Source organism: Phycodurus eques, chromosome 8 (genome assembly GCF_024500275.1).
Source record: "Phycodurus eques isolate BA_2022a chromosome 8, UOR_Pequ_1.1, whole genome shotgun sequence".
NCBI classification, from domain to species: domain Eukaryota; kingdom Metazoa; phylum Chordata; class Actinopteri; order Syngnathiformes; family Syngnathidae; genus Phycodurus; species Phycodurus eques.
The window spans coordinates 7,361,056-7,649,413 of NC_084532.1; the positions used below are offsets into that span (position 1 = coordinate 7,361,056).

The window sequence follows — 288,358 nt, forward strand, 5'->3', positions numbered from 1 at the left end:
CTGTAGTCGCGAATGAATCGGCGCTAGAGGTTTGAGACACCCAGGAAAACGTTGCAGCTCCTTGCGGGTGGAATTCACACTTTTCAGGTTTCAGAAAGAGGCTGTTCCCAAGTAGGCGCTGAAGGTTTTGGTGGAGGTGTTGTCGATGTTCTTCCAGTGAGCGTGAGAAGACGAGGATGTCATCTACCCACACTCACCCGCTGGAATCCGAAAATCGATTGAGCATGAAGCCACGGAACTAGAGGCCTCAGTGAGGGCTGGGAGGTGCCGAGTGGCTACCCTGCCATTAACGAGGTGGTGAAAGACCGTCTTAAGTTCGGCCGAAACAAATTCGAACAATGGTAATACCGATGAGGAAATATGCCACAAGGTGGTAGCCCACCTAGCAGCTCTTCCGTGCAGGAGATTAATGACAAAAGCTATTTTGGATTCATTGGTGGGATAAATCAGTGGCTGCAGGTCGAAGACTAGGGAGCAAACTATGTTTTTTAAAAGGCAGCGGGAGCAAAACTGAGTTCGGTTGTACTTTATTGAAGTATTGAACAATGTACTCACGTTATTTTTTGATCAATCCTCATCAAGAATTATATATATATATATATATATATACATACATATATAATTCTTGATCCTTTTGCTGACTGAAAGAGGCAGGGTACATACAGCCTGGACTTCTGGTCAGCTAGATACTGTATGTACATAGCTAGATATGAAATTGATGGATTATCCTTGTATAATTAACTTAACCATTATTCTAGCAAAGTCTTCTGGGGGATGTGTGTAGTAAATGTGTCACTGTTGGATGTGTTGTGGAGGAGCACGGTACAGCTTGTGCTCTGAGTCAGCAGAAGAGAGTGGTACTTAATGTGGAAGTGACTAAAAGCTAAATGACAGTTCAGTAATGAAAAACTGCCAAAAGAGGTGCAGACCATGTGCAGTTTGATCAAGATACACCCGTCATCTGTAATCAGAAACAGAAACAGCTCTTAAAAGGTCATGGAGATTCAGTGACATCACTGCATTTCATTTAGTATGTAAGTTGTTGAACAAAAGTTAACTTCAAGCATGAGAATTATTGCCGTGAAAGTTCAGATGGGTTGCTCAAGCTCTTATGAACCAACATTGGATTCTCTCATGTTGTTCAATAAAGCACATGATAAACAGGCATTCATCCTCAAAGCTAAGGAAAACTCTCAACAGGTCACCAGTCAAACATATGGCTGACACAGACACAGAAAGACCTCAGCAAAGATTTGGCAGCAAGCGCAATGTACTAACTACTCGCACACTGTACTGTAGAAGAAGAATAACTAAACTCGGGGTTTTATTCGGCGTAGTAGTAAGGCCTACATAGTTTCTAAACTGTTATATATTATTATTATTATTATTTTTTTTTTTTACCTGTCCTGTTCACCTGCACGGCCTTGCAGAATGGTGGCTCTGTATGCCTTTGTGCTGGAACACTTCTGCTTTGAAATACTCCCGCATATTTATTTATTTCTTTTATTATTCTGATGTTTATTGAAAATGCAGCCAGACAGAAAAGGGTTTTAGGGAACAGACAGAGGGATAGAGTGGACAAGGGGAATACGGGTGAGAACCACAGCAGAACAATATTGAGATAGTCTAGATATTTGAACACGAGTAACATTACAACAGTCATTTGTCGATTGGGGAAGGACAACGGGTGAGGACATGCAACAACTCAACAAGAGAACAGGACAAGAGAGGACAGAAAAGGGCAGCACAGGATGTGGAAAAATGAGCAAGGTAGTGCTCCTGACAAGTGTTGCGGTGGGATTCTTTTTTTTAGTGTCTAAACACCAGTAAGACCCTGTGAGTCGTTATGTTAGTATAACCTGTGTTGTTGCTATTACTATTGTTACCAGGTCCCTGACTGGCAACCATTATCCCTAAACCGTGATTGTGTGTGGTGGGGTGTAGTGCATTAAACTGTTATATTTTTATGTACAGTACTGTATATTATTTATAGCAATGACTGTGAAAAACATCAATGCTAGATACACAATATGAACCACAGTGTGGTGCTGTGTGTATTATTGTCTATTTTTTCACAGATCCCTTCATATATACCAGTGGAATGCAGTTTTTTCCATTCCAGTTGGCAAAATATATGTAGAAGGTACAAATATGTTGAGGCAGCCATGATGTTCGTAGAGAGCAGTGGTCCCCAAATGATACGGTCCGCCTCCACATTTGGCCCGGCCCCCTAAACAATACCAGAGACGCATTATGATTCTTTTTTTCAGTCTGGCAACCAATGCACGGTATTTAATCTGCAGTGGACAAATGATTATTTTTTTGTTCAATGCAAAGGCTGTTGGTCTCATCTGTCGAGAGGCGGTGGGGGTATTCAAAGAATACAATCTGCGCTGACACTATGAATCCTGTCACAGAGACATGTATGGTAGCTTGCAAGGCCAAATGAGAGCAGACAAACTCTCAAAGCTAAAAGGTGGACTGTTAGCTCAGCAGAATACATTTGAACGTGTTTCCTGACTTTTTTTTCTGTGACGATCCCGGAAAGGGTTATTCATATTTGGTTATGTGTGGCTTTCTGGAAAACAATAAATGTTTACCTTTCGGCACCCCTGCGATCGTCACTCTTTTTCTGTTACAAATTGACCCCGGCCCCCCATCAGAGAAGGGAAATGTTATGTGGCCCTCACAGAAAAAAGTTTGGGGACCCCTGGTATAGAGGAACTGAAAATATCACCTTAGTTTCCCTGATGCACCAAACAGTTTAGCACACATTAAATTACCACAGTTCATGACAAGTCTCTGCTGTCAAAAAGAAGCCAATTACTGTGATGTTTAGTTTAGTCAAGACTACATTTTGGGTTCCTCAACAAAGCCTCTGTCACCGCCACCCTTACTGAAATTCATCTGACAAATCAGTAACACATTTTGACACACAGAAAAACATCATTATAAAAAAAACAAAAATGACGCGAACTTGGGCCAATTATATTCTATTCACTTTTGCATGCTCATGTTGAATTCGGTTTGTTATTGTATATCGCCACTCTTGCCAAATTCTGTTTGATAGTATCACTTTGCTTGTGAACTCGCTTTGGAAGGAAAACACAACAATGCAGTGCAACTCAGCAAATCTTAAAAAAAAAAAAAAAAAGGCATATAAAACCACACCGAAATTTTTTTTTCACTTAATTTATTATAGGATGGGTATTCATCTTAGTAACCAGGCTACAAACTCCCATTGCAGTCAGCACCAGGATCTCGTATCAAAGTCAAGGAAGCTCCTTTGATTCAGCAGACAACAGAGTCAGTAATGATGTTCCCCTTCTACAGCTATTGCAGACCATGTTTGTTGGTCTTGTTTAGCTGCATCAATCTCAATGCTGAAATGCAAGAGACCCCTGCTGCCTGTGTTCAGCATTCAAATTATCTGACAGTCAATTAGTCATCAAATTGAGAATATATTAATGGAAGATTACCTTTTAATCTGTTGACAATGGCATATATCTATATTTCAGAAGAAGTATCACATCATCTGTGAGCAAACAGCAAAAAGTTCATTATGTAGCCGGAGAGAAAGCTTTTCCGTTGTGTGAATACTTTACATTTCTGAACAGTATTATGGAGGACATTGCAACACCACACACACAATACACTTCCTTTTGCATTTACACACGCGCATCCTTGCACTCTCTGGGTGTAGAAAACCCTCATTAATATCAAAGACATTTCTCTTAATTAATATGTCGACCCAGCCCAATTTTGCCTTCACACACAGCCAAAAACTAATTAGACCAAAGTTATTTTTAAACCAATCTCTGTTTTTCTGAGCATTTTGAATGTGTTAGTCTCCCCCATAACCTTATATCACTGCATTTATTGCTCAGGCATCAAACATTATTTGCCTTTCGATAGAGCATGCGCAGAGACAGGGACAGCAACTGTTGACATTTGACTCCTCACACTGTATATTTGGGTCATTGCTGTTCCAATTTAGTAGGTAGCATGCATTTCAAACTTGACTGACTGTCAAAACAAATCAAGGGGAAGACGTTGCCATTCTCTATGGACTCAGAATGCCAATGCTAAAAATAACACTAACAATAAAGCAATGTGCTTCCTTTATCAGTTGTGCCTTGATCTGTGCTGCGACGCAAACTCAAGAGACACAGGTGCAGGTACGGAGGCAATAACACCCTCCATAACATGATTTGTAGCCTCCATACTGTTAATTAATTGATTCAAAGACAGATTCCATGTACTTGGTGCAATGGAGTCTGTTAATCTCTGCCAGGTTGTCATCATTCCTGGTTAGAGTTTTTCTCACGCTTCCCATGTACCATACGTACTGTAGGCTTGTATTTTTTTGTTTTGTCTCAAGGTTGAAATCAAGGTGTGCGTTTTCTCCACGTAGCCCGGTTTATTCTCGCATCCCACAAAAATGCATGTTAGGTTAATTGAAGACTTTAAATTGCCCATAGGTGTGAAAGTGACTATCTGTTTGTGCCCTGCGACTGACTGGTAACCAGTTCAGGGTACCTCCTGCCTCTAGGCCAAAGTGAGCTCCAGCTCATTCGTGATTCTTGATGAGGACAATCGTAGAAGATTGATGGATGGTGCAGCAAGAAGTTTTGTTTTAAGTTCTAAATCAAGACAGGAATATGAATGTAATGTATGCGTGTCAGTGTGGAATAGCAACACCAGAATAACTTAACTTAAATGCTTTCTTATTCATCTCATACTCATACTTAATACTCATTTAAGTATTTTACATGTTGTATGTGTTTTTGCCTATATGTAAATGTCATTTACCCCACTGAGAGGTGGAATTGTGTTCGATATTTCCCGTATGAATGGTGTGACTCGAAGCATCACTCCCTCATGGCAATTCAAAAGGCTTTAAGCCTGTTTTTCTTCTTTCATTGAAGACACAGTAACAATCCTTTATGCAGGATCCAAATGTGTCCCAGAACACCGAAACATAACAAAGATAAAACGTGGTTTGGATAGTTCTCAATGAATACCTTTTCACCTTATGTGTGTGCGTGTGTGTGTGTGTGGGGGTGTGTCTCGGTGGGTGCGTGTGTGTGTGTGAGAGAGAGCGAGAGAGAGACAGAGAGAGAGAGAGAACATAACACACCTGTCACTTCAAAGCCACGTGTTAGCACAGAGACCGTCTAAAGAGGGTCCACAGCGGGAGGTGCCCACTGAGTTCAGGGGCATTGTTCACACCTAATTATACATACAGAAACATAATGACTGGAGCTCATTATAATACCGTAAACCATGCATTGACACCTGGTCTACACCTGTAATCAGCCTTTAATAGTCCAAATTAGGGTTCTTTGTCTTGCCCAAGGACACTTCGACATGCAGACAGTCGTAGCTGGGATTTAAACCAGGGACCCTTCGGAAGACAGTGCTGCACCTATTGAGCTGGGTGGAGAGGAATGGGGCCTTGCTCAGGCGCACCTCGACAGTAGCCTGGAAGCAGACTAGCATCTCTCCAGTTGCCATTTTTACATTTGTCAACAGCTGGATTTGAATCATAAACTCTCTGGCTCCAAAGCCCAAGTCTTTACAGATAAGATACTGCTTGCTTTCTACGCTATCTCCTTCCATCCATCCATTTTCTTCTGCTTATCCGAGGTCAGGTCGCGGGGGCAGTAGCTTTAGCAGGGATGCCCAGACTTCCCTCTCCCCAGCCACTTCATCCAGCTCTTCAGGGGAGGTCCCGAGGCGTTCCCAGGACAGCTGGGAGATGTAGTCTCTCCAGCGTGTCCTGGGACATCCCCGGGGTCTCCTCCCAATGGGACGTGCCCGGAACACCTCACCAGGGAGGCATACAGGAGGTATCCTAATCAGATGCCCAAGACACCTTATCTGGCTCCTCTCAATGTGGAGGAGCAGTGGCTCTACTCTGAGCCCCTCCCGGATGACTGTGCTTCTCACCCTATCTCTAAGGGAGAGCCCGCACACCCTACGGTGGAAACTCATTTCGGCCGCTTGTATCTGGGATCTTGTTCTTTCGGTCACGACCCACAGCTCGTGACCATAGGTGAGGGTAGGAAAGTAGAGCGTTCGGTAAATTGACAGCTTGGCTTTCGGCTGAGCTCCTTCTTCACCACAATGGACCGATACAAAGTCCGCATCACTGCAGACGCCAGTCGATCTCCCGTTCCATTCTTCCCTCACTCGTGAACAAGACACCAAGATACTTGAACTCCTCCACTTGGGGCACGATCTCATCCCTGACCTGGAGAGGGCGCATTTCTGTAAGTGTAAATTTTGTGAAATATTTGTTTAATTCTGGAAAAAAAAACAAAAAAAACAACGTAAACTTTTTTTTTGTATTAACCGTACTTCTCCTATTACACTAGTTTCCCCCTGTGATTTTCTGTGTTATTCCTCCTCTTTGTTCATCACGTGTGTCTGTGTGTGGGTATGTGTGCGCGTGTGTGTATATGTTTGCTTCTCTTTATTTTGTGTTGTGTGGGTGTGTTCTTCCCTTTCATAACTCTCTCCTGTTTTCTTGTGTGGTAGTTGTCAGCTTATCAACTCTTTAATGTCAAAAAGTGATTTGGTAGGGATAGGTCACATTCCTTTGACTTGTTCAGTTTTCTTTGTGTCAAGGATCACTTGTTCCATTCCTTCTCAAGTCTTGCTACCTGTTTACCTAGACCTCATCACATACAAATGTTTGTTCGGTAAGCATGCTGCTCTCTAAGCAAAAATCTTTGACACCGGTGTTGATCACCATATATTCTTTTAACTGCACTCTACAGGAGTAATCAATAAAATTTGCAGGGGACTGATCGAAACAGTTTTAAAAACAGACACTGTTCCTCTTCTACGACCTGATGTCCTTGGGGAATTACAAAACAAGCAGTCAGGTGGTAAACGTTCAAACAAAGCACCAATCCAAGTCTCTGTCACACAAAATGTCTAGGCAACAAGGACTTGAAGACTTCCTGCAGGATAAAGGTTTTTTTTGTCAGTGACCTGGCATTCACCAGGCAAATCTTTGCAGGAGCTGTTTGCAACGTCGCATATATGGGTGCCCAGGCAGTTTCCCCAGGAGCTTTAGTTCCACCTCGCATCGAGAAAGCTGAGGAAGACAGGGGCTGTGCGCCCGGAGTTCCCCAGAGACGCCGGAGACAGGTGGCAGGCATCGACGGGGTCCAAGAAGCGCTGCAGAAGTGAATAAATCCAAGTTCGACAAAAAGCAACTGCTGCCATTTCAGCTTCAACAACTGACCGCTGCATTTGCCACAGCGACTTCCAAAACCCAGAAGAGGTGAGTTGGAATTACTGCCCGGAGCGGGAACAAAGTTCGCTTTACCCCATGCTCGAACACTCCCAAATCATGCCATGTCATGTCATCATGCCAAAGACTCAATATACATACACAAGCAGAGACTCAAGCTGTGGAGTGACAAGGGTTAAAAACAACAAAAACGGCAACCAAGGTGAGAGGAGGAGGCAGCCAGCCACACACAACAGCGCTGACATCATGTCAGTGTCACAATGTCTGGGGATCTGGTAGTAATTTCGTAAACCCGAATTCCAATGAAGTCGGGACATTGTGTAAAACATAAGTTAAACCATAAAACAATTAAACCATATTTGCAAATCCTTTTCAACCTATATTCAATTGAATACACAACATAGACAAACTATTTCATCTTCAAATTGGTGAATATTATTTTTTGCAAATATTTTTACATTTTGAATTTGATGCCTGCAACACCTTTCAAAAAAGCTGGAACTGGCTGGGAAAGAATGCTCCAACAACACCTGTTTCAGAACATTCCACAGGTGAACTGGAAAAAGGTGAGTGCCATGATTGGGTATAAAAGGAGCATCCCTGAATGGTTCAGTTGTTCACAAGAAAGGAAGGACTAAACAACTGCTTGAGCAAATAGTCCAACAGTTTAAGAACAATATTTCTCAACAAACAAAATTTCATCATCTATGGTCCATAATATTATCAAAAGATTCAGAGAGTCTGGAAAAATCTCAGCTCCTAAGCAGCAAGACGGAAAACAAACATTGAATGCTATGACCTTCGGTCCCTCAGGCGGCACGCCATTAAAAAACAGCATCATTGTGTAAAGGATATTGCCATGTGGTCTCAAGGACACTTCAGAAAACTACTGTCAGTCAGCACAGTTTGTCGCTGCAACTACAAATTAAATTAAAACTTTACCATGCCAAGTGAAAGCCATATACAGTATCAACAACACCCAAAAACATCGCCAGCTTCTTTGAGCCCGAGCTAGTCTGAGTTGGACTGACGCAAAATGGAAAAGTGTGTTGTTCTCTAACGAGTCCACATTTCAAATTGTTTTTGGAAATCATGGATGTCGTGTCCTCCGGGCGAACGAAGAAATGGACCATCCAGATTGGTATCAGAGCAAAGTTCAAAAGCCAGCATCTATGATGGTACGGGGGTGTGTTACTGCCCATGGCATGGATAACTTGCACATGCTTAAAGGTACATACAGGTTTTGAAGCAACATATGCTGCCATCCAAGCAACGTCTTTTTCAGGGACGTCCCTGCTTATTTCAGCAAGAGAATGCCAAGCCACATTCTGCACGTGTTACAACAGCGTAGTTTTGCAGTAAAAGATTGTGAGTACGAGACTGGACTGCCAGCAGTCCAGACCTGTCTCCCATTGGAAATGTGTAGTACACTAGAGGCCTCTTGTGGACCTGGCAAATAGCAGGTTACATTCCCAAAACATTTGTTTTAGATGTATTTTAAGAAGAAAACTTAAATTTAACCGTATGGTACTCTTTACAAACATGACAATGTCTGTTTGTAAAGCGAGCCGATCTGCTTTTGTGTGATTCCTCCTCATTCTATTCGCGTGAATGACTCACGTCTTCTGCAAACGTATCTCTGTAACTTCTCCGGCATAAAATGGATATCTTGTTCACAGCTTCAAATTGTTTTAAACACTCTTGGCTGTGTGTGCGTGTGTGTGTGTGTGTGTGTGTGTTAATTGTTATCATGTGTGGCTGGCTGTGGTATTTTACCTATGGAATCAGATTCTCCATCGTATGCTTGATGGCGGCTGTGTGGTTGTTTCAAATATACAAGTCATTCTTTTAAGTTAGCTTTCAAGCAAACTCCAACTGGTAGTGGCAATGTACAGCTTGAAGCCTCTTTTTTTTAAAAAAATTATAAAACAAATTAACTATATCAGCCAAAGTGCTGCCTGTTGTCAAGTGAGTATGTGGAGCCACCTGCCGCCATGCAGCACTCAAGTTTAAGCCAAAACTCTCCCGATCCAGGGCTCGCATTTTGAAAAACCTGTAAGTTGGGTCACTCGTATGTCGAAGCAGCACTGTATTTTCTTCTAGTCCAGCTGGCTGTCTGCTCCTTTCGGCATGAGTCATGTTCACGTGGAGGGTTAATTGGGATGACAGAGACCTTGTGTATCCCTATTGATCATGTGTTCCACTCTGCTACCCGCTGACCAACACCTACACCACCCACCCCCACTCACTCACCACATATTCCTTTTTAATACCACAAACCATCTCAGGATCGATAAGTCTGCAGCATTGTTACTCTTGGGAGAGAGAAAGCGCATAAGAGAAAGGAAGTGAGCTTCTGTATGTGCGTGTGGGTGTGTGTATAAATTCATAGAATTTAAGTGTTGAGACATCTGTAATTAAAGTTTTAGATGACTGATCATGTGAATAAGAATTCAGAGGAAGCACTTTTGTGATGGTCATGCACGCGCACTTTAAAAGGACTTAAATCATTGTGTGGAACAGTTATTTTCATGCAAATGTGCTCCATTTTAAGAGTCTGTGTGAACAAGGAGTTTTATGCCTTTCAGTAGTAAGAATGTGACAGGATATTAATAGCAATTTTATTCATCTAAAACAGGTGTCAAACTCAAGGCGCCAAATCTGGCCAGCCAAATCATTTTATGTGGCCTGCGAAAGCAAATCATGAGCTTGAACTTCAATGGTTGCTAAAATCTGTATCAAAATTTCAAATTTTCATACAGTATCTAAAATATACAAAAATGTTTTGTTACCAAACCCTTTTTTAACAATAACTGCAACAGTAGTTAAACAGACTATTATCCACCACTTCTTATTTCAAAATTAGTTATCGATCAATTTGTTGTGTATAATAATAAATAATAAGTACGTAGCAATAAATCTGAGGGAAACCGTAACTAGTACAATGTGGCCCACAACAAAAATGAATTTGACACCCCTGATCTAAAGCCATTGCACATTAATATTCAACTTTTCTTCCCATGCATTGCAATTGTCAGGATGGAGGTCTTATTCATTCAAGGGAAAAGAATCAGACAGGTAGAACGTTTCTACTTGTCTGATTCACTCTCTCTCCAGGTTTCTACTAGAAACACATTTATTCACAGCTGCCTTAGCTTCCATGTGTGCTGGTCCTATTTTCTTGTTTTTGTCATTTTTTAGTATTTCCAGAGGCTTCTCCCCCTGCAAGAGGTTTTAATGCTTCTTTCCCTGGCTGTGAGCAACAATCAGACAGAGATTAAGGGGTGCCAAGCTCAGAGTCATTCTCAGACAAACACAGATACAAACTGTGGGGGAGTGGTGGTGAGATTCGAATTTAGATTTTACCCAAACCAGTAGTCTTCATTCTAACAAAGATTCCTCCAGCTGCAGACAAGGAAATATTAATTTTTTAAAAAAGAAAAGAACATTCTTGAATACATTATATTTAGCTTTTTGCTGTTTTCCATACCCACTTTTCATATATTTTAGCATGGTATGCATTTTAATGTGTTTACATTGTAAATGTGATCGGTAGATTACGATCACATATGAATGGTGTCTTTACAGATCGAGGACTTGAAACTTGAAGTTGGTGGGGCTTTGTCCATATTAACGAAAGACAGTCTGCTTGAAGTTTGTGATTTTCTATGTATGGAGTTTCTAGGGTTTGGAGTTTGAAAATGTGTCAGATAAAAGTCGTTCCTCTCTCATCGCATATATATTTGAATGTATTTAGAGAGAAAAGAGTTAGCTGAACTTGAGGATCATGGCATGGTGGAACTACTGTTGCTAATTGATGATTGTAGCGCTGCAACAGGTTGTTGAAAGTCAAATAAAAAAAAACAGGGAACTTTAAATGAACAACAGATAGAGCAGACCATTCAGCTTTAAAAGGCATTTTAAAAAATAAATGAATCAATATAGCTAGCATTAGCATTGTCACGACAGGACAAAATAAAACAAACTAGGGAGAAAAACAAAACAGCCAATGGGGAAAGTAATAGTATTTACCGTGATTTTGTCTCTGCTAGACAGATCCCCCAGCCTCGGCTTTCACTACAGCAGGAAGGAGAATTCAAATTATTAGGTCAGATTGGTGAGTCTGGGCAGAAGGATGATTCCACCTTATCTAATTTTGCACACCAGATTGAGCAAGGCATCAGTAAGGGGTTTCCTGAACCAGAGCTCGGTGTTGCAGTGATAAGAGACATAGCACAGGGTTGCAACTTTGTAGCTTTCTGGAGGGTAAAACCAAATTCACCTTACCTATGTTGAGGCGGATTCTCAGATCTCACTACCAAGAAAAAGGCGAAACAGAACTGGAGAAGCAGCGCACATCGTAGGTTCCAATTAACAAAGAAACCACAAGGAACAGACATTATTAAATTAATTTTTTTTTTTTTTATTGGAACAGACATTATTAAATTAACTTAAAGTGAATACAATTTTGTATTTGGAGGCGTAACCTTTACTTGCAATAACTGCATCAAGCCTGTGACTCATTGACTTCACCAGACTGTTCCATTCTTCATTTGAAATGCTTTTCCAGGCCTTCACTGCAGCCGCTTTCAGTTCTTGTTTGCTTCTGGTGGTTTCTCCCTTCAGTCTCCTCTTCAGGTAAAATGCATGCTCTATTGGGTTAAGGTCCAGTGATTGACTTGGCGGGTCTAAGACCTTGCACTTTTCCCCCCTGATGAAGTCCTTTGTTGTGATGGCAGTGTGTTTTGGGTCATTGTCTTGTTGCATGATGAAGCTTCTCCAGATTGGTTTAGATGCATTTTTCTTTAAAGTATGCATATAACGGCACACGTTGTGAAGTCACAGGTTTCTCTCCTTTCTACCTGTTATTCGGAAGATCCCCAAGACTACCTATCAACCTCTTATTTGAGGCAGGAAAAACAGACCACCGAACATACATGGAGAGATGGAAGAGAGAAATTCAGGAAGAAAAACACATAGTACAAGAGAATGTGAAAAACGTCAACAGAGAGCAGTAAAAGACACTATGAAAGCAAAGTGAGGACATCTCTTTTGTATCCTGGCGATCGTCTCCTTGTTAGAAATTTGACACCTCAAGGAGGCACTGGAAAGCTTCGAAATCACTGGGAAGAGGATATCCAAATTGTGATTCGACAGCTTGGAGAGAAAACCCCAGTCTATGAAATCAAACCTGAACAGATCAAGAATCTTGCACCGAAACTTGCGATTACCATGTGATCATAGAGCATAAAGTGTCATGAGCTGTGCCCTGCAGTCCTTTTGCAGGAGCCTGGGTGGCACTTTGCGCTCCTCATGCCCTCTCTCTCTCCCTCCCTCTCTCTCCCTTCACAGTAATCAGCACCACCTCGGCCGCGTACCTGTCATTGATCAGCCCTCATCATTACCTGCATAAAAACCTGCCAGATCCCGGAAACTCTCGCCAGAGTATTGAAGCTTCTCCTGTGGCAGAACGGCTCCCCAGTTACCAAGTAAGCTACGTAATTCCTTGTCTTCTTTCTGACCTCCGTGTTTCTCTTTGAATAATTTCATATAAAATGATTTAGTTCAATATGTTCACTAAAAAGATTCCTTCTTTTGAACGAAAAATTTGTGAACGAAACAACACTAAGAAACACTACATCACCCAAAAATTATGTTCAATCTCTAATTTATAACACGGTCATTGATTAAAATGGGAGACTTCGTGGCCGGGCAGCAGACCTCCTCATCACAATCTGCACTCACACCGAGCCCGTTGTCATACAAAAACATTTTAATACTTCACAAAAGCAAACTCATGTGTTATTACATTGTCCCAAACTGTTTTCAATGATCCAGAACTATGAGCTATGAAATGAATGAAATATCTTATGTGTTTGTGTAAGTTTGTTGTGTTACCACAGTGGCGGATCACTTTATTGCACACATTACATTTGGCGGTGTCCTTTTCCCCTGTAGTAAAAAAAAGTCCACACCGCGCTCTGCTTTCTCTCTGACTGTGCCCTTGTGTCTAGCTACTTTCTGACTCTGGCTCTCTGGCAGGGCAGCCAGGGATGGGGCTAAGTGTGCCTGAGCGTGGGGTGCGCTGTGGGTGTTTGCACAGAGAAACGGGGCTCTGAGGAAATTTGAGTAAATTGCTGGACGACAGAAGAGAAACTGCAGTATCGATCTCATCACGCTAGTATCGATCCGATACCAATATTCACCTTGGTATCGATACTATCGATATTTAGATCGATACGCCCACCCCTACTGTATATTAAGCCGGATATAATGTGCATACAAACGCTACCTCCAATGCTGATGACCGTCCTTCTGTCACGAAGCATTACAACGATCGATTTTAATGAAACAACTAAGCAACCCTACTGAAACGTATCTCACATCACTATTTTCAGTCCCTTTTGTAAAAAAATTAAATAAAAAAATCCATACTTACTCACAACACTCAACTACTCACAACACTCAAATATATTGAGCGTTCAAGTGTCAATAGATATTTCCAATACCTTAAATTGGTTAATGCATAAAAATGCATAAAAATAACAGACAAAGTGGGGACAGACCAATAGTATCGATCTGTGAAAACAAATATGAAAATTACCATATTTGGACAGACACCATTTCCGCCTGACAGTCACAATATGCATAGTTGGAAATGTAGACCAGCAAGCTAGTGGCTTTCAGATCACTCTGGAGTTAAATTAATTTTAGCCACTGTATAGTTTGCTCCACAAAAACTATGAAAGAATAGAGAAGTAGCCTAAATTATTCAAATCTTAGAGACAATGAACATGCCTTCGCAATGTATTGCACCACAAACATTGGAGGAGGAGGATTGTAAGAGAAGTTAAGATTATTAGTTAAAAAATAAAATTAGCTCTGAGAAAAAATGCAGATGCACACACTCTTGCTCATTTCCTTACTCACACATATGCACACATGCTGAGCATCCTCTGTGCACCAGGCTTTTCCTCCAGGGTGAGTTAGTAGTGCTTTTAAGTGGTGACATCAAAGAGGCCCGTATGGATGTATAAATGGGCTTTGAGGCCCAAAAAGTTTTACTTGACGTGAGTTTGATACCCTCAGTTAGACAAGGTCATGCATTAACTTCATGACTTATTCTTAATACTCTCTCTCTCTCTCTCTCTCACAAAGACACTCAGATATGCAAAAACATACAAATTAATACAAATATATTCATGATCATATGCACATGGAAGCACTAGCATCATCAAAATGTAGCCCAGGAATTCCCTGTTTTTAGTTTGACAGAAACTAATGTCCACTTTTGGGGTTGGTAAAGGAGGTGAAATATAGCGTGGGTGATGCATCATAAGAGCTGTGGTTTGAAGACCCTTACATGGTACTACAATCACATTCTGTGATTGAACCAGTAAGTTTTCTGTGTGTCATCATTGTAGCGCTTACCTTCTGCAATGCATTCTGATATGGCTGAGTTGATTTTTTTTTTTCTCTCTCTCTCTGATGGCTCAAAGTGTTTTACGGAGACATAGTTTGACAGACTGGCATAGAAAGATATAAAAAACAATGCCTAGGTATACAACTCACCCTTACGCCAATATGATCAATGTAGTTGTTTTAATGGTTCACAGTTGTAGGTGGGCATCGTAAACAAACTGCAAAAAAAAAGTGGCGCGAGCGCCGATATTCTCTGGCAATAAATATCACTGCTAAAACGCTTTAATAGCTGACTCACAGCGCGTCTGTAAAATATTTTTTGTTCAGTCTCTCTGTAGATTTCTAGAAATCTCTTCCAATATTATTAGTATGTGTAGCGTATATATTGAAACTGATTCCAAACTTAAAGTGCAATTAGATGTTTTACCTTCAGGGGGTTGTACTCACTACAGCTTCTGGAATGTCTAAGAGGAAACGTTCTTGAGTCAAGGGAAGAATACTCAGGTCAGATTTGACAGGGAATGCACACATTTAGAGTTGCTGTGCGTTACGTTATGTTAGGGTGGTTCAATTAACTACAATAAGACACCAGACGAGGTAGATTATCTTGAAAAGGAAATATCTAGAGACACTAGCACAATAAATATTTTTGTTTCTTTGTTTTATAGCCCTGTTCCCCCTTGAGAAATGCTGTATGTTCTTAGCAAGGTGGAAATCAAATGAAACCTGTATAAAGTACATGGCGTTAGACTACACTGAAATTCTATACTGATAAACACGGCTTGCATAATTTAATGCAAGTGTTTAGACTATATGGAAATCATCTGTTCATATCTCTTCTTCTTCTCATATGAATTGTGAACAGCAGGGACCCAAGCAGGTCGATTGTATCTGGAGCCGGGCATCACTTCAGCCTAGCGTCTCTCCATAAAGCAGGGGGGATGGTTCTGTGTTCACATCAAAGGAGGTTTGTCTAACTTGGGTTTGGCATTGTGCTGGCAGACCAAGTCCTTGGAGCAGCCTCGCTCGTTCTTATCTCCCCCCCACAGACTTTTTGTGCTGCAACACAACTGGCTACTGAAAACACTGGTGCATTCAAGTGTGGCTGTGCACGATCAAAATGTGCCCACTGACATCAGTGGTGCACAATCAAACACTTACGCACAAGAGGTGATAATAACAGAATTGGTTATGCCATAAAGGTCTCGCCACTCTCGTGTCTGTTGAGAGATCATCCAGGTTCAGCATTTGAAATGGATTAAATGATCATCCAAACAAAAAGTACATTTGTATGAAGGAGCTTAAACTTGGACTGGCTCCCTGGTTCATTTTAGTATGAAGTATACAATTTTAACAGTCACTACAGAATCCCGGTAGTAAGGCCCCTCCATACGTTTTGGATTTGCTGTCATTTTGGATTTGGTGTCATTTTATTGTCTTGTTAGGTCACTGCTGTGTGCTGACTGCCTTTTATTAATGTGCCTATCATGGGGAGGAACTAAAGGTAATAGCAGTCCATGGCCCACAAATTGTGAAATAAACTTCCTTTTGCGCTTCACTGGATATTTTTGAAAAGCAGTTAAAAGCACATTTGTCTAGACAGGCATATTTAACCTGCCAAAAGTGGTGATTTTATTTCTTTTACAAGATGAGACACACATTTCAGTACCACACGCAATCTTGTGCCCGAGTATTACATTGTTTGCGAAACAAGAAACTTTGGTGGCAGAACGCAAGTGACCACCGCTGACCTTAAATGAAACGAAATGGAATGAAATGATGACAAAAACTTGTTTTGTGTCCTCTCGTAGCCCCCTTTCAGCAGTGACGCAGAGTACTGCATGCCTCACCTCACGATTGTTTTAATTCTGTGGTTTTATGCGAACAGCAAAACTAAATATGTCACACACAAATGTTAAATATATTCAGCCAACTATGAAAAATTAGACTGCATATTAAAAGTACATTAGATTGGAATTTGGAGACGTAAGGCGTAAACAGGCAATTGCCAATTAGGAGCCTAACCCAACCCAGTTAGTGAGGGATTGTGCAATCTGAGGTGAGGTCAGGCTGCTCACTGTCGCACTTTTATTTGAACAGGAAATGTGGAAATTCAGCAATTTTGACTATGAAATCATGAAGATTAGTATTCTAAACAAACAACCATTCACACCCACAGGCCATTTAGAATCTCAGCATAATTCATCTGGTCAAGTGCAAGGAAGCTGAATTTCGTGGAGAAAACATGAAACATGAACGTGAAAACATAGATACTATAGCCCGGATTCAAACCCAGAACCTCTTAAGTATGAAGCATACAGGCTAACCACAAAACCACCATGTTGCCTATCCACGATCATTAGTTATCCAACAAGATTGTCAGATTAGGTGGAACCAAAGTGACTCTCGCTGTTCTGTCAATGCTTGTACACATATACGAGTTTTATTCTATAGTGGAGTAATAAACCTGGCTGGCGACCAGTCCTGGGTGTACCCCGCCTCTTGCCAAATGTCAGCGAGGATAGGCTGCAGCTCACTCGTGACCTCCGGTATAGAGGATTGATGGAGGGATGATGGGGATAATAAACCTTTCATCAGTGACTCATTAACCCAGTTTTGCCTGGTGAACCAACAGCCTCGTCAATGGATCAGACATGCAGTGACCTCTATTGGTGGAATGTACTCATTGCATACTGAGTGAGAACTACTGGAAGTGACTGAGTTTCCAAATACTTAATGAAGAGTAACACAATTTCTGAAGACGAATTGGAATAAAAACCATGTGGTTTAATGATTGCACGTATATTTTATGGTCAAAGTTCAAATAACAGTCAGTGTTCATTCACAAATGTCAGCTCTCTTCCGTCCAATAAACGTTGTCCTTGGCTTGATTTCAACATCCCTCCCTGTTTTGATTGCAAAAGTCAGTACACAACCCAGGCTGAGCACAAACACAAGGGAACAAACTTTCATTTGAGCTTCGTTTCGCTGCTCCAGCGGGAACCTCTGCCACGATGCACAAATCCATTTCCACCTTTTTACTGCAATTAGCTTTGCTTTTGATTCAGATGCTGTGTCTGAATGGTGAAGGCTTAGCACTGGTGCCCACTGAACTTGCTCCAGTTCCCTGCAATGACAAAGCTGTGGAGAAGGTGTCTCGTCTGGCTCTCACTTACATCAATGAGGATCGTGCTGAGGGGTATAAATTTGCCCTCAATCGCGTTGCCAATGTCCACCTACATGCTCAGGTAAGTGGGGACAAATGCTCGAAAAGAAAACTTGCCTGAAGCTTATTGTAAGGATGTTTCAGTGGGTTAATTAAAAAAAAAAAAAAAGTTTAACCAATTGGATAGTTTACAATTTCCTTGTTTCGTTGTCCAATATCCATTATAAAATATATATGTAGCCTACAGTCATTTTAAATAAAACTATAATTTGTTCAGAAACCCTAAAAAAGTACAGCATGGTAATGCTCGAGATGCTTTCACCAAATTGAAATGATAAAAAAAATACTGTACATGAAAAGTGCAGCGTCATCCTGGTTAATGAATCACAATATAGAATAGCCACATCATGCTCCCAAAGGGTTGCGAACAGCACGGAATGATATGAAATACATCTACTTGGTTGTTGACGACTTTTCTGGAGAAGCTGTAACATCATTGCTAAAACCTTTCGGTGTTTAGAGAGCTCACCCATATTTTGTCACATTTGATTAAACTTGAATTTGATGACCAAGGACACTTAATAATGATTGCACAGCAACAACTTCGCAGAATACCTTTATATTGCTGCCATTCTGCTCACGAACCTGAAGCCACTGTGTAATGTTTGCATGTCCACTTTCCTTTTACTTGTGTTTGTCTTGTACATGCCAGGGCCCAGCAGGCAATGTGTATTACCTGGACCTGGATGTCCTGGAGACCAAGTGTCACATAGGCAGTCCAAAACCATGGAAACGCTGTGATCTCAGACCATTCATGGAAACAGTAAGAGGCACACACATACAAACAGACTGTGCACCTTGACTATACTTGTGAGGACCATGAAAGGACTATATTAATCACTGGGCAAAAAATTAAGCACACCTTTGCAATCTAATGAGAACCAATTGAAGAGTTAGACAGAAATCTCTATTTTAAAAATCCTCTCAGTACAGTATTATGCTGTGCACCATTGCAAAATACAAGCACAGCAGGAATAATACACAATAAAGTGCAGACATCAACCAAGGCCAAACAATCCTAAAGATCTCCATCTGACTTGTGTGACTGAAAAATCCTGATTTGAAAGGCCATGGTATTCCACTTCAGGTCTGTAATTTCATCTCCATCTCCTGCAAGTGGATTTTAATGGCAAAAAGTGAAAAAAAACAATTCTTGTTTACATACCTTAATTTGGATCATCACCGAAATATTCTGGTTTCTTCCTCTGCACATGACACCACCACAAAGAGTTATGGAAATGTGCTTTGTAGTTTAACCAATAAATGTTGATCAAAACAATACCTCCTAACTTTCCAGATTGGCGGAGGTAATAATAAATGAACTAAACGACTGCCTGCGGGCCAAGGGGGCACTACCCCACTAGATCCATCAGTATGTAATTCTTTCTTTGCAAATGTATTTCAGACTGTATGTAAAACGGTACCGATGATGCTGTGAAATTAATACTGTGTACACAAAATATACCCAACTATTTGTTTACAGTACATGCAATTGAAAGAAAAACTTTACCATAATACTGTATGCCCCCTTTAAATTAATACCTCCGAGACAACGTCCATTAAATCTAATAGTTATCATGTAAGGAATATTATTTTATGCACATCTTTGATTGGATGATGTAAATGTGCAGTCTAATTCTTGGAACTTCTCAATTCTCTTTCTCCTTTTTCCCTTTCAGCAAATCTCTGGTAACTGCAACACCACCATCCTCCACACATCGGAAGGTTATACCTACTTGTATAGTTATGACTGCACACTTGTGCCAGGTAATGTAAACATATTGATTGATTAGTTGTGTCCGACATAACATTCAGTCAGCTTCTGATATTGTGCTATAGATTCTCTTCTTACAATTAGGCTGTATGACTAAAATTTTCAAGTGATGATAAAATACAAATACATATTGTCAGAATACAAATTTATGTCCATTTGTAGTAAAGCTCAAAATAATTTTCCCTGCAACTGCTTTATTTTGTTGTCTACTTCAGATACTTTATATACTGTGAGATGTTTGCAGCAAAGCATGTTCAAAGAAATTACTGTATTTCAATTTGTTAATCTTTGTGTAAAATGAATTGAGTATTTCAATTCACACAAACATACGTACCTCCATGATTATCCTCTTTTTCATCCAGACCCCGCAGAGAAGCTGCAACAGACATGTCCAACCTGCCCCATCCTACTTCCTGTTGACAGTCCACAAGCTGTGCTGGCTGTTCAGGTCTCTCTGGCGTCCTATAAGAGGCAGTCCACTCTGGGTGCAGGGCTCGGAGTGAAGCGGATCACCAGAGCTGCGGAACAAGTTTGCTATTTATGCACTTATTAGTTTGTGAGAGACAAAGCTGTGTGGCAGATTTTATTACAACCCCAATTCCAATGAAGTTGGGACGTTTTGTGAAACATAAATAAAAACAGAATACAATGATTTGCAAATCATGTTCAACCTATATTTAATTGAATACACTACGAAGACAAGATGTGTAATGTTCAAACTGATAAACTTGATTGTTTTTAGCAAATAATCATGAACTTAGAATTTTATGGCTGCAACACATTCCAAAAAAGCTGGGACAGGGTCATGTTTACCACTGTGTTACATCACCTTTTCTTTAAACAACATTCAATAAACGTTTGGGAACTGAGGACACTAATTGTTGAAGCTTTGTAGGTGGAATTCTTTCCCATTCTTGCTTGATGTACAGCTTCAGCTGTTCAACAGTCCGGGGTCTCCGTTGTGGTATTTTACGCTTCATAATGAGCCACACATTTTCAATAGGAGACAGGTCTGTACTGCAGGCAGGCCAGTCTAGTACCCGCACTCTTTTACTACAAAGCCACACTGTTGTAACACGCGCAGAATGTGGTTTGGCATTGTCTTGCTGAAATAAGCAGGGGCGTCCATGAAAAAGACGTTGCTTGGATGGCATCATATGTTTCTCTAAAACCTGTATGTACCTTTCACAATTAATGGTACCTTCACAGATGTGTAGGTTACCCATGCCATTGGCACTAACACAGCCCCATACCATCACAGATGCTGGCTTTTGAACTTTGCGTCCATAACAGTCCGGAGGGTTCTTTTCCTCTTTGGCCCGGAGGACACGACGTCCACAATTTCAAAAAACAATTTGAAATGCGGACTCGTTGGACCACATAACACTTTTCCACTTTGCATCAGTCCATCTCAGATGAGCTCGGGGCCAGAGAAGCCGGCGGCGTTTCTGGGTGTTATTGATAAATGGCTTTTGCTTTGCATAGTACAGTTTCAAGTTGCACTTACAGATGTAGCGCCGAACTGTATTTACTGACATTGGTTTTCTGAAGTGTTCCTGAGCCCATGTGGTGATATCCTTTACTCATTGATGTCGGTTTTTGATGCAGTGCCGCGTGAGGGATCGACGGTCACGGCACTCAATGTTGGTTTTCGGCCTTGCCGCTTACATGCAGTGATTTCTCCAGATTCTCTGAACCTTTTGATGATATTATGGACGGTAGATGATGAAATCCCTAAATTCCTTGCAATTGTACGTTGAGGAACATTGTCCTTAAACTGTTGGGCTATTTTCTCACGCACTTGTTCACAAAGAGGTGAACCTCGCCCCATTTTTACTTGTGAATGACTGAGCAATTCAGGGAAGCTCCTTTTATACCCAATCATGGCACCCACCTGTTCCCAATTAGCCTGTTCACCTGTGGGATGTTCCAAACAGGTGTTTGATGAGCATTCCTCAACTTTCTCAGTCTTTTTTGCCACCTGTCACAGCTTTTTTTGGAACGTGTTGCAGCCTTAAAATTAAAAGTTAATGATTATTTGCTAAAAACATTGACTATATTGTCTTTGTAGTGTATTAAATTAAATATAGGTTGAACATGATTTGAAAATCATTGTATTCTGTTTTTATTTAACACAACGTCCTAACTTCATTGAAATTGGGGTTGTACATAGCAATCTGATGAGTGTTTTGTCTGTCTTGAAATTGAGTATTTAAGAAGAAACTCATGAGCTCACAGTAAAATCCAATTTTGAGCTTTTGTGTACCAAGCAAGAAGCTAAATTATACCTATTATGTTGCACCACACCACCACTTTTCCTCTCTGCTACTAGGTGTGTGTATTTTGTGGTTGTTGCCATTTTCTCACAGTATGGGTTGTTTATTTCAGACTCTGCCAGTGAAAGCCAGATTTGTGGAATATACAGTTCAAGAGTGTCCAGAGGGAGTGACAGAAAGAGGCACCTGTCAGCAGTCGACACCCGCTTCGGACATTGAGGTTTGCAATGAATCAACTTCTACTTCTACACCACAAGCAGGCCAAAAAATATTATAAATATACATTTGTACAAATAAACTCCCTACCTTTAATACACAACAGGTACCCTCGGCTGTAACGTAAATAACACCCTTGGCCACTATATGAGACAATACACTAGTTCATTTTGCTCCTAAAACCAGTCTTCATTACCACTTAAGTAGAAGTATTGTATGTCAATTTTTTTTTTAAAATGTCCAATGTTATGGATTTTGCCCCTCAACCACAGCATTATTATTAGTCTAGACATAATACTATGCTTTGAACCTAGACTGCAGGCTTTTGTACAGCATCTGTACATGGAGACCTACATGCTCATCCAGACGTTCAAGTGTCCTGCGAGATGTTCAAAATACAGGTACAGAAATGGACACTTTTCACCACATCCTTAAGAGAATCAAACCAATGACTTGTGGACACATTTGAGATTTGGATTGCCACAACAAACTGCATTAGGTACATTTGAACAATGTCATGACACCCAGTGCAAGAACTATCAAATGTGATATAGTTTGTAGATAACGGGATTGGCACTTTGACTTCAGCCATGACATGTGATTTGAGTGTGTGTGTGTGTGCGTGTGTGTGTGTGCGTGTGTGTGTGTGTGTGTGTAGGTGTCTGTGTGTGCATGCATGTGTGAATAAATTCATGATTAAAATACTTGTTTCGATCATTCCCTTCCTGAATAAACAATCCAATATACAAAGATTTCAGGGAAGGGGGCAAAGTTTCACAACCCCTCGGTGTCCTAGTACTTCTGCACGTACAGTACACTGTTATGTTGAATGAATAAACTCTTTCAACTCCATGTGCCATCTGGTTGTTTGCAAAGACAAGTCATACTCTAGATTTTGTTCCCATCCAAATGAGTCTGGCTACAACATATTGTGAGGACTACATTTGTGATACATTTTATTAAGCTCTTTGCTTTTTAATTAGTATCTACAATTGCTGCAAATCCAGATTGCAATGTACAGTAATGAGCTTTAAACAAGAGCCCTTTTTCTTGCATTGGACGAGTCTGGGTCAAGCAATTGATTACTTGTCATGGCGGGGGTTTATCGTGGTGAGTGCAGGTGGAAGACAGGCTCACCCAAGCGTAGGGAAGGATGCGAGGCAAGGCAGAGTGCGACGTGCTTAAAGAAAAAGTATTTATTTAAAAAAAAGGCCAACAAAGTTACTGTGTAGCCAAATAAAAACCAGAAATACAGGGGACACTCACCATCACAGATGACAAGCGACATGACAAATAACAATGACCAGAGACTGAGTGAATGAAAACAAGAAACTAAATACAAACAGACTAAGTGTTCTAGGGTCAAACAAAAACCAAAGATGAACAAAAAGCATAGCTCTTGGCTGTGTATGCTAATAAAAGAGGAGAGATGATAGCACATTCCTTACACTCTGAGCAAACATGCTGGCACACAGCAAATTATAGAATTAGTTCAGTGGGAACCTAATGATCAGAGGCGTGCACAAAATTTGTGGCAATACGAATTCAGATTCAGATTTGATTTTTAATTTTGCAATATATATGCATTGGGGCCAAGCGGTGCAGTGACCCAGGCATGATTTCTTGTGATCTTCTCTGGCACTTGATTTATATGACTATGCAGGTGGAACTATTGCTGAGTGTAATTAATATTTATGCATTTATTTGTGTGTGTCCAATTGTTGATTAAAGATTGCATAACATTACATTACGCTGTAAGGTACTAAAACTAGGTAAGTCACCTGCACCTTTAAAGCAATATTGCAATACAATATTGCATGGCTGAAACTCTATTTATAAGCCATTTACTGGACGTTTGTAACTATCTGTGTGACTTGAGCTGGTCTCTCCCTTCCTCAGAATGTGGATGTCCTTCGCCCACTGCAACCACAAGGTCACGACCTCCCCATACAGCCTCACATCCCAACATTTCCTCCTTTCCATTCCCCAGAAAAAGAGCAGCAGCCTTCCCATTCTGACCCCACACCAGTCCCTGATCCTCAACCAGCACCATTTGACCCCACTCAGATTCTCCCCGGTCCTGTGCACCCTACACTTAATCCCCCAATCAGCTTCTCCTCATCTTCCAGTGAGTCTGCTGAAGATTTTTTAGATCGGGAGCCATCAGTCAATGGACCATGTGACTCATCCTCTGAAGAGATAAGAGGCCCTCTGGCTTTACGTCCACCATTGGACTTTCACTATAAGAGGCACGACCGCAAGAAACGGCAGGCCTTGACGGAAAGTTCACCATCCCACAAACCAACATTCCTGTCTGATTTCCCAAGTGGGCCATCACCTTTCCGTTCCTGCCCTGGTCCTGCTCGATACACCACAGTTTAAAGAGCCAGTTTGTTTGTGTGATGTGTATTTGAGTGAGGATGACTTCCAGAGTAAATACTCTGCTCTCTGAAGTCACTTATCTACGCAAACAGCTTGTACCAAAAAGAGGGATACTATTTACATGGACAACTAGACTTACTCACAACCTCGAAAGCATGTTTTGCAACTCGATTCGAATGTATGGAGAATTTGATGGATGGAATTGGAAGCAATTAAAGTTTGGATTTGATCCTAACATTTGCCGGCAGTGCATGTCATGAAGACCATTTAACCCTGTGAATCACATTATTTAACAAAATGTTTTAATGTAGTTTTACGGAAACGCAAATTACATTAGTACTGCATTATAAAAGAGTACATACTGTATATTTACAAAAACAAAGTCAATATTACTACTTATTAAGGTTTGAGCAACTGTATATAAATTCAGTTTGGTGTAACATGCCATGCATATTCTTTATGGATATAAACCACCTTTCTCAAAACATGTTGACTTCATGTCCACTGAGGTTAAAAGTTTAAAAAAGTTTAAGATTTAGACAGTAGCCCATTTTAAGGTACCAACAGGGAATGGGTTGTTCATGTCGACCAACAAGTTTTCTGGCTTCCAAAGTAGTAAGAGAAGCGGGATAGCACCTGAAAGGGGAAAGCAGAAAGCGCCCGCCCCTTTATGCTGAAAGCAATTTTCATTTGTAGACATTCGCATGGCTATCACAAAGTATGTAATTATCTGTTTGCAGAAGTCGCGTCAACTTTGTGAACACGCACACAGAGACAGCAATGTCCCGCTTCACTGAGTTCTGTCTAAAAAAGCACAAGATGTTAAAGGCTCTACTATGAAATCGTTGATGTGCCAGTTTTCTGGAAACTGTGTGAAAGGGGCAAGTGTCAAAGAGCACTGATGTAAATGAACTACCTTAATCAGACTTTGGTCACAGTACTATAGCAGAAACAGTCCCGAAAACAAAATCAAAATCCAACAAGAACAAAGACTCTACAATGAGGCTAGTTTGAGACATCAATGTATATTTAGTATAGTGAGGACAAATTAGTATCACATACTGTATATGAAATAATATATATTTTTAGAGGGGGTGGATGAAGAGAGTAAAAGTTCAGGAATGTTTCTGACACACACACACACACACAATATATATATATATATATATATATATATATATATATATATATATATATATATATATATATATATATATATATATACACAACAATCGGTGTACTTTGACCCTGGACCCTAAGAAGCATATATTCAGTGTTGGGGAATAACTATTCATTCATTCATCTTCCGTTCTGCTTATCCTCACTAGGGTCGCGGGCGTGCTGGAGCCCATCCCAGCTATCTCCGGGCGAGAGGCGGGGTACACCCTGAACAGGTCGCCAGCCAATCGCAGGGCGCATATAAACAAACAACCATTCGCATTCACTTTCACACCTATGGGCAATTCAGAGTCATCGATTAACCTACCCTGCATGTTTTTGGGATGCGAGAGGAAAAAATACACGCAAGCACGGGGAGAACATGCAAACTCCACACGGCCGGGGCCGTTTTTGATCCCCGATCCTCAGAACTGTGAGGCAGATGTGCTAACCAATCGTCCACTGTGCCGCCTGGGGAGTAACGAATTTCATGTAATTTAATTACAAAATGTATGTAAGTGTAATCATGTGTAATCATTATCATGTGCCATTCTGCTGTAGTCTCAAACATGAGTTTTTTTGTTTGTTTTTTTTCCAAATGTGACCTTGCAGCGCCACCTTGTGGTGCAATGTTACTTTGAGATTTTGAAAAGGTTTGACTCAGTGGCAGCACGGTGACAGACTGGTTAGCACATCTGCCTCACAGTTCTGAGTTCCTCGGTTCAAATCTGGCCTCGCTTACGAGTTTGCATGTTTTCCCCATGCCTGCGTGGGGTTTGTCCGGGTACGCGTACGACTACCAAAAATAAGAGTGTTGAATATCAAATGAGAGAAATGGAGATTTTTGAATGTATCTGTGTCATGAAGCATACGTGTTTCTACGTGTTTTTGAGTGTACTGAATCATCCGAAGCCGTTCATTCGTTCAAAAGGTTCGCTCACCGAATCGTTCAGTTCTTTTTCACAAAAATCATTCAAGTGCTTCCTCATTCATTTAATGATCCATCCGTCAGGTGCACGTTCACTCAACACATTCACCGAAGGACTATGCGTCGTTGTTGTTGTTGTTGTTGTTGTCATGCATTGTAAATTAGGAAAGGTGGGGAGAAATTATTATTCGAGGGGACACCAGAGTGTGGCTGCTTCCCTTTGAAAGTTTCCAGAGCTGAAAATTCCCGGAATGTTGCGCGTGTTCGGATAGAATTGTACTGTGAAGCTGTTTGTAGCATGCACTGAGTGTGCTGCAGGGGGCGCCAGAGGTCTGCACATTTCTTACAATGACCTCAAACGGCGACATTTAGCCAGGGATTGAATTTGTTTATTGTAGAATTTTGGCACATGGCAAGTAGTCATGAACACGACTTTTATTTAGCTGCGGTGTTTATTTTCTTAATTTAAACGTTAATGTATGAAAAAGTTCCGATATTTCCGATGGTTGCTGAAGGCAGCGAGCGAGGTTCTAAATTAGAAGCAGATTTTGGGAGGTGGAAGGAGTGGCTTATTTCCAAACTTCTGCTTCCCGAGCCAACGGAGTCGTCTTCCTCCCAGATGGACCGATAAACCTCGCTGTAAACACCTGGGAAAATACGACGAGGACTACAAAAAAACAAAAACAAACAAACAAACAAAGGTAAACGCATTTTGTAACACAGAAGTGAGGTTTATGGGTGTCGCCGCGTACGTCAGTTTGCGGTCCTTTTGCTAACTGCTGTGTTGAGTTAAATGAAAGTTCCGCTCTCAGTACTGTCGCGTGGAAATCACCCAGTGAGGTGCCGCGGAGTAATAGTTGGTTCTCGGGGGCATTTTAGCTTTTGGGGTGGCAGAACATTTTCAATCTTTCACTCTGATTTGGTGGTGACATATTCCGACCAATGTGACTCATAAGGCGACGTCATTTTTCAGCCACTCATCGTCATCATCATCATCATCATCATCATCATCATCATCATTCAGTCACTTAGTCTACACAGACTGATCAGTTTTATGAAGACCGACTGTTAAATCAATTTTCCCATTTCTAAGCAAGAGGAGCAATTGTGTGTCTACTCCAGTGATTCCCAACCAGTGTGCCGTGGGAAACGATCACGTTTTACTTAATTGCTCTAAAATATATATTTAGCATTTATTTCTTCTGTGTAAAATATTTTACAATAAAGAATGTATCTTTGTTCATCTATTTATGCCAGTGAGGCGTAGTGACACACAGAAGAAACAAATTCCCCTTCTATTAGATGGCAGGAAGCACATACAGTAATTAATTTATCCACTTTTTGTGACATTTTTGTTTGTTGGTGTGCCTTGAGATTTTGCAATTGTAAAATATGTGCCTTTGCTCCATAAAGGTTGGAAATCACTGGTCTACTCCCTGAGATATTTCCGTTTTGAGTGAATTATAGGCTACGGTGTTCATTGCTGTCACTTTTAAACACCACACTACTACGTCATTAAACCGGTTCATAAAAGTGAGTCATTTCAAAGCTGTCCGTGATGAATACATCTCGGGTTTTCCGAGAAGTCACTTGATTTCCCCCCCTTTAAGGAAATCTTGGGTGCGCATCACTTTCTTGGCTAAGCGTATGCATATTGAAATGCTATGGTTAAGCATGTCAAATATAGTCTTTTAAAATATATTAATATATATATTCACTTATTGGTCAGTTCATTCCCCCCCACCTGCTGTTTTGTAGTATTAAACCATGACTATGATCATCTGCACGAAAGACCATAAAGAATAGTACGGTACTGTTCTTCAAAAGTCATAGAATATGTCATCATTTTTGCGTATTGTGGAGCTCTAATTGGCTCGTCAAGTTTCTGGGATTCACAACACACTTTTTCATGTTATGTTCAACTTCAATCTAATCTAGGGTTTAGAGATTGTCATCACTCATATTTAAGATGCAAATTCAACACAACTACTTTTGAGGGTCATCTACCTGCAAAAGCAAACTGGAACTCTTCATTCGTTTAGGGATTAGATTTTTCATTTCCCCTGACAACTAGCGGAAATCCTACACGTGGCTCACAAGCTAGAGTTAAATGTTTAGTATCAAGAGCAAAACTCGTGTCTGAACATTGACAGGCATTCTTTTCCCAGACAAATGCTTTGCTTTTCAAAGTCAGTTTTGTGCACTAAGCTTTCAAATAACTCAACACGTATGCAGCCAACAATGGGGAGTAGAACAACAAATAGCCAGCTGGAGATTTTGGCTGAAAGCAGAGTCATTGGGTGACGACATAGCAGAACAATTTGCCAAGCCAACAGAATAATTTGCAATGGGTATATTCACCGGATAGGAACATATGAATAGTTGAAACTACTTTTCATCGGGCTGTCATGAAGACTTCTGTATGACCACATGTATTGTTACATGCCATGTAGATTGTTTATCGTCAGAACACGGGTCAACATTTTATTTAATAATTAGTCATGAAATAGTTTCGTAATAATTATTCTGTGCGCACTTGGATAATATTTATCCAGGGAGTGCGGACAGTAGGCTAGGCGAAAAATAAATTCATTCATTCATCCAATCAACAATTAAAGTAACTCTCAACAATCAATTACTGTAATTGACTCATCACTTATTATTATGGTGGCCACACATGACGTCCAATTTTAAGGCGGACAGGTTCTGAGTTTGTTCTGAGATAATCTCCATTTCATGTCATAAATGTAAATCAGTATGCAAAAAATACATACAATAATAATCATACATAATAATAATAATCTCGATCATCTAGTGATCACATTTTTCTTGACTCTGCAGATAACTAATGCTCAATATTATGGTCCTTCCCATTTACCCGAGACCTGTATAGTGGAACTGTAAATGACTCATTAAATCAGAATTGAATTCCAAAATAAACACACCCGAGCCCGAAGACTTTACCTCCCTTGACATGGAGGGATTTCTGTTAAAATAGGGTGATGCAACTATTATTTCAAGCACTTGTGCACTGGAAGGCCTGAAAAATCCATCAGATCTTTGATGAGTATACATTGTGGTCAGGGGCCGCCACAGCGAGTCACTAGCAAGATTTGTTTGGCACAGTTTTTAGGCCAGATGCCCTTTCTGACGAAACATCAATTATTATTATTTTTTTTTATCCAGGCTTGGTACCAGCAATGGCCGGGTTTTGGGGCACTGGTGATTTTCGGTAGTGAAAATGCAGATGATGACAAATTTTGTGAAAATGCATGTGATGCGCAATTTCTTGACAACAGATCAAGAGCAAAAACTGGCATACTTTTAATAAAGTTGTAGTGGGGAACTTGATGATTCAGATGCAGTCTGTTGTGCTTGCCTTAAAAATAATTGCCTATGCTTTCGACATTTTTTGTTTGTTTGTTTGAAGTGTTTAACGTGGCGGTCTCAGTTTTATTGCTCAGCTGGGATTACTGTCATGTATGGCATCTTTTCTTTGCACTGTCATGTCCACCGCAGGTAAGGTGAATCTACGTTATATCGTATCGTGTAATCGAGCCAAAAGACTCCCACATGCAAGCACTGGTTTAATTTGCGTGCCTGTATCTTTAAATGCTCTCTCTCTCTTTCTCTTTCTTTCTCCCTCCCTCTCTATCTCTCTCTCTCTCTTTCTCTTTCTCTTTCTTTCTCCCTCTCTCTCTCTCTCTCTCTCTCTCTCTTTCTCTTTCTATTTCTTTCTCCCTCCCTACACTCGCTGGACCCCGCTGCCTGCCCTCTTCTGCTCCTTTTGAGCAGGAAGTGTCCGTGTCTCCTCAGCGGTCCAAAAACCTTTGTTTCACGTCTTTTAATTAAAAAAAGAAAACCTTGCACTCGGTTTAGTTTTCAAGTAAACTCCCACAGATAGTGGCAATGTAAAGCTTGAAGCCTCTTTTTTTTAAGAATATTTACTAATTATATCAGCCAAAGTGCTGCTTGTTGTCAAGTGAGTGGAGCCCCCTGCTGCCATACAGCACTTGTTTCTCAGGTTTGGGCTCGCAAGTCAAAGCAAAATCTCGGCCAATTGACTGCTCGTCACTCGAAAAACCTGTAAATCAGGTCACCGGTATCTAGAGGCACCACTGTATGGCATTATTATGTTATGCTGTGTTCTGTATCCAGACTTGACACTGTATTGACAGATAATTGATTGGTTCACAGGAGGACCCTGAAAGCCAAAATGTAAATACTGTACTGTATGTCGTGGCACATCTGAAACAATTGTGAGAATATGCACCTGATCACAAGTGGTTATTATTGTGATATAGTATGTTTTACAGAATCTGAAACATATTTTTGCTCTAAGGTATTGTAAACAAGCTGAAACTGGCCACAGAACCCAGGGCAAAGTTTCCTTTGCTGAATTCCATTCACTGCTTACAGTCCCAGACTAACCTGTTGAGCAAGCTGACACTCAAATTAATGTAGTTGTTTGTGATGATGTAATTGCCAGCTGTTTCTACGGAGGAGCACTATGCCAATTCGGTCTCTGTGTGGCTCACAATCAAAAAAAAGTTTGTCTGATATCCATGTCGTCATTACGGTGATGCTGATTAAATAAAAAAATAACAACCAAAAACTCAGTGACCGGTTTGCTCTCACACTACAACTAGTTTTCATGAGTGGCTGACCGTCGGCTACTAGCTTTGTTGCGATAAAAAATTTGAATCGCAGATGGACGGCATTGCAATGTCGCGGATGTAAATGCCAATGAACAATTCCATGTCTCATGAGAAACAAATCTCTGAATTAACTTTACACGGCCTTTAAATTATGACGATTGCTTCGTTATAAATGCAATAGCCCTGTGAATATTCTCATTCATCCATGTCATTTCATTCTCAGGGCATTGAATCGATCGCAACTGCACTGTTCTGGTTCTGGTTGCTTCATCAATTCATGCAACAAGGCTTAGTTGCCTGACTTGTTGTGGAAAAACTAGGTGTGTTTTTCCACACCAACTCAGGCTAGTTTGTGCTAAGGATTGAGATCTTCAAAGACAACCAGAACAGTCCAGTTGCGATTGATTCAATGCTTTGTTGTTGCTCTGCAATACATTTTGGGTTCAGTCCTTTGTTTTGTGCAGTTTTTAACACATATTGCCAATTTAGGTTTCGTTTTAATCGACCCAAATCCTCAATAAGGACACATCCCTTTTCAGCAGTTTTATGCAAAATCTGACTTCATATAAAAGTTCAAGTCTGACATCTAACTTGCTGACCCAATGTAGTGTGATTTACATTATGCATGTTCATTTTGTGATGTTTCCCCCCCCCCCCCCCCCCCCGTGGCCAAATTGGCCTAGATTTATTATTATTTTTAAATTGATAAAAGCAAATTTGGGTGAATGGGTGTGAGTGATTAGTTTATGCTGTATGTGGTACGTACTGTATTTCTTTCTGCTTCTTAGTACCTGACCACGCTGGTATTTACCAATAAATTAATATCATTCAGGTCTGTGGTAGTGTGTTGATCAATTATTCTTGAAGGGTCTGTAGAAGCATTTGTAAACCCCCCATGACATCTGCTGTTAAATGATTATTTCATGGGGTGTTGAGGAAATAGCCTTAGGGTTGACTGCAGCGTCTTAAAGTAGCTATAATTACCACAGAGATCTGACTTAATTGGAAGTGACACAAACCATCGTTTGACTTAGTAACCACTAACCAGCATTTCTAAGTCATTGAGCTACAACCTATTCATGGCGCAGTTTGGTGATAAACCTCTATTTATATTTTCTTCTTAGCAATAACATGGTTTCAGTTTGCTATCTACTCTACATACATTAGCAGCTCTCTCTCTCCCTGACAAGGACTGATAAGGCCAATGTGAACGCTGAGCGGATTAAGTCCTTTTGTTTTGCTGTTACCGCAGGTTAGCGGAGCTCCATTTAGGACGGCAGTAGCTGATTTAGGGGAGCTGGGTCTTTGTTCTCTGTATGACATTGGGACCCTGTGACTGCGTTATGTGTATGCACATGAAGGAAGTGAAGGCAAAGGGTGCTGTGTTGAAAGAGCTGCATTTGCTTCATAGACTGAGGAGCTTGAAATGTCCGTCATGTCAGACTGCCTTAAGTGCATTAGAATGGGAAGAAGCAACAGGTATGTGTCCTTATCACTTGACTGAGTAATGCTTTGGACTGGTAAATGTTTGAGATAAGATTAGCACAGGCACAGTCATTGTTACTTTATTTAAATGGAGCGGAATCAGGCTTCTAGGTGTCTCATCTGATTGGGTATGCTGTAATTTCATGGAAAATATGCCCAATAAATACAAGATAAAGATGAAGCTGAATACAATGCAATGTTCATTCATGGCACTCTTTAGAGATACTGTAATTTCCAACCACCTAGTTGCGTTTGGTGACCAACCATGCAGTTATTGAAACTCTAAATGCTTAGTTTTATCAAACGTGGACTAACACGTTAATACAATTAATCTTCAGTCTAATTACGCTGTACACATTTATGTCATAAATATATATATTTCGTATATAGGTGGTATATATATGTGTGTGTGTATATATATATATATATATATATATATATATATATATATATATATATATGCATGTATATGTGTGAAATAAATATAAATATAATATATAAAAAGTAATATATAATAATAAATAAATGATTATGAAAACATCTCTCTAACTTACCACATGTCCTGCTTCCCTGCAGGATGGAGTCCTCATGTCTGGACCTGGCCCTGGAAGGTGAAAGACTCTGTAAGGCTGGAAATTATCACGCTGGTGTGTCTTTCTTTGAGTCTGCCATCCAGGTTGGAACCGAGGACCTCCAAATCCTCAGCGCTATCTATAGCCAGCTTGGCAATGCTTACTTTCACTTGCAGGAGTACAACAAAGCCCTGGAGTACCATCGACATGATCTCACACTTACAAGGTAGGAAGTTAACTGCTCAGTCTCATAATTATTTTAAGACATTAGATTGGGGGGGGATTTTGAGCAAAAAGCTAATCGAAAACAAACAATTCTTAACATGGTTTTCAGTCACATTCATGTCAAAGTCAGGGTTAAATGTTAATGATTTTTATTTCATTTATTTATTTGAAATATCTTTTTTTATTATCTGTCCTGTTCAGCTGCATGGCCATGCAGAGTAGTGGATGTGTATACCTTTTGTGTTGGAACAGTTTTACTGTGCAACAGGGGAGTTTGAAATACTCCCTCTCCTTATTTTTCAATTTTTTAATATTTCTTATGTTTATTGAAAATGCAGCCAGACAGAAAAGGGTTTTAGGGCACAGACAGAGGGACAAAACGGACAAGGGGATTAGGGGTGTGAACCCCAGCAGAAGAATAGTTACACAGTCTAGATATTTGACAAAAGTCAAATCGTGTTCTTATTTGTGGATGGGACACACACCCAGTGAGGACATGCAACAACTAACCAATAGGACAAGATGAGAGAGGACGGAAAAGGGCAGGACAGTATAGGATGTGGGAAATGAGCTAGGCAGTGCTACTGATGAGTGGTGCGGTTGAATGCTTTTATAGTGTCTAAACATTTGTAAGAACCTGTCAGTTGATATCATAATATAACCTGTATTATTGTTAGTGGTCCCAGCACAAGCAATTAAAGCCTATAGCGTGTCTATGGAACCTATTAGTGAATGAACACCATATCACATGAATGTTCGTCAACTGGTGTACGGAGTTGCTGAGCCAGCACATTCAGGAAGCCCGACGCTACCCACCTCCCAGACGGGTGTATAATGCATTAAAACTGGAGGAGTGCCAGGGCAGAGAAGAGGGGTGACCAGACCGGAGACCAGCACAGATGTGGCAGGACCCGGCCCGATGGCCGCCTCATCAAAATGTGCTGAGTGTGTGAAGTAGGAGGGTAGACTCCTGCGGGCCCGGCCCGACCGGCTGGAAGACCACAGAGAAAAGGGGAGCAGCCCCTCTCCACCCCACAGACCAGCAGTCTAAAATAAGAAGATATGATTTGGTCACATTACGATACGTTGCATGTTATTGATAACTGGGTTGTCATTCATCTTTTAGGACAATTGCCGATGAACTTGGTGAGGCCAAAGCCAGTGGCAACCTTGGGAACACATTAAAGCTTTTAGGACGCTTTAATGAAGCTGTGGTTTGTTGCCAAAGACATTTAGACATCACCAGAGCTATGTGCGATAAGGTGGGTATGAATAATTCTTAATATTTATGAGCATGGATCGAGTAATAACTTGAATATTGTGTTGTCTTTACGCACTCGAAAAAGTTTCACCTTAGTGAAGATGGATTTCCCAAAAGAGACGTGCCAAAAATATTAAATTCAGAAGGGGGCGCATTAATTTTTCACACAGGGCCAGACTGAATGAATCTGCTGACTTGTAAGTGTAAAATTTGGCTCGGTAAAGAAGTGCTACCAATGTTGCCATCCACAAAAGAAAAGAGAGCATTTCTTATATCAATGTGGCGTTATAGCTTGAAGAGTAACACCACAAACTGCAAAAACGATTTGAGAACCTCATTTGATTGATTGATTTATTTATTTATTTTACCAGCTGTATTCATCTAGTATTCAAACTGCTTTTTTTTGTTGTCCAAAACAAATTGAGAATCAGCCATGGCACTAATGACACTACAGCAATTGAAGTGCTTGTGGAATGATGCGTAACAACCCTAAGTTGGTGTTTCTGTGAGCTTTTCAAGAAACCTTTTGAGGGGTAAGTTAAAAGTAAAGTTAATTGGTCCATCAGAATAGTCAAAGTGAACGCATCCCTAGACTTGTCTGGATGCATTTTTGGTGACTGTCTGGAGAGTCCTATCTGTCTATGAGCCCAAACCACATGCTGTCTATTCAGAAAAACTTTAAATATTTTCACATCTGACCATAATGAACCTACCCACTGAGTGTTGATTCATCCCAGATGCGTCCACGCCTACGGAATACTACAGCACTTATGGAGACACTGAGCATGAGGCTTCTTTTTTGGCAGTTAGAAATGTTAGCTTGCATTTTAGCTTGCATTTGTAAATGTAACTACTTATGGTTTTACGCATTCTTCTGTCCACAAAAAAACAATGATTTCTTTCATTCATATTTGTTTTAAAATTGTGCCTATTTGTGCCATCAGTATGACATTATTCTATGTACAGTAGTTGGTCTTAACTGATTGCTGCTTTTGCACACAATTACAGTAAAACCTAAATCTATTGAAACCCCCTTTAAATCCTTAATTAAATGTGTTGAAGGTCTGACTGTTAGGAAGTTTATGAATTATTTTTACAAATGAAATTAAATTGAGCAGACCAAATTAATAATAATAATAATAAATTGAAATCCTGTCTTTTGTGAGCTGTTTGCCAAGTTCTCTTTTTGGAAATTTAGAAATCTATCTATTACAATATGTTTGCAGCGCAACAGTCACATGACACTTTGGGTGTACTCTGTAACTATGTTAAATAAAGCACAAGACTCAACTTGTGCAAGCAAGTCTACTGTCAGTGTATTTTAAGTATATTATTACAACACTGCTGGTTACTGCGGCCTCCATCAGTGAAAATCTGTTGTGCACGCTGTAGGTTGGGCAGGCTCGAGCGCTGTATAATTTTGGGAATGTTTACCACGCCAAGGGCAAAAGCATCTGTTGGTCGGGGACAGAGCCAGGAGAGTTTCCAGAGGAAGCAAGGATAGCCCTGCGCAAAGCTTCACAGTACTATGAGTGAGTTTGTACCACTTTCTGTCTCTTAACTTTGTTTACGTTGTTTCCCCCCCCCCCCCCCCCCCATTGTTATTAACACCAAGCGATGCTGCAAGCGTACCTCCCCCTGTATGGTGTTCATGTGAAGGGTCCTCTACTGTGTGAACGTGACACAAATGCTGAATTCTCTGCCTGTTACCATTTTATTTCTTAGAAATTGGAAAATGTTAAGTGCTGGTTTTAAACATCATCGAAGCTGCTTTGGTTGTGCGACCTTTTAAATAAACATTTAGGCTTGTTCAAAATTATCTAGATGTTTTTTTACTGACTGTCCCTGCTGCGTTTTCAAATCTTGTAACTTTGACCTTTAGTTTTTTTCCAGACTTTGAGCCAAGGCATGTATTTTCCATCCATCCATTTTCTGCACCGCTTATCCTCACTAGGATCGCGGGCGTGCTGGAGCCTATCCCAGCTATCTTTGGGCGAGAGGTGTGGTACACCCTGAACTGGTTGCCAGCCAATCGCAGGGCACATACAAACAAACAACCATTCGTACTCACATTCACACCTAAACCCACGCAGGCACGGGGAGAACATGCAAACTCCACACGGTCCTCAGAACTGTGAGGCAGATGTGCTAACCAGTCATCCGCCGGCATGTGTTTTGCATTTTTTTTAAAAACTCAACTCATGGCACATCACCAAACAAAAATATATTCTGTATACTGAAATAAAAATGATTCTGTGTCATCTCAATTTACTCACGAATTTACTTAGTGTGAAATTTGTGCCTGTTTAGTTGAAATGCGTACAGTAGCTATTCTGTTGTATGAATTGCAACAGGTGGTTACATAGGTTAATTGTACCTTCTGCCATCTAATGGAAGAGCAATTATTTTGTTCTGCCTGTCACTGTAAATCTCACTGGCATGACTAGATGAACAAACGTACATTATTTGTAGTAAACAATCCTTTTTGGCGCAATTAAGTGAAATCAGGCACCCCCTGATCTCTCATGTGGCACAGTGGTTTAGGATCACTACTAGAGGGGGCCTGATTTACTGAGATCCCAAATAGAGGGCATTAAATTGCCTTTTCACTTGTAACAGATTGCTCATAATGATGGTGGGTGTGTTGCGCATTAACTACTAAGATTACGATCGTTTACTAAGAAACCACGGAGTGGGTGCTAAATTGTGTGTTCACTTACTCTAACAGCTTGCCCGTTGACAACAGGTGTAAAAGTGGTGGAGACCACTGTATTTGAAACAGGGTTTTGGACTGGAAAATTTGTGAGCGCACCACAAGCGCAAGATGAAGTTTGAAGTGATGGAAATGGAAGTGTTAGTGTAAGAGGCAAACGTATTGCTGAGTTCTAGAAAGGAAGTCTATTGCTCTGATTATTTTGGGGACGCCAGCAACCGCATAAGCACATATTTTGTTTGATTTAACTCATCCCAAGTGCATGGATGTGTCTGCCCATCTTGACTAACATTGTATTTAAAACACCCCAAAACTGCTCTGTTGAGCTCAGCATCTCTTGTCACCATGCACTGAAATGACCCAGAGACAAGAAAATAAAGAGTTGAAAGCAGGTTTTGACATAGGTGATATGGCATGATTCCCTCTTTTGATTAGCTCCAAGTCAGCCCCTCGATCTTCCAAATTGCATTGCTGTCGCGATATTTGTTTCTGTCATTTTAAAAATGTTTAAACGAGTGGGAAAGTTCTCGCTGTCGGCTGTCATTTTGCCTGCGCTACGCTGGCACCGCTGTGCGTCCCATTTGCACCTGCCATTTGAGACGCAATATTTAAAGATGCAAAGTACGTCATTGCAAATCGTCTCAGGTTTGCTCAATTATATTGTGCGTGCTGAATGAAACTATTTGCATATACCGGTACTCCTGCCAGAACATGCTAAAAGAAGCAAAAGAACTGTGTGACAATTTTGCCCATTTGGCAGACACAATCCTGGGTGCGCCCATCCCCCTGGGTGCGAAGGGGAAACAATTCTTAGGATTCTCATATCTATGATAATAATTTACATTATAATATCATGCAAAAAAATTACAAATATTTTTTCCCCACATTAAATAATCTAATGTCGTAAAATCACCTTCTTTTGGTTGTCATTTTAGGGCAAACTTGTGCTTGGTGAAGGAATTAGGGGATCATGCAGCCCAGGGTCGCACCTATGGGAACCTTGGTAATACCTATTATCTTCTGGGAGACTTTGAAACTGCTGTAGCAGCACATGAAAAGGTGGGCTTAACACATGAAAAGTACACATCCACCATTTCAAATTAGGTTGCCTTTGCTCGTTAAGGTATTTTGATGCCTTTGCTTGTCTTGGCTACTTCAGAATGTTAACAATGAAACCTAGTTTTGATTCAAATAATTTTAACACGTCGATTTGTTATCTTTTACAGCGCCTACTTATTGCCAAAGAGTTTGGGGACAAGTCTGCTGAGAGGAGGGCACACTGTAACCTTGGCAATGCTCACATATTCCTCAGCCAATTTGAAGTGGCGGCTGGTCATTATAAGTAAGTCTAACTTTTTTTTTTTTTAAATCTGATTATAATAAGAAAAGAAGCCTTGTAGTTGTCTAATCTTATTCTGTTTCTAGTACAGTAAATAGCAGATCTATGTACTGCTTGAAATGAATCAAAAACTATAATGATTGAGCCTCACATATGAGGTCTTCAGGCAGTGCTCTTTAAAACTGGATTTGATACAGATCAGATAAAGAAGATGAGATCGGGGGGGCACAGGTTAACTGTCATTCCCCTGCACCCAAGACATTCTTTGACCTGGTTTCCTTCTTTGGTTTGCCCTAAGGAGGACTCTGCAGCTGGCCAGGCTTTTGAAAGACAAGGCAGTGGAGGCCCAAGCTTGTTACAGTCTGGGCAACACCTACACACTCCTTCAGGACTATGAGAGAGCCATTGATTATCACCTCAAACATCTGGTAATTGCTCAGGACCTTAACGACAGGTACTGGCCATACAGTGCATTCCTTTGTCCTGATTCTATGGCTAACTGGAAAACAAAAACACAAAAAAGTTCAGTTTTTACCATTAGCATTAGTTTACTACTGGCCTTTGGTTGGGAACAATCAAAGAATGAAAATTGTCCTCATTGCCATGTTATTTCAGTACATTGAATATTGTAAGCTCTTCTTTTGTGACCACTGAAATCCCAAGTAAATCTTATTACTTACAAATACTTTGGTAAGAAGCACCTTGACATCTGTTGTAATCAGCAAACATCTATACATATCTAAATTAGATATGGTTTGTGATTGGCACGAAATAATTATAAAAGGGAGAGAGCCAAAAAATAATAATTTGCTGTTAATGAGTTTATCACATTCACTGTTACGGAATGTTGTCATAGTAGTGCATTTTCACATTTTGAATAACAGTGAAGGCCTTCCCCTGTCATATGTAATTTCAAGCTGTGTTTGTGTGTTCTTCTTCAGGATTGGTGAAGGAAGGGCATACTGGAGTCTAGGAAATGCCCACACCGCCCTGGGGAACCATGAGCAAGCAATGCACTTTGCTGAAATACATCTGGAAATTGCCAAAGAGGCGAGTGATTACTGTTTACTACGTCCTTCCTCTGAGTCGTCGTGTTGCAGAAACATCCCCATTTACCGTTTATAGCGGGAACAGCACTCGACAAGAACTGCAGTACCAATACCTACAGTCCACTTTCCTGTTTTAAAATGGACTTGCTCTTAAACCTGTAAAGGCCTTTTTACACTGCAGTTGGCAGCACGCAAGCTGGCGTCAACATTCCCATTCATTGTGTATGTGCTGACTGGATGGGACCACGGAATGCTGTGTCGCGCCGTGGCAAGTGCAGAGGGCAGCTGACTTGACGCGACGAGAGCGGCGTCGCAGTGATGTCAGAAAGCGCTTCCAATAGGAGAGGGGATGGCAGAGTGATTTCTGAGTGCTATTTTGGCGGACTTGTACTGTAAACAGCAAGGGGGAAGAAATGGAGAAAGTCATAATAAATACGGTGTCCCAGTGTTCCGAGCTTTGGAACAAGAGAAACATGACCGGGAATGTATCTGCAGGAGGCTTTCAAACTGCTCCCTGTTCAGCCCGAAATACACCTCGAACTATACTCGCGAACGACTTTATAAACTCTGAGATCCTGCCGAGATATTAGTTTGGGTTGCGCATGTTTTTATTTTCACCGCCTCTTTAAAACAAACAAAGCCAGGATTTTCTTCTACAACAATTACAAATACATTGCCAAGTTGCAGCCTGCTCAGCAGGGAAAGCCTACTGACCTCCTTGTGGGCTGCTACGTCAAGCACTTCTAAATATGGACATGGTGGGCATTGGTCGCACCATTGTTGTTGTCCTTGAGCACGGCATATTCGCGGATTCACCTATTCAGATATTTTTAAATTTGTATTTTATTTTTTTTGGTAACGCTTATTGGCTTTATTTCCCCGCTTATTCAATAGTTTTGGGGGGTTTAATTAAAAAACAATTTTTTCAATGCAATTATAATGAGCAGCAATTATTCACGGATTTTCACTAGTTGTGGTGAGAATGCCCGTTTCCTATCCCCCAGGAATAGCAGGGGCCCACCTTACATAACTATAATTCATTGTGCTCATTCATTAGAGCCCATACCTCCATCAAGGCTGAACTGTTAACAAAAGTGAACAAGGCTGAACTGTTAACAAAAGTGAAAAGAATTGTGGAGAGTCACATTTTTATTTGTTTGTATTGTCCATCTCTTTGTCAGGCTACTGCCATTATGATTCTTGTGGGTGGGGAGTTCCAGCACATTGCTCTATAATCCCACCAAAATGTAACAGACTCTTCTTTGGTCCATGCTTTGCCCCTCTGTAAAGTTTTGTTGAAATGTTTGTTTTTTGTGTGCGTTTTCTGAACGTGCCCGCCTATTTACTTTGGTACTATGTCATGATTGCTGTGAAGAATATGTTAAAAACAAAAAGCTGGTGTTGGCATAAACAGCCAAAACATGTTTTATTTTATTTACTTTATGGGGTCGTCACTTACCTGAATCTGTATGAATAAGTATGCACTTTTTCATTTGTTTAGACTGGAGACAAAAGTGGCGAGGCAACTGCACGGATGAATTTGTCAGACCTCCGGCTAGTTGTGGGCTTAAAGTCCAACATCTATTCCAACATCTTCAGAAAAACTAATAACACTGCTTTGTCAGTAAGCCACCAAAGTTACCTCAACATGTCAGGTAATTTTTAATAATTTGGTCAGTTTCAGTTTTCTCCTGCGAAAGTGTTTTAAATCACCAAAAGAGATTAAAAAAATATGTATATTTAATATTTATATTTTGGTCCAGTACTAAATACCTTGTTTTCAAGAATCCAAACAACTGCACTTTTAGCTGAACGTTTTGTGGAAAAGAAATCATCTTTGCACTCATGGTTTGTGATGGCAAAGTGTTTGCATTTGGCTAAATGTGTGTTTCAGGGATAAAGTCACCATCAAGGAAGCAAGGCAGTGCAGAGAACCTAGACCTGAGTTCAAATCAAACTGAAAATTCATTGCTGCATCAGGTTTGTGTAATATTTATGGTACCAGTTTTGTCAAGTGTACAGGCATCAAAAGATTTAGGCAAGACTATGACAATTCTGGATGTCTTTGTTAGTATTGCTATTTCTCAACACAATTTGCAGGACTGGGAGGAAGATAGACTCGCAAGGTCTTCAAAACATAACACAATAAAGGCTTCCACTAAGCTCTTCCTCTTTCACCGACTAAAAAGCAAGAACCGTAAAAACAACAGATCTCCAAAAGACCAGCATGACAACATGTCAGACCACTCAGTGCCTGATTTGGACCCACCAGTCTCTCCTAAGGTACTTTTTAATGCGGCAGCTTGCCCATGCACTCTCATGACAAATGCGACCGCATGTACTGTGATGTGTCAGAAAGGTTCCAGGACTGGTGTCACAAAATTACAAAGTTTTACCTTCTATGTTAACCCTTTCAGTACCCACACCACAGGGTCACATATGCAAGTCTGTATAATAACTTTTGTGTTTTTTCTTTTGTTTCCTGTAGCCAGCATCACATGACACGAATGAGGAGGATGTTTTTTTCGACCTCCTCTCTCGTTTCCAGGGAAACAGAATGGATGACCAAAGGTGCTCTCTTTTAGATGGCTCGAGCCATCAACCTGCCAGTTCCTCTCTCTCATCCACCCCACGTGTAGCTGAAAGGAAATGTAAGTCTGCCCCTGTGTGTCAACATCTGTATTCACACCATACTAAACTTGTTTTACTGTAGTCTTCAATTCAACGATAACAGGTATAGTCTGTCCACCTGGCTCATTATGGTGTGAATGCAGAATATCCACAAACTGTCCCTTAACATATTAGATGTTGTGAATTGTTGACTAAACGTACTACTCCACACCACATCGCTGCTTTTGAGAATCAAGCAAGTCAGAATCCTTTTATCGCCTTTGTCAGTTAAAGGCACATTTACAACTAGGATTTTTTTGTCTCGGTCCAATCGTGCAACATGAAACATAGATGGGAATGATTAAAATAAAAATTCAAATATAAATAGACTAAGAAGAAAAATAAACAATGTGCAATAAGCATCAGGTGTAGGTAGGTGTGACGTTTTAATGGGTGATACCAGCTTCTTCAGTGTTCATGAGTCTGATGGCCAAGAGGAAGAAGCCGTGCGTGTGGTGAGAAGTTCTGGTCCAAATGTACCGTAGCTTACAGCCTAAGGGGAGAGGATCAAACCGGCTGTGTCCAGAGTGAGTAGGGTCAGCTGTAATCCGACCTGCACGCCCCCGTGTCCTGGAGACGTACAAGTCCTGGATGGATGGGAGCCTGCAGTTGGTCACCCGTCTCCTGCCTTTTGAACCATCAATCAGGGATCATCATTGCATCTGTGATTTGTGAAAGATGCAGTCGGGATTAGTTTGTGCTTTGATTTCAATTTTGTGAATTACTTCATGAATCAAATGTTCATGTTCTTCATGAATCAAATGTATTGCCATCTGCAATCCTAATTTGCCTCCACTGTGTTGGAAAGTGACTGGCAAAAGTACAAGCGTCCATTTGTCATTTATTTTGGTGCATTGTTGCTGATTGTGTTTCTAGCTATACTGGAGTGCGAAGCACCATTGCAGGATCCTGGTCATTTCCTGGAGCTGCTGGCCAGCTCCCAGGCCCGTCGTCTGGACGACCAACGAGTCAGCCTGAGCCATTTTCCTGGCTTGAGACTCAGCACCTGCAACCGGCCCAGTACACCCTCCACCTCCAACGAAAACCAAGGCCCCTCACAAGGTAATGACAGATGAATTTCAAACTTCTTACTACTGCTCACTTTCGCCTATACATATTTCACATTTGCTTTCAATGCTTTTTCTGCCTGCTCCTTCCAGCCCCCATTTCCAGTACAGATCCAGCTCACACACCCTCCCAGTACAGCTGCATCGAGACCAGTACTAACCAGCCGGAGGGCGATGATGTCTTCTTTGACATGCTAGTTAAGTGCCAGGTGAGCAAAAGGTGTACTGGATTTATTTATTCTAGCAGTACATACAGTTAATGTGTAATTCATCAAGAGCATCAAATACATTTAAAAATTTTAAATGTAGAGGGTCTCTATACAGTGGATATACAAAGTCAACAGTATACAAATGCCAGGTTTTCTGATTTAAAAAAAAAAAAAAAAAAAAAAAAAAATGAGACCAAGAAAAAAATATATATATTAACTTTTTTTCACTTAATATAACCTGTATCACTCAATTGCAAAGTTTTTTTTTTTTGAGAGGGGAAGTTAAAATAAACAACTAAAATGATTGGTTGATACTGAACACAGCCACACATTTACAAGAGGATTTTGCACACTTGTGCAACCATATTATTATTCCAATCACATTCAAACTCACGTTGAAGGGAAGTCAGCACACACCTAAAAGCATTTAAAGTAACTCTAATTAACCGCAAATAGAGTTCAGTTGTTGTAGTTGCCTTTTCCTGAATTTTTATTTGGTTCAGCAGAAGCCTGAAGTTTTTGTGTAAGCACTGACTACTATTTTCTACTGTTCATTATTCCCTCCCTCTTGTCTAAGGCGGCAGGTTTTGCTGAAGAAAAACAGCCCCAAAGCATGATGCTGCCACCACCGTACTTCACGATTGGCATGCTGTTCTTTTGGTGCTGAGCATCATTGTGTTTGTGACAAACATACCGTTTGAAATGTTAAGCCTTGGTTTCACAGGCCCATAGCAACATCTCTCAAACTCATGTGAGAACGTGTTTCGGCCAGATGAAACCAAGGTTAAACTTTCTTGTCATACTCGTAAAAGGTATATTTGGCACGAGCACAACACTGCTAATCACCAAAAGAACACCAGACCAACAGTGAAGCATGATGGCAGAATCATGTTTTGGGGTCATCTTTCCTCAGCTGGAGCTAGGATCTTAGTCAAGGGGGAAGGAATTACAGTTTAAAATAGCCGTCAGTGTCAGCACAAAACAGTCAGGCTTCTGATAAAATGCAAAAAAATGTAAGGAAGATGCTACTAAAACACCTGACATTTATTTGGGGTATTTAGAGGTTTTAAATTGTGGCAGGTATGTGCTGATATCCATTTAACATGAGTTTGAATGTGATTTTCCCTGGGTACTCCAGTTTCCTCCCACATTCCAAAAACATGCATGGTAGGTTAATTGAAGACTCTAAATTGCCCATAGGTGTGAATGTGAGTGCACATGGTTGTTTGTTTATATGTGCCCTGCGATTGGCTGGCGACCAGTTCAGGCTGGACCCCGCCTCTCGCCCAAAGATAGCCGGGATAGGCTGCCGCACGCCCGCGATCCTAGTGAGGATAAGCGGTATGGAAAATTAAAGAATGTATTTACTTTTTATATCCACTCTGTCACTCATCAGCTTGAACAACGTTTCTGTGTCATTATTTCAGGGCTCCAGATTGAATGACCAAAGGTGTGCTGCTCCACCCTTTGCAACACGAGGACAAACTGTCCCAGATGAGGAGTTCTTTAGTCTCATCTTGCGTTCGCAGTCAAACAGGATGGAGGAACAGCGGGTCGGGCTCCCATCTGATGTCAGTCTGTCCAAACCAGACTGATGTAGTGTATGGAACTAAATTCAAATTTTGTATTATTTTAGGATTCAAAATGGAACTTCTGAGCTCCTGTTTTGTTTGTTTTTATTTTCTTAATACCATGTCAATGAAATGAAACTGAGCAGAAAGCATCAAGTATTCATGCTCTCCAATTATATGGGCAAGGTCATGTGGGGCGTGTGAAATATCACGAATACAAAGCTTCACACTGAGAGCTGTTGTCTTTGGTTAAGTGGCATATTTTCCCAGTGCCTCTCAATGACATTAAATGAAAAAGCCAAAATGAAAGCAAGAAGGAAATTATGAACTTCCCAAAACCTTTTGGTACTGGAAGACCCTTGCCATCATATACCCTCTGATGTGCAAACACACACACTTGGGCATCTTTTTGGATTGGTGTAGCCTTTCCTTCTAGTTTATTGTCAACCAAGTGTTCTTGTTTGGACATACTATATCTTACATGGGGGCCACATTCTCTGCTTCCCCAATGTCAAATCATTTGGAAAATGGTTGTTGGAACATGTACTGTGTTGTCCCTCGACCGAGGTGTCTCTGGACCAAAGGTTTCTTTGCCAGTCATAAAACAAATTTTGTTTAAAGTATTTCAAGCATGTATATTGCACTTTTGAGTGCCATGACTAATTATTTTTCTTCTTTAAGGTCACACTTTTCAAGGGACTAGAACTGGTGAAAAATATTTTTAATTTTATACTGATCAAGTCTCAAAACAAGCACCATAAAAAATAAAATCTTTTTATTCTCATGTATTCAGCTATGACTAAATGATTCCTTAAGTGGAAAACCTTCATACATTCAGTCACATGTCGTAATAACATCAGACTTCAGAGTGGAATATTTTTCGACTTCCTAAGACAGCGAGTTTTTACATTGCAAAAACAATACTGAAATATGTCTACTTTTTAAACAAAGGTTTGCTGCACAGCATATCTTATTTTTCTCATGTTCAAGAGAAAGCCCACTTCCATTTGTCATGCAAATTTAACAGTTGGTTTTATGCTTTGTAGATTTGTCTTCTCTCCCAATTTTTCACCGTTTCACAAACGGTGACATTCTGCACAAATTTCAATAACGTGGATGCCCTAGGCATCTGAAGTCAACCTCTCGTGACGCTCTCTGCACCTAAAATGACAAAAGGACCAGTATTGTATTTAGTGACATCTCGTGGTAATAATTCTGATTGCTGTTCATTTCCATGGCGTTTACATGCCCTTCAAGGCTAAAGCGTACAGTATGTCTGAAAATATATCCCACATAAATATACACCTTCCTTTTGATCATTTCATCAAGTGTTCACCGTATTGTTGCTCTTGCACTATTTGAGATGTTAAGGTTTTGCTGTTTTTTGAGTTTTCTCTTTGTGACAAGGATTCCCTAACCTGACGTATCAGATACTTTGTTTCACCAAGAGAAGCGGCTAATTACATAAATCACTACAAAGGAGAAAATTATTATTTGAACCCTGACTGATTTTGTAAGTTCACCCACTGACAAAGACACTGACGGTCTACAATTTTAATGGTAGGTTTATGTTAAACGTGAGAGACAGAACATCACGTTTTAAAAAACAATGTATTTGCATTTCATTGAGTGAAGTTAATATTTGATTCCGTACCAACGATAAAAGAATTCTGGCTCATACAGACTAGTCATCACTTTAAGAAAGTACTCCTAATCTAATCTCGTTCGCTGCATGAAAGACGCCTATCTCAACTTGTTACCTGCATAAAGCTACCTGTCCACAGAATCACCAAAGAACTTTCTAAGGAGATTTGGGACAAGAATGTAGACCTTCGTAAGGATGGAATGGGCTACAAGACCATTGGCAAGAGGCTGGCTGAAAAGGAGAAAACTGCAATAATTACAAAATGAAAGAAACATAAAATGACTGTCAATCTCCCTCGGTCTGGGGCTCGCAAGATTTCCCCATGTGGGGTATCAATGAGGCGGCACGGTGGTCGACTAGTTAGCACATCTGTCTCACAGTTCTGAGGACTCTGGTTCAAGTCCGGCCTCCCGTCTGTGGAGTTTGCATGTTCTCCCCGTGCCTGTGTGGGTTTTCTCTGGGTAGTCCAGTTTCCTCCCACATCCCAAAACATGCATGGTAAGTTAAGTGAAGACTCTAAATGGAATCGAATCGAATGGTTGTTTGTCTATGTGTGTCCTGCGATTGGCTAGCAACCAGGTCAGGGTGTACCCCGCCCTCTCGCCCGAAGATAGCTGGGATAGGCTCCAGCACGCACGCCCATCACCTTAGTGAGAATAAGTGGTATGGCAAATGGATGGATGGATGGGTATCAATGCGAAAGGTTCGGCATCAGCCCAGAAATACATGGGAGAAGCTTGTTAATAAACTCAAGGCAGCTGCCACCCCAATCACCAAGAAAAACATTGGTAATACACTACGCTGTCATGGATCCAAATCCTGCAGCGCCCGTAAGGTCCCCCACATGTACAGGCCTGTCCGAAAGTTCTGACTGTTCCATCCGTTACAGACCAATCTAATTAGCATGTCGGAATGTGAAATATCATGCATTTTACTGGCATGACCAGTGCAGTATCAGATGCAACAAAAATGTAAATAAAGTTTCCACACTGGTCTTCCAGAGGATCGTACGCAATGTGTGACCAAAACAAAAGAAACTCATGACCTATCACATTCAAAGGTCACTCATAAAATTGCAACAGTGTTTTTGACCTACTTGTTTATGCAGCCTTGCAGAAAACAACTATTCTTGTCAAGTCTGTAAACTCCAGAATTTGGGAGGTCTTTACACTCTGCTAGGAATCGCTGGAGTTCGGATGCAGGTATCCCACTCTGCTGCCGTTGCTGCAAATCAGAGCAATTGTGATCGTGAGCATGCTGCTGTATGGGAACGTCCTTGTGAGAGCATTTCTTGAGAACAAAAGGGACAAAATCGTGGCAGTAATGGAAACTGGAAATATTACCTTGATGGTGTCATAGGTGTCTGTGATGATAGTGATGAATAGACTGAGGATCATGTAGATAAAAAGTGAAACAAAGGTATAGAGGTAGACCCTGCTGAAAATCCAAATCAGGGTGCTCTTCTGTTGCATGTTTTTAAAGGTGGGAAACATATCGTCTCCATTGATGAGGGAAAACAGACACTCAGATACTGTATTCAAGGTCCGGAACTTTGGAGGGGTGGGGCAAAAGGGAGAAATTATGTTACTGTAAGTTTTCCCCTCATGAATATTTGCAGCCAGGAATAGCAGAGCTTTGCTAGACTGAAATAAAATTTGAATTTGGCTTGCTTATCCGACCAGCTTTACCTTCTCGTGATATGGGCCAAGGACGATCCAGCCACAAAAGCAGTAACTCAGGTAGATTATTCCAGCGCAGCAGATGAAACGGATGACATTTGGAAAAGCTGCCCTTAGAGTCAGGATGAGGATCTGGAAGGAAAGGGGCATGTAAACTGCTTTTGCGCCACAGGAAATTTAGCCCAGAACTTCTGATTCTGATTTCTAGAATTAAGAGTTCATTGAATGGCTGGTGATGTGTTTCGGTAGGCTGAGGCACAAATTGTACTTCACTTAGGCTTCACAAAAGACAAACAACTTTCACAAATCAGAATATATATCCATGTGGGAAATTGGTGTAATTCGTTGTAAATTATGGATAATAATTTAATATTTGCCTGGTTGCTTAAATTACCGTAATTGTTTTTGGATAGTATTGGTCTTATTGCTCTACCGCAGTCTATTGCAGTTGGAGTCACCAGCCTGGTTTACATACGAGTTTAAGATTGGACCTCAGGCTGTCGCACAAATCCAACATGTCAAAATGGGCTACAGGAACACTTTGTTCCGGGAACTAACGTGCCAAGAATAAAAAATGTTTGTGGTCATTTCGGGGCAAAACACCAACAGTAACAGACCAGAGGTAGTCAGGAAAGTGACAAATAAGAAAACCAAATCGAATCTAAAATGAAAAAAATTATAATTCTAAAACTAAGCATACACTCGCCAACCACAGAAAAGGTACACCTGCATAATCCGATAAGATACAGTACGAGTGAAGTGCTGCCTCGACAAAAATATTCATGCACAGCTTTGATTTTCTTTGATTAGACTTTTTTTGTTGCAAAATGAGACCAAAACAAACACTTTTTCAGTCTGGTGTGGTGCAGCAAACCACAGCAATCTACAACTACACTAATACAAATGTCAATACATCCAAATACAAAAGGCAGAATTTCATGATAGATTGAATTAAATTGTACAGGTGCACTTAAAGTATCTTTTTGTACTGTGTGTTTAAAAAAAAAAAAAAAAAACATTCATCAAGAGCCCACATTCAAATTCTTACATTGTACTTGCGAAAGTAGCCCATGTAGCGGATGACTCCAATCCAAACAAACATGGTGCCTATACCAAGGAAGATGCTGCACACATCGTAGCTAGTAAGGACCTGCAAGGGAAAAAAAATAAAGATTAATTATTTTAATTTTTTTTCATGTGGGTGTCATCCAAGTCTTTCCATGGCTATTACCTTAGTCTGAATATCAATCTTGAGAATGGAGCCAGTGATAGTGAACAAGTCACTGGCAATGATCAGGATGTACCAGCCATTAATAAACTCAAGCCTGTCAGACCAGGTGATGTCTTTACCACTCTGGTTCTTGCAGTATCGTGTGTACTCCTTGGCAACACCAAAGAAATACAGTACTGAAAGTAAAAAGTGTCATCTGTGCTTCTAATACTGAATGTAGTTGACTTACAAACTGTAGTTGTATCCCACTGAACACAGAGCGTAGGCAGAGAGTGAAGGAAGTCATGCATGTTACGATGATGAGGCAGTCGAACAGCAGGGTCAGGTAAATGCTTTTAGCAGCTGACAGAACAAAGAAAGGATAATACAGTAACTCTAATCTGGAAAGTAAAGTCAGGTCAACAAATATTTGGACATTGACACAATTCTCATCTTTTTGGCTCTAAACACCAATGCAATAATTTGAAATGAAACCAACAAGATTAACTGCAGACTTTCATCTTCAATTTGGCAGTATTTACATCCGAATCTGGTTAACGGTGAAGGAATTGCAACAGTTTGTACACTATATAACTGCAAATACCCTCAAATTAAAGGTGAACATATGCAGTTAAAGCACATAGTTTTCGTTTCATTCCAAATCCATTGTGTTGGGGTTTAGAGCAAAAAAAGATAATTGTGTCGATGTCCAAATATTGAATATATATATTTGACTGTAAACACAAATGAACTTCAGCTTAGCAAACATACAAGCTCCGGTTACTTTCCAGTCCCTGCATTCATTGATCTCCACTTCATTTTCGAGGTCCACCTTTATCCTGCCACTGTGCACTTCATTGTTGAAAGTGATCTGTGAAGCAGATGTGTTAGTCCTCAAGGAACCATACACTTTGTCACGGCAACATTAGGTACACCTGCACAATGAGAGCCAATTAAATACCTATATCAAAAATACTGCCAAGTGATGTTCAGTTTGGAAAGTGATATTTCACAATATATCCAGTGTACAGGAAATTCCTTACATTTTTGCATAAAATTGGGCATAAAATGTGGTCTGATCTTCATCTAAATCACACAAAAATAGTCTTCTTAAACTAATACCATACAAACAATACTACATTTTCATATTGTTATTGCAAATGATGTAAAGATTTTCATGACAGGGAGCACAAAGTAAGTGAACCTCTAGGCTATGGATTCTCCAAGAGCTAATCAGAGTCAGGGTGTGATCCAACCTGGAGTCCAATCATTGGAATGAGATTGGAGGTGTGGCTTAAAGCTGCGCTTGCCACAAGAAAACACACACCAGGTTAGAATTGTCTCCTGTCAAGAAGCATTGCCTGAAGTGTACCATTCCTCGCTCAAAAGAGCTCTCAGATGACCTACGATTAAGAGCTATTGAGTTGTATAAATTTGCGAAAGGTTACAAAAGTATCTCTAAAAGTGTTGATGTTCATCAGTCCACGGTCAGACAAATCGTCTATAAACTGAGAAAGTTCAGCACTGCTGCTTCTCTTCCAAGGACTGCCTATCCTGTAAAGATGACTGCAAGAGCACAGCGCAGAATGCTCAATGAAGGAAAAAACAAAACAAAAGAACCCTCGCGTGTCAGCTGAAATCTTACAGAAATCACTGGCACATGCCAAACTCTCTGTGGACAAATCTACCATTTGTTAAACGATAAACAATAATTCATGGGAGAACACTGTGGAAGCAATTGCTGTCTAAAAAAAGTAAATAAATCATTGCTGCACGTTTGAAGTTTGCTAAAAGAGCACTTGGATGTTCCCCTGCACTACTGGCAGAATATTCTGTGGACAGATTAAATCAAATTTGTATTGTTCGGGAGGAATACACAACGACGTGTGGAGGGAAAATGGCACACCACACCAACATCAAAACCTTATTCTAACTGTGAAGTATGTGGCGGGAGCATCATGGTATCGGCATGCTTACTCCCGCAGGGCCTGGACAGCTTGCTATCATTAATAGAAAAATGAATTCACAAGTTTATCAAGATATTTTGGAGAAGAACTTGAGGCCATCTCCCCAATTTGTTGCAGCCCAAAAGAGGATGGGTGTGTCAACAGAAGAGTGATCCAAAATACAGAAGGAAATCAACAAGAGAAAATCCATGTTCTGGAGTGGCCCAGCAGTCAAAGTCCTGACCTCAACCCAATTGAGATGCTGTGGCATGACCTCAAAACAGCTTTTCACACCAGACATCCCATAAATCCTGCTGAACTGCAACAGTTTTGTAAAAAGGAATTCATCCTGATCGTTGTGCATGTCTGATCTGCAACTACAGGAGGTTGTTTCTGCTAAAGGAGGGTCAACCATTTATTAAAGCCAAATCCAACTTTTTCTTCCCTGTCTTGTGAATGTTTACGTTATGCTCTATAAAAATATTAAACCATATACAGTAATTGTTTGTGTGGTATTAGTTTAAGCAGACTGTTTACTCTTGTGATTTAGTTGAAGATCAGACCACATTTTATGACAAATTTATGCAGACATTTGTAAAATTCCAATGGGTTCACAATTTGTCCTCCTAATATATGCATCATTATAGTTGTGGCTTCCAGCACTTTTTCATATTAAAAGGTATTTGTAAATGTAACTTTTTTTGTTGTTGACCAAAAAAACACCAGTCATTCAGATGTTAAATTTGCAGATGCATCTATTTGATCGTGTCAATCAAAGCAGAATTTCAGCTCATAAATTGCAGCTCATTACAGCAGGATGGTGAACGTTATGAAAGTAGATTCAGTCAACAGGTCTTAAAACTAATATTTAGGTATGCAAATAGCAGGACGCCACATATTTCGCACAAGGATGTTGAAGTCATAGCAGTCTGGCAGCTCTCTGTGCCTGACTGTCTGTAAATTGATGGCTTTCAGAATGAATGAGATCTTGATGAAGAGCATTCTGGGAAAACAAAGCATGTACACAAACCGATATTTTTCTCAGTCATGCTGTGCAGACAAACAGTGCAGCGATGCATGTGAAACATAACATACCTTTTAAAGTGCAACTCGAAATGCGGGATCAGGTCTTGTGATGATGATCGATTTGCTGGATAGATGTAAATGCAGTCTGTGTGACACAAGCCATAATCCACCATTACTTCTGGTGTGTTGTAATTTGTTTTGCATTTACAGTAATTCCCTGTTTAAAAAATAAAATAAAATCCTACATACCAGTTTCCACATAAGCATCGATTTCAAAAGTGTCGTTGCCAGGGTATATGGTGCCATTCCTATAGAACTCCTGACACAGTGACAGGGGTGTATAGACAGAGCCAGTTTTTTCATATTCATGGTTTCCTACGGTGGTGTTGTGCAGACGTCCATACTAGAAAAGAACATTTCAAGTTACAACTTAAAACAAGTTGACCGCATCGCTAAAGTATTTCGAGATGACGATATGAAACAGCATGTCCAAAGTTCACAAACGCATTATAAACTTAACCACATAACCATGCAGTATAATGGAGGTCCATGAATGATTTACTTTCACACAAAAAAAAAAAAAGGAACGGCAATAATCTGTCAGTACAAAATACATAGATTCCACCCTCAAAAAAAGTGCTACAGATTCATAAAGAAAAATAAGACTGTTAGGATTCAGTTACCTGTTCAATTACATATCTTATGTGATCATAAACATCATCTTGTCTGTAAACAGCATATGTATCAATACTCCCATCGACATAATCCTTCAAGAAGAGGTGCTGAAAAGTCATTAGGTTTTCTTCCTTAAAAGTTACAACCATCTGGTTGCTCAGCCCGAATGACACCAACTGCGACAAAAAATAAACGCTAATCAGAATGGGGATGTAACAAAAGGAGAAGCGCACATTTATGTCATCATAACTACCTGGGTCGTGATGATGGCAATTTTAATGATCTGCAGAATAAGTTTCCATGGTTTCCGTCCACGAGCGTGGTACTTTTCACAAGGGTTCATGAAGTAATATTTGATTTTCCTTCTGAGACACTCAACATTGTCCACTTCCATTGATTGACGGTGATGATCAGCCCATGAAGAGTGTGAGTCTGTCTCCTGTTTGTCATACGTGCCACCAGACTCCTGCATATCTGAATAGATACACGTACAGTATAGTGAAATATGTCGATGTTCATTTTCCATTTTCAACTTGGTTACTTCCAACTGCTTGTGCCGATCAAATTATTTTATTATTATTATTATATATATATTTTTTTTTAAAAACATTTTTAAATATAGATTTTTTTTAAATGCTTACATTATGCAGACACGGTGACTAAACAAAATAAATTCCACCCCGCAATATTGTCCTTAATAGGTTTGTCACTGGATCTGCTTTCTCTTTTCCTTTCGGCTTGTCCCGTTAAACTCTTCAATATACATTTCTAAATATTAGCTGACTTCCAGTTGGCCACGTGTACATCAACACATATCAAATACCTATAATATTGAAATGTACAGTATACTTACCTCAGGGTCTGGTTTATTAAATTAACACTAACCTGTTAACGTTCAATTGGACTTCAGGAATGTGTGCGATGTCGGCCAGGGAGCTAGTTCACCTGAGAATGTTTCAGGTTAAAGTTCCAAGACGTTTCTCGCGTCATTTTTTTGAAAAGACGCTGATTGGCTTTTGGAGCCGTCCGTCAATTTGGCAACGCCCTCTCGTTGCTAAGGGCATCCAAACAGTTCCGTTTCAATGCAAAGGCTGAGGCTGCTGAAGACGAGAAGTGCCGGTGAAATTGAGGTTTCCCTTTCTATATTGTTCATCGTTGAAGCGACGTCGCGAGTAAAGAGCAGCATGTTAAACACTTTTAACCAAACTTAATGTCCTAACTTAGTTTTCTGCGACCTCGTGCTGTCATTTAGCCTTAGCTAACGTGACTTGAATGTTTTCATCATAAGTGTTGTGTCTCGTTGGGCTATGGAAGTCTGCATGACGTTTTGACTTAATCTCTCTGATTGATATCAAAGTCTTTCTCATAGTAGGGGTTTGAATCTTGTTTTTTTTGTGGTAGGTTGATTGAAGACTCTAAATTGTCCGTAGGGGTGAATGTGAGTGTGTATGGTTGTTTGTTTGTTTCTATGCGCCCTGCGATTGGCTGGCGACGGGTTCAGGGTGTACCCCGCCCGAAGATAGCTGAGTTAGGCTCCAGCACGCCCGCGACCCTAGCGAGGAGAAGCAGTGTAGAAAATGGATGGATGGGTTGTAAAGACAAGGTATGCCCGCAAGGTGTCGCCACTTGCATACAAAATGACAATAATTTAGATGTATTTAGCTTTTATATAGTGCCTTTACTGAAAGATTACCCTTGGATTATTATATATATATATATATTTTTTTTTTTTTTACAACAGAGGAACTGTCACATGAGCAAGCATGCCATCAAATCCAAGCTCAACCAACAGTGCAGGCAGCGGTCCAGGTGGGTGTAATGTAATCAAATGCTATATAATTAACGATAAGGAATGTCGCAATAAAATGTAAAACGTTTTTATCCAACTTTTACAATACATAAAAACATACTAAAAATGCTTTATAAGTATCTACAAAGCATAGAAATGTCCAAAATGTCTTGGGATCTCGATTAGGGGAATCTCAAGTAAGGCCAAGCAACCCAACTCTTTTTTTTGGTTTTTTTTTTGGAGGAATTTGGAAGAATCTAATACACTCTTTTAACACATTCACTGCCATTCATGCTCTTTTCTCACCTGTGGTTCTCTTGTCATCGTCAGTCTAACTTGCAACATGCTTATGGTCAAATACAGGTCACCAACATTGTCATTGTATCTTGGCTGAGTTGAAAATGATGGTGTTTAGGGTCAACACCAAATCCCCTTCAAATGAAATTAACCTCCCAAAAAATAATATAAGTCTTTCGAATACCAAAAATAAACAAGTTCAGTTTACTGACAAAACATTTGGCCCGAGGAGGAAGGATGGTGGTGAAAATAACAGCAATATCAAAAGGTAAGGTAGGCCTTATACACACTGCAGGCTTGTTGTAGGTAAAAGCAGTCCATTAGTAGGATTACACGAGACAAAAGACTCCCGAGAAATCAGAATGTTCTACTTTAGCACTATACACAAGTGCAATCAAGTTACATTCTTCAGCGTCCTGGGACATTACACATCACACACTCTTAATCTGTCAGGCAAATATTTCTTACAGATACACTCGCCATAGCTGATACTTAACTGTGCTGGATGACGGGTGTGAATTTCCACTGCATCGATTTGGTGTGAGGTCTAAATTAGTTGAGTGGGAAGGTTGACACACCCAACTGGTAAGTGGGTTTATATAAACTGTACGCCAGCATTCCCTGCATCCTTTCTGCAACCTTGTGGGAAGGCTTTGAAGAGAACGACCACAGGCAGGATGAAAACTAATTATACAGCTCCATGTTTACTGTAGCTGGTTCTGGGCTAAGCATGCCCCTAGACATGGATTATCTATTAAGAAAAACTCATGTGGTAAACATTTTTGCTCCCTGTTTGATATCTTAATTCAGACATTTGTGTATGTTAGCAGAGAAATCAACTAGTTGCTCTGTTCAAGGGGTTGAAAACAGAAAAGTAGGATCGCTACACTCTATTCAATCTGTGTAGGCTCTAGAGCTGTAACTAACTATCTTTGTTGGGACTCTGGCTTTTTAGCCCAGCACTACAACCACAGAAGTAACTAAAGTAGCTTTCGCTATTCTTATGTAACATGCATCATTTCAAGCCTCTTAGGATATGACTGAACTTTCTTTAAGGTCACCCTGAGGGCATCGTCCCTATGGTCCTGACATCTGCTACTCAGCAGCACTTCGGTTGCGTTGCTGATGAGGACGTCACAGGGGAGAACCCCTACAAGCTGCTGACAAAAGATGACATCTTAGAGGACATGAAAACAAAGGCAGCAGTGTCTGATTTCAGCCCTGTGAAGCAGATTATTCTGGTGAGGCTTATTTTATTGTCCTATGAGTCACTCAGACAATAGCTACAAAGACACATGATGATGATGCGCAGACTCGCAAAACACAAACAAAAACAAATTTGTATTTGATTATGCATGTGTAACTAGGGATGTGTCAAGTGAGTGTGTATATAATACCACCTTTCTTGTGTACTTTTACTATCCATAAATATTGACATATGATATATGTGTGTTTTAAGACTATCAACCCATGTAGTCGAGTGATCCAGGTGTGTGTTTTCCACCATCAGTGAAGTTTAAATGACCAAATTAATTGCTTTAATAAAGGTTTAATGACCATCCATCCATTTTCAATACTCAATTTGAAATACTCATACATTATATTTCCATTCTGTTTACAGGATTATCCAGAAAGTGAGCTTTTGCTAGTTTTTGATAGGGACTTCACCTACGGCCAATTGTTCTATCTGGTTGTGACACCAGAAGCCAAGGAAAGAATCCTCAATGTAAGTAGGCTACAGTTGACCCTTTACTGGGAAAATCGAGTTTATATTTTGTTTTCGTTGTAGTGTTTCCCTTTATGCTGCAGTGTATTTAGCGGCATAATACTTAGACATTGCATTTAGTGTCACCGGTGGAATAAGACAAAAAGTTGATTTAAAAAAGAAAATAAATTGACTTTTTTGAAGACAAATATGTCCAGCTTTGATTTACACTTCAGTCAGTCCTTCATTTAACAATATGTGTAGAATTATATTTGTACTTTGCATTGGGGTACATTAGAAGTACATTTCTCCATCCAGAGAAGTGATTCTGGCATTGTTTCCTTCTCTTATAGCTTAATACATTATCCAAAATGGTAGAAATACTCACTATATAGTTCTACACTGTAAATTATGACTACTCTAATAACCACTGATAAATGGTTGGTACCGAATTGCACTTGCACAGTCAATTGAATATGTGCGTTATTATGTTTGTAAAAGTTGAGTTTGGGTACATCACTTGCAATGGATGTTATTAAAGGTGTGCAAGGTATACCTAATGCTATGGCCAGTTAGTGTATAGTATACTGTTCTGTCTTGTTTTGTGTTTGTTCTGCAGCCCCCTGAACCTGAGCCTGAAGAAGATTTAGTAAATGAAATTGAAATCAAAACTCCAGAACCAAAGGAATGGATATCACTCGGTAGTGAAAAAGAAATAGATGAAGAATCTGTCAAAGAGACAAGAGGAAAGGTGCTCCAGTGTTGAAAAAAACCCCACAAACATCTGAGCTGTTTTATTCATTGTGGTCGCCTCTATTCTGTCTCCCTCATTAGCTAATGTACATGTTCTCCAGAGCTCGGAGTGATTTTGGGATGCCGGTCTCTTTTTTGGACCGCAATGTTACAGATGCCAAAGATGGCAACCTGGAATGTGTTTCCTACCAAGACAGACGATTCAACATCAAGCTGTTACAGAGGGATTGCGGCGTGCAGGCTATTCCCATACTTCAGAGCAGCAGTGCCCAGACACAGTGGTACAAATAAATACGCCAGCAAATGACATGCAAAACTTATATTCTTATAGTCTATACTGAATGTTTGCATAGTCGTTCATTTGAAATTCATAATTAGATTATTGTCAACTTATATGTGCTCCTTGAATGCACACATCATGAATTTGATTTTTCATGTACATTACAGGAAGTATATGAGAAATAACTGCACACAGTACACGCCAGGAGAATTGAGCAGAAGTGAGAAGGAGAAGACCACCCAACCAAGCTTAAGTGATTTCTGTAATGCAGTAACAAACAGGTAAAGAGAGGTAAAGAGCATTATATTAGTGGTTTATTGTCTCTAGTGCTGTGCCATCTTGTAACGATTTAGCCAAGAACAACTCATGGGATCCCCTAAAACAGAGGTGTCTAATATATGGCCTGCGCGCCCGGAAATGCTCTGTCAGGGGGTCCAATCCGGCCCACGGGAATTGTTGTGCCTGTCAGGCAAATTTTAGTTCCTTTATACATATAGGCTTTTATTTTGAAACTCGTGCTTTTATTTTGACACAAGCAGCTTCCGCAGCGGGCCACGCTTCCAATCCATATGCAGTAAGAGAGTGAGACTTATGTGTGAAGCAATGCCTATATACATGTCATATTATGTATTGTTAAGTAATTTCATGTGCAAATGTGCACATGTGCAGTTAAAAATGGGTTTGTGGCATTAATTGGGACATGGGTTTATTAAAGTCCGGATAAAAATGGTTGATGTCAGACAAATCATGCGAGTGACTCGCTGTGGCGGCGACCCCTGACAGGGAAAAGCTGAAAGTCACTTCTTCTTACTTAGATGGAGGCACACATTCAACCAGTGGTGACATAAACGCACATTAACAACAAAAATTAACGTCTTTTTGACGGCAATAATTCTAATTTGCACGTCGCAATGAATTGTGGGAACTGCGTGGCTTTACCGTCATTATGCTAGCCATCCCCAAACTGTGCGTACAAAGCTGAAAGCAATGAATTGTCCAAAAGCTCTTGGTATGCTGAATCCTTCAGAGTTCCTTTCACCGGAACTAAGGAGCCAATATTTTGGACAATTCCATGCTCCCAACCTTGTGGGAACAATTCTTCCATTTCAAACATGGCTGTGCACCAGTGCACAAAGCAAGGTGCATAAAGACATGGATTGGAGACTTTGGTGTGGATGAATTTGAGTGGACTGCACAGAGTCCTGACCTCAACCCGATAGAACACCTTTGGGATGGATTAGAGCAGCGACTGAGAGCCAGGCCTTCTCGTCCAACATCAGTGTGTGACCTCACGAACGCGCTTTTGTAAAAATGTGCAAGATTTCCCATAAGCACCCGCCTAAACCTTGTGGACAGCCTTTCCAGAAGAGTTGACGCTGTTATAGCTGCAAAAGGTGGACAGATGTCATATTGAACCCTATGGATTAGAAATGGGATGTCACTTAAGTTCATATGTGAGTCAAGCCAGGTGAGCAAATGCCTTTGGCAATATATTGAATGTTTGTCCTTAACAGGCAGAGCTTTCACTCTGTCAATCTGTCTGTATAATTTTCAAAGGCAGTGGGAGAAAGAACTGCATTTCCGTTCTGAAAAGTTCCCCCTTTAGTTTGTATGGTGCGAGTCAGTTGAGCCTTTCAAGATTTCCAAATGGATGTGGAAATGTATGTATATTTAAAATGATTTCTAAATAAGTTGTTTTGTAAAATGTACATAGCATTTATAGATATATTGTGATAGTAAGTTGCAACTGTAAATGAAAACACTGATTCATAATGTTGAAATTGCACTATTTGTTATGACATTTGAGATTGCTCATATGGTTTCAAACAAGATTTGCAACAAGATAATAATCAATAAACGTGAATATTTTCCCAAATGTAGTTGTTATGTGCACCCAAAAAATTGTACAACGTTTGAATTAGTGTTATTTATAGCTTATAAGGCCACGGATATATTCGTCAAATTGGGGTGAATGTGACCCGCAAACTATAATGAGTTTTGACACCCCTCCCCTAAAATATCCTCTGCTGAATCAGCATAAGAATAGTCACCAATAAAGTTTCAGGATTTATGGTGTTTTAGGTTGTATGTGTTGTTTTGTTTCCGTAGAAGATACTCAGTTTCTTTTTGTAGGGTTCTGCATGCCCTTCAGCAAGAGGAGATTATGAATGTGTTCAGAGATGACTGGATGGCTTTGGGGAAAGAAACCGAGGACGTGGACTGGTCTGGGAAGGTGTCAGATGCTTTGATGCTGAATCAGGCTTTTTCTGACCCCAGATACTCTCAGGACAAGGAGATCAGCTGCATGCACTGGCATCCCACCATCCAGAGTAAAGCTAGCTCAAAGTTCCTGTTTTTTTCTCAACATTTTCAAAGTTTACAAATGGTCTTTCCAAACTAGTATACAAGACACAGTCGTGCTCAAAAATATTATATATATTTGTATATAAAAAAAATCCTCTCACAGTTCTGGCATTTAGTAAATAGAAATAATTTCAGTAGTCCTAATTGACCTAAAACAGGAAAAGATTAGTCTCATTTCATGTCAGACAGTTAAGAAAAAATAAAGTATAGGTTTTTTTTAATACTCACGTTTTATACTGATGTGATGTAAACTATACACGTGTATAGACATTAGAACAATATATAGATGCTATGGTTCTCTGTGTGACTGAGGGTACAGGTACAAGTTATCTTTAAATAAGGCCATCATTCAATTGCAGTATGTGCCCTTTTGACAGTGAGCCATGTGTAATGGATGAAGAGAGGGATGGGGAAACAAAAAGAGAGTCGAATAGGAATCACAGATGTTCTAGTTTCTTTAATGACAGTGCTATTTACACTCTGTAGTGAACATTTGTGTTGGTTTAAGTTTATTTTGGTACATTTATTGTGTTATTGCTTTTGAAGATGTGATAGCTGTGGCGATGACAGAAAAGAAGCAGCAGAATTTGATCAGATCTACTGGGTCGCTCATAGCTTTTTACAGCTTCTCTGACCCAACTCATGTCAAGGTATGCAAAACTGTCTGAAAGTTGAATGTGCATGCCATTGACGGTTGATAATGCTGTATTCTGTATATCCTGTTGCACACACCAGTTCTCCTTATGAATAACAAATACACATTTCTCACAAGAAAACTATTGGATATACAGTGCCATGAAAAAGTATATTCCCCTTTTTCAAATGTGTATTTTTTTGTTTGCATAATTTCCCCACTTTAAGATCATCAAACAAATGTAAATATCAGACAAAGATAACTCGAGTAAACATAAAATGCAATTTTTTAAATGGTCATTTTATTTATTAAGGGGAAGAAAAAACTATCCTGTGTGAAAAAGTAATTGCTCCCTCAACCTAATAACTGATTTGGGCCAACCTTAGCAGCAAACAATGCAGATGCAACATGCAGACTTTGCGGTGAAGGAGACGAATCATCCGAATACCTGTGGTTACGATGTCTGGCTGTACTGGTTGAACTTCATCACCGGCAACTAGGTGCATCAATCGATTAATTGTTCCGTCTCCTCGAAGCAGTTGTAGCGCATTTAAGGACTATCAACAACAAAAACAACAACAGTAACAACTGAAATCAAGCATTTCCATCACTGGTAATGACTTTTTTACATCTTTGTAGATATTTTGATATTTTGCACTACTCTTGCTTGCTGAATTATTTTAATTCAGTTACAAAGTAGGGGTTTCGAGCATGAACAGCCTTTTAAAGGTCATGCCACAGCATTTCAAACATCTTAAAATCCCGGACTTCTAGTTGCCGACTTTTTTTTTTTTTTTTAAAGCTTTTCAGAGGTCAACGTGCTGGTTTGTTTTGGATAGTTGTCCTGTTGCAGAACCCTAGTGTGCTTCAGCTTGAGGTCACAAACTGATGGCCGACCATTCTCCTTTTGAATTTTCTGCGTCAGGAGCAGAATTCATGGTTCCATCAATCACAGCAAGTCGTCCAGGTCCCGAAGGAGCAAGCAGCCCCAGACCATCACATTACCACCACCATGTTTGACTGTTGGTATGGTTTCTTTTTCTGAAATGCTGTGTTACATTTTCACCAGATGTAACGAGACACACACTTTACGAAAAGTTTAATTTGCGTCGAGTCAGTCCATAGAATATTCTGCCCAAAGTCTTGGGAATCATTCAGATTTTTTTGCACAAGACGAGCCTTTATGTTCTTTTTTGGTTAGCAGTTTTCACCTAGGAACTCTGCCATGGATGCCATTTTTGCCCAGTCTCTTCGTTATTGTTGTCATGAACATTGACCTTAACTGAGGCAAGGGAGGTCTGTATTTCTCGAGAAGTTGTCCTGAGTTCCTTTGTGGGCTTCTAGATGAGTTACTGTTCTATGTTTTCTCCATGTGAGGATAATGGCTCTCCCTATGGTTCGCTGAAATCCTAAAGCTTTAGAAATGACTTTTTCCAGACTAATGTCATTCACTTTATTTCTCGACTCTTCTAGAATTTCTTTGGATCGTGTCATTTTGTTGCAGTTTTTTTTTTATCTTTTGTGCGACTTGATTTTGTTGGGACAGATTCTGTAAGTGATTTCTTGAATGAACGGGTCTGGAGGTAATCAGGCTTGGGGGTGATCAGTGAAAATTAACCAAAAATTGTTATTAGGTGGCTGGGGCATCTGATTTGGATGCCTCCTGGTCGCCTCCCTAGTGAGGTGTTCTGGGCACGTCCCACCGGGAGGAGACCCCGGGGACAACCCAGGACACGCTGGATGAAGTGGACCTTAGCTGAGGTTAGGCCGGCCTGCAGTTCTTTCGATGTTGTTCTGGGTTGCTTTGTGACTTCCTGGATGAGTTGGCGCTGTGCTGTTGGGGTAATTTTGGGAAGCGTCACCACTGTTCCATGTTTTCTCCATTTGTGAATAATAGCTCTCACCGTGGTTCATTGGAGTCCTTAAGATTTATAAATTACTTTGTAACCCTTTCCAGACTAATAGATGTAATTTACTTCATTTCTCAACTGTTCTTGAATTTCTTTGGATTGTGGGATTTTGTAGCTTTTTGAGGTCTTTTAGAACGACTTGATTTTGTCTTACAGGTTCTATTTAAGTGATTTCTTGATTGAACAAATCTGGAGATAATCAGGCTTGGGTGTGGTCATTGAAAAAAAAAAAAAAAAATGAGCATGAAAACAAATGACCACACCCAAGTTTTCCAAATTCAGGAAGGTCAATCACTTTTTCAAACTGGGCCAGGTAGCTTGTATATGTTTTTCCCTTAATAAATAAAATCACCATTTAAAAACTTAATTTTATGTTCACTTGGGTTATCTTTGTCTGATATTCACATTTATTTGACCTTAAACATTAAAGTTGAGAAACTGCACAAATAAAGTAATAATAATTTGGGAAGGGGTTACATAGTTCAAATTAATATATTTGCAGATTCCTCTCACTTAGCACTCATAGACTGATTTGTGCCTACTCACCCAATGATTTATTTGCACTAAAACACCAACATATATTCACTTTAAAGAAACAAAGTAAAATACTGTACATTCTTTAAATGTAGGAGGATATTGCCAAACATGATCCAGTGTGAAAAAGATCATCATTTTATTGCGCCAAATTTGAGAACATTTATTGACTGAACACGGACACTTTGATCAATAACTGGGGTCAAAGTGCAACATAATCTCTCTAGATCATATACACACACGCTTGCCTCGCATGTTTCCTCCTTCGCTGTTCGTGGTGGGTCCACTGTGGGTGCGATGCAGGAGTGGGGGTCGCAGTTATTGTAGGCACCCAGAATAGACTGCAGTTCCGTAGCTCCTCAATGAGTAGACTTTTTAACTCCGTAAAAGTAGTTCTGCCTGTGTCGAGCAGCAAACTATGACTGTATCTGTATCAGAGCGGACTTAGTGCATGAGAGTTAACTGTTGCGATAAACCCGTATTTGAAGTAGGACTCCTGATATAGTGTCCGCAGACCGGTGGTTGGGGACGACTGTTCTAGATGACGCATGTCTTCTCTGATCCGTGTGAGGCATGGTTTTCATCATCTGTTAAAGCTGGGGTCATATTAGCACAATATTCTCTCACTGTTTAAAGTGTAGATAAGTTGGTGTATTTTAACAGAATGCTGAAAAATAGCTGCTTTGTATTGCCACTCTGAACCTTGGCAACCTATTGCCAAGGTTCTATCTTCACCGAAGATAGAACCTTGCTTATGCACTTGGTTTTCTGGATTATAAGATCAACTTTACGCAGACAAGAATCCATAAATGCATCTAATATTGTAATTTGTACATGAAAATGTTTGCACTATATTATTTTTGTACTTATGGCATGTGTTTTTGTGTTACAGATACTGCTAGAGTGCCCAGACGACATACTTGCCTTTGAATTTTGCCCCTCTGATCCAAACATTATTGTTGGCGGCTGCCTGAACGGGCAGGTGCTTACTTTGACTCTTTTGTGTCTTGTCTTGCTTGTCCCTGCTGTTTTTTTCCCCTGTGAACACCCTTCTGCACACAATTTCTGTTCATCGATTTCTGCTGCTCATTGTTTTTTGAACAGAAATGGTGATCACCAATAACAGGCATGCCAATGTGTGTGCTTTAGGTCGTGTTGTGGGAAATATCTGCTTACGTCGTACTTTTACACCCAGCCCAACATGGTCATCATAAACATGAATCTCTCAAAACTGACATGCTGGTAAGTACCAATATCCTGTATCTAATGAGCACCTTGTTGATACAATAATACATGGTATTCTGCAAACAATGGTTTATTACATGTGGTTTTCATTACCCTAATTGTGTTCTCATGATGATGTTAGATTGGTTTTGTCAAGTAAGGGTGCTCAAGAATGGTTGCTATCAGAGGATGCTGTGTATTGGCTCTGAAGACTGATGACACTACATGGTTTTCTCCTCATCGTCACTCTTTCATTAGATGGCAATTCAATTGTATAATGGTTCTTCTCAAACAAACAAGCCACAGCTGTCATATCTAGTTCTAGAATTTATTTAATCAAAGTAAATCTAAAAGTGTATACAGATGATTTCATTGATCTCGCTGCATAAGGAAAGAATGTGGTTGGGTCGTCTTTAAACATCTAGATGATGTCTTCAATGTTGAGTAAACTCTTCTTTGGCTTAACATACTTAATTTAAAGAAAAACATCTCAAAAACATCTCAAGCAGGGAAGTATGGGTGGGGGGGACTTTTTTTTTTTTTTTTTTGCCTGTGTATGTTTGTGTGTCTGTGGAACCCAGAATGTGGCCTTTTAACAATAAACTTTAATGTAACCAGGCTGAAATACACAGGTAAACATGTAACAAATTAAGGAAGCGTTAAAGGTGCAGTGGGTACGGAAATTATTCAGACACCCTTACATTTTTCACTCTTTGTTATATTGCAGCCATTTGCTAAAATCATTTAAGTTAATTTTGTTTTTCTCATTAACATACAGCACCCCATATTGACAGAAAAAAAAACGGAATTGTTGACATTTTTGCAGATTTATTCAAAAAGAAAAACTGAAATATCACACAGCCATTAGTATTCAGACCCTTTGCTTAGTATTTAGTAGAGGCACCCTTTTGAGCTAATACAGCCATGAATCTTTTTGGGAAGCATGCAACAAGTTTTTCATACCTGGATTTGGGGATCCTCTGCCATTCCTCCTTGCAGATCCTCTCTAATTCTGTCAGGTTGGATGGTGAACGTTGGTGGACAGCCATTTTCAGATCTCTTGAGAGATGCTAAATTGGGTTTAAGTCAGGGCTCTTGCTGGGCCATTCAAGAACAGTCACGGAGTTCTGAAGCCATCCATTCATCCATCCATTTTCTTTACCGCTTATCGTCACTTGGGCCGTGGGCTGCTGAAGCCTATCCCAGCTATCTTCGGGCGGGAGGCGGGGTACACCCTGAACCGGTCGCCAGCCAATCACAGGGCACATATAAACAAACAACCATTCACACTCACATTCACACCTATGGGCAATTTAGAGTCTTCAATCAACCTACCACGCATGTTTTCGGGATGTGGGAGGAAACCGGAGTGCCCAGAAAAAACCCACCCAGGCACAGGGAAAACATGCAAACTCCACACAGGTGGGGCCGGGACTTGAACCCCAGTCCTCAGAACTGTGAGGCAGATGCTCCCGAGTGGGGATAAGCGGAACGGAAGATGAATGAATGAATGAATTAATGAATGAAAGCTCTATCTTGGTCTCATCAGACCAGAGTCCACATTTCAAATTGTTTTTGGAAATTGTGGACGTCGTGTCCTCCGCGCCAAAGAGGAAAAGAACCATCCGGACTGCTATGGACGCAAAGTTCATAAGCCAGCATCTGTAATGGAATGGGGCTGTGTTAGTTAGTGGGTAACTTACACATCTGTGAAGCCACCATTAATGCTGAAAGGTACATACAGGTTTTGAAGAAACATAAGCTGCCATCCAAGCAACGTCTTTTTCATGGACGCCCCTGCTTATTTCAGCAAGACAATGCCAAACCACATTCTGCACATTTTACAACAGCGTGGCTTCATAGTAAAAGAGTGCGGCACTGCCTTCCTGCAGTCCAGACCTGTCTCCCATTGAAAATGTGTGGCGCATTATGAAGCGTAAAATACGACAAGGGAGAGCCCGAACTGTTGAACAGCTGAAGCTGTACATCAAGCAAGAATTGCAAATACAATGCTTCAACAATTAGTGTCCTCATTTCCCAAACGTTTGTTGAATGTTGTTAAAAGAAAATGTGATGTAACACAGTGGTAAACATGACGCTGTCCCAGCTTTTTTGGAATGTGTTGCAGCCATAAAATTGTAAGTTAATGATTATTTTCTAAAAACAATAAGGTTTATCAGTTTGAACATTAAATATCTTGTCTTTATAGTGTATTCAATTACATATAGGTTGAACATGACTTGCAAATCATTGGATTCTGTTTTTATTTATTTAACACAACATCCCAACTTCATTGGAATTGGGGTTGCAAATATATGAGTGTCACAGCAAAGGGTCTGAATAGTTATGGCTGTGTGACATTTCAGTTTTTCTTTTTTTAATAAATCTGCCAAAATGTCAACAATTCAATTTCTTTCTGTCAATATGGAGTGCTGTGTGTACATTAATGAGAAAAAAATGAACTTAAATAATTTTACCAAACGGCTGCAATATAACAAATCGTGACAATTTTAAGGGGGTCTGAATGCTTTGCATACCCACTGTATAACCATTTGAAATAGTGAGTGTGTGAATGAGAGAAGGGAGGTGATGTGGTGGAGTTTCTCCGTCTCTCCACGAGCTGCGCAATGAGTGTTATTTATATAAGTCAAACAGAAAAACATTATAAAGGTTTCATCAGAATCAGATGCACAGTAACAGGGCATGGAAAGTAGGCGATTACACCCTCGAATATGTCAAGCCACTACCCCTCACCCATACACAACACAATTTTACAGCAATTGAAACAATTACCTGTCGTTACACTCATGTCCGAGCTACTCTTGAACGCATCACAAACTGTCTCACACACGAGGAATGAACACCGACAGCAGAGCTCATCATGGTCAGCAAACAAGCCATGTAAGTTGACTATAACTGTTGATCATGTAGACAGGCAATTGTGGCTTGTTTCAGTGGAGGAAAATGGGTGGATGGCTGAATTAAGGGATAATGTGGAGTGAGTCAGTTACTATTGTAAAAAGTAAAAAGGAGATGTCTGACTGATCACAAACAAATTGAGTTCAATAGCAAAAGTGAGGTGGGCCATCTTCTAACATTGAGATTTTCTCAATTGTGTGTTTCACGCCCGCACCTGATCTCAAGCATTGCTTTCTGACATTATACTGTGGAGTAATTAAAAGACCGAAAAAGGCAAGGTGTCATCTATAGGATAATACATTAAGCCATTCCATTAAATACCTTATATCCATCAGAAACAACCAAATAATTAAAGAGACAAACATGCGGCCTGCACTGTCACGTTTGACTAGGCAGCTTTATTTAATGAGACACATCTGCCCACATTTGCTTTGTGTGCTTTTATTGTCCCTACACTCGGCCAGCTGTCTCCATCCCTCTCCCTGCTTCTTATTTTTTTGCTTTCCTTCCTCCTCCCTCTGTCTCCCTCCATTCTCTTCACGCCCCTGTTTGCTCTTAATTTCCCAGAGCCAACAACATCAGCTCTCAACCTCCAGCTGTTACGTAAATGCCCTACACCCTCACCTACCACCACAGTTTGTCCCTGAAGATAACGCACAAGCAAATCAGATTCCTGCCATTTCCTTTATTTGTGGTGTAAACAAGGCTTTATTTTTTATCTTGAGGGTTTTGAAAGCTACAGGCTCCTCGTGGCTTGTTTATCAGCCAAATGAATAAGTAAAATGCTTCTATTTGGATGCATTATCCTTTGTTGTGAAATGCAACATTTATTCACATGACTAAGCTAGATGACATTGTATGCTCACGAGGCCCAAGCTGAATTGATAAACATCAATAAAAAGTAAGATTGTAGCACTCTTGCTTTAACCAATACTCAACTCAATTAACTCCTTCCCAACCACTATCCCTCACCCCCACCCCCAATATATTGACAGGGGCTTGAGGACAAGAAACACAGTAAAGCTCCACTTGTGCGCTACAGTGCAATGTCTGGAGTGGAGAACAGCCACAAAGCACCAATTACAGATGTCCACTGGCTGTCTCAGACATTTGAGGTATGAGTCATTTATTCAAAGTTTACATTATATTCCCGCCAGGCCATGGCAATCAAATTTCGGGTTACCGTGAACAGAACAGGATAGACGTGAGACAATCCTGGGAGATGGTATGGGCAAACATGAGCAGCTCATGATTGTCACGGACGGGCCTGGCCAGATTCTTGAACTATCTGTAACTGACGACAAACCTAGGCCACATTAAAATGGGGTGAATGAAACAAAACATGATGTGACACCAAGGTTTATGAAATTACAGACGTTCCCATTCCATAGTGTGACACGTGTCCTTTTATCAGCTTGTATATTGGAAAGGATAAGTAAATCCAGAAGAATGGTGGGGAAAATGCTTATTTTACATGGTGAGTGTAAAAAGTGTCTGTTTGAAAACACACTCTGAGGCTACAGATAGATGACTTAACTAAACTGTTTAGCTTATGTTATGTCATTTTGACACTTGAACTACCCTACAAAATTAAGGCTGTCACAATATCGCAATACCACAGCCTTATTCAAATAAAACCATAGCCTGGTCTTCGCCCAAGTGGCATCCAACAAGTACATAGAGGTTCTACATGACCAGTGTTTCTAAAATGATTATAAACAACACATTCAGGTTTTTCTCGCCTCAGTAAATTGCACTATAACGAATCACTAGTAACCCGAGGGATGCTGCTACTTATCTGGATTGATATTTTATTAAATCACTGAAAAGGCAGTCATCAATCGCCCTGAAGTGGCAAAGTCTTCAGCTTGATAGATATTTGTTGAATTTACAACTCTCCTTGACCTCTGATTAGGTAACTGCTCAGGGCATTCCAGTGGAGAACAAATCCAATATTTCTGTTCAACTTATCACCTGCTCCCCTGATGGGTAAGTCATTAAATAAACTTTGAAAACCAAATAATTCGATTGATAGATATATTATTGGTAATGCTTGCTTTTAATTAGGAGAACAGCATATTTGCCATTGCCGTGGTGACATTGGACCATCTACTTGAAATTGTATTAGCGAGTGTCAATGCTACATAGAGTACTGTAGTGTGCAGTTCTTGTTCAAACTTTGCTACATCACCTCAGACATTTTTTGGAGACATGTTACTATAATATAATACACACATTAATTCTTTCTTATCTTATTTACCTTCTGTATTTGTCAGAATTAATAACTACATTTTCATTTCTATTTCATATGTTTACTGTTATCAGTCTGTTACGACTGTAACAATGTGGTGGTTCAACAATATGTTTCAATTCATACGAGTTCTAATGATAAGAATTGAATAGTAATGTATGCATATATGTCTTTGCAAAGATCTTTAATGTTCTGGGATATCCGAATGCCAAAACAAGGGCGCCAGACCGCACCAGACAAGAAGCAGAATGATCTGGAGTCTCAAATGGCAAATTACAGCGACAACAACCCTTTCAAACACTTGGAGCGGACATGGAAACCCTTGATCATGGTACAGCAGGATGCAATGATTTTTATTACTTTATAAAACAGCCATCTTCCATCCATCCATCCATTTTCCGTACTGCTTCTCCTCACTAGGGTCGCGGCCGTGCTGGAGCCTATCCCAGTTGACTCTGGGGGAGACACAGGATACACTGTGGACTGATTGCCAGCCAATCGCAGGGCACACATAGACAAACAACCATTCACTCTCACATTTACGGGCAATTTAGAGTCTTCAATTAACCTACCATGCATGTTTTTGGGATGTGGGAGGAACCGGAGTACCTGGAGAAAACCCACGCAGGCACGCGGAGAACATGAAAACTCCACACAGGCTAGGCGACATTTACAAAGTGTGCAGCGTTCTCATTTGCATTTTAGGATAAAACATTTAAAAGGAAACTGGTCATTGAAGTAATGCTGCATACCTAAGTAATTTACATAAAAATAGGGAAACAACGTGGCACTTTGGACGACTGTTTAGGACATCTGCCTCACAGTTCTGAGAACCCGGGTTAAAATCCCGGTCTCACCCGTGTGGGGTTTGCATGTTCTCACCGTGCCTGTGTGGGTTTTGTCCGGGTACTCCCGTTTCCTCCCACTTCCCCCAAAATTTATTGAAGACTCTAAATTGTCCGTAGGTGTGAATGTGAGTGTGAATTGGCTGGCTACCAGTTCAGGGTGTACCCCACCTCTTGCCCAAAGACAGCTGGGATAGGCTCCAGCACGCCCGCAACCCTAGTGAGGATAAGTGGTATGGAAAATAGATGGATGGATAGGGAAACGACAATGAAGAAACGTGTCAGTCGGAGGAGGGTGGCAGATCGGTCCTCTTAACGAATTTGAGAAACGGACCCCATAGTTTCCCAAATTCATTAGAGTTGCCAGCAAAAGACTGTCTGATTTTCTCCAATTTAACAAAATAAAGTGTGACAGGGTGGTATTGTCGATTTCCAATTAATTGCAATTAATCCTCTGGCTAGTAGAGTAGCAACACTAGCACATCCTTTTTGCACTTAGTGAGGGAAGGCAAACGGGGCAACCCCAAAGAGTGCACTCAGAGCATTTGTTTCTATTTTTTTTTCTCAACCACCTCTGATAGGGTGGTAAAAATCTCAGTTAAGTATTGTATAAGGAAAGACAAAGCCATAGTGTTTGTTAAATTGCAGGAGACTGTCACAAATTGGGATTACGTTATCATAAATCTTAGCCAGTCGAGTAAAATAGGTCCTGTGTACAACTTGACACTGAATAAGACTTTACCCGTCTTAAAATTTCAATCCAGTCTTTGTTGGGTATTGCCAGACCCAGGTCCTCCTCCCAGATGAACTTGATTAGGTTCAGAAGCACCAAATGTAAAATATTAATTTGATTATAGATCTATGAAATACAGCTTTTAAGAGTAGGAATGGGTGTCAGAAACCTATCCAAAGGCGTGTCATTGAGTAAAGGCCTTTTCACACCTCACTTGGCAACGCGCAGCGCGCCATTGACTTTCCCGTTTATTGTGTATGTGCTGAAGGGGTGGCACCACAGAATGCCCTTTCGTGGCGCGGTAAATGCAGAGTGCAGTTGATGGGACGCCGCGCGTCCCTGAATAGAAAAGTGTTGTATTCGAGAATGGCGATACGGCGCCTCCAATAGGAGAGGGGGTCGCGCAGTGATTTCTGTGTGCTATTTTGGCAGACACTGCATTTGGCCAAATGTCTAACGCCCTCGACTTTCCCATTCATTGTGTGTGTGTTGAGGGTCAATGTAAAGGGAGTCGAATAATGCTCAGCGTCGTGTCATCGGATAGAAACATTTTCTATTCTAAAGCGTTGACGCGGCGACGTCAAAAAAATCCCCCAATGCGAGTGGGCCGTGCTATTTTGGCAGACTTGTACTGCAAACGGCAAGGGGAAAATGGTGGAAGTCATAATAAATATAGTGTCCCACTATCCCGAGCTTTAGGACAATAGAAAAATGATATATTGAAACGTCTCTGCAGGCTTTCAAATTGCTGCTTGGCCTGAAATACACCTTGAAGCACTCTTCGTGGAACTGTAGTTCACGAGCGAGTTTCAACTCCCCGAGATCCTGCCCTGAAATTAGTATGGGATGCACGCTTCCCCTTTTTTCACTGCTGCATCACCTCCACCTCCTTAAAATAAGCAAAGCCACGGCTTTCTTTTGCAATAATGACTAATACATATTGCACAGTTGCAGTCTACGGACCAGGGAAAGCCTCTCCACTTCCTGTTATGCTGCTACGTCAGCAATTCCAAATTTGGGCACGGTCGGCATTGGTTGCACTGGACTGCCGTTGTCCTTAGATGGCACCGCGTGGGCCTTTCACATTGAGTTTAATTGGGAAACCCAGGAAAGGTGTCACTAACAAAACTTCAGACTTGTAAGTGTAAAAAAAAAAAAAAATGTTTAGGGAGTGAAAATCTATCTGAAAGTTGCTGAAAAGAGGCAAAAACATAATTAATTTACAAGTTTTTTCATGTTTTAGGTTCCCTTGGTAAACATGGAGCGGAACGGAGATTATGCCCCAATAAGATTCAGCCTTTATCCCTACACCAATAATATAATTAACAGCACCACAATCTCAGGTGAGAGTGAGAGTTATGAATTTTTATTGTTGAGGCTGCTCGATCTTCATTTCCCCTCGGTCAGTTAAAAAACATTCGACAGTCAGTATGCATTATATAAGATAATATTTTTTTATCCACTCTGGCCCGCAGGCATTGTTCTGGCCATCAGGGAAGTTTTAGTTCATTTATACATAAAGGCTCTTATTTTGGAACTCTGCCTTTATTTTGACGTGAGCACTGTAGAACTGTTAAGTGCTCAGACTCGCATGACGTGACACACACGAAGCTGAGAGAGGACAAAAAAAAAGATTGCCGTGGAGGGCCAACGCCTCCACGTGCAGTAAGAGACTTTAGTAACTCCTGCAGAAGCAAAGCCTGTATGTATCATATCATATATTGTTTGTTGATTAATTTCATGTGCACATGTGCAGTTAAAAACGAGTTTGTGAAGTTAACTGGTACATGGGTTGATTAAAGTCCGGATTAAAATGGTTGGGTTATGTCAGGCAAAAATCATGCAAGTGACTCGCTGTGGCGGCGACCCCTGACTGGGAAAAGCGGATAGTCACTTCTTCAGTGAGATGTAGGCTACAATCTGATTTGATGTATGCTAATAGTTAGAGATGAGTTGCTAATTGTTTGTGCAGACTAATTCTAACCTCATATAGGTTCATTGATTTTGTTCAGCTTTTTATGGCAAGCTACTGGGTGATAATCAGAGGTGGGTAGAGTAGCTAAATATTGTACTCAAGTAGGAGTACTGTTACCTTAGAATAATATGACTCAAGTAAAAGCAAAAAGTAGTCCTCAAAATAATTACTTGGGTAAGAGTAAGAAAGTACTAAATGAAAAAAAAACGACTCAAGTACTGAGTAACTGAGTAAATTATGTATTTTTAATGGTTCTGCCTTTCACAGTAGCTTCTGGAATAAATACATTCCAAAAAGTCTTATTATTATTATTATTGCATAGTTTCCCCCCCCACATTTAATGTTTAAGATCATCAAACAAATGTCAATATCAGACAAAGAACCCAAGGAAACATAAAATGCAGTTTTTAAATGGTGATTTTATTTATTAAGGAAAACATAAACTATTCAAAGCTACCTGGCCCTGTGTGGAAAAAGTAAGTGTCCCCTTTGTTAAATCATGAATTACTGTGGCTAATCAAATTTTTTGGAAAGCAGAGTTCATTTTCACTGTTTAATTGAAAAAGAGCTGATATACTTGCAGGAAGTTAGGCTCCATCCACATGGAAACCCAATCTTTTTCTCATTTGTTTTTAAAAGTTTCCCTCAAACACTGAAACGTTTAAAAATTATTGTGCGTCCATTACATTTCTCAACAAGTTACTGATTAAAAGTCCATGAGATGCTTTTTAAAAAAATTTTTATTTATTCCCCCCCCCCCCCCCCCCCCCCCCAAACCTTACAATGAATTTGTGATGTTCAAGAAAATGGTGGTGATGGCTCAGCAGTATCAGCAGACTACAGTCAGCTACAAATGCCCTCAGCCAAAGGACAAACACCTCTGCCAGACATAAATACCATGATTTATATTGGAACACAGGTAATTATTCCTCAATCCATATTTAGTCTCAGCCAAAAGCAGTATTAGTTCAAAGGCAGGATGTAAAGAAACTCTTACGGCGGCAGGATGGGCGACTGGCTAGCACATCTGCCTCACTGTTCTGAGGACCGGGGTTCAAATCCCGGTCTCACCCGTGTGGAGTTTGCATGTTCTTCCCGTGCCTGCGTGGGTTTTCTCCGGGTACTCCGGTTGCGTCCCACATCCCAAAAACATGCGTGGTAGGTTAATTGAAGACTCTAAATTGCCTGTAGGTGTGAATGTGAGTGCAAATGGCTGTTTGTTTCTATGTGCCCTGCGATTGGTTGGTGACCAGTTCAGGGTGTACCCCACCTCTCGCTGGGATAGGCTCCAGCCTGCCCACGACCCTAGTGAGGATAAACTGTACAGAAACTGGATGGATGGATGAATTATTTAGCCTCCAGATTAGATTAATCTAAGGGTAATTTGCATGATTGCTATTGTAATAGTATAGTCAGTTCTTTTTTCATTGACATTTCAAGACAACTGTGGACCCCACAATTGGGGGGACAGTCGCTCATCTGTAAGACTTGAGCTTTGGAAGTGAAGGGTCACAGTCCAAGTCCCACTGCAGACAATTGTAAAAATGGCAACTAGTTATTGGAGAGATACTAGTCTGCTCCCTGGCTACTGTCAAGGTCCTCTTGTGGGACGTTGTATTTTTGTATGTTGGCCCACCTCGTTGTTAATCAACAAGCTACTTACTTGTTCATGGAGGATGACAAACAAAAGATCATTGCCGTAAATAATTTAATCATACTTGACAGGTGTCTGTGTACATAATTTCAATGTTTTTGCCAGGATGGGGAGATTGTTTACACTGACTGGAAAATGGAAAGAAATGACCTTGATCAACTACTTAGTGAGTTATTTCTACCTTCTTTTATTATTGTGATATTTTAAACCATAAGTGCCACTGTTTCATATTGAACCAGGTAAAATGTTCTAAACATGACTCTCAATATGTCAACTGTCACGTGTTAACTCAATCACACTTTATGCTGGATGATAACCAACAACTCTTTCTGTCTATGTCAAGGTCCCAAGCCCCTTCATTTTTTCAGAATTCATCCGTGCCTGGTCAATACAATAGAGCGTTCACCCTTTTTTAAAGACATTGTCTTGACTGGAACTTCACTATTTGGAAGCTCCAATATTGCCATTTGGAAAGAAGGAGTGTTGGTAAAAAGCTGTTAATTTAACTAAACAAGGGCCTCTACACATTCATTCACATTCCCTGTTTGTGGCTTATAAGATTTTACAAACCAACTTTCAGGACGGCCCTATTATCCTGTTGCCGAGCTTGGAAGGTCTATGCACTTCAGCATGCTGGTCTTTGACCCGGCCGGCAGTTTTCTTTGTTGGAAAAGGGGATGGAAAAATTGAGGTCTGGAACATTCTGGAAAATACGGGAGAAGCTGTGCACGTGCAAGAACACATGACCAATGGCAAGATAACCAGCATTAAACCATGGACCGTCTCCTGTGAGTATTTGTGAGGAATCACAACAGTTTATATACACTCACAAGCCACAACGTAACAAGTCCTTAGTATGATTTCGTTCAGTTTTACACCACTGCAATAATAAGCTCTACCTCATGAATAAATATTGTTGCCATATCGTTAGGGTCAGTGTTGGGAACGTTCATTCTTTTGCGCAAACTAGTTGAAATTTCAGTTCACCATTCCAAAAATGAACTACTTCAGTCCATAGTTCATAATTCAAAATTTTAAACAATGTTCACCAGTCCAAAAATGAACTGCTTCATAGTTCTTTATTTTTTTCAATATGTTGCTGTCAGACTGTTACCCTCAAAATACGAGCATTTAATTTCCCCATTGTTGCCACCCATTCAGTCCCACACTAGTAGCCAGCCGCAGCTTTCACCCTACAATCTCAAAAACATGAGAAAATACTTGCTTGAATAGTCTCTTTTAAAATGAAGAATTAAAACAAAAACAGGACTTTTGTGCCAACAAAAGCACACAACACAGTATGACAGGAATGATGGTGAAAGGACATTGATAACTTCGCATTGCTCGCAGCTCTGGCTGACTACTGACAAAATATTTGATCTCATCTATTCTTATTTTACAAAACAAATGAAATTCCATATTATGACAGTGTGATCGCAGTCTTTTAATTAAAGCATTCTGACACAAATCACATTTTTCCTGGTAATCAATTTTTACAATGACAAAACAAAAACAACCAAAGAACATATTCACTCCCTTTTATGCAGTGTCCCTGAACATACCTTGTGCATACAGGCTGATGCTACGTGCCTGCCGAATGTAAAGACGAATGGCGATTGCCAAATACGGCGTTCATCCCCGAGATATGAAAGCTCGTATATAATGTTTTATGCTGGAAGTCCTTAACAAAACCTGGCACTCTAGAATAAAAATAAAACTTTCATTTAAAAACCATTGTTTGATGCCAGAATGGATGGATAACATTCATCAGGCAGAAAGGAATTAAGTTCAGTTCACATTTTCTCAAAATATGAACTAGTTCATGAACTTTCGTTCATTGAACTCATTCAGGTACAACACTGGTTCGGGTATTGTGTTGAATTCCTGTTGGGGGATTATATAAGTATGATTAATGAAACACCTTGCGGAATGTGTCAACCGATACTAAGCATTATGATATGGCTAATTGTTCGACACATACGTTTCCTTAATATTAGCACTCATTTGACTGTGCACGTGTGTAATGAGTGTATGTGTGACAGTTACCATAAATTTGCATCTGACAATTGTTCCCTTTTGTTATGTGAGCATGCTGTTGGTCCTGCATTCACCTGTTTCTGTTCTCATGCCATTAGGACAGCCTTAGTGCTGCAAGAAGTTTTGTTCATTGAAGAAGTGTTTATGGACGATTATTTGTATGACTTTATGTTACTCCAGCCAAGCAGCACTTTCTGGCTGTGGCTGATGATCTTGGAATAGTCCGTGTATTTCAAATCCCACCAGTGTTCTACACTGCTTCCAGGAATGAGGTAAGACAATTTTAAGTCATGCAAAAGCAACATGGCCTTTTTCCATATTATTTTTAGTAAAAAGCCAAACCAAATTTTCTTTACTGCAGACTTGTTTATGTTTCATTATTATTTTTTATGTATATACTGAGTCGATGCCTTGCAGGACAAGTCCATGTTGATAAACAATGAGTAGATGTTTGTGTCATACTGTTTGTCAATTATTTGACGGCTCATGAATGCAGACATCACATATACTGTTTTTTTCCTCTTTCATATGTGTGTAGAAGATGAATGTGGGGAAATGCATTGATCAGCAGCAAGAGAGGCTAATCGATCTTTTGAAGAGGCAAGAAGTGTGGCAAAACCAGACACCGGGATCAGAGGATCACAAAGAAGTGGTGAGATTCTGATGCTTGACAGCAGTTTGCCATGCTCTACAGTATTTTATTCAGACATGGGAAGAATATACAGGAAGACTTGGCCAGTTATTAACTCTGTTAATGGTGTGAACCAGTTCAATGTTGATCTTGTAGATATAGTATTGAAGTTCTCTCCAATCTATTGTTTAATTCATGAACGTAGTTATCCAATGCCCCTTTAAGGGGGGCTGTTATTGACAAATGACAGTGATTGACTTTCTATTCACTAATTCTTGAACCCTCTGGTGCATGGTTGGACTTTCTAGTCTTGAATTGTCTCTATATGCTTAATGCCGGCGGCACGGTGGACGACTGGTTAGAGCGTCAGCCTCACAGTTCTGAGGTCCGGGGCTCGATCCCCGGTCCCGCCTGTGTGGAGTTTGCATATTCTCCTTGTGCCTGCGTGGGTTTTCTCCGGGCACTCCGGTTTCCTCCAACATCCCAAAAACATGCATTAATTGGAGACTCTAGATTTCCCGTAGGTGTGACTGTGGGTGCAAATGGTTGTTTGTTTGTATGTGCCCTGCGATTGGCTGGCAACCAGTTCATGGTGTACCCCGCCTCCTGCCCAATGATAGCTGGGATAGGCTCCAGCACACCCACGACCCTAGTGAGAAGCGGCTCAGAAAATGGATGGATGGATGGATGCTTAATGCCATAATACAGTTGAAACCAGAAGTTTAGATACATTGCAGTGACAAAGTATTGCCCCCCTTCTCAAATTCTTATATTTTTGCATAGTTTCCCAACTTTGTCTAAGCTCATCAAAAAAATGTAAATATCACACAAATATAACCCAAGTGACATTAAAATGCTGTTTTTAAATGGTGATTTCATTTATTAAGGAGAAAAAAAAGTTACCTGGCCCTATGTGCAAAAGTAATGGCCCTCTTAACCTAATATGTGGTTTGGCCATCCTCAGCAGCAACAACTGAAATCAAGATTTTTTCTATACTGGCAATGAGACTTTCACATCTCTGTGGAAATATTTTGGCTAACTCTTCCTTGCAGAATTGATTGAATTCCGCAGAAATTAAGTGTTTTCAAGCATGAATCAGAATCAGAATCATCTTTATTTGCCAAGTATGTCCAAAACACACAAGGAATTTGTCTCCAGTAGTTGGAGCCGCTCTACTACAACAGACAGTCAATTTACAGAGCACTTTGGAGACATAAAGACATTGACAAAAAACAATTGTGCAAAAAGATCCAGAGTCCTCTAGCACTTAGAGCAGTTCGAATGACTAATATTGCAATAGTCCGGTGCAATGACCATTGTGCAAAGGGCGCTGAGACTTCAAGGAGTGTATGCGGTTTAAAGTGACGAGTAGTGCGATCATCTGGGACAATGTTGGTTGTGCAAATGTTACAGATACTCCTCAATCAGTGTGCAAATGGAGCAGATGCTACTCTGGCATGAGTGGCCAGTATATGCAAATAGTGCAGCATGGCGAGACAACTACAGTGAGTGCACGAGTAATACATAATTGGCCCCACAGAAATGTGACAACGAACTCAAGTCAAAAAATTGCCAGTTTATTATAATGGAATTATAGGTTAGGTGTTTAAGAAGTTGATCGCAAGAGGGAAGAAGCTGTTGGAATGTCTACTAGTTCTAGTTTGTATTGATCGGTAGCGCCTACCTGAGGAAAGGAGCTGGAAGAGCTGGTGACCGGGGTGCGGAGGATCCGAGAGGATTTTGCACGCCCTTGTCTTAGTTCTGGCAGCGTGGAAGTCCTCAATGGTGGGTAGGGGGGTACCGACAATCCTTTCAGCAGTTTTGATTGTCCGTTGCAGTCGGAGTTTGTCCTTTTTTGTAGCAGCACCAAACCAGACTGTGATGGAAGAACACAGGACTGATTCGATGACCGTTGTGTAGAACTGTCTCAGCAGCTCTAGTGGGAGGCCGTGCTTTCTCAGAAGCCGCAGGAAGTACATCCTCTGCTGGGACTTTTTGAGGACGGAGTTGATGTTGGTCACGCACTTCAGGTCCTGAGAGATTGTAATTCCCAGGAACTTGAAGGTCTCGACGGTTGACACAAGGCAGCTGGACAACGTGAGGGGCAGCTGTGGCGAAGGATGCCTCCTGAAGTCCACGATCATCTCTACAGTCTTGAGCGTGTTCAGCTCCAGGTTGTGTTGGCCGCACCACAGCTCAAGCCGCTCCGGTTCCTGTTGATATGCAGACTCGTCGCCGTCCTTGATGAGGCCGATGACTGTAGTGTCATCTGCAAACTTCAGGAGTTTGACAGTCGGGTTCGCTGAGGTGCAGTCGTTCGTGTAGAGAGAGAAGAGCAGCGGAGAGAGGACACAACCTTGGGGCGCCCCAGTGCTGATGCTGCGTGTGGATGAGGTGGCCTCCCCCAGCCTGACCTGCTGTGTCCTGCCCGTCAGAAAGCTGTAAATCCACTGGCAGATGGCAGGTGAGACGCTGAGCTGGAGAAGCTTGGTTTAAAGGAGTTCAGGGATGATGGTGTTGAACGCTGAGCTGAAGTCCACGAACAGGATCCTCGCGTAGGTCCCTGCACTGTCGAGGTGTTCTAGGATGAAGTGCAGTCCCATGTTGACTGCATCATCAGCAGACCTGTTCGCTTGGTAGGCAAACTGCAGGGGGTCCAGCAGGGGACCTGTGACACTCTTGAGGTGGTCCAGCACGAGACGTTCAAAGGACTTCATGACCACAGATGTCAAAGCGACAGGGCTGTAGTCATTCAGACCAGAGATTGCAGGTTTCTTGGGGACTGGAATGATGGTGGAGCGTTTGAAACAGGATGGAACTTCGCACATTTCCAAAGATCTGAGCGAAGACTGGAGCGAGCTGGTCCGTGCAGACTTTGAGGCAGGATGGGGACACATGGTCCGGGCCTGCCGCTTTGTTAATCTTCTGTTGTTTGAAGATGCGTCTCACATCCTGTTCATGGATGGTTAACGCAGAAGTCAGAGGTGTGGTTGTGGTCGCGGGTGCGGCCGGGTGGGTGTGTGGTGTGAAACTGTCCTTTTCAAATCTGCAGTAGAAGGTATTCAAGTCGTTGGCTAGTGTGCTATTGTTCTCAGCTTGGGGGGATCGTCGCTTGTAATTAGTCAGCGATTGGAATGCATGCCAGACTGATTTAGAGTCGTTTGCGTTAAACTGTTTTTCCAACTTTGCTGCATAGATCCTCTTTGCAATGTTAATTTCTTTCGTAAGCTGGTTTCTAGCTCGATTATACAGGCCTTTTAGCCTTTTTAAGGTCATGCCACTGGATTTCAATCTGATTCAAGTCCGGACTTTGACTAGGCCACTCCAAAGCTTTCATTTCGTGTTTTTAAGCCATCCAGAAGTTGACTTGCTGTTGTGTTTTTGATCATTATCCTACAGCAGAACCCAAGTGCGCTTTAGCATGAGGTCACAAACTGATGGCTGAACATGAATTCATTGTTCTATCAATCACAGCAAGTTGTCCAGGTCCAGAAGGAGCAAAGCAGCCCAAGACCATCACACTACCACCACCATGTTTGACTGGTGGTATGATGTTCTTTTTCTGAAATGCTGTACTATATTTACGCCAGATGTAACGAGACACACACCTTCCAAAAAGCTCAGCTTTCATCCCGTCACTCCATATAATCTACCAAAAGTCTCGGGAATCATTCAGATGTTTTTTTGCACAAGACGAGACTTTATGTTATTTTTTGGTTAGCGGTTTTTGCCTTGGAACTCTGCCATGGATGCCATTTTTGTCCAGTCCCTTCCTTATTGTTGTGTCATGAACACTGACCTTAACTGAGGCAAGAGAGGCCTGTAGTTCTCGTGAGTTCCTTTGTGGCCTTCTGGATGAGTCACTGTTCCATGTTTTCTCCATGTGAGGATAATGGCTGTCCCTATGGTTCGCTGAAATCTTAAAGCTTCAGAAATGGCTTTTGTAACCCTTTCCAGACTGATAAATGTCAATAACTTTACTTCTCGACTTTTCTGGAATTTCTTTGGATCGTGTCATTTTGTTGCAGTTTTTTTGGATCTTTTTTTCAACTTTATTTTCTCGGGACAGATTCTGTCAGTGATTTCTTGAATGAACAGGTCTGGAGGTAATCAGGCTTGGGTGTGATCAGTGAAAATTAACCCCAAAAATGTATTAGCCACAATTAATTAATGATTTAACAAGGTTAATTACTTTTGCTAAATGCCAGAATAATGGAAGGAGGATTTTTTTTTTTAACAATTTTTCATCATAGTACTTTCTTCAAAGTCAGACGTTTACTTACATTTCATTAGTATTTGGTACCATTGCCTTTAAACTGTATGACTTGGGTAAAACGTTTTGGGTATTCTTCCACAATCCTCTCGCACTAGTTGGCAGGCATATTGGCCCAATCCTCCTGACAGAAAGGGGTGTAACTGAGCCAAGTTTGTAGGCTGACTTGCTTACACATAGGATTGACATGAGGCATTTGATGGCCACTCCAAAACAATAACTTTGTTATCCTTAAGCCACTTTGTACCCAGTTTGGCAGTATGCTTTGGGCCATTGTCCATTTGGAAGGCCCATTTGTGGCTAAGCTTTTACTTCATGGCTGATGCTCATTATGGCAAAACAGGTACATTTTAGTTTTGTCAGACTATAGGTCATGTGCGGCATGGTGGTCGACTGGTTAGAGCACACAGTTCTAAGGACCGGGGTTCAAACCCCGGCCCCGCCCGTGCGGAGTTTGCATGTTCTCCCCGTGCCTGCGTGGGTTTTCTCCAGGCACTCTGGTATATATAATGTATGTAAATTTCTGGTCTCAACTGTACAGTACTGTATGCCAGGGCAACAGTATGACAGATTTCAATGAGGAGGGGTTCCAAAGGTGAGTGAAATCCACAGTTTCTGATGACAAGGGAGAACTTGATTTACATATTACATAGTTTCCCCAAGTCCTTGTTAGGCACCTCAGACAGGATATTGATGTTATGAGGGCAAAGACAGTCATCAGGTCATGAATGAGGATCTTGGCGACAGAGTCAGTGAGTAATGGTTGGAGTCTGCTAAAGGCAGAAGAAGGCTGACTTGGTGATGAATTTGATTTGGATATTTGGGATAATTCGTTCATCCTTTTGCAATAGAATGAAGCATGGCTCAGGTGGTAGAGTGGTTTCTCCCAACGCGTAGGTGGTGGGTTCGACCCCCTACCCTTGTGACCATGTCGAAGTGTCCCTGAGCAAGATACTGAATTCACCCCAGTGTGCTCCTGATACTGCGTCATCAGGTGACTGAGCAGTGTGTTAAAGTGCTTTGACTTCCTTCAAGGTAGAAAACTCCTATACAAGTGAAAAGGCATTTACCAAATCGTGAATACAAAATGTTTTACAAATAAGACTGTGAATAGTTTTAATGCTTCCTTTTATTTCTCCAAAGGACCCTGAGAAGCCAGGAACCCCCACAGAAGAACAAGATGACATGAAGGAGTATGATGATTTTCTGGTGCTAGAGGAAAGCATCCTTAAAAGCATGGGATTCACGCCATAATGAAATAGGCATGGTTTGTTTTGCACTTTGTTTTAATAAACCTTTAGGATAATGCAAAAACGCAATTTTTACTTTACAGTATATACAGGTTTTTTTTTTTTTTTTTTTTTTTCTTAAATGTTCAACATGGCAGTATCTCCCCCTGTCAAGTGGAAGACCGGGGTTCAATTCCCCGACGGGGACTTGATGTAATGTGGTCTTTAGCTTTAGGCGGCACGGTGGCCGACTGGTTAGAGCGTCAGCCTCACAGTTCTGAGGTGCGGGGTTCAATCCCCGTCCCCGCACTGTGTGGAGTTTGCATGTTCTCCCCGTGCCTGCGTGGGTTTTCTCCGGGACTCCGGTTTCCTCCCACATCCCCAAAACATGCATTAATTGGAGACTAAATTGCCCGTAGGCATGACTGTGAGTGCGAATGGTTGTTTGTTTCTATGTGGCCTGCGATTGGCTGGCAACCAGTTCAGGGTGTACCCCGCCTCCTGCCCGATGACAGCTGGGATAGGCTCCAGCACGCCCGCGACCCTAGTGAGGAGAAGCGGCTCAGAAAATGGATGGATGGATGGATGTTCAACATGAAACAAAATTCCTTCATATAAAAAAAAATAATTTAGCATTGACATTTGCTTGATTAGGAGAAAAAAAAACAATCATTTAATCCTTATCAAAATTAATATGCTCAATATTCAAAGCAGTGGCTCCAGGGTTTCAAGTGAACTTTCCCTCCTTCCAATAGTGCTGCGCGATATGTCGAGATGCTCGATTCGATCAATATTTTATTCATGCTTGAAATGGAAAACAGAGATCTTTGATTTTATGTTTTTGCTAGTTCACGAGATTACATTGCCCCGCACAGCTCTTGTTGCGCAGAAACAACATGGAGGACATGCTAGCGACTAGCAAGCAAGAAATACAGTAGTCGCAAAAATTGTCATGGAACGTCTATCAATTGGAAAGAACGGTAGTCTGCAAAATGTTCATGAAAGATGTTGCAACAAAGACAAGCATATCTGTGTAAAATCATCAGAAGATAAAGCATGTTATTGCGTGCATGCATGTAATAATGTATGTATCGTGCTAAAGAGTGCCACTCCTGTAACGTTATCCAAACAACGTTGCGGGCTGCGTCGCGATCGTGCTGGCAGTTGAAGCGCTTGTGTATTTGTGTGCGCTACGTGAATGGGGCAGGAAGATGACAAGTTGCTAGTTTGCTGATCACAGGCCAGACAGAAAGCGCTTCAGTGGCTTGTGTATGTTAGCATTTGCTTTGCTGCGTGCGCAATCACGCAAATAGCGTAACAGTGGGCCGCCGTCGCTGTCTGAGCTACTGGTTCCCGACAGTTGCGTTTGCTCAATATGGCATTCTCAAGAATTTTTATACAGATCACCGCATTGTATTCATTCAACATGACGTTTATTCTTCTTCGTCTTCTCATCTTTTCCTTGATTCCGGCAGACTCTGCATGTTTAGCGCATTGCTGCCACCTAAGTGTTGAGTGGCGAACACCTACGACAGAGCCAAACCCTTAAGAAATACATTAAAATAAAAAATATTTATGCCCTAATGTATTTATAATTTATTTAATTATAAAGCGATAATTATGTTATGCAATTTAACAGTATGCCAAATTAATTTATCCTATTTCATATTATACTGCAACAACTGTCTCACAGTAATATTCTTGGCATAATTTAAAAAATATAAAGTCAGACAAATTGTTATGGAAATGAATTTCTACAGGCTGGCAGCTCTGCAGTCAAAGCCATAAATGCAATTTTAAGTTTAAAAAAAAAATAAAAAAAAGTATAAGTAATATAATTCTTTGGGATGTTTCTAATTGTTAAATAAACCCTCTGCTTTATAATATATATAAATTTGGTCTGGTCCACTTTTGTACATTTATAAACTTTAATAAATATCGAGTCATATCGAATATCAACTTTAGGGTGAAAAAATTGTGATATCAAATTTAGGCCGTATCACCCAGCACTACCGTTCACCTATTTGAGATCTCGTTTCTGGGTAATTCTATCTGATGCCACCTTTTTTTTCATTGTTTCTCAAGGACGCAGCTTGAATATTTGACATTGGAAGGAAGTATTTTTAGGGCTGTTTTAATTTCATGATATGTATCTGTTGTTTATAGCCTTCTCAGTACATTGCCTAGTCATTATTTATGGCTCTTTTCACATGCTGTTGATCGGATATTTTTTCATTAAGGGGAGACGATTTGAGACCTTAATCTGTGTTGTTAATTTCAACAATCATGACCTGACCATAATGAGATTCAGATGAGCAGTTTCCTGTAGGCCATTCTTCACTGTGGTAATAATACACAAATGAACAAAACAATAAAATATGACCAGAAGGATAGACTTTGTAATAGAGATAAATCATAAATTATAAATCATGAAATCAAATAGCAACGGGTAAATCATAGTAGCAACCAATAATGAGGTCTCGTATATCTGAATTATGCTATACGTGTATATGGAAATGTTGCACGAGTGCCACAAAACTGCATGCATTTATCTACACAAGCAAGAAGTGGAACCCAGAACGGGTCTACTGGTTAGGGTGTGCCCGACCACTGTCAACCCACAACTATGGCACAAATGCACTCAAATATCTAATGTGCTATGTTCAGTATCGCATGTGCACTTGAAAACTGTCTCAAATGGTTGAAAATGTAAACAAACACAAACTAGAAATTCACAAGCAAAAAGACAAAAACCTTTTTATTGCTCTCCTTGTGAATGTCACTGGTCCCTTTTCTGCCACACTGTTCACGACATTTATGATAATGTTTTCTCCCTTGAAGTGTACTGCCAAGAGCCCTCTGGACTCAATTAGTTTCACTCCTTCAAGGGAATAAAATGTGGACACCTCAGAGTGCCAGGTCCACCTTAGGTCAAGAGCAGCCCAGCAATCCTATAGTGACTACCTGACAGCTGCTATCTGGCCAGAAAAGAGGCAGGGTGACTGAGGGAGAAAGGAAGGGTTGGAATAGAAGGGGGGAGCACCCCATTATATAGGGTCCTATCTTGTGCCAAGTTTTCACACTGTTTGGAGAATAGAAAGAGGAAGAGGAGAATAGAAAATAGCTGAATGCTGGAAAACAGGAAGAACAGAAAAAAGTGTGGGAAAAGATGGTCGAATGTTTGGAAAACAAAAAATAAAGTACAATGGGCTCGTCTTCATCCTGGCCTCGACTCATACGCATGGACGGTGGTGTCATGAAGCGTGAAGAATGGGCTGATTTGAGGAAGGCGTCCCTAAGACACCCGCGGCACCAGTAAGGCCTCGTTGACAAAGGGGGGCCTCTCCTCTTCACTTGTCTCCTCTTCAAACCTTACGTACGGAATGTGTTTTTCAGGCCCTCTCTCCTTGATGGAGCCCTTCACTTTCTCCCTGGCCAGCTCAGGAATGGGCCTTCTGCAAATCAGCACACACCACACACTTACCTACACACACACGTTTTCCCCCTGTGCGGTTGGCTATTATAAGGTACTGCAGCAGTGTATAGTATATACTCAAAGAACACTTCGTTAGGCACATCTGTACAATCTCACAAATGGTAAACATTTTGAGAGAGACTTAGAGACATTCATTCAACAATATCAAAGGACAGGAAATTATTTAAGGAAAGAGGATAGCTAAGAAGAAGTGGGACACTGAAAGGACTGAGGAGAGGAGGAAGGAATACATGGAGGCACGACATAGGGCGAAGGTAGAGATTGCCAAACAAGAGGCATATGATGACATGTATGCCAGGTTGGACACTAAAGAAGGAGAAAAAGATCTATATAGGTTGGCCAGACAGACAGAGAACATTAATTGGCCAATGTGTTAAACAAAATTTACTTGGCTAGAATTCTTACAATGAATTTCTAAATCTAGCGCCTTTAAGACAGTAAATCTTAAAATTAGAAAAATTTGGTTATTACAAGCAAGAATTTTAAGAAATGTTTGCTTAAAATAAGTGGTATACTTTCATAATTAAAGAATATTTTACTTAGTTTAAGAAGTTACATCACACTTGAATTTAGTTTGCTTATTACAAGCAATACATTTATGTTAACAAATGCCTCACGGGCACAGTACCGATTTGCGGACCTGGGGTTGGGGACCGCTCTTTAACGTACATATCAGTTATGCATTTCAAATACTGTATGTTATCCCAGACAACAATGAAATAAAGCAATGCATAGTGTATTTCTGACAACTTTATTGGCAGAACTTCAACTTTAAAACAAAAAAAACATCTACATTGAATATCCACAGTGTAGTTGTACATAGAACTGCAGTACTCCAATCCTGTTATTTTAATAGAACATGTTTTTTTCAGCAACAAAGGAAACAGCTATTGCCTAGTAGGCTTCAAGTGTGTACATTCCTCAGTGACAGCATGCAAATAATTGGGAAGAAAAATGTGCCTCACAAACTGGTATTTCCTATTCTTGATGGAGTATGTTTCAGATGTTCAGGATTTTATGAAACAATAAAAATATGACTATATAATGGGGGAGTTGAATGTAGGACTGCAGCTAACGAATATTTTAGTACTTGAGTAGCCTACTGGAAATTCTATCGATCAATCGGATAAACTATATTTTTGCTTGGTTAAAGAGTGATTTTGAATACAAAAGAGAAAATAAGACCTTTCACTTAAAAACATAGGACTAATTGTTTTCGTTTGTCATATAAGTAACAGCCTATTTCTTAAATTCCCTGGATTATTTCGCTCCTCCTGGCGTATAGGGTCTTCCGAGAACTACCAGGAACTCTTTGAGGGTGCGGGCTAAACTGACGAACACTGATTGGTTGACAGACCGCTGTAGGCGTTTACTTTTTCATTCACAGAGCCGCCATTACTGGATGCGCCGTTACACCAGCTCACAGTCCGGACTACAGACGAAGTTGAAACTTCTCACTTTTCATTGGAAATATTATTTAAGATGTGTATTCGAAGTGCCGGCACGGTGGACGACTGGTTAGCACATCTCCAGAGTTCCTAGTTCCGTCTCCAGATCAGGTTGACTTACACCTGAAAACTCACTCATGTTCAAGAGAGATGGATCGATGCTCAGGGGAGTGACAGGGAAAGATAAAGTGTTTTTTTCCCTCTCTGAACTCACAGTATCGTTTCCCAAATGATGCTTGCATTGCAGTGATTGCAGACTGCAAATACTGTGAATTTATCACATTGTCAGCTTGTTGGAACTCCCTCAAAGAGGGGAAGTGACACAGTGTACCTCGCTGTAAATCCTTGGCCAACACTGTCAACTTGCGCTCGAATCCCAACACCTCTTCCAGCATGTGCAGAGCTGTGCCTCCTTTCCCATGAAGACACGTGTTCAGGTGCGCTGTCATATCAACCAAGAAGTGGAGTTTTTTTCCAGCCATTCTGGCTGTTCCAGCTCAGGAAAGGTGAGCCTTTTGCTGCCAAGGAAAGTTTTCACCTCCTCCAGACACACTGCAAAGCGTTTCAGCACTTCCCCTCTGGACAGCTTCCGGACTTTGTTACGCAGCAGGAGATCAGAATACGCGCTGTCCACCTCATCCAGTAATGAGCGGAACTGACGGTGATTTAAATACTCCTGTGCATTCAGGAGGAAATGTTTGCGCACACGGTGCTTCTTGATGCAAGATGCAATGGAATGTGAGCAGCTTTCTATCCACCGACTTTTGCAGTAAAGTCACAAAGCCCTTCTGCGCTCCTGTCATACACGGTGCCCCATCAGTAGCCACTGACACTAGGTGTGTGGTATTTATTTCTTTGGAGTTTAAACAATCCAAGACAGCCTCGCATGCGCCCCGTGTTTGGCCTTTTAGCTGTATTAATTCAATCATTTCTTCCTGCGGCCCGGCAGCGCTCACGTATCGGCAGAACAGCACTATTTGTTCAATGTCATTTTTGTCTTTGGATGCATCACAGGCGATTGTGTACGCCAAAGCTGAATTGATATCTTCAATCTGCTGTCTGGTGATGTTTTCTTCCATCTTCACAGTTCTGTTTTGGACAGCTTTCATTGAGAGTGCTATGTCTCGTTTTCTGCAAAATTTCATCATGTTATGAAGTCCGAGAATAGATGTTGTGATATCTTAATGAATTTTTCTTTGAGGTATTCTCCATCTGTAAATGGCTTCCCATGCCTGACTATTTCCCGAGCAGCCACAAAACTACCACATGTAGTTGAATTTGCAGTCTTAATCCACTTCTTCTTCAGCCTTGGTCTACTGGAATGGAGAGCTGGTGGAGGTAAGGCTAGTGAGAGGAATAACCACGTTACTGTAATTGTAGTGGCTGTAGAAATTGGCGAATCCCAGGAAACCTTTGTTTTCTTTGCAGGTGGAGGGAATGGTCCAGTTGATGACTGCGCGCATCTTTGCTGGGTCTGGTTGTAATTGTCCTTTGGCAATAATATAGCCCAGGACGTGAATGGAGGAGAGGTGGAAATCGCATTTCTCAGGTTTTACAGAGAGGCGGTTCTCAAGGAGACGCTGGAGGACTTGACGGACATGATGGCGATGTTCTTCGGGAGAGCGGGAGAAAAAGAGAATGTCGTCTAAATAGACGAAAACGACATCACGGAGGACGTCATTAATGAAGGTTTGGTAAATGGCAGGGGCGTTGGTTAATCCAAACGGCATGATCAGGTATTCAAAGTGTCCAAGTGGGGTATTGAAAGCAGTTTTCCAATCATCCGCCTCTCTGATGCGGATGAGATGGTATGCATTACGTAGATCCAATTTGGTGACTATCTGGGCGTCACAGAGGGGCTCAAATGAGGGGTCAATTGGGTTTAAGTCGGGGCTCTGGCTGGGCCATTCAAGAACAGTCACGGGGTTTTTCTGAAGCCACTCCTCCGGTATTTTAGCTGTGTGCTTAGGGTCATTGTCTTGTTGGAAGGTGAACCGTCGGCCCAGTCTGAGGTCCTGAGCACTGTGGAGAAGGTTTCCGTCCAGGGTATCCCCGTACTTGGCTGCATTCATCTTTCCTTCAATTGCAACCATTCGCCCTTGTCCCTGAAGCTGAAAACCACCCCCACAGCATGATGCTGCCACCACCATGCTTTACTGTTGGGACTGTATTGGACAGGTGATGAGCAGTGCCTGGTTTTCTCCACACATACCACGAACAATTAAGGCCAAAAAGTTCTATCTTGGTTTCATCAGACCAGGCAATCTTATTTCTCACCATCTTGGAGTCCTTCAGGTGTTTTTTTGTTTAGCAAACTCCATGCAGGCTTTCATGTGTCTTGCTTACGGGATGCGAAGAAAATGGATGTCCATAATTTGGTCACCCTTTATTTAAACCATTCAAATGTTTTTGAGCCAGCCCCCTAAAAGAATCGGAATCGAGTATCGGTTGGGGCCGGAATCAAAATGAGGAACCGGAATCGGGGCCGGAATCACTCAAATTCAAACAATGCCCAACCCTAAGTGGAAGAGAAATCATCTAAGTAATGGAAAAGCTCCAAACTGCCCAATTATAAGCACGAGAAACATGAATAGTTTTTAGCCTAAACTTAAAAGCATTGACGTGGGGTTGACTTCACTTCTGTTGGCATCTTATTCCATTTGTGTTCAGCAAAACAATGAAATGCTTCTTCATCATGTTTGCTTCGTACTGTGTTCCACTAGCTAACTCCGAGTCTGTAGATCTCAGAGCCCTATTGGGTTTATATTCCATTATCATTTATTTCATGTATTCAGGACCAAATATTCAGGAAATAGGTGATTTATTGACCAATTGCATAACTTTAAAGTCAAATGTATGGCTTACTGAGAGCCAGTGTAGAGACTTTGGAGCTAGAGTAATATGTTCTGAACTCTTTGTTCCCAGAACGTGAGCTGCAGCTGTGTAATGCTCTTTTGGGAGATCCAGTCAGAAGATCATTACAATAGTCAAGTCTACTGGAAATAAAAGCATGGATGAGCTTTCCCACATGTACTGAAACCACATGTACTCAATTAAATGTACATGTGTGTGTGTACATCCCACATGTACATTTAATTGTGGTGGGCCGCTGCAAATAGAGTTAGGCTTTTGCTGCACTAAGATCGTGCTGCTACGTATGTGCTCCTTCCGTGTGTCTGCTAATGATCGATACCACCAATTTCCTTTCTGACATTACTCTCTCTCAAATGACTGAAATACCTAAAGTATCGACATTTAGGTTTGAGGCGTCAACATTTGAGACAGTAGCGATCCTTCCCCACGCCAGCGATGCTGCTCCAGCCGGCCTTATGGCGTCTTGTCAAAGCACACTCGGTGCTGTTTTTGTTTGTATTTGTGTGCGTGTTCGTTTGGAAGCGCCATTCCTTGTTGGGAAAAGCCTACGTACAATTGTCAGGATCTTCTGAGTTGAGGATTACGCCGCGAAATGACTATTGCAGAAGCGAACCAAAGCTGCAGCATCGAGCACGACGAGTCCCCCCCAACACGTAACTTAACTCCTTTGTCCACAATTTAATGCGCTACATTTACTCAAGTAGCATTTTGGGTAAATTGTACTTGTCAGAGAAGTTTTGATACCGTATGCTTTTGACTTTTACTCGAGTATTTCTGTTAACTCCGTTACAATAATCTAAATGCCGCTCGCTACTTTTATTTATCAATTACTTCGTGCGCGACATATCTGGTTCGACTACGACTTCGACTTCCGCGAGCGATCGACAGCAACATGTCTTCGTGTCCTCTCCGGAGAACAAACTTTATATCACATTCTAGTCTGCTCAGTGGCTGGATCACGATTTTAGAGGGAAAAAAGAAAAAGAAGAAGGCACCTGTGCATGTATCAAATCTCCCGATGCGGCCTCTTTTTAGTCTCACCTTTCACATTTTTCTCTTCTTTGAAGCGGAGCAAACCCTCATCCTGCCCTCACACTGCAAAGGAGATTGCCGTCTTGCAGGATGCAGCAGGGTTGATGGGCAGCTTACCTCTGTGAGGGATTAGCCTTATTAAAAATGAAACAGTTCTGAGTGACGGGCCAACGGAGGTGGGAGGAGTGTGTCGTTGAGGATCTGAGCCGCCGCTCTTCTGTTCTCTCTCCCACTATTCTTCACTTTCACCTCCGTGCTCTGTGCTCATCTTCCCCCCCTCCGGCACGGTCTCATTCTCATCATGGCGGCGGCCCACAACAGGCCGATCTGTCCGCAGTGTGTCGAGAGATGTGTGCTGAAGCCCTGTGAAGAGCTGCCAAGTACAGCAGGCTGGTGGGTGGGGAACAAAAGACCCTCAAAAACACATCAGAGAGCTTTTTATCTTTGTAAAACGTGTTTAATCGTCTATTGAAGGACGCTGCATGCATGGAATGTCTGCAGGGTCACTGAATAAAGGCTCCCAGCAATTAATGTGACTCAGCTTTCTCCATTTATGAGCTGAGTGAGTAATGTGCTTTGGAGAAAATTACCTAACATGAGCCTCTTACTGTAATATACTTCACATATTGGGGCCTTTTACACGACACAGTTTTCGACTGGAAACAAAAACAAAGTTGTTTCGTCATTTCTTTACATGACAACTATGTTTTGGATCCTAAAAACAACAATTTTTACAAAGGCAATATAGAATCGGGTGTTATGTAAGTGTTCAATTTCGACATGCATGATTACGTACAACCAAAGCAAAGAACATCACAATCTGTTGCATTTGTTGCTGCTCAGAATGCTCAGGATGCACTTGGGTGTACGTTTACTGCAGCGCTACTGTGACTTAACGTCCCAGACGACCACGTGTATGTTTTTATTCATTCATTCATTGAATGATAAGTAAGTTATTTACCAATTAAGCTTTCAGCTTTAGCTTAGTGATGGTGATCACGTGACACCGGCACAGTACCCATTTGTCCACAAATTTTGTATTTGTATTTATTTTTTTGCTCCCAAGGACTTATTATATTAATGGTGATGGTGATCACGTGACACCGGCACAGTACCCATTTGTCCACAAATTTTGTATTTATTTTTTTGCTCCCAAGGACTTATTATATTAATGTTTCTTATTTCTGTTCAATGCAGCAAGTCGCATTGTTATGCAAGCCACACGTCAAGTGTGCGATCAGTGAGATTACTCCTCGTATAACGCTTTCCATTGTTTTTATTGCATGGGGCAAGCATAGTGCCCCTATTTGTTCAGAGAGTTGGGCAAATTCGGCATCAAAATCATTACCAGTTTTGATAATTAGCTCGTTAATGCAAGCCTCAGAGCGAAACCCATCATTAGAGCCACGGTTCACATGCGTAAAAGCCACATTTTCATTGCAATCGCACCCTATTTTCCATTTTATGAATGCCATCAGAATTGAAGGGAAAATGTTTGAATTGAATTGTGCAAGAACATCAACAAACTAGAATAGCAAGAAGCTAGAAGGCAGAACTGCCGAAAAGAAGGTGAACGCACTGTCATGCTGTATTTGCCCAACCACATCGTGGCCAGCAGCCGTTTCGGCAAAAGAGCACAACCAGGCATTCAATGGCAACGATGGCCTTCATTGTGAAGCCGAACGCATCCACGGTGACTCACATTTGTTTGTTTTTCTCATGTGTGAGTGCGTCAGTTAGCAGGCTATTTTCGTGTTCGTGGAAGAGGTAGTCAGACGACCAGCTTGATTGATTCCATCAAATGGCGAACATTTGAAATCTGTTCCTTTATTGTGCATTATTCTCACGATTTTATGGGTTCTTGCAGAGCACCTCTCTTCTACAAAGTTGTATTTCCACAGCTTTACTCCTGGAACGATAATGTCTCATCTCCTCGCTCAGCTTGTGTACCAACCAAAAGTTGCTCTCTCTTTATTAATGCCGTACTGTAAAGGGGAAAGCATGCGGTGGGGAAAGTTCCAAACAAAGGCCACGTGTGTTTGTGCGCTTGGCTGGTTGACTTACAGCTGTGATAGCAACTTAAAGGTCAACAGAGATTAAGGGAACAGAAGTGAGGAAGAGGGGGGAGAGGATCTGGTTTCACATGCAGGTGGATTTCAAGGATGTTTACCCAACGAGACCATATCTCCACTCTCTCCCAAATTAGAAACAAACCAAGATTCTGTCCAGTTCACTTTGAATGGCAACCGATATTAAATGCGGACTCTTGACTTTTCAAACAGGACTCGTTTTGTCTTCCTCGCTGCTCAGATGGACGCTGAGAGAGCAACTTAAACCAAACCAGTCATCGATTTTTCTTTTTCTTTTTTCAAATAAATGTGTGAACTTAAAATGAACCTAAATATAGCAGGACCGCAGAAGACCCCATGGGTAGACAAATCAAAATAAAAAAATAAAAAAACAGCCATCCATTTTCTCTACTGCTTTTCCTCATTAGGGTCACGGGTGAGCGAGGTACACCTGGACTGGTCGCCAGCCAATTGCAGGGCACAGGGCCTTTTTTGGGGAATGGGATGGGATGGGGAGGAAGCCGGAGTACAGGGAGAAAAGAAAAAAAAAAAAAATAATTCAAGCCGCCATGAAGCGTGATTCATCTCACAAGACGACAGCCTCCCTTCACATGAGCTGAGTTCAGACAGCATCAGCTCTGCATGTGTCTCGTTTTGTTTTGTGGGTTATTTCAACCCTTGGAGGTTTCACTATAAAACCTGATGGATGTTTATATTAAAAACACAACAGACAGTAGAGTTTTGAAGGGATGTATTTTCCAATTCCACGATTATTGTCGTCCATGTTTAAAATCCTGTACATTCCGAGCTGTCAAATAATTGACACCATTGCCATAGAAATTCCAGTTTAGCAGAAGTCATTATAAAACATGTTGCTGTGGCCAGGTGAGTACAAACTTTAAATTCATTGCTGTTCCAGGCAGGTGATATGAACTGTCAAGAGTGACTCAAACAAGGTTAAAAACCATTATGGGGCTGAGAAGACTCAGGCTTCTAAACTTGTCACGCGAACAGCCATGAGAGATCATAAAACCTCACTGGAGATATGCAGCCGTAATGGCTTTCTTTGTACAAACACAGTACGAATGAAGTCATGTTAAGTACACGTTTATCAATTGCTCTAACATGAGGTGACATATGTGTAGATTTCGACAAATGTTGCTCATAAATGTTGCAATTTGTTACAGAGGTGCAGAAAGTGCAGTCTTCCATAAGTCAATGATACAGGACGGTTAAATACAGCTGCTTCCTGGGAATGTCCCTGAAGCTATAAAACAATTTTGGGAGATTCCCAGATGTCAGGAAGGGCAATTGCTTGCACGAATTGTTAATAAACAAAAGCAAGGCTGGGCGATAAGGTGCCCTCTGTAAAGAGATAAGGAGGGGAAATAAGGAATAAACCTTGAAGTCCAAAATTGATTGATTTTTTTTTTTAACTTATAGTGAGTACGGAAAGTATTCAGACCCCGTAACACTTGTCACTGTTTGTTATATTGCAGCCATTTGTTAAAATCATTTAAGTTCATTTTTCCCCTCATTAATGTACACACAGCACCCCATATTGATGGGGGAAAAAAAACTGAATTGTTGAAATTATTGCAGATTTATTCAAAAAGAAAAACTGAAATATCACACAGCCATAAGTATTCAGACCCTTTGCTTAGTATTTAGTAGAGGCACCCTTTTGAGCTAATACAGCCATGAATCTTTTTGGGAAGCATGCAACAAGTTTTTCACACCTGGATTTGGGGATCCTCTCCCGTTCTGTCAGGTTGGATGGTGAATGTTGGTGGGCAGCCATTTTCAGGTCTCTCCAGAGGTGCTCAATTGGGTTTAGGTCAGGGCTCCGTCTGTGCCATTCATAAACAGTCACGGAGTTGTTCTGAAGCCACTCCTTTGGTATTTTAGCTGTGTGCTTAGGGTCTTTGTCCTTTTTGAAGGTGAACCTTCGGCCCAGTCTGAGGTTCTGAGCACTCTGGAGTCGTCGGCGAGAATATCCCTGTACTTGGCCGCATTCATCTTTTTTTCGATTGCAACCAGTCGTCCTGTCCCTGCAGCTGAAAAACATAGCCATAGCATGATGCTGCCACCACCATGCTTCACTGTTGGGACAGGTGATGAGCAGTGGCTGGTTTTCGCCACACATGCCGCTTAGAATTAAGGCCAACAATTTCAATCTTGGTCTCATCAGACCAGAGAATCTTATTTCTCACCATCTTGGAGTCCTTCAGGTGTTTTTTTTTTTTTTTTTTTTTTTTTTTTTTTTAAACAAACTCCATGCAGGCTTGCATGTGTCTTGCACTGAGAAGAGCCTTCAGTCGAGCTACTCTGCCATAAAGGCCCGACTGGTGGAGGGCTGCACTGATGGTTGACTTTCTAGAACTTTCTCGCATCTCCCGACTGCATCTCTGGAGCTCAGCCACAGTGATCTTTGGGTTCTTCTTTACCTCTCTCATCAAGGCCCTTCTCCCCCGATTGCTCAGTTTGGCCAGCTCTAGGAAGGGTACTGGTGGTCCCAAACATCTTCCATTTCAGGATTATGGAGGCCACTGTGCTCTTAGGAAGCTTAAGTGCAGCAGACATTTTTTTGTAACATTGGCCAGATCTGTGCCTTGGCACAATTCTGTCTCTGAGCTCTTCAGGCAGTTCCTTTGACCTCATGTCATTTGCTCTGACATGAACTGTGAGCTGTACGGTCTTACGTAGACAGGTGTGTGGCTTTCCGAATCAAGTACAATCAAACACAGCTGGACTCCAATGAAGGTGTAGAACCATCTCAAGGATGAGCGGAAGAAATGGACAGCACCCGAGTTAAATATATGAGTGTCACAGCAAAGGGTCTGAATACTTATGGCTGTGTGATATTTCAGTTTTTCTTTTTTAATAAATCTGCAAAAATGTCAGCAATTCAGTTTTTTTCCCGTCGATATGGGGTGCTGTGTGTACACTAATGAGGGAAACAAATGAACTTCAATGATTTTAGCAAATGGCTGCAATATAACAAAGAGTGAATTTTTTAAGAGGGTCGGAATACTTTCCGCACGCACTGTACATTCAACAATGACACATTTAACACACACCACACATAAAACAATGTACTTTATTGTGATCACATATGACTCGGGACCGATACAAAGTAATATTTAATTTTATTTGGGGATGCTTTCCTTGTGGCATTTTCTCTCCAGAGGACAAGATGATTAGAAAATACAGCTGCATAGTGATATATATACTATATGCTATATTGGGACTGGAGACAGCAGACGTCAATAAAGAAAGTCAACACTGAAGGCAGTCTTGAGTTACATAGCTGCATTGATATTGAATTGAGTAATTTATGCAGCTTGCCTTTTGTTAGTTGCACGTGTCTTACATTTCTGTTTGTTGCCCAGCGTTGTGTTGTAATAGTGGGCTATTACAACACAAAATGATGCCACAGATTTTAGGACATTAGTCTGATTATCAATCAATTATTGGTATCTTTGTAAAGGTGTACCTAATAAAGAATATAATACATTTCACAATAGAGTTTCACCCTTATTCATCTACATTCCTAGAAACATATAAATAGTTATGGTAAATAAGAGTATGGACAGTTAGGTTTAATTAACTTAAACTCATGATGGGTATTATATATGTGTTTGTTTGGGGAGTCCTCTGGAGAAAAACAAAATAGGCAATGCAGTCATCTCGATTGTGGAACCATAGTGACAAAGAAATAAGCTTACATTCAAAAAACAATTCTTTTTACACATACATAAATACTGAATACCAAAGGCAGATGAGAAATGGCCTTGTTTTATGTCAGGAAAGCTTTTTGACCATGCAACGTTCAGCACCTTAAAAAAATATAACAACACCTTGAACGCTGAACACAGTTCAGTCCACCAGAGACAATATCAACTATATATCACAACATCATAAAAATAACAGCTTTATCATACGGTGTACATTTTAACTTGTATCATTAGTCCAGCACATTAAGATGTGTACAGGTAGCCTGAGGGGGGGGGGAAGCAACTACTTCTTGAAGTCAACACTATGATGTATGAAGCATTTAAATACACCACGGGAATACAAAAAAATATACATACTCCAAATACATTTATATTATTATATACATATCCATATAGGTTAAATACTGACTACTGTATTCTCAATTCATCACTGGATTACTGAAAAACATCCATTGTCTATTTTGGCAGCGACAGTTAAGTTGTTGTTTCACATTTGGGTGCGTCTTTTTCACCATTTCGCCAGAGAAAATTACAGAAGATGAAGCATGACTGATAAAGAATAGTTTGACATTCAGATATTATATATCTAAATATGCGTGTTCACTTGCTGTTACAGAGACTTGGGATGCTTACACATTTGTTAGTGAGGACTTCCACAGTTACACAAAAACAAATATATCGTGTGGAGTTGGACTAAATAAATAATTAATCAAGGTTTTATTTATTTACAAATGTCTTCATCTTTTTTTGTTGTTGTTGAAGGGATAAGGGGATTAGTGATCAAACAAGCGCCACCTGGACATGTATGCTAATACCACTTTGTTCCTCATGAGGCAATAATGAGTACAACAAGGATTTGAAGATGATGGCGGTATGACACTGAATTTATTCTTCAGTCGCTTGTCGAGAGGAGTACATCCTCTGATAAATTGGACATTTCCCCTTCAAGCTCATGCTGAGAAAGCTAATATTTTCCAACCAATATGAACATATTGCCCCCTATTGGCATGGAGGGAGCGCTTGTCTTTAATATATATATATATATATATATATATTTTTTTTTTTGGATTGGCAATTTTTATTGTGTACCAAATTCAAATATTTTGAATGTCATCTATGCTAACCAATCTACATTATATTGCCAAACGTATTCGCTCACCCATCCAAATCATTGGAATCAGCTGTTCCAATCACTTCCATGGCCGCAGGTGTATAAAATCAAGCACCTCGGCATGCAGACTGTATTAACAAACATCTGTGCAATTCGGCCACGAAGTGGTAGGCCACTGAGGGAGCAAGGTCAGCAGATGCTGAGGTTGCTAACTTTCTGCAGAGTCCGAACTTCATGTGGCCTTCAGATTAGCACAAGAACAGTGTGCTGAGAGCTTCATGGAACGGGTTTCCATGGCCCATGACCTCTGAAGAGGTGCTCTTCTCTCTTAATTTAATTGAGACACACAGTACTGTACTTTAACTGAATGAACCATAATGACAAATGAAACCACAGCCTGCTTTGTAAGTGCATTAGCGTTATACAGATGTGAGCGATTTAAAACATCTTGTGTCAAATCTCTGTGTAGCCTTGGTTGGAGAACAGAACAAATCCTGTCATCTTTGTTAGCTGGAAACGGCAATAATACACATGATGAGGAAGAATCTCATACATTCTGTACAACCCACTTAGGGATGCATTTTTGGGGGTTTAGGTTTGCATTTGGGATAACAAATGAGGAAATTGGCTTTGGTTGTTGGGATCCTATTAACTTATGTTTGTGACGCCCTCAATTTAGGAAAGTGCAATTTTCGATGAATGGACTTTATCACTTTATAAATGGTAAGCTTCCCAACTAGAAAACGGAACACTTGTGATAAAATTGTAATTTTAAAAGGTAGAATCTTTTTAGTTTTTCCTACCAAAGATAAGGAAGACACAGTCAGGTCTGCTCACTAATGGTGGGCTTGAACACGTTTCTCTTAGGGTTTCTCTTTTCTGGTTATTTGTTTTTTCAGCACATTTTTTTATAACCCAATTGCCTATTTTGGTTGGAAAGAAATACTTAATGAAAGTTCTAATGCTTCTGAAATTCTTTCCTGCTGTTGAAAAGAAGTGGAAGTGCTCCATGACAAATGTTGCTTCTGAAGCCTGCCAGGGAAAAAAAAAAAAAGAAATTCTGTGGAAGGAAAACTACGTTTTACTCTGAAACTAACACATTTTATAAACTGGATGTGTGCTCTGAATCCCGTCAGCAACTTTGTATTCTGTACTCCATTGGCGATTTACTGAGTTAGACACAGAAATTCAATATGATACAGCTTATTATTTCAAACGTAGTGGAAAAGCATCCAAGACTTCATAGCATAGAGAGGGGGTGCAGGGTGTTTCAGGGTGGATTTTGCATGTGGTTGACCACCTTCACACAATTAAGGCACCTTTTAAACCCCTGAGGGGTCAATGGAATCTTCTAATAAGAAGAAAAGCAACGACGTGGAACATAAAACTGGAACATCAAGACGAAGGAGAAGAAAAACATGAAGGAATGTCTGTGGGAAAGAAGTACCCTGTTCAATGTGATTTCATTTAAAGTGATTTCAGGATTTATCTGGTTTTCGATGATGATGTCGTTACAGGATCACTCCCTGACAAAGGGGAAGTAAATGCAATTTTTGGGGCGGCAAGAATATGCATTATGTGTCCCCACTATAACATGGTATTCCGATTACCATTGCCTATACTGTATACCATGTAACAATCTCGCTGTGTATGCTGCGATAACTACAGCAGCATGCCTACGGGTTAATTACGTGATGGTTTGAAACCCAACTTGCTGGAATCGCGGCGCACAAAAAAGGTCTGCAAACCTGATTTCCGGATTGGGTCACACGACGTTTGCAATCCAAGCGCGAGGGCACTCGTGACGTCAATTTCGGTCAACAGCGCAGGGCGATATTGCCCAGCATGGCGGCCTCCTGAGATGGATGAAAATTGATGACTTTATCTGTTTAATTTTTATGCCATGAACACCACATTCATCAGAATACCATGTTTAGACTAGTGGGGGCAACATATTTTTGCCCCTTTTTTTTGTTGTTGTTTTGACTCCCCCTTTGGGAGCGCTCCTCAAGTGTCTGTTAGAGGATTTAGTATCCGACGTTGAGCTTGTTCTTATTGAGTTCTCTCTCTAGGTTCCCGATGAGAGTGTCGATGCTCTCCTGAAGGTCTCTCAAGTTCACCCTGTTGCTCAGCACGGGGCTGATGTCCTGGATCTTCATGTAAGCCTGGTACGCGTGCTCCTTGTGGAGCCGCGGCGGCAAGATGTGCTCACACACACTTTGCTTCTCTTCCTCATCCGACTGCTGCCGGTTGCCGCAACCATCGTTCTCTTCCTGCTTTGCCTCCACCACCACCACCTCATCTTCGTCCATATAGTCCAGCTGCTCCTCCTCCTCGGCCACATCCTCGCTCAGAGTCTGCACCTGCTCGGCAGGACCCGGCAAAGGGCTCGTGTCCTCCTGCGCGGCGGATTCCGCGTCCTCGTCAGCTGTGTCTGTATCCTCTGAGGGCACATCGTCGTAGTCGACTTCCTCTTTGCTGTGAGGGAGCAGAAGCATCTCGGAGGGGAAGTAGCTATCGCCGCAGCCGCTCCAGTCGCCCGCGTAGCGGTTGCTCGGGCTGTCCAGGCGGCCCGCTTTGGGCCGCAGAACACCCGCCATCTCCGCTTCGGTCAAGTTCAACACCTGCGGGCGCTCTTTTCTCCGCCGTAAGGGAGGGCCCTTGAGTGAGTCAGAGGCTTCAGGAGAGGAGGACTGATCGTGAGGGTCCACAACTGGAGAACAGAAAGAGATAAACTAGCCTTAAACCATCAGATAGGGATGATTCCAGGCAAATGTGCACTCACCAGGCAATTTATCAGGTACATTTGGACTATACTGAGTGGTATCAAACATTATGTCTTAACAAAGCGAATAATGCTCATTTGTGACTGACTCATTGGAAAAGACATTTGAATTTTACTCTGCCACAATGTTTATAATTGTAGCTGTGCTGTATTTGTTTAACAACTAAAAAATAACATTTACTTCTCTGACAGTCAGAATTTTAGAGACGGCGCTTTTATTTGATCTGAAAAGTACCTAATGCTGTACCTAATAAAGTGGCCAGCGAGTATCTTTTCATGCTTTATTCACCCATCCGCAGAGAGATTTCAAAGGCAGCTCATCTTAATTCTTGATGTGAGACAGTTTTATAATAAAGTTCTTCGTTCTTTTCCCAAGATATTTTGGTACTGAGTGAGTGAGTTGCCTGCACAATGGAGCAATCGAATTAGGTCACTCTGCTGTTGCGGTTTATTTTGCCACCAAATTCCCCTCCTTCTGCTTCAGGCTTATTAACATAGCATTCTGCAAAGATGTTCTTCTTTTACCCATCTACTATCTTTCTACAAAGGTGGTGCAAATCAATAATGTATCTTGAGCAGCATTCCACATTCCAAAACATGCTTCTTAGATCATTGAAGACTAAATTGCTCTTAGATGTGGATGTTTGTTTGTCTACTGGATATTGTATGAGGTCAGCTGAGAAAGGTTCTATCTCACCCGCACCGCTCATATAATAATAATAATAATAATAAGCGAGACAGGAAATGAATGGTTCTGTTTTTTTTTTTTTTTTTTTTTATCTGTGCTACTACTGTGTCAACAAAGCGACTGGTGGCCTGCAACTCCACAATGGCACAATGACTAATATCAATAATGCAACAACATGCACACATGCTCTCAGCTCACATGCTGACATCACACCACAGCACTCCATGACTTTGAAACCTTTCTACTGTTTTGTTATTACTGCTGTGCAGGCTATGCTTCAGCTAAATGTCCTGAGATCTAGTTAGACATTGTGGAAAAAAAATAAAGTGTCTGCTACACTACATAAACAATCAGTGAACGAACACTTCAACACAACCAGCGTGATGTTGTTACCTGTCTCTGTTTTTGTGTACCTATAAATTGTTGCCCCCGCTAGCCTTCCCTTACTGGATTGAAAACAACAACAGAACCACATGAACACACACGTTATGTACAAAATGTACTGTCACAAAGACATGAAACATATACTTTGTGTTGTGCAATTTTGTTCTTGTTTGTTTGATTTTTTTGCCAGCACGGTGGACGACTGGTTATCGCATCTGCCTCACAGTTCTGGGGACGGGGGGTTCAAATCCCAGCCCCGCCTGTGCGGAGTTTGCATGTTCTCCCCGTGTACCCCGCCACCCGCCCGAAGATAGCTGGGATAGGCTCCAGCAGCCCGTGACCCTAGTGAGGATAACCGGTGAAGAAAATGGATGTTTGATTTTTACAAATTGCATTTCACGCATGCAGCATATGAATTTTCTGTCCATGATTAATGATCGAAAAATGTCTTCACTTCATCAGAACGGTCTGCTGCTGAGATTCCAATCCAGTCCAAAAGCTGCTGCATGCCTTGTATCTATCTACCCTTACGTGACACAACACTCTGATTCGATCATTAATGAATTAGCTGATTGCAAAAGTGAAATTCCAAAGGCAATATGTCCTTGTGTCTTCTGTAAAGGCCCGTTCAAAACAGATTAGTATCAGTAAACACTGCAGAATTAGACACCTCTTTCTACCATTCTTCTGTCTAGTTATATGACAAAAGTTCAATTGGCAAACGACTGCGTTTCTATTGACAACATGCTGACTAATTTTGCACACATTCCCCGGCGGCCTTCCACGTCCCGCAGGAACGTGTGATCGGATGTCCTTCCAGTCGCTCGAAAGACACGCAAACTCTCTGAGAGGTGTGAAGCACTGGCTGAAAATATCTCAGAACGGTTGTGAAATGTTAGCGTGAGTTTTTAGGAGCCAAGGTTAAATCGAGAACGTCTTTAAATTGAGTGCAGGGATCCGATGTAGTCTGCTCGAAAAGGAAGGAGAGGAGATGCTGCTTGGCATGCAAACAAGCTGGACTGAAAATACTTTGTTACGTATACGTATGTGTTTTTAATTCTACTAGGAGGAATGTTCTTGGGAGAATTTGACTCCAAATGGGTTGAATTTGATTCGGGGCCATACACTCACTGGACATTTTATCTGCACAATCTAGTGGGATCCGATAAAAACAAGCAGAAATTCTTTGAAAATTAATAACGCCAAGGTGCATATGGTGCAAACTTGTATATGTACGATAAAAGTTGTTCAACAAAACAATCATATTCCATGAATAAAGTCATTAAGAGTTTGCATTAGGGGTTGTCCAGTCGACTTATCGACTTTGCTGCGCCCCAATGACGTTTAGAGGGAAAGACGTCGACTAGTCGCCCATCATTTGTATTTGCCATGAGCAATAGACAGAGCCGCTTGCAGCAAACAGATGAGTGTGTGAAATGAAATTAGTCAGCGACCTTCACTGATTTAAATAAGCGAAGGAGAACCAGTACCCACACTATCAAAGTGGAAGGAGAGCAGGGAGATATTCCACTGCACATAAAGAGATCCCTGATTATTTGAATCCATCCATCAATTTTCTATACCGCTTATCCTCAACACCGCAAATTCCCACCACGCAGAACCCGCCGCTGTGATGGGGCCAGAACAAGGACAGGTTTCACCACTTGGCCACAGTGTGCAAATGTTAAACTGACTGTCCCAGTGGCAAGCATACCAAGTGAGAAGATTTGTTTTCTCTGGCTGGCAATGCCATCGTGCGACAGCGAGCAAGCCTTTGCCAAGCCCAAGTCGATGCTCTTGTTTTCCGAAGTGTTCGTCCTGCGTAAATTTATTTTACGAGGTGTCCATTGTTGGTGAAGATACCTGCAGATTATTGACATTCCCTCCTCCTATGTTTTTTAAAATTATACTACTGTACCGAAAAAATATTGAAAACATTTTAATTCAAAACCCTAAAACTGTGACCAGTGTGACCTCAGCAATAAAAATCTCTGTACCAATGGCTGACTGACAAACTATGGATGAAATGAATAAAATTCCCTTAATTTGATTTTAGAACAGCACATCAAAGCATAACAGACAGAAAGTGTGATCTAATATTTGTCAATAGATGAATTTTTGTGTAGTCCACCAGTGCCAAGGGGTTTTGCTTCGTAAGATAGTTAAAATCAGCTTTAAAAACTTTTTAAAACATTTACATGGTACTAAAATGTTTGCTATTCAGCATTTTACTTCAAATTAATATTAAAGTAAATACCTATGTGTCTGTCAATCAAAAGTCATCGTGACTGTTATTGCTATAATGCTAAGGTAACGACTGCTTGACATGATTTATCATGATATTATATGATTTTGCAAAGTAATTGTCTCCATTCACTAAAACATTACAGTAGTAGTTCCAAAAAGACTAATGTGTTATAGGTTATGAAATAAAACTAAATTAGCTTTCGCTTTTCACACGTGGAGGCAGCTGGCAGATAACAGCTGCGCGGGGAGATGCTGTGTTCTGCTTCTGATTTATCTTAATTAAGACCGGCGGCCACGCCTACCAACTTTTGATTTCAAGTGGGATGTAATGGCACAATCTGCCATATTAAAGCCTTAATTAAAGGACAGTTTCATGTGTAACGAGGTAACAGGGGGCAGCTGATCGCTATCAAATGACAGTGGATAACCTCAGCACTCAAAAGCTCTGAAGCACCGCAGTCATTTGGATACAACACTCAGCAAATACAGAACATGCAAGTACGAATTCAGAGTTGCGCGCCTTCAGTGTAGTACCACGTTGTGCTGCAAAATGCCGGGCAGAATTAAGGTCTACTGGATACAGCATGATTAAGAGTTGACAAGAGGAAGCAGAGAAGGTCCTCTACTACGCCCATAGAGCAAAGAGAATACTGTATACGCCTGTGAGTAATGTTGTACTGCATGGTTTTGCTGAACAGTTTGGTATTTAAATATACAGTGTTTAATGCTCTTTTGTTGTCTGTTATGTCGCTCCGTGTGTGTGTTAAAGTAGCCGTTGTTTGAAGGTTTATAATTACTCTAACAAAAGCCAATTTCTGTGGCTAATTTCACACCATACAGTACATTGGCATCAAGCTAGTAGACTTTTGTAATTACGCCTATTGTTTGGTTGAAAATGTTGGTTTTTAAATATACAATGTTTTATTCTCGCTTGTTTTCCGCGTCAGTAACCCTGAAATGGGAGTGACAACCAAACAGCTCGGAGCAAGTACGCTTTAAAGGGGTGTAATGATTCGTTTTAACAACGATTCGTGGTTCCTATTTCGATTCGAGGACGATATTGGTTCATTTCGAACGATACAAAACGAAACGATTCAGTGGCTTGACAACGATTCTTGAACTTTTTAGGCCAAAATTCAACCGGTGTGACTGTGAAATAAATATCTGGATACTGGACAGTGTAGGTGAAATGTCCTAGGTTCCTGTTGGTTTTCGTAAGGGAATCAGGTAAAGTGAATTATGGTGACTAAATATAAAGATTTTCCAGAAACGTATTGTTGTTGATATTATTTCAGCTATGGTTTTATTGGTTCAGTCAGTTTTTTCCTCCAAAAAAGATGTTTAATTGGTGTTAGAATTATGAAAGGGTCCTTGGAAAACATGTCTTCACTGTAAGGGGTCCCTGGACCCAAAAACAGAGAATCGCTATTGTAAACAATCAAATACTAATGGCTAAAAACGAAGCACAGCGAGAGCCGTTGAACAATTACCTGGCCAGAGCTGCAGCAAGTAGTGCAAGACTTCAATGTGCTTTTTGAAGTGCAGCGCACTGGCTAGTTCCTCGGAGTCGATGAAGACTCGGTTGGCGTGGCAGGATGCCTCCTGACGCTGGCTGAGCAACACAGGGCCAAAACACACTGCCAAGTTCTGACATGTCATCTTGTTCACTTCCTGGTGGGATGCCACCAACTTGAGGTGGTCAAGAAGCTTCCGCAGTGTCATCTGATAGGAAGAACAAGACATGTCCTTATTATTATTAGCAGTTGCAGGGGATCTACTGGTCCTGGTAGTACGGCTAACTATGAGTTATTAATAATCCACAAAAGTTACAGGAATATATATCACTGCCAAATTTTTGAATAGTGATGCTCACATGGATACACATGACGAAAGTGCAAGTTGATTTTCATGTGGGAAAACAGGCAAAACCAGATTTGAGAATAAAATTTCCTGTAAAGAGCATAGAAATGTTGGTCCTGGACATGACATTTTCAAGTTCTTCGAACAAGCCCAGCCGTCATATTACTTACCAGCGACAACATTAAGCACATCGGCAAAGTCTCATGAATGTACAAAGAGAACATTTTTTTGATGCTTCTTCCAGCCGTGCATTAATTTAACACGGCAAAGCATTATAGTATACTGTAAGTCTTTTTAATATTTTGCTGTTCTTGTGTAAAATAAATATCTTACCTCTTTTAATAAAACATTGCAATGTGATGGTGTCCCTAATCATGTGTTAAGTAAGTGTAGCTCACTAGATTGACAATCATTATTCCCATTTTTATCTCCACCGCAATTATCCTCTTCAAAGTCATGTATGAAAACATCGAAGGAGATTCAGTGCATCTTCCTCACCCTCTCCACCTCCGGCAGGTTGTCCAGCAGGCTGACGGTGTATTCTGAATCGGCGTGGTCATTCTCACAGCCCGCTGCTCCCATCCTCAGGGGTCTGGTGGCCATGGAGTCCAATACTGCCTCATACAGCTGCTTGGTGATCAGAGGGTAGGGCAACTCTCGTAGGTAGTCCTTCAATACGCCTGTTGGTTGGGAAATAAGGAAGGTTTGTGATCTAGTCTATCAACTTGTAATCATAGAGACTGGTTTGGGTCATTCAACAAGTTGAACAGTGCCCTCACCCTTTTATTGTCTACTTTATTTTCTGCTGCAACTGCCACCGCGCTGCCAAATGTTTCTGGTGTGTCTATGGTGGTGCATGTGCATCTGTGACTTCAGCCTCCAGCAGCTACAAGAAAATAATGTCTGTCTCCATAGAGCCCCTGAAGTATTGGAGGCACGTCTTTTATCTGAGGTGAAGACGGGTGGATAAGGACTGGAATAATACAGGCTGCTGGCAGTATGACAGCCCTTTGTGGTAACCATCTGTTCTCTCTCTCTCTGTCTCGGCTTTTCTCCGCTCTCTGTTTCCTATGCATCTCAATCAGTTTTCATCAAATCTGAGAAGGCGTATTTGAGCAATAGGCTTTAAGTGTTTGAAAAAGGATGACGTTAATGGCTTACAGTTTTTCTCAGTTGCTAAAACACGTTTCTTGAAACAAATAAACAACATTTTCTCAATACCTTAAACACAAATCCAAAAATGCAAGCTAAATTCACAAAACCGCTGACTCTTTTTGCAAAATCAAACTATTGCCTCAGAACAGAACCGGAGTCAGCCAAAATGGAAAACCTCACTGAACAGTCATTACACACAGCATAGAAAAAAAGGAGAACACAATGATCAGATTGTAAAGCTGCAGAAAGAAACGTTGTTGCTCACAATAGCATTGTGTTTTGCAAAACAAAACAAAAACTCTTCTGACTATGGTGAACACAGTCAATCTGCTCAGGTTGGGCTACATTTATACTTCCCTCATTGTCAAACCATGGAAAAGAACATGGTTGCGTTGACCACCTAACTTATTGTTTTGCCTCCTAGCAAAGCAAATAGCAATACAGTTCACCATCGAGTCACTCACATCTCTCAGTTGTGAAGGGCACAATTTAACACGCTCACTTTTTAATCCCAGTAAAATCCCAGCTCTGCTCTTTATGAGTGGTTTGACACTTCTCAGTGGATTGTGTTTTGGTGCTGCGAGTCCCTCATCCTTGAATCTGGGAACACTAAGAAGGAATGTGTGAAATATATGCTAAATTCTCAGTGAAGAACGTGGGTAGACACATTCAGGTCTCTCGTTTTCCCTTCCAGTAGAAAGGCAGATGTATGTGCTTGACAATATAGGATTAGAGAGAAAGAAAGATCTAGATTTAGCTCCCCGTAGCACTCCAAAGTATCTGATGAGCTTGGCCTTGTGGATTCTGCACATTGACAACATACAGACCAAAATAAACCCACAATCACAGCATCACATGAACAGAATATGTATTTATCCGTCCATTTTCTATACTGTACCTCTTGTACTCATTAGGGTCATGGGTTAGCTTCAGCCAATCCCAGCTGACTTTGGGCGAGAGGCGGTATGCGCCCTGGAATGGTCGGCAGAAAAACACCCATTCACACTCCTATAAACACCTATGGACAATTTAGAGTCTTCAATTAACCTAACATGCATGTGTTTGGAATGTGAGACGAAGCTGAAGTACCCGGGGAGTACACAGAGAGAACATGCAAACCTCATCATTTATATTTATTTAAATTAGCCCCTTAAAGATCCAGGACATGCTACACTAGAGAGACTACAGTATGTCTCTCAACTGGCCTGAGAACACCTCGCTGGTTTAAGTGGCTAGAAAAAGGGAAGTCTGGATACATTGATTCCAACTGATAATAGTGACAGGTGGAACGGTTAGCACATCTGCCTCACAGTTCTGAGGACCGGGGTTCAAATCCCGGCCTCGCCCGTGTGGAGTTTGCACGTTCTCCCCGTGCCTGCGTGGGTTTTCTCCGGGTACTCCGGTTTCCTCCCACATCCCCAAAACATGCATGGAACTGCAACTGAAGACTCTAAATTGTTCATAGGTGTGAATGGGAGAACGAATGGTTGTTTGTTTATATGTACCCTGCGATTGGCTGGCGACCGGTTCAGGGTGTACCCCGCCTCTCGCCCGAAGTCAGCTGGGATAGGCGGATGGATGGATAGATGAATGGATGATAATAGTGACATTACAATTATCACTACAAAACCAAATCAAAATATCGAGTGTTGGCTGTGAATGCTTTATTCAGAGGCAAATTTGTGGCTAATTGGTAAATATAACTGGTTAATTGGTTTCAATACATGGAAGAATAATGTCACTTAAACTATTTTACAGTTGGGCCATTATGTCAAATTATGGATTCAAACCCAGGTACCTCCAGACTTAACCTGTGCATCCAGTCAACTCAGTTATACTTTATGGTAAAGTTACGCTTCTTATTTCACAAATACAGGAGCTGGAACGGAAAAAAAAATTAAAAAACTTTAAATGATAAATAACTTTTGATTGACAAAAAAATGCAACCACAATAATGCCATCCATCCATTCTCTGAAACACTTATCATCGTAGGTGTGCTGGCGCCTATCCCAGCTGGCTTCGGGCGAAATGTGGAGTACATCCTGGACTGGTTGCCAGCCATTCGCAGGGCACATATAGACAAACAAGCATCCACACCCACATTCACACCTCCAGACAATTTAGAGTCTTCACTTAACCTACCTTGCATGTTTTTGGAACAAAAAAATGGAAATTATTTTTTAAAATTTTAAAAATAAAGCACAATGTTTTAGAAGCTCTATTTGAAATTGCACATAGATGGTGCACGTGAATAACAATTTTTGTTTGGAAATGTGGTTACACTTTAATTGATTGTCTGACTCCTTTGATCTTGGTTTCTACAGCTCCAACAAAATCACCACGCTTTGTGGGTTTTGAGTAATCTTGCTGACAGACAGTTAATCAAACAACCATACACGAGTGAGAACAAAAATTCTTTGGCAGAGGTAATAAGTACAGTACAAAGTGTGTGATTTGCTTTCATCACACAACTATAAGAAAAGGACTGGTTTACTGATTGCAACTAGAACCCTAGAACACACACACACACACACACACACACACACACACACGCACGCACACACAAACACACACGCATACCTGTGAAAGCCAATTTGAGCTCTGAAGAAAAACAACACATTCAAACAAGAACACTGTCAGCTTGATGGACACTGACAGCTCCAAGACAGCAAGTCAAATTTTAACAGGGCTTGAGGCAAACGTTCACTTTAAACTTTATAAAATGCGCCACTATTAGTGTGTCCCTGGTGCGTTGTGAGCACATACAGGTGAAGTTATGACATGTTTCTATTTTTTTCAACCCTGAATTACATTCTTGAATGCTTCTGTTTTCGGTTATCTTCATCATCTTAAGTTGGAAATGTGGTACGAGGAGAACCATGATAAGGAGTCATAAACATGCATTCCCCCCTACGCTTGTGAAGACATACAGATTTCTAAAACAGATTACACGGAAATGCTTTGTGGACATTGTCTGGCTTCCTGTTATCAATCTGGACTTGGGCTGTGGAGATAAAATAACCTTTTTTTCCATCACAGGAATCTAACTGCCTGCTTGTTTTTTGTTTTACATTAGCAAAGTAGTTAATTTGGTTAACTGAGTGTACAATCCGAGTGCACTTTAATGTATTATAGTGGTTAGTGAACAGAGGCATAGAAATAAATCATTAGCCTACTATGAGTCAGTGTGTGTGTTTACTTTTGTGTTTCAGGCCTTGTTAGCGCCTGACACACACATAATGCACAAGCGCTTAAATATTCTCGCGCTCACACACATACACACACACACAAACACACAAGGTCATGGACTCAGGGGTGAACAGGTGTGTTTCCCTACAGGTGCTTCACTCTCTCAGCCAAGGAGACAAATCGCTACTAGTCAGCTTGCTGACAATCAAAGTGTTTGGGTGATGGGTTTGACCTAGGTACTCTAGAGGAGAAATAAATTAATCAATCAGTGGTTGAACTAGACCCTTTGGTTCCCCATGAATCATAATTATTCAGTTTAAAAATCCATTCTGAGCAATTAATTGATCGCAAATTTGTGTAAACAGAAGATAGAGTAAGGCATTTTTCTGTTAAAGAATGACTGTGTCGAGGTGCATAAAGCAAGGTCCGCTCTTGAATGATTTGAGAGTGGAAGACCTCTGACCTCAACTCCATCCCAGCAAACAGCCAAGCCACAGCTTGTCTTGGACCAGTGGAGCAGCATGTTAAAAAAGTGCGTAACCTTTGAATGGGACAAGAGTGAAAACCTCGCTCTAAAAGACATAATAACTCTAATATAATTAAGACGTCACAATCACTTGCTTGTGTCTTGGCGCAAAACCAGCGTGCACACAGCTCCTTTGCATAGCTCCTTTTGCTAGCACAATGAATACATATTTGAGTCAGTCAACTGCTTCATGTGATGCAAAACTCAAAGCAGCTAAACTAGAAAATATGCGGGTATTTATATTGAGTGTGGTCTGTGTGGTTGAGACTCTCAGGAAGGTGATCACATGGCATGTCAGTGACATCACATCGCGGAGTGAGTGCCTCTGCTTAATGCAACAAGAGCGCACATACACAAGACTGAGGTGTGAAATCCCTTTCTTATCGATAGGAATGATGTGTGAATTGATTTGCATGCGAGCTACGACTGATCGAGCTTAATTTATATATTCATCACAAGAAGCCTAATTACTAACACCATTCTCTTTTTGCCAATAATTGGAACTCCAATGTGCTTCCATTTTCCCTTTCTGGAAGTGTAATGGTCAGTTGGAGATTTATGGTCTTAACTGGTTACATTACTTCACAAGTGATAGATAGCAGATAGTAGCAATCCGTATCAGGTTAAGACTATTTCAGTGTTCTGTATGTGCCACCAAACACTGCAAGGCACAGAATGCACTGGGGCACGGCACTACCTTTAACCTCTTGTTCAAATAAAGTGGAAGGTCACTCCCCTTGTCAGTGCTGCAGTCAACACCGTGCCTGGAGAACAAACACAGGTTTGTTCTCCATCCTGCTCCCCTCCCTGAAAATGTGCACGCCCCCACAGAACTCATTTGGGTGGAGGAGTTGGTGTCAGTGTGGATGTGTGTGTCCCTTCCGTGTCCTGTGGCACATCAAAAGTCCCACATTGTTGGGTCTTCATATTTTCCGCAATCACAACAACCCCAATGTGCAAGCCTAACTCCTAACCCTGGTAGACTGGCATGCTTCTGGCACATGTACACTCATCGGAGATGTGCAAACCTAAATCTATAGGTTAAGAACTTTTTTGGACACCCATGCAAGCCTGGAGCGCTTTGTAAAGGGGTTGCCTGATTCCCTAGCCTGCTCTGGGTTCAGCTAATCCCTCATGCATGAGCCAAATACCATCTGTGTTTGTTCGGCAACAAAGGAGGCACTTGTTAATGACTTTCCATGTCTTCACTGGAGTACTGCTGAGGGTGCGGGTAAAGAAAGGAAGCAGGCAATGGAAAAGATGTGTCAGATGGGGCAAATTAAAGACCACGATTTATCACCAATACCTCTAATAGCTTGAGCTGGAGCTATTTAGCAGGATGAGTTATGGAACACGGACATCACCACTAGAAGGGCAAATGTTTGAATAAGTTACTCATGAGTGGATCATATTTCCTTTAAATGGCTTTAATTATTTGGCAATGTTAAAACCCTGGATAAAATGTACATGAGTTTCCTTCATATGAAATATGTACAGAAAAGGCTTCTGGAAAAGTTACTCTCCCAAACTTCTCCAACATGTTGGAAGCGTCAGTGCAGTCTCCACCAAGCAGTTCAGTTTGGTTTAGTTGAATTTAGGAAAAAGTTCCAAATCATGTACCAAATCATAATACAACCCCAATTTCAATGAAGTTGGGACATTGTGCTAAACATAAATAAAAATAGAATACAATGATTTGCAAATCATGTTCAACCCATATTTAATTTAATACACTACAAAGACAAGATTTTTAATGTTCAAACTGATAAACTTGATTGTTTTTAGCAAATAATCATTAACTTAGAATTTCATGGCTGCAACATGTTCCAAAAAGCGGCATGGTGGGCGACTGGTTAGAGCGTCTGCCTCACAGTGTGTGGAGTTTGCATGTTCTCCCCGTGCCTGCGTGGGCTTTCTCCGGGCACTCCGGTTTCCTCCCACATCCCAAAAAACATGCATGGTAGGTTGAAGACCCTAAATTGCCCGTAGGTGTGAATGTGAGTGCGAATTATTGTTTTTTTCTGTGTCCTACGATTGGCTGGCAACCAGTTCAGGGTGTACCCCGCCTCCTGCACGATGATAGCTGGGATAGGCTCCAGCACTCCCGCGACCCTTGTGAGGATAAGCGGCTCAGAAAATGGATGGCTGGACGTTCCAAAAAAGCTGGGTGGGACAGGTGGCAAAAAAGACTGAGAAAGTTCAGGAATGCTCATCAAACACGTGTTTGGAACATCCCACAGGTGAACAGGCTAATTGGGAACAGGTAGGTGCCATGATTGGGTATAAAAGGAGCTTCCCTAATTGCTCAGTCATTCACAAGCAAACATGGGGCGAGTTTCACCTCTTTGTGAACAAGTGCGTGAGAAAATAGTCGAACACTTTAAGGACAATGTTCCTCAAAGTACAATTGCAAGGAATTGAGGGATTTCATCATCTACGGTCCATAATATAATCAAAAGGCTCAGAGAATATGGAGAAATCACTGCATGTAAGCGGCAAGACCGAAAACCAACATTGAATGCCCGTGACCTTCGATCCCTCAGGCGGCACTGCATCAAAACCCGACATCAATGTGTAAAGGATATCACCACGTGGGCTCAGGAACACTTCAGAAAACCAATGTCAGCAAATCGCTACATCTGTAAGTGCAACTTGAAACTCTACTATGCACAGCAAAAGCCATTTATTAACAACACCCAGAAACGCCGCCGGCTTCTCTGGGCCCGAGCTCATCTAAGATGGACTGATGCAAAGTGGAAAAGGTCTCTGTGGTCCACATTTCAAATTGTTTATGGAAATTGTGGATGTCATGTCCTCTGGGCCAAAAGAGCAAAAGAACCATCCGGACTGTTATGGACGCAAAGTTCAAAAGACAGCATCTGTGATGGTATGGGGCTGTGTTAGTGCCAATGGCATGGGTAATTTACATATCTGTGAAGGCACCATTAATGCTGAAAGGTACATACAGGTTTTGGAGAAACATATGCTCCCATCCAAGCAACGTATTTTTCATGGACGCCCCTGCTTACTTCAGCAAGACAATGCCAAACCACATTCTGCACGTGTTACAACGGCGTGGCTTCGTAGTAAAAGAGTGCGGGTACGAGACTGGCCTGTCTGCAGTCCAGACCTGTCTCCTCTTGAAAATGCGTGGCGCATTATGAAGCGTAAAATATAACAACGGAGACCCCGGACTGTTGAACAGCTGAAGCTGTACATCAAGCAAGAATGGGAAAGAATTCCACCTACAAAGCTTCAACAATTAGTGTCCTGAGTTCCCAAACGTTTATTGAATGTCGTTAAAAGAAAAGGTGATGTAACACAATGGTATACATGACCCTGTCCCAGCTTTTTTGGAACGTGTTGCAGCCATAAAATTCTGAGTTAATGATTATTTGCTAAAAAACAATTTTATCAATTTGAACATTAAATATTTTGTCTTTGTAGTGTATTCCATTAAATATAGGTTGAACATGATTTGCAAATCAAAACACAGCGTCCCAACTTCATTGGAATTGGGGTTGTAGTAGAGTGGCAATAGACGCCCTGCACTTCTAAACTGAAACCACCAAATTCCTGAAGCTCAAAAGCTGGTGCTTAAGATATTGTTCATTGACTCGATTGTCTGCAGTGTGCTGCTCATGTTGACAACACTTTTCACAGTTCTTTCAATGAACTGTGCTTGTGATTTGAAACAATGGCGAGCCACACACTGAGCATGTTTTGCAAGCTTTGGATTTAACCCTGACCCCTGGATAATCCTTTTCACTAGCTCCGCTTTTAAATTAGCAGTGTGACAAGCCAGTGCTCTCAGCTCATCCCCTTGCTTGCGCAATCTTCCTTAAGTATACAGTATGTCCACACTTCAGTTAGTAATTTTAATTTGAAGCTATTTATATTCCAGAAAAATCAGTCCATGAATAGCAAAATTAAGTGGAGCATGGGCATTTGCCTTCCTTCCCCCGGTTGCTGTCCTCTTCCACTCTTTTAGGTTCATCTGCAACGCGCTTGGCAGAGCAAATTTAGGCAGCGAGCAAAAACCAACAAGCCGCACTGGTGCTGGCCCTTTTTTTCTAACCTGCTCAACTGTTAACTGTGTTTTTTGCCCTGCCATGCAAATGCATGCGGATCAAAGCGGACATGATAGGACAACGCCTATGCGGGGCCTCGTCCTAAAACCAACAGCGGCTCCTAAATGAAGTGGGGGTTTCAGGGTCTCTTCCTCTTTTTGTTAGCAGAAAATAATGAGTAAGTGACTTTCCTCTACCCCCCATTCGTCACACTGCAGCAGCCACCACTCAGTCCAAGTGACGCCACATTTCTATCTATCACTTTTGTATTTTATCCCACAGTTGCAATTTCAAAAGTCACACAACTGGAGCATAAAATATATTCTAACACTTATATTATTAAAATATAATCATCATCATCATCATCATCACCACCACCACCACCATCATCATCATAATTGGACTAGTGTTAAATGAGGGGCAAAAGATGACCAGTGACATTTGAATTATTGGTAGTTATACATTTTTTTAAATTATTTTTTGTATTTTATACACTTTTTTTTAATTATATATTTATTTTACTGCGATTGGCTGGCAACCCGGCACGGTGCCCGACTGGTTAGCGCGTCAGCCTCACAGTTCTGAGGTGCGGGGTTCAATCCCCGTCCCCGCCTGTGTGGAGTTTGCATGTTCTCCCTGTGCCTGCGTGGGTTTTCTCCGGGCACTCCGGTTTCCTCCCACATCCCAAAAACATGCATTAATTGGAGACTCTAAATTGCCCGTAGGCATGACTGTGAGCGCGAATGGTTGTTTGTTTCTATGTGCCCTGCGATTGGCTGGCAACCAGTTCAGGGTGTACCCCGCCTCCTGCCCGATGATAGCTGGGATAGGCTCCAGCACGCCCGCAACCCTAGTGAGGAGAAACGGCTCAGAAAATGGATGGATGGATGGATATTTATATTATATTTTACATCTTGATATAATTTATGACATTACAGATTTTTACACTTATTCCGCATAGACTGTTGTAGTTATTTGGTTAAAGACACACAAAAACAATACTGATGTGATTTAGAACATGTAGCAACTAGGAACCTGACATAGAAGGAATTATCAGAATGCACAGCACAGTCCGATAATGAGAGTGTGTGTGGGCCCTTCCCTCAGGCTCCAGTATATACTGGTATTTTGACTTCTGGAATGCTTTTACAATAAACACCACACAATCATGGAGACAAACACGTGCTGACCTATCTGGTGCAAACACACTAGTTCAGACATGTTTTGGGGGGGTTTATGCGTTTTATTTGTTGCACTGGATTAGCAAGGTGCCCAATTAGACTACCTTGATCTAAGGCACCAATGTAGACTTTATAAATAAAAATATCTGATTGGGCTGTGTATTATGTCAGACGGTTGAATCGTATTAAATTTATATATAAAGTTCATTGGATACTTGCATTGGCGGCACGGTGGACGACTGGTTAGAGCGTCAGCCTCACAGTTCTGAGGACCCGGGTTCAATCCCCGGCCCCGCCTGTGTGGGGTTTGCATGTTCTCCCCGTGCCTGCGTGGGTTTTCTCCGGGCACTCCGGTTTCCTCCCACATCCCTAAAACATGCATGAATTGGAGACTCTAAATTGCCCGTAGGTGTGAATGTGAATGTGAGTGCCAATGGTTGTTTGTTTGTATGTGCCCTGCAATTGGCTGGCAACCAGTTCAGGGTGTACCCCGCCTCCTGCCTGTTGATAGCTGGGATAGGCTCCAACACGCCCGCGACCCTAGTGAGGAGAAGCGGCTCAGAAAATGGATGGATACTTGCATATGTCAACGTGGTTGCTTCTCATTTGCCCTTCGTTGGCCTTGTGTTATATGGGCAAAGGTGTCATGAACTGCCCTACAGTACTATTGTTGGAGCAGAGGTGGCGCTTTGCGCCCTCTCTCTCCCCTCCCCTCGCTCTTTCCAGCACCTTCCTCAAGCCGCGCACCTGTCACCAATCAGCCCTCGTCACCACCTGCATATAAGCCTGCCTGATCCCAGAAATCCTCGCCAAAGTATTGCAGCTTTTCCAAGCGGTTCCACAACCCACCTGCCTTACGTCAGATACTCGATTCCTCGTCTCCTTTTATGACCCCAGTGTCTTTACTCATCCTCAGTGTTTGCTCCTGGTCTACGTAATTTCTGCCATCCCGCCATCCCGTCGCAAAACACACAAACCCCACTTCCCTTACAAAAACCTTGCTTACCTCCGTTCGGCTAAACGTCTCAACCCCCGACAAGCTCGCTGAGCCACTATTCTTGAGCAGGTTCAACTTCAGTCTCTCCTTCCGTACCGGTTCCCGTAACACCAAGCCAGATGCTTTGTCCTGAATTTACTCACCCCCCCTCCAGCTCAGCAGAACCAGAACCCATTCTCCCTTCCTCATGTTTCATCGGAGCAGCCATTTGGAAAATCAAGCAGGTGGTCAAGGAGGCTCAAAAAAAACAACAACCAGATCCCAAGACCGGGCCTCCAAACCTCCTATTTGTACCGGATTCTGCACATTCTGACGTCCTACAGCGGGCCCACAACTCAAAACTCACTTGTAACCCTGGCATCACCCGTACTACCCAGTTCATCCAGCAGCACTTCTGGTGGCCCAACCTCATCAAAGACACCCGAGAATTTGTCCACGCCTGCTCTGTCTGCACCCGAGGGAAGTCGTCACAACAGCCCCCAGCTGGTCTGCTGCGCCCCCTACCGATTCCAAGCCGCCCTTGGTCTCACATCTTCATTACCGGCCTACCGCCCTCAGTCATTCTCACTATCATCGATCGCTTTTCCAAATGTGTCCATTATGTGCTCCTCCCTAAACTCACGTCCGCCCTGGAAACTGCTAACCTCCTCGTTTTACATGTCTTTATACTCCACGGTATCCCCATCGAGATTGTCTCCAACCGAGGTCCTCAGTTTTCATCACAAGTCTGGAAGGAATTCTGCAAGGCAGTGAGCGCAGCAGCCATCTTATCCTCGGAATATCATCCTCAAACAAACGGCCAGACAGAGCAGGCTAACCAGTCCCTTGAATCGGCTCTCTCCGCTGTGCTCCTGCCTTACGTAAGATACTCAATTCCTCGTCTCCTTTTTTGACCCGTGTCTCTCCTCATCCTCAGTGTTTCCCTCGTGCTCCTGGTCTTCGTAATTCCTACCATCCCGCCGCCAAGCAAGCCGCTTGTCCTCGCCACTGCCTGCCACCTGTCCTCGCCACTGCCTGCCGCACGTCCCTTCCTCCACTGCCTGCCAACGCACCTTAAGGACCATTTCCATTACCTTCTCTAATAAACTGTTCATCATAACCTATCCAGCTCTGCCTACTCTTGGGTCCAGCTCCTCTCCATTCGTGACAAAAGGTTGTCTATGGAAAATATTGAGTAAAATTTTATATTTATTTATATGTTTCAAAACACATTTTATTTATTTTCACAGACAACATTTTTGCCGGCATGGTGACCGACTGGTTAGCATATATGCCTCACAGTTCTGAGGACTGGGGTTCAAATCCCGGCCCCGCCTGTGTGGAGTTTGCATGTTCTCCCCGTGCCTGGGTGGGTTTTCTCCGGGCACTCCGGTTTCCTCCCACATCCCTAAAACATGCGTGGTCGGTTGATTGAAGACTCTAAATTGCCCATAGGTGTGAATGTGAGTGCAAATGGTTGTTTGTTTATATGTGCCCTGCGATTGGCTGGCGACCAGTTCAGGGTGTCCCCCGCCTCCCGCCCGAAGATAGCTGGGATAGGCTCCAGCGGCCCGCGACCCGAGTGAGGATAAGCGGTAAAGAAAATGGCTAAATGGGTGGATGGACCCCTTTTTCTTTTGTGTGTCATCATTAAGCTGTAATAAATGTGTGGTGTTGGTCCACTCTGTCGCCATCCCACATTCTTGTTTACCTGTAATTACGTTGATGTCAGGGTAGGTGTTTTCACACAATTCCAAAGCGTAACTGTCTCTTTCAAACGCCTCTCGTAACTCCTTCTTTACAGCTGCAGAACCGCAAAGACGGTAAAGCCCCACCACCTGTAAACACACCCCACACATGAAATTAGGTCACGTAAACATACACTGCTCATGCAAGAGTCAAACAAAAGTATACTGAGCTATATTTTCACACCCTGAACGAATCGAAGAGGCAATGCATTTAAAGTAGTGATGGGTTGTCGTCATTGTGAGATGCTTAGTGATATAGTGCATGTTAGGGCTGCTTGTTAAATAACTTTATCACTTAATTGAAGAAGAGGCAGCTATATGCAAGACAGTATCAGTCCGCAACAGATCGTTTTTGATAGAACAAACAGTAATACGCATATGACAATAACCCTAAATGACTGAACAGGGTTTCTTTAATTAATACAAATCAAGGCAATATTAATATAACTGGAAATTTTATATATTATGGATCAGTTTGCTAAAACTTGCTGGTTTGTAACAAAGTGTTATCCTGAATGATGTCATTCGTCATGAATGTCGGCCCGAATGTTTTAAAGCTGTTAGAATTAGTACTGGAGTTATACATTGCTAGATTTTTAAAAATGTACACCCATTGTATAACTTTCAATATGACGTGTGTGAATACAACTTTCAAAGGACTGTGTTTTTCAGAGCTACATCTAGACATTCAACAATGATTCATTCCAAGTCACACATTCTTCTTTGATTGAATGGACAAACCATGTGCCCTCAGAAAAACCCAAATGAGTCCAGTGTTAAAACGAAAACGTCATAAACTAAGGCTGCAACTAACGATTATTCCAATAATCGTTTAAACTGTTCATCATTTTTTAGATTAATCGATGAATCAGATGAGAAAAAAAAATATTTTTTAATATCCATCCTTTTTTAAAAAAACAGGACATTATTTCAAATTGACAATTCAGAAAATGCACATATAAATTGATTATGATTCAGTTAATGTTTTGTTCTATAAAACTGTTGATCAACGTTTTTCCAAAGTAGAAGCAGATGTTTGCAAATGACTTGTTTTGTTAAAACACAAAGACAATCAGTCTGCTTTCATGGAGGACTACGGAGATCAGAGAATATTTACTGTTGAGAGGCTGAAATTAGAGGATTTAGACAATTTTAAGTTACAAAAGGTCTTGAAACGATTAATCGATGATCAAAATGTTTGTCGATTAATAATTGATTAGTTGTAGGTTAATCGATTAACTGTTGCACCTCCACGATAAACATAGAGCAGCAACCTGAAAAGACACTTCCAGTATGTGTCTTTACCTAAGCCTCTAGCAAGTGAAACTCTGCACAGCTTTATCCTGTCATTGACATTTGATAGTGAAACCAGACACCAGTTGTCTTCTTATGTTAGGATTAAGGCCGGCTGCTGACATACCATAATTTCTCCTACATGAGTCTGTCTGGTATGTGGCATGGCTGACCAACTGGTGTGGTTGCCCGAGCAACGTGTTAAGTCAGTGGGCTGTGAATGGCTAGTTGGACCCTGTTCCACAAAACACCCATCCACCCATACTACTGCTCTTTCCGGGCTCTAGAGTAGAAACACGAGAATGTCTCACCATGTCAAACTATTTGCGAGCCCACCATGTTGAGGTGAACTGCGTTTTGTAAACCTCGCACGAGTGGGAGAGACAAGGACAGATTAGCTGAGGATTTAGCTTTGTGTGCAAGTAAACAGAAGTCAGTGGGCACAATGAACAACAAGTCCATTCAGAAAAAAATGGTGTGTTTGGGAGTCAGTCGAGCACAGGCGGGTAACAGCTGTTAGCGGAAGAGGACTTGTACTCCATACACTGCGGCTGCCAAGCAACACGACAGGCAGCGGCAAGCCTGTATCGAGAATAGGTCAAACAAAACACGTTTCTTCAACAAGCATGGGCAATCTTGGTAGGGTGCTGAGACCAATGCTGGGATCAGAGGGATTTGTGTTTAGTCTGAAATCAGTTTAATGACTGAACCATCAGGATCACAAAGGAAGAGGGAAATGGGTACTTGACTTTATTAATCCTCTTGAGTGTGAGCCAAAAGTAATTCTAACAATTTGTGGCCCTGTTCAGACAATATTAACGTGCGAGCATTATTAGAACGCATCTATACTAACAAGAGATTACGCTATATACTGATGCTCTATACAGAATTAAAGGATACACAGTTAGGTACTTTAAGTATACTTGCACAATTAAATGAGATTCAATACAAAAGTTTTGTAGAAAATGGAGCCTCAAAGAAACTGAATTTGCATCGTTTTGGTTGATTTTAATGCATTCCACCAGACATCATATGGATTTAATAAATGGATAACAGTAAAGTAAGGGTCATGTTGCTGTAACTATTAGAGGAGTTGATCAATTATAATTTAATGCAACAATCCATGTTCTATTTTGCTTATCCTATGCGGGGTTCACAACAGATGCTGAAGCCTATCACAGCTGACTTGACTGGACTGGTTGCCAAAATTTGTGAAGAGTGCATTGGGTATGGATTCATCCTCTAGACAACACAAAATTCAGCATGTGAATCGCTATACTACCAATGGCTAAATACAGTTACATCAAAACTTCCACATTGACTCAAAATACAGTAAAACTATAGTAAAATACACAACAGTCAACACTATATTAAAACATCTCTGACGCTTAAAACAGCATTATCTTTTTGAACTCAAAAATGCTTAAAGAGTTTGTATATCATATCTAACGACATTGCATACATGCCTAAATAGTAGTGCCTAATCTTGTGGACTACGTATACAAATCTGAATTTAGCAAATACATTTGCGGGAGTGTAACAGTTTGGAGAAGTGGAATGTGTTTACATTTACAATACTTAAAAATGACAAGAAAATACAATTGTACACAAGAACAGAGCAAGTGCTCCTCTTGGCACTGAAAGCATGTCTCACCCACTATTCTATGTACATGTTTAACTGCCTTGTAGGACAGTATGTACCGTAGTTTACCATGATAGCTCTCAAGTAAACACAGAAAGTATCTTAGTTGGACACATTCATAACTCCAGTGCTTGAGACAGGCATTACTGGACATCTTTTCAAAAGCCCAACAATCATCCAGCATCTTAAAAGCTTGTAGAACCCTGAGGTCATGTGATTGTGACTCTGACGAACAGCTTGCAACAAAGAGCTGCAAAATTATTTGTAAAACCACACTGCACACTGTGTCTGCCCTTGCGTGTTTTAGTGACACAACAAGCAGATTGCTATGGGATCTGGTGTCAACTCTCTCATAACCTCTGTCTGGCTATAACCTGAGGTATATCCTTTACTTGTCACTAGTATTACTTGATCTCCTACTCATACAGACTGAACACAATATTTCAGTAATTAAAGAAAACAGCAAACTGGGGAATGAAGGGGTAGAGATAAAAACAGATATACCCAGGAACAGGGAGCAATCATCATGAACAATTCATGAACAGCAAAGTTCATTCCATAAACATAAACAAGGAAGCTCTTAACAGCGTTGCAGGTTGTCTAAAATGTGAGTGGACTCATTATACTATGAAATATTAACTCTCTCATTTCATTGACCCCACTGTTCATCCTAGAAATTTTAAATTGTCCTGATTTTCATTGCAAATGTATGCAATTCATGGAAGAATGTCTATGCATGATCAAGAATTCTCAGAATATAACTCAGCAGGGGTCCCAAACCACCGGGCCGTAGATTATTTGGTACCAGGAAACAGATAATTGCCAGCAAAAAATATAACCATCACCTCTATTGCCTGCAGCACATCCGCTGATTATTTCATTTAGAAAAATGCCTGGCATTTAATTCATTACACACACATTTAAAGAAACCTAGAAACCGTATTTTAAAAGCGGGAACGTAAGCTCTGTGACCTTCAACAAATAGAATGCTACATTTAAAAAGAAAATAGCCTATAATATATAACGTAATGCCTGGATCAGACTACAAGACAAATTTGGTCTTTCAAGATTGCACTATGTCAGACTACTGCAATAAAATCTTGTATTCCGTTTCCCGTCTTTTACGATCACTTGGGTTTATCTTGTCAACTCAAACGCGACCGGATACAATCGTTATCACGGCCACGATCACAACAATGGATCACGTATGTTTTGTGTTGGTCAAAAAATAACAAAATGGGGGGAAAACCTGTGATGGTGGTCACCGGTGCTCGTGAGAAGATGTTCATTCAAGGACTGCTTGAGGTATGTTCACATACTTTTAATACGATACAGATCACAATCAGCCAACAAAACGTTATGTAGCCAAGCAAGCGAGTGCAAGCCCTAATGGTTGTATGTAAACATGCCGCTGTTCTCTTGAATCATGCTCTGAAGTTTTGTTGTGTCTGAAGTAATTTAATTACAATAAAGTACCATCATTTCTCATGTCCCCTCCTGGAGCAATCACCTTATCATGGTGGAGAGGTTTGTGTGTCCCTATGATCCTAGGAGCTAAGTTGTCTGGGGCTTCACGCCCTTGGTAGGGGTCACCCATGGCAAACAGGTCCTAGGTGAGGGACCAGACAAAGCACAGCTAAAAGACCTCTATGATGAAAAATATATATGGATTTATGGTCATGGGTCCCCCTTTCCATGGCCTCACCACCTGTGGGAGGGGCCATAGGGGTCGGGTGCAGTGTGAGCTGGGCAGTGGCCGAAGGCTGGGACCTTAGCGATCCGATCCCCGCCTACAGAAGCTGGCTCTCGGGATGTGGAATGTCATCTCTCTGACAGGGAAGGAGCCCGAGTTGGTGTGTGAGGTTGAGAACCCGATCAGAACCCGAGCGGTGTTCTGGTATTGGACTTCTGTGCTCATCACGGATTGTCCATAATCAACACCACGTTCAAGCATAAGGGTGTCCACACGTGCAATTGACACCAGGACATGCTAGGTCGCAGTTCAATGATCGACTTTGTGGTTATGTCATCGGACTTGCGAGCGTGTCTTGGACACACGGGTGAAGAGAGGGGTGGAGCTGTCAACTGATTACCCCCTGGTGGTGAGTTGGCCCAGCTGGTGGGGGAAGATGCCGGTCCGACCTGGCAGGCCCAAACATATTATGAGGGTCGGCTGGGAACGTCTAGCAGAATCCCCTGTCAGAAGGAATTTCAACTCCCACCTCCGACAGAACTTGGATCCTGTTCCGGGGGAGGCTGGGGACATTGAGTCCGAGTGGACCATGTTCCGCGCCTCCATTGCTGTTGCGGCCGACCAGAGCTGTGGCCATAAGGTGGTCGGTGCCTGTCGTGGCGGCAATCCCCGAACACATTGGTGGATGAGATCCGTCCGAAGTTCCTAAAGGCTTGGATGTTTTGGGGCTGTCCTGGTTAACACGCCTCTGCAACATCGCATGGACATCGCGTCAGTGCCTCTGGATTTGCAAACTGGGGTGATGGTCCCTCTTTTTAAGAAGGGTCACCAGAGGGGGTGTTCCAACTACAGGGGGAATCACACACCTCAGCCTCCCTGGTAAGGTCTATTCAGGGGTGCTGGAGAGGAGGGTACGTCGGGAAGTTGAATCTCAGATTCAGGAGGAGCAGTGTGGTTTTCTTCTGGGCCATGGAACAGTGGACCAGCTCTACACCCTCGGCAGGGTCCTCGAGGGTGGATGGGAGTTCGGCCAACCAGTCTACCTGTGTTTTGTGGACTTTTGAGAAGTCGTTCGACTGTGTCTCTCGGGGACTGCTGTGGGGGGTGCTTCGGGAGTATAGGGTATCGAACCTCCTGATACGGGCTGTTTGGTCCCTGTACAACCACTGTCAGAGTTTGGTCTGCATTGCTGGCAGTAAGTCGGACTCGTTTCCGGTGAGGGTTGGACTGTGCCAAGGCTGCCCTTTGTCACCGATTCGGTTCGTTACTTTTATGGACATAATTTCTAGGCGCAGCCGAGGCGTAGAGGGGGTCCGGTTTGGTGGCCTCAGTAATGCATCTCTGCTTTTTGCAGATGGTGTGGTTATATTGGATTCATCAAGCCGTGCTCTCCAACTCTCACTGGAGTAGTTCGCACTTGGCTGCGAACCACTCCAGTGAGAGTGGTTCGCCTCCAAATCTGAGACCATGGTCCTCAGTCGGAAAAGGGTCGAGTGCCCTCTCCAGGACGGGGATAAGATCCTGACCCAGGAGGAGGAGTTCAAATATCTTGGGGTCTTGTTCACGAGTGAGGTAAGAATGGAACGGGAGACAGGCGGATCGGTGCAGTGTATGCAGTGATGCGGACTTTGTATCGGTCCGTTGTGGTAAAGGAGGAGCTAAGCCAAAATGTGAAGCTGTCAATTTACCGGTCTATCTACATTCCGACCAAGAGCTGTGGGTCATGACAGAAAGAAGAAGATCCCGGATACAAGTGGCTAAAATGAGTTTACTCCGCATTGGTGTCCGGGCTCCCCCTTAGAGATAGGGTGAGGTCATCTGGGAGGAGTTCAGAGTCGAGCCGCTGCTCCTCCATATTGAGAGAAGCCAGATGAGGTTGCTAGAGCATTTGATTCGGATGCCTTCCGGACGCCTCCCTGGTTAGGTGTTCTGTGCACGTTCCACAGGGAGGAGACCCCGGGGAGGACCCAGGACACGCTGGAGAGACTATGTTTCCCAGATGAAGTGGCTGGGGAAAGGGAAGTCTGGGCATCCCTGCTAAGGCTGCTGTCCTCGCGACGTGACCTCAGATAAGCGGAAGAAAATGGATGGATGGAATTTCTGGTGTATAATGCGCATTTTTTCCCCGCCGAATATGTAAAAAGTCAATGGTGCACATTATACATGGGAACGTTTTTTTCCATTTTCCCCTATACCTATTTTATTAATGTATGCAGTCATCGAGACGTTATGGAAAAGCTGTGCACTTTCATTCCAATATGCCACCGCCACCTAGAGGGTATGAGAAAGGTGCAGCCTTCACTTTCATTCCAATATGACAGGGGTACATATGACTGCATAATATGTACAGTCGTGCTTATAAGTTTACATACCATGGCAGAATTTGTGAAATATTGTTTTTTTTTTTTTTTTTTTTTTTTATAAATACGACTGATGACTGAACAACAACCATCATTCATTTCTTTATGGTTATGTTTTGTTTGAGGATCATGCTTTTCTGAAATACTTGACAGTTTAATTAGAATCCCATTAAAATAAAATTAAATGTTTTTCGCCTGGTGCTTCATGTTCTCTTTCAAGAATTGTACCCATTTTACACATCCCAAAAACATGCATTAATTGAAGACTCTAAATTGCCCATAGGTGTGAATGTGAGTGCGAATGTTTTTTTGTTTTTATGTGCCCTGCAGTTGGCTGGCAACCAATTCGGGTGTACCCCGCCTCGTGCCCGGTGATAGCTGGGATAGGCTCCAGCACTCCCGGCGACCCTTGTGAGGATAAGCGGCTCAGAAAATGGATGGATGGATATATACATAATGATATATCTGTGTGACTAAAGAGGCCCAAATAAAATATCTTGATGCCTGCCAAATTTGAATTAAAAAAATAAATTCAAATAAATAAATAAATTTAAAAAACATAAGCAGAAGCAATGAGATGATTCTTTTTTATTTATTTTTATTTATTGCATTAATGTGCTTGTGTTATGTACTGTATAATTTCTGCTGCCTGTGTACTTTCTGCTGCCTCGTGGCTTTTGAAAAATAGATTTTATCCCTCAATAAGCTTCTACCTGGTTAAAAAAAATTATCAAATAAAATGTAAAATAAAGCCCCCCCTCGAGCTCCTGGACTGTGAACCCTTCACCTGTCAATCAAATGACGCTGAAAATGAGTTCGCTCAAGTCAACTTCAGGCTGGATATTGATAACGTGTGCCACTGTGGTTATGGTTAAAAAAATATATATTTTCCCATTTGTGTGTGTTTTGTGGGGAGCAAATGTTGTTGTATTGCCTCTCCAGTCTCCCTCAGAAAAGAACACATAAAATGTGTTGGGGTGGATGGTGGAGGTTATGAGCATCACATGACCCAGCAAAAACTCAACAGGTCCATCATCATCACATGACCAGTCTCTCAACGCTTAATGGTTTCTCTTCTATAAACAAGAAGAAATAGCCCCAAGATGCCAGTGACATCATAAGGTGCAGTGCAGCGCCTTTCTCCATTCATCCCATGCTTGTAATGTTGTGCGATTACCAGCCGCAGGGTGAGTACTCGTCGCATTATACAGGAGGTCTTGTGTCAGTATAATACAAGAATGCCTTTATGTTTTCTGCTTTAGGCTATATGGGGATGAATTGAGCGTATATAGAGCTGTATACATTTTAGTCCTTGATATGAGAAGGAGAGTAAAAGTGACCCGGTTTATGCTTACCCACAAATGTTAAATGAAATACAATCAGACTAAAAAGGCTTCTTAAATTCATTATTTTTTTTTTTTGCATAAAAGTTGATATCATCTTGTGAATGTCATTGGAAAGAAATGTAAAAAAAAATTCTGAACAGTGGACCACCACTATTTGCGGGGGATAGAGACCTGCCAGGACCACAAACAGCGAAAATCTGCAGATTACTGACGCCCTTTATGATTGCATTCGGAAAAAAATTATGAATTAATAATTTAAAAAAATATTTTTTTAAACCAAAATAATTTTTGAATAAGCAGGCAGAAACCATCAATAAGCGTATTCGGGGTTGCCCGACAAGACAAAAAAAAAAAAAGACAAAACAAAAAATATTTCTTTTTTTTTTCTCCAATGGAAAAAACAATCGCGGATAGGCGAATCCGCAGGTGCCGAACCGCGAGTATGAAAGGGTCCACTGTATTTGCAGTAAAGGTGACAAGCTTTGCAAATTGGGCAGGACTTGCACAGTTTGGTTTTATGGGTTTGGACTCACCTGGCAACCTCGTTTCTCAATCTCATGGATGCATTTGCTTATAAGCAGCGGCACCAAGAGTCCAGTGTCCTCCCTCTCCACCACCCGCCATGCCTCCACACCAAAGACTTGGGGCTCCCTGTTGCCATCTGGTCTTCCATCCAAGGAGTTCTGCCACTGCTCCATAAGGTTCAACTTGACATATATCAGCCCGCGAGGTTCCAGCTTAACTGCCAGCTGGTGGGAGCGTATTACCCTGAAGAGTGCAGGTAGGACCACTGTGCCGTGACAGCAGACACGATTTCGCCTTGGCGTAGGCTCCCAGCTGAACACAACAAGCTTCAAATGCTGGGCATTCTCCAGCTCGATATTGAAGGTGTGGTCCATCCCCAAGAAGGTAGTTCGACAGGTAAGGAGCGCAGTCCGTGCTTTGTTAACGGAGTCCACTTGAATGGCGCAGTAGACATCGCGAGAGTCAATGCGAGGCGGTTTGAGGTCCTCAGCACCATAAAAGTGCAGGCTCATCAGTCCCGAGATGTACTGGCTACATTTGGGCTGCTCTGTGAAACTATAATGTCGGAAAGCATCTATGTCCAAATCTGTACCATTTAGTTTTGAGCTTCCACTTGGTCCTTCTATGTCCTTACATCTGCCTCCCTTGCCCTCAACAGGACAGTGCTTCCCAGATTTAGCCACCAGTTCTGGTGAATCGCCATCGCTTAAGTATCCACCTTTAGTGGCAGATTTGGAGCTGGCATTGTTTTTCTTCTTATTGAAGCTGTGCTGTGTGGACACGCTGCTGTCCAAGTGGTAGCGTGAGATCACATTTCGGCTGGCAAGCCCAACACCAGATACAATCAATCGTTGAGGGGCTGCACTATGGGATGTGGCCTCAGACCCCCCACCTGTGGCTCGGAGTGAATGGGATCTGTGCTCTAAATAACTACTTCCACTGCTGTTACTGCTGCTTTGACCCTTAACGCTGAGTTTCCGGCTGAGCTCTGGAAGCTTCTTCATTTTCATGGAGATTTTCCTGACGGTGCGCGGAGACTTGATCTTGTCTGGGAATGACCAGTTGATGGAGCTGATCTTCTTAGTAGGGTTTGGGCTGGAAGGAGGGGAGAATCCAACACTATTGGGCAAGTCAGGAACGTCTACAAAGGCAATGAGATGGTAAAGAGAAGTTAAAAAGGAGACCTCTCATGTTGAATTTATATTAGATTTTGGTAACTCTACCACTACACTGCTCCCCCTACTGGAAATATTGACAGCTAGATGAACTCAAAAGTCTACAAAAACATTTTGTCTGACAAATTAAAGAAAGATGTAACCAAACTGATTGGGACAGCCTTTATCATGCAGCATTATAATGACCCAAAATAAGTTAATAAGTTAATCAGGGGAAAGAAGTGGAAGGTTTTACACTGCCCAAGTCAATCTCCTGACTTTATTCAAATAAAGCATTCATGAGTCTATGGTGAAAACAAGAGTAGGCCTGTCACGATAAAAACATTTTTGAAGACGATATATTTTCCCCAAAACTATCATGATAAACAATAATAGAATTGTTTTTTTATGCCTCTGAAATCATGAAAAATAAGGCCTGCCCACAAGCTGCAAGACTGTGTGGTTGGTCTGTTGAAGATGAGCTCTTCACCTGTCGATCAAATATACGTTGACGTTTGCTGTAGTCAGCTACTGGCTGAATAAAAGGTGTGCCACTGAGGTTATGTTTAATAAACAGTTAACTTTCCCGTGTTTGTGTTATTTGGGGACTAAGACACACAACAAATGACTTCGCCACAGTGGAGCGAGCTGGTTAGCTCCTTAGCTCGCAAACTATTTTGCTCGAAGGCTAGAAAAACATAATAAACAGTTAACCTTCGCATCTGTGTTAATTGGGGACAAACCCACACAACAATTCGGAGCCAAGCACTGACCTTTTAAATGACATTGACGCAGTGGAGCGAGCTCTTTAGCTCCTTAACTCGCTAACTCATTAGCTCGCGGGCTGACGAACATAAGAAATAGTTACCTTCACCTTATGTGTCTCTGTTGTGTGAATCCACACACTGCACAGGGAGCAAGGCTGTGGAGTATGGGACAGAGCCAACACCGGCAAGACTGTACTAGTCCGCCGGCGTTCCATGAGCCCACTAGCGGCTACTGACACAGCCGTCCAACTCTGTCGGCTCATGTGTGATATGCGCGCCGGCTCACCACAACAATGAACATTTATTGAGTCCGGAAAAACTCTCGTGTCCATTTTATTTATCAAACTATAAGTCGAATAGTAATTATTGTGCCTGGCCTTACACAAGGGAATGCAAACTTTTGGTCAACCTCAAACACTGTATGGTTCGTCTTCAGCAAAAATAAAGGAATTTGCCTCACTGTTATCATGGTTTCAGAAGGGAGGTTACTTTATTTACCTGTGAGGGAAATTAATACACATTGAAAAAAATGGGACACTTATTGAAGCACTCACACACCGAACCAAAGGCGCAATGTGAATTCCCCGTTCATATACAGCTACTCATAAAGTTATAGCTAAAACCAAGTAATCCAACATGTTAGTATTACTTGACTGTCGATCTACTTGTCCCCAGTGTATGACAATTTACTGTTTAATAATAATATTCAAATCCCTGATTTATAGGGGCAATAGTCTTCTTATTTTGCTTGTGTATAATATAATTTTTGATGACTTTTTAGTGATCAATTACTGCCCTCAATACTATGTTACCTCTATCAGGCAAGTAAAAAGAAAGAGCCGAATCAGAACTTTAAATGGAATTTGCTCACTCATGAGTGACATGTTATTTCCGCATTGGTTAGTTTGAGCCAGTCTTAGACAGAAAAGCACATTATTTCTACAGAGTTTTAACATGATTCCCTCAGTCATGTACCTGCTTCCTTTGCACTTAGGAGGGAACACCTCATAGCGGGGGAGCCACAGTTTATGCAGGATTAAGTCTGTATCACATGACTTGGCAAGTCCTTTGATGACTGCTTTTAGAACTCACCTCATTTGGATCACGCAATGATGCTCATTAGATGCTGTATGAAGGCCTAAATGATGCCAAGTCTCAAAACTAAGGATTTGTTTTGGCATTCAATTGTGTCATTAGGTGCTTCTATTAAGCATTTTAAAAACTATGTGGATAACATCTGACACCAGACTGATAACATCTGACACCAGAGTGGTTCTATGGAGCGAGAGATAGACACAAAGAGGAAAGAAGAGAGAGCTCTATTTTCAGAGGGAACCTGCAAGTTATATTTTGGGTCCCACAAGTGAAAGGGAGAGGGCAGATCTGGTGCCAGAGCATGCAGCACAAGATGGGGAGCAGGACAGGGTGTAACCAAATGATGGGGGACAAAGACGCTTCTTGTACAAGCACTGAGAGTTCTGTATGTTGAACTAGAGGGCTGGCAAATGTACAAGTGAACAGTGCTGTTCACTCACATTCGTCAGCCAACCATGTTTAGCCTCATTTCCCCCTTCACTCAGTAGCCTTCCTTATCCAACCTTTCTGCCAATAATAGACACAGAGGCGCTCTGAGAAGAGGAAAATGGGTGGAACGCATAGTAGGTGAAAATTTACCAAATAACAACTAGGGAGGGGTCTTGCAGACACACTGCCCGCTCAAATCTGAAACGTGTTTTCCACTAGAAAAATGCTTTGTACGTCACTGCATGTACAAATTACGACATTATTTATATTAACATTATTCATGTGAAAAACATTTAAAGAAAGAATTTGAAACACTCTTGGCAGCACCAAGTGAACATCCAGCGATATAAACTTGAAAGCATTAAGTGTTGAAAATATCTTAAAAACTTTGCTTGTTGTTGGATCACGTATCGGGTGGCAGTAGCTTATCTCTAGAGATTTGGGCTTTTAAACTAGGGGGGGTGTCATGATTTGAGTCCCGCTGAAATCGAACCTTTAACAAAAGGTATAAAATATTCATGGGGCACTGTATTTGTGTTTGTTTTTACTTGTTTGTTAACCAGCTGGCAACTCCGTGGCTCATGTGCCATGACAGGCAGTTCCACTGATGCCTTAGTGACTCAAACGGTAAAGTTCCTACATCCAACACATTCAGATCCTCAGAAATATTTAATAGGTTCCTCCTCAACCAGTTTGTGGATTTTTTTTTGTGGATTTGTTTTTTTCCTTAATCTATCTGATTTTGTACATTATTTAATAGTGATGCACCAAAATTAAAAAAAATACCGTACTGCTTGAAACCAAAAGCTGAAAATGGGGAAATCAAGACCGAAAACCAAAACACAGATAGAATTTTTTATGACTATTTTCAGTAAAATTGCATTTATGGCTATAACTGTGGACTAACCTGACTAAAAGCAAGGTATTGCAATTGCATAAATCAATATTAATGCTTCAAAGAATAAATCAATTATAAATGTGAATGTGAGTGCAAATGGTTGCTTGTTTCTATGTGCCCTGCAATTGGCTGGGAACCAGTTCAGGGTGTACCCCGCCTCTCGCCCGAAGTTGGCTGGGATAGGTTCCAGCATGCCCGCGACCCTAGTGAGGATAAGCGGAATGGAAGATGAATGAATGAATGAATATATTCATAAATGTATAATCTGACCATCCAAAAGCTTTAAAATTTTGCAATTCCAATGTAAATTAACAAAGGTCCATTACTTGGCTCATCCACTTGAATGCCTTATTTTCAACTGTGCTTAGTGGTAGCATGTCTTTTGCGATACAATTTGTTTGTTGTTGTCAGATGATGGGGAGGGGTGGGTGCAAGCTACTGCTTCTTGTCAGACTTTAAAAAAACAAAATAACTCCACGCTCCCAAACTTTTTGGGCCTTTCTTGTCAACAATGTCATCCGTTTTGACTCCCTTTGTTTCTTCTAAGGGAACACTTATATTATTTCCTTTTTTCAGCAATCTTACACTGCCAAGGCACCTGCTGCAGCAGGAGGCTACAGATATAATAGTCTGTTGCATCTTGCTGCTGATGTGCTGTGTGGGGCAACTTAACTTGGCATGCTTCTATTGAAGGCACATGATTGGTACAACATGGAGAAACTCGCATTATTATTGGCTATTCGTACTGTCTGTCCAAACATAGACGAATGGAATCTATTGAAGTCTACTGAGGTATTTTGATATATGTGTCTTTATTGTTTCCTTACCGCCATAGCCGCTAAACAGCGGGACTGAGACACCCACAAAGCACGCCACCTTGTTGGTGGGACCTCCAAGCTTTATCCAGAAAAGTGCACTCTGACCTCAGTTTGTGCTCGCGTCATCACAACATCCTGATTCGGCTGTTTTGTTTCAGCGACATTTTGTTTTGTTTCACCATTTCCGGCTGAGAATCTTCGGTGGATGAAAATTTGGTGCATCATGAATATTTAATATTTCTAAATACAGTGGTACTTTGACTGGTGACTTTAATTCATTCTGTAGCCAAGCTCAATTACTCGTACATCAAACCACTTGTAACTCGAAAAACCCTTAAGTTAAGTCAAGGTACCAGCGTGCACTAATTTACGTCTGAAAAATGAGCAAACAATGATAATGTAATATTTACAAACAAACAACCTCTCACCTTTAACTGGTTAATGCCTGCTGCATTGTGAACAACCGTGAAACACACACACACACACACACACACACACATAGCTCCTCTAGCCTTTGGCCATGTGGCAGCAGCAACCATGAGAGTAACACAATACTTCACAAGCTTAGGTTCAGGGGCGATACTTTGACACACTACCCACCAAGGCCATGTTCCTGGGTCAAAGGCCAAAGGTCTGCATTCCTGTACGTGACATCTGAGCCCTTTAACTGTGTCCACCCTACCACCTGCATATGATATGCGCTTAGTAAATTAATGTAACATGGAGCTAGAATGTAAGTTCATATGCATACGAGAGGAAAACACATGCATGACTTGCCCAGGAAGCTACACTGGGCACCCTGCCTCTAACACCTGCCAACACAGGCGAGGAATTTATGACGAGGGCCTTTCACAACACTGGCACCAGTCAGGTGCAGCGGAAGGGTGTGTTTGAGAGATGACATGATCAAGTAGGATATGGTTCATTTGTCACGTTAGCACTGGCTCTGTATTTTAAATGTAAAAAGTGACAGTCTGACTGTGAGGTTGTATTTTATGATAATAATTTACTGTCTATGATAATGCCAAAGTCTAAGTCCACTTGCTTTGGCATTTGAGGAGTGTGAGTGTTATGTCCACAAAAAAACGTGTGTTAAAGGTAAAAACCAACACGGGCATTGTGTGCAGAGTAAATAAACTGGTGAATGGCACACTTGTCCAAGAGTTTCTTCACTTGATTCTGTTCTGTGCTACTTCCTATCCACTTGGCTCAAACCCATCAGAAGGCCTTTCAGGGGCCGCAGGAGCTTGGCCGCTTAATCACGATGGTTACAAAACCCTGCTAATATATCCAAGCATGCATGCCTTCTCTCTAGCACAACATGGCCACTTGCCAAAGCAGCCGTCATGTGGTTAAACGCCATTGCAGCCATTTGTGCCCTGCCTCAACTATAGCAGAAGAGTAACTGCACTGGTCAAAGTAACACGAAATCAAGTCCAGTAAAGCCTTGCTATTTGCAGGGAATCGGGACCAAGTCCTACTGCGAATAGCGAAAAAAATGCAAGTAATAGACAGGCGTCTCAGGAGGGGAAAGCAGTGCGCCACCAACACTGTGTATAGTGGGGATGGGGCACTGCTGACCTCGACTCGGGACGTTGTGAGTCGGTGGGGAGAATACCTCAACTCCACCGACACACCTTCCCATGAGGAAGCAGAGTCTGGGTTCTCTGAAGCGGGCTCTCCTATCTCTGGGGTTGAGGTCACCGAGGTGGTTAAAAAGCTCCTTGGTGGCAAGGTAACACGGGGGTGGATGAAAGGCTCTGGATGTTGTGGGGCTGTCCTGGTTGACACGCCTCTGCAACATCACGTGGACATCGGGGACAGTGCCTTCGGATTGGCAGACTGGGGTGGTGGTCCCCCTTATTAAGAAGGGGGACCGGAGCGTGTGTTCCAACTACAGGGGGATCACACTCCTCAGCCTCCCTGGTAAGGTCTATTCAGGGGTGCTGGAGAAGAGGGTCCGTTGGGAAGTCAAATCTCAGATTCAGGAGGAGCAGTGTGGTTTTCGTCCTGGCCGTGGAACAGTGGACCAGCTCTACACCCTCGGCAAGGTCCTCGAGGGTGCATGGGAGTTCGCCCAACCAGTCTACATGTGTTTTGTGGACTTGGAGAAGGCGTTCGCCCGTGTCCCTCGGGGAATCCTGTGGGGGCTGCTTCGGGAGTATGGGGTACCGAACCCCTTGATACAGGCTGTTCCGTCCCTGTACGAAAGGTGTCAGAGCTTGGTCCACATTGCCGGCAGTAAGTCGGACTCGTTTCCGGTGAGGGTTGGACTCCGCCAAGGCTGCCCTTTGTCATCGATTCTGTTCATAACTTTTATGGACAGAATTTCTAGGCGCAGCACCCACTCTACCGAGGTGTAGAGTGGGTGCGGTTTGGTGGCCTTAGAATTGCATCTCTGCTTTTTGCAGATGATGTGGTTCTGTTCGCTTCATCAAGCCGTGATCGCCAACTCTCACTGGAGCGGTTCACAGCGGATCGGTGCAGCATTTGCAGTGATGCAGACTTCGTATCGGTCCGTTGTGGTAAAGAAGGAGCTAAGCTGAAAGGCGAAGCTCTCGATTTACCGGTCAATCTACGTTCCTACCCTCACCTATGGTCAGGAGCTGTGGGTTGTGACCGAAAGAACAAGATTCCGGATACAAGCGGCCGAAATGACTTTCCTCCGCAGGGTGTCCAGGCTCTCCCTTAGAGATAGGGTGAGAAGCTCGGTCATCCGGGAGGATCTCAGAGTAGAGCCACTGCTCCTCCACATCGAGAGGAGCCAGATGAGGTGGCTGGGGCATTTGATTCGGATGCCTCCCGGACGCCTCCCTGATGAAGTGTTCCGGGCACGTTCCACTGGGAGGAGACCCCAGGGACGACCCAGGACACGCTGGAGAGACTACATCTCTCGGCTGGCCTGGGAACGCCTCGGGATCCCCTCGGAAGAGCTGGAGGAAGTGGTTGGGGAGAGGGAAGTCTGGGTGTCCCTGCTAAAGCTACTGCGCCCGCGACCCGACCTCAGATAAGCGGTAGAAAATGGATGGATGGATGGATGGATACACACCCCTCCACCAAAATTTTTTTAGAATGGTCTATGTTAATATCTTAAACTCTAAATATACCACAAACTACTATCCTGAAATACTTTAATATCATTGCAAATTCATCTTACAGTATTTAGTTATCCCAAAGTACAATGATCTTAAACAGTTGAGATTTATCAGTTCAACACACTTCCATGACACCAATTACCGGTATTACTGTACTTTTCTATTAGCCAGGGCTTTGGAGGCACCTTGTGGTATCTTACAATAGAGATAATAAAAATATGCCCGAAATCCATGAATAAGTGAATTCTTCAGCGAATAGCTGAGTATAGGTGCCATAGAAAAAAAGCTCAAATTTGTGAATGGCAAACCACCAATTGGCAGGCGTTCAATGTATATGGAAATGGGCCTGAACATTAAAAAACATTTTTAAAATTTTGATAGGGTTTGAATGTATATAAAATAGACCTTTGAAATTGAAAAGGTTTAGCAATAGTCCAACTTGAAAATGTACTTGAAATGTAAAGAAAACTATAATATGTCAAAAAATCCCAAACTCTAATGGCCATGGGGCAAAATGAGGCAAGAAAAGATTTGTTTACCTCGTTCTTTTCTGCACTTATGCGATTTCTGACTGTGTAAAAATGCTTCCTAAACATTACACGTAAGATGTAAACAATAAAACTATAGTATGTTAAACTGTATTATGTGTTCAATTTCAAAGGTTGTGATGTAGTAGACAACTGCAAGAGCTATCACTGCACATAACGTTGTCAGAAATTGATAACTCATTCATCTGGGAATGAATGTAATCATGTAATCATCATTCGTCATTTTGCCCTGCGTTTTGAGACCAGTTTCTGCGATTCTAAGTTCCGGCTTAACATAGCCAATATAATTTGAAAAAACCTGTTTAATTGTTTTATGATGCAGCAGAATAATGACATAAGGGAAAGTAATATCATTACAATTGCTGCTATTTGCCGTAAATGAGAAAATCGTATCTTGTCTGAGCATGTAATTTAAGTGAGCTTACTAGAGAAATGAGCAATTTTCTTAGGGCTGCTGTGATTCAGAGAAAACTATGAGACAAATATGTACGTGACCTAAAGTACACATCCAACACCAGACTATGGAATCTACTCTGGATTTGTTGTTCTCACAATGTTGCTCCGCTGTCTTGTTGATTCCCTCACAGCCAAACCATGCAGCCGTCCGCCAAGATTAGATTCTTGATTTGAACTCAGAGACACTGGAGCTCGGGTGTAACTTTAGCAGCATGGGCTGATTCTTGAATGCAACAGACAGTGAGTGCAAAACAACCCCCAGAAAGAAAAAAATATATATGATCCCATTCCAAGTGCTGGCCAAGTGAGATTCCACAACCTGCCACCAAAGAGAACATGAGATTGGGAATGCACCATGCTCACTACTCCCGGAGTCCATCAATCATTATTCTCCATATAAACAGGGCTTTCAAATGGAGAAAAGGTCAGTCAATAGGCAGCAGATGAGTCTGGAGTGCATCCGGTGAGAGAGAAAAGAACCAGCCAGCTGACCAGAGGAAAACTATCGTCAAAGAGAGTCATCTACATCTGTACTGCTTCATTAATTCATCAGACAACTTATTTGTGCTCATACAACAAAAGCCCTGTCCAATCTTCACCCTTGCAAATAAAGTGAAGTCTATACACGCTGATAATCATGAAGAATCAAAAGCAGAAGACACAGAAAAGATGGGCTCAAAAGGATGGAGGGGAACACTGAGGCTGTGTTCACATTTTTGGATTGAAAGACGTTGCCTGTGACTGGATCAGAGGTTGTTAAAGAGACTTTTGGTGTATTTGGGGGGGGAGGAAACTCATACCTAATGCTTCTCTACTGTGGTTACTATATTGCACATTGCATGTATCGAGTATTTACTGTGAGTACAATGTACTAATCCAACATTTTCACACATTAGAGGATTATTGCAATTCTTTTGCACAAGACCATGCTTCTGAGGACATTCAAAATCCAATTTGGCTGTGGTTGGTAGTCTTTATGCAAGGAAAGTGACAGGAATTTACAAAACACACACACACACACACCACAGTTAAAGTTTTTGCAGTAATTAAATATACTTTAGCCATTTAATAAACCAATGTTGAAACTACAACAGACCATGAAAGCTAGTGAGATGTGGGGGGAAAAAACAGATCAATAACTCCAAATGCCTGATAAAAGGTTCTGGAATTAAGAAAATAATTAATCTGTATTTTGCAACTACAAAAGATAGTAGGATGTGTTCTTTGGCAGGGCCTCTGAGCCAAAGGCCTCTTTATCTGATTAATCAATGGAAACTGTCCTGTCTGTGTAACACAGTGCTTCCTTATGAAAAGCTTCTTCATAGCTCCAATGCTACATCCTCCCCAGGGTTGGTGAAAATTGGCAATGTTTGTTTTATGCATAATAATACTGGCAAACAACCCACAAGACAGATGTGGGGGGAAAATATCAACCACAACAAACTACCACAGAGATGTATTTTCTCTGAGAAACATATAATGACATTGAAACCCTTTTCCCCAAAAAAGGTTTTGGCAATTATTTTACATAGCAAATGCGTTTTGGTGATAGAAAATGCAGGCATTTGGAAAACTGTTCTCAAAGTTGAAGTTTTTCAAAACAACAGTTTCTGTGTTGATGTCACAGGGGTGTCAAACTGTCATGGGCCACACTGTAGTGATGGTTTCCCTTAGAGGGCCGTTATGACGTTGAAACCATATAAATGTATAATCTAGGCATTACACGATCAGGATTTTTGGGCCCGATCACTGAGTTTAAAAAAAACAATAACCGATCACAAGATGGAGCAGTGTGTCTATTTCAATGACTCGTTCATTTACTGTATATACTTGTGTACTGTATTCTGAGTAGGCTTTACACTATCGGGATTTATGGGGCCAATCACCGATCAGCGAGTTGAAAAAAACGATAACTGATCACCGATCCGATCACAAGATGGAGTAATGTGTCTATTTAAACGACCGGTTCATTTACTGTATATACTTGTGTACTTAATTGCTCAAAAAAATTACAACTAATAACGTATCTTTGTTTATGCCAGTGAGGCATAGTGATAGACAGAACAAATGATAAATGGTCTACTGTTAGATGGCAGGAAGCACATACACTAATTAATGTATCCACATAATGACATTTTTGTTTGTTGGTGTTCCGTGAGAGTTTTGAATTGTAAAATATGTTCCCTGGCTCCATAAAGGTTGGAAATCACTGCTCTCGTCAGATCGTGTATTCTAATCAATCAGGTCAAACCAACATTACATGACAGAAATAATGGGTGCTAACTTACTGTAATTATGTTACTTTATTTTTAATTAAATTACTTCACCCACACCGAAACTTTTAGAGCATGATTTGACAGAACGGCGGCATGTTTACGTCCAACCGTTCGTGGTACCTCTAGCTTGCTAGGCTACATAATGTTTTGTTGCCTGCTTGCGAGCCGTATCGTATTAAAAGTATGGGAACATACCTCAAGCAAGCCTTAAATGAATGTCCTCTCCTGTCCTGAGCACCGGTGACCACCAACACACGTTTTTCCCCATTTTGTCCTTATAATACAAAGTCAGCGCGCTCCACTCTTGTTGTCAGTAACGAGTGTATCCGGTCGCATTTGAGTTGACTAGATAAAGCCCAATGATCGTACAAAAACGGGATGCGGTGGTATCGGAATACAAGATTTTATTGCAGTAGTCTGACATAGTGCAATCATGAAAGAGCAAATTTGTCTTGTAGTCTGATTCGGCCATTAGGTGTCATCTGTCTCAAACCGCCAAGTTTTTTTTTAATAACTTTATTGGCCGTCAGATATTTCCAATACTACGTAAAAAGACGTGCGGCAAGGCTAAAAATAAACTAGCTTTTGGTTTCAAATATACTGTCCACGATGGCGACGTGGAGTAAATGTATTTTGCGGAGCCGATAGATAACGTCCTTGATCGGATCGGCGAATTATCACATTAAAGCCAATCAGCATAAAATGCTAAATATCGGCCGATACCGATCAGCCCGATAAAATCGGTGTAAAGTCTAATCCTGAGTATGTTCAAAAGTACTCTCTAGTCAGGTCATGTATTCTAATCAGTCAGGTCAAACCAACATTACAACATAACAGAAATAATGGGTGCTAACTTACTGTAATGAAATTATTTTATTGTAATTCAATTACTTCACACACCGAAACTTTAGAACATGATTCAACATAACGCCGGCATGTTTACATACAACCGTTAGTTCTAACACCAGCTTGCTAGCCTACATAACGTTTTGTTGCCTGCTTTGCGGGCAGTATCGTATTAAAAGTATGTGAACATCCTCAAGCAATCCTTGAATTAAAGTCCTCTCCCGAGCACCGGTGACCACCACCACATGTTTTTCCCCATTTTGTTCTTATAATACACACAACGCGACCCATTGTTGTTGTCGTCGCCATTGTAACGAGTGTATCCGGTCGCGTTTGATTTGATAACATAAAGCCCTGTGATCGTAAAAGATGGGATGTGGTGGTATCGGCATACAAGATTTTATTACAGTAGTCTGACGTAGTGCAATCGTGATAGACCAAATTTGTCTTGCAGTCTGAGCCACCTATTATGTGTTGTGTCTCAGACGTGTTGTCTGTCCCACACCGTCAACATGTTGTTGTTTTTTTAATAATTTTATTGGCAGTCAGATATTTTTAATGTACTACGTCAAAAGACACACGACAAGGCTAAAAATAAACTATCTTTTGGATTCAAATATACTGTATATATTGTACACGATGGCGACACGGAGTAAATGTCTTTTGTGAAGCAGACCAATGACATCATTGATCGGATCGGCGAATTATGACATTAAAGCCAAATCAGCCGATGAGCATAAAATGCTAATTATCGGCAGATACCAATTAAGCCGATCAGATCAGTGTAAAGTCCAGTATAATCGCCTCATCTTATTATTAAATACAGTATATACACAAAAAAGATGCATAACTACTTTTGAAATATGAAGTCAAGGAAAACAGTTTGTTCAACGATTGTTCAACCTATTTTAAAAAGTGGTTTGTAAAAAAAAAAATGCGTTATTAAAAGTGAAGACAATTTGCAAATTTGGAACAGATTTCTAGCAAGAAACATTGAAGTTGACAAACATAATTTGCTTTTGCGGTCCACATAAAATGATGTGGCGGCCCCCGGGCCTTGAGGTTGACACCTGTCACGTAAGTGTTCAATGTGGGTATTTGGGAGCATGGCACAACCAAAACAATTGCCAGACGATTGATGATTTTGATGTTTGATCTTTCAAAGTGCTTAATTTACTGCACTACTACTGCAACCCGCAGACACATTAAGTCATACTTCGACAAGTTGTTGTTTGTTTGTTTGTTTGTTTGTTTGTTTTAGGGCGGCACGGTGGAAGACTGGTTAGAGCATCTGGCTCACAGTTCTGAGGACTGGGGTTCAATTCCCGGTCCCGCCTGTGTGGAGTTTGCATGTTCTCTGGGCACTCCGGTTTCCTCCCACATCCCAAAAACTTGCATGGGAGGTTAACTGACAACTATAAATTGCCCGTAGGTGTTAAGGTGAGTGCGAATGGTTGTTTGTTTGTTTGTATGTGTGTATCATAAAGTATATTGTAAGATGCTTTATATGCATTGCAAATGTATCCTGTCGTACTGTTAGAAATGTGCATCACATGGGACTTTAAAAATTCTAATACTTCTTGTTTTAACTCGATTAACTCCATGTAAACATACTCTAACTATCCCACTTTATTTTTCAAAATCTGCATCCACAAGAAATATAATGTAGTCAATAATGTGAAGCAGAATGAAGGTCTCATCAAACCCACAGGAATTAATTGTAAATTCAAAAAGGCAACAGAAAGGAAGGCAGTTCCGGAGTTAAGGGGTGGTGTATGTTAAAAAGCACGGAGCGACCTCTTGTCATTTTCATAGTCACCATAGTGGTACACGTCAACCACATTATCACTGAACAGCTCCTGAGGACTCTTGTTCAACAGAACCAATTCACACACAATATAAGCCATTACATGGTGTAAATGGGGAAATTATGTTAACCAGATCACAAGTAGGTCACAGCTAAATGTGAACATTCAAAATCACTTCCACAGATATACAAAGAACATTTGTTCTCTGGCAAAAGTGTTGTACATGCAACTGCCATCCCCAATTACTGCCACTGATATATTTAAGCGGCATGAAAAATCATATTATACTAGCAGATTTCAATCAGCTAATGTCGACAAAAATACCTTAAATTCAATTTGCTGTGTGTGTGTGTGTGTGTGTGTCATTATTATTAATGCTAGTGGACTTGAACTCAGACTCATTTGGTTTCATGATCCTTAACCAACATAGAAGGTCTCGGGAATGGAAAATTCCTGCGCCATACAAGATGCACAAATAAGAGGCCAATCTAGAAATAATTTAACAAGAGAATGGTTAAAATTGCATTTAAATCAGTGAGCAGTTTTCAATAGAATATTTTGGGCAAAAATTACTCCGAAACTCATTCCTCATTCTTGCAATGAAACTGTTGCTAGGAGCACTAAATCTTAAGTATTAGATTTCCCCAGCATACCCAAACTATTCACTCAGCCTCGTGCTCCTTCAGCAAGTCAAGGGCTGTTGCGTGCCAAAGGAAAGTGTTGTCAAAAGTCATATACATGCTCTTGTACACTGCCAGTCAAGCTTGACAAATGTGCTCATGCGCCAAATGAGAATGTATCTCCAAAATTTTGAAAGAGATTGTCTGTATTTCTTTAATGGCCTATTTTCAATATATTTTACAGGTTTTTTTTTTTACATTTTATTGTTTTCTATTATGCGTTATATTAACACACCTCTGTTAATATAACTTCATTTTGTTGGACTGCAAAAGGCAGAAAGGCACCTTCTTCTATTCAATTCCATACCTTAATTCAATTTAGAACTTTAAAAATTCACATTTTTTTTCAGTTCTGTATAAACTGTAGTGTCTCTTGGTTAAATTTTAAGGAATGAGGGATTCATGAACAAAGCAAGGTAAGTCATTTTAACGTCAACGTTAATGTAAAAATACTACTTAACTCAATTCTAATTCTAATACATAATTCTAAAAAATTTTCAGATTAGATTTATTGGATTTAAACAAACAAAGGTGTTTATTTTACACCTATAGCCCTGAAACAAATAAAAAGCAGAAATTACTTTTGAAGTCAGCCATTATTGCCACGCAGTCCGATAGGTCTGTTAATTCCTTGATCAGCAAAATTTTCAACCCTATCTGGAGAAATGTATCAACATATGATGTGTCTGTTTTCTTGACTTACCAATAGATTTGCTAGTGGAAGGCCCTCCCTCCTCCTGAGGTTTACACATAAGCATCTGACGGTGCAGATGTAGCGCCTCTGTCGAATGTGCAGCATTTCCTTGACTTCCATCTCCTGAGCTGCTTTCTCCGAGCAAGTCTGGCCCACTGGTCTCCAGGGTCCTCCCATTGTGACCCCTACAGGGCCTCCTCTGAGGCTCAGTTCGAGAGGGGGCACGCAGTCGGACAGAGGGTCTGTTGGACACCTCAAGTTCGTCATCCTCAGGAATTGGGTTGTACCAGATCTCCCCTTCGTCGTCGGCATCATTCTCTTCTGCTGGGTCCACACTTCTGGGGTGAGGCGACACACTCACCTAGATCAAGACAGAAGCCAAAGAGGAGAAGAAAAAAAAAATAAAAAAATTTAAAAAAAATAAATAAATAAATAAATTAAATGCTGATATAAAAAAACATTTGTCCGAACCCCATATTACTTGTAAAGGGGCAAACGAACTAACTTTGTTCATGAGCTGGACAATTAAACTACAAATTCTCGTACTCACCTATAATCATTATCATTATCTAGCTTCGATTGGAAACATACAGTAACTCCAGACTATTAGCACACACTACTCGTTTGACTGTTTCAACCTCATAGTTTTGTGTTATTCAAAATTACAATTACGATATACAGTAGACTACATGGTCAAAGTATTTAAACACTTATTCATCTAACAGAGTTTTATTTTAATGCTCCAGTTCACCAATATGATAGCAATTCTAGGGCACATCATGCCCAATGGTCTATAAAGGCATGGAAAAACTTGAGAGCCCCGACCTTTAACCCTACGAAACACAGCAAGAATGAAATACAAGTGTTTATTATACAGCGATTGTGAAGCTGGGTCCTCTCTTCCATCGATGACCTCTGATCTCACAAATGTTTTTAATAATGAATGGACAAAATTATCTACAGACTAATTTTTTGTTTTCAGTTCATGGGTGTTGTGGCCATGTTTGTGTAGTTTTTTTTTGGGGGGGGGGGTGGGGGGGGGGGGGCAAAAGAGTGATAAAGCAGATATATGAGTAACGTCAAGCTTATTATCTTTAACCACAAAAGAAAATCAGCAATTTCTTGAATGTCAAACTATCCAGCTAAAAGCTGTTCTCAAGTGGAGCAAGACTGTGAGGTTAACCTTGGGTTGATGCAGGTGGGCCGGCCGTGCAGTTGGTGACCCTGAACATCTCAGTTGCTCTGGGGAAGGACTGGGTGGAGGTGGCAGCTGTGGGTAGCCCAGGCAGGCCTCTTCCTCAGCTCCCAGCTTGCCCTGCAACTCATCCTTACTGGAATGGTTCCCCTTTCCAAGGGTGCTCTGCTGCAACCAGTTGCGCTTCTTGGCCACCGTGATGGAGTGGAGGTGTGGTCGCCATGCTGAAAGCTCATTGGCCCTGGCAGCCTCTTGAGTTTGGGCATTCTCAATGAGAGCTGGATGAGCAATAGAAATCGGAGGTTAGAGAATGTGAGGATGCCAGGAGACATTCAAACCAAATGAATCATGATTATCATCCATCCATTAACTTTCTATACTGCGTGTCCCGATAAGGGTTATAGGAGCCTATCCCAGCTGACTCATATAGACAAACAACTATTCACACTCACATTCACAACTATGGACAATTCAGTCTCCAATTGACCTAACTCATGCTTTTTTTAGAATGTGAGGGGGAAGTACCAACAGAAAATAGCAAGCACGGGGAAAACACACAAACCGCACACAGGAAGCCCTGAGCTGAGAGTTGAACCCAGAACCCATGCGCTGTCAAGTTGAAGGAAACATCTGTATCAAGAAACCAAAGAAGTGCTCATGGTAAATAAATAAATAAATGGGTAAATGAATGAATAAATAAAGCTATGGATATGATGAATGGATATATTCTTTTGTGTATCTCACATCTGCTTTCGTTCATTTATTGAGCTTGAAAAGCCACAGCTTGTTTGGGTTTGTTGGTAATTTGCTTTTTTTATATGACTATTTTTAGTCATATTGTTTTTATTACCACACTTTTCATCTGACTGTCACAGGCTCTCTGGAGCATCTTCATCTATTTTCTCCTCAGTGATGACCCGTTTGACCAGTTTTAGCTTAGAAAATACATGGAACTTATGTGCGTTTTAAGATAAAAATAAATGATGTTCTTGAAACAACCACAGCAAATTGTCTGGCATGTTTTGTGTATCCCAAGAGTGGAAGAGCAGATGCCATCAGAGAGAAATACTGTACATTGTTTGCGTGTGTGTTATAGCGGTACTGAGGGGAGTGCCTTGCTCGAACTTGTACAGCAGAAGTATTTAAAAGCCTGCTTTCGTCCTCTCCACATCCTCTGATGAGACAGCCTCTACTTTTCCATGAACACATCCACCAAATTATAGACTGCAAAATAATTTGACTTTAAGGAATTGAAATTGAATACAAAGCAGCCAGTATGTACGTGTAACTTCTTTAAATGGTAACTGGGTAAGAATTAATGTCATCTGATTATCCCCCTCCTCCAAATCCACCACCCTTACATAAGACAGAGGAATCCAACAAAGGAAACGTTAGCTTTAAATTAGAGACAAACAGCTACTTGTCATGTGCTTTTTTTTAAATCTGGATCTTCCTATACACCACAGAACACGGACTGTCCTATATTTTCATCGTGAAAGCCTTTCAACATCATTTCAGCATTCCTGCTGGTTTAAAAAGCAAAGTGGATAGTTTCTAGAGCTGTGTGGTTGGAAAACATCTGTAACTTCAAGCACAGAAATGCTGAAATGTCTTTTCTCAACATTGCACAACAAATTATTTCACTGCTGTCAGCAAACATCTTTCCATCTCAGTAATATGAGGGTGGTCATAAAAAGTGGTGTGGAATTATTGCTTTGGAGTTACGATTTTCAAGTGTCTTCTGACATTATATAATTGGACATATTCAAGTATATTATAGAGCAAAGTATTAAGAAAAGATAATAGTTGTAAGGTGAGCTTTTTCTTGAAAGTGAATTAAGTAAGCCTCTGAGACATGGTTGCATTTTAATTGTTGGAGACCACAATGGTGACTAGTAAGAACTACATCAAGAGATATCTCTTCCTTTCTGCACAATTCAATATGCTGCTGTTTTCAGACAGAAAAATGTTGAGATGATATGAACCACAAGAATGCCTAGTAGCCTAAACAAGGGCCTGAACTCGGTACTTTTTACTGAGTGAATGGAAAATATTGGGAGTCTTGTATAGCAGGAGTCAACAGTGATTTATTTATTCTCCAGTTGCAAACTACATTTGCATCTGTTAAATTACCTCCACCAGGGAGATTATGTTATTGGTGAGTTGTTTATTTGCCAACGTCACACAAAAATGTATTTTTTCTCTGATTTCCACCAAACGTTGTGGATGAGAGCCACAGAAACCACAAAAAAAGATGCAGATACTACTAAAGGTGTGGATCTACTATTTTTTCCCACTCTTGAAAACACTTTAAAATTGGCTTTTTTTCCCACACTTTACTTGATTACTCATTTAATCATGTATACAAAAATTCTACCAAATACGTAATGTGAGTGTCTATCATGCATAGTGATCAAAATGAGAATTGGACAGCCATGGTGGAGGTCTGCACACTCACTCAAGTGATCAGCACTTCCCATTTAAGACTGCTAATGTCCTAGCTGCTATGCCGTTCGTCCCAAAGGCTCTGTGTGGAGTTGCCAGCATGCCATCTTCTTAGAGGGGGTCTTTCATAACTAGAAAGAAAAACGTGTGCTGACCTGAACAGCATTCCAGACGACAGCTCCAGGTTTACAGCCTTAACGCTGCTGTCTCCACTGCCACACTCCTTCTTGGGCCAAACATATTTCCAAAGCAACAAGCCACTAGATCAGTGGTTGCCAACTAATGGCCCGCGGGCCATTACTGGCCTGCCGCAATTACATCTGGCCCCGCCAGCTGACGTTTGTCAAGGCACAATAATGAGTCGGGCTGCTACAGCGCATTTCACTTCCTTGTTGCAAATTTAAGCACCTGATTGGCCGTGTAAACCATGTGATGTGACGACGTCACCAGAAATGCACCGATTTGCCCACCCGCCCACGTGACTGCACATGTGACCAAAATGCGGCGCCCCGTTGAATGCAGAAGTAATGTCTCCAAAACGGCAGCCGCTCCGGCTGTACCCTTTTACGTAATCGCCCAATAAAAAAATGGTGACAACTAATGGAAATTGCAGGACATATTATCGTCACTTCGAATGCACCTCGCCTGTCTGAGCGTCGCTTTGCAATTGATCAGGCGAGAGGTGACCATCGCTCTGGCTTCCCTCCCCCAAAGCGTAACAAAGCCCGGCAAACCTCCGGCAGCCGCGGTGGACCTCTGCTTCGCACAGCCAACATCCCATCCACTCCGCGCAACCCATATCCGGCTGCAACCTCCTTGCAGATGATACGATACAATTTGTCTTGATGAACACATACTTTTCTTTCCACTTTCCTTTGTACTTTCTACAAAGATCAAAATGTTCCTCGATTTTGGCGTCCAAATTCACACATTCATAGGATTTCGACATGATTGACAGGTAGATTGACGTAATGAACTATTAATTCTTGTTTTCTGTGACGTTTGAAGTAAACCTGCCGATTGACGTGCTCTTGGCGTGGTCAGGAAAGAGATGGCTAGAGCGGACGCCACCATTGGGAAATCTAAAAATGGCCTGTTTAAACATTTTAATAAGAAACATACAGGCGTTTTTCAACCAAAGAGTCAAGAGTTGGTCACAAATTTAATACATTAATTAGGCTCAGTGTTTATTTAGTATTTATTATTTAAAATGGCAATTATTAAACCGTTACGTCTTAAAAAACAGTGTGTGTAAGTGATTAAAGACAGCCGCCTCGTTATCGCCAGGTTTCACGGCACCATGATGAGCCACAGAAGTAACGCAGTAATGACAGACTTCAGCAAATTATCCATCCATCCATCCATTTTCTGAGCCGCTTCTCCTCACTAGGGTCGCGGGCGTGCTGGAGCCTATCCCAGCTGTCATCGAGCAGGAGGCGGGGTACACCCTGAACTGGTTGCCAGCCAGTCGCAGGGCACATACAAACGAAGAACCATTTGCACTCACAGTCACACCTACGGGCAATTTAGAGTCTCCAATTAATGCATGTTTTTGGGATGTGGGAGGAAACCGGAGTGGCCGGAGAAAACCCACGCAGGCACATGCAAACTCCATACAGGCGGGACCAGGGATTGAACCCGGGTCCTCAGAACTGTGAGGCTGACGCTGTAACCAGTCGCCCACCGTGCCGCCACTGCAAGTATCCAATGAAGTATCCTTCATTGGATATGAAGATTGATTGTATGTGATTGACTGGCAACCAGTCCAGGGTGTTGTGTAGCAAGTATCCTTACCTGGTAAAATTTTGGCCCAGAATTGAATTTTCAGGAAAAGAAATTGGCCCTGTAGTAGATGATCTTTATCACTAACAATTTAGTCATTTTTGCTATTGTTTTGTGATTGTATGTTTATGTATGTGATTGACTGGCAACCAGTACAGGGTGTTGTGTAGCTATTGCTCAAAGTGAGATGGATAGGCGCCCTGTAACCTTGAACACAATAAGCAGTAAAGAAAATGGATGGATGGATGGATGGATGGACAGGCGGATAGAGCTATCTTGGGATTTACAAACCTCAATTCCGATGAAGTTAGACATTGTGTACAACGTAAATAAAAACAATACAATGATTTGCAAATCCTTTTAAAGCTTTATTCAGTTGAAATGTTTAATTTTCAAACTGATTAACGTTATTGCTCTTTTGATAATATTCTCTCATTTTGAATTTAATGCCTGAAACCTGTTCCAAAAAAGATGACACAGGGACAACAAAGGACTGGGAAAGTTGAGAAATTTTGTCATCTCCAATCGATAATATTATCAAAACAGTCAGAGAATCTGGAAAGATTTGAATGCCTGTGACGTTCGATCTCTCAGGCGCCACAAGCCCCAAAAACCGGCATCTTTGTGTAAAGGAAATTTCCACGTGGGCTCAGGAACACTTCAGAAAACCATTGTGAGTTAAAACAGTTTGTCACTACATCTACAAATGCATGTTAAATCTCTACCATCCAAAACGAAAGCTAGCTTCTCTGGGCCTGAGCTCATCTGAGATGGACTGATGTTTTTAACAGGAAAGGTGATGTAAAACAGTGGTAAACATTCAAAATGAGTATTTGCAACAACAACAAAACGTTTATCGGTTTGAACAATAAATATTGTCTTTATATTCAATATGTATGTATGTACGTATGTATGTATTCAATAGAATATAAATTGAAAAGGATTTTTTTTTATTATTATATTCTGTTTTTATTTACATTTTACACAATGTCACAACTTAATTGGAATTGGGGTTTGTAAAACATTAGCTTTGGCTTGTAGTTGTTTTGGCCTTTAGTTTTTTTTTTATATTTAAAAACAGAGAACAGTGGCCTACCAGAATATGTAGCGCAAATAGTTCAAAAACATTTGCATAACATAACTCCACAACCCGCTTCCTTGTGGCACAGTGCTGTGTAGAGGATGCAGTGAGCATCATAAATCTTACATCCCTTTAAGGTAACAGATGGCCAGAGCACAATAATATAAGGTTTGCATGTCTGTGTGGGAGGAAGAGAGAAGAGGTGGCGCAGAGATGAGAAGTGTTACGGTTTGGTGACAGAGCTAAAAACAGAGAAAAGCTAATTTCCTGGATGTACTATTAAAAACCTGGAGTACTGACACTTTCTAATTAAATTCTCAATCTAAATCTACTAATTGACGGATTCGCTTTCTCCTTGTGAGCACTTGATCCACTTTCCTACCAGCTTCCCTTTTAGCTTGTCTCCACAGAGGCTCTTCTATTGATAAGAGCAAAACCTACACCAAAAACATTTCCTGTCCATACAGACAGCACTTCGTTGTGTACAGCGTTTCGGGCTCCCTTTCAAAATGGGATCTTTTGCTGTTTGCCATACATTCCTGCTGATCCTCATTCATGTGGTAATGAGGATCCTCTGAGTAGATTTTTCTCTTTTTACATCAGTAAAGGCCTGAGATTGTCCGGGGTTACGTCACAGGTCAACACTCGCATCCCGTTGAGGTGTCTTTGCAGCGTAGCCAAATGCATGTACTACTTCCTATGAAGTGCAAAGTCTTGAGACCCAAATGGCGAAAAATTTTCTACTTACAACCCCAATTCCAACGAAGTTGGGACGTTGTGTTAAACATAAATAAAAACAGAATACAATTATTTGCAAATCATGCTCGACCGATATATAATTGAATACACTACAAAGACAAGATATTTAATGTTCAAACTGATAAACTTTATTGTTTTTAGTAAGTAATCATTAACTTGGAATTTTATGGCTGCAACACGTTCCAAAAAAGCTGGGACAGGTTCATGTTTACCACTGTGTTACATCACCTCTTTTAACAACATTCAATAAATGTTTGGGGACTAAGGACACTAATAGTTGAAGCTTTGTAGGTGGAATTATTTCCCATGCTTGCTTGATGTACAGCTTCAGCTGTTCAACAGTCCGGGGTCTCTCTTGTCGTATTTTACACTTCAAAATGCGCCACACATTTTCAATGGGAGACAGGTCTGGACTGCAGGCAGGCCAGTCTAGTACTCACACTCTTTTACTACAAAGCCACGCTGCTGTAACACGTGCAGAATGTGGTTTGGCATTGTCTTGCTGAAATAAGCAGGGGAGTCCATGAAAAAGACATTGCTTGGATGGCAGCGTATGTTTCTCCAAAACCTGTATGTACCTTTCAGCATTAATAGTGCCTTCACAGATGTGTAAGTTACCCATGCTGTTGGCACTAACACAGCCCCATACCATCACACACACACATGCTGGCTTTTGAACTTTGCGTCCATAACAGTCCGGATGGTTCTTTTCCTCTGGCCCGGAGGACACGACGTCCACAATTTCCAAAAACAATTTCAAATGTGGACATGTCGGACCACAGAACACTTTTCCACTTTGCATCAGTCCATCTTCGATGAGCTCGGGCCCAGAGAAGCCGGCGGCGTTTCTGGGTGTTGTTGATAAATGGCTTTTGCTTAGCATAGTAGAGTTTCAAGTTGCACTTACGGATGTAGCGCCGAACTTTATTTAATGACATTGGTTTTCTGAAGTGTTCCTGAGCCCACGTGGTGATATCCCTTACACATTGATGTCAGTTTTTGATGCAGCGCCGCCTGAGGGATCTAAGGTCACGGGCATTCAATGTTGGTTTTCGGCCTTGCCGCTTACATGAAGTGATTTCTCCAGATTCTGTTCCAAAGAGGTGTTTAATGAGCATTCATCAACTTTCTCAGTCTTTTTTGCCACCTGTCCCAGCTTTTTTGGAACGTGTTGCTGCCGTAAACTTTTAAGTTAATGATTATTTGCTAAAAAGAATAAAGTTTATCAGTTTGAACATTAAATATCTTGTCTTAGTAGTGTATTCAATTAAATATCGGTTAAACATGATTTGCAAATAATTGTAATCTGTGTGGAGTTTGCATGTTCTCCCCGTGCCTGCGTGGGTTTTCTCCGGGCACTCCGGTTTCCTCCCACATCCCAAAAACATGCACATTAATTGAACACTCTAAATTGCCCATCGGTGTGAATGTGAGTGTGAATGGTTGTTTGTTTGTGTGCCCTGCGACTGGCTGGCAACCAGTTCAGGGTGTACCCCGCCTCCTGCCCGATGATAGCTGGGATAGGCTCCAGCACGGCCGCGACCCTAGTGAGGAGAAGCGGCTCAGAAAATAGATGGATGGATGGATGGCTCATAAAGGTTCCTGGCAAAAATCCTGATGCTTCAGGTTTCTCCTCCATTAATCTACTGATTGTCTGTCTTTAAAAGCTGCCTTTCTCCACAAATACATACAAACATATCAGACAGACTTAAGTTATTGGTCCACCAGCATCAGTTGTGTGTGCTTGTGACAAGAAAAATGTCGTCCAATATCGATTTGGTGTGTTGCTACAACTAAATTCTGACGTGTGAGCAACCATCATAGAGGTTTATATTACACTTGCATTCTCATGTCATTTTTATTTGGAATCCTCTGAGCAAGCACTCATTGTTCATTCATGGGACGAAAGTGACGCCACGCAAACAAGTTAAACAGCAGGAATGGCATCCCAAAAATTCAATCCAATGTCTCCTTTAAATGCAAGTTACCATGGAGCTGCCCAAGTTAATGACTGGGGAGGAAGGCAACATGACAGCCCAACCCCCTTACCCTCAAATCAAACACAACCGGAGAGTTAGTGCACTGGCTCCTGTTATACTTTGGATTCCTCTGGCCACAGCTGTGGAAATGTTCAGTGTGCGTGTGCGTGTGTGTGTGTGTGTGTGTGTGTGTGTGTGTGTGTGTGCAGGTGGGGGGGGGTGGTACATTTGGTAAAATACAAAGAGGAGTCGGCACTCGATATGGTCTTCTTTATCATTCATTTATGGGCAGTATAATAAATGCTGATATTATGGAACTACATTATATATTTTAGTCAGTTTGGGTCGAGTGCTCCTGCACATTTCAAATCTTAAGCTGAACAAGTTTGGGAAACCCTGGTTTCGATGAATGACACACCACTGTATGCTGGGCCAGTGGAATCGCAACACAGATATCACACTCTATTTCTAGCAACACAGCACTGACAGTCAACAACAGCTTGCACACAAGGCAGCTCAACTATTTGCTCTGGAAAGGGGCCTTCTGCAGAGGCTCACATGCTCAGTGACACATACACCCATAGAAAGCAAAAGCACGATCAAAACAATTAGGTGATCGTTTGCAGTCCTAAAAGTGATTGTCCTGTAAAATGTCAACACAAGAGTCGTATACTTAGGCTAAATTGACTGCATTTTTAGCTCAGTGTGGATGAACTGGATGCATTATATTGACTGACACAATACCCATCATATACATAAATGTGTGAACATTGCTAAAGATAAATGTAATGGACTGAAAGATCTATTAAATGATGATATCGTGAACCAGAATTTCAAAATAAAATAATTTACTTTCTACAACGAGCAAAACATGAAAATGCCAAGGCTAAACATTCTGACGAGAACAAATCCATCCCAAATTGGCGAAATGTGTACAGTATTGCAGATAACGGTCAGTTTCGGAAACTAAATAAACCTTGTGGCGTGGTCTTGCCATTTAGATAAATTGAAAGCCCACTGGTTTGTTTCCGCTTGGTCTGCACAACCATCTGAACAAAAAGATTAGGAGATGTCAAAATCCATAGCAGATGGTTTCATGATACAGATATTTTCATTCTAACAGTAATTTTGTACACAGCCAAATATCATTCACACACACAAATCTCCCCACTAACACAAGAAAAACTTGAACAGGCAGAATGAGTTAGTTGTTATTGAACTATATTGTGAGTCATCCCATCTAAAACCTGATGTTCTATAAATTTAGTGTTAAAAATGTGCCTACATTAGTGTGAAGAAGAGAACCCGCCACCAGTTAGAGAATCTTAAAAGAAAGCAAAGGGGTCTCATCCCTTTGCTTTGCATCCAGCAGAGGAGGAGTGCCACTATGAGTGGAGGATGATGACAGTAATCATACAGAAGGAGGGTGAGAGTTCGCTGATTTAGGAGATCCACAGGAGTTGAGGCCACTCCATGCGGCCGTCCTACCTGAATGCTGTGGTGTCTTGCTCGCAGGGGACTTCACAGTTTTTACCACTCGGCCGGATGGAGAGGGACGTTCATGGTTTTGGCTCCCACCGCGGGGCGAGGATGAACCCTCTATCCGTTGCTTCATTTCAGATGACAACAGGCGACCTTTGTGCATCCACTGTTGCATCTTGTGGACGGTGACACCGTGGCCCTTGTTGACTAAGTTGCCTCCCTGTGCTGAAACTCCAGTTGGCTGCTGCTTGTAATCAGAACCAGGAGGCACTGATCCCTCTGTGTTGCTGTCCGAAGAGCCAGTAAGGCTGTTGACTGAACCGCTGCTTTCAACAAGGCTCTCACCAGCAGCTTCATGAAAACGGCTGTCAGCGCTGGGTACATTGTAGACCATCTGAGGTTTTGCAAGCTCACCCATTCCTATAACTTCAGCCTCCTCGCTCTCTTGATCTGATTTTTGCTGTGAAACAACTTCATCGTCACACACGACTGAACTGGCTCTAAGAGGATTGGTGCACTGCAAAGGTCCACCTGCATACCTAAAGTCTCCGTCACTGGCAGAACGCACTAAAGTAGGTTTTATCTTTTCCTGAGATAGATTCATCATGCTCTTACTGTTTCGTGTGCTTTTGAGACCTGACTCAATGTTCCCACCAAGGCACAGTAGCAAGGAATCTGTGTCAGACCCCTGCTGGGGGCTGTGGTCACCCCCAGAGTACCACGAGTCACTGTCCATGTTTCTGCCAGACAACCTTGAGCACAAGCTATCCCTAGAGTGGCTACTACAGGAGGAGGTGGTGTGATTCTCACTGAAACCAGCACTTACCTGCTGGTCCAAATTGATGTCATTCATAGCATGAATCAGGAGGTAATACGCCTCTTTGAGCTGGTTCCTAAGCCTGTCTGTTTCCTGGGCACCGTGGCTCTCGTCAGCTTGTGCTTCACCCTGACCTATCTGGGGCAGCGCCGCAACATCTCCTCCATCCATTGCGATTCTTGCTCTCGTTTCATAGAAAGGCAGAATTTCATTATCATAATAATCATCATCTTCACTGTCTAAAGGACGCATGAGCGATCCCTTTGTGTCACACATGGATGCCACGCTCATGTCACATATTTCTAGCTCAGTTGGGAAGACGGCTGGGCTCTGCAGAGGGCCCCTGAAGTCCTCTGAGTACGCGGGGTCAAAGCTCTGAATTGTTCGGAAGAGGGTTTCTTCTGCGTGCGTCTCCGAACGTCGGTCGTCGACATCGTGTACCATTACAGCAACCGTAGTTCTTGACACGTGTCGGGAATGTCCACGACCCAGGGGCTCCCAATCAGAAGCAGTGCAGTTGACAGTTGGTGCAAGGGAAGAACTATTATTGGAGTTGTCCCCGAAGCCAATTGAATCCCCGACGCTGCATTGCCACGGGACTGAGATGAAGTGTTTCCTCTGGGCAAACGACGCCCCTCCCGAGAGGGCGACCGCGGGCTCCCAGTGGCTCGTATCAGCCTCTGTAATCGCATGTCCCGCAAAGCGCTCCTCTCTTTGAAGTGAGGCCCCCGGGAGCTGCCCATTAACCCGACCCCTGCCCCCGCTGCTCAGCAACGGCGGACGTGAGCCGGCTAGCTCCACCGAGCGAGCCAGCCGGAGCAACTCGAGCCCCGCGGCTTGCGCCGCCGGCCCGTCAACCCAATTCTCGTACGTGCTCATTCTCTCTGCCGTGTAATCCAGGCCTGATAGCGTGACTACCGGGCGAGCCTCGACGGAGTCTCGCTGCATTTGCAAAACTTTTTCTTTACCTTCTCGGCCCACATTCGCAGCGGCGGCAGCGGAGCCCAATCCAGCGCCGAGCGTCTCTCCTTTCTTGGATTTTTTCCCCCGGAGTTTCGCTAGTAAAGTCCTCCGCAGAGGATCGGCCATTCCCTTCCCGTGCCCCCGAAAAGTTCAATTCCTCCCGATTCCTTTCAACGCGCTGGCCCCAGAGGGAAAGAGCCGAGTGGGTTCTCCTCGCTCGCCGCGGTCTCAGCTCGCCCCCGGAGCCTCGTCTCCATTCTCCGCTGTCACCTCGGCACTGGCGACACGCTCCACTGGGTGCAAGCCTGCCTGTGCTCGCCCTCGCTTCAACGCCGCTCACCTCACCTCACTTCGCCTCCCTCTCTCTCCCTCTCTCTCTCTCTGTCTCTCTCTCTCTCTCTCTCTCTCTCTCTCTATCTCTCTCTCTCTCTCCCTCTCTCTCGCTCCCTTTCCTCCTTGAGCGATTTACATCAGCTCAGATCAAATATGCACAGCTTTGAAAAGAGAGAGAGAAGCGTTCAAAAAAAAAAACGTTCAAAAAAAAAAAAGAATAGGTCGGTAGAGCAATAGCGTTTACAACCAATTCAGATGTGTCATTTATGAAAGCATATACATCTGTCTTACTCATCTAGTTCAAGGTTTGCAGTTGAAATTTTTGTGTGTGCGTGTGTGATAATTCAGGTCAACATATATTTATGCTATGTACCGAACTGTTGAATACATTTTACTACAGTCATTTTTAATCCTTCAATTCTGTTTTATTACTATATTTTGATGTCTACAACAGAGAATGTTCTATAGATAGTTTTTGATCACATAATCAGTATTTGTTTGTCCACCATGTTGGATGTCGAAAATCAGAGGGATGGTTTGAAACACAGACAAGTAGACCTATTGTTTTTTTTGTTTTGTTTCAGTACAACCCAAATCAATCCATATCAGCTGCTATAAAATTTCCAGTCTCATTAGATGTGCTAAAATGAGGGCTAAAAAGTTGACAGGGTATTGAGAAACTTTGGATCCAGTGGCAAAAATGCAACACCATGACAAAAGGGACTTTCATTAACAACTATGATCCCTACACAATTCAAACATCTCTCAAACATCTTCACTGCCTAACTGTGTGCGAACGCAAGGGGAAATAAATCCCAGACTGTTTCAGTCAATGACCCGGGACTTGACTTTTCCAAACATTAGCCTCAAAGCTAGATCGCAGTTAGCATGGTGGGAGCCAACTGATATACCAATAATCAAAGAATCCTACATTTGTAACATGTATGTATGTTTAATATAAAACCAGGGAAACAATTGACCGATATCCAACATAAGATACATATTTTATACATCTGTGTTATTTAAGAGAACTGAACTAAAAATTAAAGATTGAGAATGGCGATGTAAAACCTATAAATCTTACCTTCAACTAGCTGTTCAGAACAAACACAGATGTATGGATTGGGTACATGGCCAGAGTGAGATCAGCTCTGCTGATTCGTAAAGGCCACAGTCTCCATCTTTCCCTTGACAAAATAGCCCTGATTCAAAATTGTTTGCCGGTAAACAGTCAAATGAGACTTTGTCCATCTCACCAGTGGTGGATGGTCAATAGCGGGTGCTAGGGCGCCCCTATGCACTTACGGTGGTCACCACGTTACTTTCCTTGAAGAAAAAGGAATCCATGAAAAACATCTTCATTATTGCAGAAATGTAGGCAATATTATTTTTGCCTCTAATGACAAGACCATCACCACTCAGCACGCACGGATTGCCACATGATGGATTGCTGCCGATTATTGGAGTGACACTTTTATCTGAAGTGTGTCTTGAGTAATCCCCTCCTCTGTGACCTTGCGGCTAACCCTGTCCAAGCTGGCAGCACAACCTAGGGCTTTAAGAGAGCTGAGGCAGCAGAGAAAAGGAATGAAACATTCTTGACTTGAACCTTAAGCCATTTGTTTGCTGTTGCCTTTACCTGGAATGCGCCAAAAGGACGAGCTGTTGAAAACCTGCAATTGTGTGAGTGCACATGTGCTCAGTGGACCTGTCGGTAAAACACAAACACACATACACGCTAATTCAAAACGCGTTATAGCAATAATTGGCTGAAATCTTCTAAACGAGAGCGTTTATTGCCAAAGCTACGCATCGACAGGGCCCCAGTGTTCCATCCTTTGACTGCCCCCCCCCCCCTTCCCCCCAACCACCACCACCACTACCCTCAGTAAAACATGATAAGCATCTGTTGTTACACTGCAGGAGCCATGGAGCCCCTGACGCCTCGGCCTGCCTCCCCGACTGACTGACTAGACCCTGTCTGGGCAGTTATTTTCAGGTCAAAACCTGCAGGCTACATAGTGTGTTTTTGTGAAAAAGGGAGCCAGAGGGGGGGAGGAGGAGGAGGAGGAGTGGGGAAACCGACTACATGTTTGAAGAAGGGCACAAACCTTTGGAGTCTACTATCGGACAGGCTCACTGTAGGGTGTTGACAGTGTTTTCTGATGAATAATGGCTACAAGTGGCATTTTTGTGCAAGAATTGTTTTGTATTCCTGGAATATGTGTCGTGATATGCCAGAGGGAAGAAATAATAATATTCAAAAAACATACAATATTAACGAGAAGGTTACATAAACAACACACGATATCCACTTGCAGAATGCCGCTGTTCACGCCGACTCAACAGTGCTTGGAAAAAAAGAGGAGGTCTGACTACCAGTCACTTACACCCTTTGAGGGGCAGAAGATGTGCTTAGTTGCCACACTTTCCCATAGCCTGGTCAGAGAGAAAGAAAACTGCGTGTGAGAGCAGCAGGAAATGAAAAGTGGACAGACTTTATTTACGTGTGTGTGTGTGCGCACCTGACTGTGTGTTGGAGCTTCGCAGCTGTTGGGTCTCCCCTCCTGATGGCTGCCCATTGTTCCCACTCTCTGTGTCGCTGGCTGGCCCTTTCTGCCCCGGCTGCTTTATGGGCTTTCCCCTTTTTTTGAGTGTACACCGCAACTAAATTTATGAGCTGGACACAAGCCTTTCTCAGGGTATAAATTAGGCTAGATGATGGCTGTCAGAGAAGCCTTTTCCAGGAGCCTGCAGCTTTGTGCCATGGCGAATTGCATTATTGGCGTAGTTATTCACGAATATTTTACAATGAAATAAAATCCCAGAAGACTCACGCACTGCAAATCAGTCATAGCAAATGGAAATTGTGGATGTGGTGGTTTGAACAAAATATTTTATCATACTACAATTTGCACATATCTTTTTTTAAAGGAAAAAACAAACTACTACAAAAGGAAACAAAGTACTGTACTGTATATCATTAACAGAAGTTTCAGCCAACGAAATGAAACATTTTGAAATGATACTGGAAATTTTTGCATTTATTTCCACTGGATACTGATTAAATTCTTGTTAAAATCTTACCTCTTTTAATATCTGCCCAAAAACTTTATCTGTATAAGAATTGACAGCAACAATAGTGTCTGAACATGCTAAATGAGTCGTTCATGCTAAAGAATCATAGAAGTTTTCTAAAGAGCACTTGGATGTTCCACAGCACTATTGGCAAAATATTCTGTGGAGAGATAAAACCAAAGTTGAATTGTTTGGGAAGAACACACGACGTCACGTGTGGTGCAAAAATGGCACAGCCCACCAACATCAAAATGTAACTGTGACGCATGGTGGAGGGAGCATCATGCAATGGGCGCTTGTTTCCTCGGGGCTTGGACAGCTCACTATCATAAATGGAAAAATCAATTCACAAGTATCCATCCGTCCATTTTCTGAGCCGCTTCTCCTCACTAGGGTTGCGGACGTGCTGGAGCCTATCCCAGCTGTCATCGGGCAGGAGGCGGGGTACACCCTGAACTGGTTGCCAGCCAATCGCAGGGCACATACAAACAAACAACCATTTGCACTCACAGTCACACCTACGGGCAATTTAGATTCTCCAATTTATGCATGTTTTTGGGATGTGGGAGGAAACCAGAGTGCCCGGAGAAAACGCACGCAGGCACGGGGAGAATATGCAAACTCCACACTGGGGATTGAACCCCGGTCCTCAGAACTGTGAGGCTGACGCTCTAACCAGTCGTCCACCGTGCCGCCAATTCACAAGTATATCAAGATATTTTGCAGAAGAATTTGAAGCCATCTGTCCAACATTTGAAGCTCAAAAGAGGATGGGTGTTGCAACAGCACAATGATCCAAAACAGATGCAAATTAACAACAGAATGGCTTCAAAAGAAGAAACTGTGTTCTAGAGTGGCTCGTCAAAGTCCTGACCTCAGCCCGATTGAGATGCTGTGGCATGACCTCAAGAGAGTTATTCACACCAGACGTCCCATAAATCTTTGTTTCGTAAAGAGTAATGGTCCAAAATTTACCCTGATCATTTTGCACGTCTGAGCTACAACGACAGGAAATGTTTTCTTGGGGTTATTGGCTGCCGAAGGAGGGTCAACCAGTTATTAAGTCCAAGGGTTCACTTAATTTTTCCTTCCTATCCTGTGTTATGCTGTATAAAATATGAAAACATCTAATTGTTTCTCTGGTATTAGGTTAAGCAGACTGTTTATTCTTATGATTTAGATGAAGATCAGACTACATTTGATGGACAATTTCTGCAGAAATGTAAGAAATTACAATCCTTTTTCCTCCCACTATAGTAGAATGCTGACCTCTGCCAAGGTTAAAGATTGGACTAAAGATAAAGATTCTTTACAATCATTTTTAATCATGAAAAAGCATCAGAGAACCCTTATTTGCATTCTGTTTGTCCAATCACATCAAGGGAATCAGCGATCGGCAATCAGCACTTTATGCTCTGAAAGCAACAAGGAACAAGGCAGGTAATGGCAGTAAATGGCCTTAATTGTAAAGCCATGTATAGACTGGGATCGCTGTCCTGCTATCACAGTTCACTGCTGGTGTTCTGGGCCAGGAACACTTCCATTTCGGCAGCAAGCAGAGAAAATGAACTCTTCCATCCACATTTACTGTACAGCATATTCAGATACACCAAATTATGGATTCTTTCTCTGCATGTGTGCCACCTCTACAAATTTTGTGCTGTTTTTGCGTAATCCTGCTAACAAAATCAACTTTAACAAAATATTATAGTTCTCACCTGCTCATTTCACTGGTGAGGTAAGTTGTATCCAAGTATTTTCGAGCATGCATGTGAATTGGAGGAATGCAGAATCTTTTCATGGTGAAGAAAAAGTCCTTAACCTTTAGCCAGGTCAAAACCACACTGAAGAAGGTCAGGCTAAAGCCCATACAATCAGGAGTGCACGTCATGAATGTTCATTCAGAAGGTTGAGTATAAGCTAGTAGTAACACTCAAGAAGAGTCAGCATAGACTTTGCCAAAACCAAGACAAACTCGTATCAGTGTGGTGGAAAGAGGAAAGGAAAGGTAAGGATAGTTATTGATCAAGGTTTGGGGCTTTTTTTTTTTTTTTTTTTTTTTTTTTTTTTTTTACGGGCAGCAATTTAGGTGAATTCTAAGTGATCTCAGTGTTTTCGTGTATATGATTGAAATATTTGTGCATTCTGACATCGGCCTACCAAGCTACTGAATTATGAAAAACCCCAAAATGGGCTGCGTGTTTGAATGAATGGAGTCATCTCCCTGTAAGTCTAACTCTGAAGTCTGACCGCAGCATTGTTTACAGAATATGGAGAAAAATGTTAGCTCAACTTCAGGGTCATCACTTTGGAAATACTCTGCTGCCGTCAGTCATCTGTACCAAACTATTACTGGAAATTATAATATTACGCTCACATCACACCATGCAGAGTGGTCTGAGTCCCACCACAGTAGACAGCAGGCGAGATGATGATGATGGACAGGGAGGGTCAACACTAGCAATATTGTCAATATTTTTGTTGGACATGAGCTATCTCACTATGTCATAGGTGAAAATGATGACAGAAAAGGGTGATTACTGGATGAGTGACAGAAGGGCATCACTTCTGCGGGAGGTCCAGACTTCAGAACTGAGGTGTGGGATGGCAGTGAGGTTAAAAAAAACATCCACAAGGGAAACACAAACACACAAGACCAAGAAAGAGGAAAAAGTGGACCCAAGGACAGAGTATTACGCAATGTGCTATAGTAATAGCTCGGTGTGGACCAGAGAGTCCCAACGTGTGCTACGGATATGACAAGTGGTATATTGGCTCTCTCTAGTGGTATTCAAAACAATTCCTTCCTAAGTACAGTTAAAAGTCATAGCTAACTTTCAAGTTTCTTACAATGCATCCATCCTTCCATCCATCATCCATCCAATTTTTACCTTTGCATTTAATCTTTAAGAACAGTATTTGAAAATGTATCTTGGTAATAGTAAAAACTGTGCATAATGTTTTAGTGGCTTACAATAACATTAAATATACATTTTTGGAATAAAAGCTGTCTCGTTTTTGGATGAACACTTAACCTTTCTGCACTACTGTGTTGGTTATAATGTGGGTACTTGGAGAGCTAGGTATTTTTTTTTAGGTGGTACTTGTTGTAAAAGGTTTGAGTATCACTGGTGTTGACTATAAACAGTTTGGAACCTGCAGATCTAATGATGCTCCACTTTTTCCTATTATGGGAATAGTTGTTTCTTTTGCTACGTCAAAGAATCCTCCAAGCCAGTGTCTCTACATAGGCGTCACCACCCGTTTTGGAACTGAGAGCTACTTCTTGATTAATGTGAAAAGGCTACCACTTTGATACACACTTCTGAAATAACACGTTTGCTCAAATTACCTTTAATTACCGGATGTTTTTAATAATAATAATGATACTCATCTATGTGAAAACACTGGTCATGTTAATGATTTCTCACAGTTATTATCCACAATGATTTAACAAGATAGGAAACAGATTAAAATCAATAAACAAAACTTTATTTCAAAAGAGCTGTCTACATTTGTGAATGATCTGTTCTACAGAATTTCAGAGACCACAATGCCCCACTACTGGTGAGCTATTTTTAGAACAGGCCTGTGGGCTACTCAGTGGGGACCTCTGCTCAAAATGACAGCTACAAATTGAATACATTAGTTATAAAAACAAAACAAAACAAAACAACATTTTAGACTGTCTATGGTTATCTGTATAAAAAAATGACTACAGAACCATCAATACTTCCTGTTTCATCAATTAATTTACAATGTTTATTGTGGTTGTAGCTTGCATTAGAGTAAAAATGGACTGCATCATCACAGAGAGCAACTATTAATGTCATTTATGAGAGGGTTTAAATATTAAATATCATATCAGTTTGATGCGGTCCTACACCACTGAAAATGAAAACCACAATAGGCCAGTTGTTGAATGAAATGAAGCATCTGACAGTGTACAAATTATGATACAACACTTATTTTCAAAATTTCGGTATGTGTGCAGGTTTGTCTAATGTTGCGGATGGGATGTTATCTCAATGAATTGAGTTTATTCATTATCATAAAAAAATTTCATGTTTTATTACAATATTTGGCATACAGCTTTTTCAATGTCCCCAATGCTGTATAATATTTGGAAGAATTTTAAGATTGTCCCTATAAAGAGATTGAATGTGTTTTTCAAAACATACATACATACATAAGATTTCATCCAACTATAAGCTGTATGTGGGATGAGTACTTCTTCAAAAATAATGGCTATGACCTCGCCGGTCAGTTCAGTCTGAATATGGTTGATACAATCTGTCTGCGGGTGCGCATGACAGACAAGACCAGGCTTATACCTGGAAGCTGGAATCTTATCAGAAGCACATTTACCGCAATTTCATGTGTACAGATGATGACAGCTAGGCTGGAAGAATTCCTGTGATCACCAAACTGTTCTTATAGTTGATACTTTTTTTTCTTCTTTGCTTGAAAATTCATTAGAATCGCTTCATTGGTCATAGACTATTCAAAGAATGAATTTGTGTGTGCAGACCTACATTTAATAAACACGATGGAGAAGAACAATCGATGGAGCTATCAAATGGTAACCAATGAGATTTGGAAAACTACACAGGTGTCTTTCTTGACAGAGACAGAATACACCAAACGTTCTGGGGGGCAGAGATTACACTCGAAGCAAGTACAATGATCTAGGGGTGGGCAGATCTATCCAAATACCAGTAATACTGAAACACAAGTTGGTATTGATACTAGTATGATGAGATCGATACTTCAGTTTCAGTTTCTCTGTCATACGCACTGCTACGGTTTCATCAAGGTGAAGATTTAAATGAAAGGTGTTGATGGTTTATGGTTACAATTTAGTTTAGGTCAGAGGACAAAGCTTTTAATTTTCTTCTTGAGAACTCTAGAACCCCTTTACAAACCACATCTGCCATTTCGAAGTAATTATATAGCAGATATACAGCAGTTAGATCGATATGATGCAGAATGCGCCTTCCGGTCATCGGCACTTTCCGGCACTGTGACGTCACACGAGTCAAACATCCTGTTCATTCGGCGTTGTGTGCCATTGTTCCCGTCCTTTTGTATTTGTTGTCGCATGATTTAACGATGTCACGACGGTTTATTGTGTGGCATTTGGTTGTACTAATGGTTCAGGCAGTGGCAAGAGTTTTTTTGGGGGGGCTTTCCAAGTGAAAAAGGAACACATGACCAGTGGATAGGGAAAGTCAATCGACAGGGGAAGAAACGTGGTCAGCTATGGGTGCCTCACAAGCATTACAAACTCTGTATATACTGTACATTATTTTTTCAAATCCCCCAAAAAGAATTGCACTTAAGGTCCAAATTTTTTTTTTTTTTTTTTAGGCCTGTAGGGAGGGGGGGTGATTGGCAATTTCTGTTTTTTTATAGACTCATGATTTTAAACACAGAAAATAAGAAAATTCGATTTTTGTATTGTTGCAACTCAAGAAAAACTCATCCAGCTGTGCTACTGGGGGAAACTGTTTCATTCCTGTTTTTTTTGGTGGGGTGTTAACTAATTAATAACACAAAGGGAATTTTTTTTTAAAGAATTCAGCGATTAGGTTTATGAATCTATTATTCATACATTCAGTAAGATTTATCAACATGCATGTACGCACTTTATCAAATAGTATCAGCATTTGGGAACCTGGCTCTGAACAAATCTACACACCACCACAATCACATTCCACTGTAATGTGTTTATACATTACCTTACTTAAGCACAGGTTCTTGAATTTTGAAAAGAAAGTAATTACCGCATTACAGAATCCAGAAAGATCAGCGATGAGAAAGTATGAAGATCATGATCTTCCAGAGAAAACAGTGTCATGACAACATAGGCTTCCTAAAACGAAGGCTTTGGATTTTTGGGCAGTGTAATGGTGCCATCTGGTGTAAAAAAAAACAGAAAAAAAAAACAGCGAAACACACAGCTCTTTTTGGTAGTCGTATGGTGGAAGTAAAAATGACAAACTTTCTGTATAACGCGTGAGAATTTAACACAAAATAAAGATGCCGAGCCCCACACAAACACTTGTTAGCTGATGACATGTAAATAAACTAAGTTAAAATTGCACGATCATACCGTCTAGCCAGCCACTGTTACTACACATCATGCTAATTTATTCCACAACCACAGCAAACCCCACCTTGACTGGTAACAATTTTATCTTAACTGCATGTTTGGTTGTTCAAGGAAAGGTGATGAAAAAAAATCAGCTCTTTAGAGTGATATGAATTGTGTCAGGACAGCCTGTCATTGTGAATATAAACAGGTGAGACGTATTACAGTGGTGTGCACCCAAATGCATTTGTGCATGAAAACAATAAAACTAATATAAAGACACACACCATGATCAATTACATCACTAATCAAACACTTTTGTCCAGTTGCACTGTCCAGTCCAATTGTTATAAAAGGACATCAATCTAAATGCCCCTTGTGCTAATGTTCTTAACTGATTTCACTCAGTCTTCTGTCTCAGGATTCTTTTCTCCTCTTCAACAAAACTTTTGTCAGAAGTGGCTTGTCCCATGTCCCTCTTCCTCTTCTCCTTTTGCTGGAAGCTCTCCACTCGACGTTTCTTGGCTGACGACGAAGATGTCTTGGAGTCCTCATCTGAAAAGCAAATGAGAGGGTTATGGTGGAAAAGCAACAATTTAAAATTATTATTGAAAACAATATTCAACAGAACAGAGCCAACAGAAATGTCTTTCAAGTTAATGAAGGAACTGTTTGGTCAATTTTGAGAGGATGTTCCCCCCCTTGTTCACGAGTGAGGGAAGAATGGAACGAGAGATCGACAGGTGGATCGGTACAGCATCTGCAGTGATGCGGACTTTGTATCGGTCCGTTGTGGTGAAGAAGGAGCTAAGACAAAGGCGAAGTTCTCAATTTACCGGTCGAGCTACGTTCCTACCCTCACCTATGGTCACGAGCTGTGGGTCGTGATCGAAAGAAAGCGGCCGAAATGAATTTCCTCCGTGTGAATGCATGTTTTTATAGCATTTACAGCACTTAAATTTTGTTAAGGTCTTTAAATACACTTAAATCAATACCAACACATTTCAACACATATAATGAGAGAGAGCAAGAGCAATGGACAATAAAAATATGGTACGAAAAGTATCAAGTGTGATAACAACAACAACAAAAATCCGCGCTATAACGGGGGTTTACTGTATTATCAAATTACCAGAGGAACTGTTTGCAGTTGTACTGACTGTACTGTACTGACCTGAGTCAACATGTTGCTCCTCTGGAGGAAGGAACTGGGCTTTTCCAGTGTGAGCGTTTGGCGCATCTTCGCCATTGTCCTCATACACATTGGACCACTTTATAGCCATGTCCATGCCTGGAGGCGGTCCCTTCTTCTTCTCAGGCTCTGCTGCATAACTTTGGGGAGGGGGCACAGCATTTGTCAGCCATGGCTTAAACTCCCTGGGTGCCTGAAAACAGAAGGCAGAATGAAATCTGAAATCAGGCTGGTAAAGCAAGCTTTTAAATACAAATCATCTAATGAAAGAAGCGCATATGGTACCTGGGCCTTTATCTACCCATTAATACCAGCATTATCACAGTCATTATCGAGAACATAGATACTATACAAAAATGCAATATACAAGTACACAACTGTGCCACGTCCCTCATCTGGAGCAGTTTAGAATCAGTATTTATCTGATTACATGACAAAGACATCATACCCACCACAGATTCTAATTATTCAATTTATTAATGTGTCCAGGTAACTACAGGTCTATTGGCTTGTCAAAGTTGGCTGCAACAAGTTTTGCTCAGACCAAAAAAAACCAGAGGGGAGAAAATTGTAAATGTCATCCAGGGCCAGCTCGTTGGCCTTGCGAGCATGAATTTGAAATCGGATAGGTTAAAGAAACAGTCCCGTTGCTACTATAGTTATCAGTGTTTTATAAATTATATCAGATAGCACTAAGGATTATGGGCAGATTAGACTGATATGGCATCACATAAAGCTGCAATCTGATTGGAAAATTAAATTCACATACACAAACACATACTGGTATTAGTGCAGCTCGGATCAGAGGTTTATTGCTAAATTACACCAGTCGAAATCTGGAGATACGAATACCACTGCCTCTTATATGATATTTAAAAAAAAATAAAAAAAATTATGTATATTTTCTTATTACTACGTTAGTGTATCTCTAGATTTGTATCATGTTGCTTATATTGTGTTTCTCGTTTTGTATATGCCTGGACTTCGAGTAAGTAAATAAAGCTGATTGATTGATTTAGTAAAATACCATCGACGAAATTAAAATTCCCAGCTGGTTACCTCTTCGGGAGCTTTAACAGTCAGGTTATCCCAGTCAATCTCCTTATTCAGAGGATTGTAGAGAAACGCTGGTTTGGACACCGAGTTAAAGAGGTCGTCAGGTTTAGGCAAACGATTTTCGCCGGCGTGTCGGTGGCTCCCTTGCTGGGAAGAGTTCGGTTCACTTCCCGTTGCGTCTGTCTCTGGTTTCTGGCTCGGATCCCTCCGGCTGTGCCCAGCCTCCCCGTCCGAGTCGCTGCTGTCGCTCAAATCGTCGTAGCTCGAAAAGAAACCTAAAGAGCCAGTTTTCTTGTCGTCAGTCATTGTACAGGGCTATGTATTTTCTCGTGCACATGGATCGTTTTAGCTAAATTGCACACAGTGTTGATTACTGCAACGCAAAACCTCCTTCGGTGGATTACAACTCTCTCCCGACCTTACTCCATTTTGAATCCGCCTCCAATACAGTCGTAAAGTGGCTTGTTGGTGTATGTCGTAAATATTGTCGCAAAGACAAACCGTCAAACAGGGCAATAACGCGTTATTAGGATTCGCACGTGTTTTCTAGGCAGGACACGCCCCACTGCAACATAGCGTCTGCGTCCCGGGGAAGGGCAGGCTGCGCAGATGTAACGAGATCACCATTCCATACATCTATCATATTTGTATGAAATTAAAACAGAGGGTTTAGAATGGGTTATGGTTTTCGGGGATCATATTCAAGCCGCCACACTTAAGTATCATCTTTTTCCTGACTGGTAGCAGTAGGGCGTGTTCCACAGGGATCTTCTTTCCTTTCGGCTTGTCCCTTTAGGGGTTGCCACAGCGCGTCATCCTTTTCCATGTCGGGGGTGTTCTACAGGGATAAACCAGCCGTAGTGCAGTGGCGCGTGTCTTGGAGCCAGTAATATTGGAGCAGGGCGTGTCCTGGCTTGGAACTTGGAACTATCTATCTATCTATCTATCTATCTATCTATCTATACACACACACACACACACACACACACACACACACACACACACACACACACACACACACACACACACACACACACACACACACACACACACACACACACACACACACACACACACACACACACACACACACACACACACACACACACACACACACACACACACACACACACACACACACACACACACACACACCAGTCGTCTACCGTGGCGGCACGGTAGTCGACTGGTTAGAGCGTCAGCCTCACAGTTCTGAGGACCCGGGTTCAATCCCCGGCCCCCACCTGTGTGGAGTTTGCATGTTCTCCCCGTGCCTGCGTGGGTTTTCTCCGGGCACTCCGGTTTCCTCCCACATCCCAAAAACATACATTAATTGGAGACTCTAAATTGCCCGTAGGCATGACTGTGACTGTGAGTGTGAATGGTTGTTTGTTTCTATGTGCCCTGCGATTAGCTGGCAACCAGTTCAGGGTGTACCCCGCCTCCTGCCCGATGACAGCTGGGATAGGCTCCAGCACGCCCGCGACCCTTGTGAGGAGAAGCGGCTCAGAAAATGGATATATATATATGAGACACCCCCGTTAGAGCTGCGTGCCTACAGCGACGCTAAGCTAAGGAGGTGGGGCAAAAAAGTATTTAGTCAGGCACCAATTCTGCAATTCTCCCACTTAAAAAGATGAGAGAAGCCTGTAATTTTCATCATAAGTATACCTCACGTATGAGAGACCAAATAAGAAACAAAAATAAAAAAATCCAGAAAATCACATTGTCTGATTTTTAAAGAATTTATTAGCAAATTATGATGGAAAATAAGTATTTGGCCAATAACAAAAGTTCATCTCAATACTTTGTTATGTACCCTTTGTTGGCAATGACAGAGGTCAAATGTTGTCTGTAAGTCTTCACAAGGTTTTCACACACTGTTGCTGGTATTTTGGCCCATTCCTCCATGCAGATCTCCTCCAGATCAGTGATGTTTTGGGGCTGTCGCTGGACAACACATACTTTCAACTCCGTCCAAAGTTTCTTAATAGCGTTGAGATCTGGAGACTGGCTAGGCCACTCCAGGACCTTGAAATGCTTCTTACGAAGCCACTCGTTCGTTGCCCGGGCGGTGTGTTTGGGATCATTGTCATGCTGAAAGACCCAGCCAGGTTTCATCTTCAATGCCCTTGCTGACGGAAGGAGGTTTTCATTCAAAATCTCACGATACATGGCCCCATTCATTCTTTCCTTTACACGGATCAGTCATCCTGGTCCCTTTGCAGAAAAACAGCCCCAAAGCTTCATGTTTCCACCCCCATGCTCCACATGGTAGGTATGGTGTTCTTTGGATGCAACTCAGCATTCTTTCTCCTCCAAACACAAGTTGAGTTTTTACCAAAAAGTTCTATTTTGGTTTCATTTGACCATGTGACATTCTCCCAATCCTCTTTTAGATCACCCAAATGCTTTCGAGCAAACTTCAGACGGGCCTGGACATGTACTGGCTTAAGCAGGGTGACACGTCTGGCACTGCAGGATTTGAGTCCCTGGCGGCGTAGTGTGTTACTGATGGTAGCCTTTGTTACTTTGGTCCCAGCTCTCTGCAGGTCCTTCACTCGGTCCCCCCATGTGGTTCTGGGATTTTTGCTCACCGTTCTTGTGATCATTTTGACCCCACGGGGCGAGATCTTGCATGGAGCCCCAGATCGAGGGATATTATCAGTGGTCTTGTATGTCTTCCATTTTCTAATAATTGCTTTACTTTAATTTCTTTACACCAAGTTGCATGGATTTGGAAATTTATTTGTAACTTGCTCATTTCTAAATTGATGTTCATGAGGTTTACTTTTTTCGTCAACGCCAAAGCGTGTGCTGTCAATAAATTTTTTTAAAGCCCCCCATCATATTTTTACCTGTGAAAGGTTTATCCCAGTTCCCCTGTCATAATTGCACGGTGCTGTACGCAACCATATGCAGCACAATGTACCGGCATCCTTGGTCTTTTGGTTTTCTTGCCGTCCAACACACATGGAATACACTGACGACTTTGACGCTCCCATTTCAGCGTTTAGCGCTCAAAAGGGGCGCGTATCCGCATATCTGTTGGGGTGATCTCATACAAGGTAAACAAGTTAGAGTGGTAAGTGACAATTGATAAATGCCACATACCTGTACTGTACACTAGGGGTTCTCAAACTTGATCCAGTAACCCTACAGTGGAGAAATTTTTAACTACCACGTCCACCTAAATGTCATGGGAATTGTTTATTTTTTGAAAGTTTCAACTAAAACATTCATGACTTGCGTTGATAGAATTATGTTAAATTGTGTACCAGCTTAATAGATGCTCAGTAAAATATCCAACAGTATTTTCTCCGACAATTGGTGACCTAATTAAAATTAATGATGTACCTAAAATGGATGCCTCTGTTATTATGCCCCCCCCCCGCTCTACACACACACACACACACAGTGTTGATCATCTATTGGTGTTATTTACATTGGGATTGTAGCTCAACCTAAACAGGGGAGTTGAAAAAAAAAAGTAAATAAATACATAAACACAGTGCAGTGCAATAGGCACACAGAGAAATGGAGTGAAAAATAAATTACCATGAATAAAAAAGAAATACATAAAGCAAACAAAGTAGTGGATTTTATAGAAATTAATGTAAGAAAAGGTCAGTTTTGCTGCTCCATACTGATGTGGCTTTGTTGCCCTTACAGTAAACAATAATTGGGTTGTTATAAACTAGTCAAATTTTGTTATTGTATCATTTATGACTAAACAACATTATCTTGTTTAGCAAAGGACCATAGTGCGGTAAATGTTTGACTATTATCAACTAGATGCACCTACACTGGTTTACCACGAGATGGGTGTGTAGTCAAGCAAAAAAAAAAAAAAAAAAGAAAACGCATCAAAAGTCAAGGGCGCTGGAAAACCGTGTGTGCATTCTAATTGAAGGTAACATCCATGAATAAAATACAGAATCAATTAAAAAATATATATCAGTAGAGTATTTTAGTGTTTGCCTGTTTGTAGTACTGTCACCTGGTCATTCACTTGCAGCAGCTGCAAACATACTTAAACATGAGGTGTTTCTTTCACGTTAGAAAAATTCAGTAAGATGAGAGGGACCAGCCTTTGACCTTGTGCACAGGTCAAATGTCTAGCTGACAGAGAATAGCATCAAGGACACATACTGTAAATCCTAAATCTACCACAAGTAGACACTGCTCACGTTCCAGTCTTCTTTCTTGTCTCCATGCCCCGCCCCTCCCTTCATGTTCCATAACAGAATCCTTCGAATGCAGTTAAGCATTTTGAAGGTTTGGTGCATGAATGCATGTTTTGCCTCAAGATTTACTGGAAATCCTGTCCAAACAAATCCTAAGGGTGTGACTGCATTTATGGGAAAATATTTGTCTTTTCTCTTCTGCTTAGGGGCTAAGCATTACCTCTCTCCATCTCAACATTGCCTTGTCGGAATTGATTGAGTACCGTCTTCTTTCTTCATCTTCCTCATTGGCAGATCTATCTCACCTACCACATTGCATTCAAAAGAAACAGAGACCGCAAAGAAAACAAGCCTATGCAGTGACTATTCATGGGAATACAAATATGTATTATTGACATCAATGTCTCACGAAAAAACAAACATGTTTGCAATAAGATAATGACCCTATGATAGGTTTTAGCTTCTGAAGCCATTTGAATAAATGAATACAAAACTTCTAATGAAAAAAAAAATCATTGCATCGAGATACACTTTAAAAGATTTTAAGCTTAAGTAAAGAACACACATTGAAGTCGCCACTTGACTGACATGAATTGAACTAGTGACCTATTGACTCTAACGGTCATCAACATTTGTCTATCTCCGAGAGTTGTAAACTTCAGGAAAACCTCAGTGTCTTCCTATGTTCTTTAAAAACTCTGGAAGGCATGCTTCAACTTTTCAAAAACGTTAAACTAAACCGTGCTTTGTTCTCAGTTTTAAGATGAAGAAATTTCCCTTGTAAAGATTGTAAAAAAATCAAAATTGTTTCTTGCTCACTTGAGCAAGGCACTGTCCCCACCCCACAGCTTACGTGGTGAAGTACTGTGAGCCCACCTCTTTCACTCTGACTTTCTCGTTGCATGCCTGCATGTGTGTGATATATATATATATATATATATATATATATATATATATATATATATATATATATATATATATACAATTTACAACAGTCTTTTGTCTTCATTTCATAGCATATGTGCATGTGCTTTGCTCAGTCGTGTAGAGTGCTGTATATGTAGAATTTTTTGGGTCCAATCAGATTTTGGTTTCTATGTGTTGCCACACAAACACACTCATGGACGCACACACACGCACGCACACACACACACACACACACACACACACACAAACACACACACACACTTAAACACATACACACGACATTGAACTGAATTAACCAATCACATTTAAGATTCACTACTGTGCGCCTTCACGCAAGCTGAGTCACGTTGGTATTTTTCCTGTCGTCTGACGGGTTGAGCTAAATTGTCCTCAGATTGGTTGAGCTGAATATGTGCATGACAATTGATTTACTGACGAGGCCGACTTTGGACATGATTAAAAATTCATTTTTCAAGGTCCCTTTAAAAAAAAAAAAAAATCGACTTTGTGGGGCTAGCTATACCGACATATTACTGTCTGGCTTGTTTTCAACCTGGAAAAGGAGTGTCTCTTCTTTTAATGCCACACATAGTTATTCATGTGTTTTTTGTACATTATTTTTGTGACGTGATGGTGTTATTAGGTGGATTAGGTCAGTGAAGGCTCAGGTCCCAAACTCAAAGCCCACCACTGTCCAAAAGTCACTATAGACTTCCTTTTTCTATTTCACATCAGGTGTCATTAGGAGAGACGAGGCCATCAAGCATTGGGCGTCTTGGGCTTTGCAGTTTTTGTAAGTTGCCAATGGGTCGTCTTTTGGCATTGGAACAGCGTTGCAAAATCGGTGCCTGTCAAGAATGTTTTTCTGCCATTCATCACCAGTTTGATAAGGTTCACGGCTGTCACACTGCTCCAACGCATAGTACAATTTTGGCTATCCATGGCAAGTTTCAACAGATACAGGATCTGTTCTTGACACATTACGGAGCAGAATGGCTCCTACTATCATTACTGAAGAAAAGTGTGAACTTCTAGAGCAGGTGTTAACGCAAAACCAGGAAAAGTCTATCTGGAGGGCTTCACTGGAACTTGACATCAACCAAAGCTTGATTCGGCGGATGCTTTGGCAAGTAATGAAGCTTTACCGTATCGACTTCAAGTTGTTCAAGTGTAAGATTATAATGCTCAACAACGTGACAACTTCCTCCAATTTGAAGAAACATCGCATGGCAGGTTAATGGGTTACATGGACATCTCTTTTGGCTTGCTTCTTGCTTCAGCCTCCAGACAACACTATCATGTTGTGGCAAATTCCCCATGGAGGTGAAAAGCCACACTGCTCCATGTCTCTATTGAATCTAGCCATTCATAATTTCTTGAGTCTTTGTTGTATCCAAAAGTTAAATTGCCTTTTCAATTGTTTAAACAATTCTTTTGTTTATTTTTCTTTGATTTTCCAGAAATTTGTTCCGTTAATTGTATGCAGTAATCCAATCTTTGAAGTTTCTAGATCTTTCCTGGGTGAATGATATCATGGATGTGCAATTTTGGCAACGAGCATACAAATACTTTATCAATCATTTCCCGAACATGATATGAACATGCACTCCCTCAAATATAGAAGAGTTATGACTTTTTCAATGAAAAGCTACAACATGCATTTGAAGTTCATAATAATTATTTATTGAAATGTATTATACCTAGTACATGCATACATTATATGCATAGAATTCAAAAACTATTCATTAGTAACTTGAACAGATCACACAAACTGAAACAAATCCACATATAAACGAACGATCAACTTTTGATACCTAACACATTCAAATATATCTTGGAATTAGGACTCACCAGCTCCCTAATATAATATTGTTTTTAGGTGACACAAACTCATTTGCCAGCTCTGGGCTATTTGTCTTTGCATACCATCCAACAGAGCAGTCCACTCCAACCCGAAACGGCAAAGTTCAAAACCCTTAACCCTTTGTTTGAGTGACTGAGTTTTCGTGTAAATATAGACTTTAAACACCTTGTCAAAAGTACTGCAGTTCCATCAAACACTGGCTTGTGACCAACAGAGGTGACCTTTAACTTGAAGTTCTGTTGATATAGAGGGGTGACATGCAAGGGAGAATCAGTGACCTTAAAACAGTTAATGGGGAGAACAGCCAGACTTATGTCAAGATAATCACCTATACTCAGGAGACAAGATAAGAGCTGTTACAATCAATTTCTTTGTTACACAAGCGGGACAAAATGGTCTCCCATTTTGATCATACCATGACAATATTGTTACTGTAAATGAAGTAAGGCTTCTTTATACTCGTGCGGACGATGACCGCGCCGACGTCACTGCGGCTGTCCCGCGCGTAGTTTGCTTTTATACTCGAGCGCAACTCACGCGCGCTGTTTTGAAAGTGTGCTGCAATTCACCTCCAAGTCGCGGTGTGGCTATGGCTGGTATTGGCTAGGGCGCCACAGGGTGGAGTTTCCTCTGCATTTTTCCGGTAGCCGTTTTTCCTTTCCTTTCAGTAACAAGGAACAAAGCAACAACGATGGCGACCGTCGAACAGTGTCTGCTAGAACAAATGGACCTAGATGACCAGTTGATACGTTTAATTATGCTGCAAAATCGATCGAGAAGGTGGCGGCGTAGATGGTATGTAGAACCAAGGGGCACGCTGAGTATGTCATCACAGCATGTGACTAAAACGGACCAATCACGAGCGATGACCTCCGCTGAATTCGACGCGCAGCAACAATTTTTGCTGTGTGTGCATCAAGCTACGCAGAGGGGCCTGGCAGGCCTTTATTCTCTGACCGTGCAACAAAACTGATCATAAATTATATACTGTATTAATCTAGAATATATATATATGTATATATATATATATATATATATATATATATATATATATATATATATATATATATATATATGTATATAAGCTCTCGGCTGGACTCCTGGGCCCGACCCCGCCTCTCGATTGAGTGGGTGCAGCAATTACAGGACACTTCTGTCAGTCATTGTGCATGCGAAAGGGTGTCAATTCACTTACACCCGTGGGACTTATTCTCTGGGTGGGGGTGCCGCTCACTCATTGCGACAAATAACTTATGAATATGCAAATTGCTTGGGTATTCCCTCACTCATACTCTGCTCCTATAGATGTTTATAATTTACATAGCCACTCCCACCCCACTTCAGTTGTACAGCCGGGTTGACGACCCTTGTCCTGCATACTTCCCCGCCTGTCCTTGTCCTGTCCTATCTTGTCCTGTACTTCCCTCACAAGGCGTAGCACAACTGCCCCATACCACACTCATAGCGAATGTGTCATTGTTCTAAGTATATAATGATTTAGTTTCATCTTGTTTACAGCTAGTGCCTTGTCTTTTGTTGCCTTCTTTTCTCACTCCCCTATAGAAATATTGTTGTGTTCGACTGATCGACTTTGTTTCTCAATAAACATCCAGTAAAATTCTAAGAAACCACAGTGGCAGCTTAAAAAGCCCAGTGTGACCCAATAAAACTGTTAAAAGGGATACAGATCCTCCTTTCTGCTCGACCGAACAGCCGAACAGGACACACACAAAAAAAAAAAAAAAAGAAGAATTGTGGTATAGCAGTGGTCTAGAATGTTGTTTTCCCTGGTGGGACAGTTAATGTGCTGCTTGTATTTAGGGAGTTTGTGGTTGAGTTTTGCTTTGTCAAAGTCCCCAAGAATAATAATCGTTTACTTGGTCAGCCAGCGTTTGCAGTGCGGTGTTCATGTTAGCCTGTAGGGGATGTAAACACCGGCAAGTATGAATGAAGCAAACTCACGCGGCGAGTGGAATCAACGAATGACTTACAGTAAAAATACAGCGAGTCCAGGTCTGGGTTGCAGTGTGTGTTGAGTTCCATGACAATACCGAATTTTACGTCGATGTAGTAGCATATTCCGCCACCTTTTGCGCCGTGTCGCAGTCCGCTCGGTGAAGTTGGAAGCCGGGCGGCAGTACGGGGATGCGTTCACAAAGCCAAGTCTCCATGAAGCAGAGAGCGGCAGAACGAACAAAGTCTTTTCTGGTCTTTGTGAGGAGATGAAGCTTGTCCATTTTGTTGGGTAGAGATGGTTTACATGGCCTGCTGGGGTTTATGGCTTGAAGCCTGAGTGTGATGCAGCGAAAGGAGAGCAAGGGAGTAAAATCTTCAGGAAGAAAAACAAAAAAAGCAGTTTGTAGGTTTGAAGGATAAAGTGTGGGTGATCGGGGTCAAAAGGACAGACTGAGTAGGGTGAGCGGGGTGGCTTGTTGAAGGTGATGATCCCCATCACATGCTCCATGGTGTCCTGTGGTGTGGATGGCTGAGGGCTAAGCACACACAACATATTTCAACCCAATGCCCCTCCTGAATGCTTTGATTTCTACGGCTCCCTGTGACCTTCATCACACACCCCTATATGTGAAAGTCTATGTACATGTATGAGAGGAGGAGGCTGGATTCTCTGAGTGGCATCTCATCTTGTTTTTATTGCAGTTTGGGATGGAGGGTGAAGGATAAAATAATTATAAGAATACCATTTGAGATGAAAAACTCTAACTAAATTAAAAAAGTCAAATTTCAAATTGTTTTTTTGCTGACCACAACATAACAGTTACCCGCACAATCTGATGACATCCCAAAACAGAGTTTACAAATTAACCACACCATGTCACTTAGTGGCACTTAGACCTAGACCAAGATCTAACAATTTTGCACAATTAGTTGAACAGTGACAACATGCTTCCACTCTAGTCATGTAGGTGGCAGTAATGCACATTTCAAAGCATGCACCAGATGCCACAAAAATAAGCTTTTTTTCACCACAGCGCCATTTGCTGGAGCTAATCAGTCATCACACAGAATATATTTTTAGTTCATTAGTTTTTACTATTTTCTGTCAGTTCAGCCTCTAAGAACCAACTCCAAGAGGCCAAAGACGGCATACAATTTTATTCTCTCTTTTATGTTATACTTTTATTTTTTTAAGTCACCTGCACATGTAATACATTACTTGAGCATGTTCTTCCGATTAATACATAACTATACTGAAAAATAACATGCATGAATATGTAGTGTACCACATACAATTTAAAATAAACTATCAAACGATGGTTAGAATTGAGAAATAGAGAAAAAGAGAATTTTGCTTCAGGGATCAGTTAGGTGGAAAAAGCAAGACAGTAATTATAAGTATACGATGAAAGACAATATTGAAGTAATAAATATGCAATTTCAATAACACAAACCACAGAAAAGTTCAAACAATAAGGACAACAAATTAACACGTTCACATTCAAAGGCAGTACAACTAAGGAACAGGACGTGAGGAACAGATACAAGGAGCCAAATTGGTGAGCAGAAAGGTAAGAAAAATAGGAAGTGAGAAAAAGCTGGAGGAATATGAGACAAACTTTCAGCCCTGATGCTTCGTCAAGACTGCAACCCCCCCCCCCCCATACCCCCAACTCCACAACCTCCCCACACCCCTCCGCAAACACACACACTCAAAAACGTTGAAAACAGAGTAAAGTTTATGTGGAGGTGGAAAGTAAAAAAAGAAAAGAATAGCTACTTTTTGCCAACTCGTGATATGATTGCAACAGAAAAGGGGGAAAGGGCAGATTAAGGTGTTGCTCCATGCCACCTGGTGAGTGTGTATGGGTGAAGGGTTTGTTCACACCAGCCCTTATTAATCCAGTTAAATGGAATACTGTAGCATTTACCACTCGGGTGCAGTTTGCTTGTATTGATGCGAACAAGAAAACTGAACCTTGGCACAAACCAGAGATGAAAAAATAATTGATCTGGTTTTAGTGTCCACATACAGTAATTTGAACCAAATTGTGCTTTATTGTGATTAGTGAATGCTCATTTTTATTTATATTTTGTTAACATTTTTATCTTTGGTCGCCCCCATCCACCCCCCCACCCACCCACCCACACACACACACACACACTAATTGGACCTGGGAAACACTTAGGTAATCTAAATAATTTCTCAGCAACAATCAAATGGAAACTTACCAGAGCAGACTCCTGCAAGTGATCTGAAAAAAAAAAAAATTGCCTTTAGACTTGGAGATGTAGCACGTTGCTTATCACCCAAGGCAACTTCCTGCACACTGTGTTCTTTGGAACTTCAAACATAGTGTATGTTTTGATCATGAGGAGGCCCTTTATGTTTTGTTTCAGGATAAATAACACCTCCCTAATCAAAAGGCATTGTATACTGCTCCCGAAATGATGCTCTTGGCATCCTCCTCTCTTTCATGCTTGATATAGAATTCACAAAACAACTCCTCGGGCCTGATGTACTTAAGGTTGTGCTTGCAAAAACAGGCACAAACTTGATTGCTCACACAAACAAATGTGGAAGATGATTACTAACTGGGCACACCCTGAATCGTCTCTGCCAAACGGGTAAACTTGACTTGCAGTTGATGTTGCGAGTTCTGGGAGGAGTATATGCAGAGAGATTAATTTAGAACACTTAATGTGATTTACCAAACCAATTGCAAAGGCTGATTATGTATCTTCAAATACCGCGTCTGAAAGGCAGGTGTAAACTCGCACGCACAGCAGTGCCAGCGTACCACAAGCAGAATGAGAGGTGGCAACGAGCACTACTGCTCATGTAAACATTTTTGAAATACAGGAAACAGACGTTATCACGGCATATCAACTATTGAGTAATTTTGGAGCTTCTGAATGATCTGACATTGAGTCACAAGAAAGAGTCATGCCATATCACCTGCCAAAACTCCTTTCAACTCTTTATTTCCTTGCATCTGGGCCATTTGCTTTCAGTGCACTGTGTCAATTGCTGCTGGCCTCTCCCAGAGAAGTTTTTCGGGTTTTTGTCCCAAGTTTAAAAAGCAATGTTAAACAGGATGGGCAGATGCATCTGTCTTCCACTAATGCTTCCAATTCCATCACTTCAAACCGTATTTTGCATTTGCATGCTCTCCCAAATTTTCTACGGTGAAAACCATCAGAGCTAACATGCCAACTGGTATTTAATACTTGTACAAAAGCCTTTGTTTGCAATGACACCTTCAAGACGCCGCCTGTATGGAGAAAGTAGTCGCATGCATTGCGCTGGTGTGATTTTGGCCCATTCCTCCACACAAGCAGTCTTCAAATCCTGAAGGTTCCGTGGGCTTCTTTTATGGACCTTGAGTTTCAGTTCTTTCCATAGATTTTCAATTGTATTCAAGTCAGGTGATTTGCTGGGCCATTTTAGCAGCTTTATTTTGTTTCTTTTAAACCAATTGAGAGTTTCGTTTGCAGTGTGTTTCGGATCATTATCCTGATGAAATGTCCACCCTCGTTTCATGTTCATCATCCTCGAAGATGGCAGCAAATATTTGTCAAGAATGTCTCGGTAAATTTGCCCATTCATCCTTCCTTCAATAATGTGAAGTTTACCAGTACCATTTTCTGAAAAGCAGCCCCACACCATCATGTTCCCACCTCCGAACTTCACTGTTGGTATGGTGTTTTTAGGGTGATGTGGAGTGCCATTTCTCCTCCAAACGTGGTGTGCATTACGGCATCCAAACAGTTCAATTTTGCTCTCATCCGACCAGACTATATTTAACTGGCTTGTGCAAATGTTGTTCAACAAACCTTAAACGAGCTTTGACATGCTTTTTTTTCCCAGCAATGGGGTCTTGTGTGATGAGGGTGCATACAGGCCATGGCGGCAGAGTGCATTACTCACTGTTTTCCTTGTGACAACAGTACCTGCTGCTTTTTGAAGCTCTCCACAGGTGGTCCTTGGCTCTTGGACAACTTCTGATTATTATTTGGACATAAATCTTGCGAGGAACATCTGATCGAGGCAAATTTATGGTGGTATGATTGGCTTTCCATTTACGTACAGTGGGGAAAAAAAGTATTTAGTCAGCTACCTATTGTGCAAGTACTCCCACTATAAAAGATGAGAGGCCTGTCATTTTCATCATAGGTATACCTAGGTAGGGAGATAGGTACTCAATCAATTCCAACAAGGCAATGTCGAGATGGAGAGAGGTAATGCTTAGCCCCTAAGCAAAAGAGAAAAGACAAATATTTTCCCATAAATGCAGTCACACCCTCGGGATTTGTTTGGACTGGACTTCCAGTAAATCTTGAGGCAAAACAGCCGTGCATTCACGCACCAAACCTTCAAAATGCTTAACTGCATTCAAAGCATACTGTTATGGAACATGAAGGGACGGGCGGGATGGAGACATGAAAGAGGAATGGAACGTGACCAGTGACTATTTGTGGTAGATTTAGGATTTACAGTATTATGGCCCCAACCATGCTCACTGGAACATTCAGAAAGCTTAGATATGCGGCGAGAACCAATGGCATTTGCAACAATTAGTTTGCGATAGTCTTGAGACAGCTCTTTGCTCTTACCCATCATGAGATGTGTCTTGACTCACACCTTGGCAATGAAACCTTTTTGTAGGCCATCAATTAGGACTGAACCAGCTGATGTTCATTTGCACTGACAAGGGGCTGGATTGCTGTTTGATTATTGATAGATTCTTGGTGTTGTCTTGGCTTTCCATGCCTTTTTGCACCTCCCTTTCTTCATTTGTTCAAACTTTGTTCCTGTGTCATTTCACATTTTTACACAAAACCTAATTTCTGAGCTGATTTGTTCTACTTTCTTTGCATGTATGGACACACGTGCGCGGGCACGTGCATGTGTGCATGCCTGGAACTAAGGAGGGTCTGCCCCAAACTCAAAAACTGTTGTTGTTATTAATGTTGAATTTCTACTCTTATTGGTCGGTGTTTAAATTCCTCATATTGGTTGAGGGGCTTAGGTCCACTAAAAGCTCATCAGTTTGGTGAGCTCACTTTCACACCAGCAGCCATGCCTGAGACTGCATTCAGGCTTTTTTTAAAATCAGAACATTTTGAAGCAACTTCAGTACATGACCAGTTCACTGGTTAAAGGTCATATGTTGTTTTGACTTCTTGACTTATTTAAGGCTCTAATTACCTCATATAAAATGTATATATATATATATATATATATATATATATATATACAGTGGGTACGGAAAGTATACAGACCCCCTTAAATGTTTCACTCTTTCTTATATTGCAGCCATTTGCTAAAAAAATTTAAGTTCATTTTTTCCCCTCATTAATGTACACACAGCACCCCATATTGACGGAAAAGAAACAGAATTGTTGACATTTTTGCAGATTGATTAAAAAAGAAAAAGTGAAATATCACACAGCCATAAGTGTTCAGAAACATTCTCTCTCATGCATCAACATGAAGCAATGCGTCTTTCCTCAATATGGCTGCTAATATGGCTGTATTTTTTCATAATTTTTTTGAATTCTTTTTTTTTTTTTTTTTGGTGAATATTTTGGAAAAACCCGCGAAGCACTTAAGCCACAAAACGTGAAGCGCGAAGTGGCGAGGGAACACTGTAATAAAGTTACTTTAAATGTAACTTAGTTACTTTTAAAATCAAGTAATCAGTAAAGTAACTATATTACCTTTTCATGGTAACTGTGGGAACACTGCCCGAGACCGTAATGAGGACGAGCAGTATAGAAATTTGATGGATGGATGATAATAAACACAAGTCACTATTTCTCTATATATTAAATATTTACTATTGTGTTGTCGCTGACTATTTGTTTTGCAGGTCTTTACCTACATCTGTTCCCTACGAGGCAACTTGACTAATGTGGTAGAATGCTTTTATCTCAACACAAAGGTTCAGGGTTCTAACCTCATTCGCCCCCCCCATGACCATGTCTGAGGTATATTTGCACAAGATACTAAATACTCAGTTGCTAATGAACTATACATGTACATTGACAACATTCATCCATAGTAGCTTGTGTTGTGCACTGCTGAGGACTGTTATGTTTCATAAAAAGACAAAAGTAAGCCAACTTCACAAGTGTTCATTTGGTTCTTGTTTTGTGCTCTTTTTCTCCTGCTGCCTCACCTTCTGCTGTAGGTCGGTTGTGTGATGGGGTGTGTATGGATGGGATTGGGGTGCATTTCACACCTTCAGGGCAGCTTGGTGGGGGGCTGGCAGCAGCTTGATGAGCCGAGTGCACCTGGCTGCCCCTCAACCTCGCTGGTACAGACATGGTTTAGTGATCAAAGAGGTAATCCTTGCTTCATCTAGACATAGCCTCTTCCTCCTCCTCTTGCTTCACCTCCTAGTGCCTCGATCATTTCTGTAGCTCCCCAAAAAGTTGTTCTTCTTTTTCAAAAATCCATAAAACCCTCTTCATCCTCGCTCTTATTCTTGAACTACCTGTTTCCCTCAATGCCCATGGTAAACCCTGAAGGCCTCGTTGTCGAATTTTCTGACTCATTAGATCTGCTCAGTGAAGTGAAGCCGCCTGCAGATTCCTTCCAGCCAAGTTCATCGGCCTAGTCAGTGGTCTGACTGTGCGGTGATAAACGAAAGGGGGCTGCAACCGTCAGACCCCGCTGCGACTTTGTTTAGTGGTGGACGAGATGAGCAGGAGGGGGCCAGGAGATGCAGGTGGGAGGATGATGGAGGGCAAATGATTTCTGATGCAGTCGTACGTTTACTGTGGCAGGACAGCGCCACACCCTAAAGCACTGCAGTGGGGAGTGTTAATGCCTGTCTGTTATATGGATGCTCATCTTGTCAGCAGGTGTCTCTTTGACCTTGAGTCTAATGTGCAGACGGTGTCCTGTTGACCTTGACTCTTTGTGCTTATCTGAATAAAAGGGACCAACATGGAGAACACCATTTCACGCCAGACCAGACCATACCTGGACAGATAAAAGCGTGATGGTTAGTTTCATCACATGCTCAAATGCATTTTACGTACAAGGTATAAAAGTTGAAGAGCTTGCTGGTGCAAAAGACCATGATTGCCATCATCTATCTCCCTGCTGCTGTGTTTGAGCTTCAGAGGGATCCATCCAAATAACGTGTTCATAGGTGCTCCTTGTATGAGGACGGCAAGTGTAGCTTGTAGGTCATACCAACAAATCAACTGAACATACTGTAATTAAGTCATTTCATCGTTTATGACCAAGAAAAAGCATTTGTGTGTGTGTGTTGTAGCGGACATCCACGTCGCAACTTTGAGGCGTCACAGAGACTCGCGACCACCTGTGAACTCCCACTCCTCCACGCTGCCCTGCTGTGAGACGACGGCTAGAACAGGGCCTGGTGCACGTCAAGTGGACCTTAACCTAATTAGCAGCTTCCCGTCAAATCTTGATTCCTGTCTTCAAAAGACCCCTTCCCGGACCAAATGGTTGGTGAAGACTATGTGGTTAATATCCACCGATGCGCGTGAGGCTCCACCCACTGGCGTTGAGAGGAACTGCAAACGGCAGAACTTGCGGATGTTTGTTAACAGAAGATAAAATATTCCAAACGTATGCCTAGGTGTCTGTGTCCCCATTCTCACTTTGACAGGTCCTCTGTGTGATTTTGAAAGCTGTTCATGATTTGAAATCAAACAGTACGAAATGTTGTATTGAATAATAAGCAACCCGCCTGCCACGACCAAAGTTTAAACAATGATTCAATGCGTGAGAGTACAAAGTTGGGAGTGTTTTAGATTCATATTATTTTAAAGTCCATTTACTCAAATTTGTAGACAAGATTCAGGCTTATGGGTGTGGTCTTCTCCAAGTCGGCACTCCCTCTTCCTATGCCCCACTCCTGGGGTATTTAACTCGAAACTCACACCTCTCTCAGGGAGTTGAGTTTAGGCTAGTCTTGTTTTTCCTCTCCTCGTACCTTACGGGCAGCTCGCCAGCCGGGCCGGCCATCGGCCACCCATCCCCTGTGTGTTTCATTAAATATACCATAAAATTCCACTCGTGGTCGTATTTTGGGTGTGTTCTGAATTTAAGTAAACCTCTGTAATCTAGGACTCAAAATGTTGTAGAATGTAGCAACCTCCAGATTCTGAGACTGATTTAAAAAGGTTTGTCGTCATTTCACCTAAAGTTCTAAAGTTAAACCTGACGTGGTGCCCTTTGAGACATTAGTTTGATTTGAACAATCAAATCGAATTTTACGACAAACCGGAAGTAACGCAAACGTCGCTCCAGGCTTATTAAATTAATTACAATTCTTATTTCATACATAATCGCTACAGCGTACTGTAGGTGATGTGATTGTCAGCCATCCTACAAAATGTGGAGCTTCTTTCTTTTATTTTGTATCTATTTCAAAATTACGAACCCTCTTAAAATTAAAAGGTTTTAAATGTATGACGCACGGTGGAAGACAGGTTAGCACATCTGCCTCACAGTTGTGAGGATCGGGGTTCAAATCCCGGCCCTGCCTGTGTGGAGTTCATATGTTCTCCCTGTGCCTGTGTGGGTTTTCTCCAGGTACTCCGGTTTCCTCCCACATCCCAAAAACATGCGTGGTACATTGATTGAAGACTCTAAATTCCCTGTAGGTGTGATTGTGAGTGCGAATGGTTGTTTGTTTATACGTATGTGCCCTGTGATTGGCTGGTGACCTTTTCAGGGTGTACCCTGCCTCTCGCCAGAAGATAGCTGGGATAGGCTCCAGCACACCCGCGACCCTAGTGAGGATAAGCGGTACGGAAGATTAATAGATCGGTTTTAAATGTGACATATGAAGCCAACAAAATAAACATTTAAACATGTTTTACAGACCAGAAAAACAACTAGAATATACGTTCATTTTCATGGCTACAGGGCATTAATAACGATGAGAGGGTTATCTAAAAACCATCATCTTGGTTGAAAAAAATTTTGACTTGATGTAAATTACATACACTGTCTGTAATATTGTCCTAATATTTTAGTAGTCAATCTTAATCAAAAACATTTGTCGCCTGGACCTAGATGACCAGACGATACGTTTAATTATACTGCAAAATCGATCAAGAAGGCGGCGGCATGGGTGGTATGTGGAACCAAGGGAAAAGCTGAGTACGTCGTCACAGCATGTGACTAAAACGGACCAATCACGAGAGGTGATATCCGCGACATTCTGCACGTAGCGACAATTTGTGCCGTCTGCACGTCAAGGCACGGCCCTATGCGTTGGTCACGCGATGCAATGCGGGCACTGTCGGCCGCGTGAGCGTGGGAGTATAAAGATGCCTTAAGAATCATAGGATAATTAGCCAATAATAATATTGTGCTATAATCACTATATCAGTACAATGACATCTGCTCTACATCATATCTGTGTAACCGAAGAAAGGAAAACGTAGTTTTGATACCAATGGTCCAAGTGGTTCACACAGCTGGCGTTGCATCATTATTCACTTTCCTATGATTTTGAGCAGTACAGACAGTCAAGTGCGCACACACGGGCAGACGTATCATTTGATGCCTCATGCTGGTTTATTGACACTATATTATGAGCGATAACCTTACAAAATATATATTTCCTCTACCGCTCCAGTAGAGATCTTTATCTACCGCATTGCCTGCCGGATTTCTCAAAGTGCAAAAGTGAATCATATGAATCTGAAAACAGCCTCTTGTGGAATCGACTTTGCTATGATGAAAATGTAAAATGTATGTCTAAATTATTTAGACATTTGGAGAACAGTTGTAGATTGTTTCTCAGAAATCCCTAATTATTTGTGATACAACAGAAATATTTGTGGTGAGCAATTAGCCCACACAGGTTGCTAACAAAGTCTGAAGATTTAAAGTAACAAAGCCAGCTGTCTTACAGTAAATGAGTGTGATTGAGCATCAAACCTTGCAGCTTCAGAGATTCGCCTTTATAAAAGTTTCATCAGGCATTCCTCAACAACCATTTTTTTTTTTTTTTAATATGTGGACAAAATGTTTGGGACACCACAATACAGTCAGAAAGTAAATTTAATGTTAAAATATAGTTTAACTTCAAGAAATTAACAGTGAGGAAGCAACAACGACTGTGAATCAATTTAATATGCTATTATGTAAATTGATAAATAACAGGTTCAGTTTCGTAACGGTCCCATATTTTGGCAATTTAGACTTCCATAGACTGACTCCCTAACATGGACTTGGTATACAAGTGTCCATTTCATTTCAAAATAACACCTTCCCCCCTGAGAGCTATATCTGTTTGAGTCCACACAGTCCATGTTTTTCACTTTTGGAGTTCATCACTTCCTAACCATGTTTTCCTTTAAAAATGTAAATGTTCCTATATGTTTGTCTTTTATTCATTCATTCAGCAAAATTCTGATGAATAAATAGCTGACTTTTTTGTGAAGTTTTTTTTTGTTTTGGTTTAGATTGACAGCAGTGTGTTTTAGCTGTGAATTCTTTAAAAAACTGAGAACAGGTTTTAAACATAATTCATATTTTGTAGGTTTAGTATTACTTTAATATATTTAGTGTTAGTGATTTTATTTAGATTTGTTCAGTAAGAGGTCAACTGTTCCACTCTGCTTTCATTTCTTTTTACATTAAACTCAACAGATTATGTTATTTTGGAGACATTTATGAGGTCACCTTCATTATATAATCTCAGTTGACATAACCATTGTCTTGGCGAGTTCAATGTTTGGGTTTCCATCGAGTTTAGGGGTGGAGTCAGCTTAAAACTGTCTGGAAGTCTCAGTGATGACCTCAGGTCTGTCTCTGTCTCAAATGCCTGGATACATCTTTTGATTTCAGTTTTACAACAGGATTATGTTTCTTGTAGTAAAAGGGACCCCCACACAGTATAAAAGGCATAAAGGCATGTTATAAAATAAAATTTACTGTGCATTTGAATTTAAATTTGTGGTGCAATTCTATACCACTGAATAAAAAAAAAACAGCACAATTAAAACAAAAAAACTGCACAATTAACAAATAAATAAAATCCCTCTGGCGGTGTCAATCAAAATTGACCAATAGTTTTGACATAACACCGTTTTAAAAAGTTTTATTTTATTTTTTTTATTTTTTTTACTGCTGCCAAAAGCACATGGAAGAGAGGTGTTTTTTGAGTGCTGAAGTGTTTGTAGCACTACACACAAAAACAACTACAAAACAGATTTCAATGAAAGTTTGTGGAAGGATGGCTGACACGTGCATATATTCAATAAAAATGTATCTCAATTTATTCATTTAAATATTTATATAGAGTATTTATTTTTTGCATTTAAATTACAAAGGTACAAATGGTAAAAATGTCCCCCCAGCCCTGAATGCAGTGCACAGTAGACAAACACCTGTTATCATTATCGGTTTGCTACGATATTGCTAAAAGAAACGAGAAAAATTTTTAAATAATCACAAAACACGAACAGAAAATATTTCCCCATTATTTGTTTTGGAAACAAATGTTAAAAATAAAAGTAATATATTTAACTGGATAACGGCGATTTATTTATTTATTTGCTCTCTAGAAAGGGGTGATAAATCGCGACGACTTGCACGTTTTCCTCTCTTTGCAAAGATTTATTTCTCAAAAGGAGGTCAAAGAACATTGATGCCGCGAAGAACAGTGCTTGGATTTTGAGACTGACACCACGCTGACATGCTCTGAAACCGCGAGAGACAGCGAAATTTCTGAGACAAATCTTGCCGGCAATGCTGCGAGATCAGATTTGCAACCCCGAGACTTAATTTCCTCCTCATCCACTTGTTTTTCCTCTTTTTGGGGGGCTGATTATTATTGATTAGGTTTTTTTCAAACCCTGCTGACACCAATATACCATCGTGGAGCTACTTGATGATTGATTGATGGATTGATTTCATTGACGGAAATTTCGAAGCAATCTAGCGGATCCCACCATGACGACCGCAGCAACCCGCTGAAAAGACTGAAGTTCTAACTCGTCCACTAGCACTGAATCTCTACTACCCAGCTCACCCAACGCCGATATTAAAGTCCTTTCCTCCACTGACAAGAAGCTATCACTTCTCGATCTAATGCACCAGGAGATTAAGGAGCTCTAAACCAGCTTGGAGTTCATGCACCAGCAAGTCAAAGAGCTAAAGGAAGAAAATGCCGAACTTCATTCAGCCATGAAAGCGATGACAACTGAGGTAGAAGAATCAAAGAAGCAATGCTGGACTTACAGTCAAGAAGCAAGTGGGATAACTTCATCTTTTCTGGCTTTTCTGAGAGTACACCAGATAATCCAGAGGCTCAAGTAAAAAAACTTCATGTCAACAGTGCTGAAAATCCCGAAGGAGACACTTGCCAACATTTGCTTCCACCGAGTACATATACTAGGTGGACCGCGAGCAGGGAATCATCCCCGTCCAATCATCGCAAAATTCAAACATTTCCAGCAGAAAGTCTTTGTAAAGTTGAAAGGACAGGAGCTCAAGGGTATACAGTTTGGGATGAATGACCACTTTCCACGCGAAATCATTGAGCAACGCAAAGTCCTGTACCCTCTAATGAAGAACTACCGGCAACAAGGAAAACACACCTCACTGGTTTTGGACAAAACTATACAAACACCAGCGATTTCCAACCTTTATGGAGCCAAGGCACATATTTTACAATTGAAAAATCTCATGTCACATCAACAAACAAAAATGTCACAAAAAGTTGATACATTAATTACTGTATGTACTTCCTGCCATCTAATAGAAGACAATTCGTTATGTCTGTCACTATGCCTCACTGGCATAAATAGATGAACAAAGATACATTATTCATTATAAATATAATTTTTTGAGCAATGAAGTCAAATTTGAGAATTTCCCACGGCACACCTGAAGATCGCTCATGGCACACTAATGTGCCACGGCACACCGGTTGAGAATCACTGACATAGACGGTCAATTGTTTCGCAATTCCAAAGTCACCCCTAGTCTCTTTTAATAGATGAGTATTCCTTCTAAGTTTGCTCTAATATTTGGTATATACTAGAGAAAACTGTAATAATTTGTTGAGGAAAAAAATTTCACCCTCCACTCACTGACATGGGACATTGCCCTTGTTTTCTTTTTACTTATCTTTCTCGATGGTACTTCCTTTTCCCTTATTTAAGGCACCCCCCCCCTTCCCCCACTGATACATTGCTTGCTGATATTCAGAATAAGCGTGCATTTTCTTCTTTTTTGGGAATGTGCTCTTATTGTCGACATTTCATCCCAAATTATTATGACTAGGATTCTGCAGTGCGCTCTTTCACCCTGGACAGGTCACTCACTTCTTCATAAATCACACGTCAAATGGAAGCCTGACGCTACCAATGCTTTTGAACACCTGAAGTGTGCTTTGCAGTCCTCCTGCACTCTTGGGCTTCCAGATTCATCAAGCCCTTCGTCCAGTTTTTGGACGAACGTCATGGTAACATGACTTTCGTTTTACTTCAGCGTCATTGCTGACCGTCTCCACCCAGCGGGGTACTTCTCTTGTCATCTTGATCCAGTGGTGCGTGGTCTTCCTGCGTGCCTCCGAGCGGTGGCAGCTTCTCAACAGGCTGTGCTCACTACATCTGACTGTGGGGTACTCCCCACCCACCTTGTGTGCTCCTCACTGTGAGTTCTATCTGACAGGAACAACGCTCTTCTCACTTGTCTGATGCATGTTGGCTCCGGTCCAACATGGTGTTGTTGGACTTCTCATGTGACGGTACAGCATTGCAAAACTCTTAACCCTGCCACTCTCATGCCCCTCCCTGATGAGGGGGAGCCAGATTCTTGTGTTTCCGAGCTACAATATTTGTGCACACCACGTGTTGACCTCTGACACGCCCTTGCAAAACCGGATTTTATCTTTTATGCAGATGACTCTTCGTCGCAGGACCCTGACACGGTTTCCTGCCGCAGCTGGTTGCTTCGGCTTCAGCGTCGTGTCTTCCTCACCGCTCCCTTCTCATTATTTGGCGCAAGCGGCTGAGTTGGTGGCGCTCACTAAGGCTTGCCGCCAAGCGGAAGGTAAATCTGTTGCAATCTACACTGACTCTCCTTACACCTTTGGCGTGGTTCATGACTTTGGGGCACCCTCTGACGGCACCGCAAATTTTTGAATGACAGAAAACCTATTCTTCCTCATGACTCTTGTTGCTGCTCTTCTTGATGCCATTCTTCTCCCTTCTGTCATTGTTGCCTGCAAATATACAGCCCACAGTGAAATTTCAGCCGTGGAAATAAAATAGCCCAAAATTGAATTGTCGGACTGAAAGACTTTTTTCACTGAAATACATATTACGTGTTGAACACTGACGGCCGATGCACGCGAGTATGTACACTTTAGATTAAAGAATCATTTACTTTTAAGAAGAAATAATCTATCGAGAATTGCTGAACCAACTAAATTTACTTGGAGGTCACTTTTTTTACACACACCTTAGATTCACGGTTTGACAATGTCATTGTTCGCAAATGGCTAGCTTAGCTCCGCAGAGAGCAGCAACATAACAATTTTACAACAGCCATTCTACGTCATTGTTCCCAGAATTCTACAAAAAGAATTTTTGTTTTTTTAACTTATAAAAGTAAATTATAAATATATACCACTGTATTTCGGTAGTAGAGGTTAGTAGTTGTAAAATTAAATGTCTTTGTCATTTCAATCGGAGCTCACTTTAAATGACTAAAGGTAATGGGACAAATTAACAATCATAAATAAACTTTCACTTATAAATACTTGGTTACAAATCCCTTGCAGTCAATTACAGCCTGAAGTCTGGAATGCATATACATCCCCAGGTGCTGGTGATGCTTTTCCAGTGTCATGAGCTGTGTTTTTGTTGTTTGGATTAAATATTTAGTTCTGTTTCATGTTATATCTTGTTTTCTTGTGACCCATGTTTTCGTCTTGCTTATGAGGTTTTCGTTTCCACCTGTTCTTGTCACCCCTTTCACTTGTTTTTACCAGTCAGCTCCCTCCAGCCACTTGTCTTGTCCAGGTGTGCCTCGTTGTCTCGTCAGTTTGCATGTATTTAGTTTTGTGGTTTCTTTCAGTCCGTGTCTATTTATTTTTGTTGCTCTCATGTGTCAGGTATCCCTAGTTTTGTCATGCATCCTGTATTCGTGAGTGTTTTGTTTATTAGTATTTCTTTGTTACTTTGATTCTTGATTTTCTGGGGCTTTCGTAATTTAGTATATACATTTTCCCATGATCCTTTGTTACCTTTTTTGTTTTAGGAAATAAATGCTTGTTTTGAGAGTCCAGCACTCTGCCCTTGCCTTCCTGCTTCCCTGTAATTGGGTCCACCACCTTTTGCCACCCACTCCACCACGCAAATCAGCAAACCTGACAGCCAGGCCTCTATTGCAACTCTTTTAAATTCCTGCTTCTTCTTGGGGCAGTTTCCCTGCAGTTTTGTCTTCAGCAAGTGAAGTGCATGCTCAATCTGATTCAGGTCAGGCGATTGACTTGGCCTTTGCATAACATTCCACTTTTTTGCCTTAAAAAACTATTTGGTTGCTTTCACTGTGTGTTGTGTGAAGCAATGAGTAATGAAGCATTTGGCTGAATATAAGCAAATAATATTCCACGAAATACCTGTTGCTTTTGTTGGCAGTCACATCATCAGTAAATACAAGGGAACCAGTTCCATTGGCAGCCATGTATGCCCATGCCATGGTACTGCCACTATCATGCTTCACTGATGAGGTGAAAAATATCACTTATGTTAACAATTCAAGCTTGACCACAGGGACACTCCACTGAATGATATACTGTAATAGTTTTCCTGTGGCTGCTCAGTGTACAGTAGGTATAACATACAATATTGATATATTAAATTAGACTATCTCTATTCTAATCCAATTGACAATAAAACTCAAGGGATCAGCATTGTTAATTCCCACCCCCTCCCCCCGATCAGCAAAATTCATATGGACCACTAGTGTGTGTGTTTATGTATGTGTTCCAAGGTTGCTATGGCAACTACAGAGACTATCATCTTTAGTACATGCCAATGGTCTAACAATGTGACTAGGGGAGCTAGTACTTTTGGTATAACAACAGCATAGTTGTTTTCTGTGCTTTTGTGCTTGTGAACAGTTCTCAGTTGTTCTCAGTTGTTTTACACTGACTTTGTAGTTAAACAGCAGACTCCTCTGCTTTTAAATGCTTCATTCTGTTCACCATACAATCACTAACTTCATCTGTTTACTGTTTAGTGCTGGCTAAGTTGCACACATGATTTTTTTAGTTGAAAAGATTTCCAAAACAAAATATAAAAGTTATACACTGTGGAGATAAAACAGTAACTTATCATTGAACTCAACTGTGTATTACATTTAACAGCAGCATTTTCCTCTTTGTACATCAATGTTAGTTCAGGCTTCAGCTGCCCCAGTCACTGTCTCTACAAAAAATAGCTTAGATATTCTGTCTTGCTGCCTGGCTGTCCACTGGAGCAAAGCTGTGCCACTTGTTTCGCTAAACACAGGTTTAAGAGCTCAGCTCCGGTCACAGATGGACAATCACCGCCACCATCATATGTTTGCTATCAATGTTCCAGCCAACTTTGGTGGGATTGCCTTAACAGCCTTCATCATCATGACTTCATTTGTGTGTGCTGCCCAGGCTGCCAGCAGTATTATATGAACATAAAAGAACAAAGACTTACTGTAGGTCACTTCTCGATTTGGGAAGGACACAGTCATACTCATTGAACGTCCTCCTTTTATATTCTGTTCAAACACCCTGAAACCAGACAGGTCCTGCAGATTGCAGGCTGAGTGGGGTTGGCGCACAAGCAAAGACTGAATACAATCAGCGGGATATCGACAATTTGTTTGTGAAGTCATTTGAAGCCTCAATGCCATCTTGAACAGAATACCAAAACGATGCATTATATTTATTTTCTTTACAAATGAATACATGCTTGGTTGATTGAACTGAAATAAAAAATGTTTGTCATCTAACTTTAAAGTAATGAACAGAGACTTTATTCAATATTTCTTTGTAAACTGTGAAGTCCCTGTAAACTACCAGAGAGAGTTGAAGCAGTCCAGGTAATCTAATCAGGAATCTAAGACAAAAATAAGAAATTGTATACAAAAACAGGGGTAATAGGAAATATTGTATTCTATCACCTCTCATGTTCCAGTCTATACTGTAAATCTGTGAAGAAGAAGAAAAAGAGTGGTGGAGATAATATCTCTCACCGAGGCCTTCCAACTATCTAACAACCATCTGCAAAACATTTACATGTTTAAAAGTACAACCTGGTGTTAGGTGAATAAAGCTGGATGTCGTCACGATACCTTGTCTCTGGGAATTTCACAGTGTCAAATTGTATTTCAAACATTGAGAGTGTGCGTTAGAATCCACCTGGTACTGATGGGATAGGAAGGTTTAAGAAAACATTGGCAAGAATTAAAGGTTTTGCGGGCAGGAAAAACACTTTGAAAATCCACGGGAGCAAAAAAAACCCTCAGCTTTTGTTACCCAAACTAAAGAGGTTTTGCAGAAGATGATGGTGGTCCTTTTTCAACAAGCCCACATGCTTGAAAATGGCGGTGTGACAGGTGTCATTTCTCCCGAAATGGTGTATGACACCATTGACATTCCTCAAGTTATCCTCCTACTTCGAGCCATAATAATGTGAAGAATATTGACCCAGCAGAGAAGCCTTTGCAAGGGTTGAGCCTGTGGTCAGAGTAAACGTGTGAAATATTTTAGTTCCTCTTTAAAGAGCAGGAGAAGCAGCAGCAAGATGGTGTGAAGTTTTCTCCAGCTCAGGCACTTCCGGCCATGGTGGAGGAACATTACTGTACTGAACTCTAATTTCTGCGTTCAAGCTACGTCAGTCAGCACCTGCAAAGTCTCCTCTCACAGATACACTGTGTCTGAACTTGGATCACTCTACTTCCCAAACATCTTCTCAAGCATCGTGATGCGACTCAATTTTGTTTAGTGTATGTAAATTGCATTTCACATTCATCCAAATATCATGAATTATGCATTTTCCACACATGGACAAAGAATTTGGAGCTTTTCCCAGAGACATAAACATGACAATAGTCATTGTTGGCCACACACAGCCTTGTATCCTACTCTGAACAAAATACCTGTACGTACAAACTCGAACTCTGCAAAGAAGAGAACTCATGCCCATTTAGTCACATTGTTACTTGTAAAATAATGAGAGTATTCATAAAGACGAATGAAACAAAGGTGCTCGGCCTAGTCTCAAAAGAGCGTTACAAGACAAGCAATCACTATTTAGATCAAAAGCTAAGGTGCCACGGGTGTAAAATATCTGGAACAGATGTGAGATTCTCTTGACAGTCAGTATGTGGCCCATGCAGCTGACTGAAATGAATATGAATGTAGTGAACATGTAAACCTTGGCAAAAATGAATCTCAGCCAATGTAATAAAAACAACGTGAAGAAGACCAAACCATATGCAGTCTGTAAAGGGGGACTGATGGGTGAGAGGAAAAATACATCCCTCAGCATTCCTATTCAGATGTGCATCCAAATTTTATGGAACTTTGCTATGCACATTCATTATCTATCCACAAAGTTTCACGGAAAGCCTTTCGTTCCCTTTCTTATGCTTACCTGTCAAGAATAATTGGTCAACAACAAGCAGATTTTTTTGGCCATTGGATTGGGCAGATGCACTCAGTGAGTGTATAACTACAGTATATCAATTATTTACTTTTCACTGAATGGAAACACAATATGTCTTCTGCTGGAGTTTGTCAATTTTCACCGTTTGCCGAGGTTTTCATGTTCCCTTATTGTTGGTGATGGTGTTAATGATTGTCAATTCACTTCATAAAGACGGGTTTCCATAAGGGACAGTGAATATGAAAACTGCTTTCTCATGTCTAACTTCTGTCCGTATATCTTCTACATCATAAACCTCAAACATTGCACAGCAGGAACCAGGGGGAAACATACCAGTAATATGTATGAAAAACATTCATCCTAAACTTTAGGTTGATGATTTATGATTTGTGCTGGACATGGATTGCAGCAGGTTTTAAAAGTTGACAGGCAGTCTTTTGTTATTGTCGGTTTGTCTGACTTTGGGTCAGCATATGTAAAATCAATCCCATAGTTAAACCCCACGTTGAGTCTCGTAATGTTCTAATGGTAAAAGGACATTGTAATCAAACAATGCATATTTGATGCATTTAACCAGTGTTTGGGATTCTCATTAAATGAACCATCAACTCATTAATGAGTTGAGAATTGTTTCAAGTGTCAAAGCTGTTGAACGTGTCAAAAGTGTTTACAATCGTTCAAAACCTAAATGAAGAGCTAAACACCAGGCAGTGCCTCCCTGTGAAACATCCTCCTCCTCTCTGCCTCTCTCCACTCCACATGCACACGCACTCCCAAACGTCCTTTCAGCCCAAACACCCACTTCACCCTGGACTCCCCTGGCCCCTCTCCCTGTTTTCCCATGGCCGCTTAAGCTCTGCAAAAGCACCTCAATGCATAAACACTCTTAGCACACACACACACACACACACACACACAGACACACACACACACACACAAAGACACACACACACACACATACTCAAATGCGGAACATTGTTTCAGCAATTGACTACGCTGTATTCCGGCATCTGTTGAGCACTCTCCCAGCTGTTGCCCACTCTCTCCTCGCTCAGCAAAATAACAGCCCTGAGAGCTGTTGACATGCACACAAGACAGAAATTATATGAGGCATGTGCTAATTAGAGACAGAGGCTGCTCTAGCATGTAGCTGCTCTGCAGGTAGAGTCAGCTGTCAACCTGATCCTAGAGATACAGTGAGTACGCAAAGTATTCAGAGCCCCTTACATTTTTCACTCTTTGTTATATTGCAGCCATTTGCTAAAATCCATCCATCCATTTTCTGAGCCGGCTTCTCCTCACTAGGGTCGCGGGCGTGCTGGAGCCTATCCCAGCTATCACCGGGCAGGAGGCGGGGTACACCCTGAACTGGTTGCCAGCCAATCGCAGGGCACATACAAACAAACAACCTTCCGCACTCACATTCACACCTACGGGCAATTTATAGTCCCAATTCATGCATGTTTTTGGGATGTGGGAGGAAACCGGAGTGCCCGGAGAAAACCCACGCAGGCACGGGGAGAACATGCAAACTCCACACAGGCGGTGGCCGGGGATTGAACCCCGGTCCTCAGAACTGTGAGGCCGACGCTCTAACCAGTCGTTCACCGTGCCGCCTTTGCTAAAATCATTTAAGTTATTTTGCCCCCTCATTAATGTAAACAAGGCACCCCATATTGACAGAAAAAAAACTGAATTGTTGAAATTTCTGCAGATTTATTAAAAACGAAAAACTGAAATATCACACGGCCATAAGTATTCAGACCCTTTGATGTGACACATATATTGAACTCGGGTGCTGTCCATTTCATCTGATCATCCTTGAGATGGTACTACACCTTCATTGGAGTCCAGCTGTGTTTGATTATACCGATTGGACTTCATTAGGAAAGCCACACCCCTGTCTATATAAGACCTTACAGCTCACAGTGCATGTAAGAGCAAATGAGAATCAAGGGAACTACCTGAAGAGCTCAGAGACAGAATTGTGGCAAGGCACAGATCTGGCCAAGGTTACAAAAAAAATTCTGCTGCACTTAAGGTTCTAAGAGCACAGTGGCCTCCATAATCCTGAAATGGAAAATGTTTGGGACGACCAGAACTCTTTCCAGAGCTGGCCATCTGGCCAAACTGAGCGATTGGGTGAAAACACTTGATGAGAGAGGTAAAGAAGAACCCAAAGATCACTGTGGCTGAGCTCCAGAGATGCAGTCAGGAGATGGGAGAAAGTTATAGAAAGTCAACCATCACTGCAACCCTCCCCCAGTTGGGCCTTTTTGGCAGAGTGGCCCGACGGAAGCCTCTCCTCAGTGCAAGACAAATGAAAGCTCGCATGGGGTTTGCTAAAAACACCTGAAGGACTCCAAGATGATGCGAAATAAGATTCTCTGGTCTGATGAGACCAAGATAGAACTTTTTGGCGTTAATTCTAAGTGGTATGTGTGGAGAAAACCAGGCACTGCTCATCACCTGTCCAATACAGTCCCAACATTGAAGCATGGTGGTGGCAGCATCATGCTGTGGAGGTGTTTTTCAGCTGCAGGGGCAGGACGACTGGTTGCAATCGAACGAAAGATGAATGCGGCCAAGTACAGGAATATCCTGGACGAAAACCTTCTCCAGCGTGCTCAGGACCGCAGACTGGGCCAAAGGTTCACCTTCCAAGAAGACAATGACCCTAAGCACACAGTTAAAATAACAAAGGAGTTGCTTCAGAACAACTCCATGACTGTTCTTGAATGGCGCAGCCAGAGCCCTGACTTAAACCCAATTGAGCATCTCTGGAGAGACCTGAAAATGGCTGACCACCAATGTTCACCATCCAACCTGACAGAACAGGAGAGGATCTGCAAGGAGGAATGGCAGAGGATCCCCAAATCCAGGTGTGAAAAACTTGTTGCATCATTCCCAAAAAGACTCATGGCTGTAGTACCTCAAAAGGGTGCTTCTACTAAATACTGAGCAAAGGGTCTTAATACTTATGGCTGTGTGATATTTCAGTTTTTCTTTTTTAATAAATCTGCAAAAATTTCAACAATTCAATTTTTTCTGTCAATATGGGGTGCTGTGTGTACATTGACTGAGGGAAACAAATGAACTTAAATGATTTTAGCAAATGGCTGCAATATAACCAAGAGTGAAAAATGTAAGGGGGTCTGAATACTTTCCGTACCCACTGTATATGCCAACCTCCCTCAGTCACATTTAGGTCAGACTGCATGACTAATGATCAGTTTACAGAGTGGGGACAATTAGATTATTAAAGCCTTTAAAAAGTCAGGCTACTTGCCCCTTCCAAAACAAAATGCTATGCTCCACCAAGTGAGGAGTCTTATTTCTGTTCGTCATCCACTTTCTTGTTTTCTTTTTCAGTTTAGCCAGCCTGGTTGACTTTGGCTTCACTCAGGTCATATTCGAATGAAAGTTTCCACATTTCCCGCATTAGTACTGCAAAATGTTGACCTGAAAGACGCTCCTCCCAAACTTACATACTGCTTGGGTGTTGGGTTTAGCCGTTCCTGAGTGAGTAGATAAGAGACTATCCAGGTAGGAATACATGTGGTCCCTGGGACAGAGCCAGTCACACTTCTAAGTCAAAACCAAGGACAGGCTAACAGTATATTGAAAACCCAAGGGTTGTTTTTAAGTGTAAAGAATATTACTGGGCTAGTGTAATGGTTCACATGGCTGACTTTCACATCCCAAAAACATACGTGCTAGGTTGATTTAAGACTCTAAATTGTGAAGTGTGTGTGAATGGTTGTTTGTTTATATGTGCCCTGCGATTGGCTGGTGACCAGTTCAGGGTCTACCCCGCCTCTTGCCGATGATAGGTGGGCTGGGATAGGCTCCAGCACGCCTCGTGAGGATAAGCAGTACAGAAAATGGATGGATGGATGGATGGACGGGAAAACACAACTTTAATTTTGCCAACCTCGATTTTCCTCGTCTCTCGCCTCCAAAGAGATTGGAGGACAAGATAACTCACTCCGCGCATGAACCAGGGGTATTTCTCTTGTCAGGTATTCAGACTCTTTGTCTGCGTGGGCCAGGGAGGCCGGGCCACTAGCTTACACACATGCACAGTCTCACACACGAGGAACTATGCGAGGTCGAAAAAAAAGGATGATTCCTCATGCATCATGAGGCATTTTTCTTCAATGCAGTACATACAAAGGCAACACTGAGCCCACAGAAACTGTCGTGCGCTAAAGAAAAAGAAAGAAATACTGCGTTCATTTTAATATAGTTGAAAAGCCAGCATTTTGAGAAATGCAGCAAACAGTTGACAAACACTACGAATTGCCTGTGAGAAAATACATGTCACAAATGGCAGTGCCGCAACTTTATAACATAGTGAAAGATGACATATTAAAATAAATCAAAGTACGACTTGTACATTAGATGAGCATTATCAAACAGATCTAGATAAAAGTATCTTTTTCTTGAGATAAATATTCAGAAATTCAGTAAAAAATATTGTCAGGCGTACATGTGATAGGGTGTTCAGTGTGTGTGTGTGGCGTGTATACGAGGGTGAGTTTGCATGCATAGTGCAGAGCGAGTCCATGCGGGAAGTGCGTGTGTGTTTTGGTGGAGGTGTAGAGACTGTGACCTGGAACGGTTATGCAAGCAAAAGAATATTCACTGATTTTTAAGTGATTTTAAGTGACCTTTATTGTTGATTTTGAGTTTCAAACTTTCATGACTTTCTTAATTGTCATCCTATTTATTTATTAAAAAAAAACTTGTGATTGTTGGAAAGCTTGCTGAACACAGAAAGAGATAATTTATAATAATGATGAACTGATGAACTTTAAGTAATTATAGAAAGCCAAGGGCCCAAGTTTACAAAATAATGGAGTTAGAGTTTGCGGATGGTGGTCACATGAGTTGGTGTGCTTTAATTTAGCACTTTAACATGCATCAAAAAGACAAATTAAGAGTTGAGTATGAAGATACACTCCATATTGTGAAAATACACAGTTAGGAATAAATAGAGCATAGTTGAGAGGCATTTGTGTTCATAAAAATCATGAAAATAGTGTTGGAAGCGACGAATAATCATGGCGGGTCAGAGTAACATCACGGGATGCCTGGCCAGCGGCGGGTCAAAAATATTGTATGCCTTGCAAATTGACCAATGTACATCACATTTGGCAGAAGCATAGAAAAATATAGAATATATACTGTATTATGATATGGATTTGAAAATTTATTTTACTCACCTAGAAGTTTTTGAGGTGGGTTGTCAAGAATTCTAATGTACTTGCTCTATAGAGAAATGTTGAAGTTGTGATTGAAACTACGACACGTGTTCTACGTCATCAGTAGTGGTGTATAGTGGTCAGGTGAATAACGCGTGGTTTTACCGGTGTTTAACACCGGTGGACGTAAGTAGATTTTTCAGGTATCTGTACTTGCGTATTTATTTTTCTGGTGACTTTTTACTTTTACTCCTTACTTTTTCACACAAATATCTGCCCTTTCTACTCCTGACATTTTAAATTGAGCTTGTTACTTTTAAAACCTTCTAATGTTAGTGATGACACGGCGTAGAAAAACGAGTGGTAAAACAGCTGACTTGTTCCAGCGTTTTTTTTTTTTTTTAAAGATCTCATATTTTGACTATTTAGATCTCCATAGAGTGACTCTCTAACATGGACTCAGAATAAAAATGTCAATTTCATTTCAAAAAAACACCTTGGTTTTGTCGTAATAGTGTCCAGAAAAGACCCCTCTAACAGCTACTTCTGTTTGACCCAGTTTTGTATCTGCTTTGTCAATATTTGGCTAAGACCACCCCCTTTCCTCTGATTGTTTGCCTCCGTGTAGAATACAGTTCGTGTTTGTTATGTTGACAGCGCTGCTTCGGAATGGCGAGATAGGCAGAGATCTTCGCTAGTGACGAAGATAAGCTCGGGAAATTCGAATAACCTGATTTTAGGCCTCTCGGCAGAAAAACGTTTGGAGCTCAGGTATACGTGGACGATTTTAATTCATATTTCACGTTTACTGAGGCACCATAGAGACAGTATTACATCCCAAATACTAGAAAAGGTTGGTTTTGCAAAATACGGGACCTTTAAAATAGACCTTAATTCCTATAAAACGGGTATCTTCAAATGGCAGGCATCATCACGCGGACGTTTTTATCTCATGTATGCCGCTGTAACAGACTGTCCATATTTAATATTATGGTAGTTCTTGTGATCACGTGACCATAATGAACCAATCAAATAGTTTGAAGAGATTTGTGGACTTGAAGTAGTGGGAAACTGTACTGCCTGTTCTAAAGGGAACTTAATGCAGAAGAGTTTTTAAAAGTGAATGGATGGACTGGTACTTTTCTGTTCTTCCAAAAGCCAGATCAAAGCTATTTTGTCTCATATGTTGCAAGATGGGAACTTTATTAACATTAAGCAGCTCTTCCAAATGAAAGATGTATCCTATAAGTTCAACCAAACATATCTAATGAACCCGGTGGGGAGAACTCTGAATAGCAAATGAATGTACTTTCCCGATAGCGTGGATTTTAGGGCAACAACTAGCGTTGAGGGATGTTTCAGTCGTAAAGGAATGTGTCAATGCACCTGCCAAGACTACCCAAATTCAGGTAATGTTTTTACTTGAAATGTGCATCAAATGATCAAACTGTCTAATTTCCTCGAGAGTTGCATGTTCAATGTTACTTGGAATTTAAGCTTAATATGCCATGCCGCTTAACTTCAAAGGATTGCGAGCCTTTAATTTATTTTGCGTTACTTGGAATTTAAGCATAATATGCCGTGCTGCTTAACTTCAAATTATTGCAAGCCTTTAATTTTCTATGCGTTGCAGGAAGAAAAACAATACAATTTGTCGGACTGAAATGTAGTCCTGACTTGTTTGTGCCTGCTTAGTGGATATTTATTTGCAAGTTATTGGTGTTCTTTCTTTGTATTTAAATGTGTACTGTTAAGGGTTTGGATGTGTGTTTAAAAATCTCTTTATATTTCAGTGTTTTTTTGGGAGTACATTTATTTGTGTTCCTGTATTGTTCTCATTAATAGGATTAAAATAGTTTTTCATTTATGGCACAGACAGATGTTAGTCTTTTCATGGAAAGCAAAACATCGTGTTTGCTGGGAACAACCATTCAAATTCATAAGTAAGAATATTTTTTGGTAGTTTTTTTTTTTTTTTTAAAGTTCTGTTTCAATAGAACACGTTTTGATGTTGACAGAAAAGTAAACCTCATGAAAATCATTTGATAAATTAGCCTTTGATGGGAATGTTGCCTCCACCACACCATTACTTATCGTATGTACATTCTAAAATTATTGTTACCAGTATATTATTAAAGCGCCTGCTAATGTTTTGGGAAAGGTTTTTTTTTTTTTTTTTTTTTTTGGAAACTTGTTAAACGTCTGGCTAGCTGACAGTAAATTATGTCACGTTTGAACATCCATCCATCCATTTACTTTACCGCTTATACTCATTAGGATTGTGGGCTGCTGGAGACTATCCCAGCTATCTTTGGGCGGGAGGCGGGGTACACCCCGAACCGGTCGCCAGCCAATTGCATGGCACATAGAAACGAACAACCATTTGCACTCAGATTCACACCTACGGGCAATTTAGTCTTCAATCAACCTACCACACATGTTTGCAGGATGTGGAACGAAACTGGGGGGTGGCCGGAGAAAACCCACACAGGCACGGGGAGAACATGCAAACTCCACACAGGTGGGAATCCCGGTCCTCAGAACTGTGAGGCAGATGTGCTAACCAGTTCCCCGCCGTGCTGGCTCGTTTGAACATTAAAGTAATATTTCAAAAACATTTATTTCAGTGTGTAAATGTGTAAGAAATCGAGCTTTTTTTCTTTTTCACTAATGATGTTGAATATAACTATTTCAATAATCCAAATACATTTTCTTATTATTTAAGAATTAAATTGTTTTATTTTTGTTTTGTTCAGCGAAAGCAGGCACTCACCTAGAGAGATACAAAAATCTCCCTATATGTATTTTAATATTCGGCTTTTTTTTTTTACTTAGGCGTCATGATCAGTGCCCTGCAGTTCCACCTTTGGAGCTTCGGTGGCGCTTTGTGCACCGCTCTATCTCTCTCTCTCTCTCTCTCTCTCTCTCTCTCTTGCTCACTCTCTCGCTCCCTTGCTCTCTCTCTCTCTCTCTCTCTCTCGCTTTCTCTCTCTCTCTCTCTTTCACCAGCAATTACTACCTCCTCGCCTGCGCACCTGTTCCCAATCAGCTCTCATCACTGCCTGTATTTAAGCCTGCCTGGCCCAGGGATCCGATGCCTGCGTATTCCCGCTCCCATGTGGTACTACGGTCTATGTATTGCTCCGCGACAGTATGGTTGAGTCGCTGACTCCTGTGCTTGCACTTACTTGCTGTTGTTTCTCCTCCTTCAGTCCCTCCTTTCCTGAGGCTATGGAAAATTATATACGACTCCCTTGCCTCTGGACTCATCCGGACCCTCTTTTTGGCCCCTGGGGGCCAGGTTCTTTTTTGTGGAAAAGAAAGATACCACTCTTCGCCCCTGCATTGACGTCTGTGGTCTCATCGATATTACAGTAAAGAATAACGGCCCGCTGCCCCTCTGTGACGCTCAAATATTCAACGTGTATCATCTCATGTGCATTAGAGAGGGGGATGAATGGAAAACTGCCTTCAACAACCCCCTCGGACACTTTGAATACCTGGTCATGCCTTTTGGATTAACCAACGCTTTTCAAACAGGTTTTTCAAACCTTCATCAATGGCGTCCTACACGATCTGCTCAACTGGTTCATCTTTGTATTCCGGATTCCCGTTCCCCCGAAGAACATCACCAGCATGTCCGCCAAGTCCTTCAACTCCTGCTCGAAAACCACATTTTTGTGAAACCAGAGAAGTGTGAATTCCATCTCTCCTCTGTACATTTCTTAGGATACATCATTGCCAAGGGTCAGTTACAACCAGACCTGGCGAACATCCAAGCAGTCATCAACTGGCCCATTCGCTCCACCCACAAAGAACTGCAATGTTTCCTAGGCTTCACCAATTTCTACCGTCGATTCATCCGTGACTAGACCAAAGTTACTATTCCTCTCACCAGTCTCACCTCCACCAGCACCCCATTCTATTGGACCTCAGGAGCATCGCAAGCATTCGAACATCTTAAGGAACTATTCACCAGAGCCCCCATCCTGTGACACCCCGACCCCTCCCTCCAGTTCGTTGTCGAGGTTGACGCCTCAGATACAGGAGCTGGGGCCGTCCTCTCCCAGTGGAACAAGTGGTTAAGAAGGCTCTAAGAACCCAACCTGACCTCAAGACCGGACCTCCGGACCGGCTCTTTGTGCCCAATTTAGCCCGATCCAAAGTTCTTCAGTGAGCATTCACATTCCAACGGCCAGACTGAGCGGGAAAACTAAGATCTGGAGTCCGCTCTTCGCTGCGCTGCCGCACGCAATCCCGCCTCCTGGAGCACCTTTCTCCCGTGGGTCGAATTTGCCCACAACTCCCTCACCAGACCTGGTCCCATTTCCCCAACCAATACAAGAGTCGTCGACTGTTGCAGGTTCATCCCCCTCCCCGCCTGCTCTGTGTTGCTTGGCTCCGGCTCGAGCTGTTAGCCCTGAGAACATTGATCCTCCGAGTAGTATATGAGTGTCATTATTATTATTGGTTGTATTTTAGATTTTCATAACCCCAATTTCGCTTTATCTGCACCATAGAGTGACAATAAAGACTTTGTATTCTGTTTTATTTATGTTCATTCTTCAGTTTTTTTTTTTTTTTTTTTTTGTTAAGTGCTTTATTAATACAGTTCTGTTGAGTGTCTCAAGGATTAAGCAAAGCAAGTATAAGCACGCATGGGCCTTTACAGTGAAACTGTGAATGGGTCATTAAATCAGATCAAGTCAAGTTTATTTGTTTTTGCCCTTAATCACAAAAGAGTCTCAAAGGGCTTCACAGGCCCACAGTTGGCAATGACTGACGACAACCCCGAATCTAAACCTCCCAATCGGGCAAGGAAAAACATTTCGCAAAAAAAAGGAACCTTGTGAAGGGATGGCAGATGGGGGTGGGTCCCCCTTTCAGGATTACCAAACTGCAATGAATGTCGAGTGGGCAACATTTATCACATAGTCTAGTGCTGTACAATGTTAATAAAGACGGGATAAGAGTCCACTTAAAAGAGATGAAGAGCCACAAGTAGACCAGGGTCTGTTCTTTTGATAGCTTTGCCATTAACTGCATATCTATGGCATTTTGAAAGCTAATACGTCATTTACGGTAATTTTAAGTAATTCCAGCAGAGAGCAAGTAAACGAGTTTGACGCTGTCATTGCTGTCACTATGCATTTACCTTCCCTCTGGAAATCAACACACCACCTTACCCCAAATGGTCCATATGGTCTTTTCTGATGCTGGTTGACTTCCAAGTTGTTCGAATTTCAAAACAATCTTTCTCATAAGAAATAATGTAAAGTGAATCAATTAGTGGCAGGCTCAAACTGTGGCCAACACAAAACCTTTATTAACCATATGGCCAATTATAAAGTAACATTTAACATTCTTAAGTAGTACAAAGAGTATAAAGAGAACGACAAGTTCAATTTCCGATTCTAGCGTTATGATCATACCCTTCCTCTTTGCCATCTCTTGCCCTCTTCTGTGGTTACCGCTCTCTCTCACGCTCTAACACACACACACACACACGCACAGACACGCGCCCAAAAAACTAAAAAAAAACAAAAAACAAAGAAAAGGCAAAACACAGATGTGGCGTTACATAAGATTTGCTTATATCTCACGTGCGTCACGCATAATGACGGTTTTCGTTGACTTTTCAGGCAGATTTTTCCAGAAAATTGTGGTTAAACTACCACTTGTTTTACCTTAGGGGTGTATGCTAAAACATTTGGAACGCTGACAACATCGCTATAATTAACAGACAGTATGTATTGTATGTAATGCTTTATCATGTCGAAGGTGCTTATCCTTTCAACGACAATCAACCACAATCCTGTCGTCCAATGCATACTCACTATAGTCTCTGTCTGAGAACAGCAGCCTATCGAGCGTCACAGAGACTTTGGCTCAGTTACATCACATTTATCAGCTATCCCAATGGATAAGTTATGAAGCCTGCGAGAAGGGAATATTATGTTACAAAAGGCAGTCAGTGTCCACCCATCTGCCCATTCCTCAAGACAGAAAAAGAAAGCAGATTTGGATTGTTGGAAACCAGTTGTTCTTGGGAGCTTAGTACACATGCTGAAAAAGTTTGATTGAACCGATTTGACAACTGACTTAAATTTTCAAGTTAGGAGCGGTCACATGGTCATTTCTTTGCATTTTTTTGCGAGCCAAAGTGGTATGAACAGCTTCAGATATGCCGCCAGCCAAGTGAAGTGAAACTAAAAGGAGAGTTGAAGTCGCTGATGCACTATCGCACGTTTATTGAAAGGGACTGTCAAACACACAAATACAAAAAACACTCGCAAGGAGCATGGATCCATATCCGGGGGTATTAGCTGTCACTTAAAAAGAATTAGCCAATGAGGACGCATTCCTCATAAAGCCCACCCACCCGAGAAGTTTGTGCCAAAAGTCAGTGCAAAAAACAGAAACGCAAACGCAAACGCAAAACTAACACTTGCCAAATTAACTAATTCCAGACTCCTGACGTCACTCACTAGGCCACGCCCCCTAAAGGCACACCAAAACAGGAATGTACTTCAGTGTGCATTTGTGTGCGTGTGACTTTCGACTTAATTACGGTTTATTAAACCAATTTTTTTCTTTCAATTTTTCAAATCACGCTTGAATATTTATATTTTACAATAAAGGTATTCATTAAAAATATGCAACAAAAAATACTGGTATTTTTTGGGAGGTTGGAATGGATTAATGTAATTCCAACTCATTTCAATATGCAAACTGATTTGATATTCTAGTAAACTGAGTTACGAGCTTGATCACGGAATGAATTAAACTGTAAATGGATTCATGAACTTTGATTTGTGTACTGAGGTACAGCCATGCCTGAAGACAGAATGGTATTCCGTGTTACCACAAAGTCGGAAACGTCAGAAATGTAATTTCATGAACATGTGTTGGTAAGATTTGAGAAATAAAATGTCATGTGAACGAATCCTAGCATAATCCTGATTGATTTTGAGATGGGTCGCAAATACTCTTGTCAAGTTAGCATAAATGTCCAAACAAAATCTTGTGTTTTTGATTCCTGGAAGAGGTCGAAAACATGTGCTTGAATAATTGCTATCCTGAGATGATAGCTGACGTTAAAGCCAGAGAGAGAGCCAGCCAAGGGAGAAGATGCATCTCATTCACACAGAAACCCTGCTGCACAAAAAGTTTCACGTCATGTTTGTAAGCACCACAGAATGAAGGCTCTCTGTAACCCTTCTGTTTATAGTGCCTGGCAGACTTCACTTGGAGTTTCCATGTCCCTTTGACCTCAAGTACATTACTCTCTATTAAGGCATCAAAGGTAATTACTCAAACTATCATTTTACTGTGTAGAACTCTGTTCAAGGCAGCTCTGTCTCCCAGTAGTGTCTCGGAGTTTCTATGCAGTCCATGTCTGTTCAATGAACTGGGGGAGGCTACAATCATTTGGAAAAAGGGAAGTGAGGTGCGTAGGTGGAGTGGGATGGGCTGCTCAGGGATCCACAGAGCTCTGTTTGTTTTAAGCTGATGTGTTCATCTGGAGCTGGAACAGTGGAAGTGGGTCAAAGCCTGTTTGATTGAGAAAATGTGGTCATATTGTGGTGCTCTGTTCAGACATGACTAAACAATAAGGTTCAGAAACCTACAGTGTATACAAACAAATATGACAACTGATCACCAGTCCATCACTAATAGAGGCAGATTAACTATTTATAATTTTCACATTCACAACTACAGGGAATTTAGATTCAGTGAACTGGAAAACGTGTTTTTGGACTCAGAAGCCAGAGATCCCAGAGATCTCTTATTCAAGCATAGGACATGGTTTGTGGGCTGTACAGTTAATGGTTTGAATCCCACAAATGGTGGAAAAGTATTTAGTTAAATGCACAGATGCTAGTCTACTTCCAGAGCAATAAGCAAGGTGCCCCAAGGCAAGAGACAGAACTGCCAAACTGCTCAAGGCGCAAGCCACCTGGTTTCTCTTGCCTACCTACACTACTGACAAAAAGGGATAATCGACTTTTGGGTGAAGTTTCGGGCTGAGCTGAAAATTCACTATAACCTTTATAGGTGAACATAATTTCTCTAAACTTTTGAACGCACTTGTTTAGCTGTTCTATGTTTCAGTACTTCTTGCACAACTTACTTTTCTCTAACAAAGAGCTTCACAGCAGCTGTCAGATTGATGAACGGCCCAACAACTATCCATCCATTCATTTTCTATACCGCGTATTATGTGCAGGGTCACGGAAAGATGGTCGCCAGTCACAGGGCACATACAGTATAGAAACAGACAACTTTTTCCACTAACAATCGTATCGCCACTGTGTGAGAACTGAACCCAAACTGCCTGCACGGAGGTCAGTCCATTACACATCAGGTATTAAAACAGTGCTCTTCATCATGCTATTCACATTTTGACGTCATGAGACCAAGACGACACCGAACAGTTGAGCAACAGATCTCCGTCATTGCGGGGAAAGTGGCCAGTGAGCTTTGCGTGTCACAGAATGTCAGTGGCAGGTTGCAACAGAGATATTTAAAAAAAAAAACAAAAACAAAAAAAAACGGAATTTTTCATTTCACATTCAAGGTCATGAAGGATGACCAAAGTCATACACATGGCAATTTTATTTTAACTCAAAGAAAATCTGTTTTTCATATTGAAACCACGAATCAATATGAAAGGATATCCAGTACTTTTTTGTTTTTTGTTTTTAATTTAAAGTCTTCAAGCTTCTGTCATATGGTGCACGTCTTGGAATTGTGTTCCCTGAGAAAACCCCATGCAAGCACAGTTAGGTAAAAAGGATTAAGTAAAACAAAATAAATAATAAAACACACACACAAAATATAATAATAATAATAATAATAATAAAATTGTGATTCCAATCGAATAAATACATCTGATTCACACCTCTACGAAGCTTGTACTTCACATCTAATTTCAGTAGGCTACTATTCAAACATTTCCAGAGCCAGCATTTTTAGAAGTCTGCACAATGGACACGAATGCATTTAAAGCAACAGGTCCTTATATAAATGGTGCTATTTGCCTTAGCGGACAACAGTGAAAGTAATGAGTGCGCACATGCCAAAATTCTATACGTGATGTCACAAGGCAGACCTCGGTGAAATCCAACACCAGCAGCTGGTAGGTAGGAGTTGTAATCGCATCAGTGCAAGTCGAGGCACATAGCGCGAACCACCACTGCCCGGAGGTAACGACGGACAGACACATCGACAGTCGTTACCTGCGCCGCGCGTCTCCAGTTTGGATCAAGAAGCGATCCGGCGAGAGGCAAGAGATCTCTCTTGTGGACTATCTCGCCATGAGGAATCTCTGAGCTGGCAGTAACATAACTCCCGCGGCCGCTCGAAGCTTCCCCTCGGCTGCTTCCAAAGGCTTTGCCCATGAGCAGGTATCCTTTCGAGTGTGATTCTGTTTTCACCCAGATTTCTGCTGCCTGGACAAATGCATACAAATGCATTTAGGAGCTCAACGGACAAGGAGTGGACACGTTTCCGCGGCAGCGACGTAAGTGCGCAGATGTCATATTATGCGCGTTTGAAAGTGTTTACGCCGCATGCTCGTGTGACTGGAAACGTTATTCTGCTCGTTGGCGTCTTTCCCCCGAAAGGCTGCCAAATGACTGAACATCCTGTTCGACTTCACGCAGCTAAACTAACTACCATTCATTCGTTTGAAATGACAAGTCAAGATACTCTGCTTGCAGCTGTCGCATGCTTCTAAAACATTGCGGTACCAGTGGTCTCGGTGCTTCCTTAATGTTGGTGCAGTTCTACAGGTATAGGTCAACTATTGGAAACACGTCCTTGAATGTGATATAGCAGCCTATGCCTTGAAACAATTCTTGAAGATGACATTTAGCCTCGGGGACCAGAATGCTGTGAAGCAGACAAAAGTGCTTATTCAGCATGCCAGTGACAGGGGATGTAAAAGAAGAGTTGGCAAAAGAGCAGTCCAAATCTCTTCTTGGGCAGTCATCCCAGAAGTGACATCACGAGAGATAGAGCTCCGTCCTCTTAGTTTGTGACTGAAAGTGCGCCTTGTAATGTCTGGAACTACATTGTTTTTGGATTCCAAATAATCAATAATGCTCGGTGACGAATTCTCTGCAGATGTGAGCAACAAGGGCGGCTTACAATGCGTTCCCAGCGACCTCTTGAAATTAAAGTCGACTTGAAATGATCGTTTGTCTTGTTTTTCCTTCTTCTGAGTGAAAGTGACAAGTGAGTTGCCCGAGCAGCCTCCTTTGAATTCAATGAGAAGAGTTTCGTGTGTAGGCATCGGTGGTTTACTGGCTCCTGAGCGCCAGACGATCCGCCACTGTTGTGGGCATTGCCGCTACTTTGCTGTCAGTGGCACAACGCAGCTCGCCAGGACCTACCAGAAACACTCTTCAATTGACTTCATTTCAGGAAGTCAAGAGGAACAGCTTCATTATTGGATTGCCTTGTAAATGCCATTTGATGTTCCTGCATAGTTACAATGTGTTCACCTTTGGTGCGTTTGAAGCTGAATAGGGGTGGGAGTTTCTCTACTTTGGACTAAAAGGTCGCAGGTTCATGCCTGCCATGGAGAAAAACAATTGTTGGTTGTTGGAGTGAGGCCAGTCCCTAAGCACTGCTGAAGTGCCCTTGAACAAGGTGGTGAACTTCACTCACTCAGACATCCTCCGAGTTTAAATTAAAAGTCCTCATGCAAGACACATGTTTTCGTCTTGCTCAAATTAGCCCGTTTTGAGGGGGCGACCCTGACACATTAAAGTGAGCCATTGGTCACTCAGCCTGCCCTATATCCTGCTAGTCCAATGGGGAGTATGGATTTTGTTACCATGATGAATATGGGCATAGCTTTGGGTGGCTGAGCGAGCGTAGACTGTGAAGGAAATGCGAGGCCCCACAAAGACCGTATGGATTGTACTGTATTTTCCTTGTGGAGTCAGCACTTCATCACCAAGCTGCTCAATTACACATGTCAATTCGTGTGCAGATCTGTGTATCTGGTGTGTGCAAGTGGACACATGGGGAAACACAAGTAAGCCCGCACCACCACCACACCCCCGCAGAGTTGACAACTTCATCAAGCAATTACATATGTGCCCCTAATGTGCTGTTTATGCTAATCTGTGCATCCATCAAAACTCTGGGCAGCTCTGGTTACATTTTGGCTTGAAAGTGGAGCATCTTCGCACGACCTAATTTCACTTTAGGTTCATAGGAGGCATTCTAGAGACCCAACATTTTGTATGCATGCAATTAAAAAGTAAACTTTCCATAATATATTCCCTTTAAGCTCGTTTCAAATTATTTTGTGAATTTGGTTTGCTTCATTCTGCAGCGCAGCAGTTTCCCTTTCTGAGTGTCACCAAGTAGAGCTCTGAATAGAGAAAACAAAATTAAAATCCCCCAGTTAAAAATACTGGATAGTGTTTTATTACAATGAAACAACTATGAGAATGACATGTCAAGTAGTGTGTCATCTTCATCTCACTCATATTGCCATGTAGTCATGTTTGTGGCCAAGTACTTAGTCATCACCTGTTAACAAGGAATCTGGGTTGAATAGTAGATCACTTGCTGAGAGATGACTTGTGTTTTTCTTTTACTTATTCTTTTATTTAAAAAAAAAAAATAAATATATATATATATCCAGGCAAAACAACATTAAGATGTATTTTATACATTTTTCAGGTCGAAATAAACACAATGAATCATGCATTCAAAGAGCACAGCTTGCACAATTTTTTGCTCCCTTAACTAACTTTTTGCAGACTAGCAGCCGTAGGGATGTTGGTCTGTTTCTGTGACTTTTTCTGCATTTAAGGCTTTTAACATCTGGAAATCCTCCTGCAAAAGGAAAAGGGTAAACCAATATAAACCACTGTGAGTTTACTCACAGCCCTTTGTCTGCTTGCTGTCTTGTGGACTAAGTCAATCTTTACTCTGGTCTGCACTGACCTCTTGACTCCAGACACTACTCTCGAGGGAGCGCCAGAGTGGCTCAAGAATTAACTACTGTACTGGAGGTGAAATACACATGACAGAAAATGTTAGTATAATATTTAGTGTAATAGTTGATGAGGCATAGTTTTGAAATCAGCCAATGCGAAGTATAAAAAAACGTTGGCAGCAGAGGATGCAAAATAAAATTGAGAAACATGTTGGTTATTAGTGCTTCCACAATATGAAGTCTGAAACACAGACTCATTAACCCAAACTCAAGACACACCTATTCCACACTAATTTGTGTTTTATGTTCTGTTATTATTATTATAGTGCTTGATTTCTCTGAAATATGTTTGTACGGTGACCTTGAGTGGCTTGAAAGGTGCCTGTAAATGAATCCCAATTATTATCATTATGAAGTCCTTTGGCTCAGCATTCAGGTGTTAATGTGAAAACACAGAAACGACATACAGTACATATTGGCTACGGATTATTTACTTGTTTTTGGTTGCGATTGTGAAGCTAACCATGCAGTACATGGTACACAAACCACAAGCTTTGTTGTTTTAATGATCTTTTTAATTTTTTTGTTGCACTCTACAGAGATACATTCCAAGTAAATATACTGTTTCTGACCGAGTTCCTTTCCTATGACACCCACATTTGTATGTAAGTCAGAACGCACTTAGGGGTGTGTTTTTGTTACTGGCATAAATCCAGCAATGCGCCTAGCGTAACTCTGCAAGGAGGTAGGCCAGACCCGGTGTTGGTTATTTCTTGGACCGGCGTACATCAGCGCATTTAAAAGTGGGACGTCAGCACTGGTGTGGGTGCGTTCACAGCCGACTTCAATCTTGTCCAATGGAAGCAGCTCCTCTCATTGCTTTTAAATGCGGCGCAATGTCTTGCATGGAGACGTCTCTGCATGTGGAAGAGGACGCAGCGATCCATGGGTGACTGGAGCGTTGAACATTAGCGGGTACCCATATTAAATAGAGAAGGCGCTGGTGACTTAAATATGTCCGCGGACCTCATGTATCTATATCCCCTCCAACTATTGTGTGTACCTCACCCCTACCCATTGTAGGTTTTAAACAGTTTCGAGTTGTTTGGATAGATTAACAGCTTTTCGTACTTCGTTGTCACTAATGCTGTGGTTTGAGGTAGGCCAAGTTAGACTTGTAGACATATACAGTGCTATGAATGTCTCCACTCACTTTACAGATAATAATAGTACATTTAAGAAATCCATTTACTTTTTTGCATGGTGATTGTAAACAGAATTTTGCTTCTTTGTTAATTTAAGCACTCTGCTTCTCCGTCCTCTGCCTGGCTGAATGAACCATTGTTGAGAATCCAAGCTCATTTTCAGGGGATAAAGACACATTACTGTGACTGTGTAAGGATTCAGCGGATTGGGCTAGTTCTAAAGTGTGATTATTTATGGTCTTGAGATGACACCCACCCCCCACGTAGTGGTATTTCCCTCAGTCAACAGAACAGTGTTTGGGGAGCATTGTCTTACTTTCAGTGCAAGGACTGGGAAGCATGTCACTTACTTTTAATAAACACTTACTGCCATTAACTGTTCTCATTGTTTTCAGATGACAGGATTACAGTGTAAGTTTTATGTTCCAGTGTTTTTTTCCCTGTCACCCTGAGACTGAAAGTTTGCCAGCATGGTGTTTGGTTGTGTGGATATATCCACCCCCTGTGTCATTGTAGATGTGCTGGATCCTAGTGGGGGGGATCGGGGATTCCTTTAATAGCTCTCGCAGGGACGACAGAAAAAAAAATTGTCTGACTCAGCATTACCCCTTGACAGTCCAAAAGGGAATGCTCAAGTTATATTTAGCTTTTTGTTCCCATTTGAAGTCTGTTTTTAATAACTGAGAAGTTTAGAACGAAGAGAAATTTACTTTTTTATTCCCCTTTCGGCAGATGAATTATTGTAATACCACATGTTGTTTTCTCCTGTTGCGTTTTCATATTTAGGATTCAGTGTCTGTGTTCCTGGACATGGATGCCAGACTACATTCTTGATTGAGAACAGGTTATAGTGTGTTTTTGCAATTACATGCATTCCCATTCGTACTCAATACTTACTCCCGCTTCATCCCTTTCTGCTTGCGCTTCTCTTTCCATTGCTTAAGTGTGGGAAAACAAACATGCCTGCCTTTCTGAGGCTCTCTGCCAAACAAGGCCACACAAACTCTTGTATTTTCAGAGTTGCTTCACTGAGAAAGTGAAAGTGAGACGTTTATAAGGCACGACACCGATGCTGTTTGCCACTATCATTCTGAAATAACAAGCTAATGGAAGCTTAAGGAGCAGACTGTGAGTGATGGCATGCTCTTTTGTTGGTCTCACAGGCACAGAGTGAAACAACCTCTCTTATTGTCCCACAGTCGTCATCCCAGAAGTTATGAGGAGACGTTGCAAGTTTTGTCAGCAGCTTCTATGGTGGAGCTGCCTGTTAGCGTTATTGACTTAGTCTGAATGTTCAGGGTATGGTAAAGCATGCGAACCCCTTTTGAAAGCAACATCAAAACATAAGTCTTATTTCATTCACTCATTTCATTCAAATTTTACCCCCACTCATTTTACATTTTTGTTCCTGCCTCTTGATTAGGTGGGTTGGGATCCTCAGCCCCCACGATGCAGGCACAGCAATTACAGGACACTTCTGATGGTTATTGTGCATGCGAAACGGTGTCAATTCACTTGCAAGTGTCTGCAGACACAGACTTATTGGCTTGGTGTGGGGCCACCCACTCATTGCGACAAATAATTTATTACTATGTGAATTTACATAGCCACTCCCACCACATTTCAGTTGTACACCTGTGTCCACAACCCCTGTCCTGCATGCTTCCCCTCCTGTCCCTGTCCAATCCTGTCTTATATTGTCCTGTCCTTCCCTCACAGGGTGTAGCACTACTGACCCATACAACACTCAAATCCAATTGTCATTTTAATCGTTATATAATGCTTTACTTTCCTCATCTTGTTTACAGCGAGGGCTTTGTCTTTTGTTGTCTTCTTTTCCTATATTTAGTTACATTTTCTCTCTCTCTCCTTGGTTTTTTCTGTCACTCCCCTTTAAAAACTTTGTTCTGTTCGACTGAATGACTAATTCTCAATAAATATCCTTCAGAATACAAATAAACCACAGTGGCAGCTTCCACTGAACTGTGACACAGTAAAACTGGTCAGGCATAAAAGGGATACATATCTTCCTTTCTGCTTGACCTAACAGCCGAACAGGACAAAAAAGAAAAAAGAATAACAATATTAAGTGAAGTTTCAATGTGGTCAGCTGCGGTACTTCTGTTTATAGTTGAGAATGGAAGACGAATGAACGATTTGATCATGCATTTCACAGAGACATCTTTAACACTACAATTGGCCTCTTCTGATTATGTACACTACACTTAAGGGGTTAAGGTGTCAAATGAGGGCGAAGAGGTAGAACTGGTATTGGCCCTTAGTGTAGCCCCTGGTGCAGCTGCTTAGAGTGCAGTGACACCTACAGGGGAAGACTGATTAGATGAAACGACTGAATCTATTGCCAATTGTACTGTGGCTCACAATATAAATCCTGTCATTCACAAATGCAGAAACGTCTAAAAGGTTGATGAACTTCTATGTGGTCTTAAATGTCTTCAACCACAAGGAAGTCCAGTTGTCTTTCGTTTAACCTTTACAAATTACTAGGCTTTACGCGATCAGGATTTTTGGGACCGATCACCGATCCGATCACAAGCTGGAGCAACGTGTCTATTTAAATGGATTTTTCATTTACTGTATATACTCAGTTCAAGATATAAGATATATATACTCAAGATACTCAGTACTGTATACTGAGTATAGTACTGTATACTGAGTATCTTCAAAAATATTCTCTATTTGGGTCATGTATTCTAATCAGTCAGGTCAAGCCAACATTACAAGATGACAGAAATTATGGGTGCTAAATTACTGTAATTAAATTACTTTATTATTGTTAAATTACTTCACACACACCAAAACGTTAGAGCATGATGCGACAGAACGCTCGCATGTTTATGTACAACCGTTACTGCTAGCACTAGCTTGCTAGGCGACATAACGTTTTGTTGCCTGCTCACGAGCGGTATCGTGTTAAAAGTACGTGAACATAACTCAAGCAATCCTTGAATCAAAGTCCTCTCCCAAGTACCGGTGACCACCAGCACACGTTGTTCTTATAATACATACGACGCGATCCATTGTTGTTGTCGTCGCCATGGTAACGAGTGTATTCGGTCATGTTTGAGTTGACAAGATAAAGAAAGCCCAGTGATTGTAAAAGATGGGATGCGGTGGTATCGGAATTCAAGAATTTATTGCAGTAGTTTGACATAGTGCCACCGTGAAAGACCAAATTTGTCTTGTCGTCTGATCCGGCATTACGTGTTGTCCATCCCACACCGCCGACATGGTTTTTTTTTTTTTTTTTTTTTTTTTTTTTTTTGTAAATAACTTTTTTGGCGGTCAGATATTTACAGTAAAACATCAAAAGACACACGACAAGGCTAAAATTAAACTAGCTTTTGGATTCAAATATACTGTACACGATGGCGACGTGAAAAAACGACGTTTGCGGAGTCAATCAATGACCTCATTGATCGGATCGGCAAATTATGACATTATAGCCGATCAGCATAAAATGCTAATTATTGGCCGATACCGATCAAGCCCATCAGATCGGTGTAAAGTCTATAAATTACTTTGTTCTCAATGCCTCATACTGCATGTATGCATTTGGTATGGGCATATTAATAGATCAGTTGATTGTTAAACTGTGGTGGATTTTGTGAAACTGATGATTGAAGTAGTTGGCAAAACTGAGTGCATTACTACAACCAACACAAGTGCTATTGATTCTTCTGCAACTAAGATTAGACATTAGGTATAGGAATTTGATCTACATCCATGCATACCTCAACAGCTGTATGACACAACGTCTCCGACCATCAGTATTCTTATCAATATCAATAAATAATATATATAAATGAATAAATAATGAAAAACATAATAATGGAGTAAAAAAAAAAACTATGGCCTACAGGAATACATTTGATCAATTATCAATCAAGGACATTTGTCAGATTCTTATCTGTAAAATATATATTTTTTAATTTTTTAATTTTTTTAATTATTGTGATTAATATTGCTATTTTCCATTTGTTGTGATGGTGCTGGTAGTTTGGAAATGTAAAATGTGTGTTCACCCATAAAAAGACATAGCTTAGTGTTGAAAAGAAAAGTTAGGTTACATTACATCACTTAATCCTGAATGTTAAATAAGAGAACTTTAGACCTCTACCAATTGGTGGTTAACAGGACAACGACCCGAAGGACAGAAGTGAATCGACAACTGAATGGCTTCAATAGAAGAATATACATATGCTTTCTGGAGAGACCCAATCAAATTTTTGACCTCAACTCAACTGAAATACTGTGGCATGACTTTAATGGACTTTCCACACCCTGCACTTGGTTTTCTTGGTGTTCACTGCGAGGAAACTCGCAAGGATGGCAGTGCCTCGGTGCACGCTTGCCCATATTTGGAAATGCTTGCATAGCAGCCAACCAGGAAGTGACATGGAGGCTTTTCCCGCTGGTTGACTATTGCTTTTAGCGCTCCGAAATCACTCTTGCCAGTCCTTCTCCTATTGGATGCGCCTTCTCACATCACCTTTCCGGCGCTCTCGAATTGAACATTTTTCAATTTGAGGGCGTGTCGTGTCAGGGCAAACGGCCACCTTGTGCATTGCAAGGACGCGGCATTCTGTCCTTGTTCCCTCGCAGCACATACATAATAAATGAGTTCGTTGCTAAATGAATTCACATTACACTGCCCAAGATTATTGCTGAACTGATGCTGAGCTCACTGTTTTGCATTGTCTACAACAAAAATACAGAAGGGTCGTTTTCATATAGTTTGATCAATAACGGTAAAGATATGGCCCTCTGAATTTCTTTTTGAAAATCTATTAATTTGATTGATATGAGTATGTGAATGTTATCCATCAATAGGCCATTGTTGTTTTTAAGAAAATAATATTCTAAAGTAATATTTTTCAAACCTTTAATGCCAAAATGTCTTTAGCGTTAGGTATCTGAAATGAAGTTTCATGATTTGCAATATGTTTTCTGAAGATGCTAATTACATTTTTGGATACATAAGATTGTTCCCTTGTCGCTTATGCCTCTCTTATGCCTTTTCCATGAAAACTAACACAAATGCATCTTAGTGTCTTTCCTTTTTTTTGGTTCTGTTACAAACGGTCCTTCTTTGTCATTCAAGCTGTCGTTACCATTAATGCCAATGGAGAGTGAGAGTCAGAGTGACTGTTATGTTGTTACAATACACCAGAGGGATCTGTGAGATGACGTGCCAGGATGAGGCAGCCATTTTGGATTCACACAATAGCAGACAGCAAAATAAATGGTATTAATTCTGAGATATGAATGAATTTATTAAAGTGTCGGAACCATTGTATGTCTTTTTTTATGATTGTATAAAGACATGAGTGTAATGGGTTTCATGAGTAGTTAGGATCATTTATGCACTTGCATCTGCAGAGTTTGAAGGGCAACATGTAAATTGTGCAACTCAGATGATTTGTATGTCTTTGCACATTTGTCTTTACCATTGGGCAAGATGTATGTATGTATGTTTGCATGTATGTATGCCTTAACCCAAGGGATGACTTGACTCAACTTGCTTGATTTTAGCCACAGTAACGGGACATGTTAGAAACTTGAAGGTTATGATTTGAGACTTGGAACTGAAATTGGTCCTTATTCATGACTTGCACATAAAGTATGTGATTTATTCCCACCTCTGGTGGTATCAGACCATTTATTCTCTGTAACAAAACACAGGGTGGGCAGCTAAAATAATAATAAAAAAAGAAGATAAGCTAGTCACTGCCAACAGACAGGCTCCCATTATCACTGTAAAAAAAAACCAAATAAAAATAATTTTGTGTTTCCATTTCTCCTTTAGGTGGAACTTTCTACTGCTCCTGTCAGTATGCTCTGCAGCACTCTCTGGAGAAGAAGACGACCGAGCTCAAGGTACGTAGCATTTGAATTCATCTTAAAAGCCATTGTCAGCAAACATAGAATACAACTTCTGAATGATATATGGTGCAACACCTGAAACTGACATGTTTGACTTACTCAACCTTAAATGAATAATAGAGTAGTAAAATTTAGAGATTAGGCAGATTATTTCACTTTCATAGCGCATAAATCAGATCCGTGATCCATCCAATCAGTTAGCTGTGATTCCCAACCTTCATTGAGCCGAGGCACATAGACGTATTTTACATTACAAAAATCGTACAGCATGCCAACAAACACATAAAAAAAAGTACTGCATACATACTGAAATAATGATAATCGTCTCAATTTACTCACAATTACACTGGGCCGTTTTAGTTGAACACAATCTTACTATTCTGTTGTATGGATGGCAACAGTGGATATGCAGAGTAATTGCACCTTTTGTCATCTAGTGGAAGAGCATTTAATTCGTCTGCCTGTCACTATATGTTTCTGGCATAAATAGATGAACAAAGATAAACTACGGTATTTGTAGTAAATAATTTTCGGAACAATTACGTGAAAACTGGATAATCTCTCACGGTACACTAATTTGCTGTGGCACAGTGGTTGCGACTCACTGATATTAAGGAATGCATTTACAAGTATTGTTTTTGTATTCCAATTTAAGCGCCACAAAAACCTTGTTAATTACATTAGTGTCACTACAGTATGTACAGTAGGTTTTATCACACTGTAACAATCTTATATCTTCAGCAGAAGGTGATTCAGGGGCAAAGACCAGGGGATCATTTTCCTCTGTTCCTCCCTCAACATGTCTGCTCTTGCACTCAGCGCCACAGAATGCACATAAAAGCCACCTAAATAACCTCTCTATGATTGCTGCCTCTAAACTCAGCCATCTTTTCTCCTTTCTGTACCCTTTGCAGAGCTGTCATCTGTTTTTTTCAAAGTCTAAATAGGTTAAACACAATCATAATGTTTAGGTTCATATGAACAGGAGTCCTCTGGGAAAGTAATACAATCACTCAACAGAGATGAAGACGAAATACTGTAGATAATAGATGTTTGCCTCAGCTGGTCACATGTTCGGCATTGGAACACCATTATTTCTATGTTCAGAGCAAGTATGTAAAGCAGTATGTTGTACAGAAGACAGTGTTAACATTTTCACTGATAATCATATGAGCCAAGACAATGCGTCCATTCAAGCATAATCCCCACAAACTCTACCGTATGTGATAACACACTCATTTGAGTGTGAACATGTTTTAGGATATACTTTGATACGGAAATAATAATTCCCATGAAAAGCATTGGAAGAGTTTGGACAATCCCTTCAATTTTGCTGTATATGATACAGCTCGCAAGCAGGCAACAAAACGTTATGTAGCCTAGCAAGCTAGTGCTAGCACTAACGGTTGAATTACAATAAAGTAATTCAATTACAGTAAGTCAGCACCATTATTTCTGTCATGTTGTAATGTTGGTTTGACCTGACTAATTAGAATACATGACCTGACTAGAGAAGTGATTTCCAACCTTTATGGAGCGAAGGCACATATTTTACAATTGGAGAATCTCTCGGCACACCAACAAATGAAAATGTCACAAAAAGTAGGTACACAGTAATTGCTGTATGTACTTCCTGCCATCTAAGAGAAGAGCATTTATTTGTTTTGTCTGTCACAATGCCTCACTGGTATGAATAGAGGAACAAAGATACATTATTTCTTGTAAATGAAGTATTTTTTGAGCAGTTAAGTAAAATTTTATCATTTCTCATGGCACACATGAAGATCGCTCATGCCACACTAATGTGCCACGGGACACTGGTTGGGAATCACTGGACTAGAGAATACTTTAAGATACTCATTATACATTACACAAGTATATACAGTAAATGAACAAGTCATTTAAATAGACACATTGCTCCATCTTTTGATCGGATCGGTGATCGGCCCCAAAAATCCTGATCGTGTAAAGCCTACTGAAAACATTTGGGGTAAACATCAAAAGATGAATATGAGACTGGATATTAAAATGTCATCTTTTATATTCATGTACTTACTATACATTTGCATCTGATAATTAAAAAGAACATAATATTGCATTATTTGTAACATAACACAATTTCTTGGGTGGGTAAAGGTATGGTAACATACGTATATTTAAAATACAATCAATTGATGTTTCAAAATATCCACAATAATGATGTTATTTTCTGTTCGCCTGTCTATGGCGTGTCCATTGTTTGTTAGCATTAAGATATCGGATTATGTTACGCTAATGATAATGGCAGTGACGATACATTGAAAGTACTTTCAACGAACATTTATGGTGACAAATAAAGTCCACAACAAAATATGCTCAATAAAAATAAGGTCTAGAATTATTGGATTTGGCAGTTCAGTTGCCTTTTTCAATGGCCAGTTCAGTTGCCTTGAACGTCTGTATCATAAGCATTACATCGGGTGTGAGCTTGAGCAAAGCAGATCTTAATACCGAACTGAATGCTTCAATGTGTGCAAATTTTATTTTAAAAGTAAATCGAAAAATAAAATTCTTGAACAGCAAACACGAACGTGAATCTCCCTACATCGGAAAACAACTGTAAATAAGACATATTGTTGTTTAAAAGTTTACTATTTCAGTGCGCATCAAAATTTCTATTATCACTCTGTTGTAACAAGAGTGGTGCTGTATTTAGGTCACGAATGACAGATGCTGTTTTCCTCTTGTTTTGCTCTTATTCTAGATTAAGAATAAAATTTAAATTATGAAAAAACTTTGACATTCAAAGCAGGCATTTTTGAGAATTTCACCAGAGAAGAATTACCGCATATTAAACTTTATCAGAAGTTCTTTTCAGATTTGAATGGGTATTGTCATGTCAGCATTGTATTGTCTTGTCTTTGTGACACTTTTCAAAAATACAAAGAAACAAAAACTGGATCTCTCTAGTTTAAAAACCATGAGACTATAAGCCTTAACCCAGAGTCAGAAACAAATTTGATTGTCATTTACTATGAACAGCATGTCTCCTTTTTAGTGTCTCTGTTGATCCATAAATCACTCGTATATTACTAGTTGTAGCCAACTGGTTTGAAAGATGATGAAGAGTCATTGGCTAAGTGGGTTTGTAGGTCTAAAAACATGTGCTTTAGCTTTTAACTTGAGATGTGGAAATACACCAACCAGACACAACATTATGACCACGTGGACAATATGTACACGAATGATAACAAAAAAAAAAAAAAGAGCAGCATCAAATGTATGCCTTACTAAAGATTTTTTCCATACTTGCCCATCTTTATGCACTAACAAGAGAAGAACATTTGACCAAGTTGCCAATACAAAATCACGCACACATAATGATTGTTGTTCTAAAAAACTTTTAACCACATTTGAATGTGAAAATATTAGTCCATTCATTCCAGTAGACTAATGAACAGAATGAATTAATATTACCGTAATTTCTCGTGTATAATGTGCACCCATGTATAATACGTATCCCCCAAAGTTGACCTCAAAATTCTGGAAAACCCTTCTACCTATGTATAATGCATTTTTACAATGCATGATTTTGCTTCTACCCATATGATCAAAACATGATCATAGTTTTTTTTTCAAATAATTATTCTGAAGTTAAGCGCTTTATTTGAACATGTAATCCTTTTTTTTAATTTACTTGCTCTTAGTTTGAAATTCACAGCCCTACTTTTATTTAGTAAATTAGAAAACACACAGTTGTGCTCATGTGTTTGATTACCCACGCAGAATGTATAAGACGTCTACAATTCTTTAAACAAAACATGGACCAGGCGAAACATAAAATTTTATTTTAATGGGATTAAAATTAAATTGTCAAGCATTCCAGAAAAGCATGATCATTAAAAAAAACACAGACACGCCTTCCCATGAGGAAGCAGAGTCTGGGGTCTGTGAGGCGGGCTCTCTTATCTCTGGGGTTGAGGTCAACGAGGTGGTTAAAAAGCTCCTTGGTGGCAAGGCCCTGGGGGTGGATGAGATTCGCCCGGAGTTCCTAAAGGCTCTGGATGTTGTGGGGCTGTCCTGGTTGGCACGCATCTGCAACATCGCATGGACATCGGGGACAGTGCCTCTGGATTGGCAAACTGGGGTGGTGGCCCCCTTTTTAAGAAGGGGGACTAGAGGGTGTGTTCCAACTACAGGGGGATCACACTCCTCAGCCTCCCTGATAAGGTCTATTCAGGAGTGCTGGAGAGGAGGGTCCGTCGGGACATCAAATCTCAGATTCAGGAGGAGCAGTGTGGTTTTCGTCCTGGCCGTGGAACAGTGGACCAGCTCTACATCCTTGAGGGTGCATGGGAGTTCGCCAACCAGTCTACATGTTTTGTGGACTTGGAGAAGGCGTTCGACCGTGTCACTTAGGGAGTTCTGTGGGAGGTGCTTCGGGAGTATGGGGTAGAGAGCCCCCTTATACGGGCTGTTCGGTCCCTGTACGAACAGTGACAGAGTTTGGTCCACATTGCTGGCAGTAAGTCGGACTTTTTTCCGGTGAGGATTTGGACTCCGCCAATGCTGCCCTTTGTCACCAATTCTGTTCATTACTTTTATGGACAGAATTTCTAGGTGCAGTCAAGATATAGAGTGGGTCCAGGTTGGTGACTTCAGTATTGAATCTCTGCTTTTTGGAGATAATGTGTTTCTGTTGGCTTCATCAAGCCGTTATCTCAAACTCTTAATGGAGCAGTTCGCAGCCGTGTGTGAAGTGGCTGGGAATAAAATCAGCACCTCCAAAATCTGAGACCATGTCCTCAGTCGAAAAAGGGTGACATGCCCTCTCCAGGTCGGGGATGAGATCCTTCCCCAAGTGGAGGACTTCAAGTATCTTGGGGTCTTGTACACAAGTGAGGGAAGAATGGAACGGGAGAGCGACAGGTGGGTTGGTGCAGCTTCTGCAGTGATGTGGACTTTGTATCAGTCCCTTGTGGTGAAGAAGGAGCTAAGCCGAAAGACGAAGCTCTCAATTTATTGGTCGATCTATGTTCCTACTCTCTCCTATGGTCACCAGCTGTGGGTAGTGACCGAAAGAACAAGATCTCGGATACAAGCGGCCGAATTGAGTTTCCTCCGCAGGGTGTCCGGGCTCTCCCTTAGAGATGAGGGTGAGAAGCTTGGTCATCCGAGAGGGGCTTAGAGTAGAGCCGCTGCTCCTCCACATTGAGAGGAGCCAGATGAGGTGGCTGGGGCATCTAATTCGGATGCCTCCCGGACGCCTCCCCGGTGAGGTGTATGAAGTGGGAGAGCTGGATGAAGTGGCTGGGGAGAGGGAAGTCTGGGCGTCCCTGCTAAAGCTACTGCCCCCGCGATCCGACCTCAGATAAGCGGTAGAAAATGGATGGATGGATGGATGGCTGTATGTACTGTGTTTCTACCTTAGTTTGCCCACGTGCACATATAGTCAGGTCAGGTCAGGATACCATTTAAAAATACCTTTGACACATAGAATTGCAATTTGTCAAGTTCTCTCAGTTCCCATTTGTCATGAGAACTGCCTATAGTTCCATACTTTAAGACTGCAAGGAAGAGCCTTTACTTTAAAGAAACATTTTCTTGTTGTTTTTGTTCCTTGTGCCTTAATTTAAACGAACCACTGTACAGTACATCATGGTCTATGGTCACTTTCATGAATATACAGTATATCATGGTAGATTGATTCTAGAAGGCTGTCAGGTAGGGCTGCACAATATTTTGTTTGGGTATCGTCATCGCGATGTATGTGTGTGCAATAGTCACATCGCAGGTCTGCTGCAATGTTGGTGTACTGTAATATTCAGTGAATCAACTGTAATATTAAAAGTGACCAGCAGAGGGACCTGTTTGGACATGCTAATAAAATTATCACTTTGCATGTCACGGTAAATTATAACGCTTCAAACAACACACGCAGCAGCCCAGAGTGTTGAATACTGAACAGTGCTGTGAAAAAGTATTGGCCCCCTTTTCAAATTCTTATGTTTTTGCATAGCTTCCCCACTTTAGCGTTTAAGATCATCAAACAAATGTAAATATCACACAAATATAACCCAAGTGAACTTAAAATCCTGTTTTTAAATGGCGATTTCATTTTTTCATGAAAAAAAAACTTTTCAAAGTTTCCTGGCCCTGTGTGAAAAAGTAATGGCCCCCTGAACGTAGTTACTGGTTGGGCCATGCTCAGCAGCAACAAATTAAATCAAGAGTTTCCTATAACTGGAAATAAGTCTTTTGTATCTCTGTGGAGATATTTTGGCCCACTCTTCCTTGCAGAATTGTTTGAATTCAGGAAAAATGGAGGGTTCCTGGGAACCTTCCCAGGACTGGCCGGCCGATAAAATTTTTAATTATGAACTATAAAGTGAACTGAACCTTGAACCAGTTTGCATAGAAAATTACATTTTCCAACACTGATCCTGTATTATTTCATATCGCAATATATATCGCAGGTTTAAAAAAAATAACAATGTCATTTTTTTCCAATATCGTGCAGCCCTACTGTTAGGATTGGTGTCCTGTATCCTAGTTTGGCCTCATTCTTTTCTTGTCCTCCTCTGCCATCTGGGACACAGCTGCTTTCTGGTACATGTGGCAGAAAGATACATTTTAAAGATTGTGAGCTTCTTGGGGAAACTCCAGCTTTTGAAAAAAAGAAATATATAATTTACCTATGAACTTTGAGTACATTCTGGACTGTATTTTTATTTAATTTACACGACCACAATACAGAGAACCAAAAATATAATTTGTAGGATGTTGAGTTTGCCAGATTCCTGCACCTGTCACTGTAGTTTTTTTGTGGTCCTAATTATTGGATGTAATAGAGAAATTGAATTGTTTTGCAGCGTAATGTGTTCTTTTCTGTTTTATTTATTATTAGATTATCACATTTTAAGTATAACTGACTCCTAAATATAATGATTATACCACAAAGTGTCAATCCTGCAAGGTTTTGATTGGATTGTTTGTCGAGGGTTTGTACTGTATACGGATCATGCAAGAACCCATTGAATTCCGGTCTAAATTTAGATGTTTATTGTTGCCATTTGAGGTACTGCATGAATAGAAAAGTCCTTCTCGGTCAATGTCAAAATGGCCCCATCTGCCTATCTTAAACAACATCTTCCATAAAGCATGAGTAGCCTCTTAACTAACAAGACAGCAAACAAAAATACATTACTCCACAATATATATAGTTTTGGCATCGGAATCTGGGTAATAGTGCTATTCCTGTTGCAAAAGTTTACTGCGCCCTCATCTAAAGAAATGCACAAAATGTTATTCAACACCAGTCTTGTAATGTAACGGAGTACAGACACTTCATTGCCATGCTTATGTAGAATTTTCACGTATGTGTACATTATTTTGGTATTAGATTTTCTTCTGGCAATTTTCACTTTTACTCCAGTACGGAAAATGTATCCTTTACGCCAATAGATTTCCCCTAACCATATTCGTTATTATTGGTACTACAAAATTAAAATAAGAAGAAATTGTTTGTTAATGTAATGCCTGAGCCGCATGCCACAAAGCAGAAGAATAGTTATGCCTGTACTGATGTGGTTGGGATACCAAAATGGGAGGTCATGAAAATGAGATGCTCGTAATCAAGAAGCCTTTATATGGATGGACCTGCAGAATGTGTGTTTGGCTCGCTCTCTGTCGCTCTCTCCGGCTTGAGGCCAGGCTAACTTCATTCAATAGCCAACACACAGATCTTAAACCAAACCTTTGAACTAAAGTAAATTAAAACAATAACATTAAAATAAATACAAACCTAATCAAAATTCTAATCATTCACTTTTACATGAAATACTTAATTACATTTAAATCAGAAAATTACTTTTGATACTCAAGCCCAGCAGTTGTCAGATACTTTAAGACTTTTACGCAAGTAATATACATAGTGACTTTAACGTCGACCGAAGTTATTTTCTGTTGCAATGCTTGTACTTTTACCCTAGCATCACTTTCAGGTATTTTATACAAGACTGTCCACCACAGGGGCTTAGTACATAAATGTTTTTCATGTATAACTTTTGTGGGTATATATCATATATAACTTTTGTGGGAACTACTGAAACAAAGCAAGTCTGCTCAATTCTAATATTGTCTATTTGTTATTTCAGGAGTGGATATCCTCTATCAACTCGGGCTCACAGTTCAGAGTATAACAGACCATCCATACGAAAGATCTGCCAAACCTTCAGCCACATATACCACTGTTCCCTCAACTATAAATCTCCCATTTTCTGGACATGGGGTAATACTAGATTCAAACTCTCTTTATGAGGCTCCTGTGGGCAGTCTCTTTCCTCCAGAGTTTGGTGAGGAGTTTTCTGTTGTTATAAGTGTAAGCTCCTGGCGAGCAAAGAACGCTTTTATTTTCAGTGTCAGAGATGGTAGAGACAGACTGCGGTTTGGCATTCAGCTCCTGCCACGCAGAGTGGTGGTCTACACAGCAGAGAAAGCAGCCATCTACTTTACCTACAACTGGCATGATGGGCACCAGCGTCCTTTTGCTATTGGTGTTCGCGCACGCTCAGTGTCCTTCTATTCGGATTGTGGAGCAGTACACCAGCGGGAGCAAACCCTGGGGAGGTCTCAGACACTTAGGAATTCTGGTGGTCAATTCACTTTGGGGAGGCTGAACCTTAAAGCTGCACCATTCAATGGGCGAATTTGCCAACTAGATATATATCCTTCGGCCCAAGCTGCTGCACACTATTGCAACTACCTTAGAAAACAGTGCCGGCTGGCTGACACGTACCGATCGTCTTTGGGACATCATGGTTTGACTATCGAGGCAAAAGATAGCCCCTTTAATACCGTAACAATGTCCTCTCTTGGAACAGCAAATATTCATCAAATGCTGATGAATTCCAAGGGAACAGTGGCCTCTGACAGTGTGCGCAAATATTATTCAACTCCAAGCCCTATACCAGAAGCGCATCTCGAAGACCAGAGCCACATTTCTGCATTTGAAACCCTTGTGAAGTCTTCTATATCCTCTGATCACGCTGACAGAGAAAATTCCGCTACTCACAGTGGGCAACCAGGTCTGGATTTCATAGTAACTGTAACCACATCCAAAAACATGTTGGCCAAAGGACCGAGACTCCAAGGGGAAGGACTCTGGAACATCTCCATAATCAACTCCGGGGACTCAAGTGTTGGTCCTCAAGAGGGTCAGCAGCAACTGGAGACTCATCCAATGGCTGGTGACACCACTTTTTATCATGAAAATAATGTAGACTCCTTAGAGCAACATCAACTGGATGGCAGCTATGATGACCGGAACATGGGCGGATATGATTATGGGTACGAAGAGGCAGACCTCTTGTATGACTATGAAGATGGCTGGCGTGGCCCCAAAGGAGAGCTGGGTCTTTCGGTGAGTAACTGAATCCACGAACGACAATTAAAGCTTTAAGTGTTTATGAGAGAGGTTTCAAATAGTTAAGCCATATGTTCAAGAATAATATTATGAATAATTTTTGATACAGTGCTTAAAGGTCCCATGACATAATAAAAATAAAAAAGTATTTTCTTTCACTGTTTTAATGCATAATATTGGTCAAAATGAGGGTCTCCTGGTTTAGGTTTGACATCTATGTATTGTGTTGATTGAATGCAATAGCCCAAAAAAGGTATAAAGCTTGCAAAATGACCAGATAAGATTTTGGGGCCGTTGTGATATAGAAACAACACTCAATATTCAAGTACCTGTGTCACGGTTTGTAATCAAATGGTATTGGACTGGACCCAAAAGCAGACGGAGACGGAGGAAACAGTTGGTAATGGTTTATTTGGGAAAGTGCGAGGTCTGGATTTTCAAGGCGTGATGGTGGTCCATAGGAACAGGGAGCGTGCTGGAGGTGGGAGTGTGAGCAGGTGAGGGAGCTTGGCGACGTGGTTGGGCCAGGCGGTAGAGTGGGAGACACGGGAGGGCTTTGGAGGAGGAGGAGAGCACCAGAGGATAAGTACGTATCCGGGTCACCAAGAAATATTTTCACTCACAAGCAAGAGTAGGGATACAGGAGTCGGCTGGTGTACCACGAAAGTGTGTGAATACTCTGGCACTGGAACACTGGATCTGGTAGGCTTAAGTGCAGGCTGTGATGTGTGCTGATTGGAACCAGGTGTGCGGGCAAGGAGGTGATAATTGCTGGAAAGAGAGGGGAAACCAAGGCACATAGCGCCACCAAAGCTCCGCAGACGAACTCCAGGGCACAGATCATGACAGTAGCTCCCTCTCAACGGAGGGGGCCTGGCGTCCTTCCAGGCTTCCCAGGGTGGCCCGCATAAAAATCCCTAAAAAGTGAGTCATCCAATATGAGCTTGCGAGAGATCCAGGAACGTTCCTCCGGACCATACCCCTCCCAGTCTACGAGGAACTGAAACCCCCTACCCCGGGGCTGCACATCCAGGATGCGCAACACAGTGAAGGCAGGATGGTCGACGATAACACGGGGGAGGAGGCGGAGGGGGCACGGCTGGAGGGCTAAGAGCACTGGTGGAGACAGGCTTGAGAAGACATATGAAACATCAGGTGGATCCTGAGAGACTGGGGAAGCTTCACCTGTACAGAGGTGGGATTGATAACTTTGGTGACCGGAAAAGGTCCAATGAAGCGTGGCGTGAGCTTACCTGATTCAGTTTGGAGAGGGAAGTCACGGGAGGAGAGCCAAACCATCTGACCCACCATGTATACAGGCGTAGGGGAGCGATGAAGATCTGCAACCGCTTTTGACGTTGCTTGGATGGGACCATATGTTTCTCAAAAACCTGTATGTACCTTTGCGCATTAATGGTGCCTTCACCGATGTGTAAGTTACCCATTCCATTGGCACTAACACAGCCCCATACCATCACAGATGCTGGCTTTTGAACTTTGCGTACATAACAGTCCGGATGGTTCTTCTCCTCTTTGGCCCGGAGGACACGACGTCCACAATTTCCCCCAAAAATTTAAAATTTGGACTCGTCGGGCCACAGAACACTTTTCCACTTTGCATCAGTCCATCTTAGATGAGGTCGGGCCCAGAGAAGCCAGCGGTGTTTCTGGCTGTTCTTGATAAATGGCTTTTGCTTTGCATAGTAGAGTTTCAAGTTGCACTTACGGATGTAGTGCAGAACTGTATTTAATGACATTGGTTTTCTGAAGTGTTCCTGAACTCATGTGGTGATATCCTTTACACATTGATGTTGGTTTTTGATGCAGTGCCGCCTGAGGGATCGAAGGTCACGGGCATTCAATGTTGGTTTTCAGCCTTGCAGTGAATTCTCCAGATTGTCTGAACCTTTTGATGATACTATGGACCGTAGATGATAAAATCCCAAAACTCCTTGCAATTGTACGTTGAGGAACATTGTCCTTAAACTGTTAAAACTATTTTCTCACACACTTGTTCACAAAGAGGTGAACCTCGCCCCATCTTTGCTTTTGAATGAGCAATTCAGGGAAGCTCCTTTTATACCCAATCATGGCACCCACCAGTTCCCAATTAGCCTCTTCACCTGTGGGATGTTCCAAACAGGTGTTTGATGAGCATTCCTCAACTTTCTCAGTCTTTTTTGTCACCTGTCACAGCTTTTTTGGAAGGTGTTGCAGCCATAAAATTCTAAGTTAATGATTATTTGCTAAAAACAATAAAGTTTAGCAGTTTGAACATTAAATATCTTGTCTTTGTAGTGTATCCAATTAAATATAGGTTGAACATGATTTGCAAATCATTGTATTCTGTTTTTGTTTATGTTTAACACAACGTCCCAACTTCATTGTAACTGGGGTTGTAGTTGGAGCCGAAATCGAAGAATCCAAACGCGATGTCACTGTGAACACTTGGCCGCCACTGTGAACGCTTGGCCGCCACAAGATGGCCGCTGTCGCAACGACCAATCAGAGCATAGCTCTTTACCATAATTAAACTCAGGTGAACAGCAATCCACTCAGAGCAAAGCTTATTTACATAGGGCTACATCCTCCCGTAGTCAGAAAAACGTGCGCAGCTCCGCTCTTTTCTGTCCAAGGTATGGGCATTCCCTCTCATATCTGGCCTTGCGCGTATTCTGCCTAATACTTAAGCACATTTCCTCATGCGCACTCCAGAGGCTGTAGTAAGTCTAGTGCCCTTGGGGGTGAAAAATCATATTGAACGTTTTGATTCGCTCTCGTGCTCCAAGCCTCCGACGGCTTCTGGCGGCTGACTCGGGATGCTGACGGACACCTGGCACACTGACTGCTCAGTGGCTGTAATATGTCTTTACCACATTACGCCGAACCACAGCGGAACGTCAACATATTTGGTCATATTAATGAATTAATATGCATGCACGAACTGCAAGCGGCATTTTCATTTGAAACATGCTGCACTGGAGGCTTCGGAGTTTGTCTGAAAGTGCTGCTCAACTGTAATCATCTTAATGGCGCGATGTTGTGTTGGATTTGGAATAATTTTGTTGATATTTGATTTCATCGTCGATTGTAAAATCCATTTCAGTGACATGCCAGTGTGTGTGGCGCTAGTATGGTTGCTGGGCAACGCTGATCAACAGCTGGCCACACTTTATTGATGGCCTTCTAAATGCAGATTAAATTACATATATTGTCCAGTATTTATTCAATTGCGTATAGAGAGAGAGAGAGTACAAAAACACATGCTGCTTCAAAATAGGCTGTTTGAAAACACACAAGCCAAGTATGTAAAATACAAATTTACGTTCCAACAGGAAAACAAAGCCCATATTGAATAGTCATGAGTAAAAGGGCATTCTGGGCTTTTCCAACCCAGTTTATCTCAGAAACCTGAAGACATCCTGGACGTAAAGATTATTAAAAAAAAATAAACATTTTGATGGAATGGGACCTTTAACAATATTAGACGACGTCACAAAGAGCAGCATCATGAATGTGAAATTTCAACTTTTTTACCATTTTGAACTAGAATAAGACATTTCAAACTAAATTCACCTTTTTATATCCAAATGTGGTCTGGTTTACTGGTGTGTGTGTGTGTGTGTGTGTGTGTGTGTGTGTGTATATATATATATATATATATATATATATATATATATATATACCATATACATATATATATATATATATATATATGGTGACCTCTGAAAGCACTGTTCTTTTTACATGTACCGTATGTGCAAATATTTCAAATATTATTTTAGTCCCTTTTTCAAATCTTGGCTGACGTTTTGCTTTGGCTTTGACTTTTATGTGTGAGGGAATAACTCTTGTTGAAGGATGGCAGTATATACAGTACTTTAAATGTAACTCTCAGTTCAGCCATTTGATTTACATCAATTTGGCTGTCAGGATAACTTTGCAGCTGAACATGATTTTGTAACGCAGATTTTCAGGTACTTAGTAATGTGTTCATGAGTGGATGGCATGAGATATTTTATCTTAATAATGTAAAACGTTTTGACACACCTTTCAGCATCCATTGTATTGCAGAAAAAAACAGAAGTTTAATTGACCTCTGTTACAGTACACAAAGCTCCCCAATGTAATTTCCAAGCTACTAGTTATGAATTTTGAGGCAAACATGTTGGTATGAGTATTTTCAGTTTCCAATACAATAATCTTTAAAAATGAGTCCTACTCAGGATACCACAGCATCAATACACCGTAATAGCTGTATCATTACTCTTCTATCCATGATCTTGCCCTTGATCTTGCAATTAAAGTCTAACTCATTCATTGTAGGGCTGCAACTAACGCTTATTTTAATAATATATTCATCTATCAATTTAGAAAGTTTCCATCCCTATATTAAAAAAAAATTACATTATTTCAAAATGACAGTGCAGAAAATGCACAAACATAAATTGATTATGAATCCGTTACAGGTTTCATCTGTCACGTGTCAGAAAATGGACAAAACTGTTTTTTTTCCAAAGTAAAAATAGATAGTTGCATGTGTCTTATTTTGACTGAACGCAAATATAATCAATCTGTTTTTATCAACATAACTAACAGAAATCTGAGAATATTACCGGGGGCCTTAATCTTTGAGGATTTGGAAAATATTTGTTGATTAATTTGATAATCGATTAATTGCTGCACCTCTAATTCCTTCATTTTCCAAGCTTGTCCTGTTCAGGGTTAAGCTGGAATCTCTCCCAGCTGACTCTGGGTGAGAGGCGGGGTATACTGGTCTGATCACCGGTCAATCCCAGGTCATAGAGAAATGACCATTCATGATGACATAACATTAGCATGTAGTACATTCAGTTAACATGCAAATGCAGAGTAATTAAAAGTGAGAGTAATTAAGATGGATGGGAAGGGGCACAGTGAGAACATGCAATCCCCACACAGATCAATAAAAAACAAGGAGTACAAAACTGAGAAACATTTGTATGTGGAAAAATAACAAGCATGCGTATGATTTAACACAATGGGGGCTCTATTTTGGTGACTCGCGTTAACTCCCAACTTAATGTCTTTGGGACATATAGCGTTCAATCATGAGACCTAAAAAATGTACAGTGTGTAATTCCATTCAAATTTCATCCTTCCATCCTTTTTCCGTACCGCTCAGTATGGCGTGCTAGAACCGATCCCAGCTATCTTCAGGCAAGAGGCAGGGCACATCCTGAACTGGTCGTCAGCCTATCGCAGGGCGCATATAATAAAACAACTATTCGCGCTCACACCTATGGGCAATTTAGAGTCTTCAATTAACCTACCATGCATGTTTTTGGGATATGGGAGGAAAGCGGAGTACCGGGAGAAAATCTACGCAGGCACAGGGAGAACATGCAAAATCCACACAGGTGAGGCCGGATTTAAACACTGGTCCTCAGAACAGTGAGGCAGATGTGCTAACCAGTCGGCCATTCAATTTTGAATGAACTAATTTCAGAAACACATTGCCGTTTCAGTCACTGATGGTGTAGTGGTACACTCGCCTGACTTTGGCGCGGGCAGCGTGGGTTCAGTTCCCACTCAGTGACGGTGTGAATGTGAGTGTGAATGGTTGTCCGTGTCTATATGTGCCCTGTGACTGACTGGCGACCAGTTCAGGGTGTCGTCTGCCTTTCGCCCGAAGTCCGCTGGGATAGGCTCCAGCCCCCCATGACCCTAACCAGGATAAGCGGTGTTTCAGTATGCATCAGATAATTTCCTCCTTTTCTGCAAACAATATATTTATATTACTAATAGTGCACTTATACAAAAGGTCTGCCTTTACAAAGATAATCAGTTTTATATGACACTGTCAGTGAGGTACTACTTTAACAAAATGTTTATTATTATGCTGGTACTGTAGTCTGCAGTGATGTTGATCTGCACCTTTGTACTGAGAACTCTTTCTAATATTTTGGTTACCCGATTTACCTACAGAGGGTCAAAATATTTGTGTGCTCTATGATGCAACGCAGTTCTGCAGTTAATTGGCTCTGATGAACACCTTTTATGGTAGAAACCGTTGACCATGCAGTATCATAGAGTACGGTTTCTCAAACTTTATGGGCCAGGGACTCAATGGGGAGATTTTTTTCCCAACTAAACATAACTGCCTTGTGCACTTCTAAATGCCATTTGAATTATTTCTTTATTTATTGACCGTTCAACCTAAATATTCATGGCCTGTTTAAAATGAAGGAACTTAACACAAATGAAATGAAATGAAATGTTGATCCATCGTTGCATGATGCGTGCATACTCAGATTCATAGACAATGAGTGTACCTGGTGGGCTACAATGTGGTTGTCTACAATCATGCATTGATAGTTTAGCATTAAATTTAAGAAATATTTTATTTGTCTTTCCTGTTCAATGTTTGAATGTCAGTTGGTCATGACAAATTTGAATTTAAATAATTAAATCATTTGGGGATATGTAGTGGTGATGTGAAAGCATTGTTTGCCTTTGCTTTACATCTTTTACTACAACTTAATTCCTTATGTTGCAGACATTGCTTTTTATTAATCCCAAAGTCTTATCATAGCAGTCTGTTCTCCAGATAGTAACAAAGACCTCCTGCTGAGAGCCTCACAAAAATAGCTTTTAACTGAACACAGGCTCCCGTCTTTAAACCTGTTGGCTCTTACATAAATATCACACATACTCATTGTGGAGGCTAGGGACAGTCAACTACATGTTATTGCTTGCCATTAACATACTCTAACTCTCTTTTCTGTTTCCCCCTTCTGCTCTCTCTCTCTCTTTCTCGTTCTCTCTCTTTTTTTATTCAAGGGTCCTCCTGGTCCCCCTGGTTTACCTGGTCCTCAAGGAGCAAGAGGCACTAGGGTGAGTAACATTGCCTGAGTCAGCAGTTTGACCATATTGCTGCATGTCAAAGACAGAGACAGTACATTAACAGGTTCAAGAATAGGGATCTGTTTTTAGTTTTATTCGCTTATCACTTTGCTGTATTCATATTGCATGCATTACATCGTAAAAGAGGATTCCCCATGAATGAATGCATGCAGGCAAGGAAGAGAGCAACAGTGTGAAGTTCCTGAGCAGTTTGGGGGTTCTCCAAGGCTGGATTTACACTGCAGGTCAACATGCCTAAATCCAATTTAGTGCCAACATCCATATAGTATATGGAGGCACTATTTACACATACATTTCAAGCGACACGTATCCATTGCATCACACTTGAATACATGAAACTACCATGTGCGTTGAAGTCCAAAATGCAGGTGAGCAGCTACATAAGTGTCATGCGAAAGCATGGCATAAGCAATAATAAATGAATAATACTACTAATGTTAAAAATTACATACTGTTTAGTTGGCCCGGATTGACTCTTTCCCACATTCCCACATTGATTTGGGGGAAACTTCTGGATTGTTCTACTGTCCTCTCTCAGCTATTATTTTCCTTATTTAACAAGATATACAATTCTTATGTTTTTTTCTGTAGGTTTTGATTTATGTAGGTGTTTTTTAATGTGTTTTTTTGTGTTTGATCAGGCAGGGTGCGTGTGATGGATGTGTTTCTGTCATCGACATACAGTAAATTGAAGTAGACTGACTCTTTCCCACATTCCCACATTGATTTGGGGGAAATTTCAGCATTATTCTACTGTCCTCATTCAGCTATTATTTCCCTTATATAACGAGCTATACAATTCTTATGTTTTTTTTTTTTAGTTTTGATTTACGTGGGTGTTTTTAATGTGTTTTTTTATGTATGTTTGATCAGGCAGGTTGAGTGTGATGGATGTGTTTCCGTCACTGACAGAGTAAATTGAAGTAGTAGCCAGACACCTGCTGTTTGATAATACTGGGTGACTTAAATTGTAAAAATGAAAATGAACTAATTAATTAAATAACTGCCACCATAATTGTCTGTGTGTGTGTGTGTGTGTGTGTGTGTGTGTGTGTGTGTGTATATATATATATATATATATATATATATATATATATATATATATATATATCAAGAGACCGCTACAATATTTTTAAAATCAGCAGCTCTACATGTTTAACAGCCATTCCATTAGTGTCTGTTGAATTCCAACACAAGCACACCTTGTTCTACTTAATGAGGTATTGATTAGGTGAACACCAAAACCAAATCTTGTTTCACAAGGAAAAGTATAAATACCACTGCTGTGGTCATCACTATCCTCTTGCAGTAGGACCAGCTGGATGGCAAAAACAGTGCTAGTAATATAACTCCTTCCAAGCACGACTAGACACAAGTGTTTCTTTTTAACATCTGGTTTATTGACTTGACTTTTATCTCAAGTCCACCACTGTGAAAGTACACGATATACAGAAACGAAAAGTATGTTACTTCAACATAAAGTATCAAGTCATGGACAGCACGAATACAACGAAACAAAGTAAAGAGAAATTCTAAATAGGTCGTTGGTTGTGTGCTATATAAAGGGAATAAATGGTCTTCTTCAATCTTCTTAGTTGTTTTACAGTCTGTAGTTAGCAAAGTTCTTTTTTCCAATCGAGTCCAAAACTGATTCTTCAAATACTGAACTCTTCGCCACCGCTTCTTAAGATACAGCTCTTCCCTGACAAAATCTCCAGGTCGGGGCAGAAGGTTTGCGGACTCAGTGGTAAGAATAGGATTTGGGGTCAACGGTTCAGGTCTTGAAAGATCATTCAAGTGTTCGGCAGTGAGTGGTCTACTGTTGATGATAGCCATCACCTCATTCAAGAATATCCTTAAGTAGGTACTGTCAAGCCTTTGTGCAGAGTGGTCAAGAAGAGCTGTGAGAACACTGAACAGTTCTAATCAGTCTCTCCCAGACATCGCCCATGTGACTCGCTGCTGGTGGGTTCATAAGAAATTCACATCCCAGAGCCTTCAATCTTTCTTGCTCCAATCCCTTCATGAGTTCAGCAAACTCTTTTCTTCCACCAACGAAATTGACACCTTGGTCACAACGTAACTGTTGAACATTTCCTCTTATGGCAATAAATGTTCACAGTGCATTGATAAATGCATCAGTTGTCATGTTACCAATCAGTTCTTTGTGTATGGCTCTCGAACACAGACAGAGGAGTAAAAGACCATCTTTTTTTGGGGAGTTTTCCTTCCATCTTAAACATAAAGTGGACCAAAACAGTCTACGCCAATGTGGGTGAAAGGAGTAATAGTTTCCATTTTATCCTCAGGTAAGTTCTTCAGTAGATCTCCTATATTTTCTACACTTGACACATTTGAAAATGTGAGTCGAGACACCACTGCTGCATTCTAGAATCCACCATCCATTCACCTGCAGTTAATTCATTGTCATTCCATGGCCTTCGTGATGAATGTTTTTTCATGAAAATGTTTAATAAGTAAAGCTGATATATGGCAGTTCTTTGGGAGTATTGCTGGGTGCTTCACATGTGGATGCAGTGTAGCTTGGTTTAAGCGTCCTTCCACTTGGGATTCAGTTTTCATCCAAGAAGGGTTTTAACTTGTACAGCTTACTGTAATTTTTAGTGTTGGAGACTGCTTTCTTTGCTTTCAATAACAAGTTCTGCTTCTCTCCTTTCTTCTAAACTTATGCTTTCACCTGTTCCTTGTTTCAAAGCTTGGTAGACTTTGACTTGTTTTTTCAATCTGGCAATTGGTCTGTCCACTGTTAACCAATCAGATAACTTCTGTAAGCAAACCAATAATGATGTCTCTTCCTCTGCCTTAGTATTAAACACAAATGCCGTATGAAGTTTAGGATCGTCTTCAGTGAATTCTCCCACCATGCCTTATCTGTCTGGTAATTGCTTCTGCCAGATAATCTTTGGTCCAGTAAACCAGTTTGAGGTTTTGAGTTGAGTTGTATGGCTGTTAAGCCTCGAGAGGTGTGATGTGCTGGATTATTCTCAGAGGAAACATGAGCCCATTGTTCAGGTGTTGTACATGATCTAATTCTCTTTATGCAATTCGCTACAAACAGTTGAAACCGTTTGACATCATTATTTATATAGCCTAGGAATACAGTTGAATCAGTCCAAAAGACCTCTTGCAAATCATCGATTACAAGCTCATGTTGGAGGATATCACAGGTTTTAACTGCAACAACTGCCGCACACAGTTCCAATCTCGGTATACTAGTGACCTTGGTTGGTGAAACTCTTGACTTTCCCATTACCAGACAGCAATGGACCTCGTCGGACTTGTTGATGGTACACTCACTGTATCCAGAGATGCTTGTGTCTGAAAAATGGTGAAGCTCATACTGTTTGGTTTCGCCAAAGCTTGAAGGTAAGTATAGTCTTTCGAGTTGCATTGTAGCCAGTTAAGGTAGATCTCTTATCCAGGACTCCCACTGAGGTCTTAGAATTTCTGGAAGATCCTCATCCCAGCTGATCTTCTCTCTGCACATTTTCTGTAGTATTTGTTTCCCTAAAAGGCCAAAGGGTACCATGAACCCTATGGGATCACACATAAAAGCTACCGTAGAAAGCATGCCTCTTCTTGTTAATAGATTTGGCTTTACTTGAACTCTGAATTTAAACAAGTCAGTGGTTATGCACCACTCTACTCCAAGAGCTCTTTCCATGTGCATTAGACTTAAAGCCATGTCTTGATCCTTGACTACAGGTTGCTCCTCTTCTGGGATGGTTGCCATTACATTTGCTTTATTGGGGACACATTTTTGGAATCTTAGCTTTCCATTGCTGCAAAGTTCTCTCGATGCCTTGACAAGTTAGAGGGCTTCCTTCTCAGTTTGAATGCTGATCAGCCCATCGTCTAGATAGAAATTCTTTTGAATGATGCGTATGATTTCTTCACCAAAGTGACCTTTCCCTTGTGCTGCCAGATGTTTGAAGCCGAAGTTGGCACAGCCAGGAGACGAGGCCGCTCCAAACAAGTGGACTCTCATCCTGTATACTGAGTGTTGTCCATGTTGCCATTTTTCCACTATAGGAATCTTAAATAATCTTGATCTCACCTGAAATTGGTAGAACATTTTTTCAATGTCACACACATCACTGCAATTGAACCTTTTTGTAATCGGCATAGGACACAGACCAGTGTTTGTCAAGTCTGGACCAGTGAGCAGAAGATAATTGGGGGATGATTCCTGAAACTTGGCAGAACAGTCAAATACCGTAATTTCTCATGTTTAATGTGCATCCATGTATAATACGCACTCCCAAAGTTAACCTCAGAATTCTTGAAAACCCTTCTTGTATAATGCATTTTTACAATGCATGATTTTGTTTCCTTTCTCATAACATCAAGGTGGTGGTGGCATATTAGAATGAAAGTGTACACCTTTTTCATAACCTCTAGATGGCGGCATACATTTATAAAAGTTTTTTTTATTTTCCCCTATACCTATGTATATTGTGCACGATTGACTTTTGACAATTTTTTGGGGAAAAATGCGCCTTATACATGAGAAATTACGGTACTAAATGTACTTTCCACAGCTTGGGTCGATGGTAAACGCCATGATGAGGACTATTCCATGCTGAATCACTGTCAATTTCCTCCTCAGAGACATTCTCTGCATCACCTCTTGCAATTATGTCACTCATAAAGTTGACATAATCTTTGTAGTAAGTTTTATCTCTCTTTTGTCTTCTTTCAAGACAATGCAAACGGTGGGTTGCACAAATGTTGTTGTTGGCCAATCTTGGTCCTTCGTCTTTAAAAGGAGGGTTACTGAAGGTTTCATGGTTGGTGTCACTTGTTTGATCACTATGCGATGACTAATCCCAATGCCGTCTCTATAGTCTATGCATGGATTATTGTTGCCAACAATACTCCAGCCAATCTCTGTACATTGTGCATGTAGCTCATTGTCTTTTCCACTTCCCTCGGCAGTAGAGCTTGCTACTCCAACGAGTAGACCAACCTCACAGTCTTGCAGATGAGCAATTTCATCCTGAAGATGCTTAGATGGGACCATGCTTTTGCAGTTTCACATTTTGATATGTGAGTTCTGTTGGCAGGGATAAATTCACGTGTAGACAGATGATAAAGACATTCTTTTACTTGAGTAAAAGCTCCTGATTTGCAAGTCATTAACTCTTCGACTACTTACAATGGTGGTTCTTGCTGTCATAGTAGAGATCTTGAGTTTGACTTGCTCTTTGTTTGCCTCCAAAGCTTCTGCCATTTGACTCAAAATAAACGTTATGTCATTTTGTGAATCTAACAGAGCATAAACAAGGACTTTTTGTGCTGGTTGAGTTCTGGATGAAAGCCAAACAGGAATTATTACGGCTGTTTGTGTGTCAGCTTTATGTCTTATGTCTTAAGTAGCTGTTGTGGTTGTTTCATTTTGTTGCCTTAACTGGAATTGATTGGTTTATCCGGCGGCACGGTGGCCGACTGGTTAGAGCGTCAGCCTCACAGTTCTGAGGACCCGGGTTCAATCCCCGTCCCCGCCTGTGTGGAGTTTGCATGTTCTCCCTTTGCCTGCGTGGGTTTTGTCTGGGTACTCTGGTTTCCTCCCACATCCCAAAAACATGCATGGTAGGTTGATTGGAGACTCTAAATTGCCCGTAGGCATGACTGTGAGTGCGAATGGTTGTTTGTTTGTATGTGCCCTGCGATTGGCTGGCAACCAGTTCAGGGTGTACCCCGCCTGTCGCCCGATGATAGCTGGGATAGGCTCCAGCACGCCCGTGACCCTCGTGAGGAGAAGCGGCTCAGAAAATGGATGGATGGATGGATGGTTTATCCCTTGTTTGTCTGCATGACTGTATTATATAGTAGTGCCTCCCGTTGGCCAAGGTAGGCACGCCAGAAGGCACAGCACACTGAAGCAGCATTAAATCATGATTCACAAACTGTTTAATGTTTTACATTCTATTTAATTATTTGATTCTGCATTTTTATTTAATTATATATATGTATTTATTTAATTTATCACTATGACTACATTAACTGCACTAAAATCAAGGCATTTCAATTGCACAAATTAATATTATGCATCAAAGAGTAAATAAATTCCCAAATTATTAAAATATTTACCTAATTCCGACCTTCAAACAATGCAGAATATAATTTCCCCCCTCCCCAACCTTTTTAGCGCTACTGACCGTTTTCATGTTATGACATACAGTATTTTGAAGGACCTGCATTGAAACAAATCAAAACAAATGATTAAAACTGTCACTCACCATTACGCTTGAATGAATTGGTGTTGTGTTCCATCACACACCATATTTTAATATGCCCCATTGTCACCGGGCGCCAAAGAAATAGGCATTTCTGTTTCACTGTTGCTATTTCACTTGCGCTTTTATTGTGTTTGAAAAAAGACCTCTATATTTTGTAAGTGACCATGCTCTCATTTTTGGTTAAGTATTTCCACACAATCTTTTCAGGGTAGCAGCGATCATATTCGCTGAAGCTAGCGATGTTACATGGTTGTTTCAGTGATAAAGATATTTTGGTCTGAAATCGAAAATGCACTTTTGGACCATTTTCATCTGGCAAAACATTTTGGTGACCTTAAAAGTTGTACTTGCTTGGTTGGGCCAATGTCTGTAAGGTACGTGGTGGCACAACACAGCGGCATACTGGCCCTGGGCCACCATTAATGTTAGATCCTGGTTCCAGGCTCAGAAATTGCCTAAGTGCACAGCTGGCGAAAATTGAACCGAGGTTGCACTATACTGTAATGTTTGTCCGTCAGCCAGCACCACCCGTAAGCCTTAAATTTTTCTTATGTCATAATATTGCTCAAACTGTTCTTCCAGAGGGCGTGACACAGTGTAGTTGCTATGATTTGATTACATTACAAAGGCATAGTTTTGCGCGTCCTCTCTCCTGCCTTTGCACAGTATGTTGATGGACATGAGAACAGCTGGTCAAAAGTGAAACATGTCTACTTGTGAAAGGTTAGAGAACACATGTAAACCCTCTGAGTCATGAAGCAGAGACAGAGCAAAGCTTGGAGTTATTATGTGGTCGGAAGCTTAGGGTAGTGTGTGGCTCTGTGGTTTTGTCTCTGTTGGCTCAGCATAATGTGGCTGGCATATTCTGCTTTGACCCGTTATCAAAGCCTTCGAACGATGGCACAGCATATGGTGTAGGTATTTGTCATGGAAACAAACATGGTTTGGGCTGTTATGGCAGTTCCCAACAGTGTTCTTACATGTGGATAGTGATTGATTATGTCATCAAGGCTTTAATGAAGGAAAAAGATGCAGTCATTGTTTATATGGTTGTGGTTCATTTTCCACAGCAGAACGAGTGAAACTCTCTATATATTTGAGCACAAGTAATATTACAACAGTCAAATCGTGTACCTATTTGTGGATGGGGGGATTTGGACATGTAATAACTAACCAAATGAACAAGATGAGAGAGGACAGTGTCTAAACCCCTGTAAGAACCTGTGAGTTGATACAGTGGCTACGGAAAGTATTCAGACCCCCTTAAATTTTTCATTCTTTATTACATTGCAGCCATTTGCTAAAATCATTTTTTCCCCTCATTAATGTACACACAGCACCCCATATTGACAGAAAAAAAACCCCGGAATTGTTCTTTTGCAGTTTTATTAAAAAAAGAAAAACTGAAATATCACACAGCCATAAGTATTCAGACCCTTTGCTGTGACACTCATATTTAACTCGGGTGCTGTCCATTTCTTCTGATCATCCTTGAGATGGTTCTACACCTTCGTTGGAGTCCAGCTGTGTTTGATTATACTAATTGGACTTGATTAGGAAAGTCACACCCCTGTCTATATAAGACCTTACAACTCACAGTGCATGTCAGAGCAAATGAGAAAAAATATTTATATTTTATAGTATGTTTTCTCATCTTTATAACAGGTGGTCTAATAAATGTGTTAAATGGGCTAAACATTGCTTTTCACATTGTGTGTTGTATTGTCCATGGAAATAAACAATTTCATGTAATCTTTCATTTGAAAGCTCTTTTGAAAGACTGAAATATAACTGAATGAAAGACAAAGATGTTTCCTCCAGGCCCCTGACTTCAGTGGATAGCAAGCCTGGTTTGTAAGCAGCAGGGATACAGATGTGCAGGAATGCAGCATATTTATTATGTGGCTGTGATTGTGTATCTAAGTGTGTGAGGCTGTGATTCTGCATCTTTCAGTGTGTGTGTGTGTGTGTGTGTGTGTGTGTCTGCGTCTGCGTGTACATTCGTGCATACCTGAAGTTTGAGGGAGGAAGTGCCTTCGGGGGCCGCAATAATTAATGTTATTTAGGTAATACATTCATGTAATTCTAGTTGAACAAACAAACTGTAGACAAACAACAACAGTATCAGACAAGGAAAGTATAAAAATACAAATATATCTCCTCTGGGATGTATTCTTCGCCAAGGGGATGAGGCCTTCTCCATGCAAGGGGTAAGGCTGTAGCTCCTCGCAATTCTAGGTGAAGTATCATAACAAAGAGGGAAACAAAGTTTGATAGCATCAGTATTCTCCTGCAAGATATCTTGGACTAAAAAAAAAATAGCTAAGGAATAATACAATGAAGGAGACATAAACAAAGTAATAAAAGAGAAAGTAAGTCTGAGCATCCTGAAACAGGCTGCTGATTCTCAGCGTCCGAAAATGACTGAAATGCAATTAAAAAGATATAATCAGAGAATCTATTAACTGTTATTTGAATATTTAAACACTAAGAGTACCGGCTGACCTTTATTGATCTCAGCCTTACTTATTGCAATCAAGGGGGGAAAAATGAAAAAAAACAACAGCATTTTCCACCTTAATGTACCACATTGATCTTAGCTTTTTGCGGAACTGTCACTGTACATACAACCACCTTTACATACAATTGAACATATGCGTGTCACAAGAGTATATGTGCTTATTAACCAATTTATTAAAAATATTTGAATATTAATCTTACTCTACTCAATATTACTCTGCTACTTCCTTTACCTTTAGCCGATCAACGTATTCATATTTGGCCCTTGGTTGGAGGGGTAGGGCATCTGCACAACAAGTTAAATCTATATCTGATCTGTACCGATAGCCAAATCCTTCTTTGTAAAATATCATCACAGATATAGTCCTTAATTATCTGTTTTGTTCAATAACTGAGGTCAGTGACAAGTTTCTTAACCGAATCTGTGATGATAGACTTTCTTGTGCATCAGTATGAAGAACAATGTTAATCATGTGCAAAGATCATTTGTAATCATGTAATTGATTTGAGGTGATATCACCCCACCAGGATGTTTCCAAAAACATGCCACAATCATGCCTTCATGTAGCAGCTGGTATTCATTTTTTGTATATGAGTCATCTTCAATACTTTGCTGTTAATAGTCACTAAACATAACAGTGTGTTTACCATGTTCTCTTTCTAACCGTTTCAGGGTCCCAATGGTCCACCCGGAAAGCCTGGACCAGCAGGACCACCTGGACCCAAGGTGAGCCACCATCTCTTATTGTAGTCAAATGGTTTTCTGACAGTACGAGACAGGATTCTGCGTAGTATCCGGAGTGAGACTGATTGGTTTTCTTCCGAGCCAGAAGACACTAACTAGAAATGGTGCATGTCATATTAAGCGCCAAGAAATCAGTCCACCCCATCAGCGTTTTTGCATTAAAAGTGTAATGAAGTTGAGTGATTTTTATTTTGTTCCTCATGCAAATGATAGCTTTCCACATAATACGATTGAAAGAACGAGCACTGTTTATCATCACGTGAAAGTATTACGAGGAGAAAGTATTACATTTCGCAGACTGACCTGCCAATCACCATTTAGAGAAGATACCAAGGTCATTAACTGACAAATGACAGGACATTGTAACAGCCTGAGGACGTGTGTTTGACATCTTGTTTGTAAAAGCGTGTCTGCTATGATCTCTGTCGACTGAGCAAATTGCTTGACCCGGCCGGCTGTTGACTGTCTGAATGTGCTGATGTATATTCATTAAACATAGTGTCATGTACTTTGGACCATTATAGGATCACTTCACATAAGTGTGATAAGTAATCATGAACAGTTTTTCAAGTGAGGTGTAAACAATAGCCTTAATTAGGAATTAATTTTTAGGTTGTGATTTTCATCACTAAGAAAACAAATGGCCCCACCTTTGACACAAATCATGTAGTAGGAACCAGAATAATAGCATTTACCGTATTTAAGAATGCTAGTGAATGCAAAATGACAGAAGCATGACTCCTGTCAACACACGTCTAACTCATGGTGCATCTGTCATTCAACACAGTAATTCAACACAACAATATGCCCAACTCAGTAACGTTATCCACAATGTGTCCAAATACTGCATATAGTAGGCAAAAAGGGGGGGGGGGGACCTTTTCCACTCCCATGATGCACCGGTGCTGCCTCACCAGTGGGACACTGCAATATACATTTGGAAATTCTGAATGCATACAAATGTGTTGACATTTTGTCCCGACAATGTGCCTGATTATAAAACCTTTAGGCCTCTTGGAAGCCAGCCCAATCAGTGTGACTAATAGTGTGGCCAGACATTATCAGTTGCCGATATGCATCCATTTATTGTGCATCTTTTTTTTTTTTTTTTTTTTTTTATAGGGAGGGGTATTTTGGCTTTTTATGCTTGTCACGTTGGGCACCCCTATCTCGACAGTGACACACATTAAGAACACATGTAATATGATTGGGGAAGCTAGGAGCTGATTGCAGCCGAGCTTGTTTTTCTATGTGGATGGTTGGGTACCAAGTGTTTGCCAAATGCAGAAAGATCCATCCATCCTTTTTCTGTAGCTTTTGTCCTCATCAGGGTCTTCAGTGAGCTGGACCCTATTCTATCTGACTTTGGCCAAGAGACGGGGTACATCTTGGACTGCTCATCAGCCAATCGCAGGATGAAACAAGCTAAAGTAGCAACATTGATCTTTTTAAGCTAAGATCTTTTGCAGCCGTGGCTTTACTTGAATTAGTCATTGATTACTTGAATTACTCAATTTGTTTATCAGTTAAATCGACCGATGCCACTGGAGCTGCTTAGAAGGTGTTGTAGTGTGGTCATGCAATTTTTCATGGGCATCAGGCTGATTAAAGTATTTTAAATGGCAATAGTTATGGCAGTAAAGACGTTCCATATAAAATACAGTAAAGTCTTTCTGGCTCACACTGTTTGTAAACAAATAAAACCAGCCACAGGCAGATGTTGGCAAGAGGGGTGATAATGACCCAGCATATTTGCGCTTCACGTATACCAGACATTGCTCATCAGTCAATTACACCAAATACAAGAAGTTCCTGGTAGTACTTCCCTCTGTGATACCAGATGTAAATGGCACATTGATGTAACCCAGCAAGGATGTCGTCAGGTTGGGGTGACTGTGGCACCTTCTGACATCCACATCGTTCCTATCCCTGTAACCTTAATTGTTCTTGTTTCTTAGCCACCACATTTTTTACACGCAACATTGTGGAGCAATCTGCCTTTGGAGGCAAATCCAATAACTGCTATTCTAATGCCCGAGTTGTTTGTCTGTGATTCATTCTCCAAAACCACCTGTCTGGGGGTGGAATGAGGGATTGTGACTGTGCCCCAAAGCAAGAAAATATATCCGGTCGAAATGTGGAAGAGATCCCTGAAGTTTAACAACGCTCACATGTTTTAAGCACAATCTGAAATGTTTTGATGATATACTCGGAGGACTTAAAACAGGATGTTCTCAATCTTCTTTTCTTAGATCGTTCAAACCGTGTTGAACTCTGCCTGTATGCTGCGCTGAAAATTTCGTACCCACACTTTTGTATGCCTCTCTTGCTGTCAGTCAAAAATGTGAGAATAGCATGCTTGAAGGTATTCAGGCAAATAAAATCTGAGGTGTCGAACATGGTTTAGACAAATCTGAGCAAGCTGGAAGTCTCAACATTCATGTCAGAAGCAGCTGTGTAGAGAATTACTGTATATTAAACTTAATTCCTCAGATTTTTGTAACTTTCAGAGGAGTTGGCACAACTTATGTCCCCTATGTACAGTTTCTAACATGCATGTAATTACGTTGTATTTACAAAACACAATGAGTCATGCAGTAGGAAGGGGGTGGGTGGGAAAGCTCGAGCCGTGGTTCGCGAGAGAACATACACACATGGCTACAACATTAGGCACACCTGCACCGGCTCACATCCAATACGACAACATTCAAAATATCTTTTTATTCAGGCATAACTTAGATCTGATTTACTCTGTCAGAGAGGTATTAATTGAAAACCAATGTTTTGATACATTACTACCTCTGTGACTGTGAAACTCATGTCATAATTGCACATTATGGAAATATGGATGTGATGATCACAATAATAAAAGAATAGCAGCAGATGTTTGGTCGAGATAACTGTGATTTACAAAAATAGACTTTCTTCCTGTCAGTGGCTTAGAGTCTGAAACAGATTTAGGCAGCTGACCACATCCTTAACCTGTGACCTTGTCATCCTAGGGTGCAAAGGGAGACCCAGGGCTATCTCCAGGTCAAGCTTCACCAGGAGAAAAGGTAAGGAATCTGCCATTGCTCTCTGTGTCTAGACTCTTCTCTGTAGCTGTGGGAGGCCCTCTTGTTTTTTCCTCTGTGCTCTCCCTTTTGTCATATGTCATCCGTGTCTCCTTTTCTTCCAAATGTAATAAATATTTTCCAGTGCAACACAGCTACACGTCTTCATTTAATTAAGCACCCACAGTAACTTTCCAGTGCTTCCAGTAGATTTACGGTACACTGTATAGCTTTGTAGCCACAATTTAAGTCTGAACTCCCCCATCACCAAGACTTAAAATCAGTGCTGTCTTATTTCATAGGAAAGCTATGATAAATTCCAGTCATACGCAGGTATAAGCAGGGATTTCTGACGTATTCATCAATGCACTTTTGATTCACTCCGATATACAGTCGTTGCATATTACAATGATTTTGAAAGTGACAGTTATTTCTCTTTTTTATATGTTCCAAAAGGGTGACAAAGGGCCACCAGGTCTGGTTGGTTCTGATGGATTTCCAGGTTTGCAGGTAAGATTCAGTCTGTTCTCAAATGCAATGAATTAGTTGATGAAATAAAATTTTCGTGACCTCTATTCCTTAATCTAACACATTTGCTTAATAAAATTTTCTGACGCTGTGCTGGCATACAGAATATTTGAATTTTACCGTCGTTTCCTTGAGTCAAAACCTTTGGTCTCGCTAAAACATGATAAGCTTTGAGATGAAGGTCCAAGATCATCTGAAAGAGGAAAGACACCCACTCTGCTTGGGGTCAAGCAGTCAATTACAAGCACAAGCTATTACCATAGCATCCCAGGCCTACGGGATAGTCAATAAGGTTTACATTAAAGTATATAAAATATAAACTACAGTATTTATTTGGTGGTTCATTGTGTTGATGTTAGGAAACACCCAAAATTCCAAAATACATGTCTAAACCTAAAATGAGCTATTTAGAGCTGGACTTTTGATATATGATGTCTGGTGTATGTACAAATGTCAGAGATGAATAATCTTGATTGAAGATTCATTCTAGATTCTTCATTCTATTCATCCTGGTGTCCACACTTTACATTGTGACACTACAATCTATGAAAAAATAAAAAAACTTTCATAGATTTTAGTGCCACACACACACACACATCCCTTTTGTCTGTGTGTAGGAAACGCCAGGCCAATAGCCATGTAATGTTTCACTCAGATTTTAATTTTGGTGGTTAATTTTTTACCAATGGCAGGGATTGCACAAATGCAGTCATTAACTTGACCGTCTGATGCTGCAGGTCAGAGAAAAGCTGCAGGCTGTAGTGGTTTGGCCTGGCGACTGGCACTCGGCAATGCATGACAGCTAAGTCATGGACAAGGAGGAGGAGGAGAATGGAGGGGAAAAGTGGGGAGTTTCTTTGTGCCACAGATCACCGAAGGGCACAATTCTCACAAGAAAACACTTTATGGGGAAATTAACGCGAGAACGATTCAGTTTATTTTTTTCGCTATTGATCACTGCGATTGGCTGCGGCTGCTTCTCGCCCAAAGATAGCTAGGATAAGCTCAAGGCACTCCCGCGACCCTAGTGAGGGTATGTGGTACAGATAATGGATGGATAAATGGATATTGATCAATGAAGAAAAAAAATTGGGCTCCAGCACTTTTCTCATCCAGGACAAAAGGGCTGGTGCTTGAGCACCAATCGGCTCTATGTGTACGTTCCTGGTTAGGTTAATTGAGGACTTACCTATAGGTGTGAACTTGAGTTGAATTGATCTTTGTCTATAGACAGTCCAGGTTATACCCAACCTCTTGCCCTATCTCAGCTGGGATAGACTCCAGCTCCCCCGTGACCCTGAATGGGATGAGGTATAAACTGAATGAATTAATATGTATGACTAGATTAATAAATATAATGATAAAACTGTAAAATAACCTTTGCTCTTGAATGGAAATGTTATTTTTTTTGTAATTTATGAAGTCTTAATTTATGTGAAATGTAATTACAATTCAAAATGTACTCCCGATAATAAATATACCAAATTAGGGCTGCAACAAATACTGGAATGTTTCGAGTACTTCGAATACAAAAATGCTCGAGGAATTTTCTCTGGTTCGGGGATCCGCTGATATAACTTATTCACTGCCAGCCTTCCTATTTAGAATGAGTTTGATACTGTATCTGTAATTATGTGTGTAAGCCTTCCAGAAGGCGGGCAGGAGTGAGTAGTGTGATGTAAGTGAAGAGAAATGTCAGTCTGGGAAGATGCCGTTGGCATGAGTTGTAGCCAACAGCAGCTTGTAAGTTTGTGATGTTCTTGTGTTGCCGGGAGCTCAATAAAGCGACTGAAAATGCACTGGCGACTCCTTTCCTCCTTGGACACTGCTATACTATTGTTATATACTGTACAGTAGCTGCCTGTTTGAAGTTTCATTTCTTCATGTATTGTGGTCGATGTGATACAGGTATAGGCCTAGCGCTATTCATATTCAGGAAAATATACACTTAAAATGCATTTGCTTTATTCTATTCTCAAGGGTCCAAAAGGTTATCCAGGACCACCTGGGCTACCAGGAGAACAAGTAAGTATTATATAATCTATTTGGTATTATGATTAATGCAACTAAAACTGTAGTACAATACATACTTCCTTATAGTATACAGCTAGTTCTTTAAATTATCAAGCCAAACAAAATGTCAAAGTTGAAATTAATAGGGTTTAAATATTTTTTTTTTTAATGATGATGTATATTTAATTAAGACTATTTTGTGTCAACCATGGTTAATCTTGGTTAAGTAAAAACAGAAGGAGTTAATAAAAACGATAATGCAGCAGAAGTTGGTTGTAGGGGTGTAGAAAGGAACACTTAACAGATGGGGTTGTCTTGGTGGAGCCTGTCTGGAATGAACAGTGCTTGTTTTATTCCAGCTTTGACAACACTGGTTTGACTTTGTGTTTCTCCTCTTTCACTTTATCCATCCATCTAATCTACTTATTCACTGTTCATTCATTACCTCGCTCTCTCTGTGGTTCTCTGCTACAGGGCATACCAGGACTTCCTGGGGAAGCCGGGTCTGCAGGTTACCCTGGCAGGCAGGTGCAGTGAAAAATACAAAACAAATATGGTTCTTGTTCGTCCATTGTCTTTGGTTCTTTATTGCTCTCCACAAAGTGCCAAACAAAAAAAGATGGCTGCTTTTTTACCTACAGTATACATAAGCTTTGGAAGAAAAATCTGTGGTATCTCATGACCGTAAAATAATCAAGAATATAACATAATGCACTATTTTTACTGTGTGTGGAAATAGGTTTATACATTTGCAAGTAAACCAGATGTTTTTTTAATCATTCTCTATCAGTCATGACTTGTTTTTTCTATATATTATAATTATTGTGCAGATCAGGCTGTAAATTGTTTAGATTTGATTCGCCATTTGTTGTTTGGGCGCTCCCTAAATACAAAAACGTTCTCATTGCCAGTCTTTCTGTTGTTGCAGGGTGCTACTGGCCCAGAAGGTAACCCGGGGCCTAAGGGGATTCGTGTAAGTATTAGTAGCTCCTCATATTTTGTCTTCAGAAACACTTAATACTTCATTTCCTGAAAGGATTAGACAGTGTCAGTCCTTCAGTCTTGCTTCAGAGAGCCGAGTTAGTTTGTGAAACATTGGCTGCAGTCTGCTTGTGGGTGTTCAGGCTCTTGAACACCCTTCATGATTTCCTAAAATATAACAACAGCGATGCCGCCAGATCACAAGAAACAAATTAGATGGGAATACTACTGGGGGAATATGAAAACAAAGAGTGTGGGGGTGAAAGGAACTTTATTGGAGAGTTCCATATCAGAAAAAGAGGAATTGTGGTGTTTCTATAACATCAGGAGGCAGAATTTGAAGTGCATTCACTTTTATACAGAGATAGTGGACACGAAATGACTTCCAACACTCCATTACGTCCAATATATATTGTTTTTAATGTTTTGTAAAACAACTCTTAATATGGTGCATTGCATTTCTTTACCTTTGTGAATTACAACCACAAAACTAACACATTGTAGCCATGGGATACTATACATTCCTTCCCAGCTGGTCGCCAATCAATCACAGGGCGATTGAGAATGGGACTTCATATACACTATATTGCCAAAAATATCGCTCACCTGCCTTGACTCAGACATGAATTTAAGTGACATCCCATTCTTAATCCTTAATCCTATTCTTAGGGTTTAATATGACATCAGTCCCCCCTCTGCAGTTATAACATCTTAAACTCTTCTGGTAAGGTTTTCCACAAGGTTTAGGAGTGTGTTTATAGGAATTTATGACCAGGCCACTCAAGTTCTTCCACATAAAATGTCTTTTTATGAACCTTGATTTGTGCACTGATGCACAGTCATGTTGGAACAGGAAGGGGCCATCTCCAAACTGTTCTACAAAGTTGGAAAGGTTCAAAATATTAGCCCCTGTGCTCCAGGGAAAGGAACTCTGAATCCTTCAGCATAACAATTGATTTTGGACAGTCAAACATTTTGGGCATTACCTATTCCTGTTCCAACATGACTGTGCACCAGTGCACAAAGCAAGGTCTGTAAAGACTTTTGTGTAGATGCAATTGACTGGACTGCACAGAGTCCTGCCCTCAACTTGACAGAAAACGTTTGTGTTGATTTTGAGTGGACAGTGAGTCAGGCCTTTACCTCCAACATCAGTGTTTGAATTTACAAATATGCTGCTGGAAGAATGGGCAAGGAATTCCCATGAACTACTCCTAAACCTTGTTGAAAGCCTGCCCACAAGAGTTGAAGCTGTTGTAGCTGCAAAGGGTAGACCAACATTATCATATTAAACCATATGGATTTAGAATGGGATATCACTTAAAATCATATGTGAGTCAAGGCACGCGAGTGAATGTCAGCTGTGTGAACCACTACACTGCAAATACCATTTGGTATTTATTGGAAGTTGCTAGACAAGAAAAAGCATGCCAAATGCAGGTGTCTGCTGCCTACCTTTGTACTACAAAATTAAAAAAATGGATAGCATGCATCTCATTTGAAAGAGAAGTAACGTGCACATAATTTGCAGAATTGTCATAATTGTAATTGTAGTATCAGTTGGCTCCCAGTTAGATTGTTCACATTTTTGGTGTGTCTGTAAAATAGTGGATCAATCAGAAAACTACTGATAGTGTACTCTCAAAATGGCCTACTGTAGTAACAGATAGATAGATAGATAGATAGATAGATATTTCTTAGTCATGTGAAAGTTTTGTGACAAGATATTGTCATCTGACAATTTCCAGGGTTTCATTGGACTTCCTGGTATAGCTGGGCCACCAGGACTGGAGGGGGAGAAAGTGAGTGATAATTAGTTTCTTTATAAGTGCAATTGACAAGTTGTGTTATATCTACCGTATTTTCACGACCATAGGGTGCACCGTATTAAATGGTGCAGTCTCAGTTACGGGGTCTATTTCTGTATTTAACACATACATAAGGTGCACCGTATTGCATGCTAGCGTATATTTTTAAAAAGGCAACGGGAGCAAAACTGAGTTTGGTTGGACTTTATTGAAGTATTTAACAATGTACTCACGTTATTTTTTGATCAATCCTCATCTACAAATCCATCAAAATCCTTATCTTCTGTATCCGAAATGAACAGCTAGGCAAGTTCTCTATCAAACATGCCGAGTTCCCTCTCGTCATTGTCAGAGTCAGTCTCGTTGGCGGGGGGTGTTCAACAAAGATGCCGGCTTTCGCGAAAGCTCGGACAACAGTCAAAGCAGATACCTTAGCCCAGGCATCCACAATCCATTCAGATGGATAGATGGCGCCGTTTCATAAAACGAAAGGACCAAGACGGATCTCCTTGAAAATGTTCGATTTTCATTTCTTCTACAAGCGTTATTGCCTTCAGTTGAATGGTGACTGTAGAGACTCTTCTCTCGGCTGTTCTTTGCTTATTAATCCATTGCTCGAGTTGGTCTTCCAACTTGGCCCACCTCACCTTGTTTCCGTGGAAACTCAGCTTCGTCTTCTTGACTTGGCGAAGCTCGTTTTCCTGCTTCCTCCACTTGGGAACCTTGGATTCATTGATCTTGAATTCTCTCCCGGCTGCTCGTTTCCCATGTTCCTCCGCTTAACTGATAGCTTGCAGTTTAAACTGTGCTTCATAAGGGTGTCTCTTTGTAGATGCCATTTTGAGGGGTCCTGAGCCAAACCGATGTTGTTTTTCACAATGCACATACCGGCGCTATATACCTACTGGGGGCGTGCCTTTAGCATCCTCTTTCACGCGCACCCCGTCCGCATGCTGTCCTCAGTCATGTCCGTCTTTCCTCTATATAAGCAGCGTGTTGGCAGAGGGCTCTATTTTCATAGATGGTGGATGGTGGCAGTTACGCCATGCATCACAGATTTACGCCAGTTACAAAAATACAGCCCATAAACAGGAGTGGAACATGAAGTCAAGTGACAGCAATTATTTTAAGTAATTTACAACCTGATTAGCTGTTAAAAAACTGTCTGGGTCTCAGTTTTCACTTTGGTAGCTAGAATGAATTTCCATTATTCACATTAGGTTAGCGTCTCAAGGAAGTCTTTATCTCACACAGCACAGTTAGTAATTTTATGTGATTTTTAAAGTTATTTAGAAATTATTTACAATTATGCGGCACGGTGGACGACTGGTTAGCACATCTGCCTCATAGTTCTGAGGACCGGGGTTCAAATCCAGGTCCCGCCTGTGTGGAGTTTGCATGTTCTCCCTTTGCCTGCGTGGGTTTTGTCTGGGTACTCTGGTTTCCTCCCACATCCCAAAAACATGCATGGTAGGTTGATTGAAGACTCTGAATTGCCTGTTGGTGTGAATGTGAGTGCGAATGGTTGTTTGTTTATATGTGCCCTGCGTTTGGCTGGCGACCACTTCAGGGTGTACCCCGCCTGTCGCCCGAAGATCGCTGGGATAGGCTCCAGCACGCCCGTGACCATAGTGAGTATAAGCGGTACAGAAAATGGATGGATGGATTTACAATTAATGTTCAGCAACATGTTTGAATAATTAATTTATCACTGTTCTATAAAAAATTGTGAAGGAATTATGTACAACAGAAGGAAAGTGCCTTCTCATGTGATAATCGACTGTACAATTCATTTTGAATAACATCTTACCCCTGCTTTCTTTATACTACTTTGTAGGGCATACTTGGTCCTCCTGGAAAACCTGGTATCAAAGGAAGACAGGTAATATAAATGTTTTATTTTGTATTTATTGTGTAGTTCCACTTCTAAACACAATGTGTGTGTTTGTTTGTGTGCGTGTGTGTCTGTGTTTTGTAATCTTTGTTTCTGTGAGAGTGAAGATCTAGAAATTGCTCAAATGTTCAGAAACTATATCGACTATTGTATTAGGGTGCTTTCTCTGTGTAAACAATGTTTATGTCCCAGCTATTAAAAATCCAACCCTACTAAAATGTGTCACCACAAACCACGTGCCATCGCTCTCTTCTCTCATTGGCCACAAGAATGTAAACAGGAAGATGGTTTGATGTGCAGACTAGCGAGTGAGAAGCAAATAAAGCAGCACACATTAACACAAAATGGAATGCGCCCACACTCGGAGTGGCCCTTTGTCTAATAATTTTTTTAAATTATAAAAATGTTTCCTCTACAATACCTGATCAATTTTAAGTTGTAATAACACCATTTACCACTTGATGGAAAACATCGCTTTGTAGCACTTCCACTGGGTCTTCTCCATCAGAGAAGAAGAATAGGAAGTAGTAGAGATGTTATGAGAGTGTAGTTTGTATAGGTTACTAGAGTTTGGAGTTTACAGCATAATTTGGACATAGCTTGGACAGTACGTCACTCCTCGGAATCCTTGGAAACAGAGTGTTGACCACTAACCAAGCACCCTGGGCTAATAGACCAGCGGTTGGTGCACTCGACTCTCAACCTGAGGGATGATGGTCACGTGAGTTGGAACCACAGGCAGGACAATGCTGCATAAATAACTAGCATTATCAGTGACATTTGTTTATCAAAAAACTGCATTTTCCACCTTTTCTTATTTTATTCCAAGGTAAGGTGTTTATTGTGTTCCAAGAAAGTAGGGTACAATAAAACCTCACTGAGAGAGGAAAAATTACTGCACCACAATTTATATAATCTTGCTTTTGAATGAATAACTTAAAACAGAAATGGGTAGTGATGGTGAGGTGAAGTTTCATGAAGCATTATAACACTTCAGCCATTGGTTCCAGTAATGGTTCATTTCTTGATGCTTCATTGCACACGAAACCATCTGCTGGCCATGTGCATAATCACAGGCAGCTGTATCTTTACCACATACAGTATGTGCTGCGTTGCATTTTTGCATCTTTTTGGCTCTCGTGAATGACTATGTATTAGAAAACAATGTTTGACCAAGTAATTTCCCACCATAAAGTGTAAAATGTATTATTTTTAATGTATTCTGTGTGCTTAAAATGTTCATTATCACTGGCATGCCAGGTTGTAAAATGTTTTTCTGTCACTTTGGGAAAATGGCATGGGCTTAAGAGGGCAGAGGCTTTTGAAAGTGCTTATTTAGAAATAACAGTTTATCATATTTTTTGTGTTAAGTGATTCATTAAAGAGCAAACATTTTTAATTGTGGTACAGTAATTTCTCCTCTCCCAGTGAGGTTTTATTTTACCTTGCTTTCTGCGAACACAATAAATACTTTCCCCATGAATACAATAAGAAACAGTGGAAAATGTAGTTTTTGATCAACAAAGGTAATTGATAAGCATCAATGATATTTCCTTATGCAGTGCGGTTCAGCTTGGGGTTCAAATTCAGGCAAACACCGTATCACTAGAAATGGTGATAAGTTGTTATTTCTAAATAAGTACTTTCAAAGTCCTCTGCCCGCTTAAGCCCATGCCATTTTCTGAAAGTGACTGAAAAACATTATACAACCTGCCATACCAGTGATGATGAACATTTTACGCACACGTTCAAAAATTATTTATTTTACACTTTTATGTCAGGAAATTACTTGGTCAAACAATGTTTTGTATCACATAGTCATTCACGAGTCAAAAAGACGAAAAAATGCAACACATCACATATGTGGTTAAGATACAGCTGCCTGTGATTATACACATGGCCAGCAGGTGGTTTCGTGTGCACATGAAGCATCAAGAATGAACCATTACTAGTACCAATGGTTGAAGTGTTACAATGCCTCGTAAAGCTTTATTTCACCATGATGAGAAAGCAGTTTTTAGTATGTTCAGCAAATTTAAAGGCAAGTCTATGTATCTAATTATTTTTTTATGGACATTGTCAGCCATGATTAATTTTGTGGTCTTAATGAGTCACACAAGGCAAAAGGAGACTCTATTAACACGCAAGAACAAGCTAGCATCTTCCATATCTGCTGAGACACCATGTAACACTTTACTTAGCAACAAGCAACAGAACTGACGGGGAGGTTACTGTATTACACACAACTCACAGTCAGGGTTTCATTTCAACAAAGTGCAACATAAATGAAACGCAACAGTTAAATACCGTAAGACACACATTCAGTGAACTATGAGTAAAATAAACGCACACAAACAATAATGATTAATGTCCTTATTACAGACAAAAAAAAATCTGAATTTCATGGCGCAATGCATGCTGGGAACCAAAGTTAAAATGCAAGAAGTATACTGAAGCTGCTAAGGGCTGCTCTCGTGGCGATCTCAAATCAAAAATACAAAATTAATTCTGCCCCCCTCTAATTATTTAAGTTGCCCATCCCAGATCTAAACAGATCTTATCTGTTTATGTTTCACATGTAGTCGTTGTATCAATGATATTCAAGTGTGATAGGAGCAAAATATTAACACATTTGTGTATCCTGTCAGCTGCCAATGCACACTAATGTCCTAGTACTAGGGCGAAGGTAGCAGTGGCAAAGGCCAAACAAGAGGGATAGAGATGGGAAGGATGTGCAGCAGGTTAGGTGGTTAAGGATAGAGATGGAAATGTCATGACTGGTGCCAATAGTGTGCTGGATAGATGGAAAGAATACTTTGAGGAGTTGATGAATGAGGAAAATGAAAGAGAAGGAAGAGGAGAAGAGGCAAGTTTGGTGGACCAGGAAGTAGATATGATTAGTAAGGGGGAAGTTAGAAAGGCACTAAAGAGGATGAAACATGGAAAGGCAGTTGGTCCTGTTACCATACCTGTGGAGGTATGGAAGCATATTGGAGAGGTGGCTGTGGAGTTTCTGACCAGGTTGTTCAACAGAATTCTAGCGGTTGAGAAGATGCTGGAAGAATGGAGGAAAGGTGTGCTGGTGCCCATTTTTAAGAACAAGGGTGATGTGCAGAGCTGTGGTAACTATAAAGGAATAAAGTTGCCACACAACACAATGAAGTTATGGAGAAAAGTGGTGGAGGCTAGACTCAGGATAGAAGTGACTATTTGCGAGCAACAGTATGGTTTCATGCCTAGAAAGAGTACCACAGATGCATTATTTGCCTTGAGGGTGTTGCTGGAAAAGTACAGAGGTCAGAAGGAGCTACATTGTGTCTTTGTAGATCTAGAGAAAGCGTATGACAGACTACCCAGAGAGGAACTGAGGTACTGCATACGGAAGTCTGGAGGGGCAGAGAAGTATGTTAGAATAGTACAGGACATGTATGAGAGCAGGAGAAACATGTATGAGAGCAGAAGAACAGTGGAGGGGTGTGCTATAGATATGACAGAGAAATTTAAGGTGGAGGTGGGACTGCATCAGGGATCAGCTCTGAGCTCCTTCCTGTTTGCAGTGGTGATGGATAGTCTGACAGATGAGGTTAGACTGGAATCCCCGTGGACCATGATGTTCACAGATGACATTGTGATCTGTAGTGACAGCAGGGAGCAGGGGGAAGAACAGTTAGAAATGTGTATGCATGCACTGGAAAGGAGAGGAATGAAGATAGTAAGACAGAATATATGTGCATGAATGGGAGGGGTGGAGGCGGAAGAGTGAGGCTACAAGGAGAAGACATAGTGACGGTGGAGGACTTGAAATACTTGGGGTCAACAGTCCAGAGCAATGGTGAGTGTAGTAAGGAAGTGAAGAAACAAGTCCAAGCAGGTTGGAACGGGTGGAGGAAGGTGTAAGGTGTGTTATGTGACAGACGAGTCTCTGCTAGGATGAAGGGCAAAGTTTATAAAACAGTGATGAGGCCAGCCATGATGTATAGATTACAGACTGTGGCACTGAAGAGATAACAGGAAGCAGAGCTGGAGGTGGCGGAAACGAATATGTTGAGATTCTCTCGAGAAGTGACCAGGTTGGATAGAATTAGAAATGAGCTCATCAGAGAGACAGCCAAGGTTAGATGTTTTGGAGACAAAGTTAGAAAGAGCAGACTCCGATGGTTTGGACACCTACAGAGTTGAGATAGTGAGTATATTGGGAGAAGATTGATGAGGATGGAGCTACCAGGCAAAAGAGCCAGAGGAAGACCAAAGAGAAGGTTGATAGATGGAGTGAGGGAAGACAAGAGAAGTTGGTGTTAGAGAGGAGGATGCAGAAGATAGGCTTTCATGGAAAAGGATGACACGCAGTGGCGACCCTAACGGGACAAGCTGAAAGGAAAAGAAGATGAAGATTTAGCAGACTGAGGTTGAAATTCCCTGACATCATATGCAAACTGATCTCCAGTGCATTTGGAAGACCACTTCTCAGAGGAAGTCTCAGACCTCCTGATTTGGTCCTCATCAGAGTTTGTATCTTTTGTTCACACCAGACCAACTGAAGCACTCAAGGGGTGAAACGACCGAGAGTTTAATAGAGATAAACTAAAGGGTTTTATTGGGAAAGCACCTTTAGATGTCTACTGCGGATCTATTTATTTATTTATTTATTTATTCGTTCATTTATTTATTTATTTTAAATAAAAGAAGCAGCAGTGGACTGCATGTGGCAGCAATTTGAAGTAATTCACAACTTGATTAGATCACAAAATGTGAGGATAACTGAATTTTTCCACTTTGGTGATGATTGGGTAAATTCCCACATTTTATTCACATAAAGTTAGTCTCAAGGTAATAATTTTAGCCATCAATCTTGATAGCTCTGTTACAGATCACCACATACACAATGCACACCACACTACTACTGAACTGCAACAAGAGTAGAAATGATCCTGCAAAAGTGCACCGATACACGACTCCCGTCTGTAATCAAACGGTTCACAGTCAATGATAATTCCATAAGGGAGTTCATGATGTGACCACTAAAACTGCAAATGTTCAAGGGCATATTTTCAAGCATTGGGCCAGAAATAAATGCTAAATATGTCCCAAGGTGGCTTTAAGAATGTGAAATGCTGCTCTGGGCCATTATGCTTTTTTTTCTTTTTCTTTTTTAATACTTTAACCCTCAGTTTCACTGTGTGTGTTGAAGTTTCCAAGTGGGCAGACTGCCTAGTGTCTGTTTCGGCCAAGACTTTTTTCTCTGAACTGTTATCTAGATCAGAGTTTGTGATCCAAGGCAGTCCACAAACTTACAATACATGGGCTAGTCTGGCTTTAATTAAAGCAATGTTTTCACTGAAATTCATTAAAATAAAAAATAGGACTGCATGATATTGGAAAAAATGTGGTATGCGATATTGGTGTTCAATATTGCGATATCAATATGATTGCCATATTTAACATGCCCGTAAAGAAATTTTCTTTTTATTATCTAATGAAATAAATGAGTTTTTAATGTGGCAAAATAAGCAGGCTGTATGTGTTCTGGTCGAATTAATTGTAATTAAGGCTAAACTATTCTGCGGCACAAACATTTACTCTAACTATCAACAATATAATAGCCATACTCACCGATAGCCAGATGTCAGAGGTGGCTGTAGTCTGACCCACTTGTTGAGTTCTGTAGTTTTTACTGCAGTAACGCTATTGTTTGTTGCAATAGACACTTGTTTCTGTTCTTTCAAGTCCCAGTGTGTCAAAAGATCCCGCAGAGCACTGGCTGGCTATGCTTTTCCTTGTGTGGAATTGAGTGAAATATACAACTTCCAGACGCCGTGTTGTTAGTTAATTTTTTTGCTGAGAAAATGAACGGTAAAGGGTTCAGTTGTACGACTGGACCATAGGTCTGTGGCGCTAGCGTAAAAGCGTAAACGTCCATTTGCCTCGTACATCTGTGGACTGGTGACTTGGGACAAGTAGATTCACAAGGGCAGCTGCTATCTTTGGTACTCTTCCTTCATTAGATCCAAAAAAGCTTCTTTGTCCGCGGTACTAATTGGTATCGTGCATTTGGCTACAAAACGGGCAACAGCTGTGGCAATAGCGTTGTGGCATTTCAAAGTCTTCTCGAAAGCAGTGAACCTAGCAAAACTCTCATCAATGCTTGTCTGTGGATTTGCTTTTTTACACCTTGCCTCCGTGTTAGTAGTTTTGGGAGTATTCGACCTGAAGACTTCATATGGCTTCTTGTGGTTGTGCGCCACTGTAGATTGATGGTGTTTCCTCTTGACTTAGCCATATTCTTCAACATGACTTGACTTGCACAGTATTTCCATCTGGGATACATTTTTTCTCTTGAAAACCCATATTTCAGATGTGTTATTCATTTTAGGCACAAGTTGTCCATTGTTTTCATCCTCGTTTATTTCCTCCTCTCCTGCATCTGCCATTCTTCCTCTGCCTGCTGCTGCTGAGATTCTCACTGTACGGCGATGGGTCCACTCTAGGCAATAGGAGACCAGTATCTAGGCGGGGTGAATGGCGATGCGCATTTAAGGTTGCATCAAACAAGCAACAAAGCAGACAATACTATAGACAAAGTATTAATTTATCACACGTCTTTGGAATATGCATATCGCACGTACCATTATTGCGATGACAATATTTTTTGATATATCACGCAGCCCTAATAAAAATGTAAAAGGTAGCATGGTGTTCAAATGGTTAGCACTTCTGCCTCACAGTTCTGAGTTTCAGGGTCCAATCTCAGCTCTGACTTTTCTGTGTGGAGTTTGCATGTTCTCCCCGTGCTTGCAATTAATGGTTTTCTCTATGTATTCCGGCCTCCTCCCACATTCCAAAAAACATGTTTCTTAGTTTAATTACAGCTTTCAAATTGTCAAAAGATGCGACTGTGAGTATAAATGGTTGTTTGTCTATATGCCTTGCAATTGGCTGCCGATCAGTCCAGGGTGTACCCCACCTTTCGCCCAAAGTCAGCTGGGATAGGCTGCAGCTTACCTATGACCCCAGTGAGGAAAAGTGATATAGAAAGTGGATGGATGCATGGGAAATATGATATTCTCTGTAACTCTTTGTCATTTTTAATGGCAGTATGTCATAGTTATTTTACACCATTGCTTATACGTTCACATTTTCCTAACTCCAGTTTGATGGTCGAGGCATGGAGAAACAACATGCTAAATGTTATACAAATTCTGCTGGAGTCAGTTTCTTCAGGTTTTATTCGGTTATTTACACATAATTAATACATAGAATTGAATGTGGATGTGTTTCCTCACAGGGTGTGGTGGGTGAAATTGGTGAACGGGGGCCAACTGGTCCTGATGGCAGTGAGGTAAGAATCTTTGTGACCTCTTGGCATGGTTTCAGTCTAGTTCAGCCTACTGAGCTTTGCTCTTCTCAGTCCACTCTAAATTCAAAGCTTTCTAGCATCTTAATTGAGGTCAGTTGTCCACACTCATTACTTTCCACAAACAATTGCAATTGGGTACATGACCATTACACCGACAATAACGGAAAATGAAAGTAAATATTGGGTGGGCCTTTTGCACTTTTGACTGCTGTCATGCTTCTGGATGACTCTCTTACAATATTTTTTTTTAATGTGTGTGTGTGTGTATGTCCCAATGTTTTGTTCCATTCATTCATAAGAGCATTTCTACAGTCACTGATGTTGGATGAATGGGTCTGGCTCATAATCTGTTCTAGTTTATCCCAAATGTGCTTAATAGGCTTGAGGGACTATATGTGCTCTGTGTGGCCCACTCAAGTTCTTCCAGACACGAACATAATTAGGCGCTTGAAGATCTTGGAGACCTTGTACAGACACTGAGCTCTATCGTGAAGTGAACTGGGAGTGAGACATAAGCAATAGATGGAGGTTAGAGATCAAATAGCTGTTAAAGAGCAAAATTTGATCACAGCACCACTGACACTAGCTGATGAACTGTCAAGTAGTGGGGAAGAAGACTGGGTTTATGTATTACTGAGGAAGAGCACATGTTGATGTGCCCTAAGACTTTTCATGTTGTGTTTAATCTCTGCATAATTCAAAAGTTGTTTTTTTTTTAGGGGAAAAAGAGGCTGTACTTGATATGAAAAAGCTTTTGTTTTTTAAACCATGTAAGTGGATACCGAATTGTTAAGGAGTGCAATACCTAATATATATGAACAAAATTCTGATGTACAATCTATAAGATTATGGTACATTTAATACAATCTAATTATTTAAATGCCTTAATACATTGGGAATCCCAGGAATGCATAATTTGCAATACTTGAAGTATAATGACCTGTCTATTTAGGATGTTGCTGTGATGTTTTGCAGGGACTTGTTGGTGGTACTGGTATTGCCGGCTTTCCGGGCCTAAGGGTAAGTATGTGTTTTGCAATGTTATGATTATTTGAGAGGTGTCTTACATTGTATGACCCTGTTAGAATCCATATTTGATCATTTTCTTGGCACATACTGATGCATCTGAGTAGTTTCTAGTATTACCTGTCAGTTTGTGTTTTTGCCTCCTGAATGAAAAATGTAATACAGCGTTTTGTGCTGATTGGAGTTGCTGCTACATTCAAGTAGCAGCATATTCACACCATTTCATGTTCAGTTTGCATTATTGCCAAGGTTATGCTGCTGATATTTCCCTTAGTGTCAGAGCTTGGCTAATAAATAATTTACAGGTGCTCAAGCAGATATAATTTTGCTATGTATCACTGAGAAATCTTGTCTCTAGTCCTTATATTTTAAAAAAAGCATTGTTCTATTTTATTATGGATCATGTTCATTCCGGCTTGTGACTGTTCAAAAACACATACAAAAAAAACCTTTCCGTGCCAGGATAGAGTGATTTTGATTGTGGTTGGATGAGAAGTATAAACATATTCCATTTCAACACCTGGTTTGTAGGCGATCCATCGCACCTGCACATGACACAAATCAATTAGCATATTAAAGCTAAATCATCACACTCGGACAGAGGTGTCCAACTCATTTTGGTCGCGGGCCACATTGTTGGTATAGTTTCTCTGAGAGGGCTGTTATGACTGTGAAACCAGAGGCAGTCCTGGACTGAATGGTGCCCTTTGCGACAGCCATCGATTGCACCCCCTTGGTTAATTGTCAAGGGGCGGGGGGGGAGTGCTGGTGGAGATTTTGGTTTATTTTCAAAACACCAATTCGTAGTGTATGCACCCTGTACACCACCCATTGATTGCGCACCCATGGCTGATCATCAACGTGGGGGGTGGTGAGGTGGTGTGTGTGTGTGTTTGCGAGTGCTGTCTCCCACAGAAAGCCGCCATGGGCGACTCTCCATATCACCCATATCAGAAACAATCCCTGAGGTGAAACCATATAAATGTTTCCTCACCTCATCATAGTATCACATATACACAACAAATTGTTTTGAAATCAGAAGTCAAGAATAAATTTTGTAATAATATAATATCTATAATCTATTTGAGTAATGAACATGAATATCGTCACCTCCAGTTGAGTGAATAATGCCGCTGCCTGCTGTGCTGCCGCTGCTCACCGGCTTCTTTTAAGATTCCTTTTAGTTTTAATCTTTTGTAGAACAATCACACTTGATTTTAAGGCATTGAACGGTTCATACACGGGAGCTTTTATCTGTTGATCTGAGGAGCATGGTGGAAGACATCAGTCTTCGCTCCTCTTCGCTGAGTTTTTGTGTTTTTTTTTAAAACCATGTGGACTACAAGTGTGAAGCTTGCTGGTTTTGATCATCTTGATCCATCACCACTCTTGATGACGACCCAACAATAAAATCCATCTCAAACTCGACGCCCGACACGAAAAACTGTCCGGAGAGTTGACGACACAGTGTTACCCAGTCTGGCTAGACTGGGTAACACCGAACGGACAACACCACCGTAAACTTGGGACTTCTCAAACCTGGTTACTCAAAACCATCTTGTCCAGGATCTTCTACTTGACCGTAAGATGGACTTTTTCTGCGTAACAGAAACGTACCAACAACCAAATGACTGCAGCCCTCAACGACGCGAACCCGCAGGAAGTGAAAAGTCTCGCCTCTCTCAACTCACGTTTGAATCAACAGCTATACAAACTCTACGGACCCACTCCCACTATCATCGTTGTTATTTACCGACCACCTAAACACAACAAAGATTTTTAAACTGACATTACTACCTATTTGTCCCATCTGTCTTCACTATCTCCTAACATTATACTCCTTGGCAATTTTAATGTTTATATGGATATCTAAAATCACACATTTCCAGCAACTTTTCATCTTTACTCAATAAATTTGGTCTTCAGCAATTAATCAACTTTCCCACTCACTGCAAAGGACATATCCTGGACCTGGTATCCTGTTCCGGGATCACTACAAGCAACTCCAACTTCCCTCTTCAGACCACATGCTTCTAACTTTTTCTACAAACCTAACTTTTTACAAAATCAACCTCCCCCCGTGCCATCTCTTTAGCCAGTTCAAGAACATTAGCCCCGACAGTCTCTCCACTCCTATCAACAGCCTCCCCAGCGTGGACTCTCTCTCCACCCCCAATGAACTGGTTACTCACTACAATATGTGTGAATATTCTTGTTTATCCAGGTCATTTCATTCTCAGGGCATTAAATCGATCACAACTGGACTGTTCTGGTTGTCTTAGAAGAGGTTTCAACTTTCATCCGAGCAGGCTTCATCAGTTTATACAATTTCATGCAGTTCATGGTTTTGTCGATCGAAACGGCGCCGGCTTGGTTGCGGCGGGCGTCTGTGCATGTGTGGGCCGGAAGACAACGGAAAATGGAAGCGTGAAGTGGCGGTGGCACGGCTCCCAGAGCCAGCCCGAGAAAAAAAAACATGAGAGCCAGACCCGAAAGAGTGCGGGAGAGGCGGGATTCAAGGGTTAAATACCCAGGCGGTGTGTCTAAGGGACAGAGAAGGTTGGCAAGACCACACCCATCGACTTGAATTACAGTCTGCAATTTAGCCATAAGAATGGTTTAACCCTAACTCTCCCAACTTTGTACTCTCACTCATAGATAAAGCAAACTGAATGATTGTTTAAATTTTAGTCTTGGCAAATCAACTGTTTATGGTTCAATCACATTTCATGCTCTTTGGGCTTCAAATTAAGGCAAACGGTTCTCAAAGTCTCGCAGCGGCACGTGTAAAGTTGACACACTGACACGGACATCAAGGCATACATTTAGAATATTTCTGCAGAGTTCGTGAAATATCAAAACAGACATTTTATCTTCAGTTAAAAGCAACCCTGAATGGAAGCTGTCCCAGCTTGGTCTTCTTAGAGAGAGGATCCCCAACCCCTTGGCTGCTGTCAGTTCAAACAAAGAAAATTAGTCCTTGATGACTGCAAACCAAGATTTTGAGGGGACCTGCTAATTACTTTAGGGTCCACTTGACATACGCGAGGCGTCCTCTCAGTGGCAGTCTCACAGCAGGGCAGCCTGAAATAGTGCAGCCCATCAAGTGGGGGAGGTTCTGGCAACTGGGTCAGAGTCACTACACGTGTGAACATGATGTTATCTACTGAGTTAATGTGCTTGGTGAAGGCTTGCACTTCTTGCATTTCAATTATAACCCATGTGTAATCCACATATCTGTACCAATAACTTGGAGTTGTTCCCTTAGAAGGAGTTCAGAGCTCTCCTTTCCATGTCCTCCATTACAGGTTTGCTACCGGTGTACCGGGGACCCCATAGCACAACCATGTTTTTTTCTATAAAATATTCCCATGAATTGAAAATATGTGGTGTTAAAACAAAGTTCTAGCAAGTGGAATATCTGTTCGGAATGAATTGTGGATCTGTCTTGGAGGCTGTGATCAAGCACCTCCCAGTTTCCTGTGCATCTTGGGTTGGAATGCATGTGCAGAAGGAGGTGACATCGAATGAAACCATAGTTTCATTGCCAACCAGCTGTAGGTCTCTGACCTTATCAACAAAGTCCATTGACTTTTGGACAGTAGAGTATTCCAAACAAGGGTGCTAAGATGTTACCCACATACTTAGCAATGTTATAAGTAACAGTTGATGCTGCTGACAATAAGGTCTGAGAGGTGCCCCTTATTTGTGTATTTTCAGCAGACCATAAATGCCAGGATTGGTCTCCTGTGGCTATTGGATATAATAAATATATAATAAAGTGCAGGGTTGATGGTTCCTGACTTTAACATTTGTAGGTGCTCAGTGATTTTTTTTCTTTTACCCGCTGGTTGGGTCTCTTTTCAGTCTTTCATTTGTTGGCATCCTTGTGAAGTGTGAGTACCTTGTTATGGTTTTCTGTTGTGTTAAGGATAACTCTGCATCTCCACTTATCTGCTGACAAGATTGTGACATTTTCATCCTTGCTAAGCGTTGTCAAAGTGTTCCTTTCCTCTAGGGAGAGGGTGGGGGGTGGGGCTTTGGGATTGGAAAGTGATGCCGACTCTTTTTACTTGGTTTGTTCCCCATTGGTTTCTGTCAGTTTGTTCTTCCTAATAGCTGATTCTGTAGTCGTGATCATATTAACGATTGGAATTTGTTGTGGTGTCATGGCAAAATTCAAACCTTTGGCCAATGCCTCATCTCTGAATAGATAAGTTCTCTGTCTACCAAGATTTTTATCCATGTATTGTGTACATCCTCACTGGTTGAGTTCCCAGTTATTTGCCACAATATGAGCAACTGTGAAGTAGAGGTTGTTATGTCTCTGTTGTAATTTCTGAAACTTTCTTGTTTGTTTTTCATTGGTTTTGTTATGCTGAGCAAGCTGGGCTTTAATTTTAAATGTGATTACCTTTTTCACAGACCTCTTGGAGCATAATTGTTTGTAATTTGAGGAGCAATTCTACTACTTCTACCTTGAGGCTTTCAATGGTAAAATTGACTTGTCTTACGCTCTCATTCAAGAGTTGTTGTTTTTTTGGTATCTTTTCCACAATGTTGTCTGTCCTGAAGCTTTTCATGGTGGGGCATAGGCATAGGCTTGGGGTACGAGGCAGTTTTGTCTGCATCTCAGGTTTAGCGTAAGATGGTTCCGGTAGTCTGTACATTTTCGCCTGTCTTTTCATGTCCCCGCACCATTTTGAGGGTATCAGAGCCAAAATGTTCAGAAGCATGTCAATGAATATTCTCATTCATCCAAGCCACATCTATTCTGGACTGCCTATTGACTTTAACGTTTCCTATATCATTTGCCATTTTAATTGACATTTTATGTTCTGTTGTTTTCATTGTATTGCTTGATTTCTTGTAACTATGTTTATACGATGACATTGAGTGGCTTGAAAGGCACCTATAAATACCAATAATAATAATAATTCATTATGAATACATTTGACACCTCTGTTCATATTAATATATTAGTTAAGTAATTAATTACTTAGAATCTGTCGAAGCATGATGGGTGGTGCACTCATAAATGTGATATTGTTTTGGAAATATTTCTTTCTCTAACTGGTTTTCTCCATAAGCACGTTCTGCATATCTTTCCCCGACCATGCCGCCAACGGCCGCATCTGTGATTTTCCCGTACGCAGAAAATTCCTGTCACTCTTGGCTGCACAACGCCGGTGCTGTGCACGATGCATTTGATGATTAAAAACAATGGAAAAAGAAAGAAATACAGCTCATACCACTGATGGAAAGGTTTACTGACTTTTAAAACTGTGGTATACCTTGAAAACCTTGAGCGTGAGGCTGGTCGCCAGCCAATCGCAGCGCACATTTCGACAACCATTTACACTCTCATTCACACTTCAATGAACATATTCAATGGACCTAACATATCTATTTAGAATGTGGGAGGAAGCCACAGTACCTGTAGAAAATCCACACAAGCATGGGGAGAACATGCAAACTCCATTAGGCGTCCAATCTCAGAAATATGAGACTGTTTTTCAAAGTGTTCTGTAAATTGACTGTTTGTTGTACTAGAGCGGCTCCAACTACCGGAGACAAATTCCTTGTGTGTTTTGGACATACTTGGCAAATAAAGATGATTCTGATTCTGATTCTGACATCCACTTTGCCACCATAAAAAAAAATATATACAATACAGATACATTGCAGTAGATATAATATGCACTACTTTTTTAAAGATAGTTGCATAGTTTGTTTGAAATGTACTGTCCTCACCATGATGAAAGACTTGTATGGCATTGGGGTAAGTGACTTGCTAGGCTAATGTAGAAAGATGTCAAGTTTCCTTTATTGTGATTGGTCAGGGGGTGGAAGAACGATAAAATGAGAGAGTGGATTAGTTTCAATTTAACGATGGCATAAGGCTGCAATGAAGTGAGTGGAAAATGTCTTCCTGCTGTGTTGATTTGTGTGAGTTCACGGCTAGTTTTAACTGGCCAGGTTACGACCTATTGGCTTACACGCTAATGCAGTTATAGTGAGAGCTATTGGACTGAGGCTTGTATACCTAGCGAAAGGTTGGACAGCCTGTGATTGGATGGACTCAATCGCCTTAGTGATCTGACAGAAACCTGCCGTTTCTGTTCTGCATCTTCGTGGATGTTTTCCAAAGGGACAAGAGGAGCTACGCAAGGGCTGCTGGTACTTCTGGTGGACTTGATACTTATTCCCTCATTGGCTGTTGGGTATGGTATTTGAACTGCTCCTTCATCATGCGTAAATGAGAATGGCATTTAACTGGATCCGACGTCTCGTCGTCACATAGTGACGCAAGCATCAATAAGGTCTGCCACGGGATTTTATTTCATTACTGGCTATTGGTTTATTTTCTGTATGGTCACATTAGATTGTACAGAACAGTATTGTGCAGTGTTGAGTGCACAGAGACTAAATGAGGTCACGTTTTGATATATTACAGACAAAGGAGAAAAGCACCAATGACTACAGTGCAGCTATCTGTAGGACAATATTCCCTTTATTGATGGTTGGTTCCTGAAGCTGACCCAATATGGCCACATGCTTGACATGCCACTGGCAGAATTGAGATTTGTCAATGGATACTTTTAGACAAGTCTTGGAGACAATCAAGCAACTTATTTTCGTTCTTCTTGGTCTAACCAAATACGATGAGGTTGTCAAGTTATATGAGACAACTTTAATTACCTTGAGACACTGCAGTCCTTGGGCTTCTGCAGGTATTACAGACATTTTATTGCTAACTACTCAGCTATTGTAAAACCTCGGACAGACAAACAGCCAAACGAGAAACCAACATCTCAATCAGACAATTGTTACTGTATCGACTTATCGTTCGATAAATTAAATGGACAACGATAGTTTTTCCGGCCTTGATATGTGGTCATTGTTGTGGTGAGCCGGCATGCGGATCACACAATGAGCCGGCATGCGGCTCACACAATGAGCCGACAGAGTTGGACAGGTGTGCCATTTGCTGCTAGTGGGCTCATGGAACGCCAACGGACCAGTACATTCTTGCCGGTTTTGGCTCTGTCCAATACTCCACAGCCTTGTTCCATGTGCAGCGCATAGATTCACACAACAGAGACACTTAAGGGAAAGTTAACTGTTTGTTGTGTTTGCTAGCCCGCCTGCGACCTAACGAGCTACCCTACGAGCTAGCGAGTTAAGGAGCTAAACAGATCGCTCCCCCGTGGCGAAGTCTTTTAAAACGTCAGTGCCTCTCCGAGTTGTTGTGTGTGTTAGTTCCTAATTAACACTAATAGTGGAACATTCACTGTTTATTAATCATAACCTCAGTGGCACACATTATTCAGTCAGTAGTTGATCGTCAACGTATATTTGATTGACGTGAAGGGCTCGTCTTCAGCGGACCAACCACAAAGTAGGCGTGTTTACATGGAAACCTTTTTGTCATTCCGATTGAAATAATTCTGATTGAAGATCTCTGGTCAACTGTTTACATGTGATGTGATATTTTTCAATCGGGTGTATACATGATATGCACCACATTTAATTGGAACAGCCATGAGACATACGCACGTCGTTGTGAACGTCACGTAATTTAATAAGATGGAGGTCCGTGGGGCGGCACGGTGGCCGACTGGTTAGAGCGTCAGCCTCACAGTTCTGAGGACCGGGGTTCAATCCACGTCCCCGCCTGTGTGGAGTTTGCATGTTCTCCCCGTGCCTGTGTGGGTTTTCTCCGGGCACTCTGGTTTCCTCCCACGTCCCAAAAACATGCATGAATTGGAGACTCTAAATTGCCCGTAGGTGTGAATGTGAGTGTGAATGGTTGTTTGTTTGTATGTGCCCTGTGATTGGCTGGCAATCAGTTCAGGGTGTACCCCGCCTCCTGCCCGATGATAGCTGTGATAGGCTCCAGCACGCCGCAACCATAGTGAGGAGAAGCGGCTCAGAAAATGGATGGATGGGATGGAGGTCCGTGGTCTATTCAGCGCAGTAGTTGGCATTGTTTTTATGTTTATTTAACAAAACTGCTTGATAAAAGACACTTGTTAGTAGTTAAAACCAAGATCTCTGTTGCATACAAGCTCCATTAGGAGTCGCCATATTTACGCCGTGCGTAAACAATGACATCACCGCGCAGTCACAGCGCGACGAAGCTTGCACAGACAGAGCTTTTCCCGGCTTTATTCTGAATGATGGTATACATGGCGAAAATGTATTTCTGATCAGTTTGGCAAAATGAATATTCAACCCCTGTGAAGCCAGATGAAATTCCATTCAGATTGAGTTGAGTAGTCTGTTAAAACCAGTTGCAGGTGTGTTGCTCAGAAGACCTGACTGCACAAAGCTGAGTACAATTGAGTTGGTCTGTATTGATTTCCTGTTAATTAAACCTGACGCCTGGGGAGTAGCCAGTGTCTTAAGGCGCTTTCACACTGCATTTGGTTTTTATGACGCTCACCGCAGGATATAACGCAGGACGCACAGGGATGACGACAGCATGGGACAAGCGTGTCGATATTTGGCACTGGTTGCTAAGCTACCAAACAGGAATAGCCCACTGGTTGAAACATTAAGTAGTTACAACAGAAAGCCCTGGCTTTGCTTGTAATAAGGAGAAGGAGATGTCATAAAAAGTGAAGAATGAGTGACTATGTTATATTTTATTTGAAGCGAGCAGTATTGTTAAAAATGCTAAAATCACATGTTTCTCCCACTTTTCAACCAACCTGGTATACTCAATGGAGTGCCGTCTTTACCACGTCACTGTACCTGCGATTGGCTGGCAACCATTTCAGGGTGTGCCTCCTGCCCGATGATAGCTGGTATAGGCTCCAGCACGCCCGCGACCCTAGTGAGGAGAAGCGGCTCAGAAAATGGATGGATGGATGGATGGTACGTCATTTGTCTTGTGATCCAGAGCTGGGGATGCTGGGAAACTGCATTAATCATTCCCCCCCCCCCCCCCCCCCATTTTTTCCCTGGATTTTACTGTACAACTCTGCCAAAGTCCTTGCTTTTGTCACTCTGAAATCACTCCGCCACCATCTCGACATAGTGTTGCGTTGTTGTGCAGCGGCAGTACATACACAATGAATTAATTGGTAGATGGTGAACTGTGCTCTGCTAAGTGTGAAAAGTCCTTTCGTAGTCTTTGACCATTTCACCCAGTATGCTCAGCCTTTCCCTACAAGTAATGAGACTGAAACAACAGTGGCCAAGGTGTTTTTGGAGGCGTTCATCCATTACGGCCTGCCCACATGTATCCATTCTGACCAGATACGAGACTTCAAGGGTAGGTTAATAATTAAAGGAGCTTTTAGGCATATGGGGAATTAAGAAATCAATAACTACTCCTTACCACCCTCAGGGAGATCTGCAGCCAGAGCGCTTCAACTGCATACTCCTGTCCATGTTGGGCACTCGCAATCAGTCTCACAAACAGAAGTGGAAATATGTAACTTTTCTGGTGTAAGCCTCCAATTACCCGTTTTGAGGCGACAGGCTACTGCTGTCTGTTGATATGTGTTTTCGTCTGTCTATTGGAGAAAGAAAATCAATGCACAACCCTCCATCCATCCATCCATTTTCTGAGCCGCTTATCCTCACTAGGGTCGCAGGCGTGCTGGAGCCTATCCCAGCTGTCATCGGGCAGGAGGCGGGGTACACCCTGAACTGGTTGCCAGCCAATCGCAGGGCACATACAAACAGACAACCATTCGCACTCACATGCACACCTACGGGCAATTTAGAGAATGCACAACCAGTATATGAAAAGACTAGAGAGCCATGCGTAAGGAATAGGATCTGAAGCTTCGATGAAGAACCATCAGAAAAAAAGTGAAGCTTTGATAACAAAATCCGAGTTCACAACCTGCAAGAAGAAGACAGAATACTTTTTTAGGCATCGGAAATGCTCCAGCACGCGGGCGTGCTGGAGCATATCCTAGCTATCATCGGGCAGGAGGCGGGGTACACCCTGAACTGGTTGTCCGCCAATCGCAGAGCACATACAAACAAACAACCATTCACACCTACGGGCAATTTAGAGTCTCCAATTCATGCATGTTTTTGGGATGTGGGAGGAAACCGGAGTGCCCGGAGAAAACCCACGCAGGCACGGGGAGAACATGCAAACTCCACACAGGCGGGGCCGGGGATTGAACTCCGCTACTCAGAACTGTGAGGGTGACGCTCTAACCAGTCGACCACCGTGCCGCCTATATATGTGTTCATTGGAAATCTAAACCAACCTACCAGTTTACCGGGTCCTAATTTATCTGAGGAAGAGTGAAAACACTACACTGACTATCTTCTACCCATACAGTTCCTGCTGGGAGTCCACCAATAGTAACAAGTAACTGTAAAACCAGTCACGACAGCAAGAGCGGCAAAGAATGCAGCACGGTAGACTAGTGAACTAAAGAGTTGTGGCTCTGAATCTATTTAAATGTATACAGTATATAACTCTCATTACTGTATCAGTCCATTAAATAATCATAATGTATTGCTCCATTTATTTTGTAAGCTAATGCACATACTATACTCAAAATTATTTTCCTCTCAGTGAAGTTCATAATGAGCCCTAATTCTGACCCATGGATCAAGAGGTGATTGATTGAAAATCACAGACTTTCCACATCACAATTATACTAATTCAATCTTTCAGCTACCTTGTGGTCATTATAAAAAATGAATATTGTTCCTCTTTTGACAATGTGTAATCGCTGGACTCTAAACTACAACTTGTAAATGCAACCTGTAGAAATCGCAAAGCATAAATAATAATTCATTATAAAAGTGGCCCACCTTTTCCAAATCTTTAGATCAACAAACCCCAGCCCACAAGTAATATTGAGTAATCTTTCTGTACATGGGAACCAAAACACTTCCACTTCCCTAATCCACCTTTTGATGTGATTCATATTTAGTCATCTTTACGCTTGAGTCATTTTGGCACTGGTTGGCAACTTTTTATTTGACATCTAAAACACGTTCATTCACACGTTCCAGTCTCGTTCACACTGGTGTGGCTTTAGTTGTGTTCATTCATTTATTGAAACCCAATCATACAAAGCAGAGTAATCAGAACGAAAGCAGAAACAGAGCAGCAAGCGTTCCTTCTGGAATGTATTTGATGTCTGTGCCAGTGTGTGATGCTAAATGTGATGTAGTCAGACACCTAGCTGACAGAAACAAGGATTTGATGAAGATAGTGTTTTTTTAAGTTTAGAAGCATGTTGGGGGGGTGACTGTGGTAAAATATACATTCTTTTTTGCCCTTTCCACGCAAAAAATCGTAATAAATCGAAATTGTTATCTCACCGCTATTTATGGAGGCCACAGTGTTGTAATGTTGAATACTATTGTTTCTCATAATCCCTGCAATCAGCTGCCTCGCTTGGTTTAGTTTGTGTGTTCATGTTCATGTGTTTTCTGTTCGGAGACTTTTCATGGATTCCTCAGGATTTGTTTCATTGGCACTGCATAAGGTTCACATCGACTTATGATTGAATGAATTACAGTACATTATAAGTGTCTGTCATTGGCCTCTCACAAGAATGCACCTCCGATGCATAAGCAAACTTTCTGCAGTATATGATAGTATCATTAACTTGAGAGAAACATTTTGTATTGGGATCTTCCATCTATCCATCCATTTTCCGTACTGCTTGTCCTCACTCGGGTCGCGAGCGTGCTGGTGCCTATCCCAGCTGACTCCCCTACCCCTTCTCTTCGAGATGCAAATTAACTGCAGACTCTGGACCCCAAGAAACTCTCTCCTCCTATTTGGTGCCATGCATTTGTGCTATGCTATTTATGAGTGATAGAGGCTGCTTTGTGTCTCCAGTTTGAGGTCACTACACTCCTCACTATTACTGCACCAGCATTAACAACATTGCTGACATTATTTTTAAATTTAGTCCAACTTGACAGATCTTTGGCTTGTAAACCCATAATTTCAGTTCATTCAAATATCATAGCCATTTCAATGGTGTCACTTTGACAGAAAGAGTGCAACTTGAATACTGGCAGTGACGAGCAGAGCCGAGCACAGTCATGCAAAACAACTGCACGGACTGTCAGGAGGGCTTAGCCGTATTGTGAATTATGAATGTACTGGGTAAGACATTGGAAACAGTGACCTGCCAACAAGAAATATGTTAGGTGCTAGTACAAATGACTTTCAGTGTTAAAGTGCCTATGGGTCTGATTGTGTTTTTAAGATTCATTTGTCCATCTAATTCTTTCCGTAGGGAGACCTGGGCCCTGAGGGTCCTCGAGGATTGCCTGGTATGGTCGGACCGAAGGTAGTTAAACAATGATTATTCAAATGCTTTTAAGTTTGAAATGTTTTATTGTCAAGTTGTAGCTATAAAACTGCATATATGTATACCACGTTTATATACAGTGTATGAAATATTGTATTTATCTCAATATTTGTCAGAGCTAAACCACATTTTAGTAATTGTATTTTACAAATATGAATTTGTACGTGAATGTAAATCACTGTCATAGTTACAGTATGTTAAAATGAATATTGGGTTTCATTTTTGTGTGTAACTAATTTCATCCAAATTCTCATTTGAAATCTTAAGAAATACAAATCAGCAATATATTATTAGCACTTTATTAATTGAGGCTAACTGCTATATACTGCTGTCAATAATATGAGCAAACTGGATGTTCCCGATCGTCTGACATTTGTGGCAAAATTGCACTGATTATTCATCATATTTCATCCTTGCTAGGACTAAATCTAAATTTCTGTGTTTTTACTTTTCATTGATCCTATTTCTAAACAATTCTTCTGTATCTGCTACTACTTCATTTATCCTTTGTTTTGTTGTTCTCCCTCTTTTCCTCCCTCTGTGGCAGGGACCAGCCGGACGAGCTGGCCTGCCTGGATTGAAAGGTGATAAGGTGATCTAAATATTTATATTATTGGAGTGTACCTGTGTGTAATTTGGAAAAGACATTAATGTGAGCTATTAGTAGTAGAGTTCTTCATCCTGTTTTAGTGGCTATTATAATATACTCCTTGAAAAATGTAACAGAAAATATCCCAGTCATTGGAAGACAGCCCAGCCATTTTTAATTTGTTCTGCTGTTAATAAAGGTTCATAAATGGATCCAGGTTATGAATCTGAACAAAACTTTGCAGGCAGTACTGTTTTGCTCCAGTCTTATAGGGGAAGCATGTTGCCACCTACTAAAGGAGACAAACATAAACAAACAGTCCGCTGCCTTCCAAGGAATAAGATTTTCTCATTCAATAAAGTAAAAAAAAAAAAGTCTTAAATACCTTTATATTAGGGTCAATGTACAGTGAAACCTAGTTTCACGAACAGAATTTGTTCTGAGATACAGTAGAATATTGAGAGAAGTGAAAAAACACTTAACAAAGAAATAAGATGCTGTATTCACTAGAAAATCCTTGTGCAATGTTGTAGCCTTTTCGCATACATTATTATGGCCTCACTAACGCTATGACCAGCGAGCTCTCGTACAGTGGTCGAAGGTGGAACCTGGGCAGACTTTCACCTCTCTCTGTGTCCAGCTCCCTCCTTCTTCAGCCAGCCAGCTAGCCAGCCGTTAGGGCTGCACAACTAAACAAATTTTAATTGTGATCGTGATTTTGTCTGCCACGATTAAATGAGCCTGATCGTAGGTGATTTTTTACATTTAAAATGCGAGCACTGCTGCATATGAAAAGTGCTTCATTTGTAGCTGTGCCTGCAATGTAGTGAGCCAGCCACCAGGGGCGAACGTATGGTGAAGGCTTCATTAAGGGCCAGCACCATGCTCCCTGGCCAAAATAAAAGCTTAAAATGACATTAATCTCCAATGTTGTAATATATGAAGCTCTTATTTTCAAGTTGGCCCTCAGCACATTGGCGGCGTGGCGGTGTGTCATGGTAAGACACTATTAACAATCGTTGTAGCGACTGCCTTGACTTTTTGGCTGGCCTGACCGCAATGAAAAACTGCCGGAAGTAAATAGAGAGGGAAATCACAAACTTTCGAGTTCTTTGCAGTTTGTGACCGTGCACGACTGACCAATGGTGAAGCAGAACAACGAAGACATACTGCACCCATCCTTCAAAGTTTACCATAGTGATGGGGATTTTCAAATGAAAAGTCAGTGCTTACAACCGAATATTATTGTTTTATGCATTAACTGTATTTGCTTCCATGAAGTAATAGCATATTTATTCAGTTAGCCCTTGGTAATGTAATGTTTTTTTTTTAGGTACATTTTTATATTATTATCATCTATCATTCGGCGGCACGGTGTACGACTGGTTAGCACATCCGCCTCACAGTTCTGAGGACTTGGGTTCAAATCTGGCCTCGCCTGTGTGGAGTTTGCATGTTTTCCCCGTGCCTGCGTGGGTTTTCTCCTGGTACTCCGGTTTCCTCCCACGTCCCCAAAACATGCATGGTAGGTTGATTGATGACTCTAAATTGGTCGTAGGTGTGAATGTGAGTGCGAATGGTTGTTTGTTTATCTGTGCCCTGCGAATGGCTGGGGACCAGTTCAGGGTGTACACTGCCTCTTTGCCCGAAGATAGCTGGGATAGGCTCCAGCACGCCCTCGACCCTAGTGAGGAGAAGCGGTACAGAAAATGGATGGATGGATATCCTACCCTCACCTATGGTCACGAGCTGCGGGTCGTGGAAATGAGTTTCCTCCGCAGGGTGTCCGGGCTCTCCCTTATAGATAGGGTGAGAAGCTCGGTCATCCGGGAGGATCTCAGAGTAGATTCGCTGCTCCTCCACATCGAGAGGAGCCAGATGAGATGGCTGGGGCATCTGATTCGGATGCCTCCCGGACGCCTCCCTTGTGAGGTGTTCCGGGCACGCCCCACCGGGAGGAGACCTGGGGACGACCCAGGGCATGCTGGAGTGACTATGTCTTTCAGCTGGCCTGGGAACGCCTCGGGATCCCCCCGGAAGAACTGGATGAAGTGGCTGGGGAGACGGAAGTCTGGACGTCCCTGCTAAAGCTACTGACCCCGCGACCCGACCTTGGATAAGCGTTAGAAAATGGATGGATGGATATCTATCATTCATTCTCATTTGAAGAATCTTTTTTGAACGGAACACTGTTGCATATTGTTTGTTGAAAACAAGTGCAATAAAAATAAAGATTTTTCCCAAACATGAAGAATAATCGTGATTTGATCAAAATAATCGTGCAGCCCTACTAGTTGTCCACCTCCGGTGTTTTGCTTCTTCTCTGGATTGGCTGTACTACACATAGTAGATGCTCCTTCTTCCGTGAGGGAGGTCTGTGGAGTTTTTTTTTTTTTTTAACTTGTGTCGTTTGTGTGAACCTATCCAAAGCATCTTTGGGTGTTGAGAAAAGCACAACACAAATTTGATTTATAATAATAATAATCATCATAATAATTATTATTATTATGCACGGCAAGATCACAAACACGAACATCATTCTCATGTTTAGTCCATTATTATTTTTTTCCTTCCTTTTATGATTAGGCTTCTTCAAAACACTACAGCTAGCAGTTTGTAATTTCTTTGGAGCCATACTGAGGGGAAATTTTGAGCCCCAAAAAAAACAACGATACCTGCAATGTGTGATGTATGAAAAAATAATGTTTATGCGATGCATGAAAAAGCACAACTGAGCATTGTGTCATTTCCAAGACTCTGATGATGTTCATGGACCCAAAATTGTGTGTTAACTGAGGCAATAATTCCTCCAAAATTTTATTTGTGAACTGGGCCGTTCGTGAACCAAGATTTCATTGTATTTAACAGATTTTTAATTGGCCCGTGGTCATACCTCCAAGAACTTTGGTGGAAGCTGGTTGTGATAGTTTTTTTGCATTAGCTTTCAAGCATATGGAATAAAACAAACAAACAGACACACGCCCAACCGAAAACATTACGGCTTGTCAGAAAAAAATAACTGTGCTCCTATAACGAAAGAGCTACAGGTTATTGTATACATGCAATGACTTTATAATATCCATGTATTCAGTGTTAGGGTTGTGTTGTTATATCTCTGTATGATGCTGTGAAATTCAGGGTGAAGTGGGACAACGGGGTGAACCAGGAGAGATTGGTTACCATGGTGATAAGGTATGTGCACTGTCACATAATTTAGTTTTTGGAGCTTTGATTTTTTTGATTTTTTTTTGACGAAGCCACTGTACATTTTGATGGTTTGTTTGTCAGACCGTGGTGTCTGGTGACCTTCTGATATGACTGTATGTGTGTGTGTATTCGTGTTTGTGTGTGTGCATGCATCTGTGTATGTTTGTATTTGTGTCTTTCAGGGTGTTCCTGGTATATCTGGTCCTCCCGGTCCAAGAGGAAAACCTGGACCACTGGTATGTTTCAGTCAGTATAGGTGTGTTTTGTTCAGGTTTTGTTAACTCATAGGTTCCGGACAGTTTTTGTTAGCTTATGAACTAAAGCTTGCTCTGCCATTTTCCCAAATCACTGATACAGTCTTTAATTGACTCAGTAGTGACAGAAACAAGGCAAGAAATTAATGGGATGTATTTTGGAATCTGCAGTTTGTGTTCATTTTAGGGCTGTCACTAGCGAATCTTTTTAGAATCGATTAACCTATTCATATTTAGTTGAGTACTTGAGTAATTGCCGCCCCCCCCTTTTTTTCTTTCTTCTTTACTCTCATTTATGAGGGCTGGACTTCTATCCTTAAACTGCATATGTTGGAACTGAGTGTATGGTATAAACTCTGTACAGAATTTAAGACAACAAAAATAGCCTTTGCTAAACAGTTAGCTTTCAAGATTAGCATTAGCATGCTAGCGATTACCATTCCAATTTCTGTACCGCTTATCCTCACTTGGGTCGCGGGTGTGCTGGAGCCTTTCCCAGCTGATTCTGGGCGTACACCCTAAACTGGTCGCCAGCCAATTGTAGGGCACATACAGTATAAACAAACAACCAAAGACTCACATTCACAAATACGGGCAAATTTAGATTATTCAATAAATCGACCATGCATCTTTTATGGGAGTGGGAGGAAACCGGAGTACCCAAAGAAAACCCACGTAGACATGGGGAGAACATGCAAACTCCACGCAGCCGAGGCCGGATTTGAACCCAGGTCCTCAGATTTGTGAGCCAGATGTGCTAACCAGTTGAGCAATGTGCCGCAGAGCTATTACCATTCATTTTAGGTTTAAAAAAAGAAAAAAAAAACACTAACTACCATTCAGTTCACTCATACTGTACATAATGTTATATGTATATTACATATCTCAGTTTCATAAAAATAATTTAGTTGCTCCTCTTGTTTTTGGCAATGTTTTTCACTCGTCCAACAGTGCGTCCATCTGCAACACTTTTTTTTTTTCACAGCCCGAGTTAATTTTCACAAAAACAATATTAGAACTTTAGTAAGACATGCAATATTCAGGATGGACTCTACACTGGTCCAGAAGCTATCCTCGCTCATAAGGCCATGGTTGAAAAAACCCAAAAAGTGTCTTTATTTGAAGGAAGAGCCTGTGGTACCATCACAATACAGAAAACAGTCAGAAAACAGACTAAAAGAACTAAGGTTACATATAGATGACCTTCATCACATTCCTTGTGGATTATCTGTAACACAAATGCCATATTTGACTGTTTGAAGTCATGATGATGACTGTTTTTCCCTTTGCGAGAACCGGGTTTGTAAAATTTCTGTATAAAAAATACTGAGCACAAAACATTGTCAAAGCTTTTTTAATGGCAGTTATCAAAAATCCCTGAGTTAACGAGGGGGAAAGTAGTCCTTGTATCAGTGTTTCAGTGTAATACAGCAACAGACAAATATTCAAGTACTCTGCTGTTGTTTACACTTTTGTAGCCAAGTTGGTGAAACTTATATTGATCGAGTTCTCAAAGCATAAGCAAGCATTGACTGATAATTGAGACAACAGAGCCTTTTGTCAATGACTTTTGAATCATGTCAATCTTCAATCACAGTGTAATCACAATGACATAATTTTAACAAACTATAGTTGCTGATGAGATAATGAATTTACTTGAGATTATCTGAAAACATTCCAATATAATCTTAAACAAATTCAATGCTTCTGTTTACAATGTAAATACTGAGTGACAAGCATGTACACAATTTTTGAAGAAATTATATTTTCAAGTTTTCATAAGCTCTGTCTTATCAACAGGGTAGAATTGGAGAAGGTGGGCTACAAGGCCCACCAGGCCCTCCCGGACCAGAGGTACTGTTAAGTTTGTTTCTGGTGTTTATGAGAATAAAGGCCAATGATTATATGTGGAAATAGTTTTAGATTTGTAACACATACTCATAGCCAAAACAAATCTTAAGTCTAAATGTGTAAAAAAAATTGTTGAAACACTGTTGTAACAACACATTCTGTATTCTGTATTTCCACTCAACCAAGGCAAATCAATTCAAAGTACCATAATTTATCGTATATAATGCACACCCATGTATAATACGCACCCTCAAAGTTGACCTCAAAATTCTGGAAAATCCTTCTACCTATGTATGTGTTTATTTTAATGGGATTCAATTTAAACTGTCAAGCATTTCAGAAAAGCATTGTCATTAAACAAAACATAACCATAAAGAAATTAATGATGGTTTTTGTTCAGTCATCAGTCGTATTTAAAAGAAAAAACAATATTTCACAAATTCTGCCAGGGTATGTAAACTTATGAGCACAACTGTACTTATTATGCAGTCATGCGTACCCCTGTTATATTGGAATGAAAGTGTCGGCTACACTAGGGGGTGGTGGCATATTGGAATGAAAGTGTACAACTTTTTCATAACCTCTACATAAATTTATAAAATGTGAAAGTCTTTCATTTTCCCCTATACCCATGTATAATGTGCACTATTGACTTTTGACAATTTTTTCGGGGGGAAAATGCGAATTATACACAAGAAATTACGGCAACAATCATATTTCAAGATTACATCTACAGTGCATCGTCAAAGAAAATTTGTAATTGAATCAAGATCAAATTGGAATTTTCCAAAAAGGGTCATTCTTTGATAGTCCTTACAGGAAGAATAGTTTTACAAATACCGTAATTTCTCATGTATAAAGCGCATTTCTCCATCCAGCCATCCATCCATTTTCTACCGCTTATCTGGGGATGGGTCGCGGGGGCAGTAGCTTTAGCAGGGACGCCCAGACTTCCCTCTACCCAGCCACTTCATCCAGCTCTTCCGGGGGGATCCCGAGGCATTCCCAGGCCAGCCGAAGGACGTAGTCTCTCCAGCGTGTCCTGGGTGGTGTCCTGGGTCTCCTCCCGGTGGGACGTGCCCGGAACACCTCACCAGGGAGGCGTCTGGGAGGCATCCGAATCAGATGCCCCAGCCACCTCATCTGGGTCCTTTCGATGTGGAGGAGCAGCGACTCTACTCTGAAATCCTCCCGGATGACCGAGCTTCTCACCCTATCTCTAAGGGAGAGCCCGGGCACCCTGCAGAGGAAACTCATTTCGGCCGCTTGTATCCGGGATCTTGTTCTTTCGGTCACGATCCACAGCTCGTGACTATAGGTGAGGGTAGGAACGTAGAGCGATCGTTAAATTGAGAGCTTCGCCTTTCGGCTTAGCTCCTTCTTTACCACTTCTTTACAAAGTCCGCATCACTGCAGACGCTGCACCGATCCGCCTGTCGATCTCCCGTTCCATTCTTCCCTCACTCGTGAACAATACCCCAAGATACTTGAACTCCTCCACTTGGGGCAGGATCTCATCCCCGACCTGGAGAGGGCATGGCACCCTTTTCCGACTGAGGACATGGTCTCAGATTTGGAGGTGCTGATTCTCATCCCAGCCACTTCACACTCGGCTCCGAACTGCTCCAGTGAGAGTTGGAGGTCACGACTTGATGAAGCCAACAGAACCACATCATCTGCAAAAAGCAGAGATGCAATACTGAGGCCACCAAACTGGACCCCCTCTACGCCTCGGCTGCGCCTAGAAATTCTGTCCATAAAAGTTATGAACAGAATCGGTGACAAAGGGCAGCCTTGGCAGAGTCCAACCCTCACTGGGAACGAGTCCGACTTACTGCCGGATATGTGGACCAAACTCTGACTCCGGTCGTACAGGGACTGAACAGCCCGTATCAGGGGGTTCGGTACCCCATACTCCCAAAGCACCCTCCACAGGACTCCCCGAGGGACATGGTCGAACGCCTTCTCCAAGTCCACAAAACACATGTAGACTGGTTGGGCAAACTCCCATGCATCCTCATGGACCCTGCCGAGGGTGTAGAGCTGGTCCACTGTTCCACGGCCAGGACGAAAACCACACTGCTCCTCCGGAACCTGAGATTCGAATTGCCGACGGATGCTCCTCTCCAGCACCCCTGAATAGACCTTACCAGGGAGGCTGAGGAGTTTGACCCCCCTGTAGTTGGAACACCCCCTGCGGTCCCCCTTCTTAAAAAGGGGGACCACCACCCCAGTCTGCCAATCCAGAGGCACTGGCCCCGATGTCCATGCGATGTTGCAGAGGCGTGTCTACCAGGACAGCCCACAACATCCAGAGCCTTTAGAAATTCCGAGCGAATCTCATCCACCCCCGGGGCCCTGCCACCGAGGAGCTTTTTAACTAGCTCGGTGACCTCAAACCCAGAAATAGGAGAGCCCGCCTCAGTGAACCCACACTCTGCTTCCTCATGGGAAGGCGTGTCGGTGGAATTGAGGAGGTCTTCGAAGTATTCTCCCCACCGACTCACAACGTCCCGAGTCGAGGTCAGCAGCGCCCCATCCCCACTATACACAATGTTGGTGGTGCACTGCTTTCCTCTCCTGAGACGCCGGATGGTGGACCAGAATTTCCTCAAAGCCGTCCGGAAGTGTTTCTCCATGGCCTCACCGAACTGCTCCTTTACCCGGGTTTTTGCTTCAGCGACCACCAGAGCTGCATTCCGCTTGGCCAGCCGGTACCCATCAGCTGCCGCAGGGGTCCCGCAGAGGCTCGATAGGACTCCTTCAGCTTGACGGCATCCCTCACCGTTGGCGTCCACCAACGGGTTCGGGGATTGCCGCACCGACCACCTTACGGCCACAGCTCCAGTCGGCCGCCTCAGCAATGGAGGTGCGGAACATGGTCCACTTGGACTCGATGTCCCCAACCTCCCCCGGAACATGAGCACATTTCTGTCAGAGGTTGGAGTTGAAACTCCTTCTGACAGGGGATTATCCCAGACGTTCCCAGCAGACCCTCACAATATGTTTGGGCCTGCCACGTCGGACCGGCATCTTCCCCCACCATCGTAGCCAACTCACCACCAGGTGATAATCAGTTGACAGCCCTGAGTGTCCAAGACATGCGGCCGCAAGTCAGATGACACGACCACAAAGTCGATCATCGAACTGCGACATAGGGTGTCCTGGTGCCAAGTGCACGTGTGGACACCCTTATGCTTGAACATGGTGTTCGTTATGGATAATCCGTGACGAGCACAGAAGTCAAATAACAGAACACGGCTCGGGTTCTGATTGGGGGGCTGTTCCTCCCAATCACGCTATTTCAGGTCTCACTGTCATTGCCCACGTGAGCATAGAAGTCCCCCAGCAGAACGATGGAGTCCCCAGCGGGAGCACTCTCCAGCACCCCCTCCAAGGACTCCAAAAAGGGTGGTTACTTTGAACTGCTGTTTGGTGCATAGACACAAACAACAGTCAGGACCCGTCCCCCCACCTGAAGGCAGAGGGAGGATACCCTCTCGTCCACCGCGGTGAACCCCAACATACAGGCACTAAGCCGAGGGGCAATAAGTATACCCACACCTGCTCGGCCCCTTTCACCGTGGGCAACTCCAGAGTGGAAGAGAGTCCAACCCCTCTCGAGAGGACTGATACCAGAGCCCAAGCTGTGTATGGATGCGAGTCCGACTATATCTAGTCGGAACTTCTCGACCTCACACACCAGCTCAAGCTCCTTCCCTGCCAGAGAGGTGACATTCCACGTCCCTCGAGCCAGCTTCTGTAGCCGGGGATCGGATCCCCAAGGTCCCCGCCTTCGGCCACCGCCCAGCTCACACTGCACCCGACCCCAATGGCCCCTCCCACAGGTGGTGAGCCCATGGGAAGGGGGACACACGTTACCCTTTCGGGCTGTGCCCGGCCGGGCCCCATGGGTGCAGGCCAAACCTTCGAGCCCCACCACCAGGCCTGGCTCCAGTGGGGGGCCCCGGTGACCCGCTTCCGGGCAAAGGAAAATGAAGTCCATTGTTTGTCGTTATCATAAGGGGTCTTTGAGACGTGCTTTGTCTGGTCCCTCACCTAGGACCTGTTTGTCATGGGTGACCCTGCTAGGGGCATAAAGCCCCAGACAACTTAGCTCCTAGGATCATTGGGAAACACAAACAACTCCACCACGATATGGTGACGGCTCAAGGAGGGGTAAAGCGCATTTCTCCCCCAAAAATTGTCAAAAGTCAATAGTGCACTTTATACATAGATATAGGGAAAAATGGAAAAACATTTCACATTTTAATAAATGTATGCTGACATCTAGAGGTGATGAAAAAAAAACTGTACACTGTCATTCCAAAATGCCACTGCCACCTAGGGGTTATGAGAATAGTGTACACTTTCATTCCAATATGACAGGGGTACATACATATGACTGCATGTATGTACGTACAGTTGTGCTCATAAGTTTAATATGAAATATTAATATGTGAAATATGTACGGGGAAGGAAAAGAAGAAGTGTTTCGCCTTGTCCTTCATGTTTTCTTTAAAGAATTGTACCCATCTTACAAATTCTGTCTGTGTAATCAAACATATGAGCACAACTGTGTGTTTTCTAATGTACTAAATAAAAGTTGGGTTGTGAATTTAAAAATAAGAGCAAGTAAATAAAAAAGAAAGTATTACGTGTTCAAATAAAGTGCTTAACTTCTGAATAATTATTTGCAAAAAACTAACAAAATACAGATAATATTTCATATTTTGATCATATGGGTAGAAGCGAAATCACGCATTGTAAAAATGCATTGTACATAGGTAGAAATGTTTCAAGAATTTTGAGG

At 41.3% G+C, this 288,358-nt stretch overlaps 7 protein-coding genes across 9 annotated transcripts in view; 4 read left to right on the forward strand and 3 right to left on the reverse strand.

Moving 5' to 3' along the window:
- Nucleotides 1-17,639: 17,639 nt before the first annotated feature.
- Nucleotides 17,640-24,963, forward strand: si:ch211-262h13.5 (uncharacterized protein LOC571127 homolog). The gene is made up of 7 exons (XM_061683995.1): nt 17,640-17,937; nt 18,568-18,678; nt 19,595-19,682; nt 20,052-20,218; nt 22,078-22,185; nt 22,496-22,582; nt 24,081-24,963. Exons 1-7 carry the CDS (start codon nt 17,704-17,706, stop codon nt 24,561-24,563), a joined length of 1,278 nt encoding a protein of 425 aa, XP_061539979.1. The 5' UTR covers nt 17,640-17,703; the 3' UTR covers nt 24,564-24,963.
- Nucleotides 24,964-27,140: 2,177 nt separating this feature from the next.
- LOC133406150 (G-protein-signaling modulator 2-like) lies at nt 27,141-46,254 on the forward strand. Of its 2 annotated transcripts, none has more exons than XM_061683519.1 (15): nt 27,141-27,350; nt 33,369-33,590; nt 34,716-34,851; nt 36,294-36,382; nt 38,499-38,622; nt 38,790-38,905; nt 39,201-39,356; nt 39,844-39,952; nt 41,453-41,606; nt 41,846-41,931; nt 42,052-42,234; nt 42,440-42,602; nt 43,498-43,683; nt 43,782-43,897; nt 45,325-46,254. In XM_061683519.1, the coding sequence occupies exons 2-15, from the start codon at nt 33,370-33,372 to the stop codon at nt 45,490-45,492; spliced, it is 2,007 nt and encodes a 668-aa protein (XP_061539503.1). In that variant the 5' UTR covers nt 27,141-27,350; nt 33,369; the 3' UTR covers nt 45,493-46,254. The 2 variants fall into 2 exon arrangements, with proteins under 2 accessions (XP_061539503.1, XP_061539501.1); XM_061683517.1 differs by having other exon boundaries at nt 27,143-27,350; nt 36,243-36,382.
- Nucleotides 46,255-46,264: 10 nt separating this feature from the next.
- On the reverse strand, nt 46,265-54,587 carry mcoln3b (mucolipin TRP cation channel 3b). Its single transcript, XM_061683520.1, has 14 exons — nt 54,535-54,587; nt 53,903-54,123; nt 53,658-53,825; nt 53,224-53,377; nt 53,044-53,119; nt 52,855-52,951; nt 50,774-50,873; nt 50,253-50,365; nt 50,024-50,173; nt 49,841-49,942; nt 48,802-48,924; nt 48,457-48,663; nt 48,210-48,337; nt 46,265-46,629 (listed from the first exon to the last, which is right to left on the reverse strand). Exons 2-14 carry the CDS (start codon nt 54,119-54,121, stop codon nt 46,590-46,592), a joined length of 1,677 nt encoding a protein of 558 aa, XP_061539504.1. The 5' UTR covers nt 54,122-54,123; nt 54,535-54,587; the 3' UTR covers nt 46,265-46,589.
- A 166-nt stretch (nt 54,588-54,753) lies between these two features.
- On the forward strand, nt 54,754-83,714 carry dnai3 (dynein axonemal intermediate chain 3). 2 transcript variants are annotated; one of them, XM_061683953.1, is made up of 22 exons: nt 54,754-54,779; nt 55,391-55,458; nt 56,792-56,976; nt 57,357-57,461; nt 58,060-58,191; nt 58,275-58,474; nt 58,641-58,754; nt 60,607-60,803; nt 61,384-61,487; nt 64,808-64,897; nt 65,065-65,157; nt 69,054-69,173; nt 69,974-70,047; nt 70,490-70,640; nt 73,131-73,230; nt 74,666-74,781; nt 75,622-75,682; nt 75,860-76,002; nt 76,097-76,304; nt 77,734-77,825; nt 78,092-78,205; nt 83,602-83,714. In XM_061683953.1, the coding sequence occupies exons 2-22, from the start codon at nt 55,413-55,415 to the stop codon at nt 83,710-83,712; spliced, it is 2,556 nt and encodes an 851-aa protein (XP_061539937.1). In that variant the 5' UTR covers nt 54,754-54,779; nt 55,391-55,412; the 3' UTR covers nt 83,713-83,714. The 2 variants fall into 2 exon arrangements, with proteins under 2 accessions (XP_061539937.1, XP_061539936.1); XM_061683952.1 differs by lacking the exon at nt 54,754-54,779 and adding an exon at nt 54,989-55,252.
- A 15,690-nt stretch (nt 83,715-99,404) lies between these two features.
- On the reverse strand, nt 99,405-157,564 carry syde2 (synapse defective 1, Rho GTPase, homolog 2 (C. elegans)). Its single transcript, XM_061683329.1, has 8 exons — nt 155,417-157,564; nt 145,871-146,160; nt 144,697-145,048; nt 129,132-130,264; nt 120,228-120,354; nt 107,917-108,098; nt 107,049-107,280; nt 99,405-102,167 (listed from the first exon to the last, which is right to left on the reverse strand). The coding sequence occupies exons 1-8, from the start codon at nt 157,314-157,316 to the stop codon at nt 101,482-101,484; spliced, it is 4,902 nt and encodes a 1,633-aa protein (XP_061539313.1). The 5' UTR covers nt 157,317-157,564; the 3' UTR covers nt 99,405-101,481.
- A 6,746-nt stretch (nt 157,565-164,310) lies between these two features.
- On the reverse strand, nt 164,311-169,381 carry c8h1orf52 (chromosome 8 C1orf52 homolog). The gene is made up of 3 exons (XM_061683804.1): nt 168,947-169,381; nt 167,870-168,080; nt 164,311-167,250 (listed from the first exon to the last, which is right to left on the reverse strand). The coding sequence occupies exons 1-3, from the start codon at nt 169,247-169,249 to the stop codon at nt 167,096-167,098; spliced, it is 669 nt and encodes a 222-aa protein (XP_061539788.1). The 5' UTR covers nt 169,250-169,381; the 3' UTR covers nt 164,311-167,095.
- A 41,550-nt stretch (nt 169,382-210,931) lies between these two features.
- LOC133406508 (collagen alpha-1(XXIV) chain) overlaps nt 210,932-288,358 on the forward strand; it is a 117,350-nt gene continuing 39,923 nt past the window's right edge. The window contains exons 1-19 of the mRNA XM_061684169.1: nt 210,932-211,279; nt 220,754-220,824; nt 228,966-230,230; nt 237,056-237,109; nt 246,596-246,649; nt 249,670-249,723; nt 250,177-250,230; nt 252,229-252,273; nt 252,736-252,789; nt 253,190-253,234; nt 254,991-255,044; nt 256,888-256,932; nt 264,227-264,280; nt 265,274-265,318; nt 277,570-277,623; nt 278,192-278,236; nt 281,372-281,425; nt 281,623-281,676; nt 283,495-283,548. Coding sequence (XP_061540153.1) covers nt 211,227-211,279; nt 220,754-220,824; nt 228,966-230,230; nt 237,056-237,109; nt 246,596-246,649; nt 249,670-249,723; nt 250,177-250,230; nt 252,229-252,273; nt 252,736-252,789; nt 253,190-253,234; nt 254,991-255,044; nt 256,888-256,932; nt 264,227-264,280; nt 265,274-265,318; nt 277,570-277,623; nt 278,192-278,236; nt 281,372-281,425; nt 281,623-281,676; nt 283,495-283,548 — 2,208 coding nt within the window. The 5' untranslated portion in view covers nt 210,932-211,226. The remainder of the gene's footprint in view (nt 211,280-220,753; nt 220,825-228,965; nt 230,231-237,055; nt 237,110-246,595; nt 246,650-249,669; nt 249,724-250,176; nt 250,231-252,228; nt 252,274-252,735; nt 252,790-253,189; nt 253,235-254,990; nt 255,045-256,887; nt 256,933-264,226; nt 264,281-265,273; nt 265,319-277,569; nt 277,624-278,191; nt 278,237-281,371; nt 281,426-281,622; nt 281,677-283,494; nt 283,549-288,358) is intronic.

Coding starts and splice junctions, on each gene's coding strand:
- si:ch211-262h13.5 (XM_061683995.1), top strand. CDS start 17,704: ATGCACAAATCCATTTCCACCTTTTTACTGCAATTAGCTTTGCTTTTG. Junction 17,938..18,567: donor ATGTCCACCTACATGCTCAG/GTAAGTGGGGAC, acceptor TGTACATGCCAG/GGCCCAGCAGGCAATGTGTA. Junction 20,219..22,077: donor TCACCAGAGCTGCGGAACAA/GTTTGCTATTTA, acceptor TGTTTATTTCAG/ACTCTGCCAGTGAAAGCCAG.
- LOC133406150 (XM_061683517.1), top strand. CDS start 33,370: ATGGAGTCCTCATGTCTGGACCTGGCCCTGGAAGGTGAAAGACTCTGT. Junction 33,591..34,715: donor CATGATCTCACACTTACAAG/GTAGGAAGTTAA, acceptor TTCATCTTTTAG/GACAATTGCCGATGAACTTG. Junction 43,898..45,324: donor ACATGCTAGTTAAGTGCCAG/GTGAGCAAAAGG, acceptor TCATTATTTCAG/GGCTCCAGATTGAATGACCA.
- mcoln3b (XM_061683520.1), bottom strand. CDS start 54,121: ATGCAGGAGTCTGGTGGCACGTATGACAAACAGGAGACAGACTCACAC. Junction 48,338..48,456: donor ACACCTATGACACCATCAAG/GTAATATTTCCA, acceptor TCTGATTTGCAG/CAACGGCAGCAGAGTGGGAT. Junction 46,630..48,209: donor CTGCAAGGCTGCATAAACAA/GTAGGTCAAAAA, acceptor TTGTCATTTTAG/GTGCAGAGAGCGTCACGAGA.
- dnai3 (XM_061683953.1), top strand. CDS start 55,413: ATGCCATCAAATCCAAGCTCAACCAACAGTGCAGGCAGCGGTCCAG. Junction 55,459..56,791: donor CAGTGCAGGCAGCGGTCCAG/GTGGGTGTAATG, acceptor ACTTTCTTTAAG/GTCACCCTGAGGGCATCGTC. Junction 57,462..58,059: donor CCAAGGAAAGAATCCTCAAT/GTAAGTAGGCTA, acceptor TTTGTTCTGCAG/CCCCCTGAACCTGAGCCTGA.
- syde2 (XM_061683329.1), bottom strand. CDS start 157,316: ATGGCCGATCCTCTGCGGAGGACTTTACTAGCGAAACTCCGGGGGAAA. Junction 146,161..155,416: donor CAAGACACCACAGCATTCAG/GTAGGACGGCCG, acceptor TTGCTCATCCAG/CTCTCATTGAGAATGCCCAA. Junction 102,168..107,048: donor CTTGCTGCAGCTCTGGCCAG/GTAATTGTTCAA, acceptor TCTGTTCTCCAG/TTGTGGACCCTCACGATCAG.
- c8h1orf52 (XM_061683804.1), bottom strand. CDS start 169,249: ATGACTGACGACAAGAAAACTGGCTCTTTAGGTTTCTTTTCGAGCTAC. Junction 168,081..168,946: donor CTGTTAAAGCTCCCGAAGAG/GTAACCAGCTGG, acceptor TTCTGTTTTCAG/GCACCCAGGGAGTTTAAGCC. Junction 167,251..167,869: donor GGAGCAACATGTTGACTCAG/GTCAGTACAGTA, acceptor TTTGCTTTTCAG/ATGAGGACTCCAAGACATCT.